A 240,071-nucleotide genomic window follows, 5' to 3' on the forward strand; every position below is an offset into this window, starting at 1 on the left:
AACGCGCTACTTCGCTTTAGCGGCAAGCTTCAAGATACGCGATTTATTTTCAGATCACACTATCTTGCCACGCAGGGGAGGCAAAGCAATAAAAAAGGTGTATGCACTTCGTTGCGTAGAAGTAAGCGACCGATGGTTACACGCTGCAGCGCCAGGTCCTTTCCGATTGAGTAGGGTATCCGTAAAGGGTGCGTCACTTTCATTACAGCAACGAATTCATTGCCAATTGAATATCGCTTTACAGCTTCCTTCACTGCCTGCTTTTCGGTCAAGAGGTGCTACCGCACAGCAGAACGCGAGCCTCGTAGCGAGCAGTACGCGAAACGAATGATTCTTCTTGCTTCCAAACACTTGTAAATAATGAAACGACTAGTGGGCACATCTTGAGAGCATGATCACTGCTATTCTTCATCACAAACTAGCCACGTTCGTGCCGTAAGTGGGAAATCCTTAAACTTCCGCGCGCTATCACTCTTTTCCAGGTTTTGCTTGCCAAGAAAATTTTAATTTCACAATAGATTTCGCTGCGTGTTCTTTGACAGTAATCCTTAGCCAAGGTAGCTGTGCACAACCAAGGTGTTTGTAAGCACTTAGGCTATGTTCTAAGCATAAACGATTTGAAAGGAACGGACTTAGCTGAATTAAGAATTAACAAATCGATATAATACTGGCATTTGTATCATATTTTCTTTAAAAATAGTAAAAAATATTCAATCCTGATTTTTAACGTAATAAATAAGAGTTTTTTTTTCATTCCTTATCCGGTTTATTTACGTATATAAAAGGACTTTGTTAATTAAAGTTTGGAAGCTTACATGTGAGGTCATTTGAACTCTTGATTTAGTTGGAGGAATCTTGTTGTTTTTGGCATCTTTTTAAACGATACAGCTGCTTGAAAGTTTATTAATTATTTTTTAATAAATAAGTTTATTATTAAGCTCCTTATCTTATATTCAATACCTTGGCTGCTCGGCTGATGAGCTGTCAATTGCTGTCAATTGACCATCTAAAAAAAGAAAAAAAATACAAAAACAGGAAAAACAGCAAAACAGCACAGCACGTAGCGAGTACATTTTTCGTACGGATGGGTTTTCGCGAGCACAGCATCAGTAGTGGCCACTCTTAGTGATCGTCGCCCGTGTAGTGAATTTTTCCCGAACATGCATTCCCGATGACTTGAGTCGCCCTGCAGGACATCATCGTGGGAACCCCTTTTCGTTAGCTGAAACCCCCCTCGTGTATACAATCATCATTGTAACGAGGAGGGGCTTTCTCAAGAATCTAGTGGTATCAGGCGTTCAAGAAAACCGCTCGCGCGTGTTCGATATGGGCAGCTACAAGACGGACCGAGCGAATGGACGGTCTGCATAGTCCGACACAATAAGACAGTCCTTCTGCCGTGGAAGCTGTCCTCTCCGGGCAGATGAACGGGTAGCGGTGGCGGAGAGTCGATATCGTTCGATAATACCAGTCAAGCTTTACGAGACAGCTTCAGAGTAACGAAACGTGCCACAAAGGGTGTGCTTATTTGGAGGAAACTTTTAATTTTCCCACAAAACATCCAGAAAGCTGGTGACAAAACGAGACGGTGACACACGGAACAGGAACCACTAGTGCGGTCCACTGGCAGCAAGGGTGACAAGGAAGGTGCAACACCAATCTGCGCCCGTGTGCGAAACTTGTGCGCCAGAGCAATGTGTTCGGGTTGATGAGGCAGTTTGATTGTTTGCTAAATTGTTGCGCTCCCCCCTCGTGCAACAATATTCCGTGTTCGGGGTGTGTTAAAACTGCTCAACGGCTCACAATACGGCGCTGGTGATCGGGAAAAGTGACAACGCAGAGAAATATCGCTGCCAAACCATTGCGTGCCACCGGCGCATCGTGCGTGTGGTGGGTAGAAAACGTTTTTCTTCTCAACAAACCCACTCCATTCGCGTGTATGTGTGTATGTGCGCGTTTAAGTGGTTTGCCAAAGGTCACTGAGTGAAAATCATCCGTGTTGGGGTTTTTTTGTGTGGTTGCTGTCATTCTGATCCGCGCTGTGTAGCTGATAGTCGGAGAAACGGAACGGCTTCAGGATCGCTGAAAAAGGCCAGGATATCCTGTCACGATGGACGAGCTGAGCGAGGCCGAACTCCGGTACTACAATGATCTGTTCAAAGTCTGCAGCGAAACGGACGGGGCGGGTAAAATTCCTGCCCAAAAAGCCACCTCGCTTTTCCGCTCGGCCAATCTGTCCAACGAGATCATAAGCAAGGTAAGAGTCCTGGGCCATCCCAGGGCTGCCCGGCAGGGTAGCGTTGCATGCACAAAGCAAGGAGAGGGGCTGTTGCACACGATTGTTACGGCGACGGGCAAGCGGTCAATGTTGGCGATTTAAATGTTTTATTCTGTCTAAATTTAGCCCTTGAACAGGAGGAGATCGTTAGCTAGCTAAGACGTTTCGTGTTTGACCATCCGGTATAGCGAATCGCACGGTGCGGGGGTTCATGGTGAGCGGGAATCGACGAGAAGGCTCTCGAAAAAAACCCTGCGAGGGGATAGCATCGATCGAGGAAGCTGCCGGATGGCCTCGAAGCGACCGATGCCCGGCCTTGCCCGGTCAGGAAGAAAAAAACAGCAGCGCAGGAAGTTGACAAAACAAGGGAAGAAGCAACCCGTGCTTCCTTCCGTCCTGGCAGGCGATAGAGACAGATATAGAACGAAGAAAGAGAGAGAGATATATATCAGAGGATAGTCTTCGAAGTCGTCGTCATCATGCATAAATACAGGTCCTAGCAGGCGGTGGCGTTACAATCGACGCCACCGCCACACGGACGTTATAGTATTTTGTGTCAGCTGTTTTTGGCACGGTTCCCGTCGTTTGCGTGCCTTTCACTTTCGTCCCATCCGGGTCACCCTACGCCAAAGGACGACCCCTCCTGCACGCATACCATTGCATGCAAGAGAATGAGCTGTACGAACGGAAGCCGCCACCTTCCCAAAAACACTCCCGGTCAAAACGGTGACCGTGACGGTAACGGACTTTGGCGTTCTTTTCTTCTATTTCTTCTTGGTGTTTACTTTCCTCGGGTGTGGTGTTCCCGCACCGGTCGGTTCCTGTTTCCTGACCCGGGGGAAAACCATCGATTAACGCGAATGCAAACACATCCTGACAGAGCCGTCATCAAAATCGGTCGTGTCTTAGGCTCCCAACGGTGGCTCCATTTAGCTTTTTCCTCCTTTTTTCCAGTGGTCTATTCCGTCGGTTGTGCGGTTGTGCACGCGAATCGCTACCACACCGAGGCACTATCATCTAATGATAATAGCGTACGTCCAATTAGAGAAGCGTTTGTCGACGCGCCCCGAACCGGACCGGGCGAGTGTGGAACATGATATTTGACGGTGCCCACCGACGACACTGCGGAGAAACATAATTTATGATTAGCGCACGAGCACTAAGCCACAAACTAAGGGGGGGGAGAAACTCAAGCCTAGTCCCCTTGCTCCGATAGCGTGTTGTGGAAGGAGGACAGGCCGATATTTATAGACACACGTTTATTTTCATTCTAATATTTGCGATAGGGAAACACGGGCCCTGTTGCGGTTTTGTTCGCTTGTCCGGTGCAACAGGTAACGTTTTTTTTATTGCTTTAAGGCCAAAAACGTGCCCGCGTGTGGACGTGGCAGTTTGGTGGAAGCGTGGGGAGCAATTTTCCATCACACTCCGATTGTCCTAGAGTGGTTCTCGAATCAATGCTTGTCGGTGGAAAATTCGTTGTTTATTACGTATCGCTTTCCGTAATATGGTGTTTAGAAATGAACATGTTTTGGTACATTTTCTGAGCAAATAAGTTACAGTATGCCTTCCGTTGCATTTCCGGTAAATTTCTAGCACTGAATCCTGCGTCACAATTGAAGCCAGTCGTACTAAGTTCACATAAACTAAAACGGTATTGAACACGTCATACATGAACGTGAATGTTGTGCTTTATCTCTTACGGCTCGAGAACCTGTTGAATCGTAACGAATTTTCGAAACAACCTGCTGTGACCGAACATCATGAACAAGACAGAAACTGGGTGGCTTATCGGAAAGTAAACGAAATCTCTGCGTCTCCTGTGCGTTTCGCATTCCGAGGAAGGCTCTTCACATGCTCTTTGGTCGGTTTTGTTACCGCGATATATTGCTTTTGTTTGTTTCTTTTCAGATTACGGCCCTAGCCGGTGTCCCCCAAACAGCGCTGCACCTCTCGAGACAACAATTTTACGGTTGCCTCAAGCTCATAGCGGCCTACCAAGCATCCGTGCCATTGCGCGAGGAAATCCTGACCACCTCGATCAATCTACCGCTGCCACAATTCAGCTGGATCGATCCGATCGCCGGACCACCACTCGGTGCCGTTGATCCGCTCGTAAGCGGTTCCGCTGCGGTGTCCTCCGGAGGGGTCAGTGGCGGTGGGACGCTTGAGAGGAATGGCTTCGTGCCAGAAGTGAACAATCGTTCTTCAACCGCCGCCAAACCGATGGCGGGTGGTGGAAGCGCTGGTGGAGTGGGTGCAGGGAACACAACACAGGACAGTAGCACCTCGACTGGTGGCGAAATGACCAATTCCGACCAACCGAGCACCGATTCCGAGGTCGAACACAACGATGATCCGGTGAATATGATTCGGGGTGAACGCGAGCGCCACACGGTTGGGATGCTGAAGGGCGGTGGCATTGTGATGATTGGCAACACTCACCCGCTGGCTGGTGGTGGATCTGGTGGTGGTGGTGGTGGTGGAGCAGGTGGTCATGGTGGTTCACCGGAAGCGTGGAGTACGGCAAGCGACAGTCCAACGCCAACTAACAGCGTGGCCGAGCGCCCGTGGGCTAATCAGAACCTCTGGCAGGGGCTGGTGTGTGAAGAGCAACGGCAGCTTCTCGGCACGGAAGAGGAGTCATCCGATCGGCATAGCAGCGACGACGACGACCAGGAGATTGATCTCGAGTACTTCTATCAGATTTCGCAAACGCAAAAGGATTACTACCTGAAGCAGTTCCGCACGATACAACCGGATGTGCACGGGTTGGTCAGCGGACCGGTAGCGAGGTAGGACACTTTTATCGATCCTTGCGGTGAAGCTGAATGTGTTGCTGATGCTTTGCTTTGCTTGTTTTTAGGGTATTCTTCGAGAAATCACGCATCCCGATCGACGAACTGCGCCACATCTGGCAGATGTGCGATGTGACACGGGACGGAGCACTCAATCTGGCAGAATTTACCGCGGCCATGCATCTGGTAGTGCTGCGCCGTAACAACATTCCCGTACCGGCCACTCTACCACCTTGTTTAATGCCCACGTTGCTTCAGCATTCGCTCCTGCCACAGGGTGGTGGTCCGGGAACTTCCGGCCCTGTTGTTGGGACACCCGCGTCCGATAGTGGCGTACCCGGTTCCAGTGGGGTCAACGCATCCGGTAGCGGTACTGCTGCAAACGAACGAACCGAACCGGCCGAGGCGGATCTGTTGCATCTGGAAAGCGATGATAACGTGGAGAACAGCAGCCGGAAGCGGTTCGATGCGCACAAGGACTACCAGCGGATGGTTCCGGTACCGGACTCGTTGTCCTTCGCGAAGGCGACGTCGGCGAGTGGTAATGGTCCGGTTAATGTGACGGCGGTACACGATACCAGCCCACCATCGGTGTCCTCGGCAACTGGCGTTGGGAGCAGCGCTGGGACAACCGGTTCCGTATCCGTGGCGAATGCGACCAAGGGCAGTAGCAGTGGCAGTGGAAGCAGCGTCGGTATCGCAGGACCATCTGTAGCAGCGGCAGGCGTACGAAAAACACCACCCAGCATGTCCCCGCCAGTGTTGTCGCAGCAACCGGCCGCAGCGAACCAATCGCTGCAACAAAAGGCGAAACAATCGGTCGATCATCCGGTCACGCCACCAAACACGAAAACCAACAAGGTGAGGAATGTCGCAAACAATTGGCCGCAAACAGCGCAAGGAGCTATCATAATTTGCAATATGCTAATGCATTCACTAATACCCTTTTTTGTTGTAGGAATGGAACTCGACCACTAAAGAATGGACCAAATTTATGGAATCTCCCACTTCCAACGTCTCTAGTCCGGGTCCAAAGCCAGTAAACTTTGATCTGCAGCGAACGACGCAAGCAATCGTGTCCAATCCGCATATCGTCCATCCAGTTCCGCTGCGAGTGACACCCGTTGGTAAGTGAAACGATCGCAAACACCTGATCTTTGGGCCATTCCACCACTGTCTAACATTTCCTTCCTGTTTCAGGTGCTGAGGCAGTCGACAACGGCAGTCTAGTCTATAGCGGAGACGCTCCCGCTGGTACCGGCGGTCTGCAAGTCATCCAAACGCGTGACGATTCAAGCCCAAAGCAGCAAAACACTCAACAGCAGCATCACCACTCTACGCCGCGTGATTCGCTGACGAACAGCGGCGATCTCCGTGCCATCCAAAGACCGCAACCGAAGAAGCCACCTTCCAAGGGTGTCGGTGCGATTCCGCCTCCACCCCAGCGCGAGTCTGGCAGCAGTGGCCATCCTGGCAGCTCGCTTAACGATTCAATGACAATATCACTAGACGCGTCCGGTTTTGCGACGAGTGGTTCGGGCGCCTCCACCGCTGTTGATCGACAATCTTCGTTGACGAAAAAACAATCAGTCGATCAGCATCAACCACCGCCGCCATTGCCACCACCGAGGCCATCTGCCCATCGGCACACGCGCAGTAGCAGCTTGGACTTGAACAAGCTGAAGCTCACGACGAGCGGAACCGGTGTGGCACCGATTGGTGATCCGCTTAAAATGCCTCCACCACCGGAGGTTCCACCAAGGGTGACACCGACGGGTGAGCCATCGGCAGGTGTCGGTCAGCAGGATCACCGTCAGCATCATGGGTTTGCTGATTTCGCTCACTTTTCGACGGGTTCCGGTGGGTCATCCGGTCATCGAGTGGGGGTAGGTTATCGTTGCTAGAGATCGTGAGCTAGAGTTCAGTAGCGTTATCATGATTGCTTTATCTCCCTTTTTTAGTCGACGGGCGATGCGAGCAACATCACCACGATCCATCTGGATGCGGCCGGCAATATGACACATCATTCCACGCCGCGCGGATCCGGCACGCTACCGAAATCGCTCGTCATGCATCAACCGCGCAACAGTGCGTTCGAGGTGTACCGTAAACCACACCAAGACGGTGCTCGTCCAGCCGCTCGCGGATCTCAATCACCTCCGCACCAACCGCAACCACCGCTGGTCACATCACGCAGTGTCGAATCGTCCGCGGTCGGGGTGGACTACGACAAGCGCATATCGGCTCTGAGCGACAGTCTGCGGCAGGTTCGGTTTAAGGCGAACGATCCGCCACCACTTATGCCGGACGTGCTGAAGCAGTTGAAGGAGCAGAACTTGCTGCTGCTGCGGATATGCAACGATCTGAGCGAGGAGCTGTTGCACATACAGCAGAAGCGTGAGGACATTCGAATCAAGATCGAGTTGCAGGAGCAGATACTGGGCAGTGGCAGTGCGATGATGGCAACCGGTCCATCCTCGTTGCCAACCGTTCCGTCGGCGTCGACGTCATCGGCGACCGTAGCGGCCACCCATCATGCTCACCATCACTCCTCGCACCATCATGCGAATCTGTGAATCGTGCTGCGTGTCCTGTTAAGCAAGCAGTCAGCTCCCGATCGCTTTTCCTGTACTGTTTTTTTAAATATCTGCGTTGTTGAAAGGTGTTTTGCTGTGAGGAATGTGCTCACCCTGTTCAGTTCTAGCGGTTGGGCCACGAGAGCCAAGTAATCTCAATGAAAAGTGGTTTCTCGATCGTACGTATCTCGAAAGTATGAAAGCATGTCCCGTTCAGACTCTAGACGAGCAAGGCCCGTTTTACAGTGCGTTGCGTAAATAGTGTATTTTCTACCTTTTTCTATCTTTATTCTTGGCCACCTCTTTCCAGTTCGGTTCTGGATTTAAATGCCGTTTAATCGTGATACTCACCTAGTGTGTCCAGTTCAGTTTTAGGCTTTATGGTTGCGTATGTGTGTATGATTTTCTTTCCCCCCTAAAAGGACACATCGTTAGCGTTAGCATTTTGCACATGATTTCGTTTGAAACACGCGTGAAGGAAGGCAGATCTTTGCCAATGTTTGTATTCTTTCGTGCGTTACTGCAGGCAAATCCTCGAACGGCAGCGTATGCTCTATTTGAAATTACTAGACTTTTATCTACAATCTCCTCGCCGGGTTCGCAAGCGGCATACTCGAAAAATGTATCTATACTTCTCAATCTCTCGACTGTTGTTGCAGTAACGCCGTTGTGTTAAAGATGGTTTCCTGGCGATTTTGTTGCACCGCTAAAGCGTGTGGGCAACTTTTTTACACCTAAATACTGCATTGCATACCGTTATCTACAATCTAAAAAACTATTGTATATACTATAAGGACGGACGGTGCTCCTAAGGATGAAATAGAGTGCGAAAAATCGTAAAATACGTACGTGAAATCCACCGTCAAAACGGTTCGTGTTCAGTCGTTAAAAAAGTATACTTTTGTGCTATATAACACAAAACATCTCGCTAAGAGCAAACGACGAAACTGTCACTCGAACTACAAGTAGTAAGAGCAGGAAACCGCGAATCCTTTAGCAAACCATCGATGGTTGTACTTGGATTGATTTTGAATCTTGAAACAGGCTACACTAGGCGATAGGCATAGCTACTGAGGACGAAAGCAAACATTAAGGAGAACACCGTTAAACGTAAAGCTCTGGCAGTATGGTACGCTGGTGCGTGTTACACGCGTTCGTTGACTGGTTAGATGCCGCTGGATAGTACCAGCAGCTCGATAAAAGAATGCGATTGTTTTAAATGTCACATATTTTACCGTAACGTGTTGCTATAAAAACGCTAGAACTCTGTAAGGAAGTACAAGGATTACAACAACAAAACAAAAAACGCAATGATAATTATCGTATGTAAAGTTTCCAGTTGGCCATTGAATGGATTGTGCGAAGATCGCTACGGTTTGGGTGGATGCAGATTTAACAACATCAATTGGCTGCGCTCGAACGGCAGCTGGAAATGGATCGTTATCACGATAGTATTTATTTTTAGCCAAAAAAAAAATATCGAACGCGAGTCGAAGCTCAATATCTGCATGAAAATGGCTCTTGTTACAATGCTGAACGCGGAGACTAGGCTGTTGAGCTGAAGCGACGCATATATAAAAGACATAGTGAAAGACAAGACGTTTAAAAAATAACAGGCAACGAGTTTATTGCTAAAATGGAAACAAAATCGTCGCAAAATTAGCCGAATATATAAATAAACGTATATAAAAGAATAAGAAAAAACGGGTTAAGAAGAGATCATATAAATGAAACGTAATGCTGTTGTCTATCAATAAAATGTCCATCGGTTAGGTGCGGAGGTGCATGTTTTAAAACTTAACTGTTAGCCACATCGATACATAACGGCTCGTGCACCGCGATAAGATAGAAGCGTCTGCCCACGCGAGAAGGATGCGATTGGCGAGCAAAAATGCCTATGTTGTAATGAAAGTCGTGGAAATTCGTCGTATTTTGTACCGTTGTGTGAATGGCGAACTGAGATAACGGGCGGTAGAAAACAAAACAACTCTATTTTATATTACGTGAGAATCCGATCAAAAACAACCAATCGCGTAAATGCACTAGCATGCAAATCTAATCACTAATCAAAGAGAGATTATTTATCGAAAGTAGTAGATCGAAAGCGGTGTACTATTTTTTTCCTATCGCGAGGTATAGCTGTGTATAGCTCAGTGCGTAGCATAAATTCCACTCAACGCGTTTTCGAGCAAAACTATTTACGGACAAGTATTACGGCAAACGGATATGCAGCGCTCAGTGTTGCGATTATAATAAGCGTATGGGAGAATAGCGGCCAGCAGAGAATACATGTTTTAGAACTTTTCGTTTATTGGATAAATTTAGTTCTTCCGTCGTTTAAATTCGCCTCTTTTTTCCCACTCGTATTTTACGGAGTACCTTTTCTATCCCAAAGTCCACGCGTAAAAGGAGAATAACGCGCGGGAGCGTCACGCATGTTCACCGACGTTATAGCAGGCTTTGCAATGATCATAAATACTCCCTTTCCGTTTGAGCAACCACTGGCGCTAAAGAACAACAGAATCTAATGAAGATTTCAATGTCAATGCCAGTGAATGAAACGGATTGTACGATCAGACCGATCGCTGGCAAGTGAAGAAGAAGAAAAAAACTGTGAAAAATACACTGAATAAACCGAAGCATGTGTCATTCTAAAGCAACAGAGTTCTGAAATTGCGTTACTCTCGAGTTACGTTCACTTTCCTTGACGTCATAAATACATTCGACAATATTTTCCACAGCTAGCCTTCACTTTCCATGAGTACGGTCGGTTTTGTGGCATAAAACCGATGACGATCGATCAATGAAGCAATCAACGAAGCAACAATGTACCGAAACCAAACACATCGAGCTGATTACTGGTAAAACCTTGATCGTTTTAAGCAAAACAAAGTTTCAGCCTATGCCCGTACTTTTAAAAGACCGTTTAATGGTCGTGTATACAAATGAGCTTCAATATAACGCTCTTCACAGCAATGAAGTGCTTAACTCCATCGGATTTTAGATGGATTGATTTAAAGCATCGGCTTATGTTAGCCGGTTTGGCCCTTTGCCAAACACTTAGATGAGTGTGTTGCCTCTTATCTGGAGGCAAACCATCCGAACTCTTCATCTAGATTAACCACCCCATCGTAACAATAAAAACAGATCGATGGATTATCGATTGCGGTCCAGCGTTTCGGACGCAAAGCAACCAAACTCCATATCTCAATTGACCATTGAATATACGGTTTTTGTTACCGTAGGGCATTGCCGAACCTCGGCGAGGATCAGTTCAGATTCAAATGCTCATGGAATCGGAGTCACGGGAAAGGTGAACTAGGTAACGAGAGCTAAGGTACCCAAGCCACGTGTCTCTTCTTCAGCAACAAGTATGTTGATGAAATGATCGTTGAATCAGAGTGTCGTTTGTTAAATTTACTAGTTGTGTTGTGAAATGAGATGTTGGCGATGGTAGAAGAGAGCCATACGATAAACCGCGCCTCAGAACAAGTAAACGGAAACTCAAATTCAAATAAAGCTGACAACTTGTTTCTAGAATCCTGCGCAGTTATGAGTCAAATAATCCAGTAGATTTATGAATTTTTTAGATACAAATTCAAATGATATAACAGTTGATCATGTAAAGTTATAAAACAAAATGATATAATAATGTGCATCTCATATAAAACGGTTTCATTATAAAAGTGAAAGTCCTTTTTGCTGGCGGCCAAAGAAATATAAAGTGATTCTAAAATGTTAATCTGAAGTGTCGTTTTAGCGTACTATCGCCGTTGTACATCACATTACACCACTTTAAATTACATAAGCAACATTGCCCTATCTAGAAGCTGGCACCTGGGATTGCCTTTCCAGCAATCCCAGTTGCACCTGAAATTGTTAGCCAGCCACACGTGAATAATACTTATTATCTCACAAATCGGTTTCAATGTCAATCCCTTGTGTCGCAATGTTGCAACATTCAATCACTGAATACCAAAGGAAGCTAGACCGCGATAAACAGCTTCATAACGCTGCCATATGTTCTCTTATCTATCTGTAGGAATTGCTTTTTGTGAATGATGTGGATAACAATAATCGTCTGATAACTCCATTCAATAAGCAGATTTGGGTTCTTTCAAGCTCACGCCAACGCTTGTTTCGAACCAATCTGCAGGACATTCGCGTAACAATGGGTTGCTGCTCGAAACGGTCACCTACGACCAAGCGGCTGTGTGCGTTAGGCAGTGCGACCAGCGTTTGTGTATTGGCTCTGGCACTCGGGTTTCTGTGGCCTGCGCTGGTATGGCAGATTGCCAAGAACGAGTTGGTGCTCGAACCGGGCACCGAGGTCTACGACAACTGGTTTAATCCACCGATCGATACGTACCTCGAGATATACCTCTGGAACTGGACGAATGCGGATGGCGCTCTGCAGGGTACGGAAGGCTATAAGCCACACCTGGAGCAGCTGGGACCGTACACCTTCATCGAGCAGCATAAACGGGTCAATCTCGAGTGGAACGATGACGATGATACACTAACGTTCCAACAGCAACGCATCTGGCACTATCTGCCGGAAAAATCGGTTGGAGATTACGAGAATGATCGTGTCATCACCATCAATCCGGTGTTGTTGGTGAGTACTCCACTATGTGTACTGCTAGGATGTGGGAATTCTTAAACCGAGTTCAATCATGTTCATATGATTTTACAAAAAGTGAACATCAAAGTAGGCTGTTGGTAAAACAATCCGGAATGGTCGAAGATCTGGTCTAGACGATCACTCGATCAGTCGTACGTTGAGTAAATGTGACGCTCATATCTGTTAATAACGATCGAAACTTAGGGCAACCCTGAACCTACACTCCTGTCCTTAGCAGTAGAAGTGCTGCAGTTTTTCTTATGTTTAAAGATAGTGTAACGATCATTTAGCATTAGGGGATCAGACTGAGAGAAATTGGTTCGAGATTGTATATATCCTGCAGATGGATTGAACGAGGCATCAGCCTTCTTGTATGGTCGATATCCTGGTCTAGTCTTCTGGTCTCGAACGATAAACGGCAGTGTGTTAGGATGTTGACTGATCTCCTATGCCACGTTCTGAGATATAGTTGATTGACATGGAATCTTTCTCTAATTCACCCTACTCGTCTTTGCTACCGCAGACCGTCGGATATGCACTTCGCAACGAACCGATATTTCTGGACTACGTCGATCAAACCATCATGCTTAACAACCTAGCAAGCTCGCCCTTCTACGACGTGCCGGTGCGTGAAATGATCTTCGACGGGTACGACGATTCTTTGCTCACAAATTTGCTCGTTTTACTTGCGCTAATTCCCCCGGAAGCTCGTCCACCGATCGACCTTCCACCGTACGACCGATTTGGGTGGTTCTTCGGGCGTAACGAGAGCGAAACGTACGACGGTACGTTCACGATCGGTACCGGCAAGGATAACGTCCAGAACACCGGCGTGATGCGTCTCTGGAATGGAGAAAATGCCACCAAGTATTACCGTGGTGAGTGTGGAAGGATGCGGGGTACGACCGGTGAAGTTTGGCCACCGTTTGGACGTCTACGAGGTACGCCACCAAACGTGACCGTGTTCGCACCGGATGTATGCAGCTCTGTCACGCTGCAGTACTTTGAGGAGGTGGAACGGTTCGGGATCGACGGATTCCGCTGGATTGGGAACGATCGTGTGTTTGATAATGGCGTGCACTATGAAGAAACGGCCTGTCAGTGCACGGCAGAGGATGAATCGAGCTGTCCGGTGTTGGACAACGGTGCGATGGACGTTTCACGGTGTAAGTTTAGTGCTCCAGCTACGGTGTCGTTTCCACACTTTTACCTAGCCAACGACAGCTACCTGACAGGGGTTAGTGGAATGAATCCGAATGCAGAGGAGCATCGTTTTGAGATGGAACTGGAACCGTACACGGGTGTGCCGTTGGGTGTGAAGGCGCAGTTACAGGTTAACCTGGATGTACGCGAGTACGGCATGACGTGAGTACTCAGGCTTCCGTTGATCCTTGCAGTAGATCGATGAAGATCACTACAATGCTTCTACATTACAGGCTCCTGAAAGGCATTCCGGAGGTGATGCTGCCAGTTCTGTGGTTCCGACAAACGGCGAGCCTGACGGATGAGCTAGCTGACGATATAAAGGTATGCAAGGATGGTGAAAAGCGTAGTTAACCTCATTTGACTCGGCATTCTTACAGTTGATCCTCATGCTTCCCGACATTGGAGTGTACGTTGCGTACGCATTAGGTGCGATTGGAATCGTTGGCATGGTACTTGCACTGTACTTCTCCGTGACACGATGGAAGCTTGAGACTACCGACAGAGCTGCCCTCGAATAGGATTCACAGTGCCAGCAGGCCAACGCCTCAACAACATTTCAAAATGGTGAAACATAACCTGATATCCTTAGAGGCATAATAAATGCATTTCAATCTCGGGTTAGCCGAATGTGAACCTCGGATTCAATGAGAAGAACATAATTTCCTATCCGAAATGACCAGGGTTAAGTCTGCTTTCTTCTCAAAATGTGTAGTTCAAAGATGACTTCAATAGGTCCTAATGATCGTGCATAGTAGCGCTGGTTATTCGGATTCGACTAACGGATGAATTGCTTCCTGCAAGGAGTTGCATACGGATATCGATGACGGGCTTTATTAGAATCGCTCAAGAACCGAACGACGCTTAAGCAATGCACTGGTTGTATGCTGCAGCAATGGCAGCAAAATCAGCCGCAGCAGCATTAGCCGTACTGGTCGTACAAGTCGCCACCTGGTTAGCAGCATTAGCAACATCCACTACCTCACCAGCCTTAATGCTGGCAACATCCAGCGCCACATTGGTGATGTAAGCCGGCGCATTAGGAACCGTAGCCGAGGTGCACACCGTGGACGGGAACAGAGCCGAAATGCACAGCGTAACACCGGCGGTTGACGTACGGATGCGAGTTGCAGCAGAGTTCACCACAGCGATCGTGTTACCGAGCAGAATATCAGCGACGGTGGTCGCTTGCACCACACAAGATCCAAGGGCGGTCGTGTAGTAGACATCCGTGCGCACGGCCAACGGCAGATAGGTTTGCGAACAAGCGACAATGGTTGCGTTCGTGCTGCCAAGGTTGGCCACGATCGGTCCAATAACGGCGGAAGCGTTACCTGCGATGGAAGCGTTAGCCGAGGCAACCGCGTTAAGCGTGATCGTGTTCAGGACCTGCAGGTTGGACTGCAGAGACGTCACCAGACTGGTGAGATTGTTCACCGCCAACTGAGCGGCTGCGGTAACGCTGGTCTTCGTGCTACCTGCGAGCAGGTTAAACACGTTGTTCATGTTGGTTACGGCCGTGCTGATTCCGGAAACGGCTTGCGTTAGCGCGGCACTGGTGGCTGGTTGCACGTTCGCGATCACGTTGTTGAAGGAACCGACGGTCGCACGCAGCACGTTGTTGGCGTTGTTGATCGCGTTGTTAACGGAGGCATTTACGGCTGCGATACCGGCCGCGGAGTACGGGACGGCAGAATTTGCGGCAAGTGTTGCGTTGACGCTGGCAGCGGCTGACAACTGCAGAGGGATGTTAGCGGTCGTGTAGAGCGTGTTGGCAGCATCTCCAAGGAAGGTTGCGATGGCGTTTACACCATTCGGGCCGAGCGCTCCAAGTAGGGTTGTCGACGTGCCGGGGTTTGCGACGGCAGTCTGGATCGCCTGAATAGCGGTGGCCAGGTCAGTGTTTAGCGTGGTGGGTAAATTGCCAAGAGCGGTGGCCACATTGGCGCTACCGAACACGGTTGATGCGGCGTTGACAGCCGAATTAACCGACGTAGCCACGTTGTTCAGTGCGTTGATGACAGCTTGACCATTGGCAGCGGTTGGTGCCCCAGTCAGGCCAGTTCCGATCGCACCGAGGTTGGTACCGACACCTCCCAGCAATGAATTCAGCGTGTTCGTGATGGTGGCAAGTGTGTTGGTCACTAGACTTCCTGCGGCCGTTCCAACATTCGTGAGGGCCGTGTTAAGCGCGTTCAGCGTCGAGCCGACCACGTTGTTCACCAGGTTCAAGATGGGCAGGTTCGAGTTGAACGTGGCCGTACCACCGACACCAATACTGCCGAGGTTCAGTCCACCGGTGAGGCTACCACTGGCTGAAAGCGATCCCGTCGTTCCAGCGGCCAAGCCTGAAGCGAGACCATTCAGCAACGTGCCGACTCCAGATACGGCCGATCCGACGAGGTTCACGAGACCACTCAGAATTTGGGGTTGCGGATCCGCCTACGGAGTGTGAGTGTTGTGGTCAGTGCGAGAACAAGGACCTTCTATAGAGAGAGAGAGAGAGTGACTTACCTGCACGGAAGCCAGCAGGGCACAAACCAGGAAGGCTTTCTTCCACATCATCGTGATGGATGGGGAGTTATGTTTTAGTTTCTCCTACTTGCGCGAATCGTCAAAGGCACACTAGTCGAAACTGTACCAGATCCCGCCACGCCAGGGGTACTTTTATATTCCACCATCTTCCTGTGGAAGCCTATTCATGAATCGTTCAAGTTTCCTGCCCACAATGGAGCTGATTGTGTCGTGCGTCGCGGCAAAACAGTAACCGTGGCTATGCGCGAAAATTTCGGAGGATAAACAACGGATCCCTTGGCTCCGGCGAACGAACCATCTAGAACCGAGAGGAACTTCGAACGGTGTGATCCATAGATCACGTGAACCTCTTTGCTATTTATTCGAGGACGATGGCGTAGACATGATCTTATACAGTACTGCCCATTGTTTGTGAAGCACTTCGTTCGCGAACACCTTGCTACAGTTCTTTCGGACATCCAGACAGAGTACCGAAGGAACAAGAATAAGACGCTGAGGTATGTAGAGGATGACTAACGGCAAGACAAGTATTAACAATTCGAATCCTTCAGTTTTTAGTATCGTAGCAAGAGCATCTTGACTTGTGCTTCGCCATTTGAGAACTAAACTTCAGCAGAGGCGGTTACAATTTTAATTCAAGACCTTAGATCTTGTAGTTACGATCCTTCAGACCTAACAGGAGGGCATATCATCCAGAGGAATTGTTCATGAGGTGCGCATTCAATCTCAGAAGCGTTGTTTGAGCGCTATTCATTATCAAGGTGTCGCCATTGCTCTAAACACGACAGATTCCGTAGATTTAACGACTGCAAGCTACAGGTAAAAGAAACAGTACACATTGTTTTTAAAAACAACAAAAAATCTTCCCCCAAACCGGTGCAGCTGTTTCAATACGCATACTTTCCTTGCGAAAGAAACACACAACAAGAACCAGCTGAAACAATATGTTTTCTCATCGATAGCGCACGTGAAGTAAAATGGCGGTTTGTTGGCGTTGTGGCGTATCTAATGGACGATCTCGTAAAAGTAGCTCTCGTAAACCATCAAATTATTTGGCGTTTATTGTTGCCCCCCTGGTTCGTTCGGTTGATATCAACAGAGCCATAAAAGTAGTGTTTGCGTTACAAAATAACTATTCAGGATCATGCAGCTTTCAATGGCTTCCCTGCAATGGCTGCCAGACGCCGGATTCTAGTTGTTGCTGGTCTGACAGGCCGTCACCAGCGAATCGAGCGATTTAGCCTTGGCAACAAGCCCGCAGTTCAGAATGGCGGCACAGTTTTCCACCCGCTGCACCATAGCCAAACTTTCCATGTTTATCGACGCGACGACCACCTTCGTCTGGACGGCCACATCCTTCATCATGACTTCGCTCATGGTAACCATCTGCAAGTGAGAAACCGATAGTATGATCACCCCCGTGGATAGCTAGCGCCCGGAGAGGCACCCGAAAAGCTCACCTCAGAGAAACACTTGGCAATGCCGGCCCGAATGATCGAGGACGAGGTGGTGGAGCCCAAATTCAGGCAGAAGTTGATCCGGTTCGCAATCGAGCGCGTCTGCTCGCGGATCACCTGATTGAACTCGCTGATGAACGAGTCCGTGTAGCCGGTGTTGGCGTAATCGTTGAAGCAACGCTGCAACCCATCGCGCATGTTATTCTCGAGGTTCGAGACCGCACCGCCGTACTTGCTGTTGCAGTTGCTGGCGTACGTACCACCGACCGACATTGTCGCGGCCAGTACGGCATTGGACGCATCGAACACCGCCACCAGCGACTGAATGTTGGCCTGTACGATCGCTTCCGCGCCGATGTAGATCTGCGTCATCTGCGACTGGATGTTGCTGGTGAAGACGTTCGCATTCGTCTGGATCGCCGTGGTCGTCACGGACATCGACGTCTGCAGGGACTGGGCCGTGGAGCGAGTGACCGTATCCTGGATGAACTGGTTTAGGCGCGTTTGCGTGTTTGAGATGTCCGAAATGCCGAAGCTGGTTTCCGACGTAACCTTGCTCTGGTACGAGCTGACCCGGCTGACCACCTGGTTGTAGTAGTCACGCTGGGTGTTGTTGACCGACACAACGGCATTGGCCAGATCGTTGCTGTAGCTGTTGAGTATGTTACCGGCTTGCTCGAAGGACGAGCGGATCGAGCGCACGGTCGTTAAGAGTCCTTTCTCCGCCGTCGTCATCACCGAGATCGAACCGGCCAGATTGAACAACGTCGCCGACTTGATGTTGGCCGACACTGAGCTGGCGGACACGGTTCCGGTCGCCATCACGGCCACCACCTGCTTGTACAGTGCGTCCAGGTAGGTGGAAATGTCTACCAGAGCCGTCTGGATCATTCCAATCCAGGACATCAGGGCACCGCTTTGCTGCGCTGAGGTTGACGTTTGGATACGTCCTGCCAGCACTACGGCCAGTTCGATGGCCACGAATGCCCGATCGATGGTGACGTTCATGTTCGAGAACATGCAGGACGGTGCGGTCTGGCGCTGGCTGGCCACCACCGAGATGTTGCGCAGGACATTGTTCACGGTGACGGTGATGTTGCCCACCAGACCGATCAGGGCTTCACCCGACACGATCAAGCTGGTCGAGCCGTTCAACTTCGCCACCTGGTAGCCTCCGATGGCGCCTTGCAGATCCGATGAAACCGATCCCACCATGTTGGCCGCGTTCAACACGTTCGGGTCATTCTGGGTGACGTAGTCGATCGCGATGTCCAGTCCAAGATCGGGAGAGGCGTACTATATGCGAGGGATGGATGAAGACGAAAACGAACATCACGGCATCAAGCGGGTCTTCAAAATGGAGTCGAAGGAAGAGAATCACTTACGCCCAGACTAAACAGCAGCGGTATTAGGAGAACGACGGCAGCGGTCCACTTTCCCATGGTGACGTACTCAGGTGAGCCTTGCGTGTGCGTTTTTCTTATCAGCAATAGTTGAGTTTCTTTCACGCGTTCTGTTTCTTGGCGCGTAGCAACACGGGCCCTCAAGAAAGTCCTGTTCTACGTGCGGTCGGTTCGAACGCCTTAGGCATACTCTGGCTGGTGGCAGTGGTTGGTCTGTTCTAGTTTTTAGAACCGTTGTTTGCTCAATCTGGCGCACCGAATCTCGCGTGAAGCAATCTCGTCGTTGTTCCCGCCAACGTGTCCTTCGAGCCGCGTTACGCCGGTGTTGCGCGATGTACCGAAGTCCAACAAACTGTGCGCCCCCACGGTGCCACTCCGTGTTCGCTGGGCCATACTAGCAAATATTGAAACAATCGGAATTGGCAGCTGGCTGGGCTAGGGTTTTAGTGGAATGACAAACGCTTTTGAGATTGCTTTGACTCGGACAGTTCGAGCATGTGCTTAACACAAAGAAACTTATACGTAAAATATATTTTTTTTTCGAATGATAGACTGGGTCAGTTTTTAACTACCTTTTTGGGCTTTTGTTTGGTACATTCATACTGACATTTGTTCAAGATGTAATCCTTTACAAAGGCTCAACCACCTTTATGGTTTCAAAATTATTTTTCACAATTTGAGAGCTATTTTGAACTAACATAAACATATAAACAGCATACGAAAACAAGCTTCACAATAGATATATTTTTCCTCGAAATCAGTGGCGGAAATTAAAAAAAAAAAACAAAACCTACAAAACTGTTCAAACAGACGGGTTAGAAGGGCAAAATAGATTACACCACTTCCTGATCAAAGTATAACCACCCGTATATAGCTTGGCAAAATTTTACGCTTCAATTTACGCATCCAATAGCTAAGTGAGTAACTACCACTCTGTGCTCACTTATGCTATTGCAAGAAAACGCAAGAAGAAAAAAAATATTTGAGTACAATAAATGATCATCGAAACAGGACAACCACTGGCAATAAAAATAGCTTAACATCCAGACGACAAAAATGAAAAAAATACAAATGAAAAAGAGAAAATAAGGACGAATGAAAAAATGAAAAGAATGAAAAACAGGCGATAGAAAAACAAGGCGCTTCTTTAGATCGATTTGATGGCTTGCATTTTGTTTTCAAATTTTCAATTTTTTTCTCTTTTTTTATTGATTTTAAGATTTACGATTTCATTGTACGTTTTACCCTTTCTTTAAATTTCTGTCTAATTTATATCCAAGAATGAATTACCTATACTGGTATGTATGCAACTGCATAACGAGCGATCGTCTTTCATAGAAAATTTTGTTATTAATATGTAGGTACTATAGTTGTATTCTTTCATAAAATCCGCTTACAACAGTTGAAACATTGGAATACCGTACACCTCAGTGAAACCCCCTCTTATATATTTTAAAGGCCCGATATTATTGGCCACTCATGCGACAAATCATTGAGCATTTTCTCATTTCAAAGTTCAATAATCCAACATACAGACGTGTGCTGTTTATGGGCTAACGTGAACATACAAAGTTGCCCCTTGATGCATTTCTTTGCACAACAACAAAAGAACAGAAGAACTAAACGCTTTCTACTACATCTGTAACAGTATCCGGTTTTGTTTTACACCGATGAAAAATCCCCCACGCCTTCAACGATTACTGGCCAGTGCTGAGGCATGTATTAACGGCAGGCACGATGGCGTCCGACATCGCCTTGTACGTTTCGGTGACCTGACTGATGCAGCTCTTAACGCGGTTATTCGAGGCCAAAAGCTCCATCTGCACCATGCTCATAGCCAGTGCGTACTGCTGATCCATAGTAGCCTTGTAGCTCGGAGCAACAGTCGTGGTGATCTAAGGAGGCGAATAAAAAAACGCACACATCCAGTTGAAACATTAATTTCAGGACCTCGACAAAAACCTCTCCACGCGACACCTACGCATTTGAGGCAGGCGTTGATTTCTGCCTTCACTTCCGCACGGGACGTTGTCGAGCCCAGGCTTGAGCAGTAACGGACATGGTTGCTCAGTGCTTGGTACGATTGGCGCATTTGCGACAAGTAATTGTTCAGGATATTGTTGACGCGGCTGAGCTCGGTATTCTCATCGTTCAGGCAGTCCTGGACCTTATCGGCAGCCTGATTGACCAGATCGTTGGCCGTGTTGGAGAATCGCGAACGGCACGTGGAGCTGTAAGTAGACGACGAACTGGTGACGGCGTTAAAGTACGCGGTGTTAGCCGAACCGATCGCGCTAAATGTCGCGCTAATGGAAGCCTGCGTCTTGCTGTTCACGCAGGATGTCACCGACGAGAAGCTCCCGGTCACGGTTATCGAGGCCGTCACTTTCGATGAAAGGGTAGAGCTGGCGGCCGAAAGCACGTCGGAAGCAGCCAGAGCGTTGGCACCGATCAGCGAATCCGTCAGGAAGCTCGTGAGCGTCTGCGAGGCGGATGTCAGCTGTGAGGACATGTCGTTGCGAAGGCTGGTGTACTTGTTCGCGTAGTCGTTCACTTTGTTGCCCATGTTGCTGGAGAACGAATTCATCGTAGAGTTGATGGAGGTGCGTCTGTTGACGATGGTGTTTTCAAGTTGGCCCGAAACATCCTGCAGCTGCTTGGCGGTAAGGGAAGGCAAAAAAAGATATCAAAAACACCACCATCGTGCTGAGGCTGTGAGCTAAGGGCGCCCGAAGTCATCGCGTGTGTCCTGGCAACTCACATGTACGGCAAGTACGGCCACCACGGCGAACCAGATCTGGTAACGTCTCATCGTGAGCTGGCGAAGATGGGTTGTGTTTCCTTTCGACCGAAAAGCTGCTGATCGACTAAATTCAGCCCACCGTTTACAAATGGGTGTCGTACGCCAGACGGTGGCTACTAGCGGCTCAAAAAACAGTTGCCACTATTCCAAACAAGGTGACGGCAAGAAAGTGAGGTGATTCGTTTGCTCACGATAATAGCGCAATGGAGCTGGTGTAGCAACAGCCAATACCACAAACAATCTGGCGCCTCCATCGCTTTATATGACCACATACAGCAATATGGGTTGCCTTGTAGACGATTGAAGCCAAGAAGTACAATAGCCGAGCATGATGAATGTATCCATTTTTCAAAAAGCGCTTTCTTCTATCGAACACTGATTTTCGTTCGGCGTGCGATCCAGCTGAATAAATTGTACCGAACCGATACAAGAGCGTTCGTTACGCCACAATACAAGATGGTTTTGACGGTGTGAAATGTACTCTGAAATCTGGAGAGCAGAATCAAGTAAAGTCCTTGGATTTCAAGAAGCCTCTCGTGTGGCAATCGTTGATACCCAAAGAAGTGCCCAGAGGAGTCCATTTATTTTTATACAATCTTCTGCCAGGAGGCTATAAACCAGGAACCGCTACATTGATTATCTGCAGCAGTTATAGTAAGAACTACCTGTTCTTTTTCAATTTGGAGGATTTAAAAGGAAAAACGGTGATATTATTGTCATGCAGCTCAAAGTGGCAAGCTGACAGGAAACGCTGCGCCTGCTATGATCGACTGCTTGCGCAAACAGTCTAGCCTACTACTTGCAACGTGACACTCCAACAGAATAGGTCATAGAATTGGTTTGCGGAATTCGAGAAATTCTGCACACTCAAGATAGATGAGTTCTGGCAATACCCCATCGCTGTGTGACGTCCTGTATGACCGTTTTGTCTAATCATACACCTTTATCGACAACCATTGATGGTCAATCATAGTAATTCCTGTTGAGCCCTCTCGCTGCCACTAGATAGGTTCGTGTTATCTGCCTCCTTCACGCTCAGCTTCAACGGGTGCATGTGTCTGCGTTCGACCTATCGAAAATGATAGCGAAAGATTACTTATCAGTGGCACGGACCGCCCGTAAAACACTCCCCTGGTGTGCTGTACAAGATGCACAGACCACAAAACGACAGCTTAATTGGTCGTCCACCGTGACACCGAGTGGTCGGAAAGTGAGAGTGACAAATCGAACCCGATCCGGATAACGCTGGTAGAAGGTGGGAGTACAGTCACATGATGTACGGCTCATTTCTAGTAGCCGCTGTCTGTTGCCTGTTCGTCGGAAACACGGTAGCGGCCCCGTTTGAGGCGAAACAATCCGACCTGCGAGATTTCACCTTCGACGAAATCATCCCGAATCAGTTCGGTCTGCGGGGATTCAACGGAACGTGGTTGTCCGGCAATGAGTTGCTTTACCGTCAGTCATCTACGGGGGATTACGTCAAATGGAACGCCGACACCGGGGATAGCGTCGTATTGCTAACAAGCGCCGCTTTGGTAGGACAATCTTTCGCAGACTTTCTCGTAAGTGATCATTCTAACGTAGCAGATATTCTGTTTTCCAATTTTGACAGACCCAATTCCGGGGAGCATCGGTACAGATGATTAGACCCGACTTCACGAAGGCACTCATTCGATACGATGTCCGCACGGTAAGACGAATGATCACGATCAACTAATAGTAACTGCGACTGAGCTTACCATTTACTTTGTGACAGGTTTTTAGACACTCATCACTGTCGAAGTATGCTATCTACGACACGCTCACCGGGTAAGATCAGGCATAGTTAATTAAGCACTAGAGAACATCTCACGAAATGTTCATCCTCACCAGGAATACGTTCCACGTGGCCAACCAGGAGGAGGTGTCCATCTGCATTCTGTCACCGACAGGTCAAAGCTTGGCGTACGTGAAGGATAACAACGTGTTCTACCGAGCAGCCCTACTCAACCAAGAGGAACGATCACTGACCAGCGATGGTGTCCCTGGCGTCATCTACAACGGCATCCCGGATTGGGTGTACGAAGAGGAAGTGTTCGGTACGGACGCCACACTCTGGTTCTCGCCTGATGGAAGTCGTTTGGCCATGGCCAGCTTCGATGATCGCGATGTGAAGGAGTTCTCGTACCATTTGTACGGATCGCCGGATGATGCCGATCGCCAGTACCCGGAGGAGTTGCGCATCCGCTACCCGAAGGTGAACACCACCAACCCGAACGTACATCTGCGTGTAACCGACCTAACCCTAGCCTCCCCTGTGTGGGTTGAACTACCTGCACCCGTGATCATCGTCACCGAGGATCACGTGTTGGGAACGGTCAATTGGGCCGGCAATGATATGCTTGGTGTCATTTGGACCAATCGTCGCCAGAATGTGGCCACATTCCAGAAGTGCACGATGAGCACCGGCTCCTGCACGGAAGCGGTCAGGTTCGATCGTCCGAATGGGTGGTATGATCTGTACACGCCACGTTGCTATGGCGCCAATCGATGCTTTCTGATGGGTGACAATAATGGATGGCGTGCCGTGATGGAAGTCATCCCCGGTGGTTCTGCACCTGTTCCACGCACCCCGGAAGGATTCACCGTCTCCTCCATCAACGGATACGATGAGCAGTCGGACGCACTCTACTACACGGCCGTTCCAGCGACTAATCCACACCACCGACACGTGTACCGTAACCTCGAATGTTTGACGTGCGGGTTACGGGACGAACTCGAAGACTCGGTGGAATGCAATTTCGCGAGCGCATCCCTCAGCACCAACCTGGCATACATGGCGACGACCTGTTCCGGTCCGACGCCATCTTACACGCAGATCTACCGCACGTCCGATCAACAACTGATCGTGGACTGGGAATGGAATCGCGAGCGTCGTGAGCAACTGAAGCAGTACAAAACCGTCCGCGTGCGGTTCCTACGCGTTCCCGTGGGTGATGGTCAGTACAAGGCATCCGTGCGGCTCTACCTGCCACCGGAAGTGAACTTCGAGTCACCGGAGGCAACCGGCCGTAGCTTCCCGATGGTGGTGAACGTGTACGCCGGACCAGATTCGGTGCGTGTGACGGACAGCTTCGGGGTTGGGTTTGCGAACTACATGGCCACGACCAAGGGTACGATCTATGCGCAGATCGATGGTCGAGGTACCGGTAATCAGGGTTACGAGTTTCTCTTCTCCATCAACAACCGACTGGGTACGTTCGAGATGGAGGATCAGATTGCGGTAGCTCGCTATCTGCAGCAGACGTACGCCTTTATCGATGCGAAACGTACCGGTATCTGGGGTTCGAGTTATGGCGGGTATGCGACCGCTATGACCCTCGAGCAAGATCACGAGCAGGTGTTCCGGTGTGGCATCTCCGTTGCTCCAGTTACCTCGTGGATGTTCTACGGTATGTTGTGGGAAGTCTGCGTTCTGTTGGTGATCTAATGAATGAACCTCTATTTTCCGTATCCTCTAGACTCCATCTACACCGAGCGGTACATGGGACGACCCACGGACAACGGAGCTGGGTATGATCGCAGCGACATCAGCAGCTTCACGGAGGAGCTGAAGAATCACATGTTCATGCTGATTCACGGTACTGCTGATGATAACGTGCACTATCAGCAATCGATGGTGTTCATGCGAGCTTTGTTGGATCATGACATCGATTTCGAGCAGATGGTAAGCGAATGGTTGCTCAATTTTCAACTGTATCGGAAACTGACCGGCAAGGGGCTTCTTTTCGTTACAGAGCTATCCGGACGAGGCCCACTCGCTCTCGGGCGTACAGCGACATCTGTACCACACGATGGATCAGTTCTGGGATCGCTGCTTTGCTTAAGAGAGTGGCGCAGGCAGGATAGCTGCACATTGTGAAGCGTAGTATTTTTTGTGTGTGTTGGAATAGAAAAGGGTCATCCGTGAAAGGGATTCCAACATGAATGTGTTTTTGCTATCCGAAATGTGCGGTATACATTCGTAAAATATTTTGATATTTTTGTTCTCTTTCAAACCACCATTAGGAAACGCTGCAAATGAAAAAATTTTTTTCAAACTCCTTTACTCAAAGCATCTAGTAGGCTAGTGCATTCTTTCACACCAATAACAGGCTGAGAAATCAATGATCATTTATTTAATGAAACATGGTTATGTTGTTTGTTGGTAAAGAAATCCTTGTATGAAAAGCATTCTAGCTTTTAGAGTGAAAAATATGGACCAGAGAACAATGCATGTGATTGGACAACTTGTCCATTTTGATTGATCGAGATCATGATCTCCGGAATCTGGGTTGCTTTATCAAGCGATCAAGCAAAGGAGAAACTCGATGGAAGAAGGTAATTCTTTTTTTTTTAGCGTCATCATTCTGATTTGCCTTTTTAGGGAAGGAAAGCAAAGTAATATAATTTTGAGAAATAATGGAAAATCGATGCAAATTTTCAATAAAAAAAATACAAACATAAAGGATTAGCATAACAGATTGCAACACGTGGTCTAAACGACACGTGGTGGGACAGTATCGGACATATCGTACAATCCATGCTTATCGTATGAAATGTAAAACAAAAGCTTCCATTATTTTCGGATACGCTTTTCCGCGAACAGCACCATCATTGTCTTCCCGTGTTCTCGCTTGTTTAATTGTTTAATTTTATTTTACTTTTCTTTGCCCCCTTTTTTTACAGACTTGATCACTTGCTTTCGAGGAAGTTTTTTTGTAGATGTGTGTTTTGTGACCTGGCTTCATTTCATGGTAATTGATTCACAGTTAGCGCCTTTGCTGGACAGCTGGAGCTAGTACTTGTTTTTTTTCTTCTCTCCATCCCATGCGACCCACGGCATTAAGGTATATATATATTCATATTTTCCCACCCACATTTCTCCCTCGCAATGAAGCAAAATTCAAAATCGATTATTAATCCCTTTTTGTGAGATGTCCCTTATACAATGTTTGTGGGATGGTGTACGCGTGTGTGTGTGTGTATCTGTACGTGGGTTTTTTGCATTCGCATACATGCCATATATATATGTAACTATTAGCTGGAATAGAATGCATTCGGTGCGGTCAACTTAACCACGCTCTAGCGATAAATTTTTCACTCGGGTACCGTGGTCGATCGACGCGGCAAGGGAAGGAAATATAAATGCAGTATAGCAAAATATGTTTATATTTGGTTTTTCTGTATGTCGTGTGTTGCCTTTGTTAATGTCAGCATCATGTCCTCCACCTACTATCACATCGTGTCGCATACAAGCCTGAAGAGTAGTGTTGATATGCATCGCCGCCTGGGGCTCGGAGTCCTTGCGGTGGGCAAACGAATGATAACAAAAAAAAAAACGAACGCTACAAAGCGAAAGGAAAAGTCACACACGCACACATGCACCCGGCGATCCAAATTAACCGTCCCGATTAGCTGTGGAGAGTGTCCTGATAGGTTTGGTCCTCCTTTTAGAAAATGTTTGTCCACTGACTCACCAGCGGTCGGCGGGAGTAAACATCACGCCTTCCTGCTTTAAACAGCACCCCATTGCAAGCAAATCACCGGATGTATAGCTGGATGCTGCTTGGCTTTTGGTGTGGCGCTGCATCTGCCTTTCTACCGGCGTTTTTATCTCTAATCTTTGGCATAGCAATTGATCATGCCCCCGGCCCCGCGGCAGCGTTTCCCTAGCACCGAAAGCCACTTCTAGGCGGTGGTTTCACGTTTACGTCTAATGTATATAATCGTTTCGGCTATCAGCTTTCCTTTTTACGCAGCGCGCGCGTGCAGAGCATTAATTGAGTTGGATAATTTGCTTTCGTTTTAGGTGAACTGGTTGCACGCCTTTCGGTCGCCAAAATGTTACTAATATAACTCAGCTAGTACCGGTTCCCTCCTGGATGAGAGACACCGTGATGTCCTTACGGCTCGTCTGTGCGCTTCGACAAACTTCCTCCACAAACAGCGAGCGGTAAAAGCAATAATTCCCCCACGCAGACGCATGGTCAAGCGGGTTTGGTTGTCAGCAAAAGAAAAAAGCGACACATAGTTTCGCATTTTCTTCACACATTTCCCGTTTGCCGAACAATAACAACACAAAAGCTCTTCCCGGTGCATCGGTACCGTCCGACGTGTCGTCGGTCATCGGTCACTTGCATCGGTGCACCTTCACCAGCGCTGCTTGAGCCAGGATTTGTCTACATATTTTCCTCATCACGTTACAGTCTTTACGTCGGTTCTCTTCGGTTTATGCTGTGTACATTCAATAAACCTCACAATTTACGGTACTTGTTCCTTTACTGGTTTGCGATTTCCAGCACGTTCGTTCCTAAATTCCTGTACAACAACGCCCACGCCACCGGTTCCTAGCTTCGGTCCATCGCACCGTCCTTCGCTCGACTCCTTCTCGTCCTTTGCCACCGACGCTGCCATATCTCAATTCGCTTTCCTGTCTAGTAAACGGTCTCGGAAAAAAAGCTTGTAAAAGCGTGCAGTAAAAGGTTTATTCTTCAGTGCACAATTGTTAAACAGCTCATATCAAGTAATTGTAGTTATTTGGTTTTGTTTTGTCTTTTTTTTTTGTTGTTATTTACTTTTTGTTTCTCTTTCCCTGCACCGCAACGTGCTGTTCGATGCGGGCAAATATGACTTACAATGCACTATTTTTTGTTGTTGTTTTGCTTAACTTCGACAGTACTACACCCCTACGATGAGAATGAACCATTCGGGTACCCCATTGCTTCTCTCGCTTACAATGCTAAAGCATTAACAAACCGGCACAACCGCCAAGCCGCAGGCCGGCCCCGAAAACAATACACGTAAAAAGCGCTGCCTACTTCCTAATGGCACGTCCGGCACCATCGGGACTTCCGGTTGATGCTTGGGTGGGCGGGCGGGCGGATTTCTTCATTCGCGAGCTGAACAGACGCAAACAAAACACCGTTTACAACACGTGGTAGGGCTTTACACAACGACTAGAACACGCAAAGGGCAGCAGAAAATGCCTTCCCACTTTTTTCGATGAATGGAAGGTGTAATGGCCGTCGATGAGAGAAGGATTAGATTAGACCACTCGATGGGGGAGGCGCGCATTTCTGTTTTTTTTTTGTTGTTGCTGCTGCGGTGTTTACAACCGCCCTTTAACGGAACGAAAAGGATGATGGCTCACGGGATGCTGCGAGGAGAACATGCACCATCGAGGGCGTGTGGCCAAACGGTTTGACGACGTGCACGCCAAGCAAGTGAGCATGGAGTAGAGGAGCTTGTGCGATGAAGACGATGAACGATGGTGTGGGAATGGGAAGGGCTTGCACCCTACAATTCGGCCATTTCCTTACTCTCTAGATCAAGGCGCTGCTTCCGCTTGTTGCGATACCGCATGATGACCGCAAACACGATGCCATTAACAATGAACAGGCCCGCGATGATGAGCGATGGGATGAGGATATCTAAAAAAAAAACAGAAACGCATAAGGAAATTGTCACTCATTCGATCAGTCCGGATCGGTTGTGATCGTTCGACTGAGACGCTCGGTGAACCTACCATAAACAGTGTCCGCCTGTTTGTCCGACATGCTGTCGATGTCACCGTACTTGCGCTTTTGCTCGTAGTGTGATACTAGACCGCTTCCTTCGGTAGCTCGCTTTTCTAAAAATACACGACAAACGATAATGGGGTGAGAATTCGGGAGTCAAAAAGATGCCACGCACTGTTGGATGGATATCGTTGTGCAAGAATGCTTCTCCTACAGAGGTCTTTAAGGGCGTAAGAGTAACCGTGCTTACCGAAAAGACTCTCGGTTATTAAAAGAACGTTAGCGGGAGTTCTCGCAACACCAGACACAAGAGGGCAGTGTTAAAAGCGTATCGACAACTTGGATTGACCCCCGACAATTAGCAGGACCATGTGAGATCGCTGCTACTAATTGATCGAACCAACAAGCAATGGAGTAACAGTCACAGTGCGATAATGCAGCGTTTTGGTGTGTGCCGGTCCGGCGAGATAAAGCTGCACAAGGGAGCAGTACGTTATAGCCCTTCGGATGGTCTATCGTTTGAGGCTGATGATCAGTCCACTCTCGAGGAGAACTAACTGGCCCTTGACGGTGATCCATAGACCGTGCTGCCCATCAATCATAAAGGCGTGCATTGTGTGCGTGAGCATGTTCTGGTGGAGTTGCTTTTTTTCTGTTTGCCTCCGAATAGTGACGATGATTATGCTGCGATTGGCCAGCAGCTTTGTACAGCCGTGCCGGATGCTACGCTCACTCTCTGGTCACGATAAGAAGCTATCAACGTCGAACCGACCAAAATAGAGCTGATTGTGTGCGAATTGTACCACTCGTCTGGTCTTATCAAGCTTATCATCATCCCGTTGATTAGGTTCAACTGCAACACGAACGGTTTGCTTTGTTGAGTGCAAATTAAAGACTTCTAAGTCGTTCCAAGAACCGTCGAATGGTGGAAGCATCTTTATGCATGCTGCAATTAGCTGATTGAGTTCGGTTCGACAAGACCATCCGTAAGGGACTAGTGGGCAAGATTAATCTAATAAATGATTATGTGGGCCTCCATCGAATATGCACGAGAGCATAAAGGGAAAGCGCTGATACGCTCTCAGCATAAAATGGACTCAATGATAAACATGTTGGTTTTAAACAGAAACTCGATTCCCAACTTCAAGTGTAATGTCGAAATCTTTTGCCTCCGAAGCGAACACGCGGTTGACATATGTTCGTTCGCATCTCTGCACGTGGCCTACTACGATTTTATTTATTTTCTAGTTTCACCCATCAATTTACACACCGAAACCGACATTGGTGAGAACTAGCCAGTCACTGGGGAAGCTCACGCATGTCAACGATGTTACATCACGAATTATCTGATTTAGGCGAGAACGTGTGGCCGTTTTAAAACATCAACGGCCATCCGAAGCTGCACCGCAAAACGCAACGGTTTTGTATTCACTTTGCTGCAACGTGCGACAAAACGAGCAAGAGCGTGCGGTGAGAACAGGACGGGAAATTATGGTTCCCCGTCGTCCGGGAGATGCAGCGAAGCGTTTTACACGATGGCGGAGCATCTGTGGTGTAATGGGCTTTCCCTGCTCTAGAATCGTCTGGTTTTTTGTGTGTGTGCTAGTCTGGTTGTTCTAATTTTATCCAGAACCATCCCGACTAGCGAACACGCAACTCCAAACACACCAAGCCGCCCAATGCACGGGACGATGAGATTATTTGAAGAAACACTCGAGCGTGGTAGTTTTTCAAAACTCACTTTTAAAACGATACTACTGTTATTGATCAATCAGCTGCCCGGGCGACTGACTGTCGTCCAACTGTGTCCGTGACAGCAACTCGTAAACAGCGTGGTCGTCTGTGGGGGTAAGTGCTATTTCGTCCGTTTGTTGACGCACGAGCTTGTTTACGCACGAGCAGATAAACAATAGGGAATGCACCCAGCCAACGATTTACCGTCTCGCCGCTACCGTCGCTTGTTGTGACGAATCCACCGAGGGTCATCGCCTTTGAACTTGTGTTCTTTTTAGCTCAACTCTCGCACACCCAAGCACGCGCGCATACAACGGAAACCGGTTGGGCGACTCACTGCTTATTTCGCGAAATGCATTCGCGTTACTTTTTCCCAATGCACACACTCGTCGGGTGCATTCTTTGTGCGTTCATACACGTCGGCAAATTTGTACCGTTGTTTCTGCAACACGCCGATGGCAAGGAGAGCCCAGAAAGGCTCGTTTGTGCGTCTGCAGGGCGTCTATCGGACGACGGATGCAGCTGCTGTGGCAGCTGTTTCACAACAGTGGTTTTACTTACCGATGCAGGCAGGCAGTGGACGGTTCCACGTGTGTCGCGCTGTACAGATTAGCTCACGGATGCTTTCACCGTTGTCCGGAAAGACGTGGAGTGGATCACAGACGTACTTCGCTCGATGTTCGGTTCTTCGCACCAACCGCATGTGGCCGGGCGTCGGCGTCGGGACTTCACATCCCAGTGCTAGAGCGAGTGAGTGCAACGAGGAAGAGAGAAAGCGAATAACACGAATGAGAGATCCGAGAGCGTGAGTGAAAGAGTCAGAGAGCTACAGTGTATTGCAGTCTGCGTAATGCAATATTTAGGCTTTGAGTGGTCTATTTTGGAATTTTATGTTTGGAATTGAAAATATGGATCAAAGCTCGAACGTGCTGTTTTTTGTACAGAACAAAAACCAGATATAGAATATTTAGATGATCCTAAAACATTCATTTTGAATGTGGCATACCGCTTCGAGCTGAGCTGTCATTTTGTTTCTCATTCTGGCGCATGCTCGTTGACGATATTCCTGGCGCAACCTTGCACAGGTAAACTTTATCCAATAACCGCCTATTGATATGCAACCGTTTTAACATTTATGATGGCATCCTGTTTTATGCAGCAAACATTCCTCACAATTTTGTAAAAAATCAACGACAAATAATTGGAAACAAATTTGCACGATGCCATTACTATTTTCTCATACATTTTAATGTAAAATTGCAATTTGCAATTCGCTATTCATCTCACAAAACCGGTTGAACCGGTACAACGTGAACTGAGTGCCTCATATAATCCCACTCAAGCAGTGGGGCACTCACGCTGCACAGTGATTGCTGTAATAATAAGAGTGCATCCCACGTGGCCCAAATGATTCCCACGTGGCGCAAAAATATTGTTATTTTACACTATAAATGGTTCAAATTTAGAAGCATAGTTGGTTGTTTCCTGGTTTATTGGTTTTGAACTATATTTTATCCTACAGTGTTGAAAAGATATCACAATGCTAATGCGTAGAAAAACAATTAACTCACCTGTGTAATGTATCAACACTCCCCGCTTGGGATAGATTACTTTGGTAGTCGTCCGTACGGAAACCTATTTCGATTCATCCGGAAACGTGGCGCAGAACCAACGGCGGGCGACAGGACGAAACAGTGCAGAAACGGAAACGAAAGCATAAAATACATTACAGCTTCACAGACACAGTTGCTTCCGATTTCTGCTACCAAATGCAAGTTGCCCAAGGCGCTACACATCATTAATCATACTTTTTATCGCCATATCAACCTACCTCGAGCCGCTCCTGAATGCTGACGATCTCGATCGGTCGACTGCTCTCGGTGCAGCTGTGGAAAAGCGTCTGGTTCGTGTTGAGATCGACCACTTGCAGATAATCTCGACACTCGTCGTCAGCTGGACGTATGCATGGAACGGTACAGAAAAAGTTCTAATAAATTCAGCCTATCTCCTGCTGCACATGACATGGACGTGCTAGCGCGCTGGCAATGGCGTTAGAGGATATTTCATTTGTTCACTTACAGCGCAGCGCCAGGTCCAGCACGGTGAGCTTAATCCTTTGATGCACCCCAGCGTACAAGGTCCACCGGCAAGTGCTGTCCCCGATGTAATACTTCGGATAGCTGGGCGTCATAAGGAATCCTTGGCGAAGCGGATGCTTCAGCAACGTCCGCTGCACGCTGTGAATGACCGAACCGGAATGCATGCACAATGCATGAGCTTTATAATCCTGCACCAGAGCCTGGACCGATCGAATGGGCCCGTTGTTCGGTTATCGATTTTTCAGTTACCTCATGTACTTTTTGTGCGATTTAACGGGCCGTCCGTCCGGACCGTACCGCCATGATTCGAACTCTTCTCCGGCACCGTCGTCCTCATCGTCGAAGTCGTCCTCCGTTTCGTCCTCGTCGTAATTACCTAACGGAGGGTACGGGCCCTGGTTTTCCTCAAACTCCTGTCGCACCGTATCCTGGATCGTCTGGAATGTTCGGTTATTGAAGCTGAACGGTGGCGTACTCTCACCATCGGAATCGTCCCCCGCGAGTCTGGTCCGGTTTGGTGGGTTTTCCTCCACCAACGGGTCACTTTCTTCCGCCGGTAACGGTAGATCGAGCCGATCGATATCCCAGTGGCCGAGTGTCGTTTCAACGCTGCTCGTCGACGGCGTGCTGCTGCTGCTTCCGGTGCTGCGGATCGGTGACTCCTCCGGTGTGGTCACCACATTCGATGAGGTGTACGGAGTGGCCGTCCCGCGTGTAGGCGTTATCAAACCAATTACACTGATATCATCATCCGGCTGGACGCTCGCCGGTACGTCCGGTGGCAAGAGCTCGTTGTCGTAAATTTCGATGTCCTTCGTTGGGGCGGGAAGCACTACGATGTCCAGCGTTTCAGTCATTCCATTTCCGTCGCTCGTCGTCCCGGTGGTGTAGTTCACCACCGGTTGGGTTTCTTCGCGACTTTTACCACCAGCACCGTCACCCTCGACGATCTCGTTCTCGCTGTCGTCCACCACGACCTCGACGTCCTTTTTGAAGTAATACTCGTTACCAATCTGCTTGATGTCTTCCACGACGTCCAGATTGCTTGGTAGAATTTTAAGCACGCGAAAGTCCTGCCGGCGGGATCGAAAAGGACGAAACAAACCACCATTAATTTGGGGGAGGGTTCAATTCAACGGACGGGCGAGTTTACCAAACAGGGCACAACCGACGATCTTTAGCTCAAGTTTCCTGTGGCGTGCTCGCAATCGGTTAACCTTTACTTCGAGCTGCTTGCGGCCGGGTGGACAACATCCTTGACAATAGTACGGAACCACCGCACCATGCTATGTACTTTATTTATAGAGCTCATTTATTTTATCTGTCGGCATTACGACCAAAAAACCCGTGCGTGTTTTGTTGGTCGCCCGGTTCGGTTCGTTTGTTGGCATTCGTTTTGGCACACTCGATAAGCGCTAATAGCCCTTGGGAGAGTGAATCAAACAGGGCAATAACATTTGCCCAACAACGAGCTTTCACGTGAGCCTCATTGTTCCTAGTAAAAGCGAAGGCGATGCTTGTACGTTGTACCGTCTAAACATCCGCAAAAGACGGACTTTTCGTTGCGGTATTGCGAAACGAAACAACGCTCCATATGTTGGGTAGTATCCATGGATGAGTCGCCGAGACAGCGATAACGATCGAGCGACAAATCCCGCGAGTTTATCAAACCCCCCCGGTCGGAGGTTGAAAGGCAAACAAAAACCATCTGTACAAAACACTCCGAATGCCATGTCACTGCCACCGGCGACGGCGTGTCGAGCGAACGCATGCATAAAACCCAATATGGGCGCTTTCGGGTAAATTCAGTGCGTCTTCAATCGCCAAGATATTCATTGCCCACGTCGTGTGCCGCCCGAACGAATCTGAAATGAAATTCCTTGTGCTTTCCACGCTTCTGTGCGTTTTGGTGGTGAGCATTTGTGTCCTTCTCTGACCAGAGTCGAACGGTAGTATATTTTTTCCCGATTATTTTCTCCACCAGGCCACGTGCTCGGCGCAGGTTACCTCGAAGCCACTCGGTGTGACGAGGATCAAGAACACGCTGGCGAAAATGCTGGAGCTGGTGAAGGATATCTCGCTGGCGAACAATGCCATCATCAACAACCCTAACGATCAGACCTCGTTCGATTTGGCCGACACGACGCTCGCCGCTCTGAAGGCGCTGTACCCGTCACTTGGATCGCCAAACAGTGACTCCTTATCGCTTGTGAAACGATCGTACTTGAGTAGTAAGGTGAATGACTTCAAGAATGCTGTAGATAACTGGGAGACGGCGCTGAATGATTTCCCCGTTGAAGCTAGCAAACTCACTACTAGCTTCGATACCATTCAATCCAAATTCCTTAGTCTCGGTGGAGTGATCGTGCCACTGTAGGTTGCCGTAATGTAACGCAGGAGCGAATAAAAATGGCGATAAAAATAAGAACTTTTTAATGATGCGAGAATTAACATGGTTTCTATGTGAAATACGCCGTTCATAACTCTCATCGAGTGCGTATGTTTGTAGATACGTACGATCATTAGATTTCCCTTGTAGGGTTAGCAAACCATAATGATCAAAACAGCTATGTCAACATTGCACGATACGAATGGAGACGATCATGCCACAAGCGATAAGTAAGTAAGCGTAAGCGAACGACTTTTTCATTGAACAAATCGAACGGAAAATATCCAATGACAATAGGAGCATACTTGAGAAAACAGAGGAGAGGGGATGGGAAAGAATCATATAATACTTCGGAAAGTAGAAAATCACTGTTACAATGTGCAAAACACGTGATAAGTTTTAGAATTGCATTGCCGCAAGGATAACGCCCAAATGTAGGCAATCAGTGTATATGAACTACATTCACTACTCAAACATCCAATTTTTGTTGTGCGTTACTATATTGGAGTTTTTTTATACTTCTTTTCTCGCCGTAATCTGAATATTCTACGGCTGCCAATCTGAATATTCTACGATTGCACGAACGTTGTACCGTAACGCTCCTACAGTTCAGATTGGGCTTATTTCATCTGCGCTTTCGGCGGTTCTCTCGTTTGTGCTGGACGGATTAAATATCCCTCTCAATCAATGCTCGAACAATGCAAAATTCCGTCCCCCCAACTCCCAAGCTATCATCGCTTTCATCGCACTTCAACTGCTCCGCCTGGATTCATAATGAACACCTGCAAACGATGTCCTTTTCGCTAGCAGCCGCCATAAATTATGCCACCGTTCGGGTCTTACCTGGGAGAAAACTTTCTGCCGCTGGCGGTTCCGGTTGCGGGTCGCTTCCGCATCCGGGCTGCGATCCGTGTCGTTGTGTTGTTGCTGCTGATGCTGCTGCTGATGCTGATGGTGCTGTTGCTGCTCCTGCTCGAGAAGTGAATCAACGTCGTCGACAGGCTTGAGAATTTTCAAGTTGTGAAACGAATGCACCGTGGCTCCCTGCAGGGCTTCGGCTCGTGGCTCACCACCACTGGACGCACCGGCCCGTACCAACCGTCGGTATTGGGATCCACCCTCAGCATAGCCACGTTCCAGCACCTCTCGGACTAGTGCCGCCGACGAGTCATCCCGCAGATCCTCGGCACCGTCGTTGGGTTCCCCGGACGGTTCGTTGTACGAGGCGGGCCCGGCCGCATCATTAGCGGATCCATTAGCGATCCCATCGGTTGACGGTTCGCTCGCCGACCGCCTCCAGGAGTGTGCAGGGCTTCCGGTAACAACCGGCCCAGTTCCGGGCCCATACCCGGCACGGTACGATTCATCGGCGCTGTCGGTCGAGTCCTCCTCGCTGTCACCGTCCAGGGGCTCCCAGTGGACCTCGTTGCCCACGATCAGATGCTCACCGCAGTACTTGCTGATACGGAAATCTGTTGCGAAACGATAGTAAAATGGGTGCGCAGTTAGCAGGGCGTTGTAAAACGTAATTAAATACTTGACTAATTTCGGAACAATTTGCAAGTACCATGCCGCACTTGCCGTGGACTGTAGCGAAACTATGGCCCACAGTTGAACCCGAATATGTGGGACGGAAAATCCGAGAAACACAATACTAGATGGAATGTGGTATTCTCTTCATTAAACTGACAATGCTTGGAATAATGTGAGCTCCGTCCCACAGCCGTATTTGTTAAAAACTTTAACATTCTCGATGAGGGTTCACTCGTAAAAGGTTATTGCATGAATAATTTGCTATGCATTATGGTTGTAAACACAAAAAAAAAGATCAAATACTCGAGATTTGGGATACCGTTTTACTTTATCTTTTTACCTCTAATGCCCCCTAAAGTGATAATGGAATGAAAAAAACCACAGTAGCAGTTTATTCACAGTGTACCGACGGTGCAGTGGAAACTTTCTGGATCTCTTTTTAACATATGATGAACGGAGCGTGCTTTACACTTTGTCGGTTTTAAAGGTTTACTATGTAATTTATCACTTTAGCTGCTGTTTTCCTTTAAACGATTGAGGTTTTATGCGGTGCTTGTTTGGAGGTCAAAGTTAAACGTCCACAGCAGTGGGTGGTAAATAGCTTTCTTTCGCAACCCACTTGAACAAAGGTCGTTGTAAGTCCGAGTTCGATAAGAAAGCTAGCAAATGATTTTTCACTGCTTTTGTCTTCATAAATTCGCTTTCCGTCACTCTGAATAACAGTATCCTCTTCGGAGATTCCACTAACTAAATGAATATGATTTTGTTTTGCGCATATTCACGTGTATTTATACTCACTTGTACGAATGGTATTAAGGGTATTTTTTCAGTTTTAGCAGAAATACACCCATTCATTGAATTCGATGCTGCAATGCTACTTATCTAAAAAGTCATTATTTCATGGAACATAGCATACACCAAACATCATGCATCCCTTGAGAATGAGTCAAGGTCAAGTTTAAGTACGGAGTAAAGCTGCTTCCGGTATTTATACGAGTGCAGCTGGCACTGCAACGCCATTGAAACGAAGATGGCAGTTAATCTTACGAGCAGAACAAAAGGAGCACCGTTGACAACAGAAGCATCCTGAAAGATGCTGCCATCCGGGAGTGAGATCCTTGGCGCGTGGTTGCAACAGCGCAGTATCGATTTTTCTTCACCCACAACGTCAACCACATTGCCCTAGATATCTTCCTGCGAACAAAACGGCAGGCAACTCACAATGACACATATCACAGTTGAAATGTTTCGCATTTGTGGCACCCGTAGATGTTGGAGGAGTAAAATAAAAATTGATTGAAATCTCCTTTTTTCAAGGTAAGCTTTTTACAGCTTTATTTAACTTTTGTATCGTGTGGTCCAACTTCGGAATACCGACATCGAATCACGCGTAATCGCTTAACCAAGTGTACCACCGCAAGACGGATAAAGAAATAAGGATCATCCCAAATTCGGTGCTAATGCTCGACGCTTAATTCGTTCGCTTTTCGATTCGGATTACGCGGAGTGTTCACACATTCTATCGGATAAGTGGGCGCTTTGATCCCGGGCTTAACCGAAAGGGAGAACTAAATTAAGCATAGCGCACTCGGCGTTATGGTTAGCAGCCATTGCTCCATTCGAGACAAACTCGGTGGCCCACGACGGCCACGGAGCAGAGTGGTGGTTTAGGTTTCGGATGTCTCGTTCCTAATGGATTCGCAGCGATAATCTCTCCATGGCACCCCGAGAAGTGTCGTCTCGCAACCGATGACACCCGCGGGGTCGCTGGGAAAATAATTTTTCCTTCTAATGACGCATCGTTATCGGCCACCACCCGTGCCGGCTGGGAAATGACGGCGGCATTCGTACCGCAGCTGTTACGTTTGATGCTAGAATGCGAAATCCATCCATGGTGGCAAGTAACTTTTTAAAAAAGTCAAAAGCCCGTATAATGTCGCTACGCTTTTCGGTTTAAAAATTGTCTTTCATAAAACACACTTTCGAGTACATTAAATTAAACACACAACAGCGCACACCAAAGCAAGGTCAACTCGACCCTCAATAGGGGGTAGCAGCAGGTTCCTCGTCTCCATGGATGGCTATATGACGACGCCCGGCAATACCAGACGCCTTCATAAACCCAAACGATAAGTGTCACTCGAGAAGATTGGAAACCGTTACACAATCTTCCGCACCTAATCCGATTTTAATATCCTTTTATCCTCGTTACGTATTGTAGAGCGCGTGAGTCGCAGTACTTGAAAAAAAAGGTGCAATACAAAAGTTGGGGAAAATTAAAAAGTGATTTTTGAATAGCGAAAAGTAGTAGCAGACACTTTTGTTGTAAACTACGAGGAGACTAGACGAATGGTAGCCTTCATTGTGATGTAATATTGATAGGTCAAAGCAAACACGTTTGCCCGATTACGCGTTTAATTATTTGTGTAAGTATGCTACAGAGAGCACGTGGTCCCAATAGCATGCGCGTCAGAATCAAAGTGCGCCATGGAAAACTCGACGAACCATATTTATAGGCAATCATAAAATTTGGATGCACAAACAAAAACATCGCATGCGGGGCCAAATCGGACCGTTTGATTCTATGTTTTGAATGCAAACAACCCAACTGCTATTAATTGTGCTCATTTCTCTTTCGTATGTCAAAAGGTTGGGTAGTTCTGAACGGATGTATGTTTTTAATATGAGCTAAAGATAATGTTACTACCGACAGGGGGATCGTTCGAGCACAAATCAAACCGGCAAATTTTAAAAGAGTTTTCGTCGCAATCAAAAATATGAGCTAACTGCAACATTAACAGGAATATCCAGATAAATAAAACAATATCGAATGGCAGAGCGGACTACTTACAAACTGTTACTTAAAAGCATGGTATTAAATAAACATGTCGTTGCTGTTTTTTCTTTATTTTCATATAACGTTTGAGTCATGACTTTACGCTAATGTTACAAGATATAAGGCTAACACAAGTTCAATATTCGGGGTTAACGGTGCGCTGAATAACAGAATTGCAGTGAATGCATTAGACCCCATTAGCAGATGTAAAATGATGTATTTTACCGAAACGAACACCCAACACAAAACGAACATTGAAACCAGCAATGCACAAACGATAATGACATAGTGAGCTAGACCTTTTGGTGTTGATCATGTTTTAATTTTGAAATTAAACTTGCTCCAAAATGAATTCAGCTGCGAATTATTCTACATAATGAGCTACAATGGCTTACAATTTTCATTTCGTTACTATTGGTGAGTGCGGCAAGACCATGGTGAGAGTGTTTTATTGGTTAGTATTGTTCCTAATATCGGTGTAAATTACTTTCAATATAATAATCACTATACGTACCATTTTTGTATTAGGGCTTTGGTAAATCTTTTAACACTGGTCGCATCTGTCTGGTGTGGTCACACTCCAACGAAGATCACATGTGATGAGGATTATGCATGCACGGTCAAACACCTAACACTAGAGCAGTTAGATAGTCTATCGGTTCTCCGGTTCAAAAGATATAGCGTGCTCTGGCTAGTAGATGCTAAGTTGCCCACACTAGCTGTCTCGGTGCTAGAGCCCTCAGTGATCCAATTAAACATCGAGAATAGTTACATTCATCGAATAATCCTACCCGAGAATTGCACTCTAAAGGGTCTTACATTAAAAAACACGGATGTATTCACGCTAGAGGCTTCAAGGAACACGCTTCTTTGTTACTTCTTTGTAGAGAACAGTGAAATCGTTTCATTAACGTCGTCACTTGCAAATCTGACGTCGGTGCAAATTCTTAGCATACGGCATGGTCGAATGTATACGTTCGATTTTGAAGTTATATGTAGCTTGAAACGGCTGAATGCTGTGGAGCTGATCAGCGATCGCATCGAATCAATCTCATTAAATATTCCCCAAGATACATCATGCTCGAATGTAAGTGAGCTCGATTTATCCTCCAACAGCTTGACTACAATATACTTGTCGCTGTTCAATCACATGACGATGCTGAAAGAACTCAGTCTGTCGTCGAATAAGATCAGTCGATTGGACGGGTTTCTAAATTTGTCTAAATTGATCGAGCTGGATATCTCCAGCAATCAAATCAAAACCATCAATCTTTGTGCGTGGAACGTCAGCTCGATAAAGAACCTGTTCTTGGCTAGGAACAAGATCGATCAAATGTTCGATTGCATCGAACAGTTATCTTCCCTCAAGACCCTGGACATGTCTTATAACAGGCTTATTATGCTGGACTTGACACCATTTGCAGGGTTGTCACTGTGGAGTTTAAATTTATTCTACAATCAAATAGCAAAAATTGAAAATCCGCATGCTATATTAATGGAGACGTCCGTAATGCTGTTTGGGAATCCAATAAACAAGATGCCAGAACGAACCTTAAGCTAAAATCTTAAACGTGCGAATCGAATGCAAACAACGAATCATGGATGACAAATAAATAAATTTAATAGCAACAGCAGCAATAAATGGACTTTTCAGCAACAGTTCGGATTTATTTCTTAATTGTTTGATAAATCAACAGAAACAAAGCATTCAAAACGTAGCTGTGATTATCACTCAAAAGCAATTTAAATTAGTACATCATACACGAGTTGATTTTATATATATATATACATTTTTTTCACCCGAATGTTTAGTAACACAAGATAGTTGTCTATCTACAAGCGTTGCACTGTGAATATTTACCTTCGGCGACATTGCTCACACAGTTTGCAACATTTGGGGCTAAAAATACTCTATCAAAGCTACAATCAATTGGATTGCAGTGCATTTGCAAGGAAGAAACATTCACTGAAATGCTTTGAAGGTCGAAGTCTTCAATTAAATTGCACCCAGCGTTGATATAGATTATATTGCTTGCGTAGGGTACCGCTAAAGATCGAATCTGATTGCCCTTCAAGTTGAGCACCTGAAGTGTGAGTGTGAAGTTGTTCAATGTGGCATTCGATAGTTTATTATGATCGACATTCAATAGAAACAAATCTTTTAGAGTGGCTATTCTAGCCCAAATATCGGTGCCTGATATTGCATTTGACGATAGTAGCAGGGATTTTACATTTGGCATTACTTTTTCTAAACACTCGGGAAATTGTTTTAAGTTATTTAATTCAATTTCAACCGTAGTTACCGCACTTAAATTCCAACCGCAGCAGTTCAACTGCGTTAAGCGATTAACAGATAATTTCAAAATCATCAAACTGGAAGATTTCAACTGACCGAAAACTTCCTCGAGCATATTGCTCGAAAAGTCCAACACTTCCAGCATCCTAATGTAGCTAATAAAATCCAAATGTACCGTTTTTAGGCGGTTTTCAGACAGACGAAGCCCCTTTAGACTAGGAAAATCTTGAGCTGAAAATGAGATTAGTTCAAGGTGCTTAATCTTGTTTTGGCTTAAGTCTAGCTGCTCTAGATGCTGCAGTTTCCTAAATGGTTGTAAGACACCCGTTTCAATAGGTGAGTTACTTATCTTAATACTTGTCACTTCCGTTAGATGTGCTAAGCTGCTGGGGACACTTGTAAACCAGCATCCATTTATCCACAACCACTTAAGATAGGTATTATTTGCTACGAATATTATTTCACTAAGATGCGTTCGTTCCATCATCAATTTAGAAATATTGGCATGTGACGGCACAATGACACTACGAACAAAAGATCTTTCGATATTGATGGAGCTGTGGAATGATTTATTGATGCTGATCATACCGAGGTTGAACGAGCATGCAATTAAATTGACAAATTTCAACCCTTCCGTACGGGTCGGTACATGATTCAACCAAAAGAATACTTCCTCCTTGGGGTTCCAATTGCTCACGGTACATGATTTGTCCATACAACTAAACTGAAATCCTAGCATGGATATAAACATCGACAGCAACAACAAATAAACACTGAAATAAGACAGCACAATCAATAAAACTATCCTTTTTAAATCACTGACGTTATAACACACACAATATTTTACGCATAGTTGAAATGAGGTTTGCTTCAAGTGAGGTGGAATACAATCGATTTGATGAAGTTTTCTGCTACAAATGTATTACACTATGATGTCTTTACATTTATGGTTCTATACGTATCGTCGCCAGCTGATAAATTTAAAACGTATTAGAATATTCGAAAGATTAGGTAGCATTTTCATTTACCCAAAAACCCCACAGCCCAACAATAAACAATAACCTCGATTATAGCGGATGAAATCACCCATTGCTACAATGAATTACGACACAATTTTGATACAAATAGTAGGTTATGGCAATAAATTGCTTTTTCGAAACATAACACAAGTGGATCTCTGAAATCTGCATGATTTAATGGTACACCAGATCAAGCTCCACAATCATCCACACATGAGGAATGCTCGAAAAAAAATTCTTTCAAATGGCAATCTCCTTTTCTATTCATTGGTGCAGGTAAAATCTCGTATCCCTTTTCAAAAAAACAGCCACTCCTTTTTCTCGTATCGTAAATTTAAACCAAATAACCAGAGGTCGTTTGGGTTTTTAATATTTTTTTATATCAATCAAAGTAGAAATTTCATTCGCTAAGTTATTATTTGCTTCGCGCATTTATTTCGCGTATAGTCCGATGCCCAGAAAAATTATATCCTAAAGCTCAATCAAACGCAAACGTTCAATCAAACGTTCTCACATTTCCTGCCGTAATTGGTGGCCGTATACGACATACGACTTACGACATAGTAGGCAATTAAAATGTGATCATTGATTTTGCTAAATGGTACATGTTTCTGTTTTTGTTTATGAACCATACGCTTTTAGGTTTTGCAACGTGCTTATCATGCAGGTTTCCATCTCAAAATTTTAGATATAATCACTGTTGTTGCCAAATTTTTCATTAGATACCGTTATTAATTCTTCGTTACATGTCACACTGCACATTTTCATTGCGTGTGCACGACACCTCGGTTCTTTTTTCGATAAAGTATGCTCTACCGAAGCTACAATCCAACGGGTTCATAAACATAAACAACTTGGTTAAGTTTGTCGTAATTGTACTCCAATCGAGATAATCAATGCAATTGCAACTAACGTCTATATGCAAATTTGTGGATGGAACATACGGCACTTCTAGTCTGCTTATTTTGTTATCTCTTAAATTCAGTACTGTAAGGTTTTTCGGCAGCGTGCGATTGTTCAATGTAATATGCGAAATTCTGTTGTATGACAGTGAAAGGGTTCGAAGTTCTGATAACCCACCAAATTTTTCCATCTCATCCATGTGAAGTTGGTTGTGAGCGAAGCTTAAGTGAGATACTTTTAAAATCACACTTTCCATGCACTTTGGTAATTCTGCTAGTGCGTTATACTCCGCAAATAGCTCAACCAAGTTCGAAATCATCCATTCGCAGCAATTCAGCTCGGCCAAACGGTTGAAAGACAGATTGAGCAATTTTACGCTTTTGAGGACGACCGTTCCGACAATCTCACTGATCTGATTGTGAGATACGTCGAGCTGTGCGAGAGCTTCCATCGAGCTGAACAGGCTCATGTTGATGCTACGCAATTGATTTTCCGTTATATAAATATCGGCAAGTACTGGGTTATTCATCAAACCGGTACTGCTATACAAAGAATGTATCTTATTTTTACTAACATTTAACATTGTCAGGTTGTGCAGCTTGCCTAGTACTGCCAGATTGACCGACCGTAGCATCGCGTTAGTTATTGTAAGTTGCTGCAGTGTCTTTAATCGACTAAGCGATTTGGGGAGGGACGCTAATTCGCTTTTGTCGATCTTTAAGTTTATCAAACTACAATTTACGCCGAATAATATCGATCTGAGATGCGTGTTAGCAAACTCTACGGTGGAGAAGCCAGTTCCATCGTAAAAGATGAAGCTACGCAATGGAGACGCCCGCACGCTCAGCGTCGTTAACATGGAGGAGTTGCGCCGTGGTACAAAAAAGCTGTTAAACAGATCACTAGTGACGCTCGTTGCAAACAGATGAACCAGTTCGATCACAGAGTGTTCGTTGGGAATATGGTCCATAACAAACATTCCTTCCTCACTCGGGTTCCAGTTAGATATCTTGCACGCGAAATCCTTGTCACATCGAAACTGTAGCGCCTCCATTGGGTATACTAATAGCGATTGCAACAACACACTTAAATGGAGGATTTTAGGTGTCAAATTTCCACAAAGGAAAGACATATTGCCGAACAAAACGAGTGGACTTACTCCACTATACTGCTAAACAGCCACTAACGCCACTAACTAACGAATTGTGATTTATTTTATCTATCCTTGTTGCATTTTCGTTCAGATTTCTAGTTTTTCCACCTACAAGTTAATTGAAATAAAGTACCTTAACTACCTAGTATGATTGAATTACGATCATTACTCGAATAATGGTGTTTTTATTACACTGATCATTAACATATGATCCTAGTTGTTAAATTTTCATGGGTTGTGATGCTTTTTTATTACACCGTGATGAGTTAACGGATTAAATTAGCTCATTTCGTTGTTTCGTTGTTTACCATCCGGCGGATACATTATTCATACGCTAATTTCACTCCATTGAACTTCCATAAACTAATTTCACTCAAACAAGTCCATGTTGATAGTTTTCAAACGATATTGTGACAGAAACAGTTCCTGATTGCTCGGAAAATTGCGCGTGACTGATGTAGCTAGATAAAGGGGCATGATTTTGTTCTCGTTTAAGCTCAGATGCTCCAGACAGTTGGCAATTTGAATAGTATTTGCTAACGACATCACTCTGTTGATCAAACTAACATAAAAATGTGCTTCAAATAACATTCAAATGTGCGATTGTTGTACAAAAAACGAAAGACCGCCCCATAACAGCAACTACTTGTCAAAGCAACAATAAAACAGCAAATTCTCGATTTACAATCAATGAATTCAATTTAATTTAATCGGTCAGCTTAAGTGTTAGAATTTAAATTAAAAAAGTTCAATAAAAAATATCAACAGATGGAAAACTACTCGACAAGCAAGCAAGGATAAACAAACGATTGTAAAGTAACGCGTTTGATGCTGTGATTCGAAAACAATATTTGATTAGTGTTTTCATGAATTACTGCAGTGAATGGAAAACAGTGTACACCCCAAATAAATCCAAAAGTGCGAAATTAGAGAGAGATTAAACAAGCGAATTGAGGAAAGAATTCATTGGCTATTGAGAAATACGAGATTAAAATTTAGACTCCTATCGTTTCGATGTGAAAACGCGCTAGCCCACCGAGCAATGCTGATAGTCCTGTTTCGCCTAGCTACCCACCACTGAACATCGCCCGATGAGAAGATTAATGTTTAATTACCACCGAGTACATCAATCACAACACACATCGAGAGTTGGGGCGCGCTTCGTTGCTCCGTTCGCTGCAGGTGTTCCCGAACATCGGTTGCCGTTATTTATCCGCATTAGAATATGTGGTTTACTTCCAGATGAAATGAGAATTAATTGCATCCGTGCCATTTAAAGCGAACTGAGAGCGCTCGGTGCTAGATGAATTGGGACGATCTCTCCCATCGCCGGGAATTACCGGGTGTGAATAGATTCCGCCGGTTACAGTGATGCAATTGCGAGGAACTTGAGAACGCAACAGTACTCCATCACGCTCAGCAAACTCCGTAACCGATGGGCATGCGTATTTACTTCATTCGCACGATCTAGGTCTTGCTGAAGAGGTTGCGTAACCCCCGTACAAACGGTCACAATGGAATTCACCATTCAGATACATTCACATAATTCGCAAAAGATTCTCTTTGCGAACTGGCATTTGATTGGCGATGAAATTGGAAACCAATCTCTTAAAAAAGTTAATTAAAGAAAAGTAATAGCTTGCTTGCAACCATTTTCGACATGGGAAATGTACATCAAAATCTTCGACAAACACGTATTATTGCGATTACTTCCAGCCTTCAGCTGAGTCTCAGTTTATTAAACAGATTTAGTTAATCGTTTCCTCAAACAAACGTGTCTCGAGCAGGCAGGTATTGTACAACTTCCAGGTATTTCTTGACGTCAAACAGCTCATAAAATCACCCCAACCGAACGGCACTACACATCTCCTTCCCTAGCAAGGACAGCCTGCGTCTCGACGGAACTGGCCAGCGGTCGAATGCCGGCACGTGTGCGAAACGTCCGATTGATGGTGACCTTTCCGGGCGGGTACAGTCCCGGATTGCGCAACAGTTGCTCCCACTTGTGCCAACCTCGCATCATCTGCCGCAATCGGCACTTGCCGTTGATGAACACCGTCTGTATGCCAGTGAACGTTATCGGGCAGTGAGCCAGGAAAGCTGAACCATCCGTGTTGCATACCAGCACTCCGGTAGCGTTACCAGCTCGCGGGTACGGCACAAACACTCGTCGGCAGACATCTCCACGGTACGCGCCAACACTCCGTATCAGAACTCGTGGGCTTAACCGACAAGATCTTGCTCTGCGGCTACACGAGCGTGTTCGCGGATTGAAGAACCGCTTGCCAGCGCAGGACATCTCCGTCGCCTTGCCGTTCTCGCACACGTAGTACCGATTGCAGGATGTTTCGTGCTCTAGCCGCAACCTAGCCACGTCCGGTGGACAGAGGTAGTCCGGTGTGGTACTCGCGTTATAGCAGCTAAACCGCGTGTCGACAGCATCACGTGCGGTTCGAACGGTTCTGCCACCCAACAGGATGCTCGCCAACACGAGGATCTTAACCGCGGCCACACTAGACATCGCACCGGTGTTAACGCATCGAGTTCTCTGCTTAATAGACACCCGGTTCTGTTGCATCGTGGCTGCCACTGCGATAGTGACCCCATTCTGGGTCGTGAAAAGCTTACGCCATTGAAGTCGGGCGATGGACGACTGCTTTCTTGCTGGGCGTTTTCCAAACACCGTACACCGGCACGTGAGGTAGTCTGCTTCGAATAGCTGGAGCTGCCCAAAAGCCTCCTTACGACACGCAACAGCTGACGCGAATTTCCCCGAGGCCACCAGGCACCTGGCGGACCTGGTGTTCGCTTTGCTGCACCTTTTACGGGTTGGTTGTTTTTTTTTATCAATTTTTGTTTTGGAGTTTGCTCGCATTCGAATATGCCCCACCGATATCGTCCGTTCTCGGTAAAAGTGGTTAAAAATAAACCTCCTTGCAAGCTGCATTCACCAACACCACCATCCGCTTTTGGGAGCAAAAACAGACAGCCTTGCTATCGTGTACCATTATTGAAGCGATAAATTTTATTCAATTAAACAATTTATCGCATGAATTGTCTTCACCCGCCACCGTTATCACACAGGCTGAACAGCGCACCAGATGTGTGCGCCATCGGCCCAACCCAGATAATCGATCGGTCGTGCAAGATGTGAACCCAGAAACTGTGCCTTTGCCACCACGTGTGACCAGCTGATACTCCGGTTCGGGCCACCCTGCTGCCTATCAACTGTCATGCGCATCGATTATCCGTCGCAGGTCAAGCAGGTCCTTTGGTTCGGTTCCTCACTCGTCCAAGGGGGGGACAGACTACTTCTGGCTGAACCGGCAGGCGGAAGAGCTCATGCGGAAAATATGCCATTTATCGATTCATTTGGTGGTTTTGTAGTGGAACCGGCGTTGTCATCATGCCGAAAAGCATATCCTAAATTGGCGTGTTTGAAAAATGCTAAACGTTATGAAACAAACTGCTACTTAGCATCAGCTAATCCCTTCTGGATAGACGCAGAAAAAGCTCAACTGCCTTCTCGGTAACCAGGATCGAGCATCCTAACTTCTGAACTACAACTACAGTCCCCAAGCGTTATACTCACACAAATACGTCCCAATATAGGCACTCACTCGTGGCACAACATAAAATGCCTTTCCATGTAAGGATTGATGATCCATTTGCTTAATGTATTGAAGGACGAAAACTCCGTGTCCGGCTGGCGAATGCATAAAAGCCCTGATTGCTTGTAAGCGGTGCTGACAGAAACGACGCACCATCAGCATTTATTTGGCGTGCAAAGCAAGGAGGGCAAAAGCAACAAAAAAAAAGGAAACGACCCCAGTTTACCGGCCAATACCAACGATAAGGATCATTGAATGCGAGAATCATGTTGCTCCTGCCGGCGTTCCCGGAACGCGCCCATTCGTCCCGTCAAGAAGCGGCAGCAAATTATGCGCATCGCTAACCACGATTGTGTGTCCTTTCGCAGGATGGTGCCAAGGATTCGTTGCCGATTCGCTTCGGCCAACGGCGTGTTCGTCCGGGTTTCGGGACGCTAGTGGCCAGTAAGTCACTCCAAAGTGCACCGGGTGCAATTCGAACAGGAATATCTGTTCGGGGTGCACACACTCACAAAAAAAGAGAACTTCTCAGCGCGTGTCAACGCGACCTCTTTTAGACCGCACGTGAACGGAAGAACGCCAAAGGGCACACGCCGTGGAAAACATAATCAATCTTGCATCGCATCGGTGCCACTCCGGTGGTTTCCAATCACGTGCCCTTAGCTAGCTGGCCCGGACCGGAACCGGACCGATCGTCATCGATATTCTCTGGCCACCCCCACTACTCTATGACGGTGTCGCTTCCGATGTACCCCCGTGGGACCTTCCAAAGCTCTCCATGGATGATGAGATTGGTTCCGATTTGCGTTTGCCAGCGATGGGTTCGGCCGATTCCCGAGATTGCCACATTTGTCGGCTAAATATTTGTCAGCTGACTTGCAGGAACCGACCTCGGGTGGCAGCTTGGAGTCGAGTCGGAAACGTGACTCGCTGCCAATCGTCACTGACTGGCAGTTCTTGTCCGTGTCGTTGGGCCGAGTGTGCCGTCCCCAGGGGGTCGATCTGGCCCTGTCATGCGCGAAAAGGTTACCAAACGCTGTGGCCTTCGGTTGGGACACTATGGGATGGATGCATGGGTTTGAACTTTCGGCACAGCTGCTTACGAAAACATCAATCTAAAACAAATCTCGATAGATGAGTACCGTTCACTGTACACATGCACAACGTCAAGCTTTACGAAATTGAAATGAAAATACATTTTTCGTTTCTTTTTGATATTATCGCGGATCAATTGGAATAGAGCAAAATCAATATAAAATGATACGATGATCAAAGGAAATCATAAAGAAAATTAATATTTTGTTCCAAAAATGCGCTGAATGAAATGAATAAATCAACAAAACTAGCATGAACTAAGTTCTTCACGACACACCAATAATTAATGTAATTAATTACCGAGGAAAGCAACGGTTCATTTGTTAATCCCAAAACCAACAACACTTGTGCAGTTTCAGGAAATTAAACCCCACAAGCAATGCATTAAAAACGCCTACAGCACATTCATTAGCACCATCGCACTGCCCATAGTTCAGTTCCGACAGTATAGTGGAAATATCACACAGCACCTCGAACCGGGAGGTCACGGTCGAAAAAGGAAAGCGCTTTATTTCGCGCTATATTATATCCCAGCTCTGGTGCTAGCGCACGTGCATCCGGAGAACGAGCCAGCGTGGTTTGAAGATGAAACGGAACAGCGAAAAAAAAAATAATACGTACATCAACCACTATCGATTGAAGGGGAAAACGGAACAGGAACCCGAGTTCCGATCGACCGGGGTGGTGTTTTATCGAGGGTGCATCGAAAGCCCGGCCCAACAGCCAATCACAGCGCGCCTATCCGTGATCCTATTTCACCCAAATCGGATCGCGGCACATGTGCAACCGTTGAGGCTGGTCGGAAAATTATAACAGCGTGCACTGCAAAGAGAGGCCAAAGTGTTTCGGGACGCGTGTAGTTTCCTAATTCTCCTCCGTTGTCCTGCAAACCCACGCAAATGTTTTGCATGCCAAATGTTGGATGTTTTGAAAATCAAAATGTTGTAATCAACATGCAGTTTGCACGAGAGAAATACGCGTACAGTTCTGAATTACATGGAATCCAAACACGAATAACTAATGAAACCAAAATCTATATCGAAACGGTTGCTGCAAGAATGTCCAAATATTGCACATTCCGTACATCTCTGGCCGTCCGGAAGCAAAACATGTTGCATTTGCATGCATGGTAGTTTTAGCAAACAAAAACACCCACATTCCGGTTAGCACCAGCTGCGTTGGAGATGAAAACTGAATCGAAAAGAAAAGCAAATGCTTTTCTCGTACTCTGACCCACACACACACACACCCACTCACCCATTGTTGTGTGGGCGAAGTTTGTTTCCCTTTATTTTCCCCGCCTGACTTGTTTATCATGCGCAATGCTCGGATTTGTTCATTAACACTAGAAGTTCTGCCCAGCCAGCCCAGCAGCAAAAACGTACCCGAAAGCGATAGCAACGCGGCAACAGCTTTATCTGAACCTGCCCGGTCGGGACGGGTGGGAAGGAAAACCCGCAGCAAACTGGGTCGCTACTCTCGAGGGCACAGATAAGCTTATGCAGCCGGGCAAACTACTATCGCCGCAAGTTCGGAGGTCCTGTTGCGCAAAGTTGCGGTGGCAAACTAATCGTTCATCATAATTTGCAGCATTAAGATGCGAATCGGTGGGTTGCGATAATGGCGCTGCTGCAGCGGCGAAAGTTTCTTCTCGAACAAAGCGAATACCACACCCATTTATGATGCTGTTTACGGGATTATTTGAAGAGAGTTTCTTTGCATTGCAAAGTATGCTCAAATTAAAAGAAAAACCATCACTTGGGTCGATATATGCGAAGAAAATCAGTACGCCTCTACGTAGGGTTGCGTAATGAGGAGCAAAAAAAAACACCAAATCTCGATAAGAAAAATCCTCCCCAAACGGGGTTTGATTGAATAATGAGTTTCGAATGAGATTTGTTTCGGAAAAAGGCGGAATCGAGCGTAATGAAAACAAAATCAGACTCCACCTTTTTCACCGATTACCAGATGCCGGTATGTTTATCTGAGCGCAAAATTGCTTGCCTGCGTAAATACTCAAGACCCCCGGCCTATTTGACCCGAAGGACCAAGAAGTAAGGACCCATCCTCTGAGAAGGGCAAGATGAGAAGAAAAACAAAATCGTCGACCGCTTCTTTTTCGGATCGCCTGTTTTGGGACGTACTAACTAGTCAATGTCTCGCCATTGCGTTTGAGCCAAAAATCGCTCGCCTTGCAGTAATCCTCGCGGGTCGTGGTGATGGTGGTGTTGCAAAAAATAAAACCTACACCCTGGCGATGCCTATATTTGCCTCCCCCACAGAAAACAAAAATACACGCGCATCCGTATCATTGCCGGAGGTCGATCGATTTTCAATGATTGCGTAAGCCCTCCCGGAAAAGCAACTCGTTAGGCGCCACCCACGAGTGAGCGAACGAACGAACCTTCCTAAACATGAAGGATCGCAACACGCAAATAACAAAAAAAAAAACAAACACCCACAGAACTAAGGGCTTCCCCGAAGAGGACACCCACGAGGGTAAAAGAAAAAATAGAACACCGTTCTAGGCGAGCGACAGCAAAGAAAAAAAATCACCGCCCGTTGTTTTCTTTTCTGCGGCTCGAGGCAACCGTGACCTTGGCCCGAGGGCCCTTGGACGTTCTTGAAGCCGGATGGGACCTTCTCCTTTCAGGCGGCGCCAATTGGCGAACATAAAAAGCAACCGAGCGCCAATGGAACGGATTTACATTTCCACGCTGCGTGCGCAAAAGCCCCCACGGCTGGCGAGCTTCGAGCGTTGGGAAACCTTACAGTGGGCGTTTTTTGCCCGCGTGAGAGGCGACATTTTGCATTTGTCGTGTACCATCTAACGGTTACGGTAGGGCGAAAGTCGACAAAGAACCCCCTCCACCCATAATTTCGTACGGCTGTCGGATCGCTTGAGTGTGCTCGGTGGAATGTAAAACACTATGGTGCTTTTGCTTCGTCCTGCGAAATCCTGCGAAACTCGGGATTTGTCTAACATTACACACTACCTAATCCGGTTGGATTTGGTTGCGATCGGTTGCGAAAAGGAATGGGCGCATGAAAGAGAAGCAAAGAAAGAAAAGAGAAAAAGAAGCATCCCTGGAACGCTCCGAATCCTGAATCTCGTGGCCCATCTCAACCGCGGACCGGGGATGAATCGAATCCAAAACCATAACAACACGGCATCGCGGCGTTGGGAAAATGCATTCATCACGCGTCGTTTCGCCGGGAAACGTGCAGCAAGCGGTCCATCCCATGGTCCCGAAATCGTGCCTTCAACCACGCCATGTGTTACGGATATTAGCCCGCCAATAAATCCATTCTCGCCGGTGCATTGCAACCCTCCCGAGGGTAGGTTGCTATGCGCCCCGTGGGAGGGGTGTGAGAATCGACAAGGACGAAATGGGACGACGATAATCGAACGCCGACTCCGACGAATGAAAAAAAAAATCCCACTCACACACAAACAAACAAACACAAACAGGACGAATCGTGCAATACATTAACTTTATCGAACACCGAGCGGCGGAGCGAGTGGTCCTTTTTTTTCTCGGGACGCCGTGTTAATTGTGGCGGATTGAAATGTAACCTGAACGCCTGCAAGCGCAGAAGGGGACGAAATTGTAAGGACACCACAAAGACAGGACGCTTGCTGATCTGTCAACGGTGTTCCTTTTTAGCGGAGTGTACGAAAGACCGTTCACAGTGGCCAATTAATCACGGGCACGTCGAAGTACGCCGGTCACCTCCATCCGCAAGGATCAACAACTCATCGTCATCCATCACCATCGGGATTACGGCGTCCCGGTCACCGGGATCACCCACCAGAATTAGTGGTTCCAGGACCTTGCGAAGCTGCGAGCTGTGGGAAAAGTAAACAGTTGTTGTGACACGATATTTTCCATCCCCAGTTTTGATTTCGGTTGACGGGATAATTTTGCACCAAAAAGGGATTGCTCATGCCGTGTGCACACAGCCCGAATCATTTAATCGTTTAATTGCTCGAAAACTCACGACCTTCACTACCACCACAGCCGGGGCATAAGTTCACGAGCCGTTTTTTTTGTATTCTTCAGTTCCACTCCAAACTTTCCAGACGAGCGCTGTTTTGTTTGCACTCGATAATGAGCGGCAGAGAGCGCATTATCAACCCCTGGTGGATGGGGAAAGCCACAAACCTGCCACATGGCTTCATTAAAATGTTCATCAATGCACCAACGTGAACCGGGGGCCGGGAAGTGTCTTATCGGGTTTGTGGCGATGGCTTTGTACACCGGTGTCACTCCGGTGTGTGGGAAAAAAAAGAAACATAAAACAATAAAAAAGGACCCACCGTAGCCTCAATTAGCGGTCACGGTTGAGCCACCCGATGGGTGGGCTCATAAAAGCGATTTACCCCGAGCAGGCAGCAAGGGCGCATCTCGCTGGAATGTTGTTTGAGTGTTGGGTTTTTTTTTCCTACAATCCCAATTCCCACCAGCACGGGCGGGATGCATAAACCGGGGATGCTCTCATCATGCGGAATGTGTCGCCGATAGCATCGGGCGGGCACACACACACGCAACATTACATCATCCCGGCCCATTTCCGGCGCCACAGGACGACCTCACAAAAGGTCCAGCCGTGGTGTAGGCCCACTCTCGGAGGATAGGAAATAAAACCCATCCAACGATGCCACGCGGCGCGTAAGGACCCCGGTCACGCTCGCTCACGTCGGAGCCGTTCCGGCTGGAACGACCAATCAACGATCGCCCCTTTTTTTCGGCATTAATGTTCACGCTTCCTTTTTCCCGACGTCGACGCCAACGGCCGAAATCTGGCGCCAAACTGAAACGCCAATGATGTACGCGGTATCAGTTTATATCGTATCCTTTTTACTCGTTTTTTTTTCCACGAACTTTTTTTTTTTTGTGTGTTACTTTTGTTCCACCGTGATGCTCTCGTTTTTGCACTTTTCTTTTTTTTCTTCTCCCCCGTCCCCGTTGGTTGGCAGCGTGGGGTTTGGCTTTTTATGGTCCCATTTTCGACCATTGCCACGAGACAGACCGGGGCTTGGGGTCAGAGATAGGGACCATTGCGATAAGCAGCGCACGTTGCGCAAATCCATTTCCATCTTTCTTAAGTGGATTACGTACACGGCTCAGAGAACACTGCTGAAGATGATTGAACGAAGCATTAAGCGGCAACGATTTGTAGTTTCACCGTAAATAACGCTAAATGTAGCGTCCGTTCCACTGCCAGACGACTATGCAATGCTTTCTTTTTGCGTACAAACAATGCGGAGCATCATCCGTGGAATGCTTGTTTTTTTTTCATTTAATTTGAGCTAACAGCTTACTGTCAAATTGACAGCGGAATCTCGATTTTCGCCAACACAACTCCTTGCGAGTTACTCCACGGACGAAACACTCCCACCATCAGCCCCGAACCTATTAGCGCTTGCCTACAGACGACTGTCTCCACAGACATTGGAGCCCATAAAAACACTCCTTGGCAGCCGTTTCGCCTTTCCCAAGTGCCAACCCGCGCACGGACCGGTGGCATAAAATTCATTTCACGGAAGCTTAGGCTTAACCGGCACCAAGAGCCTTTCGTAATCGAAGACAGGTCCACCCGGCCGCGACCACACGACCGCCAGGACGTGCGTTTTTTGGCTGCCATTTGCGCGGAGACGCCATTGCTGGGGACGCCATCCCAGCAAGGACGAATCCCACCACACTAGGGCGCTCTAGAACGCTATCCACGTCCAGACATCGTGACGCCGCCAAGACGCGTCCGGTCGGGCGCGTGTCGGGTCAAGTCCACGCCCTACCAAGATCACTCTAATGACCTTGAATTTTGTATGGCGTTCGTCTTTCCGGCGCTCTAGGCTTGGTATGGTGAAAACCACCAGCACTATCGAGGGCACGAACGTGGCACGATGGCGTAAGTTCGCATGCGTACCACATCCTGCAGATTGGAGCTTCCTTTGGCTACATTTGAATCGGAATGGTCGATTAGCTTGCTATGCAGCCGGTATTGAGGATGATTCTCATTTGCTGGCTTACAGCGCGCTAATGGGCGGACAACGTGGAGCTACCGTTTGTGGTTCACCTTAATTGTGCTGAGTGTTTAGGTTTGAATAAGAGTTAATTTAATTTCAATCGATACCGCGAACCATTACAACACCCGTAAAATTGGGTACTGAATGGTTCTTTTCATTCGGCTTTGTTTGGAAGCAATGATCATTTAATGACATGAATATGATAGTAACGCATGCAGTACGTAATTAATAACCAAGAGGATTGAAAAAATAATAAACTTTTATTTATCGATAAAGGTGTGTCAATCTCAGTCAATTTAAGAAAAAATTGTTGACACATTATCTACAATGTAATCTGCAAGAGCTTGATAAAACAATCAGAGCTCGAACTAAAGAAAAATATATGGTATAATAAAACAATAATCAATAAATAAAATCTTAAAAAACCAGATCATATTGAAAAGAAATGTTTTCATCTAATATATATAGTCTAGAGAGCAGCATAGAAAGTAGAGCTTATTTAGTTAAGGAGTAGAATTATCTGCAATTCCCACTAACGAACTTGATTGCATAATAACAACTTCATTTTGGTTCGACGCCATATTATCGATTTAGTGATATATTATTGAACATGCAGGACATCAACTCCCAGTTAATGCACCGAAGAGCAAAATGTCATCGTGAACTCTGCTTGGGCTTATAATTAAACATGTCTGCTCGAAATAACCAGAAGATGAAACCGCAACCCACGTTAGCCATACGAAACGACCGTGACTTACCGTCCATGCAGATGTACTTGATGCGCACCGTGCCCTCCTTCCAGACGACCGCGAACGGGTGATCCTGCGAGAAGATGAAGCTGCAGTGGTTCTTCCCGGAACAGCTGGAATCGAAAGCACAGTCGATAGTGTTAGTCAGCGGCCGCTCACCAAGCGTCGAGAAGTGGGCTAGTTTTCCAATTTCCCCGAAACACAGCTCACCGAGCTCAAGTCGCATCTGCCTCAAGGTTTCTTGTGCAGTCAAATGGAAAGCATCTGCATGACCACGAACCGAAAGAGGGCGACCGGATCCGTTGATGGGGCTGCCTAATTACAGGATTCGTCTGAACGCCGAGTGGCTAGGAAAATTACGATCCCGGACCGATCGATTTCCCGCGCGACCGTCCCATGTGGTGCAAGGGCGTAATTAAATCGTCCGTCCTAATTATGAACCCCCGTAGGCGAGCGATCGTAAATTTCTTCCCCGTCTTCAGTGCCCTCCAATCTGTCCCACGAGATGGCCGGAACACGAAACGTGAGCCAGCGCTTGGTACCTTCGGGCAGGTTGGAAAACTTTCTTCACCATTTCTTGGACCGCTCTTACAGGCCCAGCGGCCTTGACCCGGGAATGGGAAAAAAATTGAAAGCAACAAGGAAGGATTTTTTTTTCGAAATGTTGATATTTCTCGCGCCTCATCCTTTCCACCCATGTGTCAGTGTATGCGTGAAGGTAAAGCATGTAAACAACAGCACACAAGAAGCCAACCTGACGCGATCTGTCGTGCGGAATTTATTTAACGCCACCATAAGTACATCATCGCTCGTAAAAATGGAACAAACAATCCATCCATCCTGCGATCGTTGTCGGAAGCATAACTGAGAATATTACAGCCCTTGTGCGTGCGTGTATGTTTTTTTTTTGTAGAGTTTTCGGCATCCCGCTCCGGTGCTCTTGCCTTTACTGCATCCCATATTAACACTTGCGTGGGATTTAATTTATGAAACTGGCGTAATTTGATGGCGGCGATATTCTTTTCGGCCGAGCAGAGAACCAAAAGTCACATAAAATGTGCCATAAATAAGTTAATATGTGTTCAGCTGCAACGTTGCTGTGGGTGCGTAAAAACAAAGCAGACAAAAAAATATACACACAACCGTGAAAAGCAGCACGCATGTTGCTCTGGAACGCATCGGCGCCACGCGGTTCGTGTGGAGTAAAAGTTGGAAATTTATTACCTTTAGTTGGAAGAAAATTATGGCATTGGGAAGCAGCAAATTGGTGGCTCCCGGGAGATGCACCGGAAGCAAGAATTTATATGAAACCAATGAAACAAAAACGACGGCAATCTTTGGTATCCGATCTGATGCGAGAATCCACTAAAGAACGACACACACACACGACTGTGTACCAGCATTTACATATTTTTTTGTTCGCTTCCTGAAGAGCATTTTCAGCTGACAAAACTATCTGGCGCTAGAAAGATGAGGCTAGAAAAGCAACCGAAGGCAATATTGAACCGTCACTTAGACGGTCAATAAAATTTTGAGACCCTTTTAAATAAAATGACTCTGCGCTTAGCTCATTACCAACACCCTTTTTTTTCACGCGCATCACACCAAAGATGCACTCCGGAAGTGCATCTTAGCCCCGTGGCGAGGGAACGAAAGCATCCGCCGACGAAATAAGCCACCCGTTAACGATCCCATTACGGTCGTGTATGGCTTTGAAAAACGACCGATTAACAACCCGCTCCAGCATAAGTCACCGTCAACGCCGCCCAGGGAACCATTACTGGCGAACAATTAATTTTTATTCCATCGCACTCGAGAACCGTGACCGTGGCCGGAAATTCGAAGCCCAACCCAGCAGGAACCCGAAAAGGTCACATGCGGCCGCGTTATGCGACACGATTCTCTCTCGGCACCGGCGGGCTTGATTTATGCGAACGAACGCCGACGATTATTGGAAGCGACGCTTTTTCCTTTCACGACACTTCCGGCAGGCGGGTCGCATCCTGATTGAAGATCCTCTGTCTGCCAGCCACCACCGTTCCGGGGAATTAGTCCCCAGCCACGCGGCGGTGGTCGTTGCGTCCGTTTCGGGGCTCACTCCTGAAGGGCGCGTAGCGGCACTTTATCTTTTCACACTGTTCGGAAAATTATTTATAGCCCGCTCCCGGAGGCTTTTAAGAAAATGAACCGTGTAGCTGGGCGTGGGTTGGATCAATCGAAGGGGGGTTTGGGTGTAGGGAAGGAATTTATAACGCCTCGAAGCAGAAATCTGTAAGCCGTCACCAGGCGTAGAGAGCTCTAGCGATCGTTCAATAGTCCGCAGTAAAATTGGGCTCCATAAAATCATTATGACACTACATAGCAATGCGGAAAAATTTATGCTACTTTGGGGCTTTTCCTTTTCACCACCCCATAGCCATCTTTAGTTAGATAATAAATCTCAAAATCATAGACTGTTTAATTTAATGGAAGTTTTTTTTTCCACAAACTGGATGTCATTGAAAGGACCCACCACGTTGATTAAACGCTAAAATTGGAAGCAAACATTGCCGATCGCCCAGACGCCCTTTACGAAGGTTTACGCGAGCCCACAAACAAGCTCGTGAAAAATCGCCTGTAATCCCTAACAAAATAACCTCAAATACATTACGTGTGTCAACGGAGTGGGATTACGTTGCGAGACGACAAGAAATGACGAGTCCTTTCACCGCTGACCAGTGACCCAATCGTCGGAAAATTTTAATGATCTCGCTTCCTTTCTCTCGTCCGTTACGCTCGCCTGCGCGAGCCTTTCCGATGAGTTTCCACCGACGAACCACCAGCCAAGCCTTAAGCCAGCCCGGTACAACATTCTATAATCTAGTTTAATCCGCCCACCCGGCCGGCCGGGCACGTGTTATCCTTCTCTCCCGGGATGGCACGCAGTGTATATCGGGCAGAAAATCATATTTCCGACACCACCAACACACGAAACCAAGGGAGAAAGTGCTAATCGGGTGCCCGTGCCCGTGGAGTTGCATAAAATTGAATTAAATCGAGCAGCACTCGGAAACCGGAGCAGAAAATGGTCGGAGGTCAAACGGGTGGAAAAACAGCATTCGTAATGAAAGAAGAAAAGAGAAAGGCAGTGAGAGAGAGAGAGAGCAAAAAAAGCCTTGCAAACCGTGCAGGAAATGGACCATTTTCCGGACGGAGGCCAGCCAGTGCATACCACGGAGCCATTCGGCCGTGTCCGGGATAATGTTGCTCGCACGTGATTACGATACATGACTAGTTGTTACAAATTAGCAATCAACGCGCTCACTGCCCGGGACCCGGGCTCGTGCCAGGGTTGCCTGGCGAGTCAACTGAGTGGATAAATGGGCGATAATTGAGATATTGTCACGCTTTACGGAGGCTCGCTACGGGTTCGGGTTGATTGTTATGCAAATTTGGTGCAATCCGAGTTGCCACATTGCTGCTCCGAAAGCGAGCAGCATGGGCGAGTGCGGAAGTTCTTTGCATAATTCACCACCGACACGCCGGTGTACATGGCCATTCGATGCTCAGAATCCTTTGAAGTGAGCCATTCAATCAAGGCCAAATCAGGTTTGCTTGTAACATGAAAAAAACAGACAGGTAAATAGCACCTCACAGGTAGGGAAATTTGTACGACACGCTTTCTTTTGCAACTTCACCGATAATAGATGCATATCGTAATTAATTTCGAACCCTTTTCTGTCCTTAATTAGTATTCCCAAATGCACTCTCTGTGAGTTACGGGACGCACACGTATGTCCTGGTGTTGGAAATGGGCTTCAAAGTAAAACGAAAATTGAGCCCTCGTTGGTTGAACATGGAAAATGCCGACGATGTGTACGACGAATATGTAAAGCTGCCAATTTGGGAATAATATTTCACCTGCACATCAATCGAAATGCATTCTCAATCAACGACCGTCGTACCGTCGGGTTATTAATTGGTAGAATTTTTCCAACAATACAGGTAGATACAAAACATTATAGCCATTTTTCGGAACGCAATGGAATTTTTGCAATACCTTTGATGGATTGGCTAAAAGTCTTTACAAATTCTGTGTCGTGAAAAAAATGGTTCTGTGTGAAACTATGCAGCAGCACCGAGCATCACGCAATGCATTCCGTTGGGTGGGCTAACCAAACGAACCAAAAACACAAACCGCATCGAAACACATACACCCACACAGACACACACACATAAACCGTGTGCTAAATATTTCCCACTCATTTAACCGTGCCGTTCCGCCGGTGGCAGCCAAACCGCATCCAGTATCCCGGCTTACCGTGACCGAGCTTATGTTGCGCGGCTATTTGAGTCCAATTTTTCATTCTCCGAGTGTGTTTCGAATTTTCTGTTTTTATTTTTTTTTATTTTTGTTGGTTTTATTTTCAGTCACTGCTCGTTCGTTCGCGGTTTATTGTAGACTCCGGTATTTCACCCGGTGATGCGCCAACGCCAGTCCGTGAAAATATTCCATAACTGCATGTGCATGGGTGAGCCACACGGTGTAGGGGGTCCCGTGCGAGGATGTGCTTTGTTTTGCTTTTTTATTGTTCATGTATCACCAGTGGAACGTGGGACACACGCTTCGTTCGTTAGCAAAAGGTAAAGCTTTTCCCACGCCCAGCTCGACGATGGAGTCGCCCAATTGTGTACCGTGCGGTTCTTCTCGGTTCCGGTCCTGGTTGTTCGGGGAATATTTGCGTGGAGCTATGTGAGCTTCCGAGAGATGAATAGAAGTCCCTACCGAGGGCGGCGGCCAGTGGTTTGCGGATCGGTGTGAGAAAGTCAATAAAACTGAAGCGCCTGGGCTGAGAGGGACACCACAGGACCGTCCTGGTTCTCGAGCTAAGGTGTGTATAATTCCGTTGGGTGACCGGCACTCGCTGGAATAAACTCCGGGGCGTATGTGGGATGGCAATTGGCTTTTTTTGCTGGAATAAATCCGCACAACACCACACACACACACATCACACATCAACTAACCGGGCAATACCGAGGCTATGTTTAGAAACGGGCACTTCAAGCAACGCGGCAAATCCCTGCGACAGAACATCTCCAAAGCAAACCTCAAACCATCGCTACACGTGTTCGCCCTCGCAAGGATGTTACATAAAATATGCCCCAGAGTACGCCGAATTCTTCCCCGAACCGGGTGGCACAATCTCCGGAGGGGCACAAAGGTCAACAGTGCACGTACAGCGCTCGGACATCCTTCGGACCACGCATAAACAGACATTAGGCACACTCGTGGCTAGCCAATTACCACCGGAACCACCGCATCTTGACAGATGGCACAGAAGAACGATGTGCTGGACAGCAGCAATGTGAGGAAATAAAATTTTATTCCTCAGCAGCATGGAAAACGATGGAAGGGAAGTTAATAAAACCACTCACCAGACGTGATCTAACTGTGGTTTGGTACAGCATCGAAGGAAGGAAATAGGTTGGCTGCTGACAAGCGCCCCAATCGATCGTCACCGAATGCATTGATATCACGGTTTTATCGTTGCTAACAAAGTGACCTCTATGCGGTTTGGGATCAAAGCGTTCCGTTTTGCGAGAACATGTTGAGGGCACCAAGAAGCACATCAACTATTCATCACATCAAAGGAGCCCATTGCTCCTTTTGAGCGTAAGATTCTGATGAAAAAAAGATTTTTGGCAGATGTCATTACAATAGAAAAAAATACGAATAATACAAGGAAAATGCTTCGGAACGATATAAAGAACATCATCATGATCATCGTTTGCCAAAAATAGACTTTCTGAAAAGAAAAAAATATCTGGTTCGTAGCTGAAAACGGTGCACAATATAACTACAACTTTTGACAGTATGGTATACCAGGAAAAGGATAATGCTCAAGCCGTGGCTTGTTGCTTGGCGGCGGCATTTGAGCTGAGTTGTACCACAATCAGTGGTGTTTGGCTTCAAAAAGTGACAGTAGTTCATTTTCCAAGATATTTGAAACATTTGCTATATATTTGCTGATTAAATAAAAAACAAAACAGGTTTGAGCTGATGAACAGTTGAAGGTTTTTTCATAACCGGTGCATCAAAAGAAAAACAAGAAAGAAAGAAAAACATCAAAAGAACAAATCGCTGATATTTGAATGAAATTGAAGGCTTCTTTCCGGTGCGGTAACAAAATTTATGAAACAAGTTTTCTGCATGCTTCGAAATCGCTATATGCAAAACGATGAATCCTTCGTCATCTAGTTGCGTTTTCCACCAGCAAAGTCTTAATTAAATGCCTTTCATGGCTCAATCAACTGTTTGATTGGAACAAATAGCTGCGTAAAATATTTTCCTGTTCAGCTGACGATGCTGAAACGGCACGGAACACAAGCAAGTGGTCGGCTGGTTTGCGGAAAACCTTCACCAGCGTCCGAATCGCTCGGGTTGTTCGTATCCTATTAACGCAGCCGGACGAAACCTCAAAAACTATCCTGAGTGCGATCCAGCCTGGTCCATAACTCATTCGCTTGATGAACCAACACAAGCACTGTCGAGGGAACGAACGGAAGTGGCCGTTGAGTGCCGGAAAAAGGGCAGGAAAACTTTTCGGCCAACCCACCGACTCTCTATCAGACCCACGCGACCGCCCCAACCAGTGCAAGCCTCCATTTGCAATAGCGTATCCTTTGACCGCCTACAGGACCCAACGCCGCTGCTTTCTTGCGATTCCACCTCAAGCTTCTGCACTCGCAGCGGAAGGGCAATAAAAATGTTGGCTTCAGTTTCACCACTATATCCATTCCGCGTCCACCACGACTAAGCAGGTGAAGACATAAAAGTAAACCACAGCGGAATTTCACAGCTGCACGTGTACGCTATGCTGGGAGTGTTTTATTAGCCATCCCACACCCGGAAAGCGGAACCCTTAAGGAAGGTTCGTTGGAAAGGATCCAAAGTGTTCACTTGCCTTGCTGGATATTGCTGATCGGGAATGGGATGTTTCCGCTCAAGAATCGCTATGTTTGGATACGCCGTATCGACGCTGTTGCCAACTACGTGTGGCCCTCTTTACGAAAGCTTTAAAACGGCATAAAGGATAGAAGTTCTTTCTGTTCTTTCTGAAAGGCTCAGTTGTGTTGGTTTTAACGCCAATTCGGTTTGGAGGAACAAAAAGTCTCCTTAACCGGTTCTCGAACCTCTTTGAGCGCTGCTCACGGTACTAGCGGACCGTAAAAGATTTTATCGAAAAAAAGAATAAAAAACAGCAAACGTTCATTTACCGGTAGGAAATAAATCGACCAACTTTCTCCCTATTCAATAAACCAACCAGGCAAACACCAAAAGGGACTCTCAAATTGACAGTGACCTGTTGGCATGGTGTTATTTACATTACACAACGCACACAACACAAATGAGCATTCTAACCCACTTAAGATTCAACACAAAGCCTGCCAGTGGATCATTAAATATTTTACAGCTTTCGAGCCACCGTCGGCGCTGATAAACGAAAACTGTTCTATGCCCATTTCACAGAGCCCCAGCTCTACGTTTCGCTAAACATGCGAGACGGAAACACGAAAAACTTTAATGCTCACTGGTTTCCTGAGTTTTACGATCTATTTCCGATCCGTTCAGGATGACGACCGGGGGTGAATATGAGTCGCGTCTCAGGTGTGCCTGACGTGACATGCACCAGGATTAGCGGGTATATATACACAATATACTGACGCGTACACAAGGAAAAGCAGTGATGCATGCATGGTGGAGCTCAACTAGCACCTCAAAACGCGTCAACTGGGGCAGCATGTAAGCGACATTCCCCAGCGCACAGCTCAGTAAACAGATTCGTAAACGCCAGTAAACTGCACAAACAGGATGAGAAAATCATGTGAAAAGGCCTGCAAACCCGTGGAAAACCGCTTCGTTTAGCGTTTGCCATCGGCGATGGATTAATGAGTTACTTCGGGACTGAAAGCTCCGGAAGGCCTGTACCGGGCTGTGTGATAGCAACAGCACGGTATTCAAAAATCGTTCCAGCGCATAAACAACCTCAGAAAGCCTCAGAGCCTGTAGGATCATTCAGAGGGAACGGACGTAACATCATTAGCGATAAAACGGTGCACAAGAGCTAATGAGGCGCAACAAATCCCCGCGAAAAGTTCTTACTAGTCCGCTCGTGAGCCTTTTTGGGAAGCGTAGCGTATTTTTTACCATGTTCACTATCCCGGAGGTACCTGACTTTAGCGCAGTAGGTATGACGTGATGCTCATGAAAACATTGTGCGAGATTTTCCTAGGAAATTAAATTTCACAGATTTCCGCACACCAGGAAATTAGGTCCATGTTTCATGGATAGCACGGGAACAAGGTTTGCAAATGGTGAAATAATAGAGCGCACATTTTCACTGTAATTAAACATATTTTAAATCCAACATATAGCTCCCGACAGAAATATATTTAAAATCTAACATATATCTCGCGTCAGGAATCAGAACCCACGTCGGAAGTTCACAATGTAAAAATGGCGTAAAACAAACAAATTGCTGTGGCAGCTTTACGGCGCATGGACACGTACGAGCGAGTCAAACAATTTGTGCACGGCAAAAATAAATATTTCGAATTTTCCCGTAGCATGTTGTGGAATTTCCAGCGGTGGCGTTTAAACAAAAGACCCAAAGACCAAGAGGGCGGGAGCAAAACATGGGTTCGGGATCGAATTCTAAGCGCTTCAAGTGCTTCAAACAATTTTCTCACTTTTCTCGGGGTTTCGGGCGGGAATAAAACATTGTGGGCAGCTCCTGAAAGGCATCCCAATTTATGTGCACCATTATTCATGCATTTTTTGTCTCTGTGTGTATTTGGCTGTTGCCGCTTTTCGTGCAAACTAAGCCAGACGAAGCCAGACGCAAACGAGGCAAACCAGCCAAACAAACAATCGGATCGCCATCGTTGCCGAGAACAATGGAGCAAAATCCCGCGCCCAAGTATCAGGACGAACTGGGATGGTGCGTCGATGCAATGCTCCTCAAACATAGCCCTTTTCTCGTGCACTTGCTGCACTAGTGTGGGCGCGAAAAAAAGGCATTTTCATCGCAACAACAACAACAACAACAGCAAAACCCCAGTCTCAGGAAACCGGATGCGAGTGTTTCACTCGGGAGATACGTTTTCGTCTATTTTTAACATAACGGAAGGTTTATCCATTTTGCTGCTCTAATAGGTTTATGCTATTTTCTTCCGGTGTGGTTGTTTTTTTCCCTCTTCTTTTAAACATTATCGTTGCACACCAGCACCAGCAACCGCCCCGCGGACTATCCGGTGGCCTCTCTCGAGACCCAGCTCGATCATCGCCATCTTTGGCGCAGTTTCATCCAATCCGTGCCCAGCCGCCGCATCCGATGGGGACGCGAAGCGCACTCAATGAAAAGGCGGCAACGAAACCAATTAACGTAAATCGATTCGCGAACACTTGACAGTCGGGTGGTGCAATTTCGACGCCTTCCATTACGGTCGCAGGCATTCACGGGAAGCTCTCGCGTATTCGCAAGTAATTGCACGTCGCCAAACAAGCGAAGCTGCCAGTTCGATGAACAATGCACTGCAGTAATGGTAATGGGCATTTTGCAGCCAATTTGGCAATTCCCGCGAGCGGAGGCTTGTAATTTTGATTCAATTCAGTGAAATGGACAAATTGAATATTAAGGTCTCGTGCATGCAATGATTTGTAATTACTCTGAGAGAGTAATAAATTCCGTTCAAATGCCTGCATTTGCGAGGTTTATATACGTATTATAAAGGTCATCAATGAGACTTCAGTTTTATCTTGAGATAAATAAAAATTTGAATAAGAGAAACAGTACACGATAAGCTAATACGCTCGCTTATATTATGAAGTTAGCTGATAAGCTGGTAAGCTAATAAGCTGGTAACGACCATGGTACACTCTCTTGTTGTTCACCTGGTTGTTCATTCATGCCCGATGGTACAAAACATAGACAAAGCATTAACCCATCCTTTCATGTAAGCAGAAGGATGCATTGTTCATAAGGTTTCCCAGCAGCAAGGCTTCCAGGAAATCAGAATACGGGAGCTGAAAAGTACGATCATTAGCATGGTAGCGTACGCTCAAAAGAGCTTAAATTGATTACTTTAATAATCTCAAAATTCAGCGCTACAACACCTTGCAACGATGCTCCATCTAATTCCTTCTAACTTCGTTGACGTCAATCTCTACTACGCTTATTAATCTACTTGTAGTAAAGCGTGTTTTATATGCCTGGAAAGCAGCTTAACTCATTTCGTAGAAAATAATATTAAATCAGAAATAACTGTCTTTAAAATGGTTATCATTCCCAAGAGCATTGCAGTATTTACTTATTTTACCTGCTATAAAGAAAGTACGGAGATACAATTGTGGCAAATATTTAACATTTTCCAAAAAAAGTATTCGTCAATTTTCGTAAAGCAAACTTTTGTCGGTAACGTTTACGGAATATTTTCCCAAACTTGGGCCGGGGTGGGGTTGAATTTTACAAATCACACAAATCAATCAGTCTTGAGCATATTTTGTCATAAGCTTCTCTAACATAAACGCATCTATATAAACTATGAAAAAAATATTAGGCAGAAGAATTTTACATATGTTTGAACCCTCTTACGTCTTTCCTAAATTAAAAAAAAACTGAAATGAACTTCTTCTGCAGTAGGTTTTAGCTTACTCCTTCAAACGAATCAATTCATCTTCAGAGTATGTCTTTCAAATAAATTTCGTATAAGTTACATCTATCTTTATCTCTTCCCCCATCGCATGGTTGATAACTCAGGAAGTAAATCAGGTATCGGAGAAAAACCATGGCTTTTCTACTGTAAAAAAAACAGTAACTTTTGCTTCACAAGAACCTCTCATAGGCAATACATTTTCAAATTAAAGTATGATGAATTTTCACAGGAAAATTTACGCTTCATAAAATTGCGTTAGGTGCGCTGAAAAGCAATACAACAACAAGCAGATACTGGTAATCACTTAGCGTAATTTCCCAATTACCAAGAAGATCTGCAATACAAACTCATCGCATTCCTAGTAAAATGAATACTCTGTTGTGAAATTTATTCAATTAATGTACAATGCTCGACTTTGATGCTTACGTTAAGAGGATGAGATTCGTGTAGGCAAAAGAATGTGTTTACAGTGTTCGAAAAGCTCCACGCAATAACAGACATACTTAAAATATTTCATTGTCAGATGAAAAATGCAACACTTTAAATACTAAAGCTGAGTGAAAAAATATACATTTTTGTATCCTTTTCCATTGTCACCAGCTCAACAAGCAGCATGCCAAGCTCAAACAGCGTGTAGAAAATTTCAACTCCAGGGCAAATGATGTATACTTGGTAAACGTTTGACTAGCACATCCAACCCGTCCAGAGAGCACGCAATACTCGAACAAGACTTGCAAGGCCACGGAAACGAAAGTAAAAGTATCCCTGCGAGTTCCCCACGCCGCTTCCTTCCAGGAGGAAAATTCCGGAACCGTACGCAAGGACGAAAACACAATCCCCAGCACGGCCGACTCGAGAGCTGACACTGCTGTCGAAGGAATCCCCGATGTGGTAGTGCGCATGCCCTGGACCGAGCATTTTTATGGCCAATGTTACCTTGGAAAGTCCGCACCACGGCGTGGGGCTCAAACGCGCTAGACCGGACGGTGGACCGGGTCACGGGCATGTGCGGCCAGGTTGAAGGAAGGACAACCTGCTACGGTTGTCTCCCACACGTATATACGCAAATCAGCAGCTTGTGCGGGCAGATTGGGGGTGTAAAATAGATCGCTTTTCACTAGTGATAGGTGAAAAGGGACGGTTATTCAAAGTAACCAAAAGCAGAAATTCTTAAACCCATATACCTACCTTACATTAGCTCCAGAATATTATTTAATAGCTATTACAACCAAATCAAATTGTATTGGTGCGCAAGAAATTATTATAAATCTTGAGCATTTTCCGCAACATCAAGTGCATGAATTTCGATCCAGCTCATCGTTCCCCTAAAAGAACTTTAAAGCGAGGGTTTTTAAAATTGCTCAACACAAAGGCTCCCTTTGAAGATATTCCTGCGAGATAATTCATCCGCGGAATGGACTCCACTTCCGGTCGGGAAAAACTGCGCACCCCCACACTCGCCAACGCGTTCCTTCCCAACGTAAAAAGAACATCTTCCTAATGAACGGAATGCCCTAGCGGAACTTCCGACTTCCGAGGTGGGTTCTTTAAGGTAACGCGGACGGACGCGCCACCACCGCCAAGAACGCCAATCAACAACCGTCGCTCTTTTGTGGCCGTGTGTTTGCGTTTTTCTTCCGGAACATAAAGCACCACATTCCCGCGCACCTGCCCAACGCACTAATGAAATTGTTCGGAACACAGGCGAAGAAGGAGAACGCTCTTTCTACAGCCGTCGTCCTCCCGGGTGCTGGATAGTAGGGACAGGTTCTTGGGCACACCCCAACTTTAGCAACCCTGTGATACGTCGACGCGTGAAACAAACGAAGCCGAACTTCTCGTCTCAGACGGATCGCAGCAGGCGTTTTTTGGCGGAAGGGAATTAGTTTGCCAGCCGTTGCTTTGGTTACACATTCCGTCTTCCTTTGCGCTTTCTTCTCGAGCGAGGATTACTTCGCTCCCTACCGATCGGGTGCGAATGTAAGGAAACCCGCTGACAGGGGCGTTTTGGCAAGCTCCTTCTCGAGGGTATCGCCTGATATCGACGGACCCCGGCATCAAGTGCGACGAATCGTGAAGCTGACGAATAGGGCAGCAGATGTCCGGGGTTCCTTTGATAAAAAAGGGGTTGATTTAGAACCTGTAGCTACCAGCAGTCAGCTTCGTCGGAATGTTGCTCCGTTGCTCCGGGAATCGCTTGCGACGCCCGACAGACTTCAACTGCAGTCCCATATGCTGCTGGGTTATGAAAAATATGATTGATATTGAATTAAAACACGATGTCGGTATGGTGTGGCGTGTGCTGCACGCTTAACGAGTCCTTCCCTCCGGCGTTTGCCATTTGTTACACCAACAATCGAACCAAACGCACACACCACACGAGCCCGCGTTAGACGTCCCCATGAAAAAAGGGATGATTTTTCCGGGCACAAATATTTCTATCCCCCCTTTTCGATTTCCAGGCTACACGGTCCTTGCACGGTGGTGCTATGGGTTTTCCACTAGGGGAAGCCGATTCGGGCAACCCTCAACGGTGAACCTGCCCATAAACCCACTATAGGGCAATGCTTTATTTGCCAGTTTTTCGTGCTACCAGAATTAACCCCAAAAACCTTGCTCCCTCCTGCAGGACACTTTCCCGTCACTGACAGACGCATTTTGCACCGCGTTCGGTTTCCCTCCCGTGTATATTCTCGCACTCCTTCTTGTTCTCTCTCTCTCTCTCTCTCTCTCTCTCTCTCTCGAGGACTTTCGCACTAACGCCCTTTCGATACCAGCTTGGTCCACCCTTGGCAGATAATTTATTTAATTATATCGTCGGTGTGTAATCTAATGAATCTAGCGAATTTCCAACGCCGCTTTAGCGAGGTGCGAGTTCCGTGGAACCACAGAATAAAGATGAATGGCGAATGTTTTTCGTTGCTGTTTTGCTTCCCGGGAATTGGCCAGAGCTCTCGGGTGGACATATTTGCACCGAGCAACGGTACAGGACACGTTCGGGGAAACCGTGCGCGAATGGAATACAAATTGACTTTAAGGGGAATTATGAATCGCTTGTCATCCTGTGGTGGTATTTTGCGGCTCAATCGAACCGATAGCGCATGAATAATTGTTTGATAAACATTTCTCTTCAATTCGTGAATAATAGAATTGAGGTCGGTTTGAAAAGTTCAAACAAGCATTACATGAAACCGAATCAATAACCAACTTATACAAAGCTCTTCATGGTAAATCGGGTTTATGAGCAAATCGATTTTTATCATATTATATTATAAATTTCAGCCACCTACACCAGTTGAAAAGAGGACTTTGGATTTGGAATTCGATTTATTTACTCTGTTCCTACTGACAACATGAAGCCTCCGTTAAGTCAACGTTATGATGTTGGAGGCCTTAACGAAAACCTAGAATAATTCACATAGGCCCCGTAATTAGCATACCAGCGGGGCATAATTCAGTCAGCCCGCGCAATTCCACCGCTGGCTGACTTCCAAATGTCCCGCAACTAACGACCACGTCTAAACGTCTGCCTGCATAAACATACCCGCTTTATGCGTTAGAGCACCCGGAGCATGGGGCACGTATGCGCCCCAAATCGATGCGATCGCTCGGTCGGCCGACGGAAGCACTAAGGACGAACCAAACACAAACAGCTACGACAAAAGAGAGTCCTAGTGCCCCTGCCGAGGCCACTGGTGTACGTAAAAACCGCCCTTTTATCCGGACCGCTGTATGGTGCCAGTAATCGATGCACAACAAAGGGAGGGACATAATTTTTCATTCGCAGAAAGGTATAGAATTCTGGCGACGGGCTAGTACGCTTCGTTTCCACTCCATCGCAGGTGTAGAATGCTTTTCGTAGGGAGCGAGTGCCAAGGGAAAGTAATTACCCTTTTCTAGCAGCGGCAATGGCGGTTGGGAGTGAATAGAGAATGCGATTTATAAACCGTTCCTTTGGACATCCTGAACGCCCGGTATCAAAGGTCACTTGGGATGGGTTCTATATCAAGTGAAAATGGGTGTACTTCGTGAGTTCGTAAAGCTTCTCGTAAACGGTCATGAAAGGAATGCGCACGATGGCAACACTTGCATCCGCATGGAGACACCATACAATGTATGTTGATTCTTTCCAGAGATTATATACGAATATTTACAAAGAAATTTGAATTGATTAACGTCGTCGTTGTTTTTAAAAGCGTTACTGCACTCTTTGGAGTATGCTTAGTTTCTTGACATAGTAAAACGTCGCAAGGCAAGCTGTTATAATATGAATTCTTAAATAATACTCTCAAAAACCACTTTATCAGGTGGCATATGCAAGGAAAAAAAATCAGACAATTTTTTAAAACATCCACATCCTCCTGGGAGGAGAGTCATTTGTCAAAGGACTTCAATGAAATTAATGTAATTTTATTTACTAAAGTATGCTCCTTCTGGACTACTTTTAATATTGTGAAAGCATACCTAAGAGCATCCCTATAAAAATGTAATAAAAACGTATTTTTGTTGCTGCAATATCCGACAACTATCGCACACGGTTCAGTTTCAGTACCATTTTCTTCCTACTTTGTATATTCGTTTGTAGAGCAATATTCGTTAATAAACACGAAAACAATAGCACGTACAGAACGATACGTAACAATAAAGACACCCTTTTAACAAGGACACCAGGACAACGAACCAATACACAAACATAATCAATTTCCAAAAAAAACCTCCCCGATGGTTTACGGAGCTTTGGGTGAGGATTTAATTGGCATTTAACGGAGCGCTCGCATGGCGTTTCGCCTATGTTCTTTGCAAGGATCAAAGGATGCCTCTCCGTTCGATGACTTCGATTGCACGAAAGCTGTACGAGCGTACGAGTTCCACAGAATGAAGATAGAAGAAAAAAAAACCAACCCAAAGCCAGGCAAAAATTTAATTTCTTCACTTCCATCCACCGAGATTGGTCAGATTTCATTGTATCTCCTTTTATCACTCCCGCTGCCCAAGCTCCTGCATTAATCGACACGACAAAGGCGCCGTGCTGCAAGCAAGGACAACAAAAAAAACCGGTACGCCAGGGAGACGAGCGACACCAAAAGCCGACCTTCTCCTTCAATTCGCACCACAAAGATGCCTGGTGGCTCGAAATTGAATTTCTTTGTAGCAAATGAAATCCAATCCAATCTTCCTCGCCCGGCAGCCGCGGGTTTCGGTTTTTCGCTTCGCGGAAATCCCGACGCGTCCCGGATCGGCGGCCAAGCGCGGATCAAACGTACCCGGCGGATGATGCGCTTCCGTCCACCGTACCGAAACGCCGGTTTGGACGCTCATCTCGCGCGTGGAGATAAGAAAAACAGCGGAAAGCATCCAGCATTCGGCTAGGTTCGCCATTACCGAAGCACATGACGCCCACCAGGCACTCGCGGGAGACGGATCGCCGCAGCTAAAAGACTTCTGCACGCAACGCAAATACGCTGGAGTGGGCGCACGATGGAAAACAAAAACACAACCAGCCACCAACCAGCACCGCGATGTCATTTTCCATCAAGGGACGAGCCTAAGGGCGCCCGGCAGGGGTGGGAGATCGAAGAGAAAGCTTGAGCGTAAGGACAAACACCCCGGCAACCCTGGCCCTTGGTAGATCCTGGCACCGCCGAAGCTTGGCTACGAAGTTTGCAGACGAACGTTTGATGTCGCTCGCAGACTAAACAAATGCCCTCCGGGTGATGGTTGGCTATCAAGGTTCGGGCAAGGACGGTAAATAGCGGCGACCGGGTTGGCCCGGCCGCAGGACCCTGTGGCTAGGACGAAGGAAGGTCCGTAACGCTTCGTTTGGTTGATGGCGACAAGTTAAGGAGGCCGCATCTGCGGTCGCAGCTCTCGAGGCGAAGGCGCGTGTTCTAAGCGCCCGTATCATCGGTTCTTATAATGTCTCCAATTTATTTTCCCCAGCTCCCACGCGGACCAGGAAACACTTTGGCCCCGTCGAGAAACGTCAAATGAAAGATAATTCTTCTTCTTTCGGTTGCGAGGGGAGCGTAACATAAATCGAACATGATCGCAGCGGACGAAAGGTGTCGCAAAAACCGCGCTGAGCACCGAAGCGCAAAGTATAAATACAAACAGCACGTATTTTAATGGAACATTTTCAATGAAACGCTAAGCTGGCTCGTGCCCGAGAATTTCGATGTAAATTAAACGAAGCACAAATCTCTTCACACAAACGTTTAACGATTCTTTGCTGCCGGGGGACGGCTGGATGGACGGCTTTTGGGTGCAATTTTGGGTGAGTTAAATCCTTCGAAAGGAAAGTCCGCGGTGAGACGAGTTCGTTTCATGTGACGGTTTCATGGAACGGTGAAACTTTTTGAACCCCAATTATTAACATTCTTGAGCTAGATTTACGGCCCAATTATCAACATTCGTCGGTTAGATTCTTTTTTTATTTAAGAACACTTGAACAGCGTTGTAAGGATAGCCATTTCAAACATTTTTTTTTCTCGCTTTTTCGACACGCTCTGTGTTTGAGATATGAAAAAGGTATAACACCCAATAAGTTTTTCCATTATCAAGCATATTTTTTCCCATTTTCATCTCACCTTTGTGTCTAATCCAACCAAATGCCACGCCTCAATTTATGCAACAGCTCAAGCAAGCAAATTTGTCATTTGAAATAGAATAACTTTCTAACAAAGCATGCCATCATTAATTGTTGTTTATCTGTGGAAATGCTCGTACGTATGATGTTCGAAAATGAAAAAAAGAGAGGAAAACTAGTTTGGATTCAGTTAGGAAATTCCTATGATACCCATAATGCAATGTATGTACAACAGTGCAGCGCCTTAGCCACTCAGGAAGCGAAATCTCAACCAATGTGAACGATTCGTGTCCTTGCTCAGCAGCAGTGAGAACACAACCAATCCATCAACCTAAGCACGCCAACAGGAAGAAGCGTCAAGCAACTGCGAAACGGAAACTTTCAAGGTTTCTGCTCGCTCGTATTCTCGAGAGGGGACGATTTTTTCCCTCCCAAACCACGGGGCTTTTGTTGCAAAACTTCACCATTCAGCGGAAACCGAACTCATAAGCCGGGTATTAGGAGCCGATCGATAATGACACCCCTCCCATCGTGGTTGGTGAAAGGAAAATAAAATAAACAACACGGTATCCGTATCCGCGCCATCAATGCCGGCGAAGGTGCTTCAGGGTTCTAATGTCAATCTTCTGGTCGACCGGAAATTCGAAATCCTAACGTACCCGCGCCCATGGTCCGATGTTCGCCAACGTCTCCCTCGACCACTTGCGCTTTCCAATTTGTTGGATTATCTTCACATTTTCTCCCCAAACAACGCACACATCGAATGGTTTCGAACTTCGCAACCTGAGCCAAGAGGGGAAATGAACTAAACTTTCCGCCAAACCCGAATCCGTGGGTCTCGACCGGAAAAACCATCAACCCAGCCGCCACTGTCTCGCCAGAAGTTGATTTTCCTCGGCGCATCGCCCCCACGCACGTCCTTGCCGGGAACAAAAACTTCAGCTACAGTTACTCGTACCGATCCGGAGCGGTTGGATAAGCATTTTCCACTACATCTGTAAAGGCTTATTCACGTGTCACTGCAAGCGGCACACTACCGGGTAGGGCGAGGAAAACTACACCTCGGTGTAAATGTTTTCCCAGCCTGGAGTGTGCACACGCTGCCCGGCCACCGGTAGAGCGGTAGGTTTGCACTTTGCCGACCCGGTGTTGTCGAAACGTTCGTTCACGCCAGCGAACGGGCTTGAGTGGATTTATAGATGGAGTGTTTCATTATTTAACCGTTGCGCATTTCAAATCCCCAACAGGACCGGTTTCTCTCGCCTGGTGAACTCGTGGCCTAGGAAAACCCGAGGCCGAGTTTTCGCTTCAATGTAGCAAAGTTCCACGCAAACCGACTCCAGGGGACGTTTGGCTCGTGTTGATCTAACCCAGCGTGCTCCTGGAGCACCTGGAGAGAAGGAGTCAAATTTGCGATTGCATGTTCGGTGACAATTTCGATTACCGGCCCTTTTTCTGCCCACGCTCGGCAAAGAGAGCGCTAGACCAAGCGAGACGGGAACGTGCACGAGTACGGCACCTCCCAAAGCGACCGAATTATTTAACGATACACACAAACCTACTACTGTATTGATTCGGGGCAACCCTGGTACGGTTGGTTAACATGCGAAAGAACAGGCGGTGGCGTCTCTTCGCACGGAGATGGGGCGCACTTGCGCAAAGTTTCGAGTATACCTGAACCGTGAACGGATTTCTTCTCGATCCCCAGGAAGCGGAAAACTCAGAGTGCTGCTTCCTTTTTTTTCTGCGGGGTGATGCGGCCGAAAGGTCGATGAACTGTGCCAGGCTGCGTTCTTGAGGGGTTGTTCTTGAGAAAGTGTGACCTGCGTATCGCTCGTTAGAGCCGAAGTGGAAACGATGATAAGAGACGAACGCTTTGCTGAAGGACGATAAGTCCTTTGGCCTCTCGCCCATCACTAATGGGGCGGCAGTGGGTGGGCCTGGTAAATAATTCCAACCGCTGCCATCGGGGAGTGGAATGGTAAGCCTAAGTGCGTATTTCGGCTACTACAATTTCGTAATAAGGTGAATACATCCTGCTGCTGCGACGGTAATAGAAACCCCTTCAGTGTGTCTCTATTAGCTTAAGCTGCTTTTCGTCATCCTTTATCATTAAATAAACACACGTGCTAATTATTGATGGCTCCATTTTGACTCTTGCATTTTGTGGTAACGAACTACATAACATGCGCGGAAAATGGTACTCGTGATAAAAATTGTTAGACGAATTGTTGTCGTTATTTGTTGTACTAGCAAACTCAAACATAAAATAGGCTTGTATTTCATTAACTTTCGTCTTTTTTTTTGTCAAAAAAATATTTTGTTCTTTCTAGCCAAAAATCACATTCAAATAGCAATTACCTCGAGAATGCTTTATAATCAATCTTGCCCTTTCATTATTTCTACGAAATGCTTAGCTCAGCCACCCGGCTAATAAAAGAACATCAAACTACAATTAACGAAACGTCGCTCGCTCTCGCAAGCCCACTCCTGACCCAAAAACGAGCCTTTCAAGGATGAAAATGTTAAAGGGAGAGAGCAAAAAAATCCCTAATGCCAACCGCGACCGAAAAAAAGACCGAAGTGGTTTGCTCGGCCACCATCGCTCAGTGCTCTAAAGATGTGCTCGAAACATAACTCAAAATCTCATCTCGCCGTGCCTTAAAGTTGATCGCAAGCGTGACAGCTCACAGAACCATCCCGCCACAGGATGCCAGTGCCAAAAATGCTGACATTGATGTACGACGGTACCGAGCTCGTTTGCATTAATAAGATGTCTACACAACAATAAACGAATATGTCACACCATCAATTACACTGCCCGTTACGGCGGTACACTGCTTTGACCGCAATCCAGGTGCTCCCGGGTCCGATCGACGATATTTCATCCCTCTGGCAACTGGCCAGGGCTGGCAGCTCATCAACCACGGCCGAAAGCTGATTGATTTCGCATTTATACGACGTATGCTGGGTGGTACGGGATGGGAGACACGCCATTTCATAATTAGAAACGAAGGTAAACGATCCTTGATGGGTCGGTACGGTGCCAACGATGCTACAAGCATGATTTTCCGTTCGGCCCACTTGGCTAATCACTCTTTAATCCCGCTCTCCATCTCGGCTCGTCGACACACGAAACTAATCCTGCTAAGCCGTAATCCAAGAGCGTGTGTTTACGGTGGGTAAATGTGACCCGACTGATATTAAGGGCGGTGGAAAATTCCTCACAATGTTACGCTACGATCACACGCCGCCGGTTCGTTTAACGTAAACGAATCGCCTCACTTCGGAGATGAGATCTCAGTTGAACATCAACGAGCATGACAATGGAACGAGCCACCTCAAGCGGCTTAATTAAAAACACGGATCTACCAATCGGCAGCCACTGTCTGGCGATTCCTTGCCCCCCGGATTGCCGGCAGGAAAACCAATTTTCCCGCACCGGCGAACATATTTCAACGGTTATACCCGAACCTCCCGCTGGGAGCCGTGTCTCGAGATTCAATTCGTACGCTGGGGGTGCTGAAATCGAACAACCGCTCGCTAGATTGTTCACCATTAATTGCTAATTGGACTAATTGATTAGAGCCCGACGCGTACGCGGGCGCCTCGCCGCCATCGGGCGATGATTGCCATCGGAATGTTCCGACGTGATCGCCACCGTCAGCAGAATGGCACCGCTGGCACATTCTCGCACACGGTGGCAAACTTGTGTCAATACCAGTGTTGACACAAAATTGCATTTCCACTACCGAATGCAGCCTTTTTGCAATTGAATTGTCCTTTTTTTTTGTCTTCCGCACACATCGGAAGCCTTCGTACGGTGCGTGTTAACCCTTGAATGCGCGTGGAAATGTTTTACAATCAAGAATGCTGGTCAGTTTTTTAACATTTTGTTTGCAAAATAATACCAGGTAACAGGGCATATAATATATTAATTTTTTATGCGAGGTTTCTTTTTATCCAAGTTTTCGTTAGTGTTCTTTACACACAAGAATAGGAAGCATGGCAATAGAGATCGACAACATTACTGCGACCAAAGAACAATTATTTTTGAGGAAATATATGAAAAGATCTAACATTTTTTAAAGTATATTTAAATAAATCATATTAATGAAAGGCAATTAAAATATTTTACCCAATCACTAATTTATAGGAAAAATAAACAAAACAAAACATACAAACCAAATAACACACTCAATCAAAGCTAATTCAATTCAATCCCAAACTTTTGGTTCATTCAACACGAGAAAAGTCATATTCAAACCCTCTATTTCGTTCTCTAGCACGGCAGCCACCTCTAGGTTAATTTCTGGTATGCCGCGTTTATACAACAGCACCATTCGTAGCATCACGATGTAGTACATCGTCGAAATAGGAATTCACTCCAACTGATCTTCGTCTAATTCCGCCAACGATTCCAAACGCAACTTCCACCGAGCCGATTGGCGTACCTGTCAGGCAAACTTGTTAATCTCTTTCCGAACGCTGGACGGCCCAATTCAACGGTTTCAGCTATGCTTCTTCCTTCTGCAGCCACGGATATCGCAAGGCAGAGCACGGGAGCGCGGCAAAACAAATTAAGTTGCATAATTAATTTGCCGCTTTACCGCCAGCTGTCAGCGGATTCTGTACCAACGGCCGCGAAGCATGGTTCAGCAATTCGCTCCGAAATTGCCCCCGAGGTAGGGGAGTTTAGTATCGTATTATTTTATTTTATTTTACCTTTTTTTTTTTTTTTTGCTCGACCTGCCAATTCCCATCAAGCCGGGCACAATTTCTCCGCCAGATATTTCTTATCCAAATTGCTTTTCTTCTTCCCGACTCTTCTTGCGCGCCCGTCTTGCGTCGTAATGTGCGGCCTTTAAACCGCAGCCAGCCCCGTGGCCAGTCCGTTGGATGGGGTTTGCACGAAATTTTATGCAGCCCGTTCCGAAGGAAATGAGAACCGTCAATCGAAACGGGGCTGGGCCGTAAAACGAGAGCCCGCACACATTTTCGCGCCATCAAAAACGGACGCCACGGTTTCGGTCCGGGTCTCAATCAGGCACCCGCACTTCACGACCGTCACGGTACGACGTGGAAAGATGACATGCAAATCACACTTGCACCGCATCATAAAACAATCATTCTCGAACCGTACGTGTGTGTGCCTGTGTGTGTGGGTGTGTCCGGTGACATTTTGAGCGATGAATTCCGCAGAGCTCTGGCGTACGTACGTGTGGCATCGTTTGGCTAGCGGACAGATGCAGATCTTGGCCGGACGGGAATGCGCTATTGCAGGCAGGGCGCAATTTTCGCATCTGGACTGGCCGCCATGGGGAAGATTAGGTAAATTACGACCCGGTCCACAACCACCCACCAGTGTGGGAGGCTGAAGAGGATCAAGTTCGGTGTTCCAAAACCCACCGGCCGCAAATGGCCACGCGCTAATAGACGTGAAGTTGACGGCAACCAGAGCATTATGTAGATTCTTCGCCGGAGCATGATCTCACCGTGCCGTGCATCGTGAATGAAGCATCTCGCTAGAAGGATGCTCCTAAGGTAAGCACAGTTGCTCGGAAGAAGATGGTTTATTTCTATGCAAATCGTACTCCCGGGGAATGGGTTCGGCGATGGCTTTCCCGAGTGGGATGATCCTTAAACTATCAAGACAACCGTCATATAAATTTAGCACCAGTTGAGGGTTTCTGGCTTACGCTTACTACCATAAATGTCACATCGCACGGTGGCTCATTGTTCGCGAAAATTATGACGCAACTCGATTTTAAGCTTGATAAACCCCGAATGGCGTTAATGGGACGCTCGCATGGCTGCGTGTCAAAGTTTTTCCGCGAGATGTACCACACACACAAACTGACACACTCACTGCTCCAGAAAAAAAAACTCCAACCAGCGGGTGACACACACAGAACCCGCTTGACGGGCGGTCTGAGTTTCGCTCCAATCGGGTAACATCAAATTGTCAAAACCAACCAAAAAGAAACGGGCAGGAAAGAAGGAGACGAAGAAAAGGAAGAAAAAAACAATACTCCAACAATTTTTCTTTCCTCTTTCCGACTCCAGCTCCTTAAATTTTCTCCGACCGCCGGTGCCGCAGTATGCTAGGAATAAAATATAATTTCCCGTTCCACGCTCGGCGCCAGGAATGGGAGGATGATAAAGCAGAAGCGATAGAAACAGGAGCTAAATTCACGGAGAAATCCCGTCCCTGCCTCTCACCCGACCAGGGAAGGTCACGGAAAACATCGCCCATTCGCTACCGGAACGCTCGCATCATCCTTGCGTCCTCGCTCGAAGACAATCTCGTGCGCCTCCTCGAGAAGCCACCCCCAAGGGAGCGATGGAACGATGGTTCTTCAGCGCTAAGATTGAAAACAAAGACCGGTCCTTTTGCAAAAGTTAAACCGTTCGAGTGATGAGCGAAAGGGAGAGCTAAACAGAGAGAGAGAGAGAGGGATAGAGAAGGCGAGATAAGCTGAAGGAGCGCGCAAAAAAGGAGCTTCTTAAAACCCGCCCGTAGGGTGGGATTGACTGCGGGGTCTCGGAACGAACGGACGCTCACCCGAGAGGGGTTTCATTTTCATAAAAAGGGAGAGCAAGAAAAACAATCTTCCACGATCCGTTTCGTTGGCAATTTGGGTTCTGGTGGAAACGGCGTGGAACGAACGAATTGAGCGGGAGTCAAAAAGGAACACAAAGTAAAGGCAAATCTTGCCCCAGTTTCGGTTTTCTCAACGGCACTGGCATAAAGGCCCAGGAAGGCGTGGAAACCCGCTTGCCGCATTCAAATGAGCAATAGACCATCGTTTTACAATAATTGAAACGCTTCGCATCTCGATATCGTCAAAACATAAGCAACGCATAATTGCACATCTACGCGATCGCGAGCCCACGCACCCACGCACCAGATGCTAGCGAAATGATGACGTAACAACGTAACCGACGACTGTCAGGGCGGAACTGATGGATAGACAAACATCGGTGCCATTCGCGGAAAACCCATCACGCGAGGAAATGTGCCACCTCAATCAATCTCGCGTGCCATCTTCGTTGGCATTCCGAACACGGTTTCAACTCGATGAAACCAATGGACCTTATCGGGGTCGTTTTTGGCCAACCCTCGGTTCGATCGGCTGTTTCGTTTGCCCCGGAAAACATTTGTCCCTCTTCATTAGAACGTGCTTCTAAATTGTTTCAAAACCCAGCGAGCACAAAAGCGAGCGTTACTTCTGTGTGAAGAGGAAATTGACAGGCGAACTTTTTAACCAAACTTTTGCTGACAGACGCAAAAAGGATAATTATTCTGGGAAAGGTAACTTCCTTTCATTTGGAATTTAATCACTCCCACCTGGTGGGTATTATTTATCTAACGCCGGCAATGGTTGACGGCGGTACTTGACAACTGACGACTTTCACAGCCTCTTAAGCGGATGTTGGTTGGTAGAATGAAAAATCGTTTGAAAAAAAAAAACAGTATAATTCGGTGGAAGGATATCGTTAGTAAGTATCAGTATTGGATCAATACAATTCTAAACCAAAACCTTCGGTTCGATCCTTTGAGAACTGTTTTTCGTATCTAAGCTTTTAAGCAGAAATTTTTGTTATCAAATGGAAAACGTAATAATCACCAGAATGTATTTCCTTGATTAAATATATCAAAAAGAAGCAATCAGGTGGGATTTATATCGAAAGAAAAGCTTTGCCTCCCAACGCCCACCACGATCAGGAACCCCACCGGAAATCGGATCAATTCATGACCCATCCCGATAATATACACCATCCTCGTCCAACAGCAGATACAACATTACATCGAGCTGGCCACTTAGCGAATGAAACGACTTACCGGTAGTTGAGTGCATTCCGGATGTTGTACTCTCGGAACGAACCGTTGCGCATCGACCGTTCCAGCTCGAAGCGGTCCAACTGCGACACCCGCTTCCGCACGCTGCCACATTCGCCTCCATTCCGGCCTTCCACGGGTTTCACATCCTGTCTCAGTTCACCCACCACCGAGTCACCGGTTCCATCACCATCCTGGCGATCGTCACTTGCGTCCTCGGCACGCGGACCCACTGCACTGACAAGCCCGGAAGCCGACGGTCCGGAAGATCCATATCCTGGCGCGACATCCGGCGGCTGATCGGGAGCCTGCCAGCCGGACGCACCAGGCTCATCCCAAATCGGTTCCGTCAGGTTCGTGTCGGTGTCGTTGGTGAGCAGCGTGATTTCCATCGAGTTAGAGAAACCACCGGGTGGTGGCGTCGACTCGGTAGTGGCCGGGTTTGTATCGTCCGGTGCCGGCATTCCCACGCCATCCGGTTCCATCACCGCCGGTGACTGTCTTCGGTAGCGAGCGGCCACTTCGTAGCCGCCAGGCTCGTCGGTACCGTCATCGTCACCACTTGTTAGTCGGCGCAGATAGCGCACCAGCAGATGCTCGAGAGTGGCCCGCAGCGAACTGCGTTTGTCCTTGACGAGGGACCGAGCGGCCACGGTGGAACTGCCTGCGGTGCCGCGACGATCCGACGTCAGTTCACGGGCTCCCGGTTCGTGTGAGGCTGCTTCCAGCTCTTTTTCGTGGCTTCGTCGCAACGTGGCCAGGAAGCGCCGGCCTGCTTCCGTTTCTTCCAGCACGAGCTTGTCAACCTTCTGGGACGCGTACGGGTGGGCGATGCTGGGGGGTAAAAGCACAGGAAGAGAAGAAAAAGAGGGCCGTTAGAGTGTTTCGAGGCAGCGGAAGCGACGAATGCAAATTGCGGACCGTCCGCGAAGAGGCTTCACCGCCATTTTGTGGGCTTCAGGGATACAATTTGCGAGGAATTTTTTTTCTTCTTAGTTTCAAGCAAACTTCACGAAACCACTCGAATGGAATGCAAAGTACGCAATAAACGTTAGTGCTAGTGGGAGCTTTAAAATATAAGTCCATAATTGCATCATAAATGCTCCCTGCAGTGCCCATTGAACTGTTGGATACACATTTTAATGAAACTTTCTTACACTGCAAACTGGGTTTCGCATCAAAGCCACAACTTAACATCAAGTAAAATATTGCATCACAGATAAGCTGAGATACGGATAAAAGTTTCTTTTATCTCTTTCCCATCACACCACCAACGTGTAACACAATCGGTTAAATAATCCCTACAAAGTGCTGCAACAACTTCAGCTTAAAGAAGAAGAGCAAACACCCGAACCGGACGTCGAAAGCATCCGAGTAGTTTCAAGAAAGTGCGATGTCCCGAATTGGACATATGTTGCAAACGATTTTCGTTTTCCCATTTCCACCACATTGCACCGGTTGTTCGAGCGTGAGGGATTTTTTTTTGCTTTGTGTGTGCTCCACCACCCACCAAACATTCTGCAATAGAAAAGGCAAATAAAGTTTTCCCCGCCTCGATGTCACTGGACCACCGTAGGGACACACTTTGGCGCTCGACGACCTTTTCAACGGTGCGTTTTTTTGTTTCTTCTTGATTTCTTCTTCTGCGTGTTGTTGCTGACAGCCAACATTTTAGCACACCCCTTCTTCTAGCGCTTCTCGAGGACGTACACAGCAAAAAATAAAAAAAAAATAAGCGTATTTCGAAGAGGAAAAGCCATCCGGCCAATGGGGAGACAAAAGTTTCGACGAGCGGAAAAACTTAGTTCTCCCGGGAGCCGGGAACCGGGTGGCCGCAGGGACCGGGTTGCGATCCGTTCAACACAGTCGCTGGTGATAATGTCGTGTTTAAAGTGTTAACTGTTCCAAGGCGTCGGTGCAGATGCCAACGCGATGCCGCCAAGTTAAGTGCACTTTCGCTCGCACCCGCAACTATTACAGTAACTTGAGCTTGCAAGCGCGCGGAACAGTTTTCCCGCAGAGTTTGCATTTTCCCTCCGGCGGTTTGGTGATGGGAGCGAAGTTGAAGCGCAAACTGGGAAACTGCTCCATCGCTGGTTCGTTGCGCCTATAATGAGCTGAATACGCTAATGTAATGCGACAAGATCAGCCTGATATGAAAAGCGATACTCATGTGATGATGTGCTTCGGGGGTGATGGGTGAAAATATGGAAGCATATTTGTCTTAACCATTTGATGGAATAACTAATCCTGGAATAAGGTAGAATCCAAAAGAGAACATAATTTTGTAGGTTCAGTTCATTATTCTAATATCATTTTATGCATTAAAGTGAGCTAGTAACGAATCTTAACCTCAGGTTGCAAAGAAAAAAGGGACTTGATTTTTATATGATTTTTCATAGTGAACATACTTTTTATGTACTTCGTTTACTAATACTTATTTACCAACTCAGCCATGATAGAATGATAAAATTGTAAACACGCTTCTGGCTCTAATCAGCGTACCAATGACTTTAATTACCGCTAATTTACATTGACAAATAATCTTATAATACCTCAATGCCAAAAGCAAATCATTATTGTCCTAAAGCTCATTCCATGACGCACGCCTTAACTTTGCGCTTTTTTTTGTTCTTTAATAAACACCAACAGCAAGAATTACTTCATCCCGACACAAAACATAAACATTACGCTGCTTCCCGACATTGCTCAAACAATTTTCCCGGAGTTTTCCCTCGCCCCTGCGCAACTTGGCTGGAGAAAAACGGAACCCATTAAAACGACAAAATTAATCACCATCCCGCGCAAGGACGCAACACGCAGGCTTGCGCGAGTCACATTGTTACACCGGCACCGGCTGAAACTTAGCTCATTTATGCCGGGCTGTACATTGCACCGCTTAATGAACAACTTTATCAAACTGGCGTGCAACTTTTATCATTCCGCAGCAATGGGAAGCTTGTGCTATCGTCCTGCCACACGGCCGTCCGCGCTCCGCTAACAGCATAATTTTATGATTTTATTATTTGCTACCTTCTCCTCCCGCCCGGCTATGACGACTACGACGACGAGGATGATGATGATGATGATGGAGTTACTTCGGCCATAACGTTGGGCACGGTTGCCCCATCCACGATGGCGCCCCATCGTACCGTCATTTATAATCTCGACGTGCTCCCGAACCACGCCGGGGAGTGTCTGCGACCACGGAACGGCGAGGAAGGAACAAACAAACCAACAGCAACAAGAAGAGAGCGAAAAAAAAAACACCAACAACGGTCGGATCCTTTCGCTCACCTTTCACCCGGCTACCATCACAATGGGTCCTCTTTCGTCCTGTCGCTCAAGCTGGTCAAAGCTGGTTCAACCCGTCAATTACCAGCTTCGAAACCACGGGTACGGGAAGCAACGCGGAAACCGACGACGACCACCCGGGATGTGTGTGTGCGGGTGTGGGTGTATGCCTCCACGTAAAACCAAATACAATCAAATGGGTAATTAATTTATTTCACCATAAGCCACCGGATCTGCCACCCGGAGACCACTGGTCGGAGATTTTATTGGTCCCTTCCGAGATGATCAGAGAGCGCTTTCATCCTGGAACAGGACCGCGAGCTATGAACTGACGGCCATTTTGCAACACTGCCCAGCACAAAACATTGCAGATAGCGGCACACGAACACGGGCACCGTTGGGGCAGATTTTAAAGCTACCATTTTACGGGCAAGTGCTACGACGGCTACCGGATGTGCTAGTGCCCAACATAACCGTTGGAAGGATATTCCGGCCCGCGCGATTGTGTGACTTCAGATACGTAGCTGTTCGAACACCGTTAAACTAGGTCACCACGTGCGGCTCGGTCCGCTTCGAGTAGATCCTTTTCCGAAGGTCCTGTTCGCGGTGATCCTGTTCGGCCAGTTCGCCTGGGTAGTTGTGAGCCGTGAGTTCTGGGGTGTGTAAAGTAGGCGCTCAAGCCTAACCACAGAGCCTTTGCTGTTTCACCGCACGTAACGCATTAGGATGGGGCTCAACCGTGTGGCCGAGTGACTCGTTTAGCCTCGTTGCCCCAAAAACATTACACGCTAAAGACCATTATTTCACGAAACACGCCTAATGCGGCGCTCTGCTCGCGTCTGCCGTGGTGAATCCCGGTTCCATCGGCCCGTTTGAATTGGGTGCAGTTGTTTATTTTTGTTTCTTTCACTCCACCACACATTCCGGAAGGGGGCGGAAAAACGCACCGAGCCTACTGAGCTCGAGCCGTTTTCACTGGGCGTACGTGATTTGAATAAAGCCCGAGCTTTGAAGCCCGCAAGCATCAAAGAAGGCGCGGTCTCCCGGGGGTACCCTGGAACGCACAGGAAAACAAAACCCATTCCTGGCTGCCGACGGATTCCGCGCCCTTTGGAAACGAACGCCGTAACGCCGTACGTTCGTAGGTATTTTTGTTTTCTTCCAGCCGTGCTCCAGCCCATCTTGAAAGTGTAAAGCCTTTCCACAAAGAAAAAACCGGCACATCCGTCGAATCGTCACAATCGCGGCACGTTCCTTAGAGGGGTTTTCTTTTAAAGTTCCACACAACGTCCTCGAAAGCGTACCCGTTGGTTTTGCATGTGCCCGATCCCGTGAGAGCGCTTTTCCGACTCCGAGCGCGTGGAGCGAATAACCAGTCTCAACGCCCTCCGCAAGGATGGGCTTTGGCGGCAACAAAGACACTATTAAAATGCTGAACAACGCACACGCCCGCTGTCGTCATCGGTACGCGTTGCATAAGATGGAGCTGTCGAAAATATGGTTCCTGATGTGGAGGAGTAGGATGAATGCGTCCGAAGGGAAAATGGAAAAGCACTCGCATGCAGGGAAAGCATAACAAGTGACACGGGGCACCTGATGGGATGAGCAGGAGAAGCCCAAGTGAGAAACGCAACATATGTGACCGCTGAACGGAGCCATGCTTGAAATAGTGTGGCAAATAAACGCACCATTGCGGGTGAATTTTTGCTATTTTTGAATATAAATCGTTTTTTGTTTTGTAAGTTTTACCATACTTTAGCATTCATGATCTTCGCGCACTTCGTTAAAAGTTTTACTCACAATTCATTGCTCTATATTTGGTAAAAAACAGCATGTTTATTTTCATCGCTACATTCGGTGTTTTTGAAACAGCGTTTCAAGTTACAAATAAATTGCGTTACTTAATTCATTCACTTCCGTTCAGCGGTTTTTGACCGAATGTGATTTACGATTCTTTACACATTTCCTTACAAACCTCTTTAAACCATTGTCTGATCCTCATATTTCAAGGTTCACTAATTCATGTGTTATGCAAATAAGCGTGACTATAATTTCGAGCTCACGCCTAGCGAGCGGACGTCTCTAACCGCGTAAGGTAATTATTTCCGTAAAACCCCATTTCCAACTCACGGCGAGCTCTTGCTCCAACGAAAGTTTCAACGTGAATTCTATTTATTTCAATTAAACTTTCCCCACAGCCGCTTGAGGCCGCTTGCCCGCACTAGTACGGCACAAGCGGTGGACCTCTGGAGCGAACAAATTCAAGCAAACACCACCGCAACGTCTTTCGGTTCTGCCGTAACAACGAACGGCATAGTAATTATGCTCTCCCGCCGAAAGACCCAACTAATAGAGCTACAGTGCGTTCCCGCGCGGAGAAAGACATCGTACGATCTGGCAATACTTTTTTCGTCCATTCGCGTTCGTTTCCACTTGCTCCGGGGAAAACGGCTACCGACTTTGAACCGCAACGAAGGAAAAAAACAAAGAGAAACAAAATGGTAACTCGCACCCTCCCACCCCATCAATTAGGCCCGGGTCTGCAGAATCGGGAAGACGACAGCGAACCAATGTACGTCACCAATGGCGTGATAAACCTTTATGGCGACCATTATGCAAGACTTGCGCTCCGTGTCCGGCCAGTTTGTGCGCTCGGAAACGAAGACCTCGAACTTTGCCACACGGCACAGTGCCAATGATTGGTGACAATGTTGCGGAGGTGCTTTCGCACGATTTCCACACACCCAACGTCCCACGACCGGGGTGAATCTCGTCCTGCATGAACGTGAAACTCGCCACCACGAGATAACAACGCACAGCGCGAAAGGAATCTCCACAAGCACAGCAGCACTGTCAAATGAAGAAAAACTGGAAAACTTCTCGCCCTCGGAAGCAATTTCAGCCCAGCTGCCGGCTGCCGACTGCCAAGCTGCCAGGCTGCAAAGGGAGAAGATAAATTCTCGCCCGAAACCAGGAAGAAAGCAGTTTGTTGCGACAACACGGTCGAGAACAAGTGTCAACCTCCGTCGAGTGTGGGCAGAGTGCTGAGATTCTGTCGTGCCTCCGTCGGTGTGTCGCTCATATCGCCCAACCGGGTCAAGGCCTTGATGGACGGTCCTTGGCGGACGGCGGCTGGCTGAGCCGACGCGCGGGTATAGTGACGCGGCTGACAAGAAAATATGTTTTCCTTTCCAACGGCGCACATCGGGACGGGCGGCCACGGAATGGTGGCCATAACTTAGTTATTCGTTCTCTCGGTACGCTTTCCGATCGGGTGGGTTTTTATGCTACGCAATAACGCTAAAAAATAACGATGTTTATCGGGATTCCTTCTCAAGGATCCTTCGACTTAAGGACATTCAAGTACCACAAAACATTTCAATATTCGAGCGTTTGAAAATAAAAATGCTTAGTAAAGGACATAAAAAATCGCAATAAATTCAGGTACTTCAATCCTAGAAAAGATCAACACGCATTTTTCTAAAATCATGAAACGGTTGAAATTAACAAAAAGTTGTTTAAGCAAATGATACGTCGATTCTTTTCATCCAACTCAATATTTAATTATCTACTATTCGAAAACTCCTTCTTTCATACATTTCCGAACGGTCTACCCAAACAAGCCTAAGGGCGAAAGCAGCGACGGTCCTTTTCTTACGTCTAGCGATGTTGTGGGGAAGATATTTCAATCATCGCCCGCAAACTGCTTCAAGCCTAGCGTTGATTGAACCGGCTGTCTCGTAATACTGCTCGAGGTTTGTTTGCATCGTGCATACTAATGATCTGCTAATCCAGCCGCCGAGCTAATGATGCCAACGCACCAACAATTCCACCCTCGAGCAGGGCTCGATCCTCATTCAGCAGGGAAGGAGCAAAAAATACCAATACTCCCCCCTCTAGAAGTTAGCTCTCGAATTGTTTATCTAATCATATCAACAGCAATCCAATATTTCTATTATAGATCAAAGCGGCTGGTGCCTTCCATCACCGCCGGGATTGAGCCGTATCAAATCGCGTTCTAAATTTAATGAAACCCAAAATAAAACACCTGTACCCGATATGCTGGCGCAAAAACGGAAACATCATTTCCGTCACCCTTAGTCGTTGCTCCCTCCGTTTACCTGTGCTCGTCCACGTAGACGCAATTCTCGGAGCGCTCCTCCAGACAGCGTGGAGTGAACCGGGCCTCAAGGATCGCTATTTTCGACTCGAGATTTCCGCACGTCAGCCGTATTTCGGTGTCGTAGCAGCCCCACTCTTCGATCACCTCTGCCATAAGAAAGCGAAGCAGCAGCAGCACCAGCAGCAGCGACGATGGATGCACCAGAGAATGTCCAGTCCGGGCGTGTCCGTAGGCGGCAGCAGCAGCAACAGAAGCATCCAAGAATTCACGAATGGGGAATGAAATAAAAACGAACACAGAATGGGGTTAGAATTGAAAATGTTACTCATCGGGAAAAGTCCCTCCCGGCGACCTACTATCGGAACTGTACAAACCCAATCAGTCCGCGCTGCTTGTGTTCAATTTTGCCCCCTTTTTCTTTCCCTAGTGCTTTTTCACAATTTGATGCTATCCTTAAACAAGTTAAATATTTTAGCTATCCGGGTGGACACACCACCACCAAGGAGCCTTTTTCCGTCGACCACGGACAAAGTTTTCACCGTCCCGGCGGGACCCAAAGTTGCAAGGGTTGCCCTCGGTTTCTCAAATACGCCCCCGAAAAAGGGTCCTGCTTCCGGAATCCGCCCCCAAAGTGTTGCTACATAATTACGCCAGCGCCATCCGCAGAGCGGCCCCGAACGGGGATACCGAACAAGCCGAGTCAATCAGGCAACGGTTCGCCTCGAGAGATTGCCGAACGCTACCCTCTATTAAACGCCGGTGTCGATAGAAAAGGTTACGGATAGCCTCGTAAAATTATTATCAAACATAAACGAACGAATAGCATTTCTTACTAAACGTGTAATAGATGCAACGTGCGACGCAAATCGATCTCGAGGAGTTGATAATGAGTCTATTTGCAGACAAAATTTGCAATTGCAACAGAAACAGCATTAGAGGACACTGTTTTAACGAGCAAAAATATGCTAGGACACGATTTTCAGAAGTGTGATAATACGCCTAAAAATAAAGCGGATTACAACAAAAAACACGGTTCAGGTTTGTATAGGTTTGATTACTGATTTTCCACCGGTGCAGTTTTCCCAAACGAAAGAAGGTCTGGTTTTGGACCCAACATAGCATAAATCCTACAACTTAACCCCTTTCGGCGTAATATCCAAAACAAACGCATTGTTTTCTCGTAGGCGTAACGTACACCTCAACGGTATGTTTTGTGTTGTGTATTGTTTGCTCTTTAAAATTCCATTCCAAACAAACCCAGATCATAATAAATGCGATTTACGATTGTTCTCACACTCGGCACCCCAAAAAAACACAATATTACACAATTTCCAACCACCACTCGGCATACATTAACCTCACGTCCTTCTTTCTCACCCCGGGGTGTCGCTCCACCGCGAATGCTTGTTGTCGAGTTGTGCTAAATAATATTTGCACAGCCTTCAGAGAGCTCGGGTCACTTGCCACGGACGTAATCACCCCCATTTCGGCAACCCCTTTCACCGTATCAGCATACCACTTTCGTCAACCCTTCCGAAGTTCGCAACACCGAACGCGATCCCAAATATCCTCGAAACAATCGTTGTCCATCGTGCAAAACTGAAATAAAATGTCCACCCTCCGGAGCGGCCAACAACCCCCGCTTGTGCCGCTCGCAAGGAGTCGCAAACAGCCGTCAGTAATGGGTGCTTTACTGCCGGTATCCTTACGGGTATCCTTTCCCACCGACACGGCTAGCCCCGCAACTGGCCACGGTACCGAAACGGTTCTGGGTGACTGATCACTCCGCCGTCCGCAGGACGAACGACGCAGGAATGATCCGTCCACTTGGCCGTACGCAAGGGAAATGGGACGGTTTACGAAATTCGGTTCCGGTTGTGTCGGACGGGGGGATCAAGGTTTATTCGTGAACCCGTTAAGGATCCGTGTGTCACCGTGCTGTGGGGGGCAGCTGATTCGTCCAAGAAAATGTATGTGTGCGTGGCATACATACGTCGCTTTATTGCACCGCGTAAAGGCGCTGGCGGAACGGAACTCGTAAGGTACGAAGCATCAAAGCCCGTGTACGGCTCGATTGAAGACGCACAGCACCGTTTAGGTGCGAATTTAATCGCAATTGTGCGTAACAAGCCCGGTATCATGCTGAGCCCCCTTCGCCCTACGCCGATGGTTTATGGTGCGATTCCACGAAACGACAGCTTAATTGACCGCATTATTAATCTGACCAACAAATACCGGAACGAGGCACCAGCTCAATATCCTAGATTAATTAGTGCCACGAGTCGGGCCTGCTAAGTAGGCGCTGCTTTGTAATTAAACCCGTTTCTGATAATTGCGTTTTCAGTTTATTATAATCACATTATGCCAACGAATCCACCCGACTGTTTAGTGTAGTGCAATTATAACATCCATGAATTGCCCTTCCTCGGATCGGTTGAATCGTAATAAATTCAATTTAATTTGTATATTCGATGAATGATACACAACCAAGCAAAACTTTAGAGTTACGTCAAAATCCAGCCCGGATTGTTTCATATAACGAAGCTATAAATCAAACGCTTGCTTGGATTCAACTGAATGAGGAAGCATATTTCTTCCTTTAAAACAAACGCCTGCAGTTGGACTCCTACGCAATATTTTTATTCTTTTCAGAGAAATAAATTCAAAGGATTAAAAAATTCCAGAAATTCCAGACCCAAGATGAAACAGAGACTAGCTGGATGGATTTAGGATCGCCCCCCGGACGGAAACGGATTAATTACCATATCGAAGTCATTAAACCTCTCGTCTCAACGGCACGCCCGGTGTCCCTCGATCCCAAAGCCAACCTTCCGGAAGACCTACTTTCGGGCACACGCACACAACTGCACCTCGCTCGGCCTCATCCTGCACTTGACGTTTCGTCCTGTTCCAGCCGTCCCGTGGCTGTTCTTACCTATGGGTGCTATCATCATTTCCTCCATGGCACCGCAGGCTATCGTAATGCAGCATCCCAGCACGATCGGCAGAAGCAGCCACCGAATCCCTGCCAGTGAACGCCACCGCACAAATCCTTGAGTGCTTCCGGCAGGACGCACGATGTATCTGCTGTCAGCCACCATCCTGTGTTCTGTATTCTCTTTGGAACGCGATTTGCTATCAACCGGGGATCCTTTTACTTTTCTTCCCCACCCGATTGGCTTGATTGATCTTTGCTTTAAATAGTTGCAATAAATAAAATAAATAGAACCCGCACTGTCCTAGCCTGGTAGCGCGCGTGTATAATACGAGGGGTGTGTTGAGTTAACTTTTAGCGAATTTTCGATCCAAGTGCGCCACCTTACGCGCCTCCTTCGATGGGTTTAAATGGCGAAACTTTGCCTTTCGAGTGGCACACTTCGCAAGCCATCACAGGCACGCTTCCATCCCGGGCTAGCGTGCATGCCATTTTCCGGCTGGCCATACTGTACCACAAACTTCACGTTCGCAACCGAACAGCACATCGTCACACGGTGCACGCTGTGTTTACTGCTTGCTGCTAATTTTCACTAACGCAATACGTAGCCCGAGCACCACGAGCACACTTTTCACTCGACCAGGAAAAACCAAGCACAATCATCCTGCATTTTCCGACCGTCCGATCTCGCGCGCCACCATCACTGTAAACGACGAATCCCTCGCAAACACAACGGGAATAGGAAGGATCAACACACGCCGTCACGTTCGAGTAATGGCACACACGCTACGAAATTTAAAACGAAGCTCTCCACGGCACTTCACTGGACCGGGCACCCGTCCCGCAAATTTTTGCCCACTTTGCGCAACAATCGCGAGGGAAGATTTCCTCCAAGGATACTGCGAGCTAACTTGCTCTGGTGAAATGGCACACCACACGCATGCACGCACGCACGCACTCACTCACGTTTCCGCTCACTTTCTCGCGCGACGGGAACCGCAGCAGGTGACTTCTGGCAGCGCACTATCAAAACAAGGATCTCTGTCTCGGCGCAAGCACGCGTTCTGAACACACACACATGCACGGAGTGCGGGATTTTCCGAGCAGCGCGCAGGACATACGACCGCGGGCGACCAGCGACGGAAAACATGTGCCAGGCCACAGAAAAGAGAACCAGACCCGCCGGATTGCGCGTCCTGCTCCCAACGCACACGAGTCCGGCACGAATCTCTCCGGCAATGTTGGGTGCAGGGTTGTTCGGGGAATGTTTTCTGATAATTTTCCGAAACGGTTTATATTCCTTTCATGTACCATTTATACAAGAATTTCTCTTTTATTCAAAAACTATCTTTAATTTTTTTTATCAAATTAATAAATGTACGATAATGTACAAATGTACTCAATGGATTTAGGCTATGCTTTTTGAAAGAGGTTTCAACTAAAATCAATAAAACAAGATAGCCTTTTGAATAACTGATTTTTCGTTTAACATAAGTTTATGCAATATTACTGCAAGCACAATTTTAGATATGTTCGTGTTTGAAGACCAATGAAAATCACAAACAATGCGAACCCTGTAGATATTCACGAGAGAATGAACGCCGAGCGGTCCGGGAACGTTGTAATTCACTCAATTTATCGGTATCTAAACATTGGCAATGTTTTGATAAAATTCAAATATGTGAGAAAACATTAGCATTGGAGTTAATAGCAGACAGAATCCAAGCCAATTACTAATTGAGCTCTTTGTTTCTTAAAGGCATATAGCATAACTTTTGAAATTATACTTGAATTGTATCATGAAAGCAATAGAAGAGCTTATAAAACTTTGTGTTATCCCAACCGATTCATACCTTCATTGGTTACAATAATTTCAAATACAAAGAATCATTCCCAACATAATTTCCGTCGTGTTTTTATGCTGTAATCGTGTTTTTCTTTGCACCCTCACGCTCAAATGTTTATGAAATGAACGTTCTTATTCCGCTGATCCCAGAGAAGAGAGAATTTTTCTCCTGTACCGAATAATGAGAACTTTTCCCGCCATGATCGCGTGAACGAATACGATTGTGCAGGGCTGCTTTTTATGAAATTCGATTAATAAACTAATATTTAAAAACCAATACATTGTTTAAGAATCAAATACTTCCACTTACATTAACGGATAGGAAAACACAATTATAAAGATATGAATAGAAGTTTAAAAGTAACTAAAAAAAATTTAGCATAAAAATGTTAGCAATAAGGTTATAATTTATAGATATCACATTTTCCATACTAATCATACATGTATCCATTATTGGATGAAGAGAATTGATAATAATTATAAATTGAATAATAACAATAAATTAATAACAATTTAACATATGAAGATTTCGAACACAACATATACACATTTTGTGATACATAAACGAATTAAATTAAAATGGAACAATATAATATAATGTAATATAAATATAAAATTAATATATAATTCAAAATATACTTTTTAATTATATATAATTAGCATTTAATTCTAATAATCTGTAATACAGCATTTGAATATGCATCTGGTATCTTTCGTGCATCATATGCGATTTCTGGCTGCAAAAAACACAAACCTGTTTTCCCGAAATATGATGGTTTATTTCAGACCATCTTAAATACACCTTCTCTTCTTGCGTGCCGACCTTATTGCTAGGTTGAGTGTTACATGCAGCATTTTTATGTACACTCTCCTCCTTCCCAGGACCATCGTTCCTCGTAACATAACTCGCTAAGGTGGACATCCAATCCTATGTCCCTTTTCTTCCCATACGTTCAAATAGTGTCAACGTGATTTTCGTGTCCTTTCCAGCATCCCGTAAATCGTATTATAAACAAACGTAACGAATAAAACCGAAAGAACAAGCAAAAACGACACCGAATACAGAGTGCTTTGTTGCACAAGACAGCCAGAACTTCGAAATGTCGATTTCCCGTCGACCCACACAAGGTGCCCGTTATTTGTATGCACTGTGTCTGGTGCATTCTATGGTCCCGTATGAAAGAGCGGAAGCTTACTGCAACATCCCGAACGGATGTTCCATCTCGTACTCGGGGATCCGATCAAACAAAGAAGCGGAAGTTCTTGGTCATTTTTTATGCTTAACTTTACCCATATATTAGGGCGTATCATTTGGGAAGGATTTCAATTGATTTAAAAATGCACATTAATAACATTTTCCAACTGAATGGCGAAAAACGACTGAACCATTTTGAAAGAAAATGTGGTTTAAAGTACAGTTCGTGCAATATAATCAACAACACAATTCTGCAATTGTGAAACACATCGACATTATTTCATAAAATTCGTAACATTTATCCGTATCGAATATTGCAACGACAAAAGCGATAAGGCCGATAACCTAGTCATGGTAGGAACACCAGCTTTGGTCCAAGCCGTACAAAAAATAACGGCATATCTGGATCGGAAATTGTCGTACCATTGCAACACATGTCAGGCGGTATGAAAGAAACTCGATAGACTTTTACACAGTATTAACGGTCTGTATCGAACAGATGAACACCATTTCCGATAGGTCTTATCGGTAGTCTACAATCATTAATTTTTATCTAACTTTTTTAAAACGCTTTGATTTCATTCAAACGCCGTGTTGCAGTCTCAGCCAATTAAGCCAAGTAGTAACTTTAGAGAATCAAGAAAATATTCTTTCGAAACATTAATTTGCTTGGACAATTTTACAATGAAACAGTTAAAGTAAAAAGAAATTGTTCAAGCTTATTTTTAATTTTAACCAAAAAGGATTCAATCTTCCCCTTTTTTATTAAAAAATTAGAATTTTCAATTAACTAAAATAATGCAATTTTACACAAGTACACACACAAAGAAATATGTTTTAAATTATACTTGATAATAAATATCAAATTTAAACAATTATTTTCAATTCATATTACCGGTAACTAATTATTATTCTATTTTCTTAGCTCACTAACAAGGTATCATGGTTCGCTTAGCTTTGATATAATAAATACTCCATTAAACAATTTATTCGCAACTTTACACAATAACTTGTTTTCCTATTTTCAAATTTAAAAATTTGAATATTCTTAAAAGAAAATAACTTAATATGTAATTAATTAAAATTCTTACAATCAGTGCATTGGCTATCGAGGTTAATTGGGTCAAAGCGAGGTACATAAAACAACATAGAAATCGGTATAATTATAACTTACTTTTCATCGCACATATGGCTGACTGATAACTATTAACTTGTGTGGCGAGCAGCACCACAAAATATACAGAATGACCTCCATAACCGAGACATTGTTTTCAATTATACAAATTACTAAAATTCAGGATTATCATCCCACCAAAAACATAAACTAAAAAATATCTAACACCCCGAAAACTAAAGTAACGGAAACACATGGACATAAACTAACACACAACTGCACGTAAACAATACATAAATGAAAGCAAATTGAATAGCTACCAGTTACAACCCTCTCGGTTCGTGCAATCGGCAAAATTCGGTTCCAGCTAGAGCGAATCCCCTGCATCGGTCACCACGCAGGGTTCTGGCAGAGCAGTGCTGGCGTTGTGCATCTTCCGAGGTGTTCCCATGACGTCTCCGGAGGTCATCACCTAACCGCGAAACGCTTCGCCGAAATGAATCGAACGCCGTAGAACTGGTCGATCGTTCTCGAGATTCACTTTCCCGAAGGCGTGGGGTGGCTCGAATAGTATCATGTACTCGGTCACTACCTTGATCATCATCTTCATCACTATTATCTGTAGAACGTGGAGCTTGGCCGCTAACGGGCCTACTGATACCCGTACGACCGTGTCCTGTTTGTCCCGAATCTTCTGCCGTCGCAGCTCGCAACGCGACACACTTCATACTCAAACGAGTTACCAAATCTATCGCTATTATAGCTGCTAATCCCGCTGAAAGCCGCAATATGTCCGGATCGAAAAGATTCAGTAACCCGCCTATGAGATTTCCAGGAACGGCAGCTATGAACACAACTCGCAGGAATTTATCCGCGCCGACAAAAGCGAGACAAATCATTCCCACCAGTAGATAGCTAAAATGCAGCAGAATAACATTAAGCTTTTGCAATATATTCTCGCTACCTCCAATCTTCTCTACCAGCCAGGACAAATGACGATTGAAATCCTGCTGAAGCGTGCCAAGCGATTCGAGCAGGTTTGAGACAGTCGTATTAATTCGCTGCAGCTGCTCCAGCGTGTACCGGTACTGTTCCTCAGCTACGCGGTGATGCTCTGCAAAGTGCAGCCCGGTTTCATCTATCTTGGCCGCAATTTCCGCCGCATTATCCTGCAAACGCTCCAGATCGGTCAGCAGCGAATCGTGGTTCAACTTGCTGCGCTTCGACTGTAGCTCGAGCTGGCGCATGCTGTCGTCAATGCGATTACGCAAATCGGTTAACAACGACGCGACCTCTTGCTGTCCTGCCTTAATAAGGCCTTTTTCGCGAATCAAATCCCGAAAGTTTGACTCCACCTTCGCGCGGTGCACTTCAGAAAGTTTCATGATGTCTCCCTGCTGGTTCATGATGCGCTCGTTGTTGCCCACCATCTCGTCGACCGCTTGTTTTGTGATGCTCTGGAGCTTCTGTTGGTTCCCAGCCAACTCATCCATCATCCGGACCTGCTCGTGCGCTGTACTCATGAGTTTATTTACTGTCAGCTCGGTAAGGCCCCGGAATTGCTCATGCCGCACGCTGGCGCACACCGCCTTTGCACGATTCGTAATCAGATGATAAGCGTTCCACGTATCCGGATCCATTCTCTCGGTACAACGACGAAGCGGCATTTCGTCGGTACACGCAAACAGTGGGCGGCCCTCGGAATCCGACTGACAGTTGAGCAACATCACGGACAGTTTGCCCATTTGCTCTGCGTTCAGATCGTTGCAGGACTTTTTCAACTTCAGAATGATGCGATGATGGCAAAGGTCCAGTTTAGAAAGATTCATACCGATCCATTTGGATGCTTCGCGGATGAAATTCTCATCGCCCTCGGACAGCTCGTACGGTACAGCAGGAAAGGTATCAACTGCCGTTGAAGACTCGCCTAAAGATATGAACAGCCTAGATATGAAAAGGAAACCACGCAATCCTTCTTGGCAACCTTACCGTCCTCATCCACTGGCCATATGTATTCGAAAAAAGATGCTGATATAGGTTTGAACGCCACACCGATCAGCAAAAGAAACAAACACATTATTCTGTGAAGACAAATAGTAGTAAGTCTTTGTTCCACATGATCACTGGGCATTTTCATTACCTTTTATTACAAGAAAGCATATTGCCAATGTAAGCTGTAGTACGATTCTGTAAAATTTCATACAAATCGATGGGTGAAATTTATTTTGGTTAGCTCCACAAGACCCCCTGCATAGAAATATGAACCGCTGCAAAACCTGGTTAAATTAACTTCTGTAGAGCCAAATTTTCTACATGACGAGTGCAATGCAATTTCAGATGCGGAACATAAAGGGAACTTATTACAAACTGAAAAGTAATCAACTGAACGTAAAGAGAATCACAATTTTAGCTGAAAGCCAACATTTCGGATGATTTTACGCGGGATACAAAGCAAAACAAAACATTACGCGAACGGATATTTGACAGTTTGCCAGAGGGAGCATCAGCTGTTTTTAAAAGCATGCCAGCAACGGTCGCAACATATGCATTCAAAATACTTCATCTTTCCCATCACTCTTTTATTTACTATCCAATCTTCCTGCAAACAAGGTAACACTTTTCATATGGTGCTAATAAGGTCATGGAACACGCTGGAAAACGAGTCCAGCAGCGAGAGGTCACACTCGGAGAACATATTGGCGCAAACGGAACCGCCGCTACGTCCGCTCACACTTCGCGGAACTATTTCAGCCATTCGATACAATTCGTGGTGCGGCTCGCGAAGCACGTCGTTGGTGGCGGATGGAGTAAAGGCAATATGCAATAATTCGCCTATCAGCCCGCTCGTGTGCGTAAAACTAGCCTCCGAAGATTCACATATTGCACGCAACACACAACTGCGCCCGTTGAATCCTCTTCTGTCGAAAATGAAAATAAGAGCTTGCTGATGCAATAAAAACCAGGAGCCATGTCAGCATACTTACTGTTGGAAAAGTTGTTCTAGCATTTGGTAAAACATCCACCGCGATTCCTTAGAGTCGGGTAGCGATTCACTGCCCAAATCCTGCCTCTGTTCACCGTAACGCTCGTAATTATCGGTCGGTGGCAGCAACAAGGGTGTCGGCACCGCATTCCGTCGGTTATGGTCATGCGCTCGTTGCGTTTCCAGCTCGTGCCGATCCAAAAACGGAGGTGTAAAATGCGACGAGTTCCACGGTAAATAGTATACCGATTTGAAAACGTAACCCACAGTGATCGATTCTAGCTGAATATCGACTGGTATGCCGAAGCCCCCAATCAACTGCAGACGTCCCGGATTGGCACGTGGAAAAAGCAGAAACCGCTTTTGGCGTGGTTTTGCCACATCGTCAGTCTCAGGCTTCGAATCGACAGATTGCGTGCAAAACGCAACGAAAAGTGCCAGGTTCAGAACGCGCCAAGCAAACATTGTAATACGTTGCACTTTCAATGGAGACTGAAAGCCGATGGACAGACTCCAGCCACCAAAGTTCGGAGGATAACGAGAATTCGCATATATGTGCTATATTTGCATCTCCACGCATCTAGTGCATTCTCTTCTGCCTGCACTGGTTTGCAGTGAAATGCATTCCCTCATTACATAGGTTACACTATTTTACGAACCGTCGTGCATCATGAAGACTGAAAAGAACTCATTTCTGCAGTGGAAGTATATATGCGTTATTTATTGACCAAATAATACATACCATCGTTCTTTTTTTTCATTTAGCTCGTCAAAAGGGGTTAGCTACTTTTCGTTACATTGTATCTAGCATCTTTACCACACGTTTGTTTCTTCGTTTGTAGACTTCTATCGTTACTCTCAACCGCAGGTAAAATCTAGTTTGTAAAAAAACACATACACACATGGTAACAAAACTGCTGTGCAGATGTAATATAAAATGCATCCTCTTTAAAAGATTGTGCTAAAACTAACGGTTTCAATATTATCACTTCATCTGAGATGAATCCGATTTTGGGCGCAAGTATTTTTTCTCTTCTTTTCTTTTTGTCTCGTACTGCTCGCTCCTCTAAAACTGGGAAATCTTAACATGGCTTCGCTATTACACAGATATCATGGAAGCAGGGCTTAAAATACTATGCCTAGCAAATGAGCAAGGTGGAGTTTTAGTTATTGGATTCGCTGGCTCACCGGACACTTCGTAAATCGCCGTGAAAATACTGTTGGCGTACATGGGGAGTATATAGGAAAGTACGGACGTTGGCGCACGGGCTCAAACCAATCGGCTGGTGGCTCGTGAGAATGGACCATCATCCATTATCACCTATGTTGTGTGCCAGCTGTCCGTTACGAGCTGGCAGTAGAAGGTACATTATTTCGAGGCATTTTAATTATGGCATCATCGTCTGCTACAATCTACAGGTCTAGTACCGTCGCTTCACTCCTCGGCAAGCTCTGTAACTTTGCTGTGTACGTTGATACGCTTGTCATACGTGAAGCAGGCTTCGTTCACATGCTGGTTGAAAATGTACGGAAAATCCGCGTACAAGTGATGACTGGCATTATCTATTATCTACAAGGTAGCATGGAAAGGCAATGAGATTAGTATCATTTGCACCGATATCAATTTGACGCCATAATAATTGCCAATTTTACGGACGCAAAGTGAAATGATAAGCACTTACCTTCACTTTGACGTAGCATCCAGTTCGTTTTTCTTTCGTTACCTCACCAGCCTCAAAATCAATCCACGATTCAGAACCGTAGATGAATGTCATAGGAATGGTGGGATCGATTTGGTCGATGCGCTTTAACATCGGATTGATAGGCCATCCAAAGTTCTTCTGTATAGCACAGAAACCGCTTTCGCCACTGTTGACACAACATAAATCTTTAAAAATATATCTCCATCCCGCATGCAGCATTCTGCCCGATCTTGTATACGATCTCAATACTTACGAAGGTTTCTGGGCATTCACCAGATGTAAATAATCGGCAACAATTCGTTCGTTTGGTACGATTGCCTCAAAACGCGATGTAATATCCGTCCTTCGGCGACTCAATATCCACGCTGCTGTCGGTCCAGCCATACGCACCACTGTCAACGGATAGAAATTCATTTTCCGCGCCGTCCTATACAGGATCCGGATCCAATATTTCCTCTTAATCCTTGGCGGTGTCTCCATGAAGCCCCACGGGTCGGCTAGAATGAGTCCAGCCACCCTGTTGAGAGAGAAATGCGAGACAGGATAGAATAAAGCACTTGATTTTACTGCTTCCACTGAGCAGTAATTCCGGTAATTACCGTTGTGGATGAGTTAGAGCATAGCTGCAGGCAAGGTAACCGCCCATGGAATGACCGAGAATGTACATCCGTTCTAAGCCTACAGCCGACCGCCAAGCTTCAATTGAATCCACAAACTGCCGTTCTGCGACGATCGGGTCGGCATCATACTTTGGATGTGAACTTCTTCCGAAGCCCAATATGTCGATGGCATACATTGGCCGATGCTCGGCGATGGCATCCAGATTCAGCACCCAAAGTCCTACGCCTGCTCCGAGCCCATGCAGCAGCAGGACCGGAATTTTTTCCGACTCCCGGTTCAGTGCAACCGTTCGAATCTTATCGTTTGCTCCGACACACTGACCTACTTCCACGAAGATACTTTCGAACGGTTTTCGTAGAGCTAAGGCGCGAAAATGTGTAGAAAAAAAAAAGGTCTCCTGGTGAGTCCTTGCCATGCAATTTTAACCCCCAGGGAAGGGCAGCATGCATCAAGATGAGAAGGCTTGTTTACACAGTAAACAACCACTAAACGCATAGCAACCTATCTACAGGTAGTTGTCGCACTCCCTGTACCGTCATCTTCTGCCTATTCATATGCGCAACAAACCTGAGAGCAGCGTTTCTTCGACCTCTTCCAGCTTAGCGCTTGAATATCTGGTCCATTTGTGCAGCAACCTAAGTAGCGAATGAGGCAGGGAGAGAGAGAAAGGTTGGAATATGGTCCAAATGTAAACTTTTATTATTACGACGAGGTGCACGTGCAACCTACCTTTGATCAGAACGTTTATCCTCGCTTACTTCGATGGACTTTGAAGGCAAATTTCTTGTTCGCGTCATGGTGCACTCTTCACTGGTCGTTCAACTCAAAGCAAACTCCACTTCAGTTACACACGGATGAAAGAATGTGCCAAAATATGGTTGCCGTCTTCCAGAATGCTCCCCACGAAAATGATTGATACGCGGTGCACCTTATCGCAAGGGCTTGAAAATTTCTACATCCGCGAGGCGGCCTAGCTAGCAACAGAGCCAAATCTATGCTGTCTACTTCTTTCGTTCAGCATATTAGCAGTGGTAATATATTCGGCGGAAGTACACAAGCGGCACGCGAGTAAAACGCTGCGAAAGAAGCAAACACCCGACGACACGGACGAGATAATTTACTCCCCGTTCATCAGCAGCTTGGTAATCTGAGATTAATTACAGGGCTTGAATACTGAGAACGATCAAAAATCCTATCAAATTTGACGTAACACATTGCCTTGTGATTCGTTTAGAGAAGATTATTTTCGAAAAACGGCCAGTTGATCAAATTTTAAATTCAACTTATTGTATTTGAATGGCTTGGTGAATATTTTACAAACGTTCATATGCTTCATCAGTAATAATTTTTAATAGAAAAATATCTAACCCTGTATGTTGATTTAACTTGACCTAGAAGATTTGACAGCATCTTTCATAAAATTCTGTACTTTCGGGTCCATCGAAATTGTCAACGTTGTTATTCTCCATCTGGCAATTGGCGATAGATTTTTCTCCATCATGCAGACTTATATTTTACTCAATTGTATTCAAAAACATCGATAAATCATGTATCCATATGCCTAATTACTCAATATCTTACGGTTACCATCCAGTAAATCCTTGAAGAACAATTATTTATCTGGTTTAATGCGATTTATTACGTAAGTTGATTCAAAAGTTTTACCATGTTGAACGCATTATTTGTTACGACAAATAGCAACCAAACCCATTGTTTAGGTTCATGTGATACAAAAGAACTGGAAGTTAAGCAGCCGTAATTATTTTAAATTTTCTTTGACAGTAAACAAATAGTCCTTCAACCCGCTGCTGTCAGAGCCACGATTGTAAACAAATTTCCCAGTAAGACGGTCTGTTCAGCGCACTCGCCAAACGTCTCCTTATCTTATCCTCGTTTCTAGGCTGGGTAAAGAATTCATAGTCACAAAGCTATGATAACCGTAAGAGTGGAACAGGAATCGTTTTCCGGGGTTGCCTATCGGATTTTGAGTTGCTTGGAGTGAGTCAGCCAATGCGAACCAGCTGCTCGTAGTGAAGCATTTAGCCTAGCACGGATGCCCACAGCATCGTGCTAAAGGTTACGTTGTCTCTCATCCGTTTGCTATTGAACACGATGGATATTCTCATCGAGCCGGACTGCTACAAAGTGTGTCGGATCTGCATGGAAAGCTGCGAGGATGATTTCGTGTGCATATACGACGAGTTTGAGGACGTGATACTTTATAAAGTAATCAAAGAGTGTGCACGCGTTGAGATACGCAAGAACGATGCGTTACCACGAAACGCGTGTCGTAACTGCGCCGAGTATATGATCATTGCGTATCACATTATTCAAAAGTGCCGCGAGTCGGACCTAACCTTACGATCAATCTTTAAACATGAGCTCAATCTGCACCACGCGGAAAAGAACACCGATCCCACTTCGGTAGCAGTAAGGTGCAACGATGAATTGCAGGCGGAAGATATGGACCCATCAGGCTACGAGTTTCTGCTTGCCGATGCGTACAACGGGATGATTTTGGATGGCGAGGGCATGTTGCTAGGATCTACGAACGTAGATTGCAATTTTACTTCGTCGATCGACGGTAAGGTTAATGTGGGATCTTTTAACGGAAATGTCATCCAACAGTTACTGCCGCAGGAATTCTCTCAGGAACACGCTTCGTCACACGAAGAAATGAACGTGAAGCCCATGAATGAGGCATTTACAAACGAAGCTCTAGAATTGATACAACAGGAAAAAACATTGACTCATCCGATGGGTGTGAGTGATATGTTGGCTCACGAGTCGAGCGAAACGAACGAAGAGGAGACGACCATCGTATTGGAACAGCAGAGAAAATGTTGTGGCTGTCGTAAGCTTTTCGACAGCGAAGAAAGCCTGCTAGAACACTGCCAGAGCGTCCATCTCCCGAGCGAATCGTCAGCCTCCCAGTGCGTGTTGGACGACGACAAATATGTACGCTGTTCTTTATGTTACAAGCGTTTCAGCAGCCAGCACCTGCTCAAGGAGCATCAGCGAACGGTGAATAGAAAGTACGCCTGTTCACAGTGTGGCAAGCGGTTCATGACGCAGGCCAACCTGGACACCCACAGTAAATGCCATAAGAACAAGGAAACGTACAAATGCTGCGGCTGCCGGGTGGATTTCGAGCATGAGCTGGATCTGGTTGTTCACTCGCAGGAAATTCATCGACCTGAACGAACTATCGATTTGGAAAAACCGTTCGAATGTGACACCTGCTACCGACGGTATCCCACGCGAAAATCGCTTGCTACGCATAAGCGTCTAATCAAACAATTCCAGTGCCAGCAGTGTGGTGCCGTCTTCATGAAGCAGCTCTTTCTCAAGCTGCATCTCGAGCGGGCACACCGGCAACAAGCCGACGAACAACGGCGTCGTTGCTGCGGCGGTTGCCGAGAAGAATTCGATGATGCGGCCGCCTTACGCCAACATTCCGAACGAGTTCATAAACCAACCGAAGGGTCGACCGGTTCTGGCACGGACGACGGGAAGCAGTTCGAGTGCAGCATCTGCCGCAAACGATTCGCGTCGCTGTTCTTTATGCTTCAGCACCAGCAAAAAGTCTACCGTGAGAAGTGTTACCCATGCACAATCTGTGGGCGCACGTTTGGGCGCGCGCACGATCTGTCCAACCATGAGACAACACACTCGAACGAAATGCCGTTTGAGTGCAGTGTATGCGGCAGGCGATTTAAGAACAAGCTGTATCTGAAAAATCATCTCAAGCTACACGCAAGCAATGCGAAGGACCAGGTGTGCGTCGAGTGTGGCAAGGGCTTCCGCACGAAAGATCTGCTCAAGACGCATCTCATTAGTCACTCTCAAGTTCGGAAGTACGCATGTACCGCTTGCTCGGCAACTTTTAAAAGATTGCAGTGTCTCAAAATTCATATGCGCGTACATACGCGTGAGAAAGCGTTCGAATGTACGGTCTGCCGTAAGCGGTACGTTCAATCATCCGATCTAAAACGTCACATGCGCACGCATAATCCCGGCGACGAGGGAAAACCGTTCCAGTGCGAGTACTGCTTAAGGCGATACCCGCGAAAGGACTATCTTAAAGTACACATTCGGAAGCAACATTTGGAAAAAACGGCCGGGAGTCTGCTGGAGGGGCTCGGCGAAACATACGAACAGGGTACACCTTCGATGGGAGTCAATAATTTTATAAATTGTTAACTTTCATATCCTTGCTTTTGTCGGTTTAATATAAGAACAATGAAAGGATAATTCATATCCAATGAGAGAGTTGCGAACCGCGACAAGCTCGAACAACAAATTCGCTGTATTTTTATCGAACATCATTGCCATGCCACGGTCGTCATTAAAACCCATACCTCAGGATTTTGAATCTGTACATCGAAATCCCTTTTTAACCTAGCCTGAGAAGACAAAAATAAATGGTGCAATTTTTAAATAAAGCTTCTTATTTTTATTTCCTTTTACCAATTATTCCGTGAGAATAAGAACAGTCTCATTAATATTATTATTGTAGCGACAAAATATGGGTTTGTCTTTACAGTCTTATTTTATATCCATACATAAAAGCCGTCATTGGTGCTTCATTAATCAAATCAAGAAGAAGCTACACAAAGATTTCAAATCATTTTAAAATTATAATACCTGCTTATTCGAATCGCATATTATGATATTGAGGCATGCTTCAAAGTTCCTGTTCGCTTGAGCTGGTTTGTTGTCTCATCTGATACTTCATACATGTGCTCTGATATGATCCATTAAGTTTTCGGTAGTTTTGCTCGTGCTTTGATAGCGATGAGGACGAAATGAACTGTTTACCGCACCGGGAGCACTGGTACGGTTTTTCCCCAGTGTGCACGCGATGATGGACCGCCAGATTAGACGAATGCAAAAACATTTTCGAACAGTAAAGGCACTTCAAATTCTTCAATCTTTTGTGAACGTTCAGGTGCTCCTGCAGTTTGTGGCGATAGGCAAACAGTTTACCACATACTTCGCAGCTAAATTGCCGTATCTTCATGTGCTTTACCGACACATGTATGCGTAGGCTGGACGGATTGGAGAAATTTTTATCGCATTGCTGACAGCTAAATGATTTGTAATGACAACGATAATGCGCCCACATCAAATGGTACGATTTTGCCGTGTAATTACATCCCGGTTCGAGACACTGCTGGGGATATTTACTCGGATCGTGATACACTTGTGGCAGTATGTCTTCTTTCTTCTTGAAACGTGCATCGTCTGGAAAGTGGCATTCCATGTGCCGTTGCCAGTCAACATAGTTTGTAAACTGCAAATCACACCCCACGGAACAGCTTAATTTATCCTTATGTTGCAAGTGACGCATCTTGTGCGTGATAAAGTTCGATTCATGATTGAATTTATGTCCACATTCAGAACAATCGAAGCGAGTATCCTTCGAGTGTGTTAGCTCGTGGCGCTTCAGTAGCGAACCAGTTTGGAATGTCTTCGAACAGGTGCCACATCTGTACCGCTTCGTTTGCTTGTTCCGATGAGCATTCATATGTTTGTTATACTTGCGCAGTTCTTCAAAACGTGTCCCGCACAGCTCGCATGTGTACGAGCCCATGATCGAGTGCACGTGGTGCATATGCTCGTACAGAGAAGCTTGGGTTCGATAGCGCAATGGGCACTCGTGGCATATGAACAAGTACGAGTGCGACTCCAGATGTTTGTTCAGTTTCAAAACCGTGCGAATCTGAATTATTTTGTCATACGTGGAACATTCATGGCAATTGTATGGAAGCATTGCATCATGTGAGATTAAGTGGGACAATAATATTGCCTTGGTTTTATAAACTCTATTGCATATAAAGCATTTGTATTGAGTATTTTTAAAATCGCCGCCCTTTAGCTCCAGAGTCTCTTTGCTGGGTGATCGGAAATCGTCAGCTTTCTGTTTCGGAAATTGTAGCTGGTGATCTTTTGACTGACCGTAATCGTAAGAGTTAGTGTTGGCAGACAAAGATGATTCACCTTCATCAAACGTTTCTAAACTGCCATGCGATAGTGTGATCTGATCATTTTGATCTTGTGTAATCGTATCACGTACTAATGGTGTGCTTACGATTTCCAGCTCTTCAGTCGCCTCGATTTTGATTTCAATCACTTTCTCTACCATGTTATCAATCCAGCGTTCCTCCTCGAAACCGCATGTCATGATAGTTCCGGAATTGTTCATCTGCTCCACCCTGTTATCGTTTTCAGATTCTACGACGTACAATGGGTTCGCTTGGTTTCTAATTTCTTCGAGGCGTTCCTGCAATTTGCCAGTTTTCAGCTCTTCACGCAGGACAAGCTTCGCATTCGATAGCTGTTCATAAAAGCTGTAGCTTTTCTCAAGAGCAAGAATACATTCATGGCACGCTTGAGCCGGAAATATTTCCACCGAGCAGTCAATCTACCGAAAGATAGTATATCATATATGAATGAGTAGAACATACAAAAAAACTCTTTTGTTTTCTCATAACAATTCACATTACCTCCAAATTAAACATTCGTTTAATCGCATCTTTCGCCAGAAGATTTTTAATGCAAAATTTGTCTACTTCCTCGGCCGGTTCTTTCCAGCGTACACAAAAACGGCAAAAACCGAGCATCTTTTTTATAAATGCTATTTACAATTGATGGCAGCTACTGGCACCTGTTTTTGTGGTCTTTTGTATACAGCTAATACTTCTTTTTCTTTGCGAAATGGGATGTAGCCTTCTATATTTGAATTCTCCAAAGAGTCACTTGACCACTTCTTTATAGGCTCGACTATCTAGTGTCATAAGCCTTACAGTGAAATACGCCGGATACAACCGTCCACTTCGAGAAACAACGATTGTATGAGAGCTAATAGAACTCTATGCTAATAACTTTTAAAAGAAAACAATCATTTACATGCCGAACCAAGCAATAGCGCATATATACTCACTTGGTGGCGGTAAATGTCATATTCAATAGTGTCAGATCTCCATTACGGTACCCAAGAAACGCAAAACCACTGGAAAATGAAAAAAACGTATTTTCTTGAGCATAGTGCGCACCCAAATTTTACAACCAGTTTGTGGGGAAAAATATTTTCGAAAAAGTTTTATTTCATCTTTCAATATGCTGTTTCACCTGGTAAATTTTTCTTTAACTGCTACAAATGATTCAAACGACATTTTGGCAACACGATAATGCAGATTGCATATTGTAAAAGAAAGCACAAACGATTTATAATTTGTGCATATGGGCAAATTTCCTAAAATAATTGATATTAAAGTACAGTTGTATCGGTTTGTATTACCCAATGTTTTGATTTAATCGTATATTTATTTGAAAGTATTGGATCGAGAGGTTTGTTGAAAAACTTATGACAGAGTGTATTTTATGGGTTTTTTCTTTAAACTAGAATAATAGAAAGAATGATTTATGTTGATTTAGTGCGGTAAATGGAAATGTTATTTTCCATACTGTACTGACGCCAATCAGTGGTTTTATGTTGAATATTATTCGTTTACGGCACTGGTCGCTACGTCACCTTTAGCACTGGTATTCTGTATATAAAGTGTCAAAACAGATAAAAGCTTTGGCAGCACTCTACTTTGAACAGATAGAAAAGCGTAAGACAATGTAAACAAAATCATGGCACGCCGTTTCCTTAAAGCGAAATAATCTTTGCTTCAGACTGATATATAACAGGTTCGTATTGTTTGAACACAATGTTATGATAGTTTAACCAAATGGAGGTCTAAAGAAAAGATTCTATTGTATTTAAAAGTATTAATCTTTTCTTGCTGTGTTTCAGCTTCCTTCTGTGATGCCATCAAACGAGAAAATAATAGAATGTTAAAACCTCCATTATGTTGCGGTCAATCAAAAATAATCTTGCCGACTTAAGTGAAAGGATGGAAAATCTTGTCATCGATCTGCGCTCCATTTACTGTCGATTGTGCTTGCAACGTGCTAGTATTCCATGCGAGTTTTTGGACCGTATTGTGGACTCGCTGACAGTGCAGGACGTTATTGAAAGTGTGCTAGGAATATCAATCGCGGCCGATGTGACATCGATGCATCCAACCATTGTGTGCCATAAATGCGTGCAAAAGTTGATGTTTACTCTTAATTTCCGTCAAAATTGTTTATTGGCAGAGAACCGTTTGTCGGAAACACTTGAGGAAGTTTCGTCCATCGAGGTTAACACACTCGTTTCAAGCAGTGAGGCAGACGCACTGGATGACAATTATGTAGACGTGTTACAGAAAATTGCACCCGGTGTGAAATCGGCGTTGAACAGCTCTCTAGAAACGGAGTCTTCCTCTTCCATCGGTAACATTTCAAGTGAAGAAATTGAAACAACTGCAGTGGCAGAGCTAGATCCCGTGTCTGAAAACGTCGATCCGCATCTCACTGACGCAGCAAAAGAAGACGATACCAACAAGCAAATTGCGTATCCGAGTGCAATTGATACCCTAGAAAATTTTATTACATCAGGAGCTGACAACTATGGATCGTGGAATGACGGAGATTTATCGATCGTTGAATTTGTGGAATTACAATCAGTTCAAGACTATACTGGACCGATTGTAGACGTACTGGGTAACATTTCAAACACGTCACTAGCGATAAAAAATGGACAAAGTATAGAATCCGAGGTACAAATGAATGAAGGAGAAATTCCTCAACAAGATGAACAACGCTTGATCGAGATGTCGGAATCTGAATGTATGGATGAGGATAAGCAGCATCCGGGAAACAATGGCCAACATGAAATTGGTAAAGAACATGAACAGCATCGAAAATATGATGGAGTAGCAGGGAATGAAAATACTTGTAAAAATGAAAAAATGCAAAATGAGGAACCTTCGCCTGTTTACGAATCCAGTGCAGATCCAAATCCAGAACAAGATGAACAACACTTGACCGAGATTTCGGAATCTGAATGTATGAATGAAGATAAGCAGCATCCGGAGAACAATGACCAATACGATATGGAAAATGAAAATGAACGGCATCGAGAATATGATGGAGTAGCAGGGGATGAAAATACATGTGAAAATGAAGAAATGGAAAACGAGGAACTTTCGTCTGTTTACGAATCCAGCGCGGATCCAAATCCACAACAAGATGAACAACGCTTGACCGAAATTTCGGAATCTGAATGTATGGGTGAAGATAAGCAGACTTCGGGAAACAATGGCCAATACGAAATGGGAAGTGAACATGAACAGCATCAAGAATATGATGGAGTATTAGAGAATGAAAATACATGCGAAAATGAGGAACTTTCGCCTGTTTACGAATCCAGCGCGGATCCAAATCAACAACAAGATGAACAACGCTTGAACGAGATTTCGGAATCTGAATGTATGGATGAAGATAAGCAGCCTTCGGAAAACAATGGCCATTACGAAATGGAAAATGAACAGCATGGAGAATATGATGGAGTATTAGAGAATGAAAATACATGCGAAAATGAAGAAATGGAAAATGAGGAACTTTCGCCTGTTTACGAATCCAGTGCAGATCCAAATCCAGAACAAGATGAACAACACTTGATCGAGATTTCGGATTCTGAATGCATGGATGAAGATAAACAGCCTTCGGAGAATAATGGCCAATACGAAATCGGTAAAGAACATGAACAGCATCGAGAATATGATGAAGTATCAGATAATGAAAATACATGTGAAAATGAAGAAATGGAAAATGAGCAACATTCGCATGTTCACGAATCCAGTGCAGAGCCCGATCTCGAAGAACTTCAGACAAACAACGATAAAATTTCTACACCAAATCATAAATTAAATAATGGTCAAAAGGTATATACGCTTAGTCCAACTGACACTGAAGAAATTATAGTATTATATGGTGATGATCATCCGCACTGTCAGAATGGAAATACTAAAGATCCAGATAATGAAGACTCCCAGGAGGAACAGATTAGATATACGAGTGAGCAACACCTTGATGCGATGTGTCGGATAAGCACTGAAAATGTTATAGTATTATATCATGAAGAGCCTAATCAGTCTCAGAATGAAGAAGCTACAGATCCAGACGTTGGAGAAGGACATGAAGAGTCTCGTAAGTCACAAAATGGCAAAATTTCAGATGAAGATCAACTACATGAAGCACTTTGTCCAAAAGACCCCTTAGAAGTTACACTACAAGATCGTGAAAGCTCACAGCTTGAACAAAATGGTGATACCAGCGATACACTTGACAAGCTTTGGCCGAAAATCGTTAATAAAGTAATAGTCGAACACCATGGAAACCCTCGCCAGAATGAAACAACATACCAGGCACTGAATGATGATTCTAATGACCCACTGCAAGATGCGGACGGAGACACTGGAGAAATTACAGTGCCAGATAGTGAAGAACCTAATCAAAATCAGAATGCAGAAACTACAGGTCAAGATGTTGAAGACCAGGCACAACGTGATGATGCTAAAGATGGACTGCTAAGTGCGTTGTGTCTAAGAGAAATAGGGAAAAATACAGTGCGGAATGAAATTAAATTTGCTCAGAATGAAGAAAGTAAATCTCGAGTTCATGGACATTCTCAGCATACACCAATCGATGATGCTAACAGGCTTTTGCAAGGTACGTTGTGTCAGACAAACACTGGAGAAATTGCAGATAATGAAGATTCCAAGCAGACTCAAAATGATGATAATGACTTACTGCAACATGGGCTTCTTCAAAAAGAAGCTAAATTAAATCCTTTACAAGATCCTATAGAGAGTAATCCGATTCAGAATGAGGAAACAACAGCCAAAGATCATAAAAGTTCTCATCAGTCACAACATGATGTGGTTAACGACGGACTACAAGGGCCACTTTGTCAGAAAAACACTGGTAAAATTGCAGTGCAAAATCATAAAGAGCGTATTGAATCACAGAACGATGAAGTTATAACTCAAGAACATGAAAATTCTTATCATGTGCAAAATGATGATGCTGATGACCTTCTGCAAGATCCATTATGTGAGAAAAAAACTAGCGAAATTGCAGTACAAGATCATGAAGAGCTTAATCAGATTCAAAATGAAGAAATCACAGTTCAAGAAGATGAAAACCCTTATCATGTACAAAATGATGATGCTGATGAGCTACTGCAAGACCCGTTATGCGAGAAAGACACTGGAGAAATTGCAGTGCAAGATCATGAAGAGCATAATCAAACACAGAATGATGATATTACAACTCAAGAATATGAAAATTCTTATCATGTGCAAAATGATGATGCTGATGACCTACTGCAAGATCCGTTATGTGAGAAAGACACTGGAGAAATTGCAGTGCAAGATCATGAAGAGCTTAATCAGATTCAAAATGAAGAAACTACAGTTCCAGATAATGAAAATTCTTATCATGTGCAAAATGATGATGCTGATGAGGTACTGCAAGATCCGTTATGTGAGAAAGATACTGGAGAAATTGCAATGCAAGATCATGAAGAGCTTAATCAGATTCAAAATGAAGAAACTACAGTTCAAGATCCTGAAAATTCTCACCAGGCACAACCTGAGGATGCTCACGACCAACCCCAGCATAAATTATGTTCGAAAGACACTGGAGAAATTGCTGTGCAAGACCGTGAAGAGTCGTGGCTGATGCATCAGGGAGGAACTGAAGAACAATTGCATGGTAGTGTTTGCCGCGGTGTCAAATCAGAACCTCTAGTGATCGAGATTGATCCGCTCTATCTGAATACAACCCTTGACGAACAATCTGATGAGCAAAACTGTAAAGAGCTTCATAAACCAGCAAAGAGAGAGCCTCTAGGGCTGGAGTATGACAAGTATCGTCAGGTAGCCCACATGCAAGAGAAGGTTTGTGTAACAGTTAACGGAGAGATTGCAAAACAAGTCGCAAAAAACAGTGGATCTGTTGGCAGACGAAAGGGGAAAGACAACTCAACAACACAACAGCGCAGTGGTCTATCCCGGCCTGGACCTAAAAAAGTTAAATGTTCAAACCACGAAGATCGACCAGATAGAGCGAACGCAGAAGTCAAAGAGGAAAAGAATGATGTGACATCTATGGTAGATCACATAGAAAGCCAGAGGCAACGTGCAGTTGGTACCGATGAATCTCAAATCCAGTCGCTTAATCCGGATTGTGCGAGTACTTCTAATGAAGCTGCTTTGGAGTGTGAAAAGGTGTCAAAAATTGTCCGGAAACGAAAACTGTCGACAGATTCTGAAAGCTCTGAGGCACAAATGTCGCCCCCTCTGGTACAAAAGAAAAAAGTAAGGTTTGCTTCAGAAATCACCGTTCTTCATGGAAACATGAAAACTGATGATTTGGCAATCAGTAAACTAATAAAACCATGCTACGTAGATGTGGCCAGAATTACTTTACCGCTCAAATCTGCAAACAGCTCATCGTCCACCGTCAAGAAAAAGGATGATTGTGTTGAAGTAACTGAAAAAATAACCAAGGGAAACGTGGAAATGCCCGTGTTAATACCGCACATGTGCTATGTTTGCATGATTCCGTTCCTTAAAAAAGTGTCACTGAAAAAACACCTCGTGGAGCACACAAATTCAATCCCATACACGTGTAACGATTGCCACACGGAGGAATATCCCATGGTTTTTACAACGCCCTTTACAATGAACCGTCACCTGCAGAGTCACAATTATCCGCATCAGTGTTCCAACTGTCCGAAGCGGTTCATAAATCAGCGAGTACTTGAGGTGCATGAACAAAGTCACACGAATGCGAATGAGAGTACCACAATGGTAAAAGTTAAAGTTGAGTGCAATGATCATCCGCAGCAGCTGGAAAGTCGATCGACACACAACAGCCAGGTTGATTTAAGTCCGTCTTCGTGCAAGCATTGCAAGAAAACATTCAAAACGGCCCAATTCCTGGCGCGTCACAAATGCCACAGTCCGGACGACATGCCGCACGTATGCAAGCACTGTAATAGGCGATTCAACAACAAAAATATCTTCATAGCTCACATGCAGATGCACACACCGGAAGAAGAGTCAAAATCGAGCCTTCCCTCTTCCTCTTCTCCCACCTCCTCTTCTTCCTCTCCTTCCGCCTCGGCCACCTCCCCTTCCATGACCAAAAAAACGTCCATCGCCCGGGTGACGGTCATTTCGAAGAAGAAGAAACGGTACGACTGCTATCAACCCGGGTGCGAGTACAACACAATGGTGTACAGCAGAATGTTTTTCCACCACCGCATGCACCTGAAGGCATTTGCGTGCGATCAGTGTCCAAAACGATTTCCATTGGCTTCGTTGCTGGCAAAGCACAAGGCTAAACAACACATGCACAAGGAAAAGCCGACAAAACGGAAGAAATGTAATATAGAAGAGGAAATTTAAAATCATACTAATATACATCTAACTACTATCGTCAGACTAACCAATGCTACAGCGTATCAACAGTAGGATTCTAGGGGAAACGTTTTGTAATGAACCCAGATGTGGCTTTCGTTTCGGAAGGTTTTGTTTCAGCAGAGTTTAATTTGCTACAGTAGATAATTTGCTGTTCCAGTTTGGCGCATGGATGGTTTCGCAATCCTCATTGAACCCTTGCATTGCAAAAGAATCTTTTTTTTTTGTAGTACCAAAAATGGTTAAACGATTTTTAAGTAGCTAATATGGTTCTCTTCCTGCATGCATTATAATAGTTGCAGTGCGTATAAAACGAAAAATACGTTTAACAAGTGTTTCATCCTATCCATTTTCTTCGATCTTTTGCGTGCCTATCTATGCATAAATGTGTTGTGAAATTAATAAAGAACAAAATTCAAAATCTCGTTTGAACATTTCATTTCCCTCTAGCACACCGAACGCGATCGTCGTCGTGTAATAAAATGCGAATTACACCGGCACGTAATACATTGTTAGGTTCTACATTTATTACTGGTTTTTAGGTGTATTTTTATGCTCTCTAAAAAAATCCCAATACATAAAATCACAAATTTCGACAATCATACACACTATGCTGCTTTCACCATATTCACCATCGTCACCATTATCGTTTTTTTTTTCAGTTTTGATTAGCTATTCACACTTGCCGGTACATTCTGCCTAGGAATAATGTACTAGCTGGTTAAATCAGTATTCACAAATTATTTCATCTTACTCGTGTATATAGTTTGTATTTCCTTTGTTTGTTGTATGCACGATTAGAAGATATTTTTTACATAATTTCACGGAAACGCGATAAATTTACCACCGTGAGTTCTTGCATTTGCGCCCCGAACCGTTCGTTCATCAGGCATTGCGTCTGAAAGTTTCCTCTCACTGGAAATTAGATACAAACGTTCGAGATTTTTCTCGAAACCGCCACATACATATTTGTTTTTTGTTTGTTTGTAAATTGTGTATGTTTAAAAGGAAGGTCAGGTTTAAGAGAGACAATAATAACTGCCCCTGTTAATATAATTAACAGGCTTTCGAGAGTCGCCGTTATAGGTTCGCGGTTTAAAACCTGCCCAGTTTAAACGTAGTGCGATGGGAGTACATTCTCTACAGTAATGTTCTCCCTTCGCTAGAGGCCATCTCTACCCAGCCCAGTTGCATCGTGTCCGTAGTCTCACACTTCGCAAATCTACAGCTGCATCAAATAGCTTTTCAGGCTCTCTGGCAACGGGAGGTCAGGAATGGCGGACCTTTTCACCCGGGCTAGTATCGCATCGCGACACGCGCCCTGCAACGTCGAGATGCCGTACAGCTGAATGATCTTCACCTGCTTTGTCGTACCGTAGACGTCGATCACCACGTGCAGAGCGCCCTTTGTGTACGGGATGTCGTGCGTGCACGGTCCCTGATCCTCGCCATTGATGATAAAATGCAGCTCCGCCTTATCCGCCTCGTGCTCGCTTGGTACAAAGATCACGCCGATGCGTGAGTTTGTGTCTGTGGGCAGAATGTCCGCGCTGGCGCCACCATCCTGTGAGATCGGTTTTAGTAGACTACGCGGGAAGACACCCCGGGACGTCTTTACGTTGATGCCGTTTCCGAGGATGTTGCTTTTCAGCATCGAATTGCCCACGGTGCGTGTAATTGGAAAGACCCAGCTCGAGCCGAGGTTCGTTAGGTCCGGTAAGGCATACTGCAGCGCGGAAGCAGGTTTAATGTCTAGCTGCGTGAGACCTGCGGACCAAACAACAGAAAGCAAATGAAGCAATGTAGGTAATTCGCATTTCTACAGTGCTGCCGCACTCTCGAGTCCTACCTAGCCGCATATGTCCGCTCCAGCCCCTCTCGTTCTTCTCAATCTCCAGCAGAAATATTTCCCCCGGTTGCAGTGGCTTTTCGCTAAAGGTGAGCGCATTACCGAAACTCGCCTTGCGGTAGGCGACCGTGTTCTCGTTGAACAGGATTATGTTCTGTCCGTGATACGGATGGAATCGGGCCAACATCTTGCGCGGATACACCACCGTCATGCTGCATTCGCTGCCTATCCGGGTCCCATAGAGTTCAAAATCTACGACGTTTTCTTTTCTGCCCGTGTACCACTACCGGGAGTGCTGGGAATGGAAAACGGACCGCAGGGCCGAATGTTCCACTAGCCACTTGGGTGCGCTTCGTCCAACACAAACGTTACAAGTAGTACTATTGGGACGTTTGAACGATTTCTCCGCAAAACTCACTCGAACGTAGCGTTGTAGCGATGTGTTCCGCTACCTCGCACCGATCCCGTGGACGCCTGTGTGCGTTGGCGAGCGTACTGGTCACGCACGCGGCACTACGTATGTTGTCCACCGATATTTTCGGGCATTGATGCTATACGCACAATATACGTTTCATTTCAGCTCTGGATTGCTGAAGCTGTTTGTCATTGTTATTTCCGAGGACGCTTGGATAGAGTACAGCACGAGCGTAAGGAATCACGGAACCGCTCCTTTGGTATGCCCTACAGGCAGGCTACCTCACGGGTGCCACATTTCCGTCTAATGTAATTCGTAGCACGCGTTTTCCACCGCGAAATCTAGTATGAATCTCAAAACTTCGAAAGAATCACAAGAACACAACCACGTTAGTACGCTTTGTTTTGTTCTTCGGTAAACTTGCACTGTGTTTTTGTTATGAAAAGAACATTTGCCCGTCTCGCACTCTTGGGTTGATGTTGCTGTCAAATCGTCGGCGAAAGCTGGCACCATCACTGTAGCGAAAGTTCTTCCGAGTGCTGGTGTCACCGTGTCTTGCCCTGTTTTGTTTATTGGAAACTCGTCGTCTTCGAGGCGCTGCGTAAAGGCATCGTTTATGTCCAAACGAGTAATTCATTAGATAAATAACGATTCCACCTTGTACTAATAAGATAAAAAATATTGCACATCAAACATATAGTAGAGACGCAAGCAAAGAAAGCAGAAATGTACAGACACATTTTGGTATGGCGAGAAATGTTTTTTATTATGCAGCAAGAAAAATACGTTCATAATAATATTGTGAAACGTATTTCGTATTGAAATCTCTTTGAATGCAGCGAAATAAACAGCAATTGAAAATTCTATAATGGGTTCTAGTTCATAAACCAATTTACTATTTTGAACGAAGAATGGATGCCAAAATTGTATCTTTCTGTTTAGGAAAGTCATTCGAACGTTTATAGGAAAATTTGGGAACATTGCATTACTACGGTTAGTTAAGTAAAATATAGTTATTTATTTCGTTATGCTCATGCACAAACACTTGAACGCAATGTGTTTTAACTAGTAAGCGAGATCTTTAGACTTGCATAGCCTGTAATCATATTGTATTTTCTTTTTTTTTGCGTAGAGCACGTCAGTTCTGGCAAAGATTTCCTAAAGCATCTTTTCGTCACAATCGCGATAATATTATGGTACATGTATTTACAGCCCAGTATGCTACCTAATTGTATTCCATTTGGATTGCTACAGCAACAGCTGTTTGGCGGAGCAGATAGTTTAAATATTAAAACAAATACTAGCTTTCGTTATCATCCACAAAACATTTTCTTATCATCTTGACCTTTTTAAAAAAGACCAAAATCAAGCATCTTGTGTCCCGTTAGTCCAAAAGTTATTCCAAAATAAAGAAAAAAAAATAAAGACTTTTTCCTATAGTGTTCTTGATCTACAGAGTAGCAAATTGAATTGGTTACCTATAGTTTCACTTTTTTGATCGATTTTAACACAAATCAAGTAAAACATCTTACAGCTGATTAAACAAATACTTTCTGCTTATTCGAACAACCGTCTGTCCAACGATGTGGGTATAAAAACACAAACATGAATCAATTGTTCATTCGTGTTCTAATGGAATTTAGCAGAGCTAATCCTCAGAAAACTCCAAAAGGTTAGCAAAAAGTTTAGCCTACTGTGAAGCATTTAACCTGCTCAACTTTTGCGCCCACAGCCAAGACAGCTCCCGCCCATCTTTATCGATTTATCTTTTCGTATCGTCCAGCATGTACTCGTCGATTGATTTGACCATGAGAGATTGATCGCTGAGAAACACAAGATCGCGCCCGTTGTTCCAGTGGCATCCGTTCAGTATGCGTTCGCGCGGCCGGTAAAAATCGTTAACACCGTCATTGCTCCGCAGGCGACTGTAAATGTGTAGAGATCCACTCTCCGCGCGCAACAAATCCTTCTCCAGCCGCTGATGGTTCGTCCAACAGACGGTTGGGTCATTCAGACTGACCAGAAGTAACTCGCCACTGTCGAACGTTAGGCAGTGCCGGTGGTTGGAGTGGTGGTCGTCCAGTGCCCACTGTTGGCTCTCACTCGTAATACTGCATCGAAACAAAATCAAAAAGGTTAGTCGTGCCGCAGCATGATCAATCGAGAAGAGGAGTCACATTACCTCATCGAAGCCAGCGCAATCTCAAAGCTGTGAGCAATGTACCAGGTCGGTTTGCCCAGGTTAATGGCAATCGATTTCAGCAGCTTTCGGTTTAAGCTGGCAGAATTTTCTGGTTGCTGTATTTGCAGCATGACCAGAGTGTTGTCGTCCTACGCAATAAAAATGAAGAGTAACAGATAAAGTTTCGCAAATACTTTACCGAAGGTTTCATCAATGCGTGGCGTCACTTACCGCTTCGATGTGCAGGAAGCAAGCCACAATCAATCCAAGCTCGATTTTTAAATCAACTGTTCGCAGCAGAAACCCACTCTCATAGCACCAGATGTGCACGGTCGTGGTACCTAGGCCGAGCAGTTTCTTGTCGTTTATGCATTTCAGCGCAACCAGCCTCTGCTTGACGCAGGCGAATTCACGAATGCAAGCCAACGTTTGCAGATCCGGAGTAAGGCTGTATTTGCACAAGCCCGTGCGCGATTCCAACTCTGACACGTGCTCGTGCCAGCAAACGATAAAATCCCGCGTGTTTGGTAATGGCACGAACCGGATATCTTCCAGTTTGCTAGAAGGAAAAAAGGAGAGAAATCATTTCATGGCTGTTCTATTTTAGAAAAGTTCCCCCTCTCACTGGGGAATACAAGCGCAAGTTACCTTTTAACGGTGTCTAACTGAAACGATTTTAACCGCAGCTGTTCTCCGCTGGCATCGGCACTTTCTTCTTCGTCAACGACACCACCATCGTCCACGGTGACGGCGGATCCAGTGGTTTCACCGAATTTGGTTCTCGGCGCTACCGCAACGCCTGTATCGATGAAGTACGCATTCAAGTAGATCGACGCTAGTGGACACGTGCGTGATTTATCATCGCTCAAGTTGCGTGCCCTCGGCTCCAGGTAGATTGGATCTTGCTGATTAAAGACGATTCGATTGGCGTTTTGCATGTCGACTTCGGTATCTACCAAAAGATGCACACCAACCCAAAAATCAAACAAAAAATGTATCCCAAACAATCGAAAAATGGTTCGTCGTCAACTTACCGCGATTCCATCGTCGGATCTGTCCAATGCGTTGCCATTCCTGCTTCACCCCAAGCAGTACGCTCAACCGAGAGTACCGCCAAAAGCTGACTAGCTCCTTCTGAACCACGACAAGCTGCTCACCGAGCAGAAACACGTGCAGGACCTCTCCATCGACACGATTGAGTGGGTTACGTAGACGCTTGCCTTCGTTAACGACAGCTGGAAGTGGTGCAGCGATCGAAGACATCGGTGGAAACGTTTCCACGGTTTGGCATTCTCGTGACCGCTTACCCGCCTGTTCGAGCATTTCGGCGCTGGTTGAGCTACTGACCGCGCTATCTACCGAGCACCGGCGACGCTGAGTCGAGCGTTTCGCTTTTTTTGTCACCGTACTGGACGACGAGGGCGAAGGTACCGGTGTGGAGGACTGCTGCTCTTTATTAAGATTTTGCACAACCGGCACCGAGTATCCATGCTCTGCCACGGGATTCATGGGAGCATCGTTGGCTTCGATGCAGTCGAGAATCGGCAGCTTTTCCGTACCGGACGATTCGTCGATGCAGTTTTTCGACGATCGACTAAGCAGCTCGCCGTTTGGTAGTTCTTTGTTCGCACCATTCAGATTTGTTAGTTCTTTCGCTTTTGGTTTTGATAGCTGGCGCACGTTAGTGAAACTATTACGGTAGCGAATTATTCTTCCACTGCGGAGTGAGCTGTTGAGTACGAGCCTCCGAATTCCTCGCAAACCGCTGCTCGCAATGATCGAAGGATGTCCCTTGCCTTTGCTCGTTGGCTTCTTTTTGTTCTGCTTTTCTTTGGACAGTGATTTCTTGGATTTTGACAAACTCCTCACCGGAGTTTCGGGATCCGGCTGACATGTGTTCGACCGTCGGTCACATGAATCGGCACGGTTCGCGATAGCGACGACACCGCTGCAGTTTTCATCTTGCGTGCCTCTCCGGCTGCCAACAGACGCCTGCGGATTGTTCGTGCGGAAAACGGGACTAATGCGGAGGTACTGCAGAAACTTTTCCCGTTCCTCCTCGTCGCGACTCAGCAGATGTGCGTACGGTTTGGTCGTAACACTTGGTGGCGGTTTACCGGATAAACCGCTCTCGTCGTTGGTTTCCTCGTGCCTTTCGCATTGAAATCCTGCACCCGGCCGGTATCGCGTGGGAAGTTTGTGGTAGTTTTTCCTCGCCAAAATCCGAATGCACGATTCAGTTGGTTTATCGATTTCTGGATTAACTTGACTTTTCCGAAAATCCAAACCGTCACAATCGCCGTTACCTCCAAACGGAAGCTTTGACCTCATTGGACTAGCTATCACCATGCTCGAAGATTCGTCCAGAAGACCGCTTGCCTCTTCGTTGAACGTACGTCGTTTTTTGGTACCCCTCATCTGTCCGCCATTAGGACATGCGCCTACGGCGGCCTCCCCGGCGTCGTCGGCCAGCGTGTCTGAATCTTCGTCGCTCGACAGGTGCACCGTGGCGTCGTAAAACGGTCGCTTCGCACACGAGAAGCTTGTTTCGATCTGCGCCTTAGTAGGTATCGAATGCAGCAGATCTTCCGCCGTCACGCGCCACTGAGCAATGCGGTCCATGTGCGACATCGGTGGTATGTTTTGATTGATCTTTTGCAGCATCAGATCGAATTCACTAGCCATCTGCCGCCCATCGGAAGGTGGCTCCCGGCGGAACGTGCTCGGCTGGGTGGAGAAATGTTTCGACCAGCCCGAACTACCGTCATCTCCGTACGAGTTGGCCATAGAACTTGCCTCAACCGTTTCCTCCACCTCGTTACCCCAACGTGCAGACAAAGTTCCATTGCATTCGTGTGGTTCCATTTTCGGTTGAAGCTGTTGCTGGCCTTCCATTCCATCACACACCTCCATCCAATCTTGCGCGGAATGCGCTCCGGCTGTTTGCCTCACTGGATTGTTATCCCGAATAACCGAGGCCGTTGCGTGGCGCTCTTTTTTCACGTTTGAATAACTGAAGCGCCTTCGAAACTGTGGACTGTCTTCTTTTGCTCCGTCCGACTGGGATGATTCTTGCTCGAGCGTAATTTTAGCGATATTAGGAATTACTAAGCTGTCTTTATGAAATGATCGCCTAATGATGCAAGATCGAGCCGCATTTGACCGACCGGCTTCAAAGTCTGCATTGCTTACTGAAAAAAAAGCCCAAAACCATTTCGGTAACAAACTAGTTTTCTTTCTTTCATATAATTTATACTAAATTTGAATATACTTACAGACCCCTGTACCGGGTGGTGTATCGTCGTTGCCATGACGATTTGCCAGCGATATGCGCCATCTAATATCCTCCAAACAAATCACAGGGTGTAACCCAGGCGAAACGCTCCTTAGACGATCTTCTACGTTACGGGTTACAGCGGGTGACGGTTTTTTTATGTACGTCCTGTGGAAAATTATTCCACTGTTGGGCGACGTACATCCTATGGCTGTGGAATGGTGCTGCGATTGATCTAACTTCATTTCGCACTGCTTCATCGGTTTTTCCGAGGTACCGTGAGGATACGGGACCACCGATCGCTGGTCCGGAAACGAATGGATAGAACGGTTTCGGTACGGGGAATTTTTTTGCTGAGACAATCGCGCCACTTCGTAGGAATGCTCCGTATTGTTAAGTATTCGCTCCAAAGCGGATGGTCTCATCTCGGTAGGCGTTGCGTCGCAGCTGTTATTGTCATTTTCATCTGTATCCTTTCGCGCAACTAATGAGGAAGTGTGTTTTCCCGTCGCAGTACTGTCAATTAGTATCGTTGCGCTCGCTGATTTGTCCGTATCGACACAACCACGTAGCAGGTGTGTGTTGCTAGCGGGTTTTATCACCGTTCTATCCTCACCGTGGCCAATGTTGGTGTGCTCTCCGTACGAGTCCAAACTGATTGAATGCATGGACCCAGTTGATGTGTTGCACAAATAAAAACTTATCAAAGCAGGCTGCACTTGTTTTGATGCTGTGTCCGGTTGCATGCAAGTGCGGGTTCCAGGCACAATGAAAGCGATGCAATTTACGACGACTTCCGAAATTTGTTCCTCACTTTTCTTGCGATGACGATTTTCGTTGCCAAGTACGAACAATAAAACACGGCCAGTGAAGTGCCCTCTACGTCGTACACACGCATGCACCGAGACGACCTGCGACGACTATATCGTTTTCGTTCTCGTCCCACCGGGCGCACTTATACACTCACCGCGGGGGAGGTTGTGGGGATGGTGAACTCTACGGCACCCACTAATTTGTGTTGTTCTTCCAACGTAATCGAAATCAACTGAGCATATGATAAGATTGGCCGGGATATCCGGAACTATCTCTCATTCAGTTACTGTACAGTTTCAGTTGCTACGTTTACCACACAATTCACAACCGAAGCCAAACCATGCAAGCGCATTTGATGGATGCCATTATTTTAACGCCGATTGTCTCGTTTCGCTTCGTCCACTGTTCACTCGTAGTTGTGCGTATGAAACGCAACGGAAACACGATGACTGCCGTGCAACCTAGTTGAATGAAATTTGGAAATGCACAACTATCAAGCACTACCTTTTGATTGGATTTAGCTGTCTGTCTTCAGAAAAAGAATCCTCGACCAACTTGCGCAAATTGAGCAACGGGGAGGTTTGCTCATTACGTTGCGCTGGACGCCATATTGAAATGCATTGTGACAGCCACTGGGGTCATCATTTGCGCCCATCAGCTAGCAATAACTTCGAATAAGTAGCATTAGTAGGCTAGGCTTAGGCTAGTAGCATAATAGCCCATCATCATCGAAAAGTCAGTTAGTGGAGATAAATACTTTGAATTGGATTTTCTTTATTGTGCACATAAACAAATAAATTATAAGGATGTATTTTCGAAAAATGTTTTCCAATTTATTTAAGAAATTTTCTTCAGTATTAATCCATAGAGTATAATTGAAACTCTACATACAGTAGCTGTAATTTGTCTAAAAAATATTTTACTTTGAATAATACTGCATTTTATTTTACTACAGTTCAATCTTCTGTGCTACACACTAAACGTGCAAGAAGCATACGTGAGTCGATGAAAACGATGTGTTTGTCCTTTGTTGTTGTCATTTTTGAGCGGTTGGTTTGTATTCATTATTGGCTTTAAAAATTTAGCTTTCAACGATCAGCGTTTGTAAATATTATTGTAATCAAACAATAGAGTAATCAAAAGGCTTCTCTTGAGGCTGGGTCGGTAGATGGTGCCGTGACATTCCCTGTTGGCCGTCGATATCTATCGGAATTTATCGTCTCAACCACAAAACGATAAGCTGGAAAACGATATAATTTGAAAGCCTCATGAAAACAAAACTCACAGAAAATTTAGCGCATTTTTCGTTTGTTCGGTGGGGTGTGTTTGCATGTAACGTTAGCATTGTGTGAAAAACGGACGATTTGCTAGTGCTAGCGCACGTTCCAAGGCAACCAAGTGTAGAATCGTGCCGCAAGGATGCCAAGAGGTATAATAACGCTCCAGCTGGGCCAATGCGGCAATCAGAGTAAGTGCCGGTACGGCTGACGCAGTTTTGTGGTGCAATGGCGAGCTGCGGATTGGCCAGGACCGCCATTCGTTTGTTTATCTGTGACGTACCAGTAAACCCCGAGATACTTGATTTGTTTCAGTTGGATTTGAGTTTTGGAAACGGCTTTGTCTCGAACATGGAATATCACCGTCGGGGATGCTGCGCGAGTTTGCGAGCGATGGCATCGACCGGAAGGACGTGTTTTTTTATCAGGCCGACGACGATCACTACATACCGCGGGCGGTTTTACTCGATCTGGAACCGAGAGTCATTCACTCGATCATGGCTTCGCCATACGCCAAGGTACGAGGATAAAGCAGATGAATTCACACCGGGTACTTACCGAGCTGTTTCATTTCCCCCGTTGTAGTTGTACAATCCAGAAAACGTTTACCTGTCGAAGGATGGCGGTGGTGCCGGCAACAATTGGGCATCGGGGTTTAGCCAGGGCGAAAAGCTGCATGAGGAGGTGTTCGATATCATCGACCGAGAAGCGGACGGAAGCGACAGTTTGGAAGGATTCGTGCTTTGCCACTCCATAGCCGGCGGTACCGGATCCGGTATGGGGTCGTACATCATGGAACGGCTGTCAGATCACTTCCCGAAGAAGCTCATCCAGACGTACAGTGTGTTTCCGAATCAGGACGAAATTAGCGACGTAGTGGTGCAGCCGTACAACAGCCTGCTAACGTTACGCCGCCTGACTAGCTGTGCGGACTGTGTGGTCGTACTGGACAATACCGCACTGAATCGAATCGCGACCGATTGGTTGCACTTGGAGAATCCCAGCTTCTCTCAGATCAACACGCTCGTCTCGACCATCATGTCCGTCAGTACGACCACACTGCGCTATCCGTCTTACATGAACAACAACCTGATCGAGCTGATCGCTCCGCTTATTCCGACGTCGCAGTTGCACTTCCTCATGACCGGCTACACGCCGCTGACGACGGAATCGGACACGCAATCGGTACAAAAAACGACCGTGCTGGACGTGATGCGCCGGTTGTTGCAACCAAAAAACATGATGGTATCGACCGGGCCGGACAAAACCAACCACCACCGGTACATATCGATTCTGAACATCATCCAGGGAGAGGTGAACCCGTCGCAGGTACACCAATCGATTCAGCGTATTCGCGAGCGCAAGCTGGCCCAGTTCATACCGTGGGGCCCTGCCAGCATCCAGGTGGCGCTATCGCGTAGCAGCCCGTATGTTCAGAGCAGCCACCGAGTGTCCGGCTTGATGTTGGCGAACCACACCAGCATCTGCTCGTTGTTCGAGCGCGCGTTAGGCCAGTACGACAAGCTACGGAAGCGTGGCGCTTTCTTGGATCAGTTCAAGAAGGAGGATAAGTTCAAGGACGATCTGAGTGAGCTGGACGAGGCACGCGATGTGGTCGATGCGCTCGTGCAGGAGTACGAGGTGGCGACAAAGGAGAACTATCTCAGCTGGCACGCGAGTCGGGCGAACGGTGGCGGTGGTGTCGGCGTAAACTAATGGCCCCGTATTGCCTGATCCCAGCACACTAACCAGTATATTTGCGGTTTGGAGGGAATGTTTTTAATTATTTCGTTACACAAGCCGTTCGTTTGATATAGCAAAAGCACAGTGCAGTACTGTATGCAGCGGATGTGGAACAAGAAGCCGGTGCTCTCTATCGGGGGAGAAGAATCTGTGTTAACTGGATGGCCAGGAATAAAGCTCTAATCGTTTTGTCGCGTAAAATATTTAACAAATCGTGCCAATAAAATGAACCATTGGTATCTGTGAAAAATCAAACATTTCACGTGTTTTGGTTCGCCCAATTGAGCTCAATTATTGGAATTTATCTCTGTCGGTACGTGTGTTTTCTATCAAAGCAAATATCGCGATTTACAAGCAAGTCTTCAATACAAAAATATTAGGGAATTTGTTTCAACGTTTAAATACATTATGTATATGGATAATTCATTTATTTTATTCCTCAGTTTTCATTGCAGTTCTTGAAAATTTAAACAATACAATTTGGTTAACAACTTTTAATCCCCTTTTCCTAGCCACTTCTGCGATGGATTTTATAAATCTAACGAAAAACTTAAATGACAAGGTCCAATATGAATAATTTTTGGGAATTATTTTAGATATCACATCGGATGTACATGATGGGATTAACACTTCCTCTAGCCAATCGCGACGACATGAGGGAAAACATGTTGACGCTTTGCACAAACTAGATTAGAAAACAACATAACAAGAAACCCTCCGAAATATATCTGTATGATACGCTTACTCATTCGCCATAGGTGCCGGTTCTCAGCGACCCACGGATAATATCAACCAATTAGCGCCTTTTTCAACGTGCTGGATACAAGCAATCTGGTATTCGATATGCGATTTGTTGGATATAAATCATGCAGTAACGAACAATAATGTATGCAAACGTAAAATGGAATGTAGAATAGCGTAGTATAACATAGCAACTCAAAATAAAGAACAAAAACGCTTTAAATGAATACTATAGGGAAAATAGAGAGTAAAGTTAGACAACGCTAAATACAGGCGAATACAGATAAGTGGCGAAAGTAAAACGAACACGCATTGCTCAGAACCCAGTTAATTTTTAAATGACTAGAAACCAACCGTCTAGGCCATACCGACATTGGGACGAGTTACAAAAGAGGGTGCAAATTGCAGACGGCTGATGTTACGGTACCGGTTCTGTCCTATGGCCCCTTTCTATGTGTTTCATCCATTCTGCGAAGCGCAGTTTGATGTCGTTTTATACTGTATGCTGTGGGAAATCAAAATCCTCTCATAGAAACATGTCCTTTCATGGCCATGGCTCAAGAGTCCGCAAGCAAGTCTGCCAGAGGATCGTCAACCGGGTGAGTAGTGGTAGTCATCAGTTTTCCTAACGTCGCCACGGATCTATTAGCCGGTTTCGTTATTTGACTGTTTGCCTTTGGAGCAGGTTCTTGAATGATGGAAGAAAATATATACGTAAATGTAAGACGCTTGCCAGTGGCTGAATTTCAATAATTCATTTCGTCCTTTCACCGAACTAGGCTACTTACTGGCGTTGGTTCCGAACAGATCATCGTCATCAGCATCCTCGTCGTCGTCATCGCCCTCAAAGAGACTTTTTCGTTCTTTTTGCCCTGCCTCTATGCCCTTCGATTTGAGCTGCCCAACGATGGTGGACTTTTTCGTACCGAACAGATCGTTCTCCTCCGCATCGGTATCATCCTCATCATCCGTACCGAATATACTGCGGCTAGGAACATTACGCCGAACTGTTTTTGCCTCTGGCTTTGCCGCTTCTATTACCGAGGCAGGTGGTTTTGTAACACCCGTTGACGGAAGCTTTCTAAATAAACTATCATCGTCATCAGCCTCACCGTTACTGTCGCTGTCCCCAAAGAGTGTTTTTGTTGAGCGCTTCACCGCGACTGATTTACCAATCGCTGGAAATGTAGAACTTCTTTCGTCGGCATCTGGTAGCACCAGACGTTTCGCTGGATTTCGCACGCTTGCACTCAAGCGATCGATGAAAGTATTGTCGGCCTTTTCCGTGCCAGCATCCCTGTTACCTGTCGCCGTCGAAGATGAATGACCTAGGGGCGGAAAAACAGCCCCCGGGTGATGCATGGTTGCCTCAACATGTTCGATCTTTACCTCTGAACCGACTACGATGCGTTCGTTAGTAGCATGTGGCTTCTCTAACTCTTTTCCTTCTCGTTCATTATTTACCGCGAGGTCTGCATCGGCCCCTGCATTTCTACTACGAAGACTTTGCCTAGATGGGGGTTTCCGTTTGGACGGTATCCTTGCCCGGCCCTTGTTCAATCCTGTCAACTTTTCCCCATTCGCTTGTTCATCGGTGTTGGATGATGGAATGTCCTTATCTTCGGGGGAAAAACCAGTACGTGATTCAGGAGATCCTACATTCTCATGCGTAGATGCGACTGATGGAGGTCGCTTAGCACCGGGAAGAAGAGCCGCAACGTTAATTGCAATTTTTGTATTCAACTTGTTTATCTTAGGACGCACTGGTTTGCTAAGCTCTCCCCGGTTATCTTCCACCAGCGGTGGTAAGGAAGCCGTGGCATCCCCATGTGGATGATCAAACAACCCTTTGGTAACGCTGTTACCACCAAATTTCTTGAATGCCAATGTACTACCGAAGTCCGGTTGCCTATTGTTATCCGGTTCGTCCGGTGGCGGTTCATCATCGAACAGATACCTTGACTTGTTACTTCCCGAACCGCCCGAAGGTACAAAGTTTAATGATTGGCTTTCCATCGAATAGGGAGCAACATCGTCTTCGATTGGCGGCTCCGAAGTCTCGACGGATTCGGCGGGAAGCAAATGTTTCGGTTGCACTGCCTTGTCGGTGTCATCGTCACCTTCATCGTCCGGTGGCGGCAGATCATCGAAAAGGCCGATGGGGCTGAAATTTAAGGCACTTTTTGGTTCAGACTTTTCGGACGGCAATGCTTTCGGTGGTGTTTGTTCCTTGCCAACAGTGTCGATTTTTTCATCGGTTTGAAGGGGTTCCTTTGTTCGCAGATAATAGTCGATATCGTTCGCTATCATTTTTCCCAAAACTGGAGGCGTTGGTAGCAATGTTTCCTGTGAAACCTCAGAAGAGGCACACTCATCTGAGGTTGATTTCTCAGCAGCAGCGACCTCCAACTGAGCACTTGAGTTATCCGCAGATTCTAACGCCTGTTCTTCGCCAATGTTAGGGTGTAGAGATGACATCGTGGCTTCTAGCTTCGTTTTATTCTGAACCATGAACGAATCATCTGCAGCTTCAACTTTGGGTGTTGGCTCTTCAACAAGAGATTTTTTACTCAAGCACGGGTCAGCAACGGGTTCTTCGGTGGAGGCAACACCTGCAGGAACCATATCGTTTCGCAGGTCTTTCGGCATAGAATCCGTCTGTTGTGTTGGTAGATCTGAAAGGACACCAGCGTTCTGATCTATGGCTTGATTTGCCTTTAGACTTTCGCTCATCGATGAAATTAGTGGAGTATCGAAGACAGACGAAGACGGAGAATCCGTTGTGGGCAGATCCTGGTTCGTTTCTAAAGATCTTTCATGTTTTTCCACTTTTACCACTTCAGTGCTACTGGTTTCTATTTTTTTCTCCGGAGCTGTTGCATGTTTAAACTCAGTAGCGAAAATGGAGTCACTCTCATCACTTTCCGAATCGGAATTGAAAATGGATTTTTTTAATATAACACTCCTAATACTTCCTGCTTCTGGCCGATGTTGTCCGCCAGTAGCAACTTCGGCTGTTATAGGTTCATCTGGATGTATTGCAGAATGAACGGCCTGTTCTTGGTTGCCGTCAATCGAACTACTGCCCAAGATCGGTTGCTTACGAACTTCGTTAGGCTCTGTCGCTTTCATTTGGGGTTGCAAAATTTCAGATCGATTTTTATCAAACAAAGTACCTTCGTCATCGTCCGATGGCGGTTGATCATCAAACAATGACACTTTCGTTACAGTTCCATTGTTTTTTGCGTTCTGTTTTACATCCAACGTATTTGGCCTTCCATAAATAATATCATTGCTGTCGGATCCGTTGTCGAAAAGCGAACTGCCAACATTTGACGGTTTGGTGACCAATGATTTTTCTGCCAGTACAGCAGCTAAGCTCCCCTTGGCGGAGAAACCGCTATTTTTCATCGCATCTAATTTGTTCTTCAAAATGCTCGAAGATTTGCCAAACAATGCTTCGTCATCATCTTCATCATCGGAACTGTCGCTAAAAATCGATTTAACGGCTTTCGTTTGAATCTTTGGTGCAGGAAGGCGCACCGATGGCGCGTTTGGCGGAGCATCACCAGTAACGTCATTCGCACTCGCCTCCTCCGAATCAGATTCATCGAAAATGGATTTCTTCTTCGTCGCGGACACTCTTTCCGTGGGTTTAGGCAACGCTATTCGGTTGGGACTGCTGTAGGCACTCCGTTGTGGTGATTTTTCTGGCTTTGCTTCGTTGCTACCCACCACAATGCCATCGAAATCATCCTCATCTTCCGCAAATAGGTTGACAGCTTTCTTTTCAATTTTTTCGGTCATCCGCGGTGGCACATTTTGCTGCAGCGCTGATTTGTGAGACGTGCTGGATGCGCTGAATAGCTTATCGAAGTCGTCGATTGGAGGCTCATCGTCGAAAAGGTTCGAGGGGATTCCCGACGGTTTCTGATTATTGACTTCTAGCGTTCGATGAACGTTTGGGCTTCTTTCGATGTTCGTTTTTTGCGTATCTAGCGAACTCAATTGCTGCTGTCGACGGAAGTTATTATTCAATTCATCAACTAATCTACCCATCGTACGAGAATTCGTTGAATGAGGAGCACCCGGCTCTTGAGTATTCTTGGCCTTAACTTGATCCATCCGCGGCGGATTGTTAGCTTCCTTTGGAAGCACTTGGCTGGCGTTATTATTTCGTTCGTTCTGTTGTGCTATGTCTTCATCATCACTTTCAATGAAGAGATTAATAGATTTCTTCGTGGCAAACGGCTGTTCCGGTAGGTCTGGTTCGGGAGGCTCGTCATCGAAGAGATTCGCTATCTTACGACCGGCAGGTTGTATACTGCCTTTAAAGAAGGATGGTTTCGTTGTGTCGTTTAATGTTGCAGTTTGCCGTGGTAAAGGTTTTGGTATTGTCACCGATTCGTCCTCTTCTAGGGAGTCATCGAATAGTCCTCTTTCAACTTTTCGTTCGCCGTCTTCCGCGGGAGGGTCTTCCGGAAACAGACTCGGCGGTTTTAGTCTTGCTGCCTCCGACGGATTGGCCCTGGCTATGACGGGATGCGAATTAGGTAGCGCACGGGATACTTTAGCTGAGCTGGCAAATGAATACACAGAAGAACCATCATCACCAGTAATGCTGGGATCGATCGAGGGTGCTCTTTTACGACCAATGCCCTCCGTTCCCCAGATCGAACTTTCCGATTCCGAAGGTGTATGGTTTTTGCTGTTTGGTTGCGATGGAAACATCCCACCGTCATCGGTTTCGCTGGGTGAATCTGAATATTCCTCTTTGCGGTCCGAATTTGACTCGTCGTCAGAATCGATCAGTCCCACGTGCCACTTATTTTGCCACTCCTTCGACCCGATAACGTGCGGTAGTGGACGATCTATGAACGCGAACCTGGGAACGGCCCGCATTACCGTTGCTTTGCTTGCAGTTACGCCTGTCTGGTCCATCAATCGCGTCGCAGACGGAGCGGTATCCTCATCGCTCGAATCACTGTCCGTAAGATCTAGCGTCACTTTTTCGTATGATTGGTACATGCCTTCAATCGATCGTTCGACTGCCAGCTGTACCAGATCGTCCAGTGATCGCTCGGAACCATCTTCCAATCCAGTATCCTTTTGCTGTTCATCCACCTGCTGCCGACGTCGCCGAAGACCATAGAAACTTTCGTCGTCCTCCTCGACACGGTTTTCAACAAACTTTACTTGTTCAACGGCGGAAAATTGATTCGCTGCATTCGCCAGCTTCACTTCCGTCTGCTTGACCTGCAGCATCAAGCTGTTCAGATTGTTTCTTGTTTTGGAGCATTTATCTTCGATGTTCTAAAATGAAAGAATATTAAGATTATATGAGTAAAGTTTATGGTTTAAACATTAACGCAACAGGTTCACCTTTCCGATCGATATCATGTACTGCAGCAGCTGACCGTCCGATTCGAGCGACCAGCTCGGAATACGCTGCCGTAGTTCATCCGGCTTCAGCTCCTACAATGAAACGTAACATTTTCACGAAACCGCACAAGCCATCGAACGACAGGGGATGGAAGTCAATTAAATGCATTTCAGTCCGCAATAAAAGCACAAAACTTTCGAGACTTCCGCAAGGCAAATTTCGCCGAAATAAGATCATAAATCACGCCCCGCAAGCAGTGAGATTGCAACGAAAAGAAAACTTTTCATAAAGTTTTCTCAACGCACCACCGCACAAATGGACTAGTAGGTAGTGTCTAACGCGATGGTCGACACAGTGCGCGGTAAATAGTCGCCGGGAGCACATGATTTGCTCGATTGGGGGTGAGTCGTTTCAGAAGTGTAATCATTGAATGAATTAACGGACTGTGGGCAATATTTCCTGCACGCGCATTCGTGCATTGTACATAGCAAAAAAAACGCCTTCCATCATGAAACGCATGCCTTAACTGTATAGCACCAATGAATCATCCCGAACATTGTACGCAGATTAAGTGTACGAAGCTCCTTATCACAACCAAAGCATAGCTGCTGAAAATGAGCGTGCCGTCTGACCTGTCGTAACTTGTTTACTTACCATTTTGTTCGTTTACTCTCTTTTAGATTTTCGGGGGAACTTAAATTCAACCTCACTCGCTGACTATTACCATAACCGGGGTTCTTTCTGCTTGACACCGTCAGCAGAATTTAAGCAGCCCTAATTTGCTGTATCAGAGTCATATCGTGTGCAGTTGAAAGGTTGCTTTCACGATTATTTGGTTTCTTCTTTTTCTTCAACCGATGTTTCGATTTCCATAGTTTTACTAACTAACTAACGTAAACAAATCACTGTATCAGTACTCAAGGCTAATGAACAGGTTTAGCCTAATGATTTATATCACTTCTGCTTTGTTGCACATCGGATCGTATTTCAACTGAGTTATGAATCGTTATTCTTATTTTTTTTCTTCAGTGAGTATTGCGTGAAATGGCAAGGCAATCCAGTATAAACGACCTTCACTCGCTAATCCGCAATTTCGTGATATAAACTAAATCACACACAGCAGCGGAACTCCAGGTGCATTCTAAAGAGCTTTAAAATGCAATGATATATTATAAAGTTAACGAAAATCATTCGCCAACAATAATACCGACCAAAACAATCGTACACACACAGCCACTTTGACTTTGCAAACGTCAGGAGAGATAACTATTTTGTTTGCTTTTTCAGCCGTCAAATCATTAGACGACCAATTATTTGAATTTTATTTGAATCGCTATCGAAGAAGGATAATGAATAATACTTTAATTTATATTCTGATAAATCTTTACAGTTGAATCGAATGATTTGAGCTTCATATGTATAAATTGGGACAAACCAACCGCACAAATTACTTAAGGCCTCATCAATTGATCATGCGTTGATTTGTATATGACGTACAATTTCATAGATAACACAAATATGAGACTTATAAGCATATTTTATTCTATATCTCTTTCTCTTTTTATACAAAATCTTATGATCATTATGCTCTACAACTCGATGGCTGTGAGCACGTGACAGTTAAAATACAAATCAAGTGTGCTACTGTGGATTATAGCATATTTATGCTAGTTTAATTATCTTTTTAAAATCAACTAGGGATGCAAATGAGATTATCATAATGATAACAAATATATCATTGCAACATGGATTTCATGCATATGTTCCACGCATGAGAAGTTGTGTATGATTGTTAAAATTGCTTGGTAAATTGGCCACAGTTGATCTGGTCGCTTGTTGCTATAAAATCCTTATAGCGGATAATGGATGTTTTCAAAAAGTAACCATTTGAATTTTCGCGCATGCTCGTTACTATTCCTACACGCGTTTACTGTAAAAGAAAACGTCAGCTATGCGATCGATTCCAACGAGTTCTTCGCAGTAGATAACAGTTTAGTTTGTTTAGGTCCTCAGGTTAACCGACGGCACTAGGCGTGCTACCTTGCTACCCTTTCCACCATGTTGCAGGACTGCGATTATGATTATTTCTACGAGGAGGACAAAATGTAAGCTTATCAAATGTAAAAAAAGGGAGACCGCATCGAACTCGCGATAGGGCAAATTAATTGGAGTTTATCGTTTACGTTGCTTATCGTATTTTGTTAATGCCTATGGTGTGCTTCCTTTGAATGTCGATGTTCCACTTTTCAATCGTAAGTGTAGTACGGTGGTCAAATGTCCTTCGAACCGTACCGGTACAATTCTTCCGCAGGACTTCGCCTCGTTTGTTTTGGAACTACAAGCGCCCCCAAAACATATGGTTCCACTTGTTTGCATAAGCGCCGAAGGGTGTAATGCCACATTTTACGCATGCTCCCCCTGACCATTTTCAATGTTCGTTCGTTCGTTACTTTGTATTGTTGTGTGCATTCCAGCTCTGCCTTTTTGTCTTCTTTTTCGCTGGTGTAAGTGTGTCGCACGAATCCTGCGAGCCATTTAGCCTTCGTTGTTGACCGTTTACGGCAACGAAATCTAATGCTTTGATGAGTGCATATCGATTCCCCGTTTCGCTGTGGTAAAGTACTAATAGGAAGTGAAGCTGAAAGTTTACGATGGATGCGCCTCAGGATAGCGAAGCGTGGTGTGAAGAGACAACGTCACTGTTACTGTTTGAGGCTGAAGAGTCTGACAAGTGAGTAGAGTGAAGCGTGGCCCGATTACCGAGGAGCCACAGAGTGAATGTAGAAACCAACGAATCATCATTAGGGCGTTGGATGTTAATGCAAGTTTTTGGTTGGCTTCCCACAATTTCTGCCCCTACATCCGGCTATCGGTTGCAACCGCGGCTGCTTTAGGACTACGCGAAACCAAATCGTTCCTACCAAAACCGTCATCGTTGACCGGGAATCGAATAATGATGGTCAGAGCCTCGTTAGCCTCGAATCTGCCGGAACTACACCGTCGTCGGTTGGTTGTAAGGATGCGACCGAAACGGGTGATTCAACCAATGCCACTAAGGGCGCGAAGAACGTGGACGAGATAGCATTCGTCTCTAACGACGAACTGCCGGATCCGGTGCTGTACGCGGACGGCTGCGTCGATGATAACAAAATCATAATGCTCTGCCAGCGCCAGGAAATGGAGCGCCTGTAAGTGTGTGACGTATTGGCTTGTATGAGCGCGGGTGTATGTGTGTATGTGTGCTTAAGGCCATTGCGAATGGGACATCAAATTCCCGCCCGCCGATAGTAAAGCTTTTATAGGAAGCGATCCTTTGCAAGCTCAAGTCAGTTACCACAGTATCATACAAGGACACTATGCTGCTTGTCTCGGCGATATATGCTTGAAATAGTAGAAGAGCTACAGTGTATCCTGGAATATCCTTCAAATTGGATCGATTGAAAAATCCACAATTTGCCTGCGCTAGATGTATATGTATTAAGTTGATGTTACGCATGAATGCTTCTTAGCGTGTTTTGTTGCTGTCGTTTTGCTATCTTATCCGTAGTGTACTAAGGCCAGATTATGTATCGCGAAAAAAAAAACGCATAATCTATTCTTGTAGAAAAAATTTAAACACTTTGTGTATTCATAACATATTCAAAGGGGAATGACTGTCAGCTCCGGGACGGTCATCATAAAAAAAGATACCAGCAATCTGATTGGTATAAGCATCGGTGGAGGCGCGCCACTTTGTCCGTGTCTCTACATCGTTCAGGTGAGTTCGTTTTGGCGAATCCTAGAAGAGATATCTGCTTATGAATCGCCGTATGTTGCAGGTTTTTGATGGCACTCCGGCAGCACGTGAAGGAACACTCCAAAGCGGCGATGAGCTGCTGGGCGTAAATGGAGCATCGGTGAAAGGCAAAACCAAGGTGGAGGTAGCCAAGATGATACAATCCGCTACAGAGGAGGTGACGATTCACTACAATAAGCTACACGCCGATCCGACCCAAGGCGAGACACTCGACATTGTGCTGAAGAAGATGAAGCATCGTCTAGTCGAGCGTATGTCGAGTAGTACAGCAGACACGCTCGGGTTATCCCGGGCGATCCTTTGCAATGACTCGCTGGTCAAACGCCTGCAGGAGCTCGAGCGAACAGAAACCATGTACAAGGGATTAGTGGATCACGCACGAAGGTAACCAATTTGGCAGCATGTTACAACACAAAACAGATTCTTATATAGATGCGTTGTTCGTTTGCAGGATGTTAAAGGCACATTTTGACGTGCTTCAGACGTACCAAGCGTTTGGAAACATATTCGCGTCGATCAGTGTTCGTGAGCCACAACCACGAGCATCGGAGGCGTTCCGTATCTTTGGCGAGTTGCACCGGAACCTAGAGAAGGACGGAATCAAGATGATCAAATCCCTGAAGCCAATTTTGGCGGACATGGGCACGTACCTGCATAAGGCCATCCCGGACACGAAGCTGACCGTAAAGCGGTACGCGGACGCCAAGTTTAGCTATCTGTCGTACTGCCTCAAGATAAAGGAGATGGACGACGAGGAGCATGGATACGCTGCGATTCAGGAACCACTGTATCGGGTGGAGACGGGCAACTACGAGTATCGGCTGATCCTGCGGTGTCGACAGGAAGCCCGGCTCAAGTTTGCCAAGCTGCGCAGTGACGTGCTGGAGAAGATAGAACTGCTGGAGTGCAAACATGCCCGCGACCTGGCCAGTCAACTGCGGAAGTTTATTGAAGGGCTCGCCACGTTGGCCTCGGAGACGGTCGAACGCCTCGAGGCCATTCCGAATCTCTTCCCGATCGAAGTCGATCTGAAGGCAAGCGCGTTTCAGTACAAATCGACGATCAAGTTCCAGGCGGAAGAGTACACGGATGACGAGGTTCCACAGGCGGAGGAAGCGACAGAGCGTACGACAAGTCCGCCGGGATCCGGCCAACCTGGACCGACGGATGACGATGAGCCGGCACTCATTGGCACCGGGGACGACGACAGTCAGCTGTTGGGTGGCTTTGAGGATATCGATCTGAACAAGGGCACGTCGGCGGGACCGTCGGAAATCGAACTGTTGAATGAGCTTGGCTTGGCAGGGATCGATCTGTCCGTGGGCAGTAAACCCATCAGTCACAATCTGATGGACGATCTGCTCGTGCCTGATGCGGGTTTGTTCAAGTGAACGTGGGATTCAAGACACAAAACGGTTGTTTTAAGCAAACAATAAGAAATATAATTTATACATGTGCTTTTTACCATCCATCAATCTCTGAAACAACTTCATAAAAAACGCGTAGGAATTTCATGTCGATTTGATTAAAGTTTACTATCGTTAACGTACAATAAATAACATTCTTTAAACAACAGGATACGTCACAGATCCAATCCCCATCACGGACTACTTGGATGCTGATCGTGAGCAGAAGCAAAGCGATCACCTCACGAAATCCTGCGTCCTGTTTTTTCGGCTTAACTTGAGGTAACTCAGTCGAAGGGGTTGCTTGTTTTTGCTGTTTTCTTTCGCAACAGCACTTCATAGTCGTTTCGTTTTTTTTTCGTCTCTCGAAGTAAGTCGTCTTACAGCTATACGCTAAACTAACGCGTCTGAGTATTGTCATCTACATCTACACCCTATTGCTACTATTGCTTGGTCCCTTGCTACACTACAATAATCGCCCGAGGACATTCCGCTGAGGGTGGCGATCACACCCACCGACTATAGTGCCACGTCGCGGTACTTCCGGAAGTCGTCTGATTCGTTGCCGAGTGATTGTCGGCTGTCGGTGGCACCGTTTAGGTAGAGATTGTTCCCATACCCGTAGCTGGCCAGTTGCGCGGGGTTTTTCCCGTAGCCGGCAGGACCTCCATGGAAACCGGGAAAGTAACCCCCGGACGGGATTGGGCTTCCTGCGCCACCATAGTTCCCGTGGTGGTGTAGTTGGTACAGCTGGTATGGGTTCAACCCCAGCTGGTAGTGATAATACGCCGGTGGGTACGCACTGTACGCCGGGTTGTACGCGAGGACATTCCATGGATTCATGGCGTAGCTCTTGAGCAGATTGTGCCCGTACCGGTGGTACGGTAGATCGTGCTTTTTCACTGGCAGCGGTGATTCTGAGAACGTGATATTTCCCAGGTTCTCGAGCGATACGCAATTCCGGCCCAATATCTTGTTGTTCTTAGTCGATTCGATTGTGTAATAGATAGGATCGCTCACGGGTGGTATCGAACCATCGGCTAGTGTTGCTACCGTGCCCGGGTGGAGTCGATCGATTGATGCGTTTGTGTCCTTTTCCCGTGGACCTCCTGATCGTAGCGTTCCATTCTCCGGCACATCGTGCAGCTTGTTGTGGATCTGATTTTTCAGGTTGTTGTGCAGCACGCTGTCCGGTTCGTCCGACACGGCGGGATCTTTGGATTTCTTCTCGCTGATCGTGGCGTGTGAGGTGAGAAACTTTGGCGGGAAGATGAAGCGCAGATCGAGCAGAGATTGTGTCTTCTTGCATTCGGGTGCCATCGGGGGTGGTGGTCCTGTTGGCATGGCGGGTGGTAACCCAAAGATGCTGGCGTTGAATTCACTCTGCGATCCGTACAGGTTGTTGTATGCCGTGTACTGTTGCACGATGTCGAGTGAGTTGTTTTCGTGCGGTACGTAGCCGGGGTTATCAAAGCCGGTTGAAGGACGACGGCTTCCTATTGTTGGAGGTCCTTGGGTGCTTCGTTTGCTCGCCCGGAGTGAATTCATACCGGTGGTGGTGTTAAAGGGTGTCGTTGGGGTTGGAGTAGTGAGTTGCAGACGAGAAGCCAGCGATTCGAGCTGCGATAGGACCTTTTTCTCTTGTCGCCATCTAAAATGCATCAAAGACACAGAGAGATTTGAGCTTAGCGGCGTTAAGTTAAATTAAGTTAAGTTAAGAAAAAAAATATTGTTGCGGAACTAAATTTGGGTACTTGGTAAAACGAATGGTAAAAGTTGGGTTTTATTTGCCTAGGACCAGGGCTCAGAAAAGCAAAGTAATATCAAGAATGTTTTCATATTCGTACCTACAGTAGGTAGTTTACTTAAAGGAATTTAGCTAATCGGGATGATTATTTCGTTTGACAAAATATAAAGCTCATTGAGGCTTGTTTTACAAACACCACAGAAGCACATCTTGAGTGAAAGTAGAAACCGCGCCCAATTTGTAATGCGCATTCGATAACGACGATAGATTTGTGTATCGTTTGATCACGAGAGAAAATGGTTGCATTTTATCAGGATAAATGGTGTTTTCTAACGAAAAGCCTTCACGCATGCATGCCGCGGCGTTACAATTAAGCGATTTTGAGCATAGCAATCACCCCGGTCGGGCCAATAAGTTTACTGCCTTCGTTTGTTGGATCCCCTTTAACTTACCTCAGTGCGGTCGGAATAACGCACAGCAGTGCTAAACAGTTGACTATTAAACGTATTAAATATCCAATTAATTCCGTTAGCCCGTGTGCCGATTGGAGACCCTGGGGGAGTAGGAAACAAAGTGTAACATAAATGGTATATTATGCGCCGGTAGCCTTTCTCTACGCGAATACGGCCCAGCCCGGACGTTTGACGCGGTGGACGAATCTTACCCAATACTGTATGGTCATGTACATGACTAGTGCCAGTTCCGGTACCGACAGCACACCGATAATGATCGACCAGCTGAGCAGGCCCCACGAGATGCCCTGAGGAAAAAACGGAAATGGTTACGGCGATTGCAAGCGAACGGTTCCGGTGGGGCAATTTATTCTGGTGGTGTTGGTCACTTATGTGACCTGCAGCCAAAACAAAGCTACATCAAATGTATTCGAATGCCATATTTTTTTGTGAATCATACAATTTAAATTAAAAACTGCTGCTTTAATTGTCAGTGGCCTCAAGGCGGTGCTTACCGTCGACAGTCCATGGATCAGGATGGCCGAGGAGATGAAGAGAATAAAGAACTGAGCGCACAGTAGATACGCCGGAATGGGCAGGTCACCGCGAGCCTCCAGTATCCAGGAGATTTCGCAAGAGAACGCCACCAGGTAGGTAAGCTGCGGGAAAGAACGAAACAAAAACAAAGAAGCGTGTAAAAAACGTGCAACCGGGCAAGGAAATGAGCGTTTCCGGTGTTCGGAAGGGCGGGCGAATTAACGCTAAAAAAAGCAAAAAATGGTAAGAAAAAAAAAAGTCCAAACTAGTAACCGACGAAAACGAACGCCTCTGCGAACGAAATGTAACAACAAAGCAACCCTAGAGGAAACTGTCAAACGGAAAGCGAAAGTAGGCTGGCCCGGCGGGCCTTTTTGAATGCACACGGATGGCGTGTTGGTGGGCGATCGCGGATAAGGTTGCTTATGCTTCGAATATTGGAACGTGCGTCCTTCCTGCGCACTACCCTGATTTGAGGCGTGCAGCAACGCGCGCAATGTACGCAATGTATGCAACGGTAGCCACCGCCATTACGCTCGGTTTGAGTGTACTTGTACCCTGCCGCTGGGGCTTCTGTTGTTACTGTTACTGCTGCTTTCCACGTCGTCGTTGACCTCTCCGGACACTGGCGAACTTGAGTTGCGCGCCAAATTGCCCGCCGAGATGGGGTTGAACTTGAGGGAGGCGCGTGCTAATGGTAAGTACGTTTCGTACCAATTTTCCCCCTCACACAACAAAAACCACGCTAGAAAGGGAAACTTACGCGGGAAAGCGGGTGAAGGTGATTTTCGGTTTTCCCTCCAACGTGAATAGTGGAACTCGTACTGCTAGTACGCTAATATTAGCTTCCATGCGAATGTAGAAAATCGAAATAAAATGCAAAGCAGTATTATGCCTTGCCGATTAACTTAAGACGATTTTTTTATTGTGGAAAAAGAGTGTGAGAGAGATAGAGAGAAAGGCGAAAAAGGCTTCGCTATTGAGGGTAAATTTAAGTTTATGGGAAAAAATCGGTCACTATAATTTAAACCGACACTAATGGCGATCGCTTTGCTGAGGTGCCTCACCGGGCGTCGTTTAATTTTGTGCAGGAAAATGATGACCAATTATGACGCCCGGACGCTTTTCCCCGCTGGTGGAAAGTATGCAAAATCGCATGCTAATTGGACCATTTTCCTACGCGGGGCGTTCAAGGGCGATACAGCGTGGATGCGGCCGTAAACGTTTACGATAACAAGCCCTTGAGCGATGAAGGTTGATTGGAAGGTTTTGATCTTTTTTTTTATTTAATGTTGGATTAGCAAATTTAATTCATTGAGGAGCCTGCGAAAAAAAACCACAGTTGGCACAATTTGGAAAAGCTTCACAAAAAGCTTTTTTCGTATCGAAAAGCGTTATTAAGTCCACCGGTACAGCTATCATGTGGTTTATAAAAATTGACTAACGATTTGGATACGTATGTGGGTCGAAATAAAATATTCACACCGCAACAAAACACCTGAACATCAGCATCAAATTAATTGATGACAAAAAAACCCAAATTTCCCCTAATCAACGCGGAACATAGCCCAATCGCCCAAGCGGCTCGTGTGTGTGACTATGTGTGTGAAGAAAAGCACCACCCATCCAGGAGATAAGTACGGAGCCCACCCGCTGGCAAGCCGTGGCCGCTGACCGGAATAACAGCCAGCTGTAACGGGTGGCCACGGTGAGCCAAAGCCCCGTTTCGGTCACTTGTGTCCCTCTTATCTGGTCGCCGGAAAAGAAGGAAAATTTCGGGGCGTTTTGGAGAAATTGCTACTGCGGATTGCCACGGGCAGCTCTCCAACGCGCACCCAATGTACCCGGTTTGGCCTTCCCTATTAAGGTCAGCTTCAAGAGGGCCTGCAATTAAACGGAACCTCGGTGTGTGGACACGTGCAATGTTGCGTACATTTAACGCGAAGGAAAGGAGGCCACATTTGCGCATAAACGATCGACCCTCGGTGTGCTTGTGTGAGCGAATCTCCCCGTCGACGCGGTCGTCTTCATCGTTCGGCAAGGGTCAGTCGAGGGCATACAACTGAGGGCATACTTCTTCCCTTTTTCCCCCGATCACTGCATTGGTGGAGGCGAACATTTCGGTCAGAAGTGAAAATTTTTGATGGCTTTGCACCACGCGTGAATCATCGCGTATGGAAGATTGAATGTGTGATGTGTCGTGCAGGACGTTTTTTTATTTGGGTACATAAATGATCTCAGAGACCCTTTCAGTTCCGCATTGGCGAAAGAGACAGAGAAGGAAACACAGTTCAGTTGTGGTAGCGCTAAAACCAAGGTTTCTTTTTCGTAGTGTAACATAAAAATAACCAATGGGAAGCCAAAACAAGCCCACGTGACGGGTGCGGAATAAACGATTACGTTTGTTTTCGCCGTGGGAAAACACGACCTGGTTAGCTTGGCTAAAAGAAGCACTGGCAAACTGGCTGCTTAGAATGAAAGTACCTCTCAGAAGAAATTTGGCAGTTTTTGTTTACCGCTTCAACCTCATGTTTCTCGCGCCATCCAACCGGTTAGCCGGAGTAAATGACGGAACTCCCCTCAAGCGCGACCAGAGAAGCTTTAAACCGGCTTGCAAACACGCAAATGGCGCACGAGTGGGCGTGTGGGACGCCTTTTGTTTGGGACGCCAAAACGAGTGCGCGGTCAGTGAACCGATCGTGAACCGATGACGACTTAATTGGAGAATGCCTGCGTCGTAAGCTCGAAGCGAATTGCGTGAGCTTTCATGAGTCGCCGGGGGTCAGTTCGAAGGCGAAGGAGCGTTCAAGATTGAGCTTAAGCCGTGTTAGGTGGGTTAGGGTTAACGTGCGCGATTACCGCTAAGTGAGCCGATAAGATATGATATGTGGGAGCCCGGTTGGTCGATTATGCAAAGGAAAGGTTTTTTGTTGAGGTTGCGTTCATCGGGCGTTAAATTTGACCATAATCGTGTTGGAATTTTGAAGCTATTTGTTCACTGGTTTGCTAAGACCAGTCAAATGGATCGAATTTAAGGGCCACAATTAATTAATTTAGGCCATTATCATCATCATTACTATTCAAAATAGAGAAATCGTTTAGTTACCAAAGATTAAGATCTTTTTTCTAGGAAGTAATGCGTGAACAACTGAATATTTAGCAAATATCTCATCGAAAATGCTTTGTATTACCATTTAGCTCAATTAGTTTAAAAGAAAGGTCGTTTATTCGAAGTCACTCAAACAGTGGAAAGATTTTTTATGGATGTTTAGTTTATAAGCCTTATAGAATAAACCTTCTAGAATATAGGTTTATTCGCATTATTGAACGAAATTCTAAAACTTATAATATGCTCAATTGAAAATTGGTGCTCTATGGCGCAGTCGGAAATCGATCGGTTGAAGGAAGCAAATGCGAAACTTACCAATGATAAGCATGCTGATACGCAGCAGTAGATGAATATGTTTCGTTTCGAGAAGTATCCCATTGCTGCAGTCCACACGGTCGGTTACTGTTCGATTCGGGTAGTTTCGGCCCAAGTCCACCCCCTTCTCATTGGCATTTAAATATCACTGTTCGGCAAAATGGTGTACCACCATCCGATCAATCACTGTTGCCGCAAGTCGGTTGTTCAAGAGTGGCACTCTTGCTAGAAAACGTTCCACCAAGCCTCTACGGGGTACGGTTGCGTACGATCGTGGCCGTGGCTAGTTCACTTCCGTCAGCCGACCGATCGGCGTCTGTGGGTCGGGCACCATTTTGCCACGGGGATTTAGCGTCACAATTTGAATTGCAGAAACCCAGAGAAGGCTCGAGAGACACTAACAACTTCTCAGCGAGTGAGGGGGACGATAATTTCGCGCCGGTTTTGCACCCAGCTGCTGGCGATGGTGATTCGGGCCCAATTTACGATCTGCGAATAAAAATCGGTTGGAGAATAAACAAAACGAAATTAAACATGTGTTAACCGATGAAAAACGAAATCAGCATGCTGGGCACGTTAGAAAAACGCCCCGAAAGGTAGAAACTAACTCTAAAAGAAACCCAACAATAATTTAAATATTGCGAATCAAAAAATCGGCACGGCCTTGCAGGAAGAACGATTTTATAGGTTCGGTTTGGGCTTTCAACATCTGCTCAGCTCGTACGGGCGAGTGCAAATACGAGTGACGGACTGTGGAATCGACCGAAAGACGAGAGATCTCCAAACCGGGAAAACTCGTTTGTGACCGGTAACGCCATGATAAGACGCACAAATTTCCGGTTCTCTTTATTTCGGGCGTCTCGTTGCGTTTTGCGAAATCGAAAGTCACCCATCGTGCGTTGAATAATCGTAAGGAACGTGCAGACCGTCGGTTGTTTGGTTGCGAACGGGAAGATGAGCTGTAGCTTTGAAGGCGGCGGGAATTAAATGCCATCCAGCGCGGAAAAAAGGCTTTATCGTTTTACGAACTGGAGCTGGGTTTTCTTATGCAAATTCATAAAACCATCGTCTAATTTGAAGATGACTTTCGTGGCGAGACTTGTTTTGTTTCATTCAGCCAACTGATTGGATTAATGGTACTCCCGGGCATTGTGATGCAGAAGGTGCCAGATTTACGGTTACCGAATGATCGGAGTCGCCGGGAAAAACGCCAAAATGAAAGTGACCAAATCAAAGCAGGGCACTTTTCCCTGTCACTTTCCAGTAATTTTCCCTCCCGAGCATGATTCGCGCATAAATTTGTCCCCGAAAAGCCGAGAGTTGAACGAACCTTCCCAGGGCGGACAGGGCGCAATTATTGTTCAATAGCAGTTTGTTAGCGTTTGCATTCATCAGACCGTCCGCTATCGGATGCATCCGCCAATGGTAGCCAGTGTCTGTAGTATCGGAAAACAATGCCAACGGTTCGTAATTGAACCGATCTTTCCCACCAGGAACGCAGCCCTGCCGACTAGAAACGCAGCACTGCCGGCGATGGAATTTCTTTCGCATCGTTGCGCAAAACCACGATCAAGGTGAGAAACAATTAAACGATGATGCTGCGAAATTACACCATTCGGTCGCTCGCAAACTTTCCACGTGACGGGGTGCGGATTTTGCTTCGAGTTTTCTCGCCCAAGATAGGTGCATCGTCAAGATCGTCGACAAAACCGGGGGGGGGGGGGGGTGATGGAAAATTATCAAACAGAAAATAATATTATTTATTGCTGGGAACGCCGGGAAAGCACCGTTTTTCCACCAAACGTTCATACATTGCGTCAGCGATGCGGGAGAAAAGACAAAAGCGTTCCCAACACGCATGTGCCGTCCACTTATGGAGCGGAGAAAAGCAGTTTTCCCTCGCATCGAGCCCGCCATCGAATCTTCTCTCCCAAGCGCGATGTGTTGTAATGTGTAATGTGCTGTTTGTTTATTAGTTTGCCTACCATTGTCGATGGATGGTACTGCATCCCTAGCTATGCTTGGTGTGGTTATGTTTCTCGCGATTTGAACCGTTCTTGATGCGTTCCGCGAGTGGCTAATGACGGGATTCGATCGCTAGTATGTGCGGGAATAGTAGGCTAAGCTGTGTGTTGTTTTTGCAGAGATGCTGCCGTTGCCGAGCAACCACAAACAATGGGCTCTGTTTGAGTTGCAGCTGAAGCCCTCGGAGCATCATCACTTTCCAATGCACCCCGGAGTCGTCTTATGCGTACGATCGCATTTCAAAATCTCCCCGTTATTGATGGGTTTGTTCAGAGCAACCTCTTGATTGCCGTGCAGCACATGCGTAGAAGCAGCAGCGTCTCGTTTTGTACGCATTTTGTTGACCAAGATGAATCAACTTTATGCGCCCATAATTGGCTAAACATGGCTTATGTTGAATGGGTATTTTAAAAAAATAACATAGGCCGGTTGAAGATTCTAAAATGCATCTTCATTGTTGTTTGTTTGTGTGATCACAACTACAACAGCATTGGTATGAATTGCCTGCGAATTTATCCAAACCCTGCTGGCTGAAGACTGATACAAAGAAATGTTTCTCAATTATCTCCCGCATCGAGTTATTTTCGCTTGAAGCACTCGCTAAATGAACTCGGCGGCAACATGTCCTAAATAAAGGGTTTAGCTTCATCCTCTAACGCACCGCTGGATGCAGCTCCAAAGATCGATGTACGCTCACGGGCTAATTAATCATGCTAATTAAATATGATTCAACCTCTTCTTTGCAACAATTCATTTCCCTCGACCTCGACGGTTTCTCGGATGTATGCAGGTAACCTTTCATTGTCTAAGCCTTCTCTCTTCCCAGCAAAATCCTCCGACCCTCGGTGCGCTTCTTGAACGCCAACAGGCGCCATTCAACCAGTTCAGTGACCAACCCCCGGTGCGATCGGAACGGCATTTCATTTTTCCACTCAATTGGCCATGGGTCGGAGATTTTATCCGATTTAGATCGGTGAAAACTTCGCCCCGACCGAAACCAATGCGCTTTTCCGCGCACGGCCGCTGTCACCGTTCATTAGGCCGCCGGAGTCAAACGAGCATGTAGCGAGCTGGAGCTGGCGGGATGTTGTTGCGTTTCTTTTGCGTTTCACTCGCCGCCATCCAACTGGTGTGGGGCTTTGCGACAACTCCCTGATTGTCCGACGATTGAAATGAGAGCAAATAAACAAACGAAAAACAGACAGGAAAGCTACATGGTATCATACGAACACATGTCGCACGAAAGCGTATGCATCAGTGATCAAGGCAAATAAAAAATCAACATCAACACCGTTTGCATCTGTTCCGTGAAACAAATGACGCGATTTCTAGCTGTTGTAACTAAGTGCACAGAAACAACGTGGGGCCAATCGCTTTGACACCGCGTCGCACGAGAAACAATTGGCTAGGGGATTGCATTTTCTTTTCTCGTGAACACCCAACAAATACTCACACATTCGCCAAATAGGTTGAGCACAATATGCGAGAAACAAAACACGATTGGGTTTGTCACTCGTGCTTAAGTTTTTTTTCCCCCATTTCACACTCGCAATCGACGTCCAAAGTGCTCCGGCGGCCCGGGTAATTCGTTGCGGGCGATGCATTTATTTTATTTCATGCGGGCGGTGGAAAATAAGTTTCCCGCGATCTTGCCACACGAAGCGGCCCACCCACTTTGGCGCTTTGAAGCCCTCGAAAAATCGCTCTCTTTGTGCGGTGTTGCCTTACACTAGAACACACTCGCTTCGCGCCCATCTATTTCCACTGTGGGAGGGCTGAAATGGGTGGATCGTGTACTACGGACAACACACCGGCGTGCCCACACAACCACACGTCACGATGCCGACGGTGAAGACACCTCGATGGCCAACATAATCGGCAGATGACACGCCGTCGAGATGTGAAGGTTAGGCGTGGGTAAGGCGCAATGGTGCAACCCCGTGGAACGCTTTGTGTCGTTGCGCATCTTTTTGTGCCGTTGCATCAGTACACTGAATGGGTGGGAACATCCTTCGGGAGGGCTGGGCACCGCGGTCAGCTGGCAAACAATGTGCTGGCTACCATTTGGCTGAATAAATAGAAGCGCCACTTTTTTGCGCTCAGACTAGAATAGTTGACGGAAATGAAGCAATCCGGGCGTGCGAAAGGAAGCATCGGTCACTCGCAAGAATGGGCCAAAAACGAAACAATGTTAAACAAGCGCATGCTCGTTAAATCCTAAAGTTGTGTATAATATTGTTCTTAGTCTGACGCTTAGTCTCAAGACGCTTTGCCATCATTATCTTCTACACTTAATTGAAGTCGAGTGGCTTTACAAACGAGCTTTCCAGTTCGATCTGCACACTTTTGCTCACTTGACTCTCGGTGAGGTTGTTGATCGTTCGATTATCGAGATATGCATGACAAAAAAGCATATCGCATGCATGATGGGTCGTCCCTGCTAACGAGCTACATGGAGCCTCACTCGTCGGCGATCTGAATCGGAAAAGAAATTATCTACGGGAAGCCAGAAGACTAGTGGTGTGGTGTGCAAAAAAGAAAATAAATCCACACACACACACGAGCCGCTCACGTAAAGAAACAGGCGCACCGAAATCGACAGCAAAAAATACACATACAACGTCTAATGATACCACCACGAGTAGTAATGATATGCCGGCTTAATTATGATCGGCGGGCTATGCACGAGCAGGCGTTTTGCGTTTCTCCAAAGCCGGGTTGGATGAAGAGTCGTTCAAAAAACACCGCTATCGATCTACGGCTTGCAGTCGGCTGCAGTGTTGCGTTGTGCGAAACGCATCTATTTGCATCGCCACTCACCGTTGCAAGGCTACGCTGGATGCGCTTCGTTTGCACGCATCTGTCACATGCAATCGGAGTTCACGATCGGTCGGTTTGCGTTAGCAATCGACGCGGAATCGCGATGAATCTAGGAAGCAGAAAGCATTGCTTCCTGCTTGACGTAAATCCGTCCCGTCGGCGTCTTCTCGCAAGCACCCAACCGGGGAAGGAAAGTTCAAGAAACTTTCCACCTCGTTGAGGACACCGCAGGTGGGAGAGCGCATGGTGCAAGGGTGCGGAGAAACCACGCATAATGGGACGTTCACGTTCAGACCGCGTATGAGAAACCGAACACAGTAATCCCCAGCGCAACACCACGAAAACAAAAGCGAAATCGCTAGACGCATTAGGAGTTGATCAGATTTCCCGTGAAACGCGTGAAATCATAATTAGCCGTTCCGTTCTAGCGGCCGGACGGCAAAAGCGAAACTCACGTACACGCGCGGTTAATCACGCACCATGTGCTCACATCGAGGAAGCCGGGCAAACGAAACCCGCACCGGAAACGACGCCACGGTGCAACGATGACACAACAAATTGCCTTTTTCAGTTCCCTTTTGGGTGCGAGGCATTCAATGTGCCAACACGCATGATCCCAGAACTCACACCGAGTGGTAATGAAACGAGGATCGAAACATTAATCAGCCAACGAAACCCACATCGATGCCTCGTTTGAGCGGGCTCAAGCGGTGACGAGGTCGGAACCGGGCGAGCGCGAGAGTTGATTTGATTGGATTGAAATTATGGGTAATTTTTGCTCTTGTTTTGTAGCACCAATAATGGGTCAGTGGAACGGTCGGCTCCAGGGATGGACACAAGCGATGAAGCAGGAATCGAAAATGGAATCCCACAGCGACGGTTCGGATTAAAATAATGACTTCCAGCACGATTTTTGGGGTTCGTCGCTTTAAGTCTTTTACTCTTGGCTCTTTGAGAAGGTTCACATTTTTGCCCATACCCGGCTAAAGGTGGATAGATGATGTTCTAAATGTAATAAATAAGCATCAGTTTTTAATATTTTTTCCAAAAAGAGAGAGGGAGAGAACATAATCGATGTTAATATATTATGTAACTAAATAAATACCATCCTGCAAAGTAAGCTGTTTAGCTTTTAATATAGACTGCTCTATTGTTTCACGCGTTGTAATTTATTTGTATCAGATCAGTAACATTTTCAACTTCAAACAGTTGAGTTTGGTAAAACATATCAATTTTTGAAATATGTTACTTCTAATATGGCAAAAAGTAATCGACAAACGCCCGGTGTGTTACGTCAATCGTGCGCTCAAAAATGCATCCGCGTTGGCCATGCTAGTTTCGAAATTTCCTTGGCACCTGATGGAAGCACTTCAGCATGTCAGCGTAACTGTTGTTTAGCACCCTGAAGAAGCGTTCAGCCACCTAATGCCGCCAATCAGTATGCACCACTCGTTTAAGTCCACCGAAAGTTGGTAAGCTATCAGGGCTGACGGAACGGAAGCTCACGACACCAAACACACACACAGCGAAGTAACCAAAAAAAATCCAAACCAAATACCGGTAGCAAAAAGCTCTTCCAGCCACATCTACTGAGCACCCTGGGCGCGATCGAGGCCGGTCAGCCTCCACCACCGATCGGCCGAGTGCGTTTATTCGACGGACATTGATGTGCTAGCAAATTGCTTTCCAATCACGTAGGCCAACCCCTTGGAAAGCCCTTCCCATTTCAGTGGGCCAACCAAGTGAACGTCTCGTGCCGTGCGTTGGACCAGGATGTACGTAATCGGTTGTTCCCGGCGTGCGCCGTGTAACTGTAACCGACCATCGAGTGAGAACGATTACCGTGCCCGACGCCGAATTTCGCACATTATCAGCTGACCGGCCGCACGCGGTGAATGTCCGGTTCACGAACGTATTGGCGATTGATTGAAAATATGATTGCCTCAATACAGGCAACGCAAAATTATGGGTCATCTTGGCGCAGTTTTCCCCTCTGCACTCTGCGAAAGGTACCGTTGCTATTTTTGTTGCCAAATTTCGCCAAGCTCGATCCAAAAATCGAGAAAACGATGGATAAAACAAAAGCCAAAACAGAAGAGTAAAAATAAAAACCGGCTTGATGCAACTCACAGCCTTATGTGTGATAACAGCTGGGAACGATCATTTCGGGAATAAGAGGCCACAAGCTGCAGGATTTGGAAGATTTGTATGGTGTTAATGTCTACGTGAGTATGTAAGAAGTGTGTCACTTGTTCTGATGACGTAAAAGTGAGTTAGCAAGTTAACATTTTTGTGTAATTGAAATTAATTATCAATGATTATCGCTACGATTCACCGCCTGATGACGTAAGCTCTACCATGGCTTTAAAAATCAAATCCATTATGAAAAAGACAAGCTATTCAAAGGGAAATACAAAAGACTTTAAGCGACGAACCTTACGTTAGGTTCCAAATCATAGAGCATTATGGATACTTTTAAGGTATATTTCAAAGAAAAAGCAATTTTGTTAGCGAGCCACATTTGTATTGCTTGATATTGATAAGCAATGGCTGCCTTATGATAGTATGTTCGTTAATTGTTTTCTGTTCACTTGGACTTAGTTTGAAAGTTCGATTAATCTGGGTATGCGATTTAGATGGCACCGGAAACAAAAGACACCTTTCCCATTGCGATCATCTAATATGGAGCTGGGCAGCCACGTAGAAGATCTCCAACAATTGTCCATTGATTTGAGCCACCCATTTCCTCTGGTTTTCTTTCAAATGCGATTCACCGAACGAATAATGCGATAAAATTGTTACATCCGACTGTCCAATGTTTTCCCAGCATGAAACGGAAAATGCGTCTACGGAACGTTCATCCCTATTGGGCAGATTATTCCCGGTCTAGTATCACACCGAGTTGAAGTTGAATTGCTTCTAACCATAGCCTTTTCCCACCATTTTCACTCATTCAATGTGCATACGTCACACGGTTTACCAACTGGAGACTTTCAATTTTCGTGCAACACTATTTGGCGCTGGCGATAATCCGGTTCCGAATTTGGCCGATATGGAACCATTGGGACACGTTTTCGTCAACCCCACTAGAAAAAGCTCGCTACCGTCACGGCATGAACAGCGGCACCGTGCCAAACAACAATTGCTCCACCAATCGCCCGCTATAAAACGCAAACGAGTCCGCGCACGAGGCGCCGGAAAATACGGCGGAAATGCCAAACTTGCCATCGTACCTGCGTCTGAGAAAGTGGTGCATGTTTTTCCACACTCAACCAGACCCACCCAATTGCTTTTCCACACAGATAAATACACGGGTCGGATCTGAACGGCTGCGAACCGTCTGGCAAAGTTTCAGGGCTAGGAAGGTCGCCCGATGGTAAATACAAACACGCGCCGTACGAATGATCCACTTTTTACAGCATCAATCAACCGATCGGGGAACCGATCGATCCAGTTTGAGCGCGAAACGAGGTCTGTCCACACGCCCGCCGAAATCGGTTGCCGCGGTCGATCGCATCGATTCGGTGTTGGTGCTGTAAATGGTTGTCGAATGAATTTTAATCGATCGACCGATCGATCGGCTGCATTCCACATTGGGGGCGAAGAAAAAGCGGTTGGGGTTTGGTGAATGCGTAAATGGTCGTGGTATAAGTTTTGGTACCACCAATGCAAGTGCTTGATAAAGAGTGTGTTTGCAAAGGACTGCTAGAAATATAAGTTAGAAATAAACGTGAAACAAAGAGAAATTTGTAGTGTTAAAAACATTTTCAATGTGTCCTGAATGGAAGCGTGCAAAATACATAGTTTATATAATCATGCGTGTTATATAACCCATGCATTATTTAGAATTGTCTAGCATACTTTACTTCATTTTGTAGTCCAATACCATTAAATTAAATACAGCTCAACCAAGACTCAGCAAGTTGTAAATTATATTTTTCTTGATTTTTTTATATTTTCATCAGCATCGGACCCGTCGCTTTGAATCAGAATTTATTGCTAACACAATTAATTACTTCAAAGCCTTTTAACGAATTGTAAAATTGCAAAAACAACGATACGATGAGTATTGCTTAGGGCTTGGCAGTAAAGTAATAAAATGGAAATTAAACAACATGGAAGCGGTCCATTATTCAGGCTTAGAATACTTACGTTCCAATAGTGATATTTGGAAGACCTACTAGATCAGACAAATTTTAGACCAACCCTATTAAAACGGTGCCATTTCAAAGTTAATAACAGACTAGACATTCACCAGAGCTTAACAAAGCTGTCAGATCTCGATCACGCAGTTTTTGGTCGTAGCCGTATTTGAATCACGGTTAGAAACGAGTGAAATAGTTTGACTAACTGTGCCAAACATAGAGCCTAATAGATCGAGTGCGGGTGCGTAACTTCGATCGTAAGGCGCAACCAACCGATTTCAACACCGCGAACTCACGAACGATCGACGGTGGGGATGATCACACCCTCAGACCAGGCCTCAACGGTTGGAGTGCCGGAGTCGTTTGCTCGTTTGGCACGATGAGTCATACGGTGTGTTCCGCAAATAGCCTCCATTTGCCATTCCGTGTGCGTCTCCACAGGCAACCGCTTGCTCTCGAACCGGACGAAAGCCAGTCTGGGTTGAGGGCTGTGAAAGGAACGTCCAAGGGTGGGTTCACGATGGCGCACCGAATGTTTGAGAGGTTCACACCTGGGGGGATTTGTTCGCTACAGCACAGTAGCAGCCAGTTTTGCCATGCTTTGTATGTGGTACTTGTTTTTTTTTTGTTTGCTCTGTCAACTCCGGTTTCGGCTAAATCAAAACTCACTCCTATGGAGGAGAAGCCGAACACCTTGCACTGTGTTCGGAAACCTCCAAAACAGACTCAACCACATGCCAACAGCCTGCTGCTCAGAGACCATGCTGGCCCCATGTCTGTCCGTGTCTGACATCACGATTGCTGTGCAAACAGCTCTCCAACGGTTCCACGCCTGATCGCCTATGCTAATCTGGTTGACATTGAACAGCGGCACCGAAATACCACCTCCGGTTTGGTCCACGGTGTGGCTGACATTTTCGCCCATTGCGTAAGTCATCTAAAATTCCACAAATTCCACGCGCCAATGAGGTTTCGTTTTTCGGGTGTCCGTAGTTCGTTTTGGAGCTAAAGAATAGCTTGGTAGCTAGCGAATCGAATTAAATTAACGACAATGCTTTTACAAGAATGAAAAATGTGAGCCTTCATATAAGAACTAAGCTGTTGCTGTAAGCCTCACAAAATATATGCAACTACCAAAACATACCATCAATTGGGGAGCAAAGGCAGTACTGGTCTTGAGACTGGAATGCAGAACTTCAAGTGGAGTGTCAATTGGCTCGACTTAGTGGCATTGGAGGTGTCATGGTTCGTTGCACTGGAACCAAAAACGGAACTGGCTATGAAATTCCGGCCGAAGCTGCGCAGGCAGTCGGTTCCGGTCGATTGTGCCGCGGGTGTAAATCGCACCCGAGATGGTCAAATGTCAAGGATACGCGGTACGGAAACAACCGTTGCAACGTACGATCGATCGGTGCGCTTCCGCTTGGAGAGGCAGTTGCGTTTGATCGCGTCTCTTCTTGAATGCGTATCGTAGGAGGATGTTTTGGAAGGCATGGAAATCGAAGCAAATACGTATTTGACGAGGTAGATGTAGACAGCTATTGTCATAACCAATAATATTATATTTAATAATGCGATCATCCATCATTAGTAAACATAAATCATAAAGCATATTTTTCTTACATAACGTTTTGAGAGACTCGCGTTCATTCCCGCGGGTTCTACGGGGTTTATAAAATAAAAAAATTATTTCGTTAATTACTTCCATCGAGACAGTACCCCTCCTTGATTCGTGTACGATCACGGCGCCTAATAAGTGAACATAACAACCTCGGCGTTCAAGATCGATCGCTTAGCGCTGTGGAAAACACGAGTAGCAGAATGTACACGAGCCACTAACCACATGGTACGCAGCCATCCAAACGCCACGCCGTGGCCGTTCTATGCTACTCCCGCCGATGGCCACTTCTCCAGCGAGTGGTCTAACGGATCGATGTCTATGCCTGCCATGCCGGGGAAAAGCACACCCGGAAAGCAGCGATATAGCGGGATGGCGTTGTGTTCTCATGCAGAACGAACGCGAATTACCGTCGCCCCTGCGATTAAGGCTGAGGCGAATCCATTCTTCCCCCAAATCCCCTTGAAACGGTCGCGAAAGCGATACATATACATGAAGCGGGTGGATTTGGCTTACATGATCCTTGCAGAAGGTGAATAACATATCTCCAATCAAACCAGCCAAATGGGAAGTGCATTCGTTGCCGTTTGCTGCAGAAAATGGTAGAAGCCCGTGTCCGTGGCAAACGTTGAAGAACGTCCGCCATGCCGCTCGTCTGCGTTTCTTCACGGCACTGAAGAGTATGAATAATTGATGAGCCAACCATAGCTCATCCAAAGGAATAGAGGCCAAAAAAAAGCGGTTGCTTTACGCAAACGTCAAACGTTTGCTTGTGTGATGATACATGGAGATGATGTCATTCGAATTTAGTAGATCTTTTGAGCCAAAGCAACGACGCTTTGGGGGCTCGTATTTTGAAATCACAGATCTATACCGACCTGGCCCGCAAGAGATAGAAGTCAAAAGCGAATCCAGTAAGCCGTTCTTAAAGCTCACAATTGCTAGGTGCGTCTAGAAGATCGCTGATCTCGCGCATATTGCCACGCCCTGCACCATGGAAAGATGAGAGCTCGATGGAGAAACCCTCGATCACGCCGTACACACAGCAAGGTGCTGCGGATTAGCCTGACACCTTTACGCTTCATTTCATATTCATACCGCGTATCGGTGCTATACGCAGCTCTCGATCAGACACGGAGCAGGACCACAACCAGCAACGGGGTTCCTATTTTCACCGGCCGCCGTTACGGAGAACCGTTTGGTAGCGATCGTGTTTTTGGAAGGCATAGAAAATACTTTCGATGAAAGATTCCCCAGTCACTGGGTCTTTGTTTAAAAACAGCCTCTTCAGGTTGTTTGGATCTTGGAGCTTACGAGATCTTCCGCCTTCAAGATTGAACGCTGTAGATAAAACACCCGCACTTTATCTGTGTCCTCACTCACCGTGTTTCAGCGCGCGCAGGAATATTCAATTCAGTGGCTCGTTCACGATCGGTGATACGGTTTAAGGGTGGAGAATGATTTCGATACGTTTTCGGTACGCACCTCCTATCCGTTAAACGTGGCTTTGTGTTTTTTTTTTGGTTGTCGCTTGTTGAGCCGTAAACAATCTCCACTGGCCAGTTTAACTCGATGCTTTGGTGACGCTGGTAAGATGACGCAAACGATCACGGCGCAATGGAATCACAGCACACGTACATTGAACACGCGGTATGTTTCGATTTGTGGGGGATTTTGCTGAAGAATGTGACGAACCGCAATAAATCAACCGATACAAGAAACTCTCTCAAAGGCAGCTACGTGCCGTGCTATTACTAGCATCCCTGGGCACACGTGCGATTATTGCTTCTTGGACACACTCACACATACACCGGCGAGCAGTTGGCGCGGTTCACCCACAATGCACGATCAGCTGCATCGACTGTGGGTGGTATAGGCTTAAGAAAAAATGCACCACTTCCACGCACCCAACACAACAAACGGCCACGATCGCACGTACTTCATCAATGCTGTTATGCCGAGAGAAAAACGGTCCGCGCCGGTATGCTCGTTTCGGTTCGCTGAATGTAGTATGCTTTTTTTGTTTAGTTGTTGACTACAATTTTGCCTCTCGAAATCGTAGTGGTAGTTCGTAGTGATCGAGCGAAAGGCGCACCGCGAACGACCGAACAGAGCGACGGTAAGACTGCAACTGATCTCACGTGCTCAAACGAGAAACCGTCTCGATCGTGAAGAGATGGAGAGCAAACGCGTGCATCGCGGAGAATTCGTTCACGTTGGTGAGCGGAAAGCTTCAATGAAAGCTCTTGTGATCTTGTCTTTAAGATCTGTGTAGTATCGTGTGATCTGGGGATGCTCGAATCTGGATTGTGATATTCATTATGTAGAATATTCATTGAGGACGTTGCTTGACCGACTGAAAATCCCAAAAAACGTAATAATATATACCATTCACGAACTTCACCTTTTGGTTGTTTTCACACGGGTTCCACTCAAATCACATCTATGTTTTTAGAAAAATTTAAAGATAAAGGTTTCTGAAAAAATAAAAAAACTAACTATTTTGAAATATAAAATATAAATCTAAAACTTTCTTGATAAAAGTTATGGAACATATTTAAAAGTTTACTAATCCGATGCCACAATCAGTTGATAGACCTGTTTCAAGAGAAACCAAAAGTGCTCAAATTGGAACCCCATTGTATTACTTCAGTTTAATTGTTTTGCTTTTATCTTGATGTATTCATGGAAGCAAAGTTGTATAAAATGCACAAATATGTTTCAGTTCATTTGTACAAAACATCACAAATAGGCTGGAGTTCACACGGTTGTAGTAGAATACCCCCTTGAGATAAAGTGCAATTTTGTGTGTAAAACCCCTGCATGTATGCAATTTTAAGACAAACATAAAATGGGATATTCGCCGCTGAAGGAATGCAATTGCTAAAAATATACTGTAAATATATCTACTAAGGCACTTGATTCGGATATATATAAATCTGAACTATTATTGTTGCAAGTATTTATTTGGAACTCAGTTCCAAGATCATACAAATCCTAGTCACAACATGAAGCATGCTCGAGGATGAGAATGAAAACTCCATTTATCCCGAAGCTTGAGCCACAGCGCTACCGAGAGTGTTGGCCAGCTGAGTAAGAGTGGACTGCAGTGGAACCAAAGCTGGTACATTCAATGCACTCAGCTTGCTGACAGTCGAAGTAAGAATATTCTGGACGCTGCCAAGAATTGGCACTTGCGTAGCTAGGGAACCAGCATCGGCAACTGCGAGGGAAATTTGATTCATAGCAGTGGTCAGTAATCCATTGACTGTCGTGAGTACTCCTTGCGGAACGGTTACGAGCGATGCCAAACTGTTGAGGACTCCATAGAGCAGAGACAGTGCGTTCGTAACCACGGTTGAGAGCGTAGTTTGGGCGGCTGATCCTGCGGAAGCGACAATATTGTTCAACAGCTGCGTGATTTGGGAGACTAAGCTGTAAACGGTCTGAGACAGCGTTGAAAACACTCCGGAAAACAACTGAGGTGCAGAGTGAGTAACCTGTAAGAAATAGTATTGTAGAGTAAGTCTAACAATAGCAAAATCATTGTTCCCAACTGTATGTATGCCAACTTACCGCCACAAAGCCGAGGACAACAGCTAGAACGTACAGAGTTTTCATTTTCACAAACGAACGAGTTCCAATGGACTTTTGACGGTCTATCGACTAACAGGTGAAGTATGATAAACTCGCAAGCCACAGCAATGGCTTTTATACTTGCAAACTACACGTTGTACTGTACTCATTTCGCCAAGAACAATCGATCGACTGTCTGGAACGTTTTTATGCGCCCGTCTGATAAATTTCACGAAAGCTGCGCCATGTAGACGAAGTGACGTTATATCTGACGAAAAAGCTACTGATAACAATATGCATTTTGTTATGAATAGAAGCTGCAAAATTAATCGAAACGGATATCTAGAGCCGTCTTAGCTTAGTATATTTCTAAAAGATGAAATAAAATTCGCTTACAGCTGTAACATTCAAAAAAGAAATAATTACTTCATATTAGATACATGTATAATACGAAGAAAACTGAATTTTTATATTTATTGTCAGGAATGATTATTCATGAAAAAGAAATAAATATACTAGAATTTAACTACAATACAAATTTATTTGTACATGCTCATACAGCTGAATTTGTAGCTTTTTGTTTAATTTAGCCTCTCGACTAAGCATGTGTTGATTTTTATAAGTAGTTTCATTTTTTATTCTAAACATCAATCGATGCAATCGAAAAGGTTGTTAACGCACGTGAAATTTCCTTTTTTTTGTAGCTCAGTGGATTATCTGTTTTCCGGAGACCAGCTGTATCAATGAAGAGCATTAGTATCGTTCACATGTATTTCTACCTAAACTATTAAATTTGTAGCTTCGAATATTAGTCTAACAAACATCTCGAGAAACAAGTCGAACACAATATGTAATTTATGATAATAATCAAAATTTAGTTTGAAAACTAAATAAACGACTATTTAAAGATCACGCACCAAACTCATGGATAATAAAAGCCTTAATAGCTGTAACGTGAAATTGCGTGTAAATTCTGTATAACCACTGCGAAATAAGTTTGTGTCTACCGATGAACGATCATTCGCATATTACCACCATTTCTGAATAGTCTGTGATTTGTAACAATGGTACAGGCTACAAGTTACACTACTTCATCAATGGCGCTATTGTTAGTACTGATCATCATCGGCGTTAATGTACCATATTCAACAACATTTCATTCATTTCCCTTTGTTGTATTATTTCAATTGCTATGATATTGAAATATGAAAAAATAACCATTTTCTCTAGTGGCTGCCAAGTAGTAAGCAGTAGGGTTTTGTTAAGCTTTACTGCGAAGTTTTTTGCCATGAATAACGCATCAGCATTCCGTTTCAGGTATCGTATTGCTCTCTTATAGTGATGATACACTTTCATCGTACTGAATCTAGTTTTTTTAATATTAGTGTAATATTTGCAAACCTAGCTTCAGCGTTTCGATTTGTTTGCTTTGACCAGTACAATGTGCAGTGCAGAGTTGAAAATCTAAATCCACTAGAGGAAGGAACCTACGTTATGCGACACGTTCCTGAACAAGCGTACATTCTATTGATGACTCAGCTCAATACCACAACTGTCGATCATCTACTCCTGGGAAAGCTCATGCCAAGCATCAAGCACCTATACATTGTGGACTCTAGTCGCGTGAAAAATATTCTCATGCCTGCGAACAACAACGTAGAACGTCTGATTATAACCAACACTCCGCTGACCGCTATAGTGTTTGAGGAAAACGCCGCACTATCCTGGTTGACGATGGTTGAAACCGAACTGAACCACATACCCGCGTCACTGGGTCGCTTAAGTAACTTGTTACACTTCAAACTCAATCAATCCCCAATGCGACATTTCGATCTGGATATCTTTTGCAATTTCCAGAAGCTAGAGACGATAGACCTGGAGTACAATCGTATAGAATCTGTGATTTCACGCGAGTACTTTCACGAATGCTGCAAATCTTTACAGCACATCAATTTCAAACACAACGCACTGAAACGAATCGATGTGAATATGTTGGCACCATACAGCAAACTTCAAGACGTCTATTTTGCAAATAATTTGATCGCGTCGTTGACTGGACGGTTGAAGCATATCCTGATGTTTTCAGTTACGCTGAACGATAACTCGCTAAAGACGCTTGATCTTTGCGAATGGGGCCCATTGTCAAAAATGATCACTTTCTATGTGCGCCGGAATAATCTAATTGAGATACCAAAGTGCCTCAACCAGCTGCAGAATTTGGAAATCATTGGTTTGGAAAACAATCAAATTGCTAGCGTTAATATGGCAGCGTTTCACAGTTTAACCAACCTAAGGTACCTGTTCTTACAAGACAATCGAATATCAGCATTCACATATAACCCAGGACTATTTCTACCAGCACTATGTGAAATTAATTTGCAAGGGAATCTCCTGAGCCATCCGAACACGACACGAATGTTGTTTCAATCTATAAAAGTCTTAACTTAATAATATATCTTCATTTGTATTTTTCAATATGTTTTGATTAAAGCATTAGCTAATTAGTTTTTAAATTATAAAGCTGTTTTTTATCAGTTGTCGTGTGTGAACTTGGAGTATAATACAATGAGTACTTGGAGTACAATAGTATGAACTATATAACGTTCTACGCTACATTGTCTGAAAGCAATTATGGGATGTTTTTGAAACGATCATTTGTTGTCATTTGATTAGTGGTAAAGAGTGCTAAATATAATCAATGATCAGGGCATGCACATTAGTCCACATTAGTCCTGTTATTAGAATATGGAAATAAAAAACACCTTTTCTAGTTGGAATGATTTAGTGTCCACAATGATTTCATCAAAGCATTACATCAAACGGTTGTTCATGGGCATCGCGTCAGCATTCCCTTTCTGGTATTGTATTGCTCTTCTATCTTGAAGGCATTGTGGAGCTTTCATCTCAACGTACTGTATCTCTTCTCATAATCAAGTATTATGCTGGCCAACATAGTCTCAGCGTTTCGATTTGTTTGCTTCGACGAGTGCAGTAGTCAGTGCAGAGTGGAAAATCTCAACCCACTGGACGAGGGAACCTACGTCATGCGGCACGTTCCTGAACAAGCGTATGTTCTTTTGATGACCAACCTGAATACCTCGACAGTCGACCATCTCCTACTGGGAGAGCTTACAACAAGCGTAACGCATCTACATATAGTAAACTCTAGCTGCGTGAAAAACATTGTTATGCCAGCGAACAACAACGTAGAACGTCTGACGATTACCAACACTCCGCTGAGCGCTATAGAGTTTGAGGAAAACGCCGCATTATCCTGGTTGATGTTAGAGGAAGCAGATTTGAACCACATACCCGCAACTCTGGTACGCTTGAGCAGTTTGACGGTGTTCAAACTCCATCATTCGCCATTGCGACATTTGGAACTGGACATTTTTTGCAATTTCCAGAAGCTAGAGAAAATTGATTTGGAAAACAATCGTATCGATTCTGTAACATTTCACGAGCGCCTCCAAGAATGCTGTCAATCTTTAAAGCTGATCAATCTTAAGCACAACGCACTGAAGCGCATCGATGTGGGCGTGTTTGCACCATATAGCAAGCTTAAAAATATCTTCTTTGAAAATAATTTCTTAGCATTGTTATCTGGTGGATTAGCAAATACCGAGCTCTTTTCATTTAGGCTGACTGATAACTCATTGAAGACGCTTGACCTTTGTGAGTGGCTCCCACTGCCAAGCATGATAACATTTCACGTGCGTCGGAATCGTCTGACGGAGGTGCCAAAGTGCTTAAAGCTCCTCCGGAGCGTCCATGTCATTGCTTTAGATGAGAATAGAATTTCTTGTATAAATTTGAAAGCGTTTGAAGGTTTGAACAACTTACAGTATCTGTACTTGAAGAATAATCGAATATCGACGTTTATGTATAGCGAAGTTACGCTCCCAACAGCAATACGTGAGGTTCATTTGGAGCAGAATCTAATGGGCCAACCAAACACAACGCAAATACTATTTCAATCTATAAAAGTCTTTACGTAACAAGTGATCACCACATTATAATTTACATTAAGCCATACGCTTGATTATTGAATCATTATTTGCTTATGTGGTGCGAGCGAGATTAAACCTAATCGTTAAAAGTTTCCGGACCACGATTGGCGTATGTCTCCTTACGCATCCAGATGCCTGTTGTTGAGCTTTGAAAGACCAAGCAATCCTTAATCATCCATGTATAAAGTAAACTTGTCTAAAGAAAATTAGCTTACCGTTTGTAGAAAGAAAAATGTGGTTATTGGAAAGAATCACTTAAATAACGCAATAATACTGAAAATAGGTTGTTTACAAAACTTTTGATAACCGTAGAGTTCAGCATCACTATTGTGAGATAAATTATTATTTAATTTAATTTGTCGTTTGAAAGAGACAACTTTAGAGCACATGCATTAAGCTCACGTTCAAAATAATGGTTAGTTGTAGAATGTGAATGTGATTAAATATTAATTATAGTGTTATAAGCATATGATTACATTATAATGTGATTTTACGCATAAATTGTGTGTAGTGTTCTAATATATTTCTGAACGATCATTTGTATTTTTTGTGAGCGATTAGTGCCAGTGGTATAGAAATGCTTTATCACTAAACATCATAACTGACCATGACATTTGTTAATATTCACCATTGCTCTACATTTCGTACGCATTGTGCGTTTATACAATAGTCCTATTACTAAAATATGCGATAAAAAACTTCTTTCTTTGGTTGGTGTGAGATAGTATTGAGTAAGACTTCATCAGAGCTTTACAGCAAACTTTTGTTCATGGACATCGCGTCAGCATTCCCTTTCTGGTATTGTATTGCTCTCCTATCCTGATGGCACAGTAGATCTTTCATGTAAACGTACTAAATCTCTTCTCATAATCAAGTGTTATGCTGGCCAACATAGTCTCAGCGTTTCGATTTGTTTGCTTCGACGAGTACAGTATTCAGTGCAAAGTGGAAAATCTCAACCCAGTGGAAGAAGGAACCTACGTTGTGCGGCACGTTCCTGCACAAGCGTATACTCTATTGATGACTCAACTCAATACCTCAACAGTCGACCATCTTCTTCTAGGAGAGCTCACGACAAGCATAACGCTTCTGCATATTATGGACTCTGGCAGCGTAAAAAACGTTGTTATGCCAGCGAACAACAACGTACGTAGCCTTATGATCACTAATACTTCGCTGACCACGATAGAGTTTGATGAAAACGCCGCGTTATCCTGGTTGTCGTTGGTAAAAACCAACTTATTCCACATACCTGCAACATTGGCACGTTTGAGCGGTTTAAAACTTTTCAAGCTTAATCATTCTCCATTTCGACATTTGAAACTGGAACTCTTTTGTGATTTCCAAAATCTAGAGAAAATTGATTTGGAAAACAATCGTATCGATTCTGTAACATTTCACGAGCGGTTCCGTGAATGCTGTCGATCTTTACAGTTAATCAATCTTAAGCACAACGCACTGAAGCAAATCAATGTGGGTGTATTTGCACCATATAGCAAGCTTGAAAATATCTATTTTGAGCATAACTTCTTAGTAATCTTATCTGGAGGATTGAAAAATATCATGCTCTATTCGTTTACGCTGACTGACAACTCGTTGAGGACGCTTGACCTATGTGAGTGGCTCCCACTGCCAAGCATGATAACATTTCACGTGCGTCGGAATCGTCTGACGGAGGTGCCAAAGTGCTTGAAACTCCTCCGGAGCGTACAAGCCATTGCTTTAGATGAGAATAGAATTTCTTGTATAAATTTGAAAGCGTTTGAAGGTTTAAACAACTTACAGTATCTGTACTTGAAGAATAATCGAATATCGACGTTTATGTATAGCGAAGTTACGCTCCCAACAGCAATACGTGAGGTCCATTTGGAGCAGAATGTAATGGGCCAACCAAACACAACGCAAATACTATTTCAATCTATAAAAGTCTTTACTTAACAATAAAGAGGAAATATATTTCCATTCACTTACTGCAGGGCGTTCTTTGATACTTCTAGGAAATGGAGAATGAGTTGAATAATGAGAGGTTTAAATGAGAACAGCAAGGAAAGGTAAGTGGACTTGTTTTGAGGCCGCCTAGCGAAAACCAATCAGTTAGTAACCCATTCAATATTGTTAAATGATTTCTAGGATTTTAACGCTCTAAGGTCGACAGGAAACAATAAATAATCTACATGTCACAATCGGGTCACAACGCGTGACAATCTACTCACAATCTACTATCTACAATGTAGCAATAAGGGTCACAATCTATTATCTACAACGTAACAATTTACATGTGCTGTTTTAAAAATATCGCCGTTGGATGTCGCCGTTTGGTTAATATATACATGACCATCGTCATACTGCAGGTAATGGTGAGTGGAAAACTCTTAAAGGCCCTGGATTCCACCAAGAGTCAACGCCCGGGTTGTGAATTAATCTGTATTATGTTTAATTCACACGCTACATGAGGTCATCCGAGACTCATGAGTGAAAAATTCAGCATCCATCATCTACAAATCAATCCAGATCACAGTTACAGCTGGAGCAACACACAACATTTATAGTTTCAGTTCACACATACGTCTCTCAGCCATTAACTTTGTTCAAAGCTACTGAAAGCTCGATGTCTCGCAAGCGATCAGTATGGCAATAATAAAATGATTGGAACTCGGACTTAGAAAAAGCAAAAGAAAAATAATTGAAATCCTCTCAACCATAAACCTTAATGCGTTAAGCTGTTGAACAATTGCTTCTGTTTTGCAGTTTTCGTTAGTTAGAAGTGTGATAATTTCTATTTAATGGAAGTAGAACAAAAAACAGTTCATAGAGAAAATGATCATTTTATGATACACGAATTGTGTTTTTTGATGTTATTGAGATTATAAATATAACATTCATGTACTATTTAGCCAGTGTTACTTGTAAAACCGATCTTAAATAGTATTCCGCAAATGATTTATTTGTTATTATTGATTTCACATCGAATAACTACCAGTAATCATTTTTACGAACGGTATGCGCAAGAACCCTTCGTTGTGATTTTTTACATCCTATTAGCACCCTATGTTTCGGCATGCACATTATTTTGTGGAGATCCATTGGCCAAAACCTGTAGCGTAAAAAATGTGGATCTCGAACAAGCAGAAATGTTGTTACATCAGTTACCGGCAGACATTGAGCTCCTACAGTTTAAAAATTTGACCGCTCGAATGATAGATAAAGGTTTTATAAGTCATATTCCACATTCCGTACAAGAGTTTCAAATCCTATCGTCCAAAGCACTCAAAATTGTCATTTTTCCAGGCAACGCCACGATTCATCGAATGTTTCTTATGAGCACCGATTTAAGATGGATCCATTTTCAGAAGAATAATTCACTTGCCGCTCTGTCGATCCTTTCCAGCAACCTCGAGCAGATACCACCCTCTCTGAAGAATTTGCGGCATGTGAAAGACATAACAGTCCATAGATCTCTTATCCAATATCTAAACTTAAACATTTTAATGTTTTTACAACAACTAGAATCATTCGATATACGATATAACAAAATTCATACTATTACAAATATTCCAAATATGAAAGTGCACGGAAATTTCCAGACAATTTTGCTAAATTTTAATAAGCTCAAAATCATCAATTTAGCATCACTCGGAATTCTCGGAAGATTTTGTAAGTTGGACTTCTCGTATAACCAAGTTGAGATACTTAATGGGCCATTTACAAGCGATGTGCTGTCCAGCCTCATGCTTTCTGGCAATCGACTTAACGCGGTAGAATTTTGTCAATGGAAGCCTACACCTAGTATGAATTCTCTTGACATCGAATCAAATAATCTTTCAAACGTGCCGAATTGTTTGCACAATCTGCCCAATCTCACCTACATAAGCTTCAAAAACAACCATTTAACGACCATCAACATGGACGCATTTGCAGAACTCGACAGTCTGCTGGAAATGGATCTATCATTGAATCAGATTTCATCGATCTCTTTCTGGGATTTCCGGTATCCTAAAAGGCTCGAGAAATTGATCCTGAAACAAAACCGCATAACCTATATTACTGGGCTACCATTTCGCACAGTGAATGTTGAGTTCCATACCAGTTCCTCGCGAGACAACTGGCAACAACACAATAGAACTGCTGAGAGAACATTGAGCATTGTAAATTAAAGCTGGACGCATGCAACGCTGAACTTTGTTGCAAAATGAAAGATAATCCTCCATAAAAACATCAAAATTCACAAAAACCAAGCTGGCCACGTATGTACAGTCGTAATGACTATTTCTTATTTTTGCTTTCCGAGTTAAACAACTGTGTAATTTATTGGAAGTAGATAATATGTGAATAATAAAAGCAACGATCATAATACCACGTTGCAAGCGTATATTTTGTTCGATTATTCTACCAGAAAGTATTATATAGCAAGCGCGGGTGCCGCTATGTTTTGAAAACCCCTAAATTTGTTGATTCCGATTTTTTAATTTACGCATTGAAAATAGAATAGAACAGAATAGAAAATTTGCTGTCAAGCTTTAGAGGAATCCCAGCTCCAACTCTATATAATGACTTTCTCAAGCTTTTGGACCCCAGCTCATACAATTCTAAAAAAAGTTGTACTGGGCGAGCCTTTAGAGAAATAATATCTAACATCTTACCGTAAACGTTTTCAGAATAATCTGTTCCTTTACTTATTAGTTTTCGAAACCACTTTTCTTTCCAGCTCGCTTCTGGGATAAATTTCACTAAACGAATTTTTCTAATAATTTTAAATCCAACCGCATGTTCCATTTATCACATACATGTTTTCGAATTGGTTTGAAAATTTACTGGAAGAAAATTCCTCTTATGACCTCTGAATCCTATTCCTAAGGGAACGCTTTAAAAAGCTTTACCAACCCCTCTATAAAGCTTTAAATTAAGCTCTTCCTGAAAACTATTGCGTCTATTTTTTTTCGTAGGCGCTTCTCCAACATTGGGTGCTTTTCTAACATCCTTTTTCCCTCAACATTATCTGGCATAAAATCGCATCGAGTAATTTTTACTCGCTTGAACTTGCCCAGTCCTCCTGCTGCAAGCTTTTTGATTTTCCAATCTCGCTTTGTTACTAGCCATCAGATGATTAATTTTTGAGACCAGCACTACCAATTTCTTCACTCTACACCCGATCCATTTGGTGTAGTTTTACTTGGTTATTATCCAAAAATATATTAATTTCAGTTTACCCACCCACTGAACTAAATTATTCCGCGTACATACCTACGCGACCGGCACTGTATCTACCGCGTCTCGATATCGCGGAGCGTCTATTTTTAACGCATCCTCCCTCCTTGACCTTTTCCAACCTAATAATGTTTTCTTCCATTTCCCTCCTTCTCCAACCCGACCATTATACCGCACATCGTATCGCTCAGCATACACAACTGCACAGCACTGTTGCAGTCTACATCAAATCATAGCATCAACGAATCGGACACGTCCTCAAATCATCAATTCGATTGGTACCACATTTAACGTGTCATAGCTCTTTGATGACTTCATTCTATTCTTTCATGTGTTCGCTTACACTCCCAATTGCCAAAAATTAAGAAATAGTTGTAAATTCAATTATGATTATGAAAATATTGCTTTATAATCGCCCTTTATTAACAGCTGCTTGTGGGATGCGCTCCATAATCTAAGTAACGATGAAGTACACTGACCGCAATTATTGTACTTGCGCACGTCACCGAGATTATTTCGGTAAACGTTCGTACTTTGGCCGACAGGTACAGTGTTCCCGCAGAAATTTGTACAAAACATACAGCAAAGACAATCCGATTGGGACGGCGAATATGACTACGTACGATATTAGCTGATAGAACCGTCGAGTTGTCCACAGGACAGTGTATTTCAGCGTGGTGCCATCTGCGTAGACACAAAAAGAAAAGAGATAATTAATCAGAATTGCACAGATTATCCCGCAAGAATTGCAGCAGCAGTTCCTACCGATGGCAGCGTAACCATAACCGATATCTGGCACGCTCATGCGATATGAACACGTGGGCACTATAATTTCTAGCAGCTCCTGCGTATCCTGATGGTAGCTTAGATCGAACGAATGCACCTTGTAGGCCGTTTTTTTGTCCTGGCTCAACGGCCGGTAACGTACCGTTTTTAGGCGACTCCGATGAATGCGTGCAAACTGCGAGACGTGCAAATGTGCCGAAAAAATCACGTTCGGTTTCAGATTGTGGATGGCGGTGTAGGTAAAGCTCGACGGTACGTCGAGGACCGGCATGTGGCTGACGAATATTCGCAGGTACCGATCGGACAAATCAGCGCCAGTACTGTCCATCATGCGCGGATCGTTCAGCGTCATTTCCAGCGTAATTCGATTGATATTATAGATCGTAAGGTTTTCGTTGATTACCCAGGCTGGTCGTTCGGAAAAATACTGTCGGAATCGTCGCTTGGCGATCGGATTAAGCGGCTGTCTGCCTTCCCCGCCGATATCGTTATCACCGGGTATATAGATCACTTTTGCCGTGGGATGGATTGGAAAAATCGCCCCGAAGCGGGTGTAATACTCCTCGAAATGTATCTCCGTTGAATCGGTACCCTCGTCCATGAGATCGCCCAGAAAAATTATCACATCGGGTTGCACATGCTCGACGGCCTGTTCGTAGTACCAGGCGAGGTATCGATCAGAATCGTAGTTTGCTAGTCCCGCGTAGAAATGTGTGTCGTAGGTTTTACCCAGTATTTGCGGGTCTGCGACAAGAAGGATCCTCACGCACTCTGCTATAGTAATGGGATGTGTTGAGATCAATTAGCAAATAAGTGACCTTAGTGTGTCTCTACAGTTGCAACGCTTACCTTCTTTGCAATAAATATTTGACCATTTAAACTTTTGCAGCACATAGATGAACACCTCGTTGTACAGCACCAGCAGGCCAAGCAAAATCACGTACACACGCCAAGCAGGATGAAGTCGCAGGAACTTTTTTTTCGTTCTGGCAAGCCAATTTTTTGCCATAGCGCATAAAGTACGGCACGGTTTAAAGGATTGTTGCTAGAGCACCGTTTACTTCGCACAACGCGGACGGCAAGAGCGACTTCGTTCTTAGTTGCCAGGTGTCTGCCACAACATTGTCCAGTTATGATATTGTGCCTCTGGGCTAGAATAATAAGAAAAATGTAAATAATAAACAATTTCATGAAAATAAACGAGCTCCTATACAACCCAGCCCTTAGAAATAGGCAACCATTTTCTGTAACAATAAAGGTCAGCAGAACGTATTGTACCTCTTGCAAAAATATTCCTGCTCTTCGTTTTAGTGTAATTGAATATAGCTAAGTACGCTAGAGCAATGTCTGTTGTTTGTTATTGAGTTTAATTTAAATTAAAGAGTTATAAAACTAATCACTATCAACAAACGAGCCAAAACAAACGGACACCCACACGCTCGCATTGTGGCAAAATAAACGTCAGAGTGGAATGCGTCAGTTTTGATATTTCAAACGATATTTTCACAAATTACGAAACTTTGAATTAATACACCTCCATTATTACACCACCAATCATCGTTATTAATTGTGCGATCTAGTAAATACTCAAATATTACGAGTCTAGTTGAATGTCGTACATGTTTTACGTAAATAACAGTTTGTTTTCACTTTACTAGTGCCGGCGTTCTTGAATAGTATGCATGGCTGCATTCTTTCATAAGCACTCATGCTTCCAACAATCCACAAAAAATCCAACCCTCATAATCAACTTGATACTCGAATGAATTTCTCAACTGATACATCCCAAGTATCCCCAGTTTTGTAGATTTTTAACAGAAACACAATTTCTTTTATCTTTACAGATTAGAAACTTAACCAGTATGCACAAAAGTGGCTGCGCACTTTCATATGCAGTCATGCTTGTCTCTCTTGATGTACACAATTAAAACAATAGCTTGGATGCGTATATTAATCATATTCCCTTTCCATTATTACATAAATTTTATTCCTTGGCAATATGCTGGTAAATATTTAATTGTTCTGTATATTTCGCCGCAACATAATTACCAATGGTCTTGACCATAGGTACATCGTAGATTGCTTTTCTCCTTTATTCCCAACCCTTCATAAAATATGGAAAAGGAAATGCATCATACCTCACACTTTTTAACCAATTAAAACATCCCAATATCTAATAACAATTTTTGCTCTTGGCAATGATATTGCTACGAGAATGATAAAGTTGTCAGTGGCAAAATAGATAACGAAAAAAAACACGAAACATTTTGTATTCCTACCATGGATTCTTTGTATTATCGAATGATCATGTACTTTCAGTAATGCATTGACAAACGTGCCTGTCACACTTTCATTTAACAATTATAACATTCAATATGTTTAAGCCTTATAATTTATACTTTTTTCGCGGTAGCGCATTGTGACGATAAATACCGAGGCTGGGTTGGATAGATTATGGGTCTTATTCATCCGTCTTTCACATATGTGAAATAAGAGTGTATGTCTGCACTGGCGAGTTTAAATATCTTGGAGATGAAGCACCGTCCAAACTCATCGTCTAGACTTTTGTCGAATCACTTTGGAGAAGGAAACATGGAGACTAGAGGTCGCCCTCTTCTTCTCAACGGTGACTGCTTTCAGCAAACCACACATACACAGTCCCTTTCTCGTTGAAGCGCCTCTTATCGCTATCAAGTGGATTCTCCGTGAAAGAAAGCTTACTGCGGATGGCGGAAGCTCTTACCGGCAAACTTCGCGCCGGCACCAAGCTCCTCCTCGATGCGCAGAATTTGGTTGTACTTTGCCAAACGCTCCGATCGGCAAGGGGCACCAGTCTTGATTTGGCCAGTGCTCAGCCCAACGACCAGATCGGCAATGAACGTGTCCTCGGTTTCGCCGGAACGATGCGAAACCATGGTACCCCATCCGTTCTTCTTCGCCAGCAGGTGGGCATTGATCGACTCCGTCACAGAACCAATCTGGTTGACCTTCAGCAGCAGGCAGTTACAAGCTTTCTTCTCGACCGCCGTTGCGATACGTTTCGGGTTCGTGACCGTCAGATCGTCACCGACAATCTGGATCGTGGTATTAGCAGTGATCTTGCTCCACGCATCCCAATGGTCCTGGTCGAACGGATCCTCAATGCTCACGATCGGGAAGTCCTTGATGAAGCCCTGGTACATTTGCTCCAGCGCATCAGGCGTCAACCAAGCGCTCGGGTCCGACTTCGGATTCTTGAAGTCCAGATCGTACTTGCCCTCCTTGTGGAACTCGGACGCAGCCACATCCATGCCGATCTCGACCTTGCCGGTGTAGCCCGCCTTTGCGATGGCGTCCTGGATCAGGTTCAACGCTTCCTTGTTCTCCAGAATGTTGGGGGCGAAGCCACCCTCATCTCCGACAGCGGTTGCGTCCAATCCGAACTTAGCCTTGATAACGTTCTTCAGATGATGGTACACCTCACTGCCGATCTTCATCGCTTCGGTGAAGGAGGACGCGCCAGTCGGCAGGATCATGAACTCCTGCATAGCCAGCTTGTTGCCTGCGTGGCTGCCACCGTTGATAACGTTGAACGCTGGCACCGGCAGGATGATGTTGGCATTGCCGGCAAGGTCAGCGATGTGCTTGTACAGCGGGACGCCCTTCTTTGCAGCGCCAGCCTTGCAGACGGCCAACGACACGCCCAAAATAGCGTTGGCACCGAGTTTCGACTTGTTCTCGGTTCCGTCAAGCTTCAGCATCAGCTCGTCGAGCTAGAAAAAGATAGGGAATATCATTACGGAACGAATTGTCTACCGGCAAGTAATTACGAGGAGAGTGGGCGCACGCTGCCTTCATTGCATAATATTCAATGCCAGTTATAAAAATAGTCTCCGCTTCGAACTCATCCTGCAAGATTGCTAATAAAGCCACACCATGCGTATCATGTTTGAAGGGAGAAAAAAGCCTACCTCCTTCTGCTGCGTAACGCAAAGGTTGGAGCCCAACACTGCTGGAGCAATGAGCTTGTTAATGTTCTCGACCGCCTTTAGCACACCCTTGCCGTGCCAGTTGGCCTTCTCGTTGTCCCGCAGCTCCAGCGCCTCGTGGACACCGGTGGATGCGCCAGACGGGACGGCGGCACGGAACAGCCCAAGGTCGGTAACCAGATCGACCTCGACGGTGGGGTTGCCACGCGAGTCGAAGATCTGACGGGCCTTAATACTCTTGAACGGCATCTTGGAGCTAATAGAAATGAAACGAGAAGAAAGAATATTAAACAGTGACCATACTGCAATTTGTCTTGGAATGCATTTTTAAATGCAACTTCATCTATTAATCATCGAATGGCTAAAAGTGTAATAAGCAAATATTTTCCCGTTTTTTTTAACTTTCAATTTTTAGGAAAAAGTTTTTTGACTGTAAAATGATAATTACTACTGCTATCTTTAATTATCGCGGAACCTAGACGCCTTACATAATTCCTCGTATCATGCTCGGTCGCCGGATGTTCACGCGTGGGGTCGCTTTTTGGACGATTGCCCGCGGAGAGGTATTTGTTGATATTTACAAGCATACGGTGCGTACGAAGGTTATCAGCATGAATCTGGGAAGAACACGCGATCGCCAGTAGGAAAAGAGGTTTGTGTATAAGGTAATCTGCTGTTTCTTACTGATTCCGACAGCGAAATCAGCAGCTGATAGTGATTTGCTATCATTATCGGAAGGTTAAAGGTGCCCCTGACAGTGAAAGTAAATAGCACGCCAAGGAAAAGGACAATTGTCCAGTAACAAAAATATCGGCGCGATATAAAAAAAGAACTTTTCGTATGCCGTGTTCAAAATATACATAATGAAAAGGCACGTTTAAAATTCATTTTAGTGACGAAATAGTATCGACATATTAAATCAACACATTTCATAAAAGCGGCAGCACTTTGCATCATGTTATGCTCTCCACAAAAAAGCGAGGTGCGAAAATAAAATATTGAAAGGACTCGAGCGAGACGGAGGCGCATCTTCATTGACCTCTAGGTTCAGATTAGAGGACATTCGAAATTACAACAAACACGTCTCGTGGCACGCCGTAAGACTCGAGGAGTCAAAATGAGGCAGAAAAGCCGTGCTTCAGAACCCGGTTTGTTTCCATTCTTATCGAGCCCTTGTATAAATATTACGCAATCGTCGAGAAAAAATAGTGCATATCGTGGAAAACCCTCGAGTTCACAGCTGCATTTTTCATGCTCCAATTTGTTCGCCATCCTCGTGCTTTGGTAGCAACCGGCAACTCGACAGGCGGGCATCACAAATTTAAAACGAAAAAAAATCAGCAAAAGGTGACCTTTGCATGATAAGCACAAGGTTTCGAACGTTTCTTTTGCTGTACAGCCAGCAATCGCATTCGTGTTGCCGGATGCACCAATTCAGGGGTTCTACGGTCGGGAATAGTTCTCGCATCCTCTCTTTCTCCACTCTCGCACCCACACTGCACGGTCGTAAAATGCAATTATTGTGCAATCGTGCGCGACTTCACTTTCACCGCACTAGACACGACGGTCGAAAAAATATAATCCCCTCGAGCACAAGTACCGGTTGGAGAAAGGATGGAACAACCTGACGTTTTGAAAAATGCTATTCTACCATTTTTATTGCACTTGCAATTTGTCATATCTCTTTATCACTAGCTAGGCGGATGCTCAAAATTAGCTTTGAAATGATTGGAACCATTTCTGCACACTTACTTTGGTTCTTTAGCGTTGGAGCAAAGATGAACACTAGTGTTTTAGGCGGGAGAACTCGCTCGTTGCTGCTGCGCGTTTTCACTGCACAAGCGTTTTCAACAGTATGAATAGAATCCGTGCAATTTTCCTAGGTGCCCGCGGCTTCGTTGTACGGTTCGGCTTACGACTTCGTTGACATCGACGACCTTGTAAAAGGTGAACGAGTTGCCTGTGCGCGCGCGCATGTTTTCAACGGCCGGTGGTATGCAGTCGACAACTAACGGGTATAGCTCGATCGTTTGATCTGTCCGTTACGTTCAGTGACAGTGAAAAAAATGATCGATATGTAGATCTAAATCGAATATTAAAGACTACTTATTCAAAGCATACTCTCTACTTTCAATATAAAACAATTCTCATAGAAACAAATAATGATAGCATCACATTATTATCACACGAGTATTAGGCAAACTTGCGAAGTCGTGTCTGATATGTAAAGATATAATATCAAAAATTGGAGCTCTGACAACGATATAAGATATAATTCCGAATTGCAGGAGCTATAAGACTTATTAAAGACTTTTAGTTTTACATGCGTATGCTTAAAGGCATTGTAAATAAGTAATTAGGAATTTGCACATATATATTCAACTGTGGACACATCTCTAATAATTCTTCATCGTTAACATTAGCTATAAAACTTACAAAACTTTATTCCCCAAAGTGTAAAAGAATCATCATTAACAAGAAGCATCAGGAACTTGACCTAGGTGATTCCTTAATCTTCACCTATTAAGCAACACGAGTACACGTATCGGTCCCTTGGCATGTGCTAAAGATAGGAACAGGCGTGCCAAAATGTCAGCTGCCGCGTGCCATACCGGTTCTTCACTTTCGTATGGCTTCGAAGTGCAGAATTCAGGAAGGGTAAACTGCAAAATGGAGCATCCACAAAGCATCTTTTAAAATAGCCGTCACATGCTTTATCGAAGAGCATCGATCTTTCTTAGAAAGGGGGAATTATTTCATCTCATCAAACGGCTACAACGGTAGAAGTGAACAAACGTAATTTATAAACTAACTTCATATTAGTACTATATACACATTTATTTTCCAGGTCAAAAATAACTCACAACCATGGGAAAAGTATTAAACTAAACAGACACAAAATGCGATTACCAAAAGCTGTCCATTCCTACACAACTATTTTCAAGTATTAAAAAAACTGTCAAAAATGTGTTCGTTTACTACAAGACCTCAGGTTCTTTTTGACTTTCCTCAACTTCCATCGGTTGTACATCGATTACAACTGAGCTCGATTCGTTGCTTTCTACCACTGGTTCTACCGGTGTTGTGTTAGCTACTTCCGGTTGCTCCGAGTTCTTATCCAAATCCGGCAATGGCAATGTGTGCTTTTCACTGTTCTCATCCGTATTCGGATCGAGTATGGATTTGCCACCGTCTTCCTCGCTTTGCAGGTTGACGCTCTGATTCAAGAAGTCAAATTGCTGCGTTTGTTGTTGCTGTGACCCTACCATGTGCGAGTCAGTTTTTTGCGGATCGTTGCCAATCGTAACGGAATTGGTACAATCACTCACTTTGTAGATTCCAACTAGGTAATCGGACAGTTCAAACATGTTGGAACGGAGCGATATGATGATAAATTGAGCATTCTTTGTGCGTTCCTGTAATTCGATAAATTTGCCCATTAGTTTCATTATTTAAATGCACGTTGAATGAAGTCGTTACCTTTATGTAATGCGCCACGATAGAGACATTTTTGAAATCAAGCGCCGCATCGATCTCGTCCATCACATACAGTGGCGAAGGCTTGTAGTAATGCAGCGCAAAAACCAGCGCCAACGAGGATAGCGTTTTCTCACCACCCGAAAGGTTTGAGATCATTTTCCATGACTTTTTCGGCGGTCGAACGCTAAAAACGATACCCTCGTTGAACGGATCCATCGAGTCGACCAGTTCGAGCTCGGCATCGCCACCAAGCGTTATCATTTGGTACATTTCCTTCAGCTTCTTCGTAATGATATGAAATCCGCGCATAAACTCTGTGAATCGCTTCTTTCGAACGTCGTCGTAGAGCTGCCGCATCTCATTACGCTTCGCAGTGATCTCCTCCAGTACCGCGACACGCCGCAGATAGGCTTCCTGTTTCTTGAGGAACTCATCGATAACGGACAAGTTTGGCTTATTCGTGTTAAGCTTTTCCTCTAAGATGGATATTTGATATTGTAAATCTGGCAGCTTATACCCGCTCAGTTCCTCTTCGGTGTATTCCTTTAATGGTTCTTGAGCCGCAGCGCCCGGGATTTCATGTAATTTAAGGGGCTTGAGCTATAAAATTAATTAAAAAAAAACGTTAATAATGATTCTAGTCAATCGCAGACCTTATGACGTGCTTCAAGCGAATATGAAACATACTCATATGTTTGATTGCATGTAATTAAAGGTTTTATCTATTTTCATAAATTAACATAATGTATATAAACCATCTTAACTATCTAATATGTATATAATTTCATTTCAAATACTATCAATACCACCGGTCTTCAATCCTTATTGTACCGTACTCAATTCGCATGCGCCAAGAACGAGGCCAATGTTTTCACCGGTTGACAGCCAATGTGCTTGCGACCGTTTTCATCAATGTTTATTTAATAACCGCAAAGAACCTGCTTCCTTGAGACGGTTTCCAAAAAACAAAAATCTGTTTTTTCCGTGATTATTCTCTAACCAACGCAGAAAGTCTCAAAAAGTGCGACGTGTAAAATGGGCAGCTTCTTCTCACACCCTACCGGAATGGAAGTGGTAAAAAAGAACCAAGAGTACATTTCCGAGATGAACAAAATAAAGGTACACTGTATGGGTCAACTGTATCCTTAGCCTTATCCTGAAATTCGCGTTATTAATTTTTATACCCTGCTGTCGCATGTAGATGGAACGCTGGATACAGATGCACTATCAGATGAAAGAGCGCGAAACTGCGATGCAGATCTCCCGGGCACGTGAACTATTTTACTGGCTAGCCTCGTTCTATGTCGTCTCGACTGCCGGACTAATGGGTCGCTTTCGCACAACAAAACGTCCGGGAACCCTCGCTCCTATTGTGCCCCTTTCGTTTATCGTCGCCTACTATGCCGATCTTGCATATGGCACCAAAATACATCGAATACAAGGTATGGCTTTTTCGAGTATTATCACAAAAAAATGTAAACGGATTTCGCTTATGTGCACTTCAAATTCGATATCCTTTCAGCGGAAGCGGAAATGATTATGCACAATGAGCCGGAGCTGCTTGAATGGCCGAGCGGACTGCCGACAGTATCGGAGATCGATTCAGCACGTCTCGAAATCGACGATAAAATACGTCTTCACCCGCATCAGCTTTAAAGAATGGCTCTTTGTAGTGCAGGGTCTTCACCAAACACCAGTATTAAAACAAATTGAGCTGCAAAGTAAGTCCAAATTGTTACCAGTTACCACACCACACATCACGTGTTTGGAGTGAGAGATTGCATCAACCGTCTTTTAATCTATCTTGAGTTGTAACCAGAATAATAGTTACAAGGAGGATTCTCAACAGAAATTAGCACATTTTTCAGTTCATTTTATCAGCATTATCAGTATGCACCGGTTTCACAATGTTTCAGTACCCACTCTTCACTCGATGTTCTATTTATGCATGTGAATTTTAGAAAACTACTTGATACTATTCATACTAATAATGAATGTAAAATTAAGGTGTTTGGAACATGGCAAGGCAATGGAGTTAATTTCACACGTTCCCATTGCAATCTCCGCCGCATTCTATAAAGAAAACGATAACAATAACAAAAAAGTGCATTTAACCTTTTGCTGTCTATCCCCAGTTAATACACTTTTCATGTTTCTCGGAAGTAATCGGGTCAAAGATTTGGTAGCATTGTACAGGAGAAGGAAAATCTTTTCCTGGATCTCTGAACATCGATAGTTTGCCTTCCTTGGAGTGTGCGAATGATCAAAATCGCATTTACATACTCCATCGGTAGCTAGTCATACTCAAACGATGCGTTAAGAGCCTTGTTAATCGGTCACTTTTCAGTGGTGATGATTAGATTTTAGATCAATAAAGTTTGAGCAAATACATGGCATTAGTACTGTAAAATTATAGAGACCGGCAAGATTTTGTCGGCATAATTATATTCAAACAACATCCTATTATGGGCTTACCTTATTCCTCCAGTGTGGTAGCGTGTCTTTCGTTTCTTGTAGCTTCGTTTCGATGGTTTGTAAAATCTGCTCGAACTCGAGGCGTTTCATTTTCCCCTCGGCTTCTCGTTTCTGCAGAGCAACGATCTCCTTTTTGATGCTTGAGGAGCCGGCGTGCGCTTTTTCAATGGCTTGTTTCAGTTCTTCCAGCTCTTCACGCAACTGGCTCGCTTCCTCTTCAAGCTTCGTCCGTTCTTCGTTTCCTGTTCGTATTGCGTCCTGGGCTGCTTGAACCTCGTCCTCCATGTTTTTTATTTTGTCCTCTGCTTTTTTTACATTACGCTCGGACGTCTTGATGTCGACGGTTAGCTTCGAGATGTTCGCCGATAGTTTGTCGATTTGCTTTCCGAGCGAAGTTATCTTCGTCTGCAGCACCTTTACCTTACTGTTGGTGATTTCGGTTATTTTGGCCGTGTATCGATCAACATCGGTTTGCAAGTTGTCCGCTTTGCTGGTGGATTTTTCGTACGCCTTTTTAAATTCAGCCACCTTAGCCTGCAGTGAGCGTACTTTTTCCGGATCAGAGTGAGTTTGAGCCACGCGTTCCTGCTGGTTATTGAGCTGTTCCTTTAGCCGAGGCAACTGTTCGCTCAGACTGGCCACGTCCATACGCATTCGTTTTATTTCCATTTCTTGGCTCTTCAGTTTTGACGTAAGCTGCTGAATGTTGCTCTCCAGCTCACTCTGCTGCTCTTGGAGATAGTTGATCTGCGACTGAATTTCTTGGGCTCGGATCTGCAGCTGTTCAATTTCTCTACTCGACACTCCCGCCGGTTCACTAGCAGATGTCTTCGTTTGCACAGTAGTGCCCATGCGACCGCGTTGTTGCGATCGGCCACCACCAGACATTGTACCGGAAGTTTCGATTACGTCACCTCCGATCGTCACCACACGATATCGTTGCCGACCATAGGCAATCCTTTGACCCTGGTCAAGATTCTCGGCTACCAGGGTGTCGCGCAGAGCAAAATAAAACGCAGGTAGAACGCGTTCATCTTCGACACGTATCAGATCGAACAATCGGGCCACGTTCTCTGGTCTGGAAGGGGAAGGATGTAAAGCAACAATGCATTGATAATCACCGGTTTTACCCGATACTACACTACTTACTACGTTACAAACTACTTACGTCTGTATCTTGCTGTGGCAATTGCGTTGGTACTGCTGTATCTTTTCCAGCGCTATAAACGAGGCTCGTCCAATGTCGTGTTGCTTCAGAAAATCAATGCAAGCCTGCGCCGTGTTAACCGTTTCGACCACAATGTGATCCAGATAACCGCAACACGTCGAGATGGCTACATCGTACCGCGCATCGATTCCACCTAGATTGCCCAGACGTCCGAGAATGCCTGGAATGCGGCCTTCGTTTTTCTGGCGCATCAGTGCATCCAGCACCTTACCCTGTGAGCGGTTCGACTGCATTGCCGACATCGATTCCTGCAACTTGCCCTGCACCGAACGCAGGTCGTATCGTAACTTCTTCTCTTCATTTCCGTTCTCTTGTAGTTTTTGTTTCGCCATTTCGAGCTCGGTTCGAGTGACGGGTAGGGTTTCCTCGAGCTTTTGCAATTTTTCGCGCTTCTCGATGAGATCTCGTTCCGTTTCCTCCACCGAATGGCGCAGCGAAGCGAGCTTGCGTTGCTCCATGACCTCGTCGTGCTGGCAGATCTTCAGCTCCGACTCAGCAATCGACAAGGCCGATTTGTTCTCATCCACCACGCGCTTCAACTCGACAAGTTCCGTCTGCAACTTTTCTTTCTCCTCCAGCAGAACTTTTGTCTCGTCCTTAAGAGTTGCCATGTTAGCCGCCAGATTCGCTTCAACCTCGACTTTCTGTTTAGTAAGTGACTCAATCTTTACTTGCGATTCATCGATTTCTCGCTTATTTTTCTCTGGCACTGCCAACAGCTCTTCCAGACGCTTTTTTTCGGCCGCAATTTGCTCAATCGTCTTTTTACGCCTTTCGTTGGTGGCGCGCATGTTAGCCTGCACCTTGGCGTAGTTGTCGAGCGAATTTTTCAATGCCGTCTCCTTTCCTTCCTTGGACGTAAGCAACGCATCGTACTGCTTGATTTCCTCTTTCACCAAATTTTCCTTTTCGATACGCTCCGCCTTGATCGACTCGTACGATTCGTCGTGCTTGGCAAGGATCCCAGCAGCTTGGTCTCTTTCGATCTCAAGTTCGCCTATCTTGCGCTTCTGCTCGCTAAGGTATTTTTGAATCTGCTGATTTCGGGTACGCGTTAGTGTGTTTTCCAATTTCAGATACTCAACCGCCTCTTCCATCGGTTTTTCTAAGTCCTTCATCTCACGCTCGGCCAACTTGCACCGGTTGTGCTTTTCTGTGCGCTCCTCATTCAGCGAATCGACCCGTTCGTTGATCTTCAGCAGCGGTTGTTTATATCGCGTCGTACCGACGATATCTTCGAGATACTCTAGCAATCCGCAATCGTTTTCTGTCTGCGCTTTCGACTTCATCATGGCAATCGATTCGACTTCACCTTGCAAAATCAAGAATCGGTTGTGATCCAGATCGATGCCGTGCTGTTTGAGTAGTTTCGATACTTCTTTGAAATGCACGCGCTTATTATCAATCGTGTAGTACGAGCTGTTGTCTCGGAAGGCCGTTCGTGCGACAACAAACGCACTGTTTGGCACCTCATCAAAAGATCCATCTTCTCGATCGATGATCTGCTTAAAATGTACCCCAACTGTGCAGCTATTCGTGTTTGGATGCTTAGAGGAATTATGCAGTAGCACCGAGAGCTTCTTCGAGCGGATCTTTTGAGCCCGGTAGCCAAAAACGAACAGCATCGAATCGATGACGTTACTCTTGCCACTTCCGTTTGGACCAATAATGGCCGAAAACCGTTGGTGAAACGGTCCGAGCATAACGTGCCCGGCATAGCTTTTAAAGTTGTAGTTCGAGATGCACTCAATTATGAGCCGTGGACCTTTGCACTCAGTCGAGCAATATGGGGGTACCGGCGGAGGAATGTAGATGCCGCCGATACGCGTTCCTCCCTCCTCATCTTCCGACATCAGCGCGTCCTCATCGACATCCGCTTCCATCGGTTCCGGCGCTTGCTGTTGTTGTCTTTGCTGTGCAGTTCTGTTTCCCGAATCACCAGTCCCACCGGGCCGACGTTTTGTCGCACTGGTCATGGCGCCACAGTTAGGCAATCAATGCACTACAATAGACAAGTTTTACCACAATTTACAACAAATAAACGATGATGTTAACGATATAACAAAGCGAGCGCGCCTAGACGCGGTTTGTTTGGGTCTCAATTTGACGTTTAGTGAAATTTGAAAAATACGTTGCAACTGTCAAATCGGTGACTGAGCCGTTATTCAAACCGATGTGACCCGTCAGTCAATAAGGGACGGTTTGGTTTGTTAATGCTTACTATAATGTATAAACATTATAAAACCAATCATTAGTATATTTATTCAACCTATCAATTCATTTCCAACAAATTACCGCAAGGGGTTTAAGCAAAAAAAAATCGCATGATAATCCTTATGTGTAATATATTTTTGTCATTTCTTTATTTCGCCAACCATCAAACACACTACAAGAGTGTTACGCGTAAAGAACATTAGTAAAGACGAACTATTTAAGCAAATATTTTTTCCTCCCGTCGTTTTTTCGTCACAACCGTGCCTGGCTTGTGCTGTGCATCTGGATGATTCATTAATTCCGGTGGGCACACTGACACTGGACTGGACATGAGCATCTGCTTCAAATCGTAGAACAGATGACTGTCGTCCTTGGTACAGAAAGAAATCGCACAGCCCGTCTTTCCGGCACGACCAGTACGACCAATACGATGTGTGTAATCCTCGATCGTTTTGGCCATATCGTAATTGATGACGAGCGATACATCCTTAATGTCGATACCACGCCCGGCCACATCCGTTGCGACTAAAATGTCCTTCGAACCGTTCTTGAGCGATGCAAGTGCATACTCACGCTGCTCCTGACCCTTGCCACCATGGAGCGTGCAAGCGTTGTAGCCCAGTTTTTCCAAACCCTTAGCCAGCACGTCGGCACCCTTCTTTTGGTTGACGAAAATAATGCACGGTGGCTCGACACCTCGCGATAAAATCTCCATCAGCTTCTTGCGCTTGTCGTTTTCGCCCATGATGTGTATGATTTGTTCCGTGCGTTCTGTTGGCTTTCCGATGGAACCAATGTACACCGTAGCCGGTCGTCGCAGATAAGTGCGAGCTAAACGTTCCACAGCCGGTGGCATAGTTGCGGTAAACATGACCGTTTGACGATATTTTTTCTTTGTGTTGAAATTTTCCATTAGCTTCGAAGCGTCTTCCGCTTCCTCGGTGTCTGGCTTTAGATTAGAAACGGGCATATATTCCAAAATCTTCTGCACATCTGGTTCGAAACCCATATCGATCATACGATCTGCCTCATCCATTACAATGTAAGTACACTGATTCAGCACGAGGTAGCGATTTTCCAGCACATCAATCAATCGACCCGGTGTGGCAATCACAATCTCACAACCTAAACGTAATCGGAATCCTTGTTCTTCGCGAGACAAACCACCCACTACGACCACCGTTCGGATGCCAAGCGGTGTACCGAATTTTTGGGTTTCTTCTTCGATTTGCTGTGCAAGTTCGCGAGTTGGGGCGAGAATAATTGCATACGGACCCTGATCAGCTGTCTCTAAACGATCGATCTTGGGCAACGACTGAATCCACGTTAGTAAAGGAATCAGGAAGGCAAGTGTTTTACCCGAACCTGTTTCCGCGATACCGATAATGTCACGATTTTGCAGTCCAATCGGAATAGCCTGTCGCTGAATGGGAGTTGGATCCTTATAGCCCACCTTATCGATGATTTCGAGAATCTCTTTCGGAAATCCGGATTCCTTCCAGGTGCGGATTGGATTCGGAATTTTTCCTCCCTTGATCGTAATATTGTAATCCTCGCGGAATATACGCCAATCACGCTCGGTCATCTCGTCCACGTCCTTTTCAGACCAGTGCCGGTCGTCCCACTTCTGTTTGTCTTCCTTCTTTTTCACCTTCTTCAATCGAACCTTTTCCTGCTCTTTCTCCGCCTCCGTACGGCGCTTTTCCAACAAATCGCCGTAAAACTTACTCTGCTTACGTTTCTGCTCTTTTATGTCTATTCCAGCGACATGCCCACGGCCGTAAAACTGTACATGGTGTCGTTCCTTGTACAGATTGTTGTAGTCGATCGAGGTGTCTTCTCCGGCGTCCCAATCAAATACAAATTTCCGATCATTTAACCGCCGCACGCGCCGTTTTTTCTTTACTATTCCCAAATATCGCTCCCGAATCGCTTCCTGTTCCTTTTCTTTATCTTTTACGACCGGTTCAGCCTCGGTTCCGGTTGCACCAGAGCGCCGTTTATCATTATCCTTATCCTTTTCTCGTTCGTCGTTGTTACCTTTCCGCTCACGTTCTCGTCGGTCATACTTATCGAGTGGGTCACGTTTCTCCCGTATTAACAGTGCCGTAACAGGAACGTCACCAAACTTTGGCACATGACCACCGGTAGCCGCTTTCATGGCCGCCACTTGTTCCTGGCGACGCTTGAGAGCTTCTGCAGCACGTTGTTCTTTTGTGATAAATACCGGTTTGCTTCGTGCAGTTTCCTCAGCTTGCTTTTTCGCGAGAAGTTCTTCCAATGAAAGTGGCTCTTTTTTCGTGTTTTCTTGTTGGAGCCCTGCTTTGGTATCCGCTTTCTTGAGATCCTCCTCCTGCTCATCGTCTAGCTTATCCTTCTTGGATTTATCCTTTTCATCACTCCGATCTCGATCCCGATCACGATCCCGGTCTCGTTCACGTTCTCTTTCTCGTTCAGCGCGTTCCCGGTCACCAGGACGATCCCTTGGGGGCGCATCTCGGTGTCGATCGCGTTCCCGGTCCCTTCTTCGATCCCAATCTCGATCTCGTTCTCGATCGCGGTCACGTTCACGGTCCCTATCGCGGTCTCGTTCACGTTCCCGTTCACGATCTCGTTCACGTTCCCTTTCACGATCCCGGTCCGTGCGAACGTCGCGTTCCCGGGAACGGGACCTTCGTTTTTCGTTAACCATGACTGATCAAAAGATATTGGTTTCGGTAATGTTTGCTGAAATAAAATAAAGAAAAAACGAAACTAATAAATAGGTACTAGCTAATAAACTTGGTGTTACAATTTTGCGGGAAAAAATACAGACGCCTTTCCCACTGAATAAATTACCACTAGCAGCGGCTTTGTTTTACAAAATAGATTCCTTGAAAACACTACTCAAATTGATAAACTACTTCATTTAAGCTTTTCATTTATTGCTTCCCGTTTCACCTTCTGCAATAAAATACATATTTTAAATCAGAAATTGCAAATTTCACAATCGCTTTCCGTATGAAAATTTGTAAACAAATAACATATTTAGTCTCACACAAACGGTATGACGCACATTTTGACATTTCACGGCATGTCATATAAATCTATGTAAAGCATAAGGCAGAATTTAGTTTGTTCTACACTAGCTCTATTTAAATAAAGAAATGTACATATGCTATCAATTTCAACTTGAAAAAATAATCACTTTACATATATAAAAGCAAAAAAACCAACAGAGTTTAAAATCATATTGTTTGCGTTACAAATAATTTGATTCGATTATCCGGCTTCAACAGTCAAGTCTCCCTTTAGAAACATCCCTTATTGACAGTATGAAAGCATGCTGATGCTACATCGAAATATTTGAATTTCTGTTTTTTTTTTTAAATTCAATCAATTTTTGATACGGCGATTGCGACAAGGCGTGATATGGAATTGCTACTATTGTTAGTAGATCTCATAACATTCGTAATCACGTATCTAATTAGATAGAATACGTTATGTTATAGATAAAGCATATATTCCGAATAAAATATCACATGATTTCGGCTCCATATGAAACAGGCTTGATAGAAAGTGGCCATATCCTCAAATAAAAAGAGATCAAATAAAAGGATGAAATTGGGAAATAATTGAAAAGTATAAAAATCAATTTTGTGACACAGATAAATATGAAAACAAAAAAAAAAACACCAACTGAAAGGATGATAGTCCACTATCAACAAATGCATTCTTCAAATGTATACTCACAGTTGAGCTAACTGTGAATGATATGATCTAGCGTCTAATCACGTGGAGGAATTGGTCATTGAACGCATATCTAATTATACCTGATCGAGCGAGAAGTGTGTGCATCGATAATGTATCAGCTAATGGTTTCCAAAACAAGCGGCTCGATCGACGGTTCCCCGCCCGTACCCTTTTCTCGACCTCTGCCGCCCGGATGGCTCAAATTTCCGGTTAATGACATAATTGCGCACCGTTAGAATAAATCTGGAGGCTTTGCGCCTCTGCTAAACATGCGCCGCACCGCAACCGGCACGTCCGATAACCTTAACTCACCCCGGCGAAAACTCCGGAGGCGCTGAGGCATGCTTCCGTTTTCCCGCCCGTCGCGCACCGTAACCCGATGGTGATGATGGTGGGTATTCTCGATCAACCACTTCATTAATCGGTATTGGGTACGGCGGTGATCGTGGCTGTTGAACCATGATTGCGATCCATCTCCGGGGCGACTTCTTCCGAATTCCATCCCGAAAAAGGGGTGCTGCCTAATTCCCGCTTCGATAGCGATCGATACTACGCCGGAGCCACCGCACACTTGACGTTATCCCCACCATTGCTGTACATAATATCTCCAAGGGTGTTCTGGGAGAGAAAATGCTAGCTGAAACGAAACCGGGCGCTCAGGGTCAGAGCCCGTGTGCAGCCAAACAACTCACCCCGTTGTTCGTCCGGCATGATGGCTCGTGGTTGGCCGGAAATAAAGTGAACCGAACGCCTCGAGCCCTCTTTCGCCGCTGGAGGGCATCATTTCCGAAATTCACCCTACTCCGAAAGCCTCCCAAAACTACCGAGCTGAAAGAGGAAAGTGATTGAGCGTGTAAAAGGGTAGACCGACTGAGCGTGATCTTCCTGATGGATCGCATCTGAAGGCGGTGTGGCCCCACCGCAGAAGAAGTGGCAAGCTTTGCACCTTGGAAACGGCGCGAGAACGACCTCCGGCATCGGATAGCTCCACCGAGAACGAGGTGGAAAAGATCGCGAGAAGATTATGATCGGGCGCCGATTGATTGGGAGGGGAAAACCCTCAACATTGTAGGGGATGTTTTAGCAACATATTGTAGTTAAAGAAAATCTATTGTAAAATTAAGTTTTCAAAAGCTCAAATGCTTGAAGCAAATGGTTTACATATGGCGAACATACAACATTTTTTTTATTATTAAAAATGTTTAGAGGTTGATCGCAGTGCATATAAAAAACATTTGTCGTGATGTAGCGCTTGTAGTAGATCAATTTTCAATTACAACACCTTTTAATTCCTCCACAATAAGAATAGAAACGACATCCGTACATTCCAACCGCTTATAAGCTCAAAAATCGCTCTCGTCTCAGACAAGAATACCACCATGAGGGTTAATGGGTAAAATGTGAAACGATTTACGCAGCCGAGCCCCAGTAGTGGGCGCTTGATCTTTGGTGCGATTGACGTGGGGCTGTGGAAAAAATAAGGGAGGGAATAGAACGGAGGCAGCACAGCAATAAGTTGACTTGTAAATATGCTCTCACGTCGGTAATAATTCGGAAGACTATAATCACCTCGCACCATCAGCGATGCCTGGTTGTTGCACTGACCGAGCTTTCTACCGGTTAAAAGGGTAAAGAGTCGAAAGGAAGTAGAAGGTGTTAGGAGGGGGGAGGGGGAATGGGTGAGGTGCAGGGAATCTTCCGGATTCTGTTTTTCTCTTCAACTTGAACTTCATGGGGCGCGTAATTTTCTGGTCGTTTTTTTTTGTTTGGGGGCGATTCATGTCTTTTTTTATGTGGAAAGTAGCGCCATGGCGAAGGGCCAACCGGTTCGCCATTTCCGCAGAGAGAGAGAGAGGGCGAAAAAAAAACAATAAACCGTTTTCCGATAATTTTCCGAAACAGTTCGGAAGATTTTTTAACAGCTTCCAAAAGGTTAACCGGGCATCAAATGAAGCAGACCGTTAAATGAACTCACGTGCAGAATGTCCTGAAGATTTTGTGCGACATGATTAACTAAAGCAACAAGCCGCTGTGAGGCAGTTTTCCGGCAGCTCGCGTTTCTGCCACTTTGTCTGCAGGGCCTTACGAGTGAAGAGAGAAAGCCCAAAAGTCTCCTAGCACCATTAGCCGTAGACATAGTGGCTATTGTCTTAACATTTCGGCGCCACTCGATCTGCTTTGGCAGGCGGCACCGTACTAAGGACGCTGTTCGTCCTTAGCCCATCTGCCGGCGTTTTCCGGGCGATCTGTCAAACCGATCCGTCCATCACCGGGTTTGCGAAATAAAGTGGGCCGATCAATATCATTAGCATGATCATCCCTCTTCTAGCTTGGCCAAAGCCAAGCTATAATCATAGCCTTTGCCCAGATCCTGGGAAACCTTTAGTTTGATACGGCTCCGCCAACGTAACGCAACCAGTTTATAAATTGGCAGCATTTTTCTCACCGCAAAACGAGATCAGTGCCGTAAGCCAAAACAAAACAATGAATAATTGAATCGGCACCGGGATTGCCCGAGCCACGGGATCAAAAGCGAAGGTGCTAATAGTGGGCCGGACCGTCCCGAGGTCCCGGGGTTCGCTTATGAAATCAAACACCGGGCCGGCGTTGGGCGGCGGTCTCTGCTGGGAACGGGAGCACATGGGAAGCGACCGGGAAGGCGGGTTATGTCATCCTCCTTAGGGCAAGCCGCCAGGTCCGGTGGCGGCACCATTTGTTCGGGGTCCTTTTTTGCCCTTGCGGTCGCCTTTACAGCGGTTTCGTTCTAGCGAGGGTGAGGCATTTTATTTGAAAGTAAATGAGAAATCTAGACCGGCAAGGATGATTTTGGTGCGGCACCTTTCAGTGCAAGGACTTCTCGGAGAGCTAATCGGCAACCTTCTTTTTTTGTGCGTGCGGCTTTGGCAACTCGGTACGCCCACGGCATAGCTGCGGTGGAAAGGATCACCTTACGCTAGATGGATTGTTCGTCCTTGCGCGTACCCTGTAATTTGGGCTGGGTTAGCGCCACCTTTGTTGTAGGTTTTGTCTTTCTTTGGCTTCTCTGGCCCCCGGGGCACGATATCGATATTATTACACACTTTGCCAGACAGAGCGCCGTCCATTGTTCTCTTGAGGAACTGTGGACGTGGTTGACAGGTCGATGGAAAGTCAGGGAAGAGATCGTGTCCTTCCTAGAGGCTCTCAGAATTACCATTCCTCGCTTTCAGTTCACGGGCTACGGGAGCAATTTGTTTCGGGATTAAATATCTCACGTCATGCGTCAGCATCGGCACGAAGTCTAGTCAATAGAAGTTTAGCAAACATACGCACGCAATCCGTCAAACACAATTGCATATGCGAACAGATCTACATTATCCTTGCGATGAGAACAAACCCGAAGGTAAGTACTCGTTAGTATGAGACCTGATAAACATCTTACTCTTGCGCTTAAAGTGATGCACCAAAGAAGATATTGCAAAATTAACTGTTAACAGTAACACCATTAAACGCTCAAGTAAAGATTCTATCGATCACGTCCGTGGACGATATCAGCCCCATAGTTTGACAAGGGAAACTCCAGTTTTAAACTTATCTCACGCAAGCAGTCTACCGATCGTTCGTGTTTATCACAAACGATCGAATTAACGTCTACCACCGCGAGGGTGTTATCATGTGCATAATATTAATAATTTAGGTGACGGCATCGATCGAGAAGCTATCAAACACGGTACGACGAGAAAGTGGAAACCACCTATGGCTTATTTTTGTACCTTAATTCGTTTCTGGTAGCTCGGGCCACGCACAACATCGTACGTCTCCGGAACGATCGCTTCTCGACTGCAGTCTAAGCCGATTTTGCAAGCAGCTTATCCGGTAGATCTATTTGCCATCGGCGGGCGCCGATCAGACTCGATCGTGCAAAAAGCAAGGAAAAAAAACAATCTTCAAGCGAATCGAGCTCCCGTTCACTATGGAATCGCTATGCGATCTGGAGGAAGCTATAATTTAGAGGCGATTCTTTTTTAAACACAACAAAGCCGACGATAAAAGACTAGAGACAAGAAGCTTATGTCTAGTGGGTTTTTTAGGCATCTTTAAAGCTGTTTAACAATTCAGTTACAATTTCCCTAAAATTACTGGAAAGGGATTCTGGGACAAGTAAAAACCAATGTAATGATCGAAAAATACCAGTTTTTGTTAAATCAAAATGAAAAAATAAAATAAAATGTGTTTGTAATTGTAAAATTTATTTCTTGGGCTAGATTGTTTCGATTAGAATCATTTGAAAAATTCAACCTTATGTGCCTTCAACATAGACAAACAAAACTTATTCATGAGCTTGTCGGTAAGATAATTAACCCTTCCGAAGGGAATGGTACTTAACATGATGTCAAAAACTTGTTAATGAAGATTAGTTAAATCACGACCACGTTAGGTAATTAAATCATGCCTTTCCCATGACGGGTAACCCATCAACCTGTTTCTAATCCATTGCTAATTTTAAGCCTATGGTCGTATATCCAAACTCAGTTACTTTACGAGCAGTGTGGTTGCAGTTCGCCGTGAATCAACTTTAGCTGAGCAATTAAGCAGTCCAATGTAATTGAACTTGGTGCATAAAAAGGTGGGAAATCTTATCCTTAGGCGTTTTTATATGCGTGCGTTGTACGTGTACGTGTGTATTGTTATTTCACTTTGGTAACAATTTAGACCCAGAATGGAGAAATTAACCTCCTCTTTGACGAATATGCTGGTGTCCTGAATAGTAAAAATTATAGAAATATGTTCAGAAATCGTGTATAATGTACAAAATGTGGGACCAAATTTTCATGCCCTAATCGACAAATTATTTGCAAGTGCCATTTGACACTGTTGAAGTTGTGACGTCAACATTAAAGCGGATGGAACAAACGACTTGTACTTTTAATTATGAAAACGTGCCAGTCACCGCGAAAGAGAGCAAGCCTCAGTCGAAGGCAGGATTTGAATACAGGAACAATCATACTGCACGCATGCCAGGGGATTACCGGCGGTGGAAATATATGCAACAGTTGGCCTAGAAAAGTCCAGATAGCGGCGAAACTATCGACAGGACTAAAGGCAAACTGTCGAGTCACTCGGCAACGCAACGCAAGACATTGTGGCGCTCCGTGCATCCTTTCGGGCCCAAACCTACTGTGTGAAACACAATTGCAACCGGGAGAGAAAAAAAAGGACCCCCGCAAGGAGCTGACGGCGTGGTAATTTGCAACAAAGCATGCTTCATTTCATGCCGCGTTAGGTCGAGAGGAGTCCTGACGGCGCAGGACCTTAAAGGATATCTAGGTGCTGTGCGAGCGGTGGCGAACAAGCGGTTGGAACGGTCGAGCTTGAGTGGCTGGCTGTTAGATTAAATCATCCGGGAAGTCGGCCACCTACCGCGTGGCTTCTGGAATGGACAAGCAGTTTCTTTGGGACAAGTTTGTGCATTTCACGCTTGGCGGGTGGGTTTCGTTTCTCTTTCGCAGGTTCACGCAGGGAGATGATTCATTCCGACCGAGGGGTTTTGAAGCAGAGCAGTAGGAGGTGTGAAATTAGTATGATTGTTCGCAAACAAATACTGATGGTGAGCGACCTTAGCCGCGGTCGTGAAGGGATGAGTTAATTAAGTCGGGATTCTGAACAATATCGGATCGGTTGAAACACCCTTGCAATCGATTGTCGTTCGTAACTAAGAAGTTTAGAGATGATTTTTATTTGACGATTGGAACATAATAGATTAAAAATTACGAGACAAAATCATGATATTTCTGTAAATAACACCTGGATCGAACAGTAAATAGAGAAATAAAACAATTATGCTGTTTTTAGATTTAGCGACAGTTTTGCTCATCAGTTCGGTTATTCATAAGCAGATGTTTTTTTTTATAAAAATAAAATGCAAACCTGCTGTAGAAACGGGAAACACATATTTTCCTCAAGATACCTATGCATGCCTCCTCGCATGAGATCGCACATTGAAAACAAATATGCTCCGAAGAAAATTATTCGATCAATTGTTCCATCTGGCCGGCGTCAGCCAAAAAAGCATCGGCCTGCCAAACTCCCCCTTCCCACAAAACAGTAATGTCTTATTAATTGTGAAGCAATCAACATTAATCAAATCAGTGTCGAGCAGGGCGCAGACACTTTTAAATCAATTTCGTTTCTAAACCGCTCTCTTGTGGATCTGGACGGCATACGGGGTAAAACAATACGTCCCGTTTCGGTGGGAATATGAGAAGAAACCGTCCGAAAACACGATCATTCGGACGATCCCGTGGCGCTACGTTCAATTGCTTTTGTTTTTGTTTCATTGGAGCTCATAATTTGAATGTCGATAAACGGTGCTGGGCTGTTGCGTTTTGTTTCACTGGCGCTGATCAAGTGATTAAGGGCGTCAAACTGGACCAGTGGCAATGGCCTTCGAGCGGGTACTATATAAATCCTTTAATAGAAATCGCTCGAACAGGACCACTTATCGGCGCCGATTTAGATTAATTTTAAGTACGTTGCAGTGCAGATACTGGGAAGAGGCTATTTTTAAAGTAAAATAAGATGCCATCTGGTAGGTAGGTGGTGTCGACGGTGCGAAGAGAAAATTCCGCTACAGGTTTACATAGGCGTATGAATCGAAAGCAGAGGAGATAAAAATTTGCTAGCAAAAGCTTTACAAAAGCTAGCAAAAGCTTACAAAGAAAAAGGGAATGGAGCGTCAATCTTGGTTCTATTAATCAGTAGAGCAGGTGGTAGTAACTAACCCAAACAAAGTAAAATAACAAATTCTATTTGTAAATATCTTAAGCATCAGTTTTAAGCTTTAAATCAATCAATTTGATATTATGTCACTTATTATTTAGTGTAAATTTTATGGCACATTATCGATGGATCTTGTTTAAAGCGCAACAAGATTAGTCAGTAATAGGCAGAAATTAGCTTTTTTTTAACATGAATAGTCCGTTTCACCGTCGAATAATGAAATTTAGTAAATTTTAAGAAAAGTTCAATTTGAATTTATATAAAAATATTAGGCCGATACAGTAAAATCTCGAAATTCCAAACGCCAATCCCAGTAGCGCCGGATCTAGTCATAATCCACAAATAAATATTCTAACGTTGAAAGGATTACTCCCAAAAATAAAAGGATCGATCAATCAAAGATCCTAGTGAAAGATGTCCTGCCACCAATGGATCAATTTTCCACTTCATGCCGATCGAAACCGATACCGAAGTCCTCTGGTCGTTAAGGTCCTTTTTTGCAATGATCCGAAACGTCGGCACTGCCAGTGCTTGATAGATAGAGAATAGACAGTTTGAAGCTTGACGTACATTTTTTTCCAACTGTTCATCCGAGCCCAACAATCCTGTCTTGAAGTGTGGTGCACCACGCTAACTCTGGTTGATCACGATGTGATCGTCCGCATGGTACTGACGGAGAGCTCGACGGTAAGCTTGAACAAAAAAAAACGTAGAACATAAAAGAAACAGCACATCCTCTACCAGGCTAACGAGAAGGCAGGTCGAAAAGAGATGACCGATCGATGGAAAGAAATGATCCTTCGCGCTACGCACCTTACGATCATCGGATCGTTGCAGACAACCGGGAGCGTTGGATGAAACGACCGCTGGACGGCAGACGCCATCTCACTCATCCATTCACGCGGTTGCTGAGCCGGTCCCGAGAAACCGACCAATCACATGCCCGATCGAGCCTATCCCGCGGCGTTTGCTTTGTTTTGATCTTTCGATTCCGCGTTCGAGGCACACGAAATCCACCTGACGCGATGTGAGCAAGATTCCTGGACCATTTCGATCGGCAGCTTCGGCCACGCGAAAGCTTTCCGATCGTCGAAGGCTACGGGTTGCCGGAACCGATCGCAGACGGATGCGTCTGCCGGTGGTGATATTGGGTTCGATCAATCGATTACGAAACTTCAACGGAATCGGACGGAACGCAACTCGATAGACAAGTCCGTTGTTGTGTGCCAAAGCTTGGTGGCGATTTATTCAGGATCACATGCAGTGAACACTGTGACGACCGTTAACCGTAACCGATCGAGAGCTAATTACGACCAACCAGCTCGACAAGTGTGAAGTGAAACAAGCGAACCTTTTTCCCGTGCCGCGTGCTCTATAAAGCGTCAACGGTGATAAGGTTGGATGCCCTCACGGTGACTCTCGGATGGGATTGTCAATGGTCTGCGAACGCGTGCAAGTTATGTGGAATTCGCTAATTGACCAGTAATTCGATCGATCATTTTGCGGTCCCCTTTTGGGTTTGGTGTATGTGCGAGAGAGTGAAAGATTCTGAGGAAAGTGCTACTGGCGTGTAAAGAGACTTGTGGCGAATCCAACATGAGTTCGGCGTATGTGCAACAGCAGTACCACCATTCCGCAATGTACGGGAGTGGTGGTGGTGGTGGAATGATGGGATCGGGAGCTGGAGGTCTGTTGGAATCGTCGTCCTACAACCACTACAACGGCACCAGTACGATGAGCATGGGAGCAACAGGACTCTGTTACGGCTATGGAACTGACAGTGGATCTTCCGAAGGATATCACAGCCCTGGTCCTGTGTCGAGTCCAGAATCCTACTACAGCCATACCAGCCCGGCGGATTTTGCCCCATCAAGTCCGTACACCAATTACGGCTACTGTAGCGGAGGTTCCGGCTCGGGTGTTCAAGGCAACGGAAACACCAACACTGTCAGTCAGAATGGGTCCTGCGAGTCGTACTACAGCTACACCGGCAACAACTTCAAAACCGGCTGTCCAACAGTTCCACGGTATGCCATGGCCGAAGCGAATTCACCTGCTGATCGTACCGTGCTAGCGAATGCGTACCAAAAGCGTGAAGGATGTACGTTGCCGAGTGATACTGCAAGTGTGCAGCGATCGAACGTTCCTGCCAAACGACCTGCTGAGGCTTCTCATCCGCTCGCTCACGGCAGTACCAGTAGCTACTACAATCCCTACGTGGTTCCAACGACAGGAATTCACAGCAGTCCAACGCACAGCTCGGGGAGTTCCGTCTCGCCAACTCCATCGCAATGCAGCGGACAATCGGTGGTGCAACCGGAGATTGTCAAAAAGCGGCGTTTGGCGGCGAATGCTCGTGAACGGCGAAGGATGAACAGCTTAAACGATGCATTCGATCGGCTACGAGACGTGGTGCCTTCTCTTGGGAACGACCGGAAGCTGTCCAAGTTCGAAACTTTGCAGATGGCGCAAACATACATAGCGGCACTGAATGAGCTTCTGTCCCGAGATTAGTCGCTGTTTCAGTGGGATGCTTTTTTTTGTAAAATATTGTAAAAATTGTTTAGTTGCTATAAAAGTTTAAATTTAGACGATGTACTTAATGAGGGACGATGGTAGTGTCAGTACAATTCTAGAACTTCTGTACGAAACCTACTGTGTAGTTGTTCTAGGCACTAGAAAAAGTTCAATTGTAAATGACTGTGTAGTTGTAAATGAATTTGAACATTCCATTAAGAGGAAAGCTAACATACCAAGAGCAAACTAGTTTTAAAGGAGTTACTACGAGTAGCATTACTTTCAGAACAGGTACGAGTTGAAGCGTGTAGGAGGTGTACAGCAGCATCCATATGCCCTAGAGATTTTGCTCGTCAGCATCACGAGATGTGCTTATGCTCGAGGTGAAAGGAACTGATAAAGATATACGCTATACTGCTAGCTAGCAGTGGTAATTGATTGAGAAATCTGTCAGGAGTAGAAACCGGGCCCACCAATTTCGGTACGGTGGGTGCCGTCTCATCGCCTAGTTCTCAACGGCGTTCGTGTACGGCTGCTAAAGGCGCGGAAAAGTATGAGAGGCAAGACTAAATGTGTATATTTAAGATTTTAATTTCTGACCCGCACGCACGCAGTAGGTCACTCTCGATTGTGCGCTCCTGGGTAGGCGCGAGCTGTGAACCGAAATCTGCCCCTGAAACGCCGAGAAAAAGCGTACCGTCATGGTAAGGAAAAATATTTCGATAATGGTGAGCAATTGCTCGAAATTAAGGTGTGAAATCGAAAACGAAATGAGCGATAACGGAGGTGAACGGAGTCTGCACAAGCGCACGGACAAATAAAGAAGCATATCCAAGCAAGTTAACGATAAACGCCACCAACGACTACTCAATTGGTGATAACGGATTTCGGTTCGGCCGGAATTGTCTTTGAGCGACGAGTTGAAAGAAAGAAAAAAAAACGTTGAATGGCAGAGCATTCCTGCACGGAACCAGTTCCCGGTCGCCAGCAAGGACACGGCAGTGACGATCAGCCAGGCGATGGCTGTTTTTCGATCTAGCGTTGGACGAGGAACTCTCAAAACATGCGTCTGATCGTGGCATTTGTGGCGGTTCCGCGTACGCGAAGGGTACTGGTTTTGGGTAATTAAATTATACGCCCAACACATTCGACATGCGTCGAAAGCGTGGCTTAACCTAGGAAGAGAAAGGCTCAGACAGCAGCTAAAGTATCGTATGGCGCTGAAGATTGGTGGTCTAAAGTATTACAGCAATTTACTGAGGTGAACTATTAGGGCGAATTTGTAGACCACGCTCGGAGGTTGTCGAGGGACCTGGCAGACGATCGTTCGAGTTCGGGAAGCAAAGGTCGATCATTCGCTGTCGTCACCGTGAACTACGTACCTCTCGTCAGAGGCCGTTGACGAGATGACTTGTGGAAAATTCCTTTGCTCTGGTTATTTTTTTGTGGTGTGAGGTACGCTGGTTTAATGGTGCTTTATGTTATATTTTGGCGCTGGGTAGTTTAACTTTGCGGGTTGATACAGACCTGACAAAAAATAAGGGAGAGTCATTATTATTTTTTCTGCATGGAATATTTTTGCTCATAAAGTACTTTTTTTGTCATTACAACCTGTATAAAAGTTAGTCAATTGTTATTGATCACATTATTACGCTTAATTCAAACTACTATTTTGGCTCCAAAAAAACTTGCTTTCAAGATTTATCAATCATACCTATCGTACACTTTTTTATGAAACTACAACTGTAATCGACCTAGTGTAGGTTTTCTTCTCTCACCTAGCAAAAAGCTTCACTGTTGCAGATCGTCCCGCAGATTGGCATCATTTGCTTCAAGCTGTATCCCAATGAGAGGTGCCAACACTGAACAGCGTATTATTACCAACTCCACACATCGCACTAGCAGCTAAGCCTCGGTTCGCGTTTGATTACAATAATTTTCGAATTTGAGGAACTCTACACATTCTGATAGCGTCGCGTCGGATCCGATTATCGGTCTAGATTATGCTGTTGGTGGCCCAAAATCAGTTGAATCGCGGAGCATGAAGGATCCATGATCGATTAGGCACTGGACCACGGTGGCGCTGCAGAGAGTCAAAACCTAGTCAATCTAATCCACCCGAAAAAAAATTTTCCTTTTTAAGAAAAAAACTACAGCATTTTATTAATTTGGCCATACAATTTTTTTCTTAAAAAATTGTCTCAAATGAACAAATAAGTATAAAATTAGACAAATAAATATAAAATATGCTATTCAAAACTTAATCGAGTAATGCTCGGACATTATAGTCTTATAAAATTCTTGAAACGATATCCTTTCAATAAAATTATAAGAGGAACCGTTACTTTTCACGATTAGTGAAATATAATAAAAAAAATACTACATACAGTGCATACTATAATACTTGAGGTTGCTCATAATTCAACGGATTTTGTTGACAGAAAACTTTACTTAAACATAGGGATAAATATCAACGCTATTCTCTAGCATACGGTCGATATACAAGCAGGGCATGTGAAGCAAAGATTTTCTCATAAAGCTTACAGAAGCAAACATGTAATATCGAAGCATTCCCACGATTTATGAGGTGCCGGTCACACCCAAGAAATATTTACAATAGTATTAAGTGATCATTCGGCGCCTCACAAACGGCGAAGTGTAAACAATTCTTTGGAAATGACAAAACAATTTACGGTAAAAAGTGCACCATGAAGATAAAATCCAAGAAACCATGATGCGTGAAGGTCGTCTGGGATGCTTCTGTTTACCTTTACCTTGACACCACCAGTGATCTACGAGGCTTAGGGACGCGAAGCAGCAACAGCCAATGTCTCAATCTCAATCGGATCTTGAGTGGACTAACGCATCATCTTACATTCGGATAACAGGTGCTTCCGATCTGAAGGATGCAAGATATCACGTCTCGAGCAGCATCTCTTGTCTACTTTGACACTATTGTGCAAAATAGAGCATTCTTGCCATACCTGGCAGGATTTGGGATGGAAAAAACGTCGTAATTTACCACCCTTGGGTAGTTGTGCTCCTTTGATAACCGGAAGATAACGGGTGTAGAGGCGTACAACGATAAAGTCGAGGTGCGGTATCGCTCCTTTGACCGCTAGGGTCAAGCTTGGGAGTACGCACAGAATTTATCTACGTCTATCGTATCCCTTGCATGCAACAAAGGAGACGAATGGCAGATAGCTGAATGACGACCGGGACTGAGCCGTTTGTGGCTGAAGGTCAAACTCCCGAAAAAAAGGCACCCATAGCACACGGATCGCTTTATGACAGTCGTAAATTTTGACCTAATTTGATCGGGCCAGTTGTTTCGACCGACACCGGCCAGGGATTCTGCGCCCAATAGCCCAGCCCAGCATGCGAAACGACCCTCGATTGTGAGAGAAGCCGTCGATTATGATACCAGCATGGTTGCGGCATGCGTATGGTTCAGTTGTGATGTTTCTTTCTCGGAAAGACAAATAAATACACGTGTACTCCTTCGAACCGTGCGGATGCTGCACGTTTATGGGATTCTTCCTGGCGCCAACAGAATAAGAAGTTTGTGTGAAATGTGGCAATATTATTGCTTCGTGGAATTAGCTGCTTGGTGCACGATGTACAATATCTCAGCAAACATTCACGGGTTGTTGTTATTGTTTTCTGATTTATTTGCAAAAACAAAGGTCTAATTCTAGCAATAGGGTCACCGTTTTAAAGACAAATTACACAAAATTTTAAGCTTCGATGACCTACTGCATCATGAGCCTAATCGAATGGGAGAGATCAATCACTTGAGACGTGATAGGCTAACTATTGGAAGGAAATAATCGAATCCAACGGAACCACGGAGCGAAGTGGCGAAAACCCGGACGTGCACCGTTACAGAATGAAATTCGTCGAATAGCTACCGAGTTATGCGAAACGATGCCTTTTGATTGCAACATTGGCACCATCAGGTCTGTGCACAAATTGGGCGAGCTGTAATTATGATAAAGATTCTCCAAAAAGTATACTTCCGTGCGTTGCAAAATATTTAGCTCGTCCTTTGTGGGAGGCTATCAGCGAAACAACTATTTGGAAATGTAACTTACAGTGAAAAGCCTTAAATTCGAGATAATATCACGTTAATAAGTACATTTTCTTCGGGGGGAAATGATCGTCTAAAGATAATGTCTGATAACCAGCCCATGCTAAGCTGATAAGCTTTTGATCATACAAAAGCTCTTTGGAACCTGAAACATGAGAGCAGAACGACGCCCCTATAGTTTATTGGCATGGTAGAAAAAAAAACAAAAAACACATCCTACAGTTATAGTTCAATGAAATGCCAAATAGGGGTATCAGTTTCCCGGCTCCGGTGGGTGTCGGTGCAACGTGCGGCAAATTATCCGTGCCCAGTTCAACGACTTCTGCGTGATGCGTAAAGCACCGGCCAAGCTTTGGGCGCATCATCGAACCATCGATCCACCCGAAAACAGAACAACAGAAAACATACAAAAAAACGTGCCTTCCCCTTCTCACACCGGTCGGAAGGTGAACAAACTGGACGACCATTACACCCGGGGTACAAAGGAAAATTATTCAAATTATACTGATAGTTCTAAGAACATTCGGCACATTCCGTACCATTCGCGAGCCCACCATCCCGGACCCCTCGGACGGCTTCCGTTCGCCTCTACCCGTTCCGACCGAATGGGGTAATGTTCCGGTTTCCTGGTGGGGCCTCCATCAAATCGTACCGCGCCGGATGGAAGTGGTCAGCCAGTCCGCGCAGGAGGGTAAGCGCGATGGTTGGGAAGCGGTTAGGTTCGAAAAAATTGCATAATTTCCTACCGCAACCTATGCACCCGCGGCTGGATGGATGGAAGAGATTCGTGGAAAGCAGCCCAGCGCCGGTTTTCAAACGATCTTTAGAAACGGCTCCATCCCGGGGAAGATCATTGATTCGCAAAGAGGAAATGGCTCGTCGAAGGGGGAACGGATCGGGATGAATAGAACCACAGCAAGCGATGGAAAAACGTAAGCAGGCGCGTTAAAATACGCCTCCTTTTCGGCGCAACCAGAGAGTGCTTTCGTTTTACACTCTCGCTTTTAAAAGGCACTCTCTACTTGAAAGAAATGACCACTGACGCAGATGCTGGGCTGCGATTTATACTAAAAGGCCTATACATATATATTACCATAAACGTCTCGAGTATGAGTGCTTTGGGAAAATTCAATGAATTTACTACGACCAACTAATGAAAATGGCATAATCAATTCAATAATTAGGATTAAGCACTACAAATTAAGCGTATTATCAAATCATAAGCTCATCAGCTGAGTGGTAAAGAAGGACGATCCTGGCTGCAGTTACGAGTGGCACTTATTACCCACAACGGACTTTCATCATTTCCGGGTCCGGAAATGCCACTGACTTACATCATCTCCACCGGAACGATCCCGTAGCTGTTATGAATAAGAGCAGCAGCATAACACAGGAATATCGTCATATAGAGAAGTCCAGCCGTGCGTAGATCCTTCTCATCCCTTTCAGCTTGAATATCGGCACTGCTTATCTCCCGGTGCATAAGGTGCATACTTGCCAATGCACCGAACCGCAACGTGATGCTTGCACAAAACGCAACCTGACGCAAACATTCGCACGTTCGTTACTTATCCATATCGCTAACATTGTCGATGGAGAGTGGTTCGTGCTTTTTTTTTTTTTGGTGTGTGCTGTTTCCACCCCAAAGCTACTGCAGGGTGATTATTATTATTTGGGTTCTCGCTTTCGTTTGCACTTTCGTTGCCCGATGGTGCGTAGGATTTGGATTCGATTCTTCCCTTTTTTTTTGCTTGCTCGCTTCCCAATCCCATTCCTTGCAACACTGGCTAATCCCGAACGCTTTGTGGTGGTGTCGGTGGTTTTTTTTTTTGCTTCAACCTTGCGTGAAATGTTTTCATCCTTGTAGCAGGTTCTCGTTCCCTTTTATTCCGTGTAAGTAGCCGCGATCAATGTTTCCCCGCATCGTTAGTTGCTTCTCGTAAGGTTCGAAAGTTGCCCACTGATTAGCCCCGGTTGCTGATCATTATTCAAACAATCATCCCTAATAACCGGTAATGCACGAGCGCTCGATGGGATTGCGGAATCCGTGCCAATATTGCTACGGGAGAGCGCAAAAATGTTATCTTCGTGCAGTACAGTGTTTGGGGCTGCACAGGAGAAGGAGCTAGTGCTTTCGGCACAGGTGCAGCATTTCGGCGGTTAGTGAGAGGATAACTAAATAACACTGCTCTATTTTCTTTTCACTCCATTTACGATGATATAGATTTGATGAATGTTCTAGCGATTGAAATGCCATTACAGGTAGAACTTAAGTTGGGCGTTTAAGTGATGAGCTTTCACACGTCAGTAATTTACGGCCCATCGGAATTTACGCACTAAACGGGATATTATGTATTGTGTGGAACGAGCATGGAAAATCATCTACTTCCCACGGAAACACTTTAGCAAGCAAGTGCTAGATGAAAGGGACGGTAGGAAAAAGTGTGCGGTGTCATTAGCTGTTTTTTGTATTGATTTGAATGTATGATATTAAGATAGCCGTACATTTTAATAAATAGCTTAGCGTTAAAATCGAAAAATCAATATGCCGCCCTTCACTAAGTTATGCTAGTAAAATGCTTCAAATAGGCCTAACATAAACAAGAGTATCGTTAATAAGTGTTCTTTCAACAGTCTTCGATATTCGCAAAAGGACAAGCTCATATTTAAAGCATTAATCTCGTGAATAAAGAAATGATTTACGTTCACGTAAAACAAGGATGAAAATATGAGGTTGTAGAATCATTTCTAAACGGAAATGTTTTATTTTCTTAAAATCATTTTTAGCTGGGTTGGATTCTGCAAGCATAAAACGATCCATTTAAACAATAATAAAGATTTATGCAAATCAAACTACGCAATCAACGGAATTTAAACGAATCTGGTCTTCTGTACGTATCGGCGTAAGGTATGTGCTTAAATTTTACAAAATTATACCTCCACCAGATCGCATGGTCTTGACCTACAGCAAACCTTAGTCCGTACACTGTTTGCAGCGAATGGTGGCCTCGAAACGGACCAAAATGTGTAGGTAACGGGCGAAGGTAAAGCTTTCGACAGGTAGACACGGACTGACTGGCCGTTGACCAGCCACGGCTAATCAATTGCCAGCAAAAGCATGGTTCCCACGGCTCGGGGTGTTACAATTTATCATAAACACATCTCCACCCACCAGAAAACGTTTCCCAACCACGAGGTCAACACCGCACCAAGGTCCAATCTGTCGGATGGGAGATTTGCGATCGAACAGCGGAAAGTTCCCAGCTAAAAACGGAACACATCAATAATCCATCGATAAAGCTCGGAGCAGACGAGGCGCCAATGTGCGGTGTGGTTGGGTCAGCTTCTGGGCATTAGATTCAACCTGGCCGGAGACGATCCAAGTGAAGGTGCAATACTCCTGAACCATGACAAACGCCAGGAGTAATTAGTGAGGTGTGAACAAGAAGTTCCCGCCATCCGAGGAATGCCCAAATCAGTCGATCAGCCGCATTAGGAGCCCACGGTCCGTACGGAGATCGTTCGCTAATCGTTCTCGGACGCTAGTGCGGGTAAAAACGGTAGCAAAATCGTGTCGAGAAAGTCGACAAAGAAGGTGCCGCCATCGGTCAAGACGTGCGGACCATAATCCCGGCTGGTGATGACTACAAAGAAACCGCTTTTGTCTCACGGCTTCGGGACGTTGCGTGGCGACCTCTGCGACCACTGGGCACTTATAATATTTCGGGTTCGGGTAAGCTTCCCTAAAACGCGCGGTCTCATATACATACCCGGCTGCGTGGAGGATTGTTTACGCTTATTAATTAAATTCAAATTATGATCAACGTGAACATTTTTTTTGGTACCCCTGTTCAATTACCCTAACCACAGCCCGCTAGTGTGTACGGTACGGGTTCACGGAAAATACGCACGTTGTCTCGCGTTAGACGTGCGCGAACGGATATTTACGGTACTTTAGGATGGGTACGTTCCTGCCCCACGGTTTCATTCATTCGATTCGATTCGGCTTCCGATGGGTTCGTGCGGGAAGGATTTCTCGAATGTTCGACCATGCGACCATGCCGCTGGGATCGTTTGTTATGATTTTCACTTCGTTTGCAGCTTCATCGTTCTTAGTGGGTGCTCTCTGAAAATTATGCCGCTTTGAACGGATCGTCACGGCGGAGGGATGAATAAGAGTATTAAGAGTTGTACCATGGAGAAACTTTCGTTTATGCTTGATGATGTTGAATAAAGGGCTTACTTAGCTGGTTTCCTAAATTGATTTGCGTTGCTTTGTTTAGCGACATTATTTACTGCTGTTGGTACATTCCACAAGAATATCAGGACATCAAACACGCAAGGAATATCCTTATCCATCCAATGCAAATCTTCTATGGAAGAAGGAACCAATTAAGTTCAGTTTAAAGCCAATGACGGCGGTGTCAAATGAGAAAGCACATAAAGCTTGATATCTTGTTCAAATTTTTTTGACCACACTTGAACATATTCAAGGAAATTTTCAATTCCGTACCCCATAATATCTTGTCGGCATACACATAATATGACAGTACGCTGAAATGCCGTTGGGTGTCGCGTGTTAAAATGGCCCAGATAAATAGCGTTGGATTTCAACACGTTTGCAGGATAAGGTCTGTAAGCCCTAAGCTGGGATATGTCTCTTCTGGTTAACGATGCCAACCGTGACTGCCTCCAAGGTGTCAGGTCTAACCTGATTATTAGCATTCGGCGCAAGGCAAAATCGTGCGATCGCAGGATGTTATTTGTAAGCGGCACAAGTCCGTAGCCTACGGCCGAGAACACGATCCTCTAGTTAGTGGAAGATCATAATGTAAAGGATCGCCTGAAACCGTTAAATCCAAAAAAGGATACCCCAGAGACATGTTGCGAAGCAATTTAGTAATTACTTTGCTTTAACGCGCATGCACCAAGTGCGCCAAATTAGCGACACATTAGATCATTTCGTAAGTGATACTACAGCACCTTTAATTGCGGTACAATTTTGCATTGCCTCGGGAAACGCACAGGATCCGAAACAGGAGCAACATCAGCCGTCGATGTCATTGAACGAAAGTTTGTTCACGAACAGGCTTCAGAGCGCCGGGTCCAAAAGGAGTATAGGATCCTCCCAGACGATCGAAGGTTTGAAAAATCAAAATAACTTCGCTCCGGCATCGACCGATCCCGGGCGCGCAATTATCGTCGATTATCGGCGGGGCCGTTTAATCACACTTACGCTTCGATGATTTCGCTTTCGCGCATGCCGACCAGGGAGGTCACTCCGCCAGGCCGGATCGCACCAATCGAAAACGGGTCGCATTGCTTGGATGTTCCTCTGGCCACGCACGCCTAGCGCCGATCGATCTTGATCGATCGTCAATTAGGTCGATCGTAGGTCGGTGGTTCGTTGAATGGGAGCGGATTGAATGCGATTAAGCATCCGTACGCTGGGTCCGGAAAGAACAGGGCACCGTTCTTGGCTTCTTGGCCAAACGGAGCGGCAGCGTGGCCCTAGGACGTATGGCAATCGGTTTAATAAGCAATAATGACATTTCTGTGTCTCATCGATTGCTTCCAGCGCGACGGTGACGATGGTGGCGTACCGTGGTAACTTCGGGAAGAATCGAGCTCTTGGAGGCTCTTTTTTTTTCGAACTCAAACTCAACGACCCAAGAACTTCCGTCGGGATTCACATTTTTCCGATACCGATCGGCTACTTACGTAACTTGGATCCCCTCCATGGCCCGACCGCCTCGGTAATGGACTATAATTGAGAGTAAAAAATCAAGAAAAAATCTCTCGGAATCAGGGTACTGTCGAACGCCATCGGGGGAGAAATCAACGATCTAGCGTATTTATTAATTATCTTCATCGCACGGAACGGTTCACGAGCTGGACCGCGGGGTTTCGGGCGGGCCGCTGATGGTGCACTTTTACACGGTGTCTTTAGCCGTCCTGCGATCAACAAAAACCTCCGCCAGGAAGGAAGGAAGGAAGAAAAATATGCTACCTTGGAATGGTTCCGTCGTGTCGTTCACCGATGTAGAGTTGGTGCATTGAAAAAAAAAATCCGTTGAGTACTTTTATCGGCGATCGGAAATTTAAGATTGTGTTCTATGAAGTACTTGCAGTTAGAAGTTATTATTATTTAAAAGAGACAAAAATTATCTCCGACAGAAGGTTCGTGTGTGATCGTAAAAAATAGTTCATTCCTAAATCAATACGTGGATGGAGAATCATCGCTAGAACATATATGCGATAAATATTGAACTAATCGATCAACAGCTAGTTTGCTTAATCGCCTGAGTTTAAAATTCATGCGTTCTCGTTTATCCGCTGCTTCCGGTTCACCAAAGTCGACACATTCTTGCACGCCATCGAGGCGTTTCGCGTCCACCCGGGGTTCCCATCGGCCGCTCCATCACGACGCTCCCGATGAGAATGAGATTACTTCCGGACGGCTTGTTCTGCTGCGCCTTTACGCTCGATAATCGCTTTTCCCTTTCCCGATCGATCTCGATGGTGATGATCATCGTGGGACACGGGACACCCGCGAGCCGGTCCGGACGTTTCGAGATCGAACGGGAGGCGCGTGATGGTTCCCACAAATCGTCATCGAACGAAGCGGGCGATCTCGAAGGAAAAACGCTCACTCGCGCGAACTAAATTGACCGAAAAATTTTCTCTCCCACCCCGTAAAAGATCATAATATACCGGGAAGCATATTACTGCAGCGCCACCGACTTCGTTCGATGGATAATTAATTTCTCAAGCCCACCGGCTCATCCACGTTGGTCGACATCGTCGGCGGCATCGGCAAAGCACCGGCCTCAAAAGGTTCTGCTGCTCGTTGATGGTGCTTTGGTTTGGTTTTGGGCGTTTATGACGACTCTCATTGGATTGGTTTTTGTGAAATTTGTTCCTTGAGCGATCGTGGTTCAATCCAGCTATAAGCACTTGAATTACTCGTTTAAAGTAATATGATTAGTAAGATAATGTTGTGCAAGAGACACAGGACTGTTTACAGTAAAATATTCAAATGAATCTACCTTAGACTTACCCAAAGATACAATATAATCTATTTCATGTAATAGTCAAACGGTCATGATTGAAAAACGCTGCCAAGAGGTAATCCCTAGAGGCGATGATAAAATACGGCAAACAATAATTAAACTCTACGTTAATAACCAATGCAGCAGGACTTCATGTTTGTCAATGCAAGATAAATGAAATTCTAGGCATTGTATGTAACATCACATTTTCAACGCAGCGCAGTGCATTCTCATCATGCGTACTAAGCTTACCATGTGGTCTCAATGGGCACTAGTGATTGGAGTTCTCTTGTCCAGTGCTCCAGTGTTTAGTTCGGCACAACAATCGAACCAAGAGCTTTACTATTTCCAAGTGCATAGGGTGGCTTCTTTACTGGGGCGCATCTTGCAAGAAGCCAGCGATATGTCCATTGAAACGTTCACTTTCATTGCAACGAATGAGTCCTTCTTTGGGGATATAATCGGCCGTGTAGCGAGAAAAAGCAACGAACTAATGATTCCGATACTAAACAACGCATCACCTAAGCGCGCACCAACCCGACAGCTGATAGTTATTGGAGGAAATGCTGAAAACAACATCGTGGTAAGTGATACACCGATGTCGTCTTTATCGATGGGATCGATGGGATATCGATATTCATTGATTGTTTCTCATTGCCTCCAGGATTTGTTTGTAAATACATTTTATCGCTTGCTTGAGAAATCGAGATATTTCGCTACAAACAATCGTAATATTTACATCATGCTGATACTACCCGATGTTAACATGCTGAGCTCTGGGATATTGCTAGTGTTGAAAGAAATGTTTATCACATGCAATTATGTAGTCGTGTTACCACCATTGACCCAGCTTCAAGAACCAATATTAGTATCTGCCGATTACCAGAATAACTTAGTGCTTATGCCGCACAACAAACCGATGCGTGAAATATTCATCGATCACTTTCGGCCTGAACATTACCCGGTAGTGCAATTGCTGGGCTATAGTGCTCTTGCGCGTATAAGCATGGATAAAAATGGCAATGTGCAGGGACCAGATTGGAAAGTGTTCCAAGCGATACTGAACCACATGGATTTGCGATGGAATTTAAGCTTAGTGGAATATACACCTGATCTCTTACAACTGGAATGGTTCAGTAAGGAGCTACATAGAGGTAACCTGCACATTCTAATAGACCGCAATATATGGCCCGACCAGCACCTGATCCCTTACGTGTTGCCGGAAATGATCGGAGTATGTTTGGTGATCCCAAAGGCAAAAAAATATCAAATACTGCATCATCTTTTGAAGCCGCTGCAACCGACATCCTGGATATTGCTGCTTCTTGCTCTTGCCGTCGGATCGTTGCTAGCAACACGATTTTTTAAAAACGACTTGATCTCTGCTATCATCTTTGGCGTAGATTTGGACGCATCTAATGTTTCGCAAATTGAGAGGATGGTCCTGTTCAGCAGCGTGTTTGTATTTTTCGTCCTTTCCGAGGCGTACCAGGCCAAGTTACTCGCGTTCATGAGCTCGTTTCGTTATCCACCGGACCCGAAAAATGTGGAAGAGTTTCTTCAAACGGACATCATGTTACAGCTCGGTGAAGCAGCGGCCTCCGTAGTGTCGATTCGAACGGCTTTCAAAGGACGAATACAGAATTGGACGGACTACGAGTTTAGCTTTGACGGTGGTCAGGAATATGGGGTGATGTTACAGTGCCCGTTCGCCTGGGACTATATGCTTCGGTGGTCACGAATACATTACAAGCATTACGGGTACAATATACGTCCAGGGGTGCATATTGTGCGGGAAAAAATAATCTCGCTGGGTGCGGCGTACACATTCTCCGATAAATTTTACTTATATCCTCGATTTCGATCATATCTTGAGCGACTGTTTGAGAGCGGTCTGGTAGGTTACTGGGAAATTGAGAATGATCGACAGCGGCAGCTGAAGCAAAAGTTTGAATTCGTCGAAAATGAAATAATCTCTTTCAGCGATTTAATAATGGTATGGATCATTTTGGGTATCGGATATGGACTGGCCCTTGCTTTATTTATACTGGAGTTGATCGTTTTTAAGGCAAAGCAATACATGGCGCATTATCAATTCCGCCGTGCACAGTAAATGCTGTATTTTTTTTAAATGAAAAGCATAAGGAAATTCCTGTGAAACTTTATCAATAATTTATTTCAAATTAGTCGGATGATTATTTTTCTATAGAATTTTAAATAGCCGAGCTGTGTCGCAAAGAATTAAAAGAAAAATAATTGCATAGCGCACTTGGATATGCTATTCCCTAGATACCATTTATTTCGATCGAAGCTGGTTGTTGTTGACCGCCGTATAACTTGAAATTATGTCGGTGATCTCGCCATACAAACAAAAGACGAATGTAGGAAAGCAAAAGCAATAATTAAATCCTTCGTCAATAATGGCACTCCATGTTTACTAAGACGAGGTACACACCTATTCAGATTGCATTGCAAGTATATTCACATTTACAACACAGCGCAATTTATTCCCAACATGTGTACTAACCTGAACATGTGGGCACGATGGGTGCTAGTGATTGGAGTGTTCTTGCATGGTGATTTCACATTTAGTTCCGAACAAGAATTAATCAAAGATCCTTACTATTTCAAAGTGAAAAGCTTGGCTTCTTTGCTAGAACGCATCTTGCAAAGTGCCAGAGATATGTCCATTGAAACATTCACTTTCTTGGGCACAAATGAGTCCTTCTTTGGGGATATAATCGACCGTGTAGCGGGAAAAAGCAACGAACTAATGATTCCGGTATTAAACAACGCGTCCCCGGAATTTGCTCCAACCCGACAGCTGATAGTTATTGGAGTCGATGGTGTCTATAATGCCATGGTGAGTGTTTTTACGTTCTTATCATGTACCGAACCTTTGTACCCTTTGTTAACTATCTTTCATATTTATCTTTTTCATTTTAACAGAGTGTGATTGTTAGGGTTTTCAGGTATCATCTACCGCGGTTTTTTGTGGAAAATAATCACAAGCTCTACGTTGTTTCAATGCATTCCACAAACGATGTTCAAAAATCTTCAATCGCATTTTTGCTAAAATCTTTTTTCTCTACTATTAACTTCTTAGTAATCTTACCTTCTGAGTTGGAGAATCACACACCGCTGCTGTTCAGTTCCGACTATCAGAATAACGTGGTTGATATTCCTTTTGTTGTACCGATGCAACAAATGTTCATCGATCGATTTCAAGCTGATCTTTATCCAATGGTGCAGGTGATGGGTTATAGTTCGCTGGTGAACGGGTCGCTCACAGATAGTAGAATCGTGGAAAATGCAGATTGGAAAGCTTTTTTCGCAATATTGGAGCATTTAAAGCTGCGCTGGAACTTGACCGTTTTAGAATACATGTCGGATTTTAACCAACAAAATTGGATAAATCAAAACTTATTCGAAGGAAACATTCACGCTTATATAGATCCTGCTTTCTGGTCCGATTTACGTGCAATTTCCTACATTTTTCCAGAGATGAATGGAATTTGTCTGATTGTACCGAAGGCAAAAAAATATCAAATACTGCATCATCTTTTGAAACCGCTCCAGCCGACATCCTGGATATTGCTGCTTCTTGCTTTTGTCATCGGATCGTTGCTCGCCAAACGATACTTCAAAAACGATTTAGTGTCATCCATCATCTTTGGCGTAGATTTGAATTCATCTAATATATCGAAAATAGAAAGGATTGTCCTGTTCAGCAGTGTGTTTGGGTTCTTCGTCCTTTCCGTGGCGTACCAGGCCAAGTTACTTGCGTTCATGAGCTCGTTTCGTTATCGAACAGACCCGAAAACCGTGGATGAGTTTCTTCAAACAGATATCATGTTACAGTCTAGTGATGTAACAGGTGTAGTCGTTTTGAATAAACCCAAGTTCAAAGGACGTTTCCTCAAATGGACTGAACCTTCTGACGAGGAAAATCATGACTACGGAGTATTGAAGCAGTGTAACTACGCCTGGGATCACATGGTGCATTTGAGACGCGAACAGTACAAACGTTACGGATACAACGATCGACTAGAAGTTCATATCGTTGGCGAGAAGATCCTTTCATTGACGGCAGCGTATACATTCTCTCGAAATTTTTTGCTATATTCCCGATTTCGGTCTTACTACGGGCGATTTTTTGAGAGTGGTCTGGTCCGCCATTGGCAAAAGGAGTATTATTGGCAATTAAATCCAAGGTTTGAGACTTTTGAGAAGAAAATTATAACACTAAATGATCTAGCAATAGTATGGATTATCCTAGGCGTCGGATACGGGTTAGCATGTGTTACTTTTTTGTTAGAATTATTGATTTTTCATTTGAAAAAATAAGCAAAACTTTCCCAGGACCTAAGCAAGCTGATTCTAGATGTTTCCTTGAATTTGTGGTACATAAAACAAAGATACTAGCTGCATTGACATTAAACTGATGACACATTATAAGGATTGTACACAGTGATCCTTGCATTGATTCGTGTAGACAACGTTTGTAATTTTCTGGCTACAAGTATTATTAAGAGAAATTCTAACTATTCGAAACCAAATGTGTGCAATAATTACGCTACAAAATTATTAACAACAATATAATCGGTATGGCTAACGATTGTTTATTAGCTAAACATAACTTATTCACTAATAATCGCTTATTGTTCAATAAATGTTAAATGTAATTGCACAAAAGCCTTGTTTGCTTTGATTGATGCTCAAATTGAGTTTCTCTTTGGAATTGAATCTAATGGTAATTGCTTTTTACTCATACGGCTATTTTTGCTTGAATTATCTTAATTAAACATTACATCTGTTCGAAAGAAAAATGTGCAGCTTATAAAATTCCTGACGAAAAGTCACACCAGCTGCCTTGCTACCGTCTATCTTAACATTGTTTCGTACGCTTCTCCGGTGACTTCGTGGCGCGTAAATTTGAGCAGTAAAGTCATTTTGAAAGCATGACACTGGCATGGTGTTAACTAGCGAAGAAGCCGGTATATAAATTGCTTTCCAAACGCCGATCCCTATGGAATTGTTATAAAGTCTCATAAAGGTTGCTGCCTACCGTCAGGCGTCGCTGCCGCGTACTAAGACTTAGCCGTATCGTCACACCTGATTGGTATCTCAATTGCTTACCTTGTAACACGGGGCTAATTTACGAGCTTAGAGCATGTTACCGTTTAAGTTATTTACACCGCTGCGGCTCTCTCGACCTGCGCATACGGTTCCATACGGTCTTCGGTTAGGTCGCCCGATCACCGCCAGCTTGGACCAAAAATGACCACACGATAGCATTCACTGGAAGAAAGACAGTACAAACATTGGAACAAAAGGGAATTACCGAGGAAGGCGCGACCCGTCAAATGGTCGAAGGATCAACTGGTACGGGGCATCCGTCAGTCAGCCAGCCAGCCTGTGTCAATCGCCACGTTTCGGAGGCATTCCGGCGCCTTACCTTGTCTGGTCCGCGCGGGTGCCGATGGCGTGGAATTGAAGATGGTCCCGAAGCTCGATAAACAGCCGACACACGGCACTGACCGGTCTTTGGCAAGGTACGGCGCCGTTCATTACATAATTACGGCGAGGTGTTTCCGATTCCCGGAAGCCTTCATCCCTCAACGCGGCGGTTGTTACGGTTGCGAGCAATGGCCGCGATGTCTTCGTTGGAGGAACGAAGGATGCGTTTCAGATAAGTTAAATCTCCCCACGAGTCCGGTGGACGAGTTTTTGAATAAATCGATAGCGTTAATATAATAATCCAACTGAATCTCGTTTACGACGTTGACAGCACGGGGCGAAGGTGACTTCCGTTGGGCTACCGTTGGTTGGATATTCCGAAAGTGAATCCATTGGATACGCCTTATGGTTTCGATTGGCCATTATTCACGAGGAATATTGAAGCTATTGGCGAAATTTACTCCCATTAAATGTGATCAAAATTTAGGGCTGCATCTAAAGTAAGGCATTGAGTAGCATAAGGAATCCTCAAGAAAAAGAGACGAACCAACCAATAAAAAAATAGCCTAAATGTTTCAATACGCTGTGGGTAATTAATGTGATTTCAACACTCCTTTTTTAATTTGTCGTTTTACTTTTATTCACATTGTGAACACTTTTCAAGCAAACTCGGTTAACACACATTCTACCATTTTGTCGTAACTGCAGATAACGATATAAATTTAAAGATTAAATTTTCAAAAAAAGATGCTAAATTGGTGTCACATTCAACATTGTTGCAATGGATGTAACGTTGTGAGCGGAATGAACAGTGGCAATGAACGATTGAATTTGCAAATGGGTGCAAAACACCTACGTATGGGAGAACGAATAACGAAATCGGTAACAAATATTTCCTGTAAAAAATCGCTAATTCCCTCGGTCTGACGCATCCGTAGGCAAGCAGAGCTTTCGTCACAGAGATAAGCTTGTCCGTCTCGTATCAGACTTTCACAGGATCCACCATGGATCGGTGACGAACGTTGAACGTTAGTTGAAAATACCCTACCGGTGTTCGCACTGCATGAGGACACTAGCGAGTTATGGCTCAACGTCATCGGCAAAAAAAATCAGGAAGGAAAATGGAGAGAGAAAAAAAAACATTCCCGCTGCAAAATGGAATCGCACGGAACGGCGGGACGATCTGCATCTAATAAATCACATAAATTCATCAATCCGCAAAACGATCGGAATCGACAGGACTAGAGTGAAGCGAAGGTGGCCTACGGGTTTTCGATCGAAACCGAGAAAGGGATAACCGAGACCGAGCATTAAATAACCGCAGGATCCAGTGGCCAGACGGTGGTGCACGGTTCGGGGTGCATTTTTGACTGCCAGTTATTGGATTTCGTTCCGATCGATGACGGATGAGTGTAACGGTGCCCGTGAACCGAGCGGGAACTTATCGAAAAAAAAATATGCATCCATCCTAACGGCACCCAGGATGAGGTGGGTGCCTCTACTGCCCAAAGTAAAGAAACTTCCCAGAATGGCCCGAAGGGTTGAGGTGCCTGCAAAATTAGTTATCTGCCACTTACCGGCGAACGGGTGCAATATGAGTGTGGATTTGATTTTTGTCTTTTTGCTGTCGACGAAAGAGCACAGCTCACCCTGAAGCGGTTTACGGACTCGGATGCAGGGTTCTGGTTTTTTATTTGAGTCACTAATATTTTAATTCGCTCTGCCACACATGAGATCCTCTTCCAGTCGTTTGAGAGCGAAAAAAAAAAAGCTTTTAGCACCGACCACACTTGCATGCGGGTGCATATTGATGAGCCATATTCTCCGGTGGAAAGCGAAGCGATATTATGTGTTTTCCTCATTCTCGTGCCATTAGCTCGTCAAATAATAATGGCGTAGATTGAGCCCCTCGAGGCGGTAGAGTGCAGTAAAGGATCGCACTGGAGGCCAGGCGATGGGTTTTCTATTTTCTGCCATTTGCTTTCCATTTGATGTGCCAGCAAATCGGGCTGATTTGTGTGCATCTTAATCGGCAAACGGTGCTATGGCGGGTGCGTGTGTGCTCGTGTCGCCGATGGAATATATTTATGCTTCTTCCATTTCGCATCCATAATCGATAGTTCACCAGCAGAACTACCACCTGCGTATGCAAACAACCATGCAACCAAACAACAACCTGAGTTCGTCCTTAGCGTCTGCGTTTTTTTGTTGTTACCATAAAATATGTTAATTTATGTTTTGATCAAACTTAAATGATGCATATGTTTGTGATGTGAAATTTCACAAACCACAAAATGCAAGCATGTTTTGATTAAGTTTGATCTTTTTATGATAATAGCAAAACAAAAGTTAAAGTTTGCTGCAAATCACTGCACTACGTCACAAGATTATTAACATCATTATATTTTTGGTATAGTTTTTAGTTATTTTGAACCTGTTGTTAACAGTTTCTGGTTGAAATTTAAACCAAAATTTGAACCACCTTGGGATCGCTAAACATCTTTATGAATCAATTCAAAATATTGTCATACTGTACGCTGAAAATGCACGGAATTGTATGGTTGTACTGCAGCTCACCTCATATGAAGGAACAACTTCCTGGAAAATAGCGGACTACAAGCGATTTAATACAAGTACGAGCGATTCATGTGAGTACAAGCGATTTAATGACCATAATATTATGAATTTTCATCACATTTCGTTGGCATCAATAAAAGTTTCTTGATCGTCACCGTAAACATTCGGCGTTTAGCTGTTTATTTTTCGTCCGTTATTGAAGCCCTTTCCCTTCAACCATAGTGCACGCTCATGTTTGAAACATGTCAACATATTGGTCCTTATGAAAGAAAAAAAAACAATCCCTGCAAACGGGAACGAGAAGTTGCGATCGGACTCTGAATTCATAACGGCAACCCCGTGTGGAGGCTATGCTTTTCGCGCCAGGAATGTTTTGCCCGCGTGCATTGCCAGACAGAGTAGAAAAATGTGGAACGAAACAGACAAAGATCATCAAAACGCATTTCGTTCATAAGTTCGTTCGTCGCGCTGCCAAGAAGCGGTGCGTGGGCATTGACAAACATGTAAAATGAAACAAAAGCAACAGGTTCGCACTAGATGGACGGCCGACGATGTGCGATGAGCGTCAGAGCAGGAACACGTCGAAATAACTTGCTGCGTTCGTGACCATAACGATTGGCAGGATCGCGATCGACGCGATCCGTTTGACGATCCCGGGCAGCCGTGCGAGAAAATGCAGAGAAATGGAAGAATCCAAAATTCGGTTGCTCCCGAGCGCACCCAAACACGGGAAAGGCATGAAATTAATAACTCATAAGAACGCAATTTAAATAATTTTGATTTTTAATTAACCACCGGCGCGCGCTCGCACTGGTTCATTTTTTGGTCCTGGCGCACCCTTCGGATGTGCACTTTGGTGCGCGTTTACGTTGCCTTGTACGGCGAATGGCATGGCGTCTGCGTTTCGGTCCGGATTGATGCTCCTACCATCACGTCCTAGGTGGATACGGAATGAAGCGACTGCTCGGTCCGAATTGCCGCGTGGAACGGTCCAGAAAAGGTTTCCCTAGGGATCCGCACCCATGGGTGCACGTTTGCACGATTGAGAAGTTAAAATCAGTGCGGCGGTTTCGCGTCAGAAAAAGCCTCCAGAGACCGTCTCGATCTCGATCGATCGATCAGGCATTTTCGCGCCCGAAACGACAAACCCGGTGCAGTTGGGGACAAAACAGAGGCCGGCTTTATTGACGCATCGCGTCAAGGTGTAACGGATAATTTATTATGTGCTTCGGGCGATGGAGAAAAATAAACATAATTAGAAATGACGGCAAATGGCTGGTTAGTATTCATAAATAAAAATGTTTCCCTTTAATGGAGTGGTCATTCAGTGGACATGCACGCTCATTGGGATTCAATTTAGAAGCTGGAAAACTCAGACTACTCGCGGAACAGAGGCGGACTGATAACAATAAAAACCGACAAAGTGAAGACAAATTTAGTTAAAAATTGATGCAGCAACCACGACTAGCGTTTCGTATTGGCGAGTTAATTTTGACGAATTTTAACTCTTTTTTCAAGCAACTCAAAATGCTATGCTTCTGATGAGATTTTTTCATTATGAAATAAATGCAATAATCATAAATTAGTTTTATGGAAGCATGCAACAGCAACAAACAACAAGGCAAAAAAATTTCATCTTACATAGCAACGGTTAACAAAGGCACATGTTTTATTTGATGAGCTAACAAAAAATGATACTAAAACTAGGTTACTTAGATCGCTAAAGGAAAATGCGATAACTAAAACGCGAGGGTTATTGCAGCTTCACTGATGACGTTCCTTCTAACTGAAATGGCTGCTTTTATGCGTGCAATCGGTACAGTATTGAAGAACGAACCATTTCCATGAACGAATATGAATGTATGGTGGCTAGTAAAGATATTTTTTGCTTACATTACTAGTCCACTTGTATTAGGCGCTGGTAAGCTGCTGCACCTATTCCGAGTTTCTAAAACTACCCATGAAAAGTATGTTAAAATCGTTAATAACGCGAGACATAATAAGGCCGGCCGGCTTTTAAAACGAACATGTATATCTTAAACAAACAAAGTTAAAATGAGTGAAATTAAAATGTAGAATTCACTGCCTAACTGTTCGCCGACAGCAGAGCGCACGGGAGCGGCACAATTTTCGCCTTATTTAAAACGAACTAATTATCTTTTCCATTTACACACTGTGATCTTACAAAACCTCGGCAAGGATATCGATCCAAAGATATTGTTTCGATTTTATCTCCATCCTCCGGTAGTACGTTCGCTTTTGACCAGAAAAGCAACCCGGAGTAAGGAAAGGATCCCGCCCTTAGGTGATGTCTTTTGACGCAATGTCAAACTCGAGATACCGTATTCTACTTCTGTTTTCTTCTCCCGGTCACAGCGTATTTGGGTATGCTCTGAACTCGATGTATGCATGGTAAGATATAAACTAAAAATTACGATAAAATTTTCCTTAACTGGCACGACTGGAAAGGTACATTATAGGTGCTATGCAGCTGGTACAGAATCACAGGATGCGAACATGAATAAAAGCAGTATGGCTATCGCTAATTTATCGGTTCTGTGAACAATTCAACTTTGGTTGTCCCTCTTAGAAGAATTCATCTGATGGGACTTTTCAACAAATAGGCTACATCTAAAAGATCAACTTCGAGCGTTCATGCTTTGGAGAATGTTCTGGTTGTCACCGAGAAAACGACATTATAACGAGCTACGTTTCAAAAGGATTTCTCGGCATTCTTGATCCCAGCTAATCGAAAGTAGTAATAGCAGAAAACGAAAACTTTCGATTGATATTCAAATAAAGGAAATGGCGTTCTTAAGAAACTTCCATGTGATGAGTGTCACTACAGCCAGTGAAGTGATAGTTACTTATCTTCATCGAAAGTAAAGCGCAATAGCTTATCGCACAGTAGTATGTTTGGTGTGTCGAGTGGCGGAAGGTTGCTAAACGTTTTCAGCTCTGGGATCGGAATGTTGAGCTGCGGTAAATTAGTGATTATTTTATCGAGCGTTTTAGATGGATTTTAGAATATAATACTCACAGATTTTCCAGAATCAGTGCACATAGAGTAGTCTTCTGGAAGGGGTAACGAATCGGTCCAAGTCGGATCGAGCCAGTAGGGAAGATTCTTAAAAAAAACCATAAGATATCGGAGAAATATAGATACCATAATAAGGACCGATTTCCGTGTTTAAAAAGAATAATATAATTTTACGACATTACCGTTGGTGGTGGAGTATCAGGCTTTGGGGGTTCTGAATACTTTGAAAGCAACTCCAGTATGGAGTTTCGATGCAGTGATAGTGCCGTAATATTTTCATCCTTTGCTCTCCAGTTTAGTAATGATGATGTACTAGGATTAGACGCCGCCATGTCACTGGAATGGAATTGCGATGGTGCAGAAGCAGCCAGCAATGGTACATTCTGGAACGCATCTAGCGATGGACCCTGTGAACTGGCAGAAGCAAATTTACTGCTTAAGCTTGCCGTCATCGGTTCATGGATTCCGTAAGTATTTTGTGTTGAAAATAGATTTTCCTTGTCCCCCGCGTCATCTAGACCGTTGGCTTGAAGTCCAAAAGTTGAAGCCATTCCCAGAGGGAGAGTGAGCATCGATGAATTTACGCCATTTCCATTCCCGTAGGAATTGGGTGCCCCCGTATTAAGCGTGCGATTGTTGGCATAATAAGGAACTATTGACGATTGTATTTGTTGATTATATTGCAGAGAATTTTGCATTCCTTGCATTGTTTGCGTCTGGTGAATGGGCTGATAGTGTTGCTGTTGTTGCTGTTGCTGCAATACTTTGACCAGAGACAATGTATTGTCGTTTCTCATCGATTGAAGCTGCTGCTGCTGTTGAGAAATATTGTTATTGGTTACGTTACGCACTGGTCCAAGATTTCTTAAGGCGCCAGCTCCTGATAAATTCGCCGGCATTCGGTAACGAGGATCTACTGATGGAAGTTTGAAATTTGCCATTGAACTTCCTATAGAACTGCTCATCTGCGAGGGATTGTCTTCATTGGCAAACCATGGTTTCGATACTGCAAGAAAAATTCCATCAACCTTTATTCGCTACCCTACTTGCTATAATACTCACAAATGCAGTCACGATTCAGCTCAATGTCACTTTTTTCTGTGATGAAAGAAGAATTATTGGCCACAAACACATCCGAAAACGTATTCAATACAGTCAGAAAATTTGGGTAACCTGTCGATAAGAAAATAATACGTTGGTACGAACAAAAAAAATCAAAAAGATTGAAACTGACATTGGAATGGGTTATCTGATGTTAATTCTCAACAACAAGTGGGCAAGACGGTATTATGCATATTAATTACCTAATTCAAAGCACGTTCCCAGTGACACATTCAAAGCCATTTTCAGATCATAAACATTGATCGGTGCTCGCTGTTTAACCGCTTGCACGATACGCACGACAAACCTCATCAATGCCGTCATTGTCACCGTCTGCGTCCCTTTATCCATTTCGATCTTTCGGTGGAGATACATAACAAACGAGAGATGTAAAATGCATTAATTGTTCCATTGACGTGCTGCATAGCTTAAGAGATTTTGTGGCTGATATTTGATGAACTGAGATGGACTGCAAATGGGGCTATAACCTGGAAGAAATATTCTTGATGTGTAAACTCACCGTCAGAGCGTGTTTCATGACGCTTATTTGTTTTTCATTCAGGAACTCTTTGAACCGTTGCTGGTAGCCTCGTATCAGCTCAGATACGGTCAGTCGATCCTTCCGGGATTCAATCAAAACTACACACGCCGCGTACGTGCGCATTCGAAAGGAAGGCTCTTCTAAATGGGAGATCACCATGAACTCGCCTCCGGATTCAAATATCTCTGTGAACGGTAACGCCTTAATTGCATCATATATGTTGCTAAATCCAAGACAGCTTGCCTGAAGCTGATAGCCGTATTGATTCTTGTGAATTTCGAGGATGGCGCTTAGTCGCACCATGGTTGAAGATTTGCCCGTGCAAGTCTTGATAATATCTTGCACCTGTTCGGCAAACATTCGCATGGCTACTTGGTAATTGAGAAAGATTTTGCGATCTTCATCGTTGGTCTGTTCCATCTGCAAATGCAAGGGAAGTGATATGTAGAGCATATATATAGAGAGAACACCTCGCGACCGTACGGACCTCGACGATTCCGCTGATTGCCTCCAATAAGTCTGCCAGCTTTAGTAACCCGTAATCGCTAAGACGACACTGGTACCCGAAATGATAGTGGTATGACCGGACAAACTTCTTAAAGAGGATTGAGAACTGAGGAGCCTTACGGAACAGCTCTACCACTTCGCCGGCAAAAACACTTGTCTTCTCCAACTCGGATAGAGTTTGCTTGCGCTTGACGATCGACATGATCACATCATTTTCGTTGTGCAGCTGCGTCATGATGGTGTTGCTGTAAACCAATCCGTCCACCATGTCTAGCAGATCGCACACGCCATAGTCAGTGACGTCGAAAGGGCGATTTTGAACGTGTAAAAACACCGTAGGAAGCTGGGACAAGAGTATCGACTTGTTCGCTCGGTTTCGCAATATTTTTAGCAGGTCATTCGTGAAGCGCCGTATCTGCGTACGATGCGTCAGTGTAATATGTCGATTTTCACCATCTCCCATCACTTGCACTACCGGTGCTAGCGCCTCGAAGAGCTCAATCAAACGTGTGTACCCATAGTCGGCCACTCGACACTGCTTGCCAAAGTGATTGTGGTAGGCAGGGATGAAACGCGTAAATTTCATAGTGGATTTGGGGGACATCTTAATCAGCTCGACAACTTCGCGGGAAATCTGTTGTAGAAATTCATTTGATGGGCCTTTCGGCATGTAACGAAGATTTGTGGACCATGCATCTACAAAAGAGACGCAAACAATAGTATTAAACTTCTTTAAACTCCGACCATCGGCGGAACAACGCCTCCCAATTACCTTCGTTATCCTTGGTGGAATTCTGCTCGTGATCCATCCAGGAAAGTACCTTTATTCCGAAGCTATTATTCGCGATTTGTACACCCCGAATACAGCAAAGAAGGTGCTCGAGTGGCACTCCATTATCGTTGGGGAGAATCTTAACCTGCAGCTCGCTCTCAATACAGTACAGAACGCTGGCAACTGGAATGTCGTTCTTGTGCGACTTCAGCAGCGAATAAACGAGTGACTGCAGTTGGTTGATGCTCATCATTACATTTGGTAATGGCAGAACCTCTTGTTCTGCCCATCCTTTTTCCTTCTCTTGCTTGAAATGGTACATACAGTAAGGGACGCTGTGTTGTGAAGCCTCTACTAGCGAGCTATTCTTCAACGTATCGATTAATGCTGGCTGGAGTGAGATGTGTTTCTCATCGTTCTTGTCGAGGGTTATCGTACACACGTCCTGCATGCGATACAAATCGAGCACGCTAATCGACGACTTGAAGCGCGATTGAAACAACTCACGAAAGCGATTAATCGGCAAGCTGTAGAACGGAACGTCCTTCAGGAGACCCGCCACCTGACAGCGCAGAGCGGACGATTCAGCCGATGAAGGATCCTTTATGTAGGACACAACCATACGCTTGTGGCCGATCTTCTTTCGGTGCAGATTAGCCACCACTTGTTTGGCACACTTGTAAAGATAGTCGGATGTAAAAAAAACCATGGCAACTACGTGAGAAATATCATATTTCATTGCTTGTGCTACTCACCTGTGCTGATGGAACTTTCACTTTTGCCAACGACGGGCTTTCGATGGTAAGTGCTAAGACCGGCGTTATTGGCTTCAGCTGGCACATGAGAAATTGGTGCATCTTATGCTCCTCGATGGATGCATCCAAGTTGCTAATCTGCAGCACAACCATCTCCTTTTGCTCGGGTTGTTCCACCGATGAAATGTAGGTTGTACGCACGCCAGCGTTCAACGTTGGTGGCAGCGATGCCGGTGCCTGTGGTATCGGTGATACGGAGGAGCTAAATAAACTTGAACAGGTGCCTGGACCACCACTCGTGTTGATCATACTGTTGCTGCTCGTCATGCTGGCACTGTCCGAGGAGTAGGTACTTTGATGGGGGCTACTGCAGCCACTATGGCTGCTTAAGAACGTGGAATTCTTGCCGGAGTCCGAGTAGCTGCTACTGTTCAGCGACGAGTTGAGGGATTTATTACTCGACATCTGTTGACTATTCCCGTTGCTTCCTAGCTGGAAGGACGATTGCAATTGCTGAGACTGCGGATGAAGCAACTGCGGCAGGTTGCTATGATTAGCGGTAGCGCCCCAGTTGCTAGGGCCAACGCCGGTTCCGGTGCAATTGCGGCTCGGATATGGTGTATAGCGCTGCTTCTGGAAGCAGTTGCCATATATTTGTGGGACATATGGCGTAGATTGCTAAAAAAAAAATATACATTACACCGAAAAAGAAATCGTACGTTGATCAGACAATATTAGACGAGTGATAAAAATGGCTTCCTTGTGTTGTAAACGAACCTGATAGTAGTTATAAAATTTCATGTTATAACCACCCAATCCGTTGTTCGGCTGCTTGGTGTTGAACATCTTGGCTTTTTCTGCGGCCAAATTCGCCACCACGTCCGGAAACGGTTGCATCTCAAAGTACGTGTTGCTATTATTCATGGTCACGTTAATGGGTGTATAGGTCTCGGGAAAATCCTTACTGCAATGGAGGACAGTTCGATTGCTGGTCAACATAATGGCCGATGCTCCATTTTGGATGCTTGATCGTCTGTGGCAATTTGTGGATTGACGAAAGAATCCTAGGAAACCTACCGATTGAAATTACGCAATCCTAAAGAAGTGCAAGCCTGCCGTTGGGATCTTTCAAATCAGAAAGTATTAAACACAAATTACACGGACGGCGTTACGATACGTTTTCTCGTACAAAATCACCAACACATATAATAAAGCTCTTTCAACAATTTATCGAGCACAAACTACAATCTCAAGCGCTATCGGCGTTTCATGGAATTGGTCAAACACCGCCGAATAATACGTTAACTATACCCGGGTAAAATGTTACTACGTTTAAAAGCGATAATAATGGTGTTTGCTTTTAAATGAATTAAAAATTATTGCCACGCCGTATGGATCTCTTCAGAAGAACACCGAGACGCTACAACATTCGACGACACAACCCAACGGCACACCTTCGACAAATACTTTTAAGAACAAAATAGGCTTTCGCCGGTTATATTCACACGCGACACGGTGAAAAGAAGACAGTGGATACGGATAAGAACGACTTAAAGTAGAGTTGGTAGAGAGTTAAAAACAGGAATTCTAAAAATAATTCAACTATTAACAAGCTATACGTGGCTGCTCCCGTGACTGCCGGCGAAGCAATGTCCTTAAGCCGCCTGATTAGCGTGGAACTCATTATCTCCAGCTTCTCATCCGAGGGATTGCACTACTACGAATGCTCAAAAAAGTGTTCCAAATCCCGTATGGTAGAAAGCTTCAGCAAACAAGAGCGAATATTTCATTTTTCTTTTCTGAGGGTTCCATTTATAGGTATAGGCAAAAGTTCTGAGTCTAATCAATCTTATCAATGCAGTCAAGAATATAGTCTAATAAATATACTGTCCTATTTGTAATTTTACAAAAATATAATTTTTTATAATTACATATTAAACTAGCTATATTGCTTCTACATTGCTAAACACACATGTGCCTTCATATACGTTACGAATTTATACGATTATTCGATATCACTGTTGACCATTTGTAAGATTAAATCGCCTTACGGCAAAACGTCGACCATAGCATGCGTAGATTTACCATACAATTCTCTTCTCTATACAACTCGTCCTATTATTACATTTATATCGTCTCACATACATATATGTTGGAGAAATTCTCTCTTTTTGTTTCGATTCTCTCGGTAGTATTAGAAGAACTGACATACAAAACAACGAATAAGTTTTCATAATAAGCATGGTTTAACTAAACATGAAGGAACAGAAACTTGGCATTTACCATCCGCATGTTTGAATATTATTTGGCTACTACGTTCATCGCACAAAATCTGGCCGAGTGATATAATAAGAAAATTTTGTGCGATTTAGGTCCTAAAGAGCTACATGAAAATATTTTGATGGTGAATATGAATGTCCATTTGTTGTTTGGCTCGTATATGCCGTTATTTTCATAAAACATAATTCATTTTTCGGTACAAATAGTGCCTTCTAAATTCTCAAGCTGCTGACCCAAATAATTGCTGCCTCAACACTGTACGCCTTGGGACGGTTATAAAGCCTAACGTTGCAATAAAGTTGTCAAAGTGTGCCTCTTCATCATCCGCCACAACACAACGCCAACAAGGTGTTGTAAGGAAGATTCTTCCGCTTAGTTTACTGGCAGAAGAGCGGTCTTCGAAAACTTGTTCGCACTCCAACCGAGCAGAGAATACGACCAACCATTAGATATCGTGTTTCCAATTGTTCACCGGTTCATTAGGGCGCGTTAATCTCGGCGAAACTATCAACAATTTAACGCCACATAATACGCGCCCGCCCGCCTTTGATCTCCGGCGAGCGCCGTATGCACCCAACGGCACCCTTATCGATTCGCGCGATCGATGCCATAACCCACCATCTCGTATCGACCGAAGGGAAACGGTCAGCAACGGTATCCGCTTTCCGGCAAACGGCCCGAACCAATCGACCCGGGAACGGCCACCGACGGCACACGCTCCAAGGTGGCCGCGGCCCGAGGCCTCTTCTACGCGAGAAGAGGGTGACTTACGGTTTTTTTTTATCCGTGTTGTTTTGTTTTGGGCTTTTCGGGCGCTTATCGGTTCGTTTATCTGTGGGCTTCACTTCCCGGTGGTACCACCATGAATTAATCAAAATCTATTGGAACGCACTGAGATCTCAATCAACATCCATGTTCGGCCTCGAGCGGACCTACGGCATGAGGTTGCTCGCGACCATTCGTCTATCAATATTTGTTTCCCATGCAACCGCGTTTCGAAACCACCGGCCGTGGGGCGCGTATTGATCGGTGCGATAATTTGAATATATATCCATTTCCTGACGGCCACTTCAAAGCCGCTCTGTGTAATGCTAATGGTGGGAGTATGACGGGCAAATCGACACCTTACGTCCTGCGGCATCATCACTGAGCATGCGGCTACCCTCTGAAGCACATCTCTATCTGATGGGCATTTGAGATTGTAAATATCACGCAAATGATTCGAGAGCAGCCATAATTTGATTGAGGCAAGGGAAGCGTTGTCTCTATCTCGATTAAAGTCAGCAATCAGTTCAACACCGTACGCATATTGTAATTTACTTTCGTACAGTCTATTGATAAGCTGTCAATCAGAGGAGAAGCGCAAAAATCGAGTATGGGGTACAATTTCAGCACAAAAAGCAAAGAGAAGTCTTTCCTGGTACGATTAATATGCTCCCAAAAACTTTACCCCGATTGTGCTTGAATAGAGGACAGTGTACTTGCCTTAAATGAGTTATAATATTATAGGTGCATCAAAGCTACAAGTAACAAAAATTCATATAATAAAAAATACGCAAACTATCTCAAGGGAAAGAGTCAACATTGAAATGAAACTTTCATTGCTCGTATGATGCTTTACGATCTGTACCCCATTTTCAGTGAGTCTCATCCTTTGTTGGCCATAAATTTTACGCTCCACTGCTGCCACAGAACGGCTCCACTTCCATGGATTTTTTTTTTGAGCAACGACACCCTTACCATGCGTGAACTCTGCCAAACTGACCCTTAAAACGATGGCACGCGTTCAGGATGTTTCAGCTCTGAAGCCGGTTGCTGTATTCCGGCTTGGTTTCGGTCGACTGGCGTTCTACACCCCTCTTTGGCCAAATGCAGGCCGATCGTGTGGCCTTTGTTTATCGAGCCATTCGATCTGGTTAATTTCGACCCTTCGCGGCGTCATTGATGAAATATTTGTTTCCTTACCATCGATCGCGAAGGATGCCACCGAAAGGATGCTTGTGGTGGATTGTTTGGAAGCGATTTTACAAAGCACCGCCGGTGTTGGAAGGAGTAAAATACAGTATAACTAGTCTTATGCTATTAGGTCTCTTTCACGGCTGATTCTAGAGCAAATGACCTCTTCGACAAAAATTGACTGGTGAACGATACTGTTCTTAGGATTGCAAAACATGACAAACAGCTCATGTTTTCAGTGAAATCTCATCCCCATTCATCAGGATACAGGTTTAGATTCACGCTATGTACCCATCCAGGATCGTTGGTATATTTGCGTCTTCTCTTCGGCTCTACCTTCACGGTGTTTCAGTTCACCATTTGCCGAAATATCAACAAGCTAAATATAGTTCATCCTCTCGTGGTTTCCTTCCTTCGGAGAATAATTTTGTCAACTGCTCCGTTGGCGGAGGGATGCTTTCTTGCTTCGCTCAATTATTCATATATTTTCGATGTCAGGACGAGTCTGGCGAGCTGATAATCCATGGGAAAGGCGACGTCGAAACATTATAATTTTGTCGTTTTACTGCTTAAAGTAGGACTGAATCTAACACACTGGGGACGGGAATTGATAAACGGTGGCTGGATTCGCTCCTGACAGTTATTCAGTTATTCGAGGAGCTATGGGTTTTTTTTTTGGTACTCGAATGGGCATGGTTGGATCTCTGAATATAAGCAGATTGGTATTCGATTTGCATCATCCTGCTGGTTCCTGCGAACCGATGGTGTTGGTGAATTGCATTTTAATAATAGACGCATTCTATGGAACAGGAATTCTGATTACTCGGTCTTTTCCACAATCGTATTTTATATACAGGCGGGATTTATTTAAACATACATATTTTCGAAACGCATAATTCTCTTTTTTTATTAAAAAGTCGTTGTACTAAATACCGTTACACGTTTTATGTTTCAACTTTATATTCTTTCATATGGATGGAAAATAGTTTTAAAAATATATTTCAACATAAAAGCGATATTAAACTGATCCAAAAAAAAGTTAATCAACTTCTTTAACGATGATAACGCAACATAACAGATTTCAAAGTAATGCATTCTTATAATCTTAATCATAATATCCGTAAACAAGAGTGTACTGTAGCTTTTTTTGTTATAAGCTATTTTCAAAACGAAATCTTATCTATAATAGAACAACACGACAACCGTATACCAGAACTTGAAATAAAGTTATACCTTGCATTGCAAAGTTATAGGTCCTCATTGCTTCAAACAGTTGCGCAAATCATCTTCTTCCGTTAACGGTAAAGCTCATCGAACCATAACTTGCCAGTGCGTGGTCGGCAAACTTATGAATATTCAATTGTCCAAATATCACCCAACAAACGCGAGAGCAACAGCTGCTGCACTTATTTTCCGTCTTCTAGAAAACCATCCCTCCATGCAGGACCTCCACTGAACTTATCGATGCTTATTCTACGGTTTCTTGGCAGAGGAAATCTTCCATTAAATATACACACGCTCCACATTAGACCAGGCAGGACTCCCCACCTCGGAAGCGCGTGGGCAAACGGCTCGATGGAAAACAGCTCACTCCGCAGGAACGCATCCAGGACGGATCGCGATCGTTATGGTTGATGGTGCACTATGCGGCTCGTGCACATATCCTCGTCACTGGAGCGAAACCGGTTGGGAGACGAGCAACGAACAACAAAATAAGGGGCACCCAAAAGGGCTTCTAATTATCTCGCACCCTCCCGGAGGAGACGCAGCACCAATAGAAGGGTCGTTCTCGGCCTGCTGATCCCTTCGGACGACAGTTGGTCAACACGGCATGCACGGCTCGATCATCACGATCGGTGATCCCTTCCTAGTGGCGTTTGCTCGGTCGGTCGGGTGGACAAGTCAGTCCAGAAGCGAACCCCGAAATCATAGGGTTCAGTAACAGGGCATAAAGGCAAAAAACATATACACACAATTCGGTACCGTAGCCTGCCAACTGTCCTGCCGGCACGCGTATGGGCACACGGGTCCTTTCGAGGGTCCCTGTCTATGTTCACCGTCTGTTCGATCTGCTTCATTACCTGTCATCAATCCCCGCGTGGCCGATGGTCCGGAATGGGTTGGTATTGATTGATTGTAAAACTGTCGTCGATAATTGAATTTGCCATCGTAAAAATTGAAAGTTTATGATCCTGCACGTCCGGTCGGGCTTGGGAAATGCCATCAGAGGGTTAGGAACGCTATCGATCGTGGTTCTCCCCGCATTTTGGCCGCGGAATTACTGGCGCGAATGTAAACAAGCCAATAACACTCGTAATCATGTATGGGCTAATCCGAAGCTCCAGAAGCGCACTCAATTGGATACCCTAGGTCGAGCACCGTAAAGTGGTTTACGGCTTGCTCTACGAAGCTATCGAGGCGTTGTTTCGATATGCTGCGGTAAAAATCTGCAAGTCATTGCGTGGGCCAATCAATTTCATGGCTCGTGGCGAGAACAATGCGTAAGGATATCGTTAGATGATATGAAGCTCTATGTATCTTTTGCTTCAGAAGGATGATGGGGATAAAAATTGCGTAAAGGATGCGTACATTTCGACGCTAACAGGACTCGAAAGGACATATGGGCTATTGTTGTCGGTCCATAGCAGAACAGAGGTTGTGAAGAAGAAAGCCCAAAGAAACTACATATCAATACACAATATTCACTTTTGTATCGTAATATCACATCGAAAAAGAAATAGATAAGTGAACAAAATTCATTTGAAATTTCATGTATTTTAACATTTGTAAAAATAAAAAAGTTACCGATTCAGTTCATGATATGAAAAATTTTCCGTTCACTACATGGAACCGAATTCGAATAAATTATGAAATGGGTAAATAGAGCCAATAATAACAGTTCAAAAGATAAAAACTCAACTGCTGATGTTTTTTCTTGAATTGATTAAATAGCAAAAAATCTTGATTCGAAAAACACAAAGAACCCGCTAGAAACGGAAACAAAGTGACGGGATCCAAGCAGGCGAAGGAATTTATTCCACCACACGAACGATCTTTCCCCCTTCTGCAAGGAATACTTTTCTTTCTTTTTCCACCAGAACCCCACTAGCTGCTGCCGATCAGTAGTTAACACCTACTCCACTGGCCGCTAACGGCACACGTTTCTGCCCACAGCAATTCGAAACTTTTCTGCCTGTCCATCCGAGCTCCGGCACGCGCCACCGTGTCCGCGCTTAAGAATGTGGTGTAATTTAGGGTTCCAGCTCTTTTTTTTTCTTCGCCGTGTCTCTGGCGTTTTTCACTTCTAGAAAGCGGGAGAAAAAAACTCTCCCCTTTTCCAAGCGAACGGGGGCCCAGTGTAAACGGAACGGTCGGGACAGATGTTACGGTTTTCGAATCCTTACAAGAACCTAAGCCCCTAGGGGGGTGGCAGGAGCATCTCAGAAAGGAGGATCCTTTGAAGGACTTCTCGAAGGTGCCACGCGATCGAGAAGTAATCGTACTAACAGTGAGTGAGTGTATGAGAAAGAGAGAGAATGTGATGAATAGATGAAGAGAGAGCGAAAGAGTGAGAGTGTTTTTAGATTGCTTTTACAACCGTTCGCTGTGTCCTGACGGTGAGTCGTGTTAGCTTTCCACTCCGTGAACTTGGCGAGGCTTTGATCAGTGATAAGAACATGTAGGTGAAAATCAACCTCTTTTCTCCATATTCTATCCTCCCTTTCGCCCTTCGCTGTTTGCCTTTTAACGGACTGAATCCCTGAGAGTTCGTTAACTTTGCTATCTCAGGGGGTCATTAATATGATTACGAATTTAGTATGTATGCGCTGTGGAGCGGCTTTCGGATACATGATGCAGAGTTTCATGAGTGCGGTCATGATGTTACTGTGTAAATGGTAGTTGACAAACTGTGTACTTCAGAATCCCAGAAGAAACTATCAGCATGCAAAAATATCAGCGAAATAGTTTACAATATTTTACAACCCTTGTATATTATTTTATTATAAAACATCATAGTTTTAGTTATAACTTATATACAACGCCATACATCGATATATAAATAATAAAATTACAATGATCGTTTTAAAATATATTGTATTTGATCTTAGTATTACAAGTATGTTGCGTATTTGATTATACGATTACAATTTGTTCAATTTACGATCGGTCTACGACAATTTATTGACAAATTAAACATCAAATTCAATTGCATATCAATTTCAAATTGTATTTTTCAATCGCCATTTTGCTACCGTTAGATCCGGAACACAATCTAGTCTCAAATAACAATCCGCCCACAACGGACAATTGTTATATCGTAGGTTGTGTCCTTTGTACGAACTCCGGAAAACGTCCGGCGCACGATTTCAATATCCGATCAAACGGAAATCAGCACCGGTACATGTTCGTCGTTCGTATTGTCCATCTCGTCCTGGCATTGTTGTTCAATACATGTTTCTGTTTCTTACAATCTATCGTGGCTCGTGTCCCAATCCATCCATCACGGGCGCGTAATACGATTATCTGTTTGAAATTTTCCACCTCTTCCTTTACGATCGGTAGGGCCTTTACTCACACCTTCATTATTACGATGTGTCTCACGCAAGGGTAAAGTTGCTTTCGGTATACATCAACTCGACGACGATTACGCCCATGGTCGTAGCACGTACGAGATTGAAGTTCGACTCCTTGAAACAGGTTCCGCCTATTAACGGCTCATTAACGAGCGGAACTCACAAACCAACTGCGAGCTGGGACGCAAAGGGCTCGCGCGTAATAAGCCCTGTGTGCCTTGGGAAGCATCTCCAGTTCAACGCATCAAAGCGCCGGTTCGATATTCTAGGAATGCTTCGGCTGCGAATTGACTTTGATGTCCAGTTGCGAATTCTTCCGGGAGCTGAACTAAATGCGGGAAATTGTTGCCCATTTCGGAATTTAAAGCAATCTGGAAAGCTGGTTACGTTCTTTCGGTGAAGGATGCTTTAGCCGTGAAAGCTTTCTAGTGAATGCCTTTTGGAGAGTTATTGATGTAGACTCTGTTAGGAGAGCATTAATTTCAATCTCACTTCTCAGTTAGCACATTTCAATCATGTAGACAATGTTTTGGTGCACTTTTCCTAAAAGTTTACAAAATAAAATGAAATAAAACGACCCTTCGCGATTGTGATTGTATTTCCCTTCAATTCCATCCAATACATCGATCCCGAGAGACCCCGAGGGCCGGTAGTCTTAATTGAGCTAATTCATTCCTCTTCTGTTTTGCCACGCCGAAGGGGGTCGTGATGTTTCGATTTTCTTTATTTTTTATGATCATTTTCATCCACGTTTCTCACCTTACCCCGGTTCGTCAGTGGCACGCGCTGGAAATAATGTCCTTTATGCTTTCACCGTTCGCTTTGTGGTCGTCCTGTAGACCATGTGCGCCCTCGAGCACGTCGAGCGCAAGAGTCACCCCTCGGACAGGACAGGGAGCTCGATGGATTCCCCTCATCAAAACGGAACTAACCGGAAGACCCTCACTGCATCAAGCATGGATAGCAGACACTCCCGAAGAGGATCCTTTCGTGTCAGTGATCCTGCCGCACGCATCGCATACCGACGCAGTTCAATCGTGTCCGTCCGACAGTGCAGATCGAAAAACCCACTCCGGCGGTTGTGTGTGATCGTGAAAGACGCTCGCGGGAACAGGAACAGGATTTCGTATGATCTCACCGGCTGGAAATGGAACACTACACTCTGGGAATCGATCGATTGAGCTCCTACGGCTCGATGGAGCTGACCGGACCGGCTGGATATTTGTCCCATTATCCAACTCCCGACAACTCCCTGTGCCGGGCAAGCAGTTACAGCGCGTCTTCGGCTACAACCAGCCCATCGATATCAGGGATAGACCTTGGTTCAACCGGCTACGGTCTATCCTTCGCAGACGTGATGTTCGACGGCGAATCGTTCGTGCAGATCGACTCCACTGACATGCAGCTCTTTGGGACAAACGAACGAACCCACGTGGCTGGTGTCACGTGTCCGAGCGTCGTTTACCAACCAAAAGCTGCTCCCGGGAGTGTCACAGACTTGAAACCATTTCCTGGCGACATGTCACGGAGCTCTCCTGTCATCCAGCGCCGATCTTACAAATCGCGGAAATCGCACGTCCCGGCAATGCTCGGCAAAGATCACCGGAAGGACTGTACGCCACCGAGTCCAACGGTGGTGAAAAAGCGCCGTCTGGCGGCGAATGCACGCGAACGTAAACGCATGAACAGCCTAAACGTGGCGTTCGATCGATTGCGCGAAATCGTACCCTCACTCGGGCCAGATCACAAGCTATCGAAGTTCGAAACACTGCAGATGGCACAGACGTATATCAACGCACTGAGCGATCTGCTGGAGCGAGGCGCCGATGCCACGACGTACAGCTTGTTCGATAGCCTCGCTACAGGAGCGAACGATACTAATAACAACAGCAGTAGTAGTAATGCCAGCGGTAACGAACACCTCACCGACAACTCCTGCAGCCAATTGATGCTGGCGGATGACGAATCGCTAGATGAGCGATTTCTTGACATTGGATACACGTGATCTTCGACGGAGTAGCTCCTTTGCATGGCCGCAGATGCATGACAGTGATATTACCAAAATCGGAAGCGAGACATTCTACAATAGTGATAACGTTTAAGATATGTCCACGGTTGATTAGCAATATTCTAGTCTTAAGCGTTTGTTTATGATCCGTCCAGAGCGATATTGCACCATAGAGAGCTGCATTTGAGTGTGTTTAGATGTTGTACAAAATAAAAGCAAATAAAATGTGTGTGAAAAGCTATAAGATCGTTTTTATAAGATTGCTTAACACATTGAAGAAAAAAGAACGAAATAAACTTAAGGTTATTTCAGTAGCATAACATTTGAGCATCGATCATGGCGAACTTGATTTTAACTTGATCGTATGTGATCATTTACTTTGTTTTAATGAGATATTTGTGTTGATATAAATTCCACAGTTTGTTTCGTCGAAATGCTAATACCATTGTGTGAAAGTAACGGGTAAATTTTGCCCTAAATGTTCACACTCGAGATTCATGACAGGTAGCAAATTAAATTTGCCCGTTTCCTCACCAATATGGGTGGTAATTGCGTGCTGAGCTGGAACGAAATAAGCCAATTGACCCTGGCGCTGCACCCATAATTGAAAAAAAAACAACAGCTCCCACATCCGTCTACAGCCTCCGGTTCCCATTGGAACATCGATCCAGGCCACATCCGGAGATAAGCAAACTCGCATCACTCCATTCGAAGCTCGACCAAGAGCCGTTGGGGCGAATCGCCGTCGTCCAGCTCGCGTAGCATATCCAATAATCGACAGCCCAACTTCCTCGGTCGGGTGACGAACGGCTGGTACGCGAATCCGGATATTGGATTCTGGATGGATGTTTGTGTCTGTTGCGTTGTAAAGATTATTTTAAACTTAGCTTAAAGTGTGCGCTGACGATGGTTGAAAATACACACAAATGCCGTGCAACACCCGGTGAGCTTCCAAACTTCCACGCGGAAAGCCGCTTCGTTCGGAGACGTTGGCTTTGGTTCAGTTTCCATCGGCGCCTGGAGTTCCCATGCGAACGGAATGCGTTCGGAAGTTGGGGCCGTACGGAAGTGAGATTGTATGTTTTGTAGTTCCGCTGTTCGTGGCTCACAGCTAGGGCTGGGCGTTGTCCTTAACGCCGCGTCATTCCTCGTGGAGCCCTTCGGCCGGAGGAAATGCGAGGAATTTCAATAACACTTCGGAAGGGTTGTTTGAACCGCGGCGTGAGACATGGGAAACATGCTTGCATTTCTTTTGCTTTTGGTCTGAAAACCAAACCGTCTGGAATGTAACGAATTCTGGACCATTGTGGGGGTTTCTTGTGGGTGTAGCGTCTTTTGTTCGGAACTGTTGCAACACGGCTGACGTCATTTTGATAGGAATTTCGCAAAAAATCCCTCACCCATGTTCAACATCTTCAGGAAAATCAAGCCAGAATTCTGTAAATCCGCCAATCAAAAGGTCTATCTTTTTTCCGCTAAAAGTGTGTATCTCGCACGGTGAGTTGAATGTACAATAAAAACTTTAAAAAGTTACTCGAATTTAAATTGTCATACGGTTTTTATTGTCCTGTATATAATCAGTTGAATATTAACTTATTTTTTAGGTATAGGTTGAACACGCTTAGGTTGATATATAACATAGACAAATTTTCAATCGTAATGAACAAGATAAACCTTTCAGATAGGATATTTTGAAAAAAATACCATTGATGTTCAATTAAATAATCGGCATCCTTTGAAAAGTCACTGTGCAATGAACTGTGTCACCGATTAAGTGCCCACCGAAGTGACAAGAATGTTAATTGAAATAAGTTTTTGAGCCCCTTCCCAGCGTACCAGCGCGAAATATGATCGAAAAGATTGTTGACACTTGACGTACGAAGCTCGATAGCTAACAGTTTTCAACCGCTGTTTACTTCGAGAATACTAATACTCCATGGCAACGGTGGGATAGTTTAAGCAAACGAGCCCTGGAGACAAAACAGAACATCATATCCAAAGTAGGCGCCCGTTTCGTGTTATGATTCCTCTCCGCCAATCGGAACAGCTATTGTTACGGGAGATTACTAGAGACTAGCGACTTTCAAACCCGCGCGATATCATACCGATTGGCAGAGTCAATATTTTCCCACCGGCTTCCATGGAGCTTTTCTCCAAACAAACACCAGCGCTCGATGTCTCCTTCGAGATGGCTATTTTTCCATCTTCATTGTGCTCGTCTTCTTACGGTAGATATCCTTTCTGAGCACACCGTGATCGCTGTGACTGCACACGAAAAATCTCATCTCCCTGTCAAACTGCTCTACTTGAGGGCTTCGAAGGTACCCCGAGCTTGTTCGTGATTTATTTGCGATGCTCTTCACGCTTACGATCCCCGAAGCAGCCGTGACTCTATCGAGTTGTGAACGAGTTGGTCGCTGTAGGCGCTGTTACAGTTTGTGTTCGATTTATTGTGATTTTGCAATTTCCCTCCCATCTCACGGTGTACGCGCATTTGTGCTTCGATATCTTCGAACACGTTGTGTCTGACATCCTGCCATCCTTGCCATGGTTAGCGCCAGCCCATACTGGCAATGATGCATTGCAAATATGCATGACGACGTCAAGATGCTTGCTTGAGGATCGAATGGAGCTGTCGCGAAATAAAACCAACGACACTAGACTACATATCAATTTCCGACGGGTGTCCAATAGGGTGTCGGTGGGTGTCGACTACTAGTGTGCGCTGGTGTACTTTCGTTGTGTCGCGCGTCATGCCCGCATATAAATTAAATCCATCAGGATATGCGTGTTTGTGTTACATGCTCCTCCTAACATTGCTTATTTTTAGCATCGTATATTAAGATGGTTGTTATTTTTCTACACCTCCATCTCAATGTATGATGATCAAAATTTACGTCATCTATGTTTTTTTTAAACTTGCTGATAAATCTATATCCTTCCGGGTTAATGTAGTTTTTCAAGTTTTTTTTGTTCAATCATGAAATTTACACTATCTTTTCATCCTCTTTCAATTCATGGCATTCTTGTTTTTTTCAAATTCAAAATTTATAGAAATTTTGCAAATATTTCGTCTTATTTCCAACATTTTGTCTTAGGCTTCTCAAGTTACCTTTCTGTTGTTGAATTAGAGCGCTTGTATATGCCGTCGATTTGCTCTATAAGAGATAAAGCTTACACAACTTTAATATACAAATCAGCTACACTAGTTATCTTGAGACAATTGTTTCGCGTAAATAAATCGCTTCTGATAATTTTAGAGTAATATTTTGTTGCAATTCCAACTGATAGATTTCTAATTATTTTCCAGCCATAAACAAAAGTAAAAAAGTAAAGCATCCAAGTATAATACTTCTCGAATCTAAAATTCTAGCTAGAATCTAGAATTCTAGCCATTCTTAATCCATACAAATCCATATCTCGAATTGATATTGATTAACTAAATCATTTGCTTTACGTCAATGTCGTCGTATGAAACTGTCTTGCTTTTGGTTCGAAAAACGTCCCGAATAATACTGGCTCGCAATCCTCGGGTCAATAAACTTTGTCAGTGAGTCTAAAAAATGCGCATTTTCCATCGATCTCCTCTCACGTCAGTCGGTTCAAACCTATCTGGTAAACCAACCAATCTTTGAGGCTAAATTCTCGACCGCTAGCAAATTGCGCTTAATTTGCCTGGCCCGCTCTTTGCAACGTTTTGGTTCCCGCTGAAATTGCATCGTTATGCGGTGCATCGTCTATTGTGCAGCTAGCGGACATTATTAGCTACCGACCACATCGTGCATCTTTCTGGTTTTTTTTGCGCATTTTTTTATCGCTTTCAGCTTCACTTTGTCTTCTAACAAAAGAACACAAATTACAAACGTACCACCGGGGTGCAACAATAGCAAGCGAATTTCGTGGGATTTACATCCTTTCGGCAATATGAAGGGGCAACGTCCGGATGTTATGCAACCTTAGTCAGTTGGTTTAATTTGTACGGTGCACCGTGCAGGAGAAATGTTCCACGATCATTTCGGTTGGGCGCAATTAAATCTTTGTACAACCCAACGTGCACCATTTCCGCCTATCGAACATGTTGATTGTCGTGTCCCGATGATGCAGACAGCATATTTTCGAATATGTAATCAGTAGATGCTGGTGATGTGGTTTTGCAACCTCAAACATATGTTGACGACATGCTGGAAGAAAGTATTGTTTCATTTGTCCACATGTTCACATGCCCAATCCAAAAACACAAGCTGAAGTAATGGTCGTATAATGTAGTCGTTTTTCGTAATCCTTTAACTGAACCGAAGTTGTGGAAATTAGTCAAAATACCTTCTATTTCAATGGCATTTGATGTAAAATCCTTTAAACCACCATTATTGAACGCCCGAGTGCAGGAATTAGTTCAATCTAAACTGCATACTAAATCTTATTTTAAGAGAACTTACAGATCAACAAAATATTGGACAAATAAAAAAAATTTATTATTCCTCATCAAAATACAGTTAAGCTTGTTTTTCTTAGACTCCTTCGTGAACCATACATTTCCGTTCCCATTTCTAGTTTCGTTTTTCTCTCAGTTTTTCCCGGTAAACACTGTTTTTACGTCGAACGAACGAGCGTTTCGTTTTTGACTCGACTTTTCCAAGGTAGTGTCAACGAGCTAGTTTCCGCATGATGAAAAAAGATACATCGAGTGGGATAGAAAATGATCTCACGAAATGTAGCGGACATAGCACACAATAACAAAAATTAGTAGCATCGAGCGTTTCATTCGCCAATTTACACGTGCCCGGCTGACGCCATGATACCTGGTGATGGGCGTAACGAAATCTGATTCTATCAATCATCGGAATGTTTCACCGAATTTGGCGCACCTTGTAGTGTTGAAGTTGTAAACAACACCATTTGATCGGCAAAATCAATCCCATTACTCCTGAACTCGTGACGACCGTTGATTGGTCTCGATTGACAGTGACTCTTTGGCAAAGGTGGTTCAGGACAGAGAAGGATGCTACTATTTTTGAATGCAAATACCATTCAATTGGTTGTGAAATTTAGTGATAATTTTGTAATCTATATATACATATTTTCTATGCATAAAAGTAGACGACGTAAAACATCAAAAGCATTACTACATTGCACATTATAAATTGAGCATAATTGACTAAGCCTATAGTGAGCATAATAATAGCATAAGCATTGATTAAAATATGCATCTACATAAGCTTTCCACAGTTGTCAACATACCCCTAAAAGTATGCAACTCGCTTACCAAACGAATGGCTGCGTACTGATTTTTGTGAGGCCTAACACATGGTTGATTTTACGCAGCCACAGTCAAATGAATTTATACAGTACAGTGCTTTTTCAAACTATTCATATCAACTGAAATTACATTAAAAAATGAGACAAAAATAAACAGTTCATATACAAAAAATAATCGCAAATCGTAAACCATAATTTGCAATTCGGCACGGATGTTGCATAAAGCACAATTTGCAAACTTCTGAATAACACCAAAAAGCAGTAGTTGCTTCTTATGTCTCTTACACTTTCGTTTAATCCGACCCATTATGCTGTCGGAATATATTAAACTTTATATAAATCAGCTAGAAGTGGAGAACTTTGTCCCTAGAGAACAGCTACGCATTATGATAATGGTGCCAAGGCGTTAAAGCAAAAGTTTTCTTCGGAAACTATTGATTACGAGAAAAGCTTCCAGACACCGCGGTAATGTGCTACATTTTAGTATAAGTAATAATAGTTTTCTTTCAGCGAACAGCCACCAAACAGTTTTACGAAAAATCTAGATCATCATAGAAAAATCTCCTTTTCATACTTCAGATTCAGGAGCCAGATGCATTGAGCGTATAAATAGCATAACACTTACCAAACGCTTACCTATGCAACCAGCTGAAACTTTAATTTTCCTTGTCATCATGTTTCTTTCATTTTAACCGCGTCAAATAGATCAAATTACGGGCAAAAAAAACAACAACAACCAAATCGATAAGTAACATAAAGAAGAAGCAAAAGCATTGCAACATATCGACATCTAGCGCCATTATTTTCATTTTGCAACAGTGTGTCTAACAGGGTGATTAACTTTGCATTGGTTTGTTTGTATATTGTTTTATTTGTTCCTCCGTCATCCTGCTCGTCATATTCGTCCGTTTTACAGCGTAGTTCTGTTTTTTTCTTCCTTGTTTACATTTACCTTAATTTCCATCGAACTCCTCTATCCCTCCCTAACGATTTTTTTTCGGTACACGACGCACCACTACAGTCGCGTGGAATAGGCGTAAAAAGTGAACAACAAAATACATATCTTCATTATCAGTACACTCGATACGGCTGTCCCGCATCTAGTCTTCTAAGCATTTGTTTGTTTGTTTTTTTTTTGTTCTTGAGTGGTCACAATTACAATAAGTGGTAGGTATAGTGAACTCGCTGCATGACACTAGCAGCGAGTGGGTTCATAAAGGGTATCGGATCTCGGGCGGGATAATTACAATTTCGTCCGGCTACGGCATCGCTACATGATGACCGGGCGCCATGCTAGGAGCGAGGATTAAAATTTCGTTTGACGAACGAATCCAAAACGGCTCTCGAAAGGCTCCCTGTTGGACCACCGGATTGCGGTGCGCCACTGTTCCGTGGCGGCGGCGGCGTTTTTGCAGTTTCCTAGCTCACCTCCTTCGAAGGATCGTTCGCCTTTGCAACCGCCTTCTAACGCTGACGTGGGGTGAATTTACTATCGTTTGTTTGAAAGGCTGGGAAACGGTCCACCCCACGCCACGCGTGCACCGGAGATGGTGTTGGTGGTGCGTGAGAAGCTCGTTTACAACTGGCGATCGAGCGAGTTTCGTCCACTGCTGCCAGAAGCGAATATGTACACGTTTCTTGCTGCTCGGATTTGATGGGAGGCGCTCGATCGCTTGCCGATGGTTCAGTCACCTTTTGGAGAGCCTTTTTGTTTGGTTTGGCTAGCTGTTGTTCGAGCAGTTTCGAGCAGTCGAGTCGAGTTGAGTTCGATCAATACGTGTTCCGTTTTAGCATCCTTGCGCAATCCTTGGGCGACTCTTGTATATACTTAAGAGGGCAGAAACGGTCGTGGGGATCGGTGCCGCTTGTTGGAGCGTTACATACTCAACCGTATCGTGCTAGTGCACTATTCGAGCATTCCAACTAATGCAATCCAACAGACAGCATGAGAGTACGTGTGGCTGGGCACCGTCACGTTCACCGCCATCAGAGTCACATTAGCTCCGTTCGTAAACTATACCATAACATGAGGTTGTGCTTGAGAAGGATGTACTACAGAATTGCTGAAGTATATTAACACGTTAGTATCTGCACGTATAAGTAGTCTCTCGGCCGCAGTTCTACTCTGCATCGACAAGGGAAAAACTTATTATTAAATTCATTACAATGCAGGATGCTTATTCCTGCTAGCTTAACTATTCCTTCCTTGTCTGGACAGAATTGTTCGCTTATGATCTTGTTTCTTTACAATATGTCAACCTAACTCACATGTTCGGCATCACTATTGGTGCAACAGAGATTTTTTTTGTGCAACAGTTCATTTTCCCACAACAGTTTGAATCAAAATTTAAATCATGGAACGAACATTTGACTAAATGACAAAACGCCAAATCTCACAATCAAATGCGCAGGTGGCACATTTTCAAAAACATGAACTTTTTCATTAAAAACAATAAGACGAGCCATCATAATTAAAGCTCGCAAGGATTCGGTTCTCGTTTATGAAAATTTATACACGTACGCTTCTCGGCACGTAATATAACACGAATGCAATTTCGGACCAAATAAACTTTTCATTATGCTTCTGAATCAACAGTAACGAACAAACGGTGCCAACAACAGCATGCTACGATGCACTTGCACTCATGGAAAGGAGGAAAAAAAATAGCCCGAATATCGTGGCAACCAAACATGACTTGTCTGTGGGATGCGCTTTTAATTTGTCCAGATAATTTTCTACGTTGATCATCTTCTCTGCCTCCATCTCGCCACCATCTATGCGACAGCTTTTTTATTTGGCGTACACCGAAAAGCTTACAGCTTAGCTATTCTACGTTTGCAAAGAGGTGGTTGAAGATTTATTTTTCTTTTCAGCTTACATTTTACTAGAGGAAATTTTGCTGCCATGTCATCTGCTTTTCCATCTTTCATACATGCTCGCGCGGAAACGCCTGCGAGGCGTGTCGCCTGTCATCATGCCACCACCCAGCGGCCCGTCCCCGGTCCGAACGATCCTTCCGTCTGTCTTGCTCCTGCGTCCTGCCGTCAAGGAGCAACCAGACAGCGGTTAAACAAAGCGATTTCTTATGAACCAGTTGAACCAGTTGACACTTCTTCGTATGATGTGTGCATGTGTTTGTGAGTGGTGTCGTCCGGCGCCCGAGGCCTTCTCCTGTAGCCGGTTGTCCTTGCGCACCAGTCGGTAGCTCAAGTTTGACCGCAACCACACAGTTGAAGAAGCGACCGGCGGAGCTCCACTCTCGATGGGGCACGCTATCGTAATCGTATGCATATAGTTATGCTTTATATACGTGCATGTATATGTATGTTTGTGTATATATATAAGTATGTATGCATGTATGTATATATATATAAATGTATTTTGTTTGCATCTTTATATAAAATCCTTAATTCACCATCAGAGCAGCTAGGTCGTAATTTGTGTTTTTGCAATAAACTTGTTTTTGCGCGTTACATACAATGCATCGTAAGTTGCGAGTTCCGTGTGCGTGATCGGTGTAATCGTTTCGTGCGGTTTCG

The 240,071-nt window shown here is 45.0% G+C and overlaps 29 protein-coding genes across 32 annotated transcripts; 12 read left to right on the forward strand and 17 right to left on the reverse strand.

Annotated features, from left to right (window-relative positions):
- The first annotated feature begins 2,110 nt into the window (after positions 1-2,110).
- On the forward strand, positions 2,111-7,652 carry LOC128726160 (ralBP1-associated Eps domain-containing protein 1). Its single transcript, XM_053819951.1, has 6 exons — positions 2,111-2,257; positions 4,190-5,073; positions 5,145-5,937; positions 6,035-6,203; positions 6,277-6,962; positions 7,038-7,652. Exons 1-6 carry the CDS (start codon positions 2,111-2,113, stop codon positions 7,650-7,652), a joined length of 3,294 nt encoding a protein of 1,097 aa, XP_053675926.1.
- A 4,171-nt stretch (positions 7,653-11,823) lies between these two features.
- On the forward strand, positions 11,824-14,000 carry LOC128724010 (protein croquemort-like). Its single transcript, XM_053817776.1, has 4 exons — positions 11,824-12,270; positions 12,800-13,641; positions 13,713-13,803; positions 13,860-14,000. Exons 1-4 carry the CDS (start codon positions 11,824-11,826, stop codon positions 13,998-14,000), a joined length of 1,521 nt encoding a protein of 506 aa, XP_053673751.1.
- A 343-nt stretch (positions 14,001-14,343) lies between these two features.
- On the reverse strand, positions 14,344-16,044 carry LOC128724013 (ice-binding protein 1-like). Its single transcript, XM_053817778.1, has 2 exons — positions 15,994-16,044; positions 14,344-15,921 (listed from the first exon to the last, which is right to left on the reverse strand). The coding sequence occupies exons 1-2, from the start codon at positions 16,042-16,044 to the stop codon at positions 14,344-14,346; spliced, it is 1,629 nt and encodes a 542-aa protein (XP_053673753.1).
- A 1,161-nt stretch (positions 16,045-17,205) lies between these two features.
- On the reverse strand, positions 17,206-18,913 carry LOC128724014 (uncharacterized). Its single transcript, XM_053817779.1, has 3 exons — positions 18,857-18,913; positions 17,475-18,767; positions 17,206-17,400 (listed from the first exon to the last, which is right to left on the reverse strand). The coding sequence occupies exons 1-3, from the start codon at positions 18,911-18,913 to the stop codon at positions 17,206-17,208; spliced, it is 1,545 nt and encodes a 514-aa protein (XP_053673754.1).
- A 1,658-nt stretch (positions 18,914-20,571) lies between these two features.
- On the reverse strand, positions 20,572-21,686 carry LOC128726956 (uncharacterized). Its single transcript, XM_053820806.1, has 3 exons — positions 21,636-21,686; positions 20,856-21,527; positions 20,572-20,769 (listed from the first exon to the last, which is right to left on the reverse strand). Exons 1-3 carry the CDS (start codon positions 21,684-21,686, stop codon positions 20,572-20,574), a joined length of 921 nt encoding a protein of 306 aa, XP_053676781.1.
- A 1,265-nt stretch (positions 21,687-22,951) lies between these two features.
- Positions 22,952-25,566, forward strand: LOC128724015 (venom dipeptidyl peptidase 4). The gene is made up of 6 exons (XM_053817781.1): positions 22,952-23,212; positions 23,290-23,367; positions 23,434-23,486; positions 23,550-25,108; positions 25,178-25,383; positions 25,454-25,566. Exons 1-6 carry the CDS (start codon positions 22,952-22,954, stop codon positions 25,541-25,543), a joined length of 2,247 nt encoding a protein of 748 aa, XP_053673756.1. The 3' UTR covers positions 25,544-25,566.
- A 766-nt stretch (positions 25,567-26,332) lies between these two features.
- LOC128724016 (uncharacterized) lies at positions 26,333-92,305 on the reverse strand. The gene is made up of 12 exons (XM_053817782.1): positions 92,140-92,305; positions 89,203-89,350; positions 81,791-82,621; positions 56,673-56,776; positions 36,281-36,909; positions 33,298-34,121; positions 33,029-33,186; positions 32,781-32,902; positions 32,521-32,584; positions 31,511-31,690; positions 29,224-29,328; positions 26,333-29,128 (listed from the first exon to the last, which is right to left on the reverse strand). The coding sequence occupies exons 1-12, from the start codon at positions 92,303-92,305 to the stop codon at positions 28,995-28,997; spliced, it is 3,465 nt and encodes a 1,154-aa protein (XP_053673757.1). The 3' UTR covers positions 26,333-28,994.
- A 3,681-nt stretch (positions 92,306-95,986) lies between these two features.
- On the reverse strand, positions 95,987-98,371 carry LOC128724017 (protein brambleberry-like). Its single transcript, XM_053817783.1, has 2 exons — positions 98,284-98,371; positions 95,987-98,221 (listed from the first exon to the last, which is right to left on the reverse strand). The coding sequence occupies exons 1-2, from the start codon at positions 98,369-98,371 to the stop codon at positions 96,618-96,620; spliced, it is 1,692 nt and encodes a 563-aa protein (XP_053673758.1). The 3' UTR covers positions 95,987-96,617.
- A 543-nt stretch (positions 98,372-98,914) lies between these two features.
- On the reverse strand, positions 98,915-99,742 carry LOC128724018 (uncharacterized). The gene is made up of 2 exons (XM_053817784.1): positions 99,279-99,742; positions 98,915-99,212 (listed from the first exon to the last, which is right to left on the reverse strand). Exons 1-2 carry the CDS (start codon positions 99,740-99,742, stop codon positions 98,915-98,917), a joined length of 762 nt encoding a protein of 253 aa, XP_053673759.1.
- Positions 99,743-100,058: 316 nt separating this feature from the next.
- Positions 100,059-102,487, reverse strand: LOC128726487 ((Lyso)-N-acylphosphatidylethanolamine lipase-like). The gene is made up of 6 exons (XM_053820300.1): positions 102,331-102,487; positions 102,169-102,236; positions 101,580-101,961; positions 101,234-101,497; positions 100,960-101,146; positions 100,059-100,847 (listed from the first exon to the last, which is right to left on the reverse strand). Exons 1-6 carry the CDS (start codon positions 102,396-102,398, stop codon positions 100,713-100,715), a joined length of 1,104 nt encoding a protein of 367 aa, XP_053676275.1. The 5' UTR covers positions 102,399-102,487; the 3' UTR covers positions 100,059-100,712.
- Positions 102,488-103,713: 1,226 nt separating this feature from the next.
- LOC128724019 (uncharacterized) lies at positions 103,714-115,332 on the forward strand. The gene is made up of 3 exons (XM_053817785.1): positions 103,714-105,763; positions 109,750-111,684; positions 113,950-115,332. Exons 1-3 carry the CDS (start codon positions 103,714-103,716, stop codon positions 114,951-114,953), a joined length of 4,989 nt encoding a protein of 1,662 aa, XP_053673760.1. The 3' UTR covers positions 114,954-115,332.
- A 611-nt stretch (positions 115,333-115,943) lies between these two features.
- LOC128725516 (neuralized-like protein 2) lies at positions 115,944-117,028 on the reverse strand. The gene is made up of 2 exons (XM_053819267.1): positions 116,815-117,028; positions 115,944-116,732 (listed from the first exon to the last, which is right to left on the reverse strand). Exons 1-2 carry the CDS (start codon positions 117,023-117,025, stop codon positions 116,188-116,190), a joined length of 756 nt encoding a protein of 251 aa, XP_053675242.1. The 5' UTR covers positions 117,026-117,028; the 3' UTR covers positions 115,944-116,187.
- Positions 117,029-118,971: 1,943 nt separating this feature from the next.
- On the reverse strand, positions 118,972-123,353 carry LOC128724020 (uncharacterized). Its single transcript, XM_053817786.1, has 7 exons — positions 122,687-123,353; positions 120,971-122,602; positions 120,446-120,904; positions 120,060-120,363; positions 119,643-119,970; positions 119,412-119,560; positions 118,972-119,340 (listed from the first exon to the last, which is right to left on the reverse strand). Exons 1-7 carry the CDS (start codon positions 123,351-123,353, stop codon positions 118,992-118,994), a joined length of 3,888 nt encoding a protein of 1,295 aa, XP_053673761.1. The 3' UTR covers positions 118,972-118,991.
- Positions 123,354-124,917: 1,564 nt separating this feature from the next.
- LOC128725294 (tubulin gamma-1 chain-like) lies at positions 124,918-126,706 on the forward strand. The gene is made up of 3 exons (XM_053819028.1): positions 124,918-124,966; positions 125,091-125,293; positions 125,361-126,706. The coding sequence occupies exons 1-3, from the start codon at positions 124,918-124,920 to the stop codon at positions 126,489-126,491; spliced, it is 1,383 nt and encodes a 460-aa protein (XP_053675003.1). The 3' UTR covers positions 126,492-126,706.
- A 233-nt stretch (positions 126,707-126,939) lies between these two features.
- Positions 126,940-133,387, reverse strand: LOC128724021 (WASH complex subunit 2). Its single transcript, XM_053817787.1, has 4 exons — positions 133,297-133,387; positions 132,642-132,734; positions 128,048-132,572; positions 126,940-127,947 (listed from the first exon to the last, which is right to left on the reverse strand). The coding sequence occupies exons 1-4, from the start codon at positions 133,297-133,299 to the stop codon at positions 127,817-127,819; spliced, it is 4,752 nt and encodes a 1,583-aa protein (XP_053673762.1). The 5' UTR covers positions 133,300-133,387; the 3' UTR covers positions 126,940-127,816.
- Positions 133,388-134,700: 1,313 nt separating this feature from the next.
- On the forward strand, positions 134,701-138,224 carry LOC128723324 (PRKCA-binding protein). Its single transcript, XM_053817052.1, has 4 exons — positions 134,701-134,747; positions 136,288-136,399; positions 136,461-136,822; positions 136,890-138,224. The coding sequence occupies exons 1-4, from the start codon at positions 134,701-134,703 to the stop codon at positions 137,827-137,829; spliced, it is 1,461 nt and encodes a 486-aa protein (XP_053673027.1). The 3' UTR covers positions 137,830-138,224.
- Positions 138,225-138,363: 139 nt separating this feature from the next.
- Positions 138,364-144,067, reverse strand: LOC128726313 (uncharacterized). Its single transcript, XM_053820116.1, has 5 exons — positions 144,005-144,067; positions 140,559-140,702; positions 140,256-140,351; positions 140,044-140,144; positions 138,364-139,495 (listed from the first exon to the last, which is right to left on the reverse strand). The coding sequence occupies exons 1-5, from the start codon at positions 144,065-144,067 to the stop codon at positions 138,364-138,366; spliced, it is 1,536 nt and encodes a 511-aa protein (XP_053676091.1).
- A 13,552-nt stretch (positions 144,068-157,619) lies between these two features.
- LOC128724023 (uncharacterized) lies at positions 157,620-158,233 on the reverse strand. Its single transcript, XM_053817788.1, has 2 exons — positions 158,189-158,233; positions 157,620-158,112 (listed from the first exon to the last, which is right to left on the reverse strand). The coding sequence occupies exons 1-2, from the start codon at positions 158,231-158,233 to the stop codon at positions 157,657-157,659; spliced, it is 501 nt and encodes a 166-aa protein (XP_053673763.1). The 3' UTR covers positions 157,620-157,656.
- Positions 158,234-159,718: 1,485 nt separating this feature from the next.
- LOC128724024 (prolargin-like) lies at positions 159,719-163,261 on the forward strand. Its single transcript, XM_053817789.1, has 3 exons — positions 159,719-160,418; positions 161,294-161,511; positions 163,244-163,261. Exons 1-3 carry the CDS (start codon positions 159,719-159,721, stop codon positions 163,259-163,261), a joined length of 936 nt encoding a protein of 311 aa, XP_053673764.1.
- Positions 163,262-167,793: 4,532 nt separating this feature from the next.
- On the reverse strand, positions 167,794-169,198 carry LOC128725727 (uncharacterized). Its single transcript, XM_053819493.1, has 3 exons — positions 169,039-169,198; positions 168,169-168,963; positions 167,794-168,087 (listed from the first exon to the last, which is right to left on the reverse strand). Exons 1-3 carry the CDS (start codon positions 169,196-169,198, stop codon positions 167,915-167,917), a joined length of 1,128 nt encoding a protein of 375 aa, XP_053675468.1. The 3' UTR covers positions 167,794-167,914.
- Positions 169,199-170,462: 1,264 nt separating this feature from the next.
- On the reverse strand, positions 170,463-174,048 carry LOC128725261 (enolase). Of its 2 annotated transcripts, none has more exons than XM_053818991.1 (3): positions 173,910-174,048; positions 172,140-172,413; positions 170,463-171,941 (listed from the first exon to the last, which is right to left on the reverse strand). In XM_053818991.1, exons 2-3 carry the CDS (start codon positions 172,404-172,406, stop codon positions 170,907-170,909), a joined length of 1,302 nt encoding a protein of 433 aa, XP_053674966.1. In that variant the 5' UTR covers positions 172,407-172,413; positions 173,910-174,048; the 3' UTR covers positions 170,463-170,906. The 2 variants fall into 2 exon arrangements, with proteins under 2 accessions (XP_053674966.1, XP_053674965.1); XM_053818990.1 differs by lacking the exon at positions 173,910-174,048 and adding an exon at positions 172,646-172,662.
- A 1,087-nt stretch (positions 174,049-175,135) lies between these two features.
- Positions 175,136-181,316, reverse strand: LOC128724025 (structural maintenance of chromosomes protein 4). Its single transcript, XM_053817790.1, has 4 exons — positions 179,281-181,316; positions 178,113-179,190; positions 175,638-176,237; positions 175,136-175,573 (listed from the first exon to the last, which is right to left on the reverse strand). The coding sequence occupies exons 1-4, from the start codon at positions 181,314-181,316 to the stop codon at positions 175,136-175,138; spliced, it is 4,152 nt and encodes a 1,383-aa protein (XP_053673765.1).
- Positions 176,673-177,293, forward strand: LOC128723376 (plasminogen receptor (KT)). Its single transcript, XM_053817110.1, has 3 exons — positions 176,673-176,756; positions 176,839-177,079; positions 177,160-177,293. The coding sequence occupies exons 1-3, from the start codon at positions 176,673-176,675 to the stop codon at positions 177,291-177,293; spliced, it is 459 nt and encodes a 152-aa protein (XP_053673085.1).
- Positions 181,317-181,715: 399 nt separating the features above from the next.
- Positions 181,716-184,246, reverse strand: LOC128723081 (probable ATP-dependent RNA helicase DDX23). 3 transcript variants are annotated; one of them, XM_053816790.1, is made up of 3 exons: positions 184,051-184,246; positions 183,710-184,014; positions 181,716-183,643 (listed from the first exon to the last, which is right to left on the reverse strand). In XM_053816790.1, the coding sequence occupies exons 1-3, from the start codon at positions 184,244-184,246 to the stop codon at positions 181,772-181,774; spliced, it is 2,373 nt and encodes a 790-aa protein (XP_053672765.1). In that variant the 3' UTR covers positions 181,716-181,771. The 3 variants fall into 3 exon arrangements, with proteins under 3 accessions (XP_053672765.1, XP_053672764.1, XP_053672763.1); XM_053816789.1 differs by having other exon boundaries at positions 181,716-183,609; positions 183,700-184,246; XM_053816788.1 differs by having other exon boundaries at positions 181,716-184,246.
- A 9,395-nt stretch (positions 184,247-193,641) lies between these two features.
- Positions 193,642-194,559, forward strand: LOC128726494 (T-cell acute lymphocytic leukemia protein 1 homolog). Its single transcript, XM_053820306.1, has one exon. The coding sequence runs from the start codon at positions 193,642-193,644 to the stop codon at positions 194,557-194,559; it is 918 nt and encodes a 305-aa protein (XP_053676281.1).
- Positions 194,560-206,623: 12,064 nt separating this feature from the next.
- On the forward strand, positions 206,624-207,817 carry LOC128724026 (uncharacterized). The gene has a single exon (XM_053817791.1). The coding sequence runs from the start codon at positions 206,624-206,626 to the stop codon at positions 207,815-207,817; it is 1,194 nt and encodes a 397-aa protein (XP_053673766.1).
- A 1,391-nt stretch (positions 207,818-209,208) lies between these two features.
- Positions 209,209-211,876, forward strand: LOC128724027 (uncharacterized). Its single transcript, XM_053817792.1, has 2 exons — positions 209,209-209,798; positions 211,873-211,876. The coding sequence occupies exons 1-2, from the start codon at positions 209,209-209,211 to the stop codon at positions 211,874-211,876; spliced, it is 594 nt and encodes a 197-aa protein (XP_053673767.1).
- A 4,728-nt stretch (positions 211,877-216,604) lies between these two features.
- On the reverse strand, positions 216,605-221,381 carry LOC128724028 (meiosis regulator and mRNA stability factor 1). The gene is made up of 10 exons (XM_053817793.1): positions 221,235-221,381; positions 220,458-221,135; positions 219,703-220,378; positions 218,911-219,626; positions 218,403-218,843; positions 218,086-218,239; positions 217,844-217,954; positions 216,964-217,787; positions 216,782-216,868; positions 216,605-216,718 (listed from the first exon to the last, which is right to left on the reverse strand). The coding sequence occupies exons 1-10, from the start codon at positions 221,379-221,381 to the stop codon at positions 216,605-216,607; spliced, it is 3,948 nt and encodes a 1,315-aa protein (XP_053673768.1).
- Positions 221,382-230,414: 9,033 nt separating this feature from the next.
- Positions 230,415-231,272, forward strand: LOC128724029 (neurogenic differentiation factor 4-like). Its single transcript, XM_053817794.1, has one exon. It carries the CDS (start codon positions 230,415-230,417, stop codon positions 231,270-231,272), a length of 858 nt encoding a protein of 285 aa, XP_053673769.1.
- The last annotated feature ends 8,799 nt before the right edge of the window (positions 231,273-240,071 follow it).

The sequence above is a fragment of the Anopheles nili genome, chromosome 3 (genome assembly GCF_943737925.1).
Source record: "Anopheles nili chromosome 3, idAnoNiliSN_F5_01, whole genome shotgun sequence".
Taxonomy (NCBI): Eukaryota; Metazoa; Arthropoda; class Insecta; order Diptera; family Culicidae; genus Anopheles; species Anopheles nili.

Excerpts from the sequence above, each read along its gene's own strand:
- LOC128726494 (XM_053820306.1), top strand. The coding sequence starts at position 193,642 with ATGAGTTCGGCGTATGTGCAACAGCAGTACCACCATTCCGCAATGTAC.
- LOC128724017 (XM_053817783.1), bottom strand. The coding sequence starts at position 98,371 with ATGTGTTTGTTTCTTTTGCTGATCGGTGTGGCGTTCAAACCTATATCA. Across the intron at positions 98,222-98,283 it reads ATGGCCAGTGGATGAGGACG|GCGAGTCTTCAACGGCAGTT; the intron begins GTAAGGTTGCCA and ends TCATATCTTTAG.
- LOC128725727 (XM_053819493.1), bottom strand. The coding sequence starts at position 169,198 with ATGGCAAAAAATTGGCTTGCCAGAACGAAAAAAAAGTTCCTGCGACTT. Across the intron at positions 168,964-169,038 it reads AAATATTTATTGCAAAGAAG|CAGAGTGCGTGAGGATCCTT; the intron begins GTAAGCGTTGCA and ends CCATTACTATAG. Across the intron at positions 168,088-168,168 it reads TTATGGTTACGCTGCCATCG|ATGGCACCACGCTGAAATAC; the intron begins GTAGGAACTGCT and ends GTGTCTACGCAG.
- LOC128724019 (XM_053817785.1), top strand. The coding sequence starts at position 103,714 with ATGGATATTCTCATCGAGCCGGACTGCTACAAAGTGTGTCGGATCTGC. Across the intron at positions 105,764-109,749 it reads CGGCGAAACATACGAACAGG|AGAACCGTTTGTCGGAAACA; the intron begins GTACACCTTCGA and ends GTTTATTGGCAG. Across the intron at positions 111,685-113,949 it reads AGAAGGACATGAAGAGTCTC|ATGTGGCCAGAATTACTTTA; the intron begins GTAAGTCACAAA and ends CATGCTACGTAG.
- LOC128726160 (XM_053819951.1), top strand. The coding sequence starts at position 2,111 with ATGGACGAGCTGAGCGAGGCCGAACTCCGGTACTACAATGATCTGTTC. Across the intron at positions 2,258-4,189 it reads CCAACGAGATCATAAGCAAG|ATTACGGCCCTAGCCGGTGT; the intron begins GTAAGAGTCCTG and ends GTTTCTTTTCAG. Across the intron at positions 5,074-5,144 it reads GTCAGCGGACCGGTAGCGAG|GGTATTCTTCGAGAAATCAC; the intron begins GTAGGACACTTT and ends GCTTGTTTTTAG.
- LOC128726313 (XM_053820116.1), bottom strand. The coding sequence starts at position 144,067 with ATGGGATACTTCTCGAAACGAAACATATTCATCTACTGCTGCGTATCA. Across the intron at positions 140,703-144,004 it reads TATCAGCATGCTTATCATTG|CTTACCTACCTGGTGGCGTT; the intron begins GTAAGTTTCGCA and ends TCTTTCCCGCAG. Across the intron at positions 139,496-140,043 it reads GTTATTCCGACCGCACTGAG|ATGGCGACAAGAGAAAAAGG; the intron begins GTAAGTTAAAGG and ends GATGCATTTTAG.
- LOC128723324 (XM_053817052.1), top strand. The coding sequence starts at position 134,701 with ATGTTGCAGGACTGCGATTATGATTATTTCTACGAGGAGGACAAAAT. Across the intron at positions 136,400-136,460 it reads CGTGTCTCTACATCGTTCAG|GTTTTTGATGGCACTCCGGC; the intron begins GTGAGTTCGTTT and ends CGTATGTTGCAG. Across the intron at positions 136,823-136,889 it reads TTAGTGGATCACGCACGAAG|GATGTTAAAGGCACATTTTG; the intron begins GTAACCAATTTG and ends GTTCGTTTGCAG.
- LOC128725516 (XM_053819267.1), bottom strand. The coding sequence starts at position 117,025 with ATGACGGTGGTGTATCCGCGCAAGATGTTGGCCCGATTCCATCCGTAT. Across the intron at positions 116,733-116,814 it reads GAGCGGACATATGCGGCTAG|GTCTCACGCAGCTAGACATT; the intron begins GTAGGACTCGAG and ends TTTGGTCCGCAG.
- LOC128724015 (XM_053817781.1), top strand. The coding sequence starts at position 22,952 with ATGTACGGCTCATTTCTAGTAGCCGCTGTCTGTTGCCTGTTCGTCGGA. Across the intron at positions 23,368-23,433 it reads TTCGATACGATGTCCGCACG|GTTTTTAGACACTCATCACT; the intron begins GTAAGACGAATG and ends ACTTTGTGACAG. Across the intron at positions 25,109-25,177 it reads TACCTCGTGGATGTTCTACG|ACTCCATCTACACCGAGCGG; the intron begins GTATGTTGTGGG and ends CGTATCCTCTAG.
- LOC128724024 (XM_053817789.1), top strand. The coding sequence starts at position 159,719 with ATGACTCAGCTCAATACCACAACTGTCGATCATCTACTCCTGGGAAAG. Across the intron at positions 160,419-161,293 it reads GCAGAATTTGGAAATCATTG|TCGACCATCTCCTACTGGGA; the intron begins GTTTGGAAAACA and ends ATACCTCGACAG.
- LOC128724029 (XM_053817794.1), top strand. The coding sequence starts at position 230,415 with ATGGAACACTACACTCTGGGAATCGATCGATTGAGCTCCTACGGCTCG.
- LOC128724026 (XM_053817791.1), top strand. The coding sequence starts at position 206,624 with ATGCGTGAAATATTCATCGATCACTTTCGGCCTGAACATTACCCGGTA.
- LOC128724023 (XM_053817788.1), bottom strand. The coding sequence starts at position 158,233 with ATGAAAACTCTGTACGTTCTAGCTGTTGTCCTCGGCTTTGTGGCG. Across the intron at positions 158,113-158,188 it reads TTGTCCTCGGCTTTGTGGCG|GTTACTCACTCTGCACCTCA; the intron begins GTAAGTTGGCAT and ends TATTTCTTACAG.
- LOC128724025 (XM_053817790.1), bottom strand. The coding sequence starts at position 181,316 with ATGACCAGTGCGACAAAACGTCGGCCCGGTGGGACTGGTGATTCGGGA. Across the intron at positions 179,191-179,280 it reads TGCCACAGCAAGATACAGAC|ACCAGAGAACGTGGCCCGAT; the intron begins GTAAGTAGTTTG and ends TTCCCCTTCCAG. Across the intron at positions 176,238-178,112 it reads TACCACACTGGAGGAATAAG|CTCAAGCCCCTTAAATTACA; the intron begins GTAAGCCCATAA and ends TTAATTTTATAG.
- LOC128724018 (XM_053817784.1), bottom strand. The coding sequence starts at position 99,742 with ATGTTTGCTTGGCGCGTTCTGAACCTGGCACTTTTCGTTGCGTTTTGC. Across the intron at positions 99,213-99,278 it reads CTAGAACAACTTTTCCAACA|AAGAGGATTCAACGGGCGCA; the intron begins GTAAGTATGCTG and ends CATTTTCGACAG.
- LOC128726956 (XM_053820806.1), bottom strand. The coding sequence starts at position 21,686 with ATGAGACGTTACCAGATCTGGTTCGCCGTGGTGGCCGTACTTGCCGTA. Across the intron at positions 21,528-21,635 it reads TGGCCGTACTTGCCGTACAT|CTGCAGGATGTTTCGGGCCA; the intron begins GTGAGTTGCCAG and ends ACCGCCAAGCAG. Across the intron at positions 20,770-20,855 it reads TCAACGCCTGCCTCAAATGC|ATCACCACGACTGTTGCTCC; the intron begins GTAGGTGTCGCG and ends TCGCCTCCTTAG.
- LOC128724014 (XM_053817779.1), bottom strand. The coding sequence starts at position 18,913 with ATGGGAAAGTGGACCGCTGCCGTCGTTCTCCTAATACCGCTGCTGTTT. Across the intron at positions 18,768-18,856 it reads CGCTGCTGTTTAGTCTGGGC|TACGCCTCTCCCGATCTTGG; the intron begins GTAAGTGATTCT and ends CCTCGCATATAG. Across the intron at positions 17,401-17,474 it reads TTGCCAAGTGTTTCTCTGAG|ATGGTTACCATGAGCGAAGT; the intron begins GTGAGCTTTTCG and ends TCTCACTTGCAG.
- LOC128725261 (XM_053818990.1), bottom strand. Across the intron at positions 171,942-172,139 it reads GCGTTACGCAGCAGAAGGAG|CTCGACGAGCTGATGCTGAA; the intron begins GTAGGCTTTTTT and ends ATCTTTTTCTAG.
- LOC128723081 (XM_053816788.1), bottom strand. The coding sequence starts at position 184,246 with ATGGTTAACGAAAAACGAAGGTCCCGTTCCCGGGAACGCGACGTTCGC.
- LOC128724028 (XM_053817793.1), bottom strand. The coding sequence starts at position 221,381 with ATGAATAATAGCAACACGTACTTTGAGATGCAACCGTTTCCGGACGTG. Across the intron at positions 218,240-218,402 it reads TCATGAAACACGCTCTGACG|ATCGAAATGGATAAAGGGAC; the intron begins GTGAGTTTACAC and ends CTCCACCGAAAG. Across the intron at positions 217,955-218,085 it reads GGGAACGTGCTTTGAATTAG|GTTACCCAAATTTTCTGACT; the intron begins GTAATTAATATG and ends TCTTATCGACAG.
- LOC128723376 (XM_053817110.1), top strand. The coding sequence starts at position 176,673 with ATGGGCAGCTTCTTCTCACACCCTACCGGAATGGAAGTGGTAAAAAAG. Across the intron at positions 176,757-176,838 it reads CCGAGATGAACAAAATAAAG|ATGGAACGCTGGATACAGAT; the intron begins GTACACTGTATG and ends TGTCGCATGTAG. Across the intron at positions 177,080-177,159 it reads CAAAATACATCGAATACAAG|CGGAAGCGGAAATGATTATG; the intron begins GTATGGCTTTTT and ends ATATCCTTTCAG.
- LOC128724027 (XM_053817792.1), top strand. The coding sequence starts at position 209,209 with ATGAATGGAATTTGTCTGATTGTACCGAAGGCAAAAAAATATCAAATA.
- LOC128725294 (XM_053819028.1), top strand. The coding sequence starts at position 124,918 with ATGCCAAGAGGTATAATAACGCTCCAGCTGGGCCAATGCGGCAATCAG. Across the intron at positions 124,967-125,090 it reads GGGCCAATGCGGCAATCAGA|TTGGATTTGAGTTTTGGAAA; the intron begins GTAAGTGCCGGT and ends GATTTGTTTCAG. Across the intron at positions 125,294-125,360 it reads TGGCTTCGCCATACGCCAAG|TTGTACAATCCAGAAAACGT; the intron begins GTACGAGGATAA and ends CCCCCGTTGTAG.
- LOC128724016 (XM_053817782.1), bottom strand. The coding sequence starts at position 92,305 with ATGGTGGCTGACAGCAGATACATCGTGCGTCCTGCCGGAAGCACTCAA. Across the intron at positions 89,351-92,139 it reads AATGATGATAGCACCCATAG|AGGTGATCGAAGAGTGGGGC; the intron begins GTAAGAACAGCC and ends TTCTTATGGCAG. Across the intron at positions 56,777-81,790 it reads CGGAATGCACTCAACTACCG|CTGTTCCGGGAAGAACCACT; the intron begins GTAAGTCGTTTC and ends TTTCGATTCCAG.
- LOC128726487 (XM_053820300.1), bottom strand. The coding sequence starts at position 102,398 with ATGACGCGAACAAGAAATTTGCCTTCAAAGTCCATCGAAGTAAGCGAG. Across the intron at positions 102,237-102,330 it reads GATAAACGTTCTGATCAAAG|GTTGCTGCACAAATGGACCA; the intron begins GTAGGTTGCACG and ends TTCGCTACTTAG. Across the intron at positions 101,498-101,579 it reads GCTCTAACTCATCCACAACG|GGTGGCTGGACTCATTCTAG; the intron begins GTAATTACCGGA and ends CTCTCTCAACAG.
- LOC128724021 (XM_053817787.1), bottom strand. Across the intron at positions 132,573-132,641 it reads ACATGATATCGATCGGAAAG|AACATCGAAGATAAATGCTC; the intron begins GTGAACCTGTTG and ends CTTTCATTTTAG. Across the intron at positions 127,948-128,047 it reads TCTGTTCGGAACCAACGCCA|AACCTGCTCCAAAGGCAAAC; the intron begins GTAAGTAGCCTA and ends CCATCATTCAAG.
- LOC128724010 (XM_053817776.1), top strand. The coding sequence starts at position 11,824 with ATGGGTTGCTGCTCGAAACGGTCACCTACGACCAAGCGGCTGTGTGCG. Across the intron at positions 12,271-12,799 it reads CCATCAATCCGGTGTTGTTG|ACCGTCGGATATGCACTTCG; the intron begins GTGAGTACTCCA and ends TTGCTACCGCAG. Across the intron at positions 13,804-13,859 it reads AGCTAGCTGACGATATAAAG|TTGATCCTCATGCTTCCCGA; the intron begins GTATGCAAGGAT and ends GCATTCTTACAG.
- LOC128724013 (XM_053817778.1), bottom strand. The coding sequence starts at position 16,044 with ATGATGTGGAAGAAAGCCTTCCTGGTTTGTGCCCTGCTGGCTTCCGTG. Across the intron at positions 15,922-15,993 it reads CCCTGCTGGCTTCCGTGCAG|GCGGATCCGCAACCCCAAAT; the intron begins GTAAGTCACTCT and ends CACACTCCGTAG.
- LOC128724020 (XM_053817786.1), bottom strand. The coding sequence starts at position 123,353 with ATGCATTCAATCAGTTTGGACTCGTACGGAGAGCACACCAACATTGGC. Across the intron at positions 122,603-122,686 it reads ACCACCCGGTACAGGGGTCT|TAAGCAATGCAGACTTTGAA; the intron begins GTAAGTATATTC and ends CTTTTTTTTCAG. Across the intron at positions 119,561-119,642 it reads GCTTCCTGCACATCGAAGCG|GACGACAACACTCTGGTCAT; the intron begins GTAAGTGACGCC and ends TTTATTGCGTAG.